Source organism: Sorex araneus, chromosome 6 (assembly GCF_027595985.1).
Source record: "Sorex araneus isolate mSorAra2 chromosome 6, mSorAra2.pri, whole genome shotgun sequence".
NCBI lineage: Eukaryota > Metazoa > Chordata > Mammalia > Eulipotyphla > Soricidae > Sorex > Sorex araneus.
In genome coordinates this window covers 58,921,888-59,203,995 of record NC_073307.1, presented here as the reverse complement: position 1 = coordinate 59,203,995, position 282,108 = coordinate 58,921,888, and the positions used below count along the sequence as shown (strand labels likewise).

The 282,108-nt window shown below is 61.5% G+C and overlaps 4 protein-coding genes across 9 annotated transcripts; 1 reads left to right on the top strand and 3 right to left on the bottom strand.

Annotated features, from left to right (window-relative positions):
* Positions 1-103,394: 103,394 nt before the first annotated feature.
* On the bottom strand, positions 103,395-215,273 carry NTRK3 (neurotrophic receptor tyrosine kinase 3). 4 transcript variants are annotated; one of them, XM_055142492.1, is made up of 19 exons: positions 215,143-215,273; positions 214,422-214,687; positions 196,914-196,988; positions 196,667-196,738; positions 181,827-181,895; positions 175,471-175,628; positions 174,516-174,658; positions 174,267-174,408; positions 172,022-172,318; positions 170,654-170,677; positions 169,778-169,839; positions 169,095-169,197; positions 147,834-148,022; positions 122,941-123,071; positions 122,104-122,276; positions 121,189-121,432; positions 110,051-110,092; positions 104,716-104,874; positions 103,395-104,412 (listed from the first exon to the last, which is right to left on the bottom strand). In XM_055142492.1, exons 2-19 carry the CDS (start codon positions 214,670-214,672, stop codon positions 104,227-104,229), a joined length of 2,520 nt encoding a protein of 839 aa, XP_054998467.1. In that variant the 5' UTR covers positions 214,673-214,687; positions 215,143-215,273; the 3' UTR covers positions 103,395-104,226. The 4 variants fall into 4 exon arrangements, with proteins under 4 accessions (XP_054998467.1, XP_004617650.1, XP_004617651.1 ...); XM_004617593.2 differs by having other exon boundaries at positions 214,422-215,159; XM_004617594.3 differs by lacking the exon at positions 110,051-110,092 and having other exon boundaries at positions 214,422-215,159.
* Positions 215,274-257,677: 42,404 nt separating this feature from the next.
* Positions 257,678-262,556, bottom strand: MRPL46 (mitochondrial ribosomal protein L46). The gene is made up of 4 exons (XM_004617528.2): positions 262,341-262,556; positions 261,842-262,031; positions 261,430-261,603; positions 257,678-258,020 (listed from the first exon to the last, which is right to left on the bottom strand). Exons 1-4 carry the CDS (start codon positions 262,521-262,523, stop codon positions 257,770-257,772), a joined length of 798 nt encoding a protein of 265 aa, XP_004617585.2. The 5' UTR covers positions 262,524-262,556; the 3' UTR covers positions 257,678-257,769.
* Positions 262,557-262,584: 28 nt separating this feature from the next.
* MRPS11 (mitochondrial ribosomal protein S11) lies at positions 262,585-266,606 on the top strand. The gene is made up of 6 exons (XM_055141839.1): positions 262,585-262,840; positions 263,549-263,647; positions 264,848-264,946; positions 265,222-265,351; positions 265,948-266,013; positions 266,424-266,606. The coding sequence occupies exons 1-6, from the start codon at positions 262,800-262,802 to the stop codon at positions 266,529-266,531; spliced, it is 543 nt and encodes a 180-aa protein (XP_054997814.1). The 5' UTR covers positions 262,585-262,799; the 3' UTR covers positions 266,532-266,606.
* Positions 266,607-272,726: 6,120 nt separating this feature from the next.
* Positions 272,727-281,554, bottom strand: DET1 (DET1 partner of COP1 E3 ubiquitin ligase). 3 transcript variants are annotated; one of them, XM_004617592.2, is made up of 5 exons: positions 281,472-281,554; positions 278,912-280,010; positions 276,740-276,927; positions 275,629-275,820; positions 272,727-273,157 (listed from the first exon to the last, which is right to left on the bottom strand). In XM_004617592.2, the coding sequence occupies exons 2-5, from the start codon at positions 279,998-280,000 to the stop codon at positions 272,968-272,970; spliced, it is 1,659 nt and encodes a 552-aa protein (XP_004617649.1). In that variant the 5' UTR covers positions 280,001-280,010; positions 281,472-281,554; the 3' UTR covers positions 272,727-272,967. The 3 variants fall into 3 exon arrangements, with proteins under 3 accessions (XP_004617649.1, XP_054997788.1, XP_054997789.1); XM_055141813.1 differs by lacking the exon at positions 281,472-281,554 and adding an exon at positions 280,971-281,460; XM_055141814.1 differs by lacking the exon at positions 281,472-281,554 and adding an exon at positions 280,105-280,913.
* Between the last annotated feature and the right edge of the window lie 554 nt (positions 281,555-282,108).

Below are 282,108 nucleotides of genomic sequence, written 5' to 3'. Positions count from 1 at the left end.
CTGCGTCACGTGATGAGGTGGGGTGATTACTCACCATGAAGGTCGAGGGGGTTTCCCCAACTCCCCCCAGGTAAGAAAACCCACCCAGGGCCCTCAGAAGCACAGCACCATCTGGTGCCCCAGCTGGACACGGGCTGCCTGGGGCCCCGGGACTCGGGGCAGCGGGACCTGCGGGCAGAGCACGGCCAGGCTGTTCACTTGGCCCCGTCACAGAGGCATGGGGGGGCTGCAGGGGAGAATCCAGGGGCCCCCACGAAGCAGGGCAGGGGTGAGGCTGCAGGCACGGCCGCTGGGGGCTCCAGGAAGCACAACCAAGCATGTGACCCTGTGACAGAAACAAGGGCAGAAGGGATGGGAACAGGATGACTTCAGGGGGGGCTTCCAGGAGAGTGGCAGGGCGGCGGGAAGAGCCGGCCCAGCCCGCGGCCAACCCAGGTTCACTCCCCAGCATCCCACAGAGGCCCCCTGAGCAGAGCCAGGAGTGACCCTGAGCACAGAGTCAGGAGTGACCCTGAGCACAGAATCAGGAGTGACCCTGAGCACAGAGTCAGGAGTGATCCCAAAGTACAGAGCCAGGAGTAACTCTGAGCACAGGGCCAGGAGTAACCTTGAGCACAGGGTCAGGAGGATTCCCGAGCACAGAGCTAGGAGTAACCCTGAGCACTGCCGGCGTGGCCCCAAAGCAACAATGACGACTACTAGAGTCTGGGTAGGAGTTGGCCAGCCCCGCGTCCCAGGGCCTGTTAGGGAGCTGGAGGCCATGGGCGGATGGGGCAGCCGGGTGAACTGAGCACCAGTTGTGCGGCAGAAGCACCACCCGGGCCGACGTCTCCAGACGCCACAGAAGCCCGAGTGGGACCCAGCGGACACACCCCAGGAAGATGGACACTGCCACCCGCCCCTCCGCGGGACACAACGACCCGCCGCCACACCAACATCGGCTGCAGGGGGAGGGTGTCAGCCGGGAGCACCCAAGGGGAAGGGGCAGAGCATGGGGAAACACGCCACCGCTCCTCTGCACACGCTGACATACGCATGTGCAAGGCCTGGGTGTCTGTGTGTGTGTGTGTCTGTGTGTGTGTATCTTTCTCTGCATGTCTGTGCCTACCTGTGTGTGTCTGTGTGTATCTTTCTCTGCATGTCTGTGCCTACCTGTGTGTGTCTGTGTGTATCTTTCTCTGTGTGTCTGTGTCTATCTGTGTGTATCTGTGTCTTTGTGTCTGTGTGTATGTCTGTGTGTTCGTGTCTATGTGTATCTCTTTGTACCTGTGTATGTGTTTGTGTGTCTGTGTGTCCGTGTGTGTGTGTCTTGTGTCTGTGTGTATCTGTATGTATCTCTGTGTGTGTCTGTGTGTCTGTTTTTATCTGTGTGTATATATGTATATGTATGTATATATGTGTCTGTGTCTGTCTGTGTGTGTCCGTGTGTGTGTCTTGTGTCTGTGTGTATCTGTATGTATCTCTGTGTGTGTCTGTGTGTCTGTTTGTGTCTGTGTATGTCTGTGTGTCTATTTGTGTCTGTGTGTATATATGTGTGTGTGTCTGTGTATGTCTGTGTGTGTGTAAGACCAACAGGGAGGTGACCATGACCGCTGGTGGTGAGCGAGTAGGAAAAGGAGAGAGCCCTGAGGCCCGGGCGAGTCCTTAGGCACCCAGAGGTGACATTCGGGCTTCACACGTGTCCCTAGTTGCAGGGACTGGATGGTCACAGTTCTTGTCTGGCCACAGAGAGGACACGCGTGTCCATGATCACCTCGTCTCCGTGCTGCCTCGTGCTGGCTGGTGGGACCCTAAGCCGAGGGCAGACTCCACACACGGGTGCCATGACTTTGCGTTTCTTTAGGGCAGGAGCTTCCTGAGCCGAAGCCGCCCCTATAGGACCCCCCAATTCCCACCACGCCTGGAACGCGCCCCCCGAGGCAGGAGACACGTGTTTCTCTGACCCAACAGTGGGCCACAGAGGCATCCTGAGACGTGCGAGAAATGGGCCGTCATGCCACGAGGGCAGCGCCTGGGCCTGAAGACCAGCAGTGCAGCAGTCAGAAACCCACCCCGCAGTGGGCGCCAAGGGACCCCACTGTCCTCACCGAGGCCCGGAGGACAGGTGCAGGGCGGGCAGCAAATGCTCAAGACAGGCTTCCAGGGTCACTGTGTCAGCCCAGCCACGGGGACAGACATGCGGAGCCTGTACTGACAGTTCTCCCCACTCCAGGGGAAGGGCCGCGGCCAAGGCGGAGCCAGGACGCGGGAGGGAACGGCGTCCCCCTGGGTACTGCAGTTGGGGGCTGGGGCTGGTCAGCGGGGCCAGGAGCCTCGAGCCCACCTGTAGTATCTGCTTTCTCACCCTCCATCTCCCGGTCCACCAGGCGGAGCTGGGCAGTGAGGGCCAGTCCACTTTATCTCCATTTCTGCAGGTGACGAATGTGCCTCCAAGACCTAAATATGCAAGAATACCAGGGGCCTGGGCACCAGAGCTGCCACAAGTGTTTCACGAGGACAGCGCACGCCGAATCCCAGTGCCCTTCTTTGATATAACATTAACTTTGTCCCTGGAACGCGCACGCTTTCGTAATCATACAGTGGAGGAATCATCGCGTGCCAAGGAGTGCCAGGAGATTTGGCTGTAAGACAGGCAAGACCCTCATCCATCACCTGGCAAAGACGCTGGGAAGTGAGACAGGAAGACAAAGCAGCGGACGGAACGCTTCCAGAGGCGGCTGGGTTCTGGCCCCGCCCAGGAGCCCCTCCCCGGAGGCGGGCAAGCTCCAACCGCCCTGGGAAGGGCAGGCGGCAGGTTGGCAGGTGGTCCCTTGAACTGCCGTCGTGCCCCCCGCTCGACTGTCAGACCGGGCTTCCTTCTGCTCCTTTGAGACTGGAGTTTCCTCTCGGTCAGAACCTGATCTAGGGCAGGTTGGTGCCCGCGTGACTCAAGGGTGACGTTTCCCAGGATGGTCTGTGTGACCCAGAGGACGGGGGCACTGCTGGAATCCCGAGTATGGGCTGGGGGGCCTGCACGCTGGCGGCCGGGCCACCCACAGGCTCCCCCAAGTCCAGCCTGGAGTGACCCCTGAGCACAGAACCAGGGAACACCACCCAAAGGGGCAGAACAAAGCCTTTAGAGAGAGCAGAGGGTCTCCCCGATGCCGCTATTCCCTAGAGAGCCACGGGGCACACACCCCACAGCCCGCAGGGGAACCCCAAGTCGGCCCCGTGCTCCCCGTCTCCGAGGCGAGCGAAGGCTGCAGGTACCAGGGCCACTGCACTCAGAACTCTCACACCCGCGTCCGTGGAAAGGAAGCAAAACTTAACACTCCAAAGGGGCCAGAGTGGGCGAGCAGCGGGGAGGGCGCCTGCCCGGCACACCAGCAACCCGGGTTCCAGCCCCGGCACCACCAAGAGTGACCCCTGAGCACAGAGCCAGGAGGAAGCCCTGAGCATGGCCGGGTATGGGCCCTCCCCTCCCCAAACAAGAGAACAAACAACAACAACAAAACCCAGACGGAAAGCAAAGGAAACATCAGCCCTTCACCCCCACGGCGACCCTGCCCGTCCTGAAGGTTAAATGCAGCCTTTCAAGGGCTCCTTAGGACCCGGGCTCGGGCACGGCCCCTGGGCCTCTCTGCCGAGGTTTCCAATTTCGGTTCTGTTGATGCTTTACAGACCCATAATGGCCTTCTCAGCTGAGATTAATCTTATCTCCCAACTACATCGTAAGCTGCAGGTTCTATTTGCTTTCCTGATTGCTCTGACAATTGGCTCCTTCAGAAACTTTCAGGGAGCAAAGAAAATAGAACCACTTTTCATCTGCTGAGGGGAGGACGCGCCAGCCCCACTTGGGCGGGAGAAACCGTGGTGGTGGCCGGAGCCCAGTGCCCGCAGCCCGAGGGACACCCACTCCCAGCCCCTCCTGAGGAGCGGCAGACGAGGAGAGTCCTTGTCCCGAGGGAGACTGTGCCCAGGACGCCCTTCACACCAGCCTCCCCCCTGTCAGCGAATCTCGGCCTTGCTGCCGAGTGCTTAGAATACCAGCCCAGGGTACCGGCTCCACCGCGTGCTGCAGAGAAAAGCCGGCGGGGGGCTGGGGGGGAGTTGGGGCTGCCACTTTCGGGAGGATCTACCAGCACCGGCACCGCCACCGCTGAGTCTTCCTAAGCGGTGCCATGCGGCAGCACTGGACAGCCACGGGCGCGGCAGGGCAGGTGCCATCTCTGAGCGCCGAGTGCTGTCACCGGGACGGACAAAACCGGTTCTCTCCAGGGAAACACAAACGGCCGAGGCTGGACTTCTTCAAAGCCAGCGGCACGCGGGCCAGTGCGGTGCACGGGAACCGGGCCACGTCCCCGGGGAGGCCGAGGCTGACAGGATGGAGCAGGGGCCGGGCTCTGAGGCCCAGGGAAGGTGCCAGAAAGCCCGAGGGTCCGGCAGAGAGGAACCAGACAGCTGGGCTGCCCGCACCCCCTCTCCCCCTCTCTCCGCCCCAGGAGAGGCACAGGAAGAGCAGCGTGGCGAGCCCCGAGCACCGGAGGCCGTGACAGCTGGCCCAGCGGACTGTCCCGAGAGGGGGCGTGTGGACCACAGACCTCTGGGTCGCCATGGCTCAGGCATGGGCAAGGTGGACGAGGCGGAGAGAGAAGCCCCACCCATCAGGGTCTCAAGGCGTGCAGACCGAGGGAGGTGGGCGCCCAAGGGGTGAGGGGGGGACAGAACAAAGGGAAAATGGTCCGGTTCCGTGCACGGGGCAAAAGAACCCTGAGTTTGAGGGGCTGGAGCCATAGGACAGCGGGGAGGGCGCTTGCCTGGCGTGGCCCTCCTGTGTTCTATCCCTGGCACCCGGCAGGGTCCCCCGAGCCCCTCCAGGAGTGAGCCCTGAGCACCGGGCCTGCCCCCCTGCCCCCCACGCCGCTGTTGGAGCCTGGTCCCACCCTCCTTCCCCAGGGTTCCCTGCGGCCTCGGATTCACTCCTGCTCACGGAGCTTTTGTCTGCAGGGCCAGCCCGTGTTCCTGGCCCTGGCGGAGCCGTCGGGGGCCGCTGCCAGCAGCGTGGCCCTGTGCCGTCTCTCGGCGCCTGCCGCCCACCCCCCTTTATGTGCACCCACAGATTTCTGCATGCGGAAAATGTTGCAATTAGCTGACATGTAATTTTCTACTTTGATAATTTGTTTCATGATTTAGAGCTTTTCATATCTCGAAACTGCCACCCAGGAGCGCTTTAATATGTCTAAGGGGCCATCGTTTGTGGGACTGTTGGCTTAGCTGGGTCCCACCGTGGGAAGTTTGGACCGGCTCCAAGCTCCTCCCCGTCTCGAGAAGCTGCCTCTGCCGGCATCCCGGGGCGAGAGAGAGAGAGATCCCGCTCACACGCTCACACAGCCCCTGCTCCGGGGACAGACACGCCTCAGCACTGTCCCCGGGGACATCGTTTCCCAAATGAAGGGCTTCGTTCTGCCGGTTGGTATTTTGACTGGAATCTCTTGCACATACAATATACTGAGACTACCCGGACTTTTAATTAGAAAAGGAGACGCAGGGGGTGAGGCAAAACACAGCCTCCCCTGCCGTGGGCATCTCGCTGAGCGCTGGGGGCCAGCGGCTTCCGTGTGGCCCCTGAGGGGGAAATTCCGGGGGCGCCTTCCAGCTTCCCTAACGCCCTTCCCAATTTAGCTGCAGATGAGCTACCGGGAGGAATTCGTGGCAGAGCACGGCCCACGTGCTGCCCGGGCGCCACTTTCTGCCTCCCGTCCCTCCTCCTGAGTCCCCCAGTGGAGCCGGCAGGGGATGCGAGTCCTGGCCTGCCCACGCGCTCCCTGGCCCCTCTCCCAGGAGCACGGGTCCAGGGCATCGGCAGAGATGCCCACTCAGGAGGCTGCACGTCTTCTGAACAGACCAGGGGCGACCACAGTCACTGCAAAAGCACAGCATAAAAAATAGCACTGTAGCACTGTTGTCCCATTGTTCATCGATTTGCTCGAGCGGGCACCAGTAACGTCTCCATTGTGGGACTTGTTACTGGTTTTGGCATATTGAATACGCCACAGGTAGCTCGCCAGGCTCTGCTCTGCGGGCGGGATACTCTCGGTAGCTTGCATCATCATCATCATCATCATCATAAACGAATACGCCCTTTTCTGTTGGCTGGAGGGGAATTTGGAGGATCCAATCACCTGTTTCTCTCGCAATGTAGGAATCAGCAGGGCTCCCTGGACTTATTTTTATTGAGAGACAATTCAGAGGCTGGGACACTCAAACTCCATCCCCAGCTGCTTCCCTGTCTATTATTGATGGTCATTTGGATGATTTCCATCTTTGGGTTCCTGCCGATGAAACTGCTGCCATGAATGGTTATTTAGGAGGCTTTTGGGGGGGTTATTTCGTTTGGGGGCACACCTGGCCACATTCAGGAATTACTCCTGGTAGTGCCTGGGGGATTGTATGTCGGTTGGCCAGGTACAAGGCAAGTGCCCTCCCTACTGTCCTGTCTCCCCAGCCCCTCACTCAGGTGCTCTCACAAACCTCAGTCCTCACAGTCCTAGGACATATATTCAAGGCCTGCAAGCTCTGGGCTGTGTGATCAGACTAGGTTGTTTTCATCCTTGGGCTGGTCGCTTACCTTCTTGCAAATATGGTTATTAAATACACGGTCCACACGTAATTAGGTCATTTGCCTTTCCGTGACTGGCAAGGGACTGACAAATCCCAGACCCCTGACCTTTATTTGATAAGACCTGAAAACTATTTCCCCATTCTGCAGCCTTTCTCACTCTCTCAAGAAGGCCCTGCAGAGTTCAGAAGGCTTTCGTTGTGATTAAGCCCCTTTAATCTAATTTTTCATTGCTCAGTTGCGCACTTGGAAACATTTTTAAATGCCACTGTGTAGGGCCTGGGAGACAGTGTAGCAGGGAGGGCCTCTGCTCTGCCCGCAGCTGAGCTGCTGACCTGGGTACAATCCCCAGGGACCCCCGGAGGGGCCCCCCAGCCTGCAGTCGGCCCTGCAGGATTCTCCGTGGGGCGAGGACGACACTCACAGCCATGCCGAAGTCTGACCACTGACCTGGCCACGTGGGTGCCCACCTCAAGGCATGTTCAGAGCGGCTCCCTGCCCTGACCTCGCTGGCCCCTGGGCGCGGCTGGCTGCAGGGCCGGACAGCTCTGCTCTGCTCTGCAGCCCGCACACCGGGAGGGAGCCACCGGGCATTTTCTGATCTGCCCAGTCACTGCCTGCCCGGACCTGGTGTGATTAGCATTAGCATTGGACACGAATGTGTCCCCGCGTTGTGTGGCAGCTAAGAACCAGCACTGTGCCACAAAGCTGCCGAAGGGGGCCACGCTTGGTGATACTCGGGGGTTACTCCTGGCTCTGTGCTCAGAGCTCACCCTTGGCTGGGCTCAGAACCTGTGGGGCACGAGGCAAGCCTGGTCTCTTCCCGACGCCCGTATCCCGTCAAGAGTGGAGGGCCAACAGACCCCACTCCCCTGAGAAAGAGGCAAGCTGTCTTAGACCCGGCGCCCAGAGTGCGAGCCCCTGTGACAGATAAGAGGGAGGCTGCCACTGGTGGCAGAGGAGCAGGGCGTGTGCAAGTGAGCTTGGCAGAGGAGCAGGGCGTGTGCGCGTCTGGCAGTGGGCAGGCCGTGTGCTCGCTTGGCAGGAAAACAGGATGCACAACACACAGGGATCAATACAGCGGGCAGCTCACCGCTTATTTTCAGCCCCTACGTCAATCAATCAGCTGTTTAACTATTATCTGAGTATTCTGTTCTGGTGGCTGTTCTGCTATTATGTAACTATCTTATCTTTGGGCTTCTCATTTTGGGGGGGTCTCCATGTTAATCAATGAATTTGCTCACCCATTGTCCTACTAACAGTCCTGTTTTGTAATCAATAGATTGCTTTGCTAAGCGCGTCTCTGGCTTCTGTGTCTGGCTGGCTCCCTCGCTCACTCGCTCAGCGTGGGGCTGGGCGGGGAGCCGGGCCCGTGGAAAGCTCGGGAAGACACTTTGGGCAGAAAGAACAGTCGCTGATCAGCTAGTGAAGAATTCCCGAGCTGCCTTGCGGAGTGCACCCCACTCCCTTCGCCCGTAACATAGAGAGGCACCCCCACGCGGAGCGGCCCGACACCACCACCTGTGGCACTGCCAGACTCTGCCCTCAGCCTCACGCCCAGCCCCCCACAGGAAGACAAAGAGCCCCGGGCGGTGAAGGACACGCAAACACAGACAACGACAGACCCTGAGGGGGTGCGGGAGAGGGGGTGTAGCCACAGAACCACGCGCCCAGCTCCTGACCCGCCAACTGTCCCCCTGGCCCGTCGTCACCCGCCTCTGCAGCCTCTCTGTCCTCACCTCAGCCTGGGCCTGGCCAGGTTCTCCTCGTGTCCCGTCATCACCAGAGATGCCATGATGACAGCCAGAGGGAGGAGGCAAGAGGCGGGAAATATGACGGGGGCACAGAGGTGGTGCTGGCAGGCCCCAAGCACGTCTCCAGGCTCTGAGTCCCCAGGACCCCAGGCCAGGCCCCGCTTCTCAGGGGCGGTGCTGCAGGCCTGGGGTCTCCGCAGTGGGCAGGCCACACACACTGCCTTGGGTGGGTGCAGGCCGCGATCCCGGGCCCGGCAACTGTTTCTTCTTTCCTAGCACAGCCCCAGGGCGACGCCCACTGCCTGGACCCAGGCTCGGGGTCCCCCCCACCCTTCTCCCTCTCACTGCTGTCTCTCTTCCTCTCTTCCTCCTGGGTACCGCCATCAGAAGCAAATGAGGCCCCAGGGCCTGGTGTGTGGAGCCAGGCCGGCTCATGGAGGGGAGTTGAAGGCGCAAATGCCCCCAGGATGAGGCATGACCCTGACACACGAGAGCCACGTGGCCGTGAGCTGGGGGCAGACACAACAGTCCCCGCGTCACCGCCAGCCAGGGAGACCGACTAAAGCTGTGGTGGCCAGGCCCACTGGACAGTCCCGCATTCCTCCCTGTCCCCCTAGAGGCACGGCCTTCCACACTCATGGGTGTCTGCTAACGACCAAGCACGGGCTAGGCTTGTTGCTGCCATTTCCCCTTCAGAGACCTGAGGGCAGACACGGTGGCCCGGGGGACAGGCCCCGCTCCAGCTCTGCCCCATCTCCCCAGCAAGCAAGGGGGCAGGTGCACACATTGGGGGGGGCATGATACATGTGGGCACACACGTAGACATATGCACACACATACGCACACATGCACACATGTTCACACAGGCATATACACACGCACACAATTGCACACACATGCATACACAAGCACACACATGCGCGCACATACACGTACACACGCTCAACACATGTGTATACACACATGCATATGCTCACATGAACACACACACATGCACATACAGATGTGGACACAGGCACACGCACGCACATACATGCACACACGAGCATACACACACACACACACACACACACACACACACACACACATACACACCATCACTCCTGCCACGCCAGGAGTCATCAGCCCTCAGCCTCCTGCACTACGCAGAAGCCGAGTCGAACCTGACTTCAAGCGGGGCATCTGCACCCGGCCAGGCCCCAGATGCACCTCAGACGGCCGGTTCATTCGCAGGGGCCCCGTGCCTCGGGGAGCCCAGCCCAGGCTGAGGTCACGTGGCCAGCAGGGCTGGAGACAAGTGCAAAGAGAGGTGCAAGTTCGTTTTGCTGACGATTAAGCTCAGAAACCCACAGGCATCAATTATTCACTCCTAGAGTCGTTAACTCGGGCAGACAGCAGCTCCGCAAACACTCAAGGGCCCGCCTCCCCCTCGCCCCACGGTCCCTAGGACAGTGAAGGAGCGGAGGGGGATTTAGGGACCTGGGCCTCACACGGACCCCCTAACACCCCCACCCCCCTGCAAAGGACAAAGGGCAGGGCTGGGGGAGGGGCAGGAATCCAGCCACCGGCGGAGCCTGGTTGGGAACAGCCGTGAGCAGAAGACACTGACTCTGCTCAGTTTGTTGATTCATATACACAGCTGTACACACGTACACGTGCATACACAAAACATCTGCACACACAACACCTGTACACGCATGACATAGCCCTACACGCATAACACACCTGTACATGCACATACACAGATGCACACACATACATCCATACACACATGCACAGATTTGAACACACGTACCACGTCTGTGCATGCACACATGCAGCTATACATGCACATGCCCATCTATACAGGCACATACACACATCTGCACACACGCGCACATCCCATACAGGTCCACACACACACGCACAGAGGCCACGAAGCACGGCAGCCCTGGGGCAGGCGCAGGGCGAATCAACCATGTGTGACACCTCCAAGGGGGGGCCCGGGTCTTCACAGCAGCGGACGCCCCGAGCAAGCCCAAGTCTGTTTGCATGGGGGCAGGCTGGGGCCCCGGCAGGGGGCACCTCCCGCCCAGCTCTCCCCAGGGCGCCCCCCCCCCCCCCCCGCACGGCCGCCCCTCCATCGGAGCCTCGGGACTCCAGAAGCGACAAAGTGATAAATCAATTATGGAATGGAAGCCCCGATTACAGCCTGTCTGCTTAATTGTTTGACAAGTTAATTAATCTCCCGAGCAACTGGGCTCCGCTTCTCCCTGTACATTGTGGGGAAATCGCTCCACGTCCCCGAGGTCCCGGCAGGAGAGGGCCAGTGAGGCTCCTGGCAAACGATGACTAATAAGTACTTAGTGGGGTCGGTGCCTCGCCGCAGGCTCGAGGCGACCCCCGGCGCCTGCCCGGAGGCGGTGCTGCCACTAATTATTCTGCTACTGACTAATTACACCCTGTACGTGTCTATTTGTTTATTTGTTTGCTCTTATTTCTCCTCCAAGAGATGTTTCTTTGCTTTCAAATAAGACCTTGGGTTTCCAACCATCCATGCGTGCAGACAGAAAAGTGCAGGGTGTGACGGGCAAGGCGGCCCCCGGGAGGGTGCCAGGCCGGCAGATGGGCCCTGTCGGGTGCGACTGGACAGGGCCAGGGCCAGGTGGAGTGGCCACAGGTGTCCCGGCCTCGTGTCAGGCAGAAGGCAAACAAGCGGAAACTGCTCGGAGCATCCTGGGGGAGAAACACGGGTGAGGAGTGGTGGGGTCCGAGTTTGCGACTGGCAGCACCGTCACCGGGAGGGCACGCCTTCCCGGGGCCCGGGGTTGGTGACAGAGGCCAACAGGACGTCCAGAGACAGGACAGCAGGGGGCACCTGCCTCGAACACGGCTCACCCGAGTTCAATCCCCAACAGCCCCTCTGGTCTCCAGAGACCACCAGGAGTGACCCTTGAGCACGGAGAGAGGAGTGTGCCCTGAGCACTGCCAGGAGTAGCCCAACACATGACAAACTAGTTGGAACCAAGAGACAGTACCGTGGGGAGGCCCTTGCGGCAGCCGCAGCCGCCCCAGGTTCAGTCCCAAGCATCACCCCAGGCTCCACCAAGAACAATTCCTGAGTGCAGAGCCAGGAGTAACCCCTGAGCACCGCCAGGTGAGGCACCCCTGCGTCCCCCTAAGAAAGACAAGTTTAGTCCATTGTGAGCTTCATCAAAGTGCAAATGTATCTCAACCAAGTACAGTCTTATTTTAAGATGATGTGGTAAGAAACATCTGCAAACAAATAGTATTTTTCTAAAACCTTAAATTCATTCCGGCTTGAAAGTATCATAGATCTCAGTGTAAAATGCAAAAGCACACAAGTTTTACAAGAAAACAGAGAAGGCTTTATGGTCTGAAGTTAGACCAAAACCAAAACACAAAGAATTCTCAGACATGACACCACAGACATTACCCCATACAAGAAAAATGGACAGACGGGTCATCGTCAGAATGGAAAAAAAAAAAATCTTGTGGAAGTAAAGAGGAAGGAAAGAAGGAGAAGGGGAAGAGAGGAAGGAGGAAGGAAGGAAGGAAGGAAGGAAGGAAGGAAGGAAGGAAGGAAGGAAGGAAGGAAGGAAGGAAGGAAGGAAGGAAGGAAGGGAGGGAGGGAGGGAGGGAGGGAGGGAGGAGGGGAGAAAGGGAGGGAGAGAGGAAGGGAGGGAAGGAGGGAGGGAGGGAAAGATAATCGACAGGCCATGAGGAAATACTGCAGGTCATACACAACAGACTTAGAAAAAAGAAGTCCCACTCCAGTATTAACCGAGCAAGAACAGAAACTTCACCAAAGACTATTTCATGGGATGGAGAGACGCTAAGAGGGAGAGGGGGCATGGGGGTGAGGGGGTGAAGGGGTGAGGGGGCGAGGGGGTCAGGGGGCGAGGGAGCAAGGGGGTGAGGGGGTGAGGGGGTGAAGAGGAGAGGGGGTGAGGGGGCGAAGGGGTGAAGGTGTGAGGGGCCAAGGGAGCGAGGGGGTGAGGGGGTGAGAGGTTGAAGGGATGAAGTGGTGAGGGGGCAAGGGAGCGAGAGTGTGAGGGGGTGAGGGGGTGAGGGGGTGAGGGGGTGAGGCGGTGAGGGGGCGAGGGAGCGAGAGGGTGAGGGGGTGAGGGGTTGAAGGGATGAAGCGGTGAGGGGGCGAGGGAGCGAGAGGGTGAGGGGGTGAGGCGGTGAGGGGGCGAAAGGGTGAAGGGGTGAGGGGGCGAGGGGGCGAGGGAGCGAGAGGGTGAGGGGTGAGGCGGTGAGGGGTTGAAGGGGTGAAGGGGTGAGGGGGCGAGGGGGCGAGGGAGCGAGAGGGTGAGGGGTGAGGCGGTGAGGGGTTGAAGGGGTGAAGGGGTGAGGGGGCGAGGGGGCGAGGGGGCGAGGGAGCAAGAGGGTGAGGGGTGAGGCGGTGAGGGGTTGAAGGGGTGAAGGGGTGAGGGGGCGAGGGGGCGAGGGGGCGAGGGAGCAAGAGGGTGAGGGGTGAGGCGGTGAGGGGTTGAAGGGGTGAAGGGGTGAGGGGGCGAGGGAGCAAGAGGGTGAGGGGGTGAGGGGGTGAGGCGGTGAGGGGGCGAGGGAGCAAGGGGATGAGGGGGTGAGGGGGTGAAAGGGTGAAGGGGTGAGGGGGTGAGGGAGCGAGGGGATGAGAGGGTGAGGGGGTGAGGGGATAAGAGGGTGAGGGGGCAAGGGAGCAAAGGGGCGAGGGGCCAGGGCACTCGTCCCTGGACACCGTGTGGCCAGCCTCAGCTCAATGCCCGGAGTGTGGCCTAAAGCAAGGCCGAAGCAGCTCCCTCCCTCCCTCCCTCCCTTCCTCCCCCCCTTCCCTCTCTCTTTTTCCTTCTTTTCCTGCTCCAACAACAAAATATTCAAATATGACATCAGCCACTGGACGCCTTCCCACCGCACTCAGCCTTTAGGAAACCGCCATCAGACCTGGACGTGCACCCCTGCGACGCGGCGACACACAGTTCCTCCCCACAGGCCTCGGGCATCACGGCAGAGCCGCGGGGGACACGGTTTCTCCAGAAGCCACACGTGACCTTCAGAAGCGGACACCGGCCTACACACAGAGCCCTCCCGCTGCGGGGCTCCAGCAGCCAGGGCCCGGGAAGGAACGCTGAGCTGAGCCCTCGAACCCAGCCAGGGGCGACACCGTGGGGGACGGGCCTACACGAGTCACTCCGAGGGGCCGCAGTGCAGCCACAGTGGACAGCCTGGGGCGGGGCTCGGCCATGCGGGCCTCAGCATCCCAGTCTCCAGACCAACTGTGGCCACGGACGCCCTCAGGGACGGACTCCAGGGGCCGAGATGGAAGAGGAGCCTGCCTCCGGGTCAACCCTGCCACCCCAGGGGGGGCGGACCCCCGTGTACGCTCAGGCGCTGTCTTGCTGTCTCCCTCCCTCTCCCTCCCCCTCCCTACACCTCCCTACACCACCCCCTCCCTGTCTCTCTCCCCCTCCCTCTCCCTCCCCCTCCCTGTCTCCCTCCCTCTCTCCCTGCCTCTCCCCCTCCCCATCTCTCCCACTCCCTGTGTCCCTCCCTCTCTCCCTGCCTCTCCCCCTCCCCATCTCTCCCCCTCCCTGTCTCTCTCCCTCCCTCCCTCCCTCCCTCCCTCCCTCCCTCCCTCCCTTCCTCTCTCTCCCTGTCTCTCCCCCTCCCTATCTCTCTCCCCCCTCCCCTTCCCTGGCCATGAACCCCGCTGCCAGCCCGCCTTTCCCAGTCTGTACCCGCACCCGCACACACATCCTGGTCAGCACATTTTGGGGGGTCCCCCGCACCCTTCCCTGCCCACCCCGGGGCAGCCCTGGTGCCCAGTGAAGGCGGGTTGGGAGGAGCCTTCCGCGATGCTGTCCTGTCGGCTGCTGGGGACGGGACTGACCTATCTGCACAGCTGTAACACGTCCAATTGCAGGCGAGGGGTGTCCGGGGGCACTGTCCGAGAAGCCGCTGTCCAGCACCTGGCGGTATTTCAGTGTCCACTGGGCAACGGCCTGGGCACCGTACCCGTGCTGTGGTGTGGACGGGCGCCTGTGGCAGGTCCTGCTCCACGTGAGCAGATGCAGTGGCGGGAACGGATCCCACGTATGAACAGGCATGTGCAGGCCCAGACGCAGTCAGAGAGCTCGCCTTGCATGCGCCCGGCCCGGGTGCGAGTCCCGGCACCCACAGCTCCCCTGGAGCCTGAGCACTGAGGCAGGAGCAAGCCCTGAGCACCCCTGGGTGTGGCTCAAAATAAATAAGTCATAAAGGCCCTCCCGGAACTCAGGCCCATATTTTCTCTCTTCCTTCCATATCCCAGCGCCCCTGGCCCCTCACCTCCACCTACGGGACAGACCTTGATGCCCCGCCTGCAAACAGCACTCTCGCACAGTGCTCGCATGCCCGGCCCCCAGGGCTCACTATTGGCTGGGGTTTCCGAGCACGACCGCGAGATGCCCACCAGCTGCTCTCCCCGGGCTGCCTGGAGCTGCTTCGTGGCTGCTCCCATGACTGGGTAGGTGGGGGTCCCTCCCGGAGGTCTCCTCTCATCAGCCTCACCCAGCACTGCCCCTTCCTGGCTCTGGGCCGCCCCTGGGCCCTCACCCTGCTTGGCCCCAGGGTCTCAGCCCCCAGCTGCTCCGACGGAGCCTGACAGCCAGGGTGGACATGGCCCGCAGGACAGGACACATCGTCTGCCCCCACACACAGGAGGCGAAGGCCTGCACGGAACAGAACTGCCCAGCATCCTGGCGGGGACGGGCCCGTTCCCCGGCTCGGCACGGGTAAGGCTGAAAGAACCTTCTCCTTCACGGCCGGCCGGGGCAGGACCAGGAGCATCCGGAGTCCTCTGGAATGTGTTAATATTTATCAAGAACTACAAAGAAAGAACACGCAGAGATTTTAACCAATCTATTTGCTGCTGAGATTTTTGTCCTGGGGGTCATGAAATATGAATATGTATTCATAATAACAAAACAAAGCAAACAGTAAATCAACAAGTATGTCCTGAAAACAATTTAAATAGGCAGCAAGCCGGATCGGGCCTAATAAGCCATCTAGAAAATTAAAGGCCCTGCAATCATCAATTATGCCGTGAAAGATTATTTAATGTCATGGAAAGTGGATCTTTTGCGTTGTAAAAAGGTATTTACAATGTGATTGTGTTTCCATTGAAAACCCTCCATGGGTATTTGAATACACGGAATTATGCATAATGAAAAGGTGGGGAGGCGGGGCTGCGGGCTGTGGGCGGAGGCGCCCGCGTTGCTCCTGCCTCTGCCGCTCCCAAGTCTCCCTCGCCATCCCCGGAATAACAATTAGAGCCGGGCCGGGCTTGTCGTGTTTAATGCATAAGGGTTTAGAGCAGAAACGTGACCGCGTCGGCAGACAGTCCGGGCGAGTCTGGGCAGGGAAATGGCCCCCTCGGACACGCAGAACCAGAGCGGGGAGCGGCCCGCCCCCACCCCGTGCCCACTGGCCGCGTCGCTCCCTCTTCTGTGCTCTCAGCGTGTGCCGGGGTCAGGATGCTCACGGGGCCCTGGGAGCTCAGTCAAAGGGGCAGGGGAGGGGGGGATGGGGAAGGGGTGCCCCTCCTCCCGGCCTGCTGCCAGACACTCTCCACTGGCTCGGGGGTCTGGGGGGGCCTCACCTCGCCCCCTTCCACTGGGAGACTGGAGCACACGGAGCCTGCGTTTCCCCGTGATGGGCTATCTACAGACGCCGTGTCCAGCGCTGACGCTCTGAGGACCTACAAATAACGATCAAACACAGCGACTTACAGGTTCTGGCCTGGAGGATGCCGTCAGGATGGAGACGGAGCTGGGAGGAAGAGCACTGGAACTCGAGCCCGGAGTCTGGAGGAGCACTGGAACGCGAGCCTGGAGTCTGCACTCTACTTCTTCCCAGCAGAGTGGCCCCCTGTCTGTGCAGCCACATCCCCTGGGGGTGGCCTCGGAGTAGCAGCCCACGTGGCCCAGTGCTGTGCACCCAAGATGGACACCAGGCGGGCAGGCTAGTGTGTGGCCCACGGCACCCACCTGGGGGCTGGGAAGGGGGGTGCAGACATGCAGACACCCAGACCTCGGGAGCAGGCCCGAGACCCCGGGGCACACGTTGTGCACAGGGGAGACTCCTGGCACACAGAGAGTCGCGAGTGGCCTGGCCCCCCGCAGAGCCCAGCATGGGCCAGGGCAACTCTGCCCCAGGGAGAGGCCCAGAGGAGAGGCTGGGTCTTCTCTGGCCTGGGGCGGGGCACGCTGGGGGGCACCACGAAGACGCTCTGTGGGTGGGCGTGGGCGTGGCCAGTCACCCAGAGACGGGCTGGGCAGCGCAGGCCCGTCGTGACCCCGTCCCCCGCCTCAGGTCACCTGCTCGTCGTGAGAACATCCCCTCGTCTGGGACAGGCCTATCCCCCCACGCTGTGTCCACCACTGCAGGGGCAGAGGGGCCATCCCACCCTCAGCACAGCTGCGTCATGACACGGCAGCCTCTGGCCACGGCAGGCCACGGGAGGGGACAGCCGGGCGGGCGTTCTCCCGCTGTGTGTGGGAGCCGGGGCGGCAGGACACCCCGACCCCCTGTCCTAGGGCGGGGCCTGGATGGCGCAGGGACTGTGGGCAGCAGTGGCCAGCGCCACGTGCCGGGCACACTGGAGCCAGCGTCTGCGGGTCCTTTCTCCCCCCTGCTTCCAGCCACACCCAGCGGTGCTCGGGGTTGCTCCTGGCGGGCTCAGGACACCCTGTGTGGTGCCGGGGACCACCCGGGTCGGCGGCGTGCAAGGCCAGCGCCCTTCCTGCTGCACGTCGCCTCGGGGTCTCCACCCCAACAGCGAAACAATCAACACTGACAAAACCAGGGGCCGGTGGCAGGGACAGCACCTACTGGTCCACTGGGACCCTGGGGGCACGAGAGGGCCAAGCGCTGTGAGGCCGGATGCGGGGAGCACTGGAGCGGCCCCGGGAGAGAAGCCGCCAGGGGTCTGGGGGCCGGGGAGCCACAGAGGGCGGGTGGGGGGGGGTGGCGGGAGGGAAGGCAGTGGGCCGGGTGCTCGCCCTTGGAACTGCCTCAGCCCCCGAGCCTGTGATCTTGGGGACCAGCCACTAAACAGAGCCAAGGGCACTGCAGAAGGCAGCCGAGCGGTGGCCGCGCGGGGCGGATGGCCACCCTCCCGTCCACTGCCCGCCCACCGGGACGTCCCTGCTCATCCCGGGGACAAGGCCGTCCTTTTGAGAGAGGCTCCCGGGGAGGGAGAGGGGCGCCTGGGCGACACCCGGCTGTACGCTGGGGAAGGGTGGCGCAGGGTGGCCCACGCAGCGCCCATCCCGTGAGCGGAGGTGGCCTGGGCGGGGTTTGTGGGGCTGGAAGCCGGGACCTGCATGGGAATGGTGGCGGGGGAGGGCGGGGTCTGGCAAGGTCCACCAGGGCACCAGGGCAGCAGGGCACAGAGAGGCCAGTGCCCCTGTGTGGACGGACCCCACGTCTCACTCTGCAGCAACAATCAACACCCAGCTCCGAGGGCGCCCTGGCTCCGCCCCTGGCCACGGGTCCCGGGAGCGACCGCCCCGCCCCCCCACTCATCCCCACACAGTGCAGTCCCTGCTGGCAGGATTCGCCTGCACCAGGGGCCGCTTCGGTCCCGACTGAGCCCCTGGGGTGGACGGGCCCTCCGGGTGTCCTGCCAGAGCCCAGCTGTGTGGCCTTGCCAGCGGGGGGCGAGGGCTCCATGTGGAGGCACAGCCGGTCAGCCCCACAGCGGGTCGGGCCTCCCGGGCCCTCCACGAGCCCGTGCAGAGCCAGAGGGCCTGGGCCCTGCCGCACCACCTCCTTCCCTCTCCGTCCACTGCCTCCCGGACCTGGCCACCAGCCCTCACCGGCCTCTCCCCACTGTGTCCCTGTTTATGAGATCCCCGCCCCCCGCTGTGCGGCTCCATGCTTTGTCCTGGCCACGCCCGCCTGGCCACAGACCCGGGCACTCACAGCGGCTGCAGCCCTGCAGGGGCCCGACTGACCAAGGCTGCCACTGACCAAGGCTGCCCAGTCAACAGCGACTGCCAACAACAGCAGCGGCCACACACGGTGTGTAGAGGCTGAGCTGGCCGGTCACTGCCTCTCACCTGAGCCTGTCACCCGCTCCGTTCTGAACGCCGGCTTGGGATAGGGCAGAAGCGAGATGGGAAACAGCCCCCGCCGGCCACACTGTGTGCACAGCTGAGGGGCCAGGGGCCGCAAGGTGGCAGGAGGGGGAGGACCGCCCTGCCATCACCGGCTGCAGAGGGAGGACGGGGACTTCCTCTGGCGTCCCCCTGGCCTGAGCCGGAATCGACGCAGACTGAAGAGAGGGCACTGCCAGCGCCAGATCAGAAGATGCCCTGAGCCCGTCCACTGACGCCATGTGGGTGACTGCCACGGAGCTGCAGGTCCCCAGGCAGGGCAGGCGGCCGCCCCCGAGGCCGGGCCGCAGGGCTCTCCTCTCCCGCATGCTCGCAGCCGAGCACTTCTCACCGGGCACAGCAGCTGTGCCTGCTACCGGGGGGACGCAGCCAACGAGCGCTGAGCGGCTGCCCCGGGCCGGGCCGGGCCGGGCCGGGCCGGGCACCGGCCAGGCAGCCGAGTCCGGACGCCAAGGAGGTCTCCGCGCCACGATGACCTTCAGAGACGCACCAACACGCTCCAGGGCGGCTGCTTCCTCCCCAGCAGGTGTGTTTGAACAGCAGCCCATTACGGCCGCGCCGTGCTATAAATATTTATAAGCACGCTCCGAGGAAGTGATTGGGTCATAAACTGGCCAGTGGCCTGGCCAGCTGCTATTTCTGCGCAGAGGTGGGAGACGGGTGGGGGAGCCCGGCGCTACCCGCAGCAGCAGCAGGGCTGTGAGGCGTGAAGGTCTCAGAGCGCCAGGGCACCGGGGCTGATGGGGAGAGACAGAGGGGCAGGGCGGGTCCCGGGCTGACGGAGGGGACAGACAGAGGGACGCGGGGCAGGGCGGGTCCCCCGGAGCCGAGAGCGGCAGAGGAGGGGGCAGGCCCCGTGAAGGTGCCCCGGGAGGCTGTGAGCGGCAGGCGCCCCGCCCCCGCCCCATTATTAGGAATATCATGAGACTATTATTATCTTAAGGCACCATTAAGACACTTGAACCGTCTTCAGCAGAAACCTTCCCGGAGCCGCTGATGTATCTCCTGACATTTAGAAACAAAAGAGGAGGCAAACAATACCGGTTTTCGGGGGTGTGGGGGTCGCCTTCTTGTCACTGATCCCCGGTAACCAGCCTCCTCCATCTGCCCGCGGCCTCAGCCCTCGGTCCCGTCACTCAGGACTCATGGTCCCTCTGCTGCCCATCTCTCATCAGTCCGGTGGCCACAAACAGTTGAACAGATACCAGGACCCAGGGCCTGGCAGAGGACACGTGTCCACGGAATCTTCTAGAAGCAGCCTCTGCTCGCCCGACACCAGCACTTCAGGGCCTGGGAGCCTCTGAGACCCACATCCCCAGGACACTGGGGTATACGGTGGCCACCACAGCCAGTGTCTCGAGAGGGACGTTCATCGGGCACCCACCAGGCCCAGGAGGGTCTGCCCTGTGAGCCCACACATCGCGAGAACACACAAGCCCCGCTGACATAGCTCGGCCAGGAGCACAAGCCCCAGAGTGGCCTCGGGGCCCACGGGGCCCAGGCCAGCGACCCGCGCCACACAGACACACACAGACACACACAGGTGCACAGACACACATAGACACACACACAGACATAGACACACAGAGACATACATAGACACACATGGACAAAGAGACACAGACACACACAGACACACAGATACAGACACACACGGACACTGAAACACATAGACACACACAGAAACATATAGAGACACACAGACACAGAAACACATGGACACAGATGGACACAGACACATAGAGACACACACAGACACACTCACAGACACATAGACACACACAGACATACAGACACATAGAGACACACACAGAGACATACAGACACATACTCACAGACACAGGTACACACAGACACTCACAGATACACATGGACACAGACACACACAGACACACAAATACATACTCAGAGACACACAGACGCAGACACACATAGACACAGAGACCCACACAGACACACACAGGCACACAAACACACACGGACACACACAGACATAGACACACACAGACACAAATAGACATACACAGAGACACACGGACAAAGAGACACACAGACACACATAGACACACACAGACACACAGACACACTTTCAGACACACACAGACACACAGACACACTCTCAGACACACACAGACACATGGGTGCACCCTCGCTGCCTGCCCACACACATCCCCGCCTGTGTCTGAGTTCAGGGCCAGGCTTTCCCTTGGACCGGGGTGTCCGGCTCTGGGCTGGCCCTCAGGCCCCTTTGACACACAGGCAGGAACGTGTGGAGGGCAGGACGGTCAGCACTACGGCCGACCCCTAACGCCCTGTAGGTCACAGCAGACGCAGAGTGGCGGGGAGGATGCTGGCCTTGCCCATAGCCAACCCAGGTTCCAACCCTAGACGACCCCCCGAGCACAGAGTCAGGAGTCAGCCCTGGCAGCTCCGGCAGGGGCCAGCTGGGGAGAAGGCCACAAGGCTCTGGGCAGCACGGGTCCGTCCAAGAGGCAGGACTTAGACACGGCCCAGACACAGGCCCAGAAAGAGGAGCTTCGCGTGATGGGCAGAGGGAGGCAGCAGGGCGGGGAGACGGCCACAGTGGGGAATGGCCACAGCGGGGAGACGGTCACGGCAGGGAGATGGACACGGTGGGGAGACGGTCATGGCGGGGAGACGGCCACGGTGGGGAGAGATGGTCATGGCGGGGAGAGATGGTCACAGCGGGCAGACACAGCCACAGCGGGGAGACACGGCCACAGCGGGCAGACATGGCCAAGGCAGGCGGACATGGCCACAGTAGGCAGACACAGCCACAGTGGGCAGACACAGTCACGGTGGGCAGACACAGCCACGGTGGGCAGACACGGCCATGGCGGGCAGACACGGCCACGGCGGGCAGACACGGCCACGGTGGGCAGACATGACACGGCCATGGCGGGCAGACACAGCCACGGTGGGCAGACATGGCCACAGTGGGCAGACACGGCCATGGCGAGGAGAGCTCAGGGTGCCAAGGGTGGTGGCCCTGGGCCTGGGCCTGGCGCTCTTGGCCTCCTGGCCAGTTTCTTTTCTCCGCTTCCCACAGACAGTTAAGACTGAGAAAGAGACACAGAGGCAGCAGGGCCAGATGTGGTCCCCAGATGGGCAGGAAGTGCGCCCCGCAGGAGCCAGCTGAGGTGCCGGGCCCCACTGCACAGCCCTCCCGGGCCAGGCAGCCCGCCTGCTCCTGCTCATGCCAGCTGCCCTCTGCCCAGGCACCAGGGCACACACCCTGCAGTCTCAGGGCTGAACCGCAGGGCCAAGGTGCCTGCTCGGGCCCGCCTGGGCCCAGCTCTCTCCCTCCACCCCGCAGGACCTGTGCCATGGTCAGCACGGCCTGCAGCACGCCCTGGCCACGCCCTAGAGGACGCTGCTGGCGGTCAAGGTCCCCGGGCCCTGTCTCATCTGTCTTCACCATCAGCCGCTATCACCGGGTCCCCAGCATCATGGCACCAACCCAATGCCCCCCCACACACACATGCACACAGACACACACACACGCACACAGGCACACACACATGCACGCACACGTGCATGCACATGCGTGAGCACACACGCACGTACGCACATGCATGCACACACAGGACCAACTCTACACTCCTTCACCCCTGCAGCAGTCAAGCTCACAACCTCCCTGCAGCCGGCCGGGGGCTCCCGCCCGGCCCCCGCCAGCAAGGCACACAAGGAGATGGGAAGGGAACCCGAGCAGAACCGACTTGTCAGAAGGAAAGTCAAATATTTTTTTTTTACACCAGTTAAGTTTTAATTTTACACCAGTAAAGCTGAGACTGTAACATGTTGTACAGGCCCCGCACGGCAGGGGTGCTGGTCTGTGCCTCTGTGGGCGCCAGGATCCTGAATCAGGCCCCGCACAGCCCAGGCCCTGACAATCTCCCCGTCTGTCCCTGGCACTCACCCCGCGCCCCCAGGAGCCGCCGGTGGCTGGCAGGGCGAGGTGACACGGCGCCCCATGACCAGGACACCTGCAAGCTCCAGGAACCACGAGGAGCCCGGCTGAGCCCATTACGTGAAGCTTAAAAAAAAAAAAACCCTTTGTGGTGGCTGGGGTGGCACCATGGAGCAGGGGGCGCTGGCTGCACATGGCTGAGCCGGGTTTGATCCCCGGCATCCCGTACTGCCCCCCAGACACCGCCGTGAATCAGCGACCTCAACATGCGCCAAGGGGACAAGCGGAGGGAATAAGGGAGAGGACGTCCATGGCAAGGGACACCGTCCACGACAGGGGCATTGTCCACGGCAGGGCACGAGTAGGCGGGACCGTCCACAGCAGCGGTGCAGGGCAGGGGGGACCGTCCATGGTAGGGGTGCAGGGTGGGAGGGACCGTCCATGGTAGGGGTGCAGGACGGGGGGGACCGTCCATGGTAGGGGTGCAGGGTGGGAGGGACCGTCCATGGTAGGGGTGCGGGGTGGGGGGGACCGTCCATGGTAGGTGTGCGGGGTGGGGGAGACAGGGCAGCAGAGAGATCCCCGTGAGCCAAGTGTGGCCCTGGAGCCAGAGACAGTGAGTCTCAGAAGGGACCCTCTGCCCCATCCAACGCTGAGCCGTGAGCTTGGTCCGATGCCAGGCTCCTCCCGGGGCGTCCCCGTCCCTTTGATGGCTGTTTCCCACGCTGAGTCTGAGATTTGCTGGTCCATATTTCCCTCCTTGCAAGTGTCGAAGAACCAGGAGCCCTGGGCCAGCGCGAGACGCGCAGACCCCCTCCAGGGCCCAGTAAACAAAACGCCGACAGGAATGGCATGACGGCAGCATGGTCACAGGTCTGACCTCGGCAGGAAAGGCCAGAGCCAGCAGCCGGCGGCCTGGGGTGGGCGTGTGGGCAGCCGGAGGGAAGGAGGGAGGGAGAGAGGGACGATGCTGCTGGGAGCCGCGGGTGTGTGCCGGGGAGGGGGGCAGGAGGGGAAACAAACAGGTCGGAGAAATCACGGCAAACAAGAGCGCAGACCTCAGCTCCCGCGGGACACGTCACACCCTCCAACTCTCCTTTCAGACTTGGGGCCACAGCCGGCAGCGCTCAGGGCTGACTCCTGGCTCTGTTCAGGGGTCACTCCTGGCACAGGCGGGGGCCCTATGGGGGGCAAAGGCCAAGCCAGGTCCGCAGCATGCAAGGCCAGCGCCCTCCCAGCTGTGCCATGGCTCGGGCCCCACCTGCAGCTTCTTCCTCCTGACACTCTGGCATCTTTCCTTGCCCTGCCCTTGCTGTCCGGGATCTGGATGGGGGGGGGGGTGTTGTGTGTGTGTGTTTTTTTAATTTTATTAGTGAATCACCGTGAGGTACAGTAACAGACTTACAACCTTCCGTGCTTGTGTTTCAGTCATACAATGATCAAGTATCCATCCCTCCACCAGCGCCCACTTTCCACCACCAATTGTCCCAGCATCCCTCCCACCACCCCCCCCCGCCCCCCCACCCCACCCCGCCCCATTCCCCGCAGCAGGGCATTCCCTTTTGTTCTCTCTCTCCTTTGGGGTGTTGTGGTTTGTGACAGAGGCACTGAGTGGCCATTGTGTTCGATCTATAGTCTACATTCAGCACACCTCTCCAAACCCGAGCGGGTCCTCCAAACACCCTTTACTTGGTGCTCCCTTCTCTATCTGAGGACCAGAAGGTTTGCCCCACGGCTCGGAAGCCGGCTGCACACGCTGGGGGGAAAAGACAGCTCTGGATCCTTTCTTGATGTCTAGATTACAGCAAGTCAACCCCCAGGGCCCTCTGTGTAGTGATTCTCCGTCTGTGTCTAACCCAAACCACACATGCTTCTAGAATGTTCCTTGCTCTGGTGTGCCCGCCTGCCTGGTGTCGGGGACCGGCTCACTGATGTTCATCGTCCTCCGGGATCTGCCTCGGGGCTGTTCCGGTTGGTTTGGGTTTTTGTTTTTTGCTTCGTCTTGTTCCTCCTGGCTCTGCCTCCGCCTGCGCTGTGATTCATTTTTTATGCCTGTTGGCTTCCTCCAGCCCGGGGGGCTCTTTGAAGCCTGCGCGAGCCGCCCGGCCCACGACTGGCCCTCCGTGTGGGTGATTAAGCCTGGCGCTTGCAGTGCCGCCCAGAGCAGCCGACCTCAGAGCAGCCTTCTCCTCTCCTCTCCCCTCCGTCCACTCGGCCCCACTGTCTCCTGGTGCGCTCAGCCCGCTGGGCTCACACAGGCCCGGGGCCCGGGGCGGGCCCACCGCCCAGGGGTGTCCGTCCTCCCCAGCCCAGCTGGGCCATGACGATCCCGAGCAGAGTTGTCCCTGGAATCACGCCGGGCCCGAGGGCGGTCAGCGGGGCACGGTTGGATCCGCGGCACTGGTCTCGGCTGCGGGGGGCTGGCGGGGGACAGGCCACAGGACGGGCCAGCGTTCCGAGCCCGCCCAGGCCGTCAGCTGAGGGAGCAGCCGGAGGCAGGCGTGGGTCTCTGAGGACGTGGGAGGCCGTGTGGGGCCTGGGGCCCGGGGCCTGGCTCGGACACCACTGGTTACGCTCCCGGTGACCGCCAAGTCATGCTCTGGGGTCGGTCTCGGGGTGAGCACCCCGCCTGGTCCCGCCCCGGCTGCTGGGCCACACAGATCAGCCTCTGCAGGGGATGGGGTGGGGGGGCCCGGGCTGGAGTCAGGACCCCGCCTGCCTGGCCTCTTCCCCGGTCAGTCAGCCCAAACGAGGGGTGAGGGGGCAGGGGACATGGTTCCCCTCTGACCCCTCTGCTCTGAACACTCGGCCCAGGGGGCGGCCAAGCAGCGCTCTGGGGTCTGGGGGCCCGGAGAGGGGTCTGGGGGCCGGAGCCCGTCCCGCAAAGCTGCACGGGGAGAGGCGGCGGAGTGGAGCTCCATGGGGGGTGGCAGGGCCCGGGTGGGCACAGCCCCAGACTGCCCGGCCTGGCGCTGCGGACCTGAGGCTCCACTGCGGCTGACACCGAGGGCAGGCAGCTGCCCGGGGCTCGAGGCGGCCGTGCAGACCCGGGGCCGGCGGGAGATCAGGACAGACGCGGCCGGGGCGCCCGTTAGGGGCCGATTCATCACAGGCCGGCCGGTCCCTGTCCCCCCACCTGTCCCTGGCGCTGGGGTCCTCCCCGACTGCCGGACGGTCACCTCACCTCCTGCTCACAGGCCTAGACATGGGGAAGTGCACAGTACACACACACACACAAAAAAAAAATACACACACTCGTGCACATATACACACCACCACATGCACACTCATGCACATACACACAAAACACACACACATATACATACTCACACCCCATCCCCACAAATACACACACATACACATACTCACACCCCACCCCCACAAATATACACTCACACATACACACACTCACACACATACACACACTATCACATACACACTCATGCACATACACACAAAACACACTCACACACATATACATACTTACATACCTCCCCCACAAATACACACTCACACATACACTCACACACATATGCAAACACACACTACTACAAACTCACACCCCCACCCCCACAAATATAAACACGCACCACAAACACACACCACCACACACAAACCCATACCCCCACAAATTACACACACACTCACACATACACACACCACCACACACTCACACACATATACACCCATACTCACACCCCTAACCCCACAAATACACACACATACACACTCACACTCACACACTACACACATATCACTACCACAAATACCTCCAAACACACATTCACACACTCACACCTCAAACACACACACACACACACACACACACACACACACACCACTCATACTATCACACTCACACACACCTTCAGGTCTGGCAGCCCAGGGCAGAAATGGCCACAGACACTGGCTAGGAGCAGTCACCAACGACACTTCACCAGACTCTGCCTCGGTCTCCCTGTCTGCTCCACTGCCACACAGATCTGGGGAGTTGAGGGGAAGGAGCCCCAGCCCAGGCCCTGTCGTTCTCTCGCTCTGTCCCCCTGGAACCCCCTGGAACCCCACAGGGGCAGACGCAGCGAGGGGCGGCGTCACAGCCCCGTCAGCGCTGGGGCCTGTGAAACGAAAGCAGGAGCCACCAGCCCGCCAGAGGCCGGCACCAGCCGAACCACTGCTGTCCTCTCGGTGCTGATGACAGAGAACGAGCGGCTGTCCGAGCGCCGCCGGGCAAGGGCTCGCTGGCAAAGGGGCCCTGGGCAGTGTGTAGCCCGCGCCCGGCTCCTCGGCCCGCTGCCTCCGCCTCCTGAGAGGCCGCCCAGAGCCTGGGCCCAGCCGGGACGGGGCTGAGAGGCGTCCCCTGGCGGGGGGGGCACTGCCCCCAACCGGCCACACGCAGAGACACACCCCCTTAGAGACGCACTCGGCCAGAGTCCAAGGGGGGCCTGAGGGACCCCCGAGTGCGGCTCCGTGCCCACCAGGCAACAAGGCGTTTGCGACTCACCCAGGACAGCACCCACACAGTCCCGCCCCTACTGGGCCACCGGCCTCGTGGTGGCTGGGGTCTCCCTCACTGCCCCCCAGGGCACCCCACCAACGCCAGGCTGCATCCGAAACCTCTGTCTGAGCACAGGCGAAGGGGTCCCCGCCTGCCTGCCTGCCCTGCGGTGTGGGCAGGGCCGCGCCCAGCCCCCACCTCTCCACCGGGCACCTCGCCTCTGCCCGGGCCCCCAGGGTCCCCACGGCCGCATGGTCCTCACCCACACCCAAGGGAGTCCATTTCTCCAAGATGTCTGGGGCGGGCACTGCCAGGCCAGGCCTGACACACATGCCGGCCCGTCACCCACACGTGGCTGAGGCAGAGCCAAGTGTCCCCCGGGTGCTGACCCCCACTGGCTACAGCCGCCTCAGCTGGACCTGCCGGGCCGGGCTCAGCCCACAGGGATGTGGGGGGCAGGGGGGGCACACGAGTGGGGTCACTGCGGCTCAGGCAGGAGCGAGCGGCCGGGGCCCAGTGGGGCGGCCAACATTCTGCTGACACCAAGACCAAGAAGCCCGACGGGTTCGCTCTGCCCATCACCCCACAGGGTCTCGGGACCGCCCGCCGCCCCTGCCACGCCTCTCTTCAGACGACTCTGGGGGGTCTCCACGAAGACCCCACTGGCCCTGGCACCCGAGAGTGGGATCTGCACCCAGGCGCCAAACTGGCTTTCCTTGGGGGCATAGGGGGTCCCCAAGACGTCGGAAGGGGCTGACACCAGGAGAGTTTCGGGGAAACCAAAGCAGGCTGGCCACCTCCCCCCAGCCTGGACCCTCTGGGCAGAAACCTGTAGAACTGACCGGCGGCAGGAGGCCCGGGCCAGCTGCCCCTGGGGTGCTCCCCTCTGCCCTGACGGCTCTGCGTGGGGGGGGGGGCAGGCACAGAGCAGCCCCCGCCACTCCGCTATGCTCCAGTTACCCAGCACCCCACTTGCCAAAAGAGCCCGGGCATCAGCACACGGGCCACACTGGCCTCCCCGGCAAACCCAACGGCCACGGCCACCTCCCTTTCCTTCCCATCAGACCCTCGGATGGTCACGTAGAGGGTCCCCCACGCTGAGGGCGGTCCTGTCTTCTCTCTCTCAGCTGCTCTCCCGCGGGGAGCTCCGGGACCACCCCAACGAGCTTCCCCCACTGGGAAGAAAGCGTCACACTCTGTGGAGGAACAGTGCAAGGAGGGCAGCCCCCCGCGCAGCTCTCAGAAAGCCAGGCGGCAGCAAGCAGGCCTGCCCCCTGCGGATCACTCCACCACCACCCCCTTCGCTGCTCCGATTTTGCAGGGAAGAGAATTAAAGTTCAAAGAGAGCGCAGAGGAACTTCCCACGGTCAGGGTGACGTGTAATGATCTGCGGCACTTCAGTTATGCAAGAGGAATAAGCGCGAGCGCGGCGTGCTGGAACCGTCTCTGCTCCCGCTCTGCGGGGACCCCGGCCGGCCGGAGTCAGCAGGCCCCACGCTGCCGCGCTGGCGAGGGCACTGGGGATCCCGCACGCCCCACAGGCTCCCCCCGAGCCCGACGAGAGGAAGTCCTGAGCACCACCAGGTGTGGCCCCCCAAAACAAAGCCAGACGGAACAGGGTCTCGGGCCTGCACTGGGGATTTCCCGGCCCCGGCCCCCCGGCTCACATCCCAGCAATGCGCAGAGCTCCGCCGGGGGGGTCCGAGCCTTCATCCTGCAGACCCTGAGCCAGAAGCTGCTGCCTGCCCCACACCCTCTGGTAAGGGGCAAGGAGGCCAACAGGAAGTCCCGGCCTGCACGGGCTCCGGTGGCTTCCAGCAGGCACGTAAGGCCGGTGGGCTGACATGACAGCCCTCCGCGTCAGCCAGGCCGGACCGCTGGTCCCCGGCCCTGCTCAGCCCCCTGCTCTGCCCGCCCAGCCTGCCCAGCCCCGAGAGGCCCCGTCCTCCGCCCGGAACGCAGAGGGCCAGGACAGGAAGTACCGCAGCACTGAAGGCCGGAGCCCCCCCGCCCTTCAGCCTTCCCCCGCTTCGGGTCACGACTGATCTGGGACGCCCTGGGCTGCTGCTGGTGGGCAGTTTCCCGGGGACCCCTGGTGGTGCCGTCCTGTTTGGCTGCCGCGGGCCCTCTGGGCCCCCCAACAGCCCTCTCCCTGGGGGCTCTCAGACTGTGCCTGCCCCACATTCTCTCATCACAACAGGCAGATGGTGGAGAGCAAGGCCCGAGGCGCTCTGCCTCCAGTGCTCTTGGAACAGACGGGCTTCCTGTGCATGCAGGAACCCCTGGGAACCCCTCGCTCTGGAGGCCCTGGGACGGGGACATGCCCTCCGGGGCTCTGCAGGGCTGCTGGGCGGGCTTGGGGAGAAGCTGGCAGTCCCCCCACCCCGTTCTGAGGGTGCACTGACCCCCAAGGGGAATGCTCCTTTCCCACGAGGAAGAGGCCACGGCTGCTGCACGCGTGTGCGGGGAGCGACAGCCTGTCTGGGCCGCTGCGAGGGAGAGCGGGAAGCCGGGCGGCAGGGCGGGGCAGGTGAGCGGGGGTCCTGCGCTTCGCAGCCACTCAGCATTTCCTCCCTTCCACCGTGGAGGCGTTTCCGCAGCCCATGATGGGAGACAGTCCCGGGCCCGGCCCCAGTTCAGTCCGTGAAAATCATGATCGCAATCGGCATCATGAAGGGCAGGCCAGCCTCCAGGTGCTGGCCAGGCCACCACACCCTGGTTCACGGGCTCACACACGTCCACACGCAAAAACATACATGGACACACACACGCGGACACACACGGACACATGCTCACACGCACACTCACACACAGACACATGGATACACCTGGACACAGACACACAAACGGACATAAATACTCACACAAACACGCTCACATACAAATAACCAGATACATGCTCTCTCTCTCACACACACACATGACACACACAACACACACACTCAGACACACACTGGAGGTCACTCAGCGAACCCCAGTGACGGGGCTGCACAGCCGTAACCCGTGGCCTGTGAATTTCAGACATTGAAAAAGAGACGGCAGCCCCAGCGCCCCGGTGCCGGGACGGCCGACCCCACCTTCCTCCATGCCGCGCTGTCCTGTGGCCCTCAGAGCTCTCGAGAGGCCAGCCGTGCCTGCGCCGCCGTGTCCTATGACCTGTGATCCTGCCAGGAGAGTGGGAGGCCACGGGACCCCCACAGCGGGCTCTGCCCACGTCTCGAGGGCGCAGGGGGCGAGCGTGTCTGCCCGTCTCGGGGGTTATGAGGAACAGCGGGGAGATGAGCGGCCGTGTGGCTCTGGACGCCGGGCTGGGCAGCCTCTTGAGCAGCGCCGTGGGGGCAGGTCTGTGCAGGGGACAGAGGACAGGCGTGCGGCAAGGGTGAGCCTGCCAGAGCGGAGGATCATGCTTCATATTTAGCGCCACCATGTCTGCAGTTTGGAATCACAACACGCATGACGCTGATGGAATCGCGGTATCAGTGTGATGGCGATGGAACCACGACACACGTGTGATGGTGATGGGACAACACACATGTGCGATGGCAATGGAACAAACCATAACACGCATGTGATATGATGGTGGACAACACACATGTGATGGCGATGGAACCACAACACGCGTGTGATGGTGATAGACAGCATGTGTGTGCAATGGCGATGGAACCACAACATGCGTGTGAGCTGCTGACGAAGGAGCTCTGACACCCAGCATGGTGTCGGTGACTAGGACGTTGTTTCCATCTCCCGCTCGGGGTCTCCGAACTTTCTCCCAAGCATGAACCAACTACACCTTTTTCCCCCCAGTACGAGGCACTTTGCAGTACAGACGACTAACAGACATGACCCGTGGCCTTCGAACTTCAGACATTCTTAAAATGCGATGCCGCTCCTATGAATGGCAGCCCCAACGCCCCGCTGGGTGCCAGGGTGCGGCCTAGAAGTCAGGGGGCAGGGCAGAGTGTCACCTTCTCCCCTGTCCAGGCCCGGCCCACAGAAGCCAGTGCCTGAGTGTGCTGGGGGGGGGGCGGAGAGAGGGGGCGGGCTGGCCGGCCTCGCCTCCCCCTGCAGTGCCTCTGCTCATGGGACAAGCTCCCGGACCCCCAGGCCACTCCCTGGAGCCCGTGGCCTGCGGGGACGGCTGTGCGGTGTCCCTGTTCCTGTGATTCACAGGGTCCCACAGAAACAAGCTCTGGGGGCTGCTGCCACACCCTGTGCCCCACCCAGGCCGTGGGCCGAGGCTGGAGGGCAGAGAACAGGCTCCCCTGGCCCCACCCGGGGGCCTGCTGGCCATCAGCCTCTTGGGCTGGGACGCGTCCACCACCTTCACAGAGAAACCCCAGGCACCCCTTCGGCCGCAGCCCAGAACTGTCCTCTGAGCCTTCTGCCTCCGAAACCGGCAGATCCCCGAAGCAGAATCCAGGGCCGGAGCGACAGGACGGCCCCCCTCACCCACCGGGCCCCAGGAGTGATCCCTGAGCAGGAAGCAAAGCTCTGCCTGATCCGCACTGCAGCTGGGCTGGCTGTCAAGGTCATCGTGGTGTGACCGGCGCTTTGATGCCCCTCGGCCCGACCCCCTCCGGCCTGGGAGCATGAAGCTTCAGTCATGTGGGCTCCGCTGTGGCCCAAACCCACGAAGACGTGGCTGAGCCCTTCCCATAGTCCATCGGGGGGTGGCCAAGCCCTATAGTCCATCAGGGGTGGCCGAGCCCTTCCCATAGTCCATCGGGGATGGCCGAGCCCTTCCCATAGTCCATCGGGGGTGGCCGAGCCCTATAGTCCATCAGGGGTGGCCGAGCCCTTCCCATAGTCCATCAGGGGTGGCCGAGCCCTATAGTCCATCGGGGGTGGCCGAGCCCTTCCCATAGTCCATGGGGTGGGGGGGTGGCCGAGCCCTTCCCATACTCTGTCGGGGGTGTCCAGGCCCTTCCCATAGTCCATCAGAGGGGGCTGAGCCCTTCCCATAGTCCATGGGGTGGGGGGGTGGCTGAGCCCTTCCCATAGTTCATCAGGGGTGGCCGAGCCCTTCCCATAGTTCATCAGGGGTGGCCAAGCCCTTCCCATACTCCGTCGGGGGTGGCCGGGGGGAGGCGAGGAGAACCAGCCACAGCTTGCCATGGGCAGGTGTGCGCGATGCTGGAACTCGCCCCTGGCAGGCCCAGGAAAAGGAAGATTTTCTACCGTCTCTGATGGAGGAAGGACCAAGGCGTGTCCCTCTGCTCCCCGAGCCCAGCGCCTCGGCACGGCCCTTCTTAGCTTGTTCTGCCGCACTCGCCCTGCCTGGACGTCTTGGGCCATCCATCACCCAGTGCGTCCCCCTGAGAGGGCTCGTCCGGGCCAGCCTGGGCCATCACTCACATCATCTCAGAATGATTTTCCTTCCCGTGCGCACCGAGGCCTCATCACCGCCGCCCCCTCCCCCACCATCCCATCCCCAACTGCCAGCACCACCACTGCCGGTCCCGCTTCGCATCTCCAGCGACTCCTGACACGCTCCCCGAGGTCGGAGTGTCGGTTTCATTTAATTTTCTGGATATAAATTGAAAAATACCTAGAACGGATGAATCAGTAGAGGCTCCTTCTCTATTACACGTCTATTTATCTCACTCTCCAGCCAGTCCGAAAGAAGAAACCTCGGGGGACCGCTCGGGACGGGAAACGTCCCCCGCGTGATCCACCGGAGCGGGCCAGTGCAAGGACAGCACTCTGCCATCTCCGCACCCCGTGCTGGCCGGCACGGCTGGAGGCGACGGCTCAGGGTCCATCCTGGTCACTGTTGCTGCTGACGTCTGACTGACACAGCAAGGCGGTGACCTGCGGGTGAGTGCCTCCCGCTCTTCCGCTCCTGCCTCGTGGCTCCTGCTGCTAATTCGAAACCGAACCAGCTCCCAGCTATTCTTACATAGCGGTGGGCGGCAAGAAGGAGTTTCAAAAAAAAAAAAAGCAAAAAAAAGGGGGAAAATGAGTTTTGCCCTCCTGCTGGGGTGAGGCTCTCCGCCCGAGTCAGATGGAGGGCAGGAGGGACAGAAGGACAGAAGGACGGAAGGAGGCGCCTTTCATCCGTGAGGTGACAGACGCAGAGCGACGAGGGAGTGGGCTTTCAGAGGCCGGCACGCAGGAAGAGATGGAAGGGGTGGGGGATTGGCTTGGTCTGATTTTTTGAGACATACCCTGTGGTACTCGGGACTTAACTCCTGGCTCTGTGCTCAGGAATCTGTCCTGGTGGTTCTCAGGGGACCACATGAGGCGCCGGGAATCAAACCTGGGTCGGCCACAAGGAAGGCAAGTGCCCTCTTGGCTGTCCGATCGCCCCAGCCGCGAGATGAAAGCTTCAAGCAGGTAATGAAAACAGTCGGATCAGCATCGACACGACGGTGCGGTGTGAGGCCCATCCTCCGGCCCAGGCCCCCGCCGCCCTTCTCTGAGGGGTCCAGCACCTGCTGTGTCGACATGTCCAGCGCCCACGGGGGCTGGCTGACCAGGTGCTGCTGGGAGCAGCCATCAGGGAACCCGGAGCCCTGGTCCGTCTCGTTCCAGACAGACCTTGTGGGCAGGCAACCTCCCCGGCCCTGGCGAGGGGAGGGCTGTGACGACACCCACCTATGCCCAGCGCCCCCCGAGCCGCCTCTGCCAGCCCTGCTCCCGCCTGGGAGACGCTGAGTCAGCCCCCACGACTGCCACCGCAGCCCCCTTCCTTGCGTTTGTCAAAATAACGCAGTTTTATACTTTTTAATTAAAAATAAATTAATGCAATTAAAACTAAACGTGGTTTCCTAAGTGGCCGGCTAACTGTACAGACAAATCAGAAGCACTCAGAGCCCTGTAACGGGGCATACAGGGGGCTCCCACTCACTGAGCTTCGTCGACAAGTGGGGACAAGGCGGCCTGCTGGTGTCCATCACGCCTACTCCCTGTGGGGACAAGCACTGGCCAGGAAGGCGAGGCCTAGCCCAAGGCCCTTCTGGCCCTCAGCCGTGCCCGCTGGACAGGTCCAACTGCCGCCTGGGCTCTAACTACCAGTTTGGTCACCTGCCGTGTTCTTCCACAAAACTGGCCATCATTGTCCACTGCTGACCTCATATACACTGCTGATCTCACTGTCCACATCTCATTGCCCACGGCTGGCTTCACATCCACTACTGACCTCCCATCCACTGCTGACCTCACCGCCCACTGCTGACCTCACTGTCCAGTGCTGACCTCACCATCCAGTGCTGACCTCACCATCCAGTGCTGACCTTGCCTCCCACTGCTGACCTCACCACCCACTGCTGACCTCACCATCTGTTTCTGACTTCACGTCACTGCTGACCTCACATCCACTGTTGACCTCACATCCGCTGCTGATCTCACCTCATGTCCACTGCTGGCCTCACGTCCACTGCTGACTTCGCCATCCACTTCTGACCTCATGTTCACTGCTGACCTCATCATCCACTGGTGACCTCACGTCACTGCTGACCCCACAGCTCACTGCTGAGCTCACGTCCACTGCTGAGCTCACGTCACTGCTGACTTTGCATCGGTGTCCATCATCGATCAGTACAGCACGGCACTAGGCAAACCCGGTTGGACCCCGGGCACCACACAGGCCCCCGAGCCCCTGCAGCCCGGAGCCCTGAGCAGCACCGGGTGTGGCCCCAGAGCCAGGGAGAAGTGGTCCTGGCCCTCTGTTCACCTGTGGCCGCCCCGCAGCCCCCGCCCAGAGCAACCGGGCCCCTCTGGGCTCGGGAAGGAGGGAGGGGCAGGCCTGCCTGAGCGGGGGCTCCTGCGAGAATGAGTGTGGAAACTGGCCCACAGTGGCAGCCTCCCCCTGCCCAGCCCTGTGGCGCCTCCCCCTGGCCCAGGCTGCCGGGTCCTGGGCGGGAAATGGCCCCCGGAGGATGGTCCACGGCAGGCACTCCCTGGCCACCGACTCCCGCGCTGCCCTTCAGCCTGCGAGCCCAGCCGCCCTCCACGTGGGAGCCGCGTGGCCCCCCTGGGGACGCCCCGCCACCGAGAGCGAGCGACACACCGATGGCCCTGCCCGGCTGCTGCTGCCCCCACCCCTCCCACACCGATGGCCCTGCCCGGCTGCTGCTGCCCTCACCCCTCCCACACCGATGGCCCTGCCCGGCCTGCTGCTGCCCTCACCCCTCCCACACCGATGGCCCTGCCCGGCCTGCTGCTGCCCTCACCCCTCCCACACCGATGGCCCTGCCCGGCTGCTGCTGCCCTCACCCCTCCCACACCGATGGCCCTGCCCGGCTGCTGCTGCCCTCACCCCTCCCCTGGAGCCAGCCCCTGCCCAGAAGCCACCTGCCGGGCACTGGGGCCAGAGGGACAGACCCAACCCGGGGGGGGCATTTCCCGCCCAGGAGCCGGCAGCCTGGGCCAGGGGGAGGCCGTGCGGGGGCTGAGTGGGCTGGGCCGGGGCTGGCCGGCGGGCGAGACGGAATGCCCTGCCCTGCCAGGGCGCTCTTGGGCAGCAGGTGCCAGGAGGGCGTCAGGCTGCTCCGCTGCCCCCACTGTCGGGGGCGGCACCAAACACCCCCTAAGGTGTCCTGTAGAAGCCCCCGGTAGAGGGAACTGACCTTCCTCAGACCCACGGCTCCAGGCCCCACGCTCTGCCTGGCCCCCGTCCCGCCCGCCTCCCGGGGGGCCTGTGGGTTTGACCAACGACCTGCGGAGCGGCTCCTCCACAGACGAGGGCCCAGGGCGGCACTGAGACGACTGACATGACGACCCAACAGCTCCCCCCGCCCCCTCCCCGCAGGAACACGCAGGCTGGGCGGGCGATGATGCGGCGATCAATGCCGGGTGCTTGACCCCGTCCAGCCCCCTCCCCCGCTGTCCCCAGGGACAGGACACGTGGCCTGGGACGGGGGACGTGCTTGCGAGAAAAGGGATGACAAAGAGTCTATTTTTAGTCGGCCCTTAATATCTCTCATATGTTCCCTGATGACTCACGCCTTATCCCGACGGTGCCCTGCAAACAATCCCCGTGTTCCAATACACAGCCCGCTCTGTCGGGCCCTCTTCCCTCGCTTGTTTTCAAGTAGATCTATTTGATTAAAGCTGAGAGTCTCGCTGGAAACAAAAAAAAAAATTAAAAATGAGCTCATCTGTTTCTCTGTGCTGCTCCCCTTCACATGCAGACACACACACATACACACATACACACACAAATGCACACGTGTGTGCATATATGCACGTGTGTATATACACATATGCACATGTATATACACACATGTGCACATATGTACATACGCAGACACATGCATGTACACAAACTCCTGCACACATGCATATGTATATGCACACACATGTAGGCACAATACCCATGCACGCACACACGCATAAATACATGCACGCACACACACACATGCACTCACAGATGCACCTGTACACGTGCATGGACACACATACACCCATGCACACATGCACATACACACATGTATACACGCACACACACGCACTCACACAGATGCTGCTCTCCTTAAATATTTGTGAGCACTAAGACTGATTCACTTAACGTGTTTCGAACAGTCTATGTGGTGGTGTAAATCTAAAGATGCTGGTTTCTGCCGCTCTGATGCCACCAACACCCTGAAGGACAACCCATGGGTGCCCGTCCCCACTCCTGTGAGAGCTGGTGGCCAGGGTCACACAAAGGCAACACTGACCAAAGTGTCCGCAATGGCCTCTACTCTCTGGAACATTCTCGGGTTGTGTGAGGGTAGGGATGGAGGCTCGTGAAGGACAGTGAGGGTCCCGCCGTCACTTCCGTGGGACCTGCTGGGACCTGCAGGACCAACACAGGAAACCCCCTGGGGTGCCACCCACCAGCCCTGCCCTGCCCTGCGTCTCCACTTCTCCCGGCCACTCCTGGGGTCCCTGCAGGAGTGAGCCGAGCCGGGCGCCAGCTGAGGCCCGTCCTGGAGTCCCTGAGCCTCACTGCAGGCGGGGCAGCGTGGCCGCAGGCAGGCCCCACACCCACCACCACATCTGCAGGACCAGCACAGGAAACCCAGGGCAAGGAGGCGCCGGGTGGCCCAGCACATTGGGACAGGGGCGCCAGCAGCTGTGCCACCCAGAGCCCCAGCATCTGGGCCCCCGGGGACGCAGCACAGAACCCCTCCGGGCCCAGCGAGCGGAGACGGGGGCCCTGAGAGGGGAGCCGGAGCTGACCAGCCGAGGCCCGGTCTCCAAGCCAGCACCTGGACACCCCAACCCGGATGCCCTCTGCAGGCTCCCGAGAGCGTCTACCCGCCTCAGCCCCCGCCTGCATCTGCCCTGCAGGGGCCACCCTGAGTGTCCTCTCAGCCTGGGAGACACTGTCCTCCCCCTGGTGGACAACTGGAGACGGAGGGAAGCTCCAGGAGAAATTCAGCCCCCGGGCCAGCTCAGGCCTGGAGTCCCGGGCTGCAAACTCGCAGGAGACCGGCGCTCCCACGGCAGGTGCTGGTGGGGTGACGGCCAGGCTGACACGGGCCACGGCCCCCCAGCCGTGCCCCCTGCCCAGGAAGGTGAATCACGTGCATTTAGCTCCTGGTCCCCGCAGGAGAAACCAAACGTGTGTCAGGTTGTGTGGTGATGTTCAACTGCAAGAACGCACAGGCTCGCATGTAAAACGTGATGGGCACGTGTCTCGTGGGGGGAGGGGGGTCTCGGCCTCCCACCTGCCAAGCCTCCAGCTCGAGGCAAGGGGCCTGTGCTGGACACCTGTATCCAGCCACGCCCTCCTCATGGCTGCAGGGACACGAAAGGTCTCGGACACTGACCATGCCACTTCAAAGGCGATCTGAAAGATTTTCCAAACAAATGTATCACAGAACAACAGCAGAAAATTGAGGGGTCGGAGAGACAGTACAGTGGGGAGGGCACTTGCCTTGCACACAGCCAACCCTGGTTCAATCCCTGGCACCTTACAGGGTCCTCTGAGCCCACCAGGAGTGAAGAGCCAGGACCAGATGCCTTGCTGTAGGCAATTACTCAATCAAATACACCACACACACACACACACACACACACACACAGAAATAGACAGACACACACAGATACACACACACAAAAAGTACACACAGACACACAGAGATACGCAGAGACACATAAACATACACAGACATACACACAAAAGATACACACAGACACACAGAGACACATAGACATACACAGACACAGACACAAAGATACACACAGAGATACACATATAGATACACATAGACACACAGACATACAGTGACAGACACAGACACACAGAGATACATGCAGACACAGACACACACAGACAGAAAGATACACACACAGATACACACAGAGACACAGATATATACAGGCACACAGACTCACACACAAAGATACACACAGAGAGACACACAGACACACAGACACACACACAAACACACAGAGATGCAAAGATACACACAGACACACAGACAGTGACACAGACACACATAGAGACACACACAGAGACATGCACGGACATAGACACAGACACAAACACAGACATACACATACACACACACACACACACACACACACACACCAACCCCCATGTGCCCTCTTGAGATAATAAGGAAAAGACTTGCATCCTTGGCCTCGCCCCAGGGGATGTGGTTTGAAAACCAGAAGAAAAATGCGGCCTTGGGGGGCCTTGCAGCCCCTGGACAGCGGCCGTCCGAGGAGTGCGTCACTGGCCGGGGAGGAATGCGGCCCCGTGCCCCCTGCTTCCCGCCGTCTCAGGCACCGTGGGGAGGGGTCACGTCCTGCACCATCAATAGGCGCCACTGTCCCGGGGGGCTGCAGCCGGCCCCACGCCCGCCCAGCACACCGCGACGCCTGCCTGTGGCCAGCACGGGTAGGGGACCGGTGCCTGGACACGGTGCGCCCGACGCCCAACTGTGACCAACTCTGTGACTCGGTCATCCACGGTGACTCAGTAAATCAAAAACAAACAAGAATAAAAGAACTTTCCTGCCCCTGCCACAGCAACAGGGCCAGAGCCCGGCACCGCGCGGAGAGCACTTGCCTGGTGGGCAGCCAGCCAGGGTTGGACCCCCCGGCATCCCACAGGGTCCCCCTAAACACGTGCCAGGAGTGACCCCTGAGCACTGCCAGGCACGGCCCAAGTACCAGACCACCAAAGGAACGCATGCGGGCCCGCTTTGCTGTCCAGGGCCTGCTTCGGCCTCGCCGGACTCTGCCCCGCCCAGCCCTGCCTGCGAGCCTTCGTCCCAGACCCCTGAGCAGAGAGACGCCGAGGGGTCCCTTCGGTGGCACGCAGATGTGTGGGTACAGGGGCGACACGCGGCCTCTGAGGGCAGACAGGCCCAACGGGGCCACCCGGACCACACACGGACGGGCAAGGCCACAGCACCAAGGCCCCGAAGAACTCAGCCCGGTAGGGATCAGGGACCCTCGGCTGCACTGGGGCAGCCCCCGCTAATGCCACTAAGTCCCTACGGGATCCCGCTCTGTGCTAGAGAAGTACCTCCCACCCCCCGGAATTCGAGAAACCACACACACACACACACACACACACACACGCACACACATGCACACACATACACTTGGGTGGTAACACAAACAGTGCCCAGAGACCGCAGGCTGGCACCAGGTGTGGGGACCCGTTAAGAGTCACTGTTATTTTGGGTCACCCCCGGCGGTGCTCAGGCTTACTCCCAGCTCTGCACTCAGGGATCACTCCTGGCAGTGCTTAGGGGACCCTGTGGGTTTGCCGGGGATCAAACCCAGCGTGGAAGGCAAACGCCCTCTCCTCTGTCCTGTTGCTCCAGCTCCAGAATCTTTGTAAGCATGTTTTTGGTTTGGGTTTGGGTTTTTGCAGCCACACTTCGATGCTCAGGGCTTACCCCTGGCTCTGTGCTCAGGGATCACTCCTGGTGGGGCTCGGGGGACCATACGGGATGCCAAGGATCAAACACAGGTCAGCTGCATGCAAGGCGCGTGCCCTCCGTTCCCCACAACTGCCTCTTCATTTCGCCAAGGGCACCAGCTCTCACTGGCCCGTGTCCCGGGAGAGAAGCAGAGTGTCGGGGCTGGGCCTGCCTCTGTGAGAGATACACAGGATGAGCCTCTCCCTGCAGGGAACAAAACCATCAGTCACGCCGACGGCCATGTGAGTGGGTCCCGGGAGGGGCTGAAGGTCACGGTGGGCCCCACACAGAGTTGGCCTGATGACCACCAGAAGATTCACAGACAGTCACCTTGGCGACGAGTGCTTCCACATCAGTCCAAGGCCTTCTCCTGCTGTCCATCCATCCGTCCGTCCGTCCGTCCGTCTGTCCGCCTGTCAGAACACAGGTACCCGGGCTGGTCCTCAGATGGCTCCGCCCGAAGGCAGGGTGAATCCACAGGTGTGTGCAGACAGGACCCCCGCACTGTAGCCAGGCCAGCTCCGGAACGGAAGATGCTGGCGGCCGGACAGCCCCCCGGGGGCAGAAGGAAAACATTGTGAAATTCCCCCCAAATCTCCGACCAAATCGTCTCCGACCGGAGCTTTGTCCTTGGCGGCTTTCACAAGCGGGAAACCGGGCCAAGAGGAAGCACGTGTCCACAGACGCCCACGCTCCGGGCAGTGGCCAGTCGCCCCAGGCCCTCTGAGCCCCACGCGGTACCTGGGGGGGGACCTCGACAGTGGCGGGTGGGAGGGGCCCTCACCCCGGGGGGCCTGATCCCCGTCTCCCCGACCCCAGCCTCTCCCACCCGCCACCCCTCCAGCCGCAGAAACCCCTTCCTGCGTGTCTGTAAGCCCCGCTATGGCCATGCCCCAGCGCCTGCACTGGGCTCTATTTTGGTTTTTTGGGTTTTGGTGCTCGGGGGTTACTCCTGCACTCAGAGCTCACCCGTGGCTTTGGGCAACCAGATGGGAAGCCAAGGATGGAACCCGGGTGTTTTTGCTCAGGACACACCCTCCAGATTTGGGGGAACAGGGTGTGGTGGGGACAGAACCCCCAGATGCGCCAGCAGGGCCCGGGAGGGGCCAGCTCCCGTGCACCGTTTCCGGGCCGAGACCACGTCTTTCGGAGACGTTCCTTACACGATCCCTCCGGTGGTGGAGTCCAGTGTATGAAGACGTGTCCGCGGGGACAGAGCGAGTGGACAGAGGTTAAGAAGCAGCTGTCGGAGAATGTTTTGACACGATGTTCACACCTGTCGCACCGTCCCCGGCTGAACCACAGAAACCAGGCTGCCGACTCCAACCCGAGTGAAGGGAGACGGTGTGGCTGCGTGAACAAGGCAATGACCAGGGGAGGGGCCGAGAGCAGAGCCAGATTTCGCGTGCCGCCCTTCCGTGTTTTCATACCAAAGGACGCGGACCGGGCGGTGGGTTGGAGCCTGCAGATCTGGGCGGTGCCGGGTGGGGGGGGAGGGGGGAGCGACTCAGGATCCGGAGAGAAACAAAAGGTCTTTGTCTGCCAGTCAACTGTGACCTACTGTTGAGAACCTAAGTGGAAACTTAAATCCATCTCGAGAGGTTCCAGAGCCCTGGGATGTTTGTCATTATGTGGGCAAGATATTTAGACACTTGATAAATTGCTCAATTTTCGTCTAGAGTTTTGGTACCTTGCCCGAGATCTGAGTTAGCGCTTCCAGTGACCTGTCAACATTTTCTGCTCGGATGCCCGCCCGTCGCCCCAAAACGAGACCAAGCTGGTCCCAGTTGCCCCCCACCCAGCCTGACTTCTGCCCGGACCCACGGCGCTTTCTCACGCTCTGACATGGGAGTCTGCTGGCCATCTCTGACCTCTGCGTGCCACCCACCCCCGTCCAGGCCAAACATTCTCTGGAAAGAGCCTTGAAAAACAAACACTGGTCCTGGGGCGACAGCACAGCAGCGAGGTGTCTGCCTTGCACGAGGCCCATCCGTGTGCCATCGCCAGCACCGCTCAAGGACCCCTGCCGCAACCCCACCAGGAGCGGTCCCTGAGCACAGAGACAGGAGTCACCCCCGAGCACTGCTGGGGTGGTGCAAGAACCAAGAAATCAAAATGAAAACACAAACAGCATGATGGCCATCATCAGAGATGACCTCTGGGGCCAGCTCTGAAGGACGGGAAGGCGGGTCCCACTGGACAAGCAGGAAGAACGAAGGGCTGGAGGGTTGCCACCCCATCGCCCTGGCCGACACTCCGCCCCCAAAGCACATGGAAGGTTCTGGGTCGGCCTCAGCCACGTGTCGGAAAACAGCTGCCCAGCCTGTAACAGGGGCCGCCTGCACCGTGTCCGGCAGCCTCGGGGGGCAGCTGCGTGGATACACGCCTGCACTGTGAGAGACTGTGCCGTCCTCTCCGCCCCTTCCCTGGGCGCCCTGCCCAGATACCCCAGACGACCCCCCCCCAGGCGTGCTTGCCTCACACGAACGCCCTTGACTTCTGCACAGAGACCCACTCCCCATGACAACTCCTCCAGGACGGCTTCCAGGGTGCCCCCGGCCCACTGAGTCAGCTCTCCCCTCTCCTGACCATCTTGGGCACACCTTACAGCTGCCCCCAACACGTGGCACCTGTCAGCCCCTGCCCTGGACGGTGAGCAACCTCCAGAGGCGTCCAGAGAGAAGCTTCCGGAACCCTGGGGCCCAAGGAGGCGGGCTGGCGCTCAGATCCCAAATCCGCCCCCTATGCCTGGTCGGATCTGCCCAGGGGCACGTAGGCTTACCGGGTGACTGACGGATCTTGGATTTGGGGCCCCGCCCAGCCATGCTCAGGGCTTACCCCTGACTAGTGGGACGTGGGGATTGAACCCGGGCCAGCCATGGCCAAGACAAGTGCCCTCCCGCTGCCCCGCCACTCCAGCCCCTGGGCCCCTCTTCTTAGTCAGAACTCCCCTGTCCTGAGCACTGCCTGGGGTCCCAGAGCCCTCACTGCACCTCCACCCTAAAGGAGATGGTGCCTCCTGGACTCGGGGAGAAGGAAATGGGTGGAGGCAGGTACGTCATGTGGTGAGTTACTGAAGTGAAAACCACCACCAAAACATGGGGCTGACCAGAGGGGGGCGGGTGAGAGCCCTCCCCGTCCCAAGGGACCCACCCCCCCGCAGCTGAAAAACCTCCAGACCTCAACCACCGCCATGCTCAAGCTCAAGGCCGCGCCCCAGACGCTCAGGCCGAGCCTCACGAGTGACTGGACCTATTTCTGGGCCGTGCGGCTGCATTCTCAGCCATGCAACACATCATAAGACACACCCTACCCATACTCCAAGAGCACTGCACCACATTTGATGGGGTTTGAATAGTAGGCAACCAATCATAGAGGGAAATATATACATATATACATATATATATTTCCAGATATATATATATATATACAAAAGTTCACAAGGCTCAACCTTTAACAACATGTTAGTGGTATCTGATAGAAGATCTTAGTGGCCCCTGTCAAAATAGAACCACCTTCACTCTCTTTCCTCTATGGATACATTTTTGTAGCGTTTTCAGCAGTTTTTCATAAAAAAAAAAAGATACAAAATATATTATTTCGGTTCTGCTTTGGGACAGGATTGGGGTTTGGGACGGAAACATCCCAAATATGGTGGTGGGATTGGTGTTTGAACATTAAATGTAATCAAATATTGTGAACTACCTTATAAAATAAAAAAAAAATTTAATATGGGGCTGAGCTGGAGTGTCTCTGGGATTCCCCAGTGAGCCCGTGATTTGTTCCCTGAAATACAGCCCATCCCGTTCGTGTTCTAGTCTTCTAAACAGATGCTCCGAAGACCCTCCCATCCCCCCACAGGCCCTCGCCCCAGGAACCAGTGCTGCATAACTGGTCCTTGGCCAGCAGGGGGCGTGGCGGGGTACAGGGAGCAGCTGGGGCCTCCTGAGCTGGCTCCAGGCTGACGGGGGGGGGGGGGGGGGGGGGGGGGGGGGGGGGGGGGGGGGGGCATCTCGCAGGCAGAGAGCAGCTGCCGGTGCCCGACAGGCCCCTGGACCCTCCGTGGGAACCCCAGGCCGTCCTTCCATCCATTCATTTACTGTCACGAGGCAGCTCAGCGGAACAGGTCCTCGGGCTCAGGGAGCCCTCTGTCACCTTCACCTCCCCTGCCTCCACGCTCCCCCCCCCCCCCCGACCCCCTGGCCGGCGTCTTGCCCTTTCGCTCATGCCCGAGTGGGGGTGAGCAGCCGGCCTTGGCGCACGCTCCCAGAGGCGGCGCCCCCTGATTTATGGGGCTGGTGTGATAATGTTCCTGCATCTCATTCTCCGACCCCTCCCACGATCTCGGCTCTGACCGGCCACTGGGCAGGCAGCCGATGTCTTCATCTGGCCGCCCAGACTGACACGGGCTGTAGATCTCTCCTTGCTCGCTGCTGCTTCCTCCCCTCCCCTCCTCTTTTTCTCCTTTTAACACAGACGTTGCAGTTAATGCAGAGGCCCTCGGTATGTGCGCGGAGTCTGAGTCACCCTCGTCCGCTCGGCTCTGGACGGCGAGCCAGATAATGGCCTGTCAGGGCCATCCCTCAGCGCGGCTGCTGGCCCCTGGCCCCGAGGGTCAGCGCGGGCACAGAGGCCAGTCTCCACATGCTCCTGGATCTCTTGGGCAGTGAGGCAGCCTCGGCGCGGGCCAGGGGAGATAGGGTGGGGGGCTCTTCTCTCTCCCCAGCGTCCTTGATGCCTCCACGGTCAGGCCAAGCTGTGCTCCCTGCTTCAGGCCTTGGCAGAGAGCTCAGGGCCGGACCTGCCAGCCGGGTCCTGGGGCGGAGTAGGCAGGGGCTGGAGGGACGGGGCACGAGCTTCAGACCCACCGGGGACGGGGCCGAGAGCAGTGAGGAAGAAGAGGCAGCTTGTGGCAGGCCACCAACAAGCTCGTCCCACGTCTCCAAGGTCTTGTGAAGGAAGACGCAGAAGCAAGTCCAGAGGCCTGTGCCCCGCAGGGCGTGGCCAGCCCCCACTGCCCAGTCTCGCCCCCGACCCCGGCAGAGCCGTCACACCCGTTCGTCGGAGTCATCACGACACCAAGCAGAAAGGTGACTTACTTTTTTATTTTTTAACATTTCGGTTGCTGCTGTTTTGGGCCACTGACTGACAGCACCTGGCAGCTACTCCCAGCCCGGTGCTCGGGATCACTCCCTGCAGTGCTGTGGGGGACAACGGGGACCAGGAATCGAGCCCAGAGCACAGCGGAGAGCGCCAGCCCTCCGGGCACCACCCTGTCCACAAACCAAATTTCTGACCCAGTTAACTGGCAAATTCCATCACAACAAACCCCCAGACACGAAACCTCGGTTTCTGCCCGAGCTGGGGACGAAATCCGATCTTCGCCTTGTTTCCAAGCAAAATCAGCTTACCAAATTATTTTCTGTTTCCCATACATCTTCCGAAATGACTCCAGACCGAATAACCGATTGATTTGGGGCCATTTTTCACTCTCATCCAAAATGAGAGAGAGATTTTTCATCCCAACCCGGGAGGGAAACGGCCGGATCACAAGTGAGCCGCAGGGGTGGGTGCCGGGAGGCTGTTCGCCCCTTGTGTTTGTGAATGATTTTTCATTGCACGAAGGAGTCAAATCGCTCAGCAGGTGAAAAGCAACAGCAGCCCCCGGGGCGGCCAGAGAAGCCTCCGGGTCCACCTGTGGCTGAGCTGGACGTCTCGGGGGCACACAGGAGAGGGTCGTGCCTTTGGGGACACGGAGAGGCCCGGGGCGCTGACCCGCCGTGTCACAGTCCACTCTCTCAGAGAGTACTCAGGAAGCACCTGGTGACGCTGTCCGCGACCTCGAACGTTTAGGATATTCAGAAGAGCAGGACGTGCCTCACAGGCAACGAAACCCAGACGCCAGCCCGGGAAGGGGCTCACCCGGCCTAAGCACACGGGAAGGGCGCCATTGACTCTGAGTACATGGGAAGGGCCCCACTGACCCCGAGCACACGGGAAGGGCCCCACTGACCCTGACCCTGAGCACACGGGAAGGGTCCCATTGACCCCAAGTACACGGGAAGGACCCCATTGACCCCGAGTACACGGGAAGGGCCCCACTGACCCCGAGCACACGGGAAGGGCGCCATTGACCCCGAGTACACGGGGAGGACCCCATTGACCCCGAGTACACGGGAAGGACCCCATTGACCCCGAGCACACGGGAAGGGCCCCACTGACCCCGAGCACACGGGAAGGGCGCCATTGACCCCGAGTACATGGGAAGGACCCCATTGACCCCGAGTACACGGGAAGGGTCCCATTGACCCCGAGTACACGGGAAGGGCCCCATTGACCCCGAGTACACGGGGAGGACCCCATTGACCCCGAGTACACGGGAAGGGCCCCATTGACCCCGAGTACACGGGAAGGGTCCCATTGACCCCGAGTACATGGGAAGGACCCCATTGACCCCGAGTACACAGGAAGGGCCCCATTGACCCCGAGTACACGGGAAGGGCTCACTGATCCCAAGCACTGTCCTACGTGTTTGCTGTTTTGTTTTGGGCCACATTCAGGGATGCTCTGGGGTTCCTCCTGGCTCTGCACTCAGGAATTATTCCTGGTAGTACTGGGGGGACCCTATGGGGTGCTGGGGATTGAACCCGAGTCAGCCAAATGCAAGGTAAGCGCTCTCTTTCTCTGGCTCTGGAGACTGGTTGTTTTTTCATTTGGAGACACACCCAGTGGTGCTCAGGGCTTCCTCTTGGCTCTGCACTCAGGGATCACGCCTGGCAGTGCTCAGGGGACCGTGCTGGGTGCCAGATATAAGAGCCAAGTCAGCGGCATGCGGGCAAGCGCCCTCCCCGCTGAACTGTCTCTCTGGCCCCTGTCCCAAACTCTCTGCAGAGGCCAACGTGATTCCTGGTGCCTCCCGGACGCGCCCATTGAGCTCAGAGAGCCCCACAGCTGAGAGTCCCGGGGCAGGAGACGCTCAGACACAGGCCACGGGAGCAAGCGCGTTGCCTCACCCCTGGATCAGAGCCTGGCTCGAAGACTCAAACTCAAGGTCTCGTTTACATCCTGTTCTCTCCCTGGGCCTAGGGGGCTCTTGTCACGTAAATAATGAATCAAGTCTTGGCACGACAATAACCGAGGAAGCCTCCGGAAGGGCCAGACAGGCAGCTTCGACAGCCTGGCCTCAAGGAAATCATGGAAGGCTCCCAAGAGGGGGTGACTTTTGGAGCTGGGCGATTCTGGAGAGATGCATTCATTCAGGAGGAGACAATCACGCAGCAGAGCTAAGTCCCACTGGGGGCCAGGCTCTGTCCTCAGCCACGTCTTCCTGGTCCTCAGCTGGGTGGCACACAGGGCAGGTGAGATGCAGAGACACCCTCTGTGAGGGGCCAGAGAGCCAGAGAGCACAGCGGGGCGGGCACTCGCCTCGTACACAGCAAGCCTGGGTTCAACCCTGGAACCTCACAGGGCCCCGGAACCCCCGGGAGTGATTCCTAAGTGGAGAGCCAGGAGTCGGCCCTGAGCACCGCCGGGTGTGACCCCCAAGCCCACCCAAAAAAATAAAATGGAAAAAGGAGAAGATGACAAAAGGCAGGTGTGGGGCCTCGCGCCTGCCCCGCCCTCCCGCGCCCCACCCCTGCGTGCCCTGGGCTTGTGGTACCCGGGCACGGCCCGGCTGCCCTCCGCGCGCCGCCGTGCTGACCCGAGAGATGAGCAGCCACCACAGCCGCCGCACCCGAGTAAACAAGGCGTGAGCTTCTGCACACACGGGGACACAGGGCCTGGCCGTCTCGGCAATGGGGAACGGCTGGGCACGCCAGCCCCCGGGCTCTGGGACCCCTGCACAGCCAGGAGCAGACAGGGGCCGGAGCCTTAGGACAGCGGGGAGGGCCCTGCAAGACTTGGGTTCAATCCCTGGCACCCCATAGGTCCCCCGAGCACCGCCAGGAGAGACCCCGAGCACAGAGCCAGGAGTCAGCCCTGTATATATACAGACGTACTAAGGGGCTGCAGAGAGGGCACTGTCCAAGGCGCGTGCGCTGACCTCTGCTCGTCTCCCGCAGCAAGGAAGGGAGGGAGGCGCCAGGATTGAACCCTGAGCATGGCTGGGAGTGGCCCAAGCCCCCAGCCCAGGAGAGAGCCCAGCTCACCCCTTCCTAGCTCGGACGGCTGCATCAGACGCCTCCTGCCTACATAGCTGTCCAAGACGGGGCTCGGGCACACAGGAAGGCCGCGGCAGACCCTGGGGCTTGGGGGCAGCTGGGGGGCAGCTCGGTTCTGTGCAGGGGCCGCTCCGACCCAGAGGCTGGCACAGCAGAGTCAGTGCCCATGGTCTGCAGGCGGCGCGTCCACCTGCCCATGCCCTCGGCTGTGGGGTCAGCTGGCCCTGAGGCTGACCACCACGGCCTTGGGACCCATAGGCCCTGAGGGCTCTCAGCACAGTGCTCCTCGGCTGGATCAGGCTGAGAGCCAAGAACCTTGGTCCTGTGCTTGAGGCAGTTCTATGCCTCAGTTTACCCAACTCACTGCCCAGGTCCCTCTGGCTCTACCTCACTTGGCCCTTTAGCATCTGCCATCTGCCCTCCCGTCCTGAGCCCACGGGCCTGCTCCACAGTCTGGACGGGCTGCTCCTCCCACCTCACCCCTGCGGCCTCCAGGGGGAGGGGGGGAGGGCAGCAGCCAGGCTGCTCCGGAACCTGCCCGCATGGACTCCGGCTGCCGCAGACACGTCTTGGGTAAGGCACGAGAGCAACGGTGTTTCCTTCACCAGAGCGGGGACTGGTGTGTGTGTGTGTGTGTGTGTGTGTGTGTGTGTGTGTGCATGTCTGAGTGTGTGTGTGTGAGGTGTGTGTGCGCGTGTATGTGTTTGTGTGAGTGGGTGACCATGTGATGTATCTGTGTGTGTGTGCTTGCATGAGTGTGTGTCTGTGTGTCGGTGTGACTGTGTGTGTGTGACTGTGTGTGACTGTGTGTGTCTGTGTGACTGTGTGTGTCTGTGTGACTGTGTGTGACTGTGTCTGTGTGAGACTGTGTGAGTGTGACTATCAGTGTGCATTTTGAGTGTGTGCATGAGTGTCTGTGTGTGTGTGTGTGTGTGTGTGTGTGTGTGTGGTCCTAGCCCAGCTGGGTGTGAGTCTGGGGACACTGAGGGGGTGCACAGGCCTGGAGGCGCCTGAGGTGCCGGTGCAGGCGGAGGGTGTGAGACGGGCAGGCCGGAGTCACGGGAGAGTCAGCGCGTGCGGGGTGGGACTCTGCAGCCCTGGATTGGCTCAGCGCTCACTGGGCCTGTCGGGAGGCCCACTCAGCACTTCCCCCAACCTCCCCGTGCGAGGTGGTGCCAGGGTGCATGCAGAGATGTCAGAGCCCCCCACCCCCCGTGGCCCCGGAGCTCTCGGGCATCCCTGCCACACCACTCGTCCCGGATGGCGGGTGGACATGGGAGGAAAGGGGGGCTGGGCCCCTGGAAATCCACTAGGAAACGGGAACCTGAAGGGGGCGAGGAGAACATTCCAGAATCCGGGCAGAGAGCGTCTGGGGCACAGGGAAGCCAAAAGCAACAGCAAGGCAGACGCTCTGGAAGAAAAGCCTGTTCCAGGTGCTTGCCCCCCACCCCCACCCCCCGCCCCTCGCCCCCCGCCCCTCACCCTCTGTCCCCTGCCCCATCCCCGCTCACTGCAGAAAGAGGTCAAGGAGTCAAGCAGACCCAAGTCAGAGAGGAGCCGCCAAGCGTTCGGGGGCCCACAGAGGCTACAGAGCTTGGCCGCAGGGTTCTGTCCTTCCGCCTCCACACGGGATCCCTGAAAGTCCTCGGCCGCCAAGGGCTCAGCATCTGACGCGGCCCAGAACCCTCCCCACACCCACCCCGGCCAGTGAAGACCTCCTCCCTCAGACAGACCTCCTCCCCGAGACGCTACAGGAAAATAATTACAAGCAGGTGATTAACTCTGACGCTGCTGAGGCCGCGGGAGCAGCTGGGGGCAAACAGCTCTGGAAGCCAGAGTCCAACGAAGGCGGGAAGGAGCTGCACACGGCAAGGAGACGTACATGGAAGGAGCTGCACACGGGAAAGGAGATGCACACGGGAAAGGAGATGCACACAGGAAGGAGCTGCACACGGGAAGGAGCTGCACACGGGAAGGAGATGCACACGGCAAGGAGATGCACACGGGAAGGAGACGCACATGGGAAGGAGCTGCACACGGGAAGAAGATACACACGGAAGGAGATGCACATGGAAAAGAGCTGCACACGGGAAGGAGACGCACACAGGAAGGAGCTGCACACGGGAAGGAGATGCACATGGAAAGGACATGCACATGGGAAGGAGACACACACAGGAAGAACCTGCACACAGGAAGGAGCTGCACACGGAAGGAAATGCATACAGGAAGGAGCTGCACACAGGAAGGAGCGGCACATGGGAAGGAGATGCACACGGGAAGGAGACACACACAGGAAAAAGACACACACGGGAAGAACCTGAACACAGGAAGAAGATGCACACGGAAGGAGATGCATATGGGAAGGAGCTGCACATGGGAAAGAGTACACAGGAAGGAGATGCACACGGGAATGCATATGGGAAGAAGTTGCACACAGAAAGAAGTTGCACATGGGAACGAGCTGCACACGGGAAGGAGCTGCACACGGGAAGGAGCTGCACACGGGAAGCAGCTGCACACGGGAAGGAGATGCACGTGCAGGACCAGGCAGAGGCCACGCGCTCATGGGCTGGACTCAGGCTGGGCCTCGTGGGGACAGGGAGGCAAGTGAGCAGGCACCGCAATTAAATGCAGATTTCTGTGGGTTGTTATGCAATGATATTGTACTTATATCCAAATGGGATGGCCACGTGACTCGCCAGGCTAGGCCTAAGCAATTATGTCTTTATGCCGTAATTATACAGTACCACCAAATTACAGAAATTAGGGGTGGAGAACAAAAATGCTGCTAATGAAACTTGTTTTCGTTTGAGGTTTTCTTCCGAAGCCGGTCAGAGTGCCTGCGACTGTTTCCCAACAGCCCTCGGCACGCAGGGAGAGGCCGGGGCCACGCGGGAAGGCTCGAGACGCACTGCCCCAACGGGCCGCGGGCCTCTGGGGAGACCAGCTAAGCTCGGGCTCAGCCGAGTCGAGAAGAAAACTCGGGCGGGACAGCAGGAGGATGCTGGCCTGGCACATGCCACCCCTGGTCCCTCCCGGGCACCCCACATGGGCCCCGGGCAGGGAGTGACCCCTGAGCACTGCCAGGCGCAGCCCCTGAGCTAACTAGGGATGCAACTCTGGGCCCTCGTCCCCTGGCCAGCCTGCTCGAACCCAGAGCCTCCGTGTCCTCCCCCAAAGAGGCGTGGGCCTAGAGTCGTGAGCAGTGGGCCCCGTGGCCCCCGCATCTCACTGGGGACGGGGCAGGCACTCCCGAGAGCCGCTGTCCATGAGGCTGCCCCCGGGGAGTCGGGCCTGGAGCGGCCGCCCGCGACGCTGCCCAGCAGGGTGCCCCGAGACTGGGGAAACCGCTGGCTGCCCTCAGTGCCCCCAGGAGCCCCCAGGAGCAGGTGTGGGCGCCGCAGCCCCGCACACTCCCTGCCCCCTGCCTCTGGCCGCCTCGCAGCGCTGAGCGCACGGGGAGCAGAGATGGGAAGGAGACGGGGCCCGGGGCGATGGCAGCCCCCACCCCAGCCCCCTCCCGCGGGGCTCTGGTCTACACAGGTGCCCTGAGCTCAAGTCAGCCCGGGACAGGCAATGAGCCACGGCTGCCTACAGGCTCCCTAGAGCGAGGGACACCCGGAGGGCCCGGGCTCCCCACCCACACCCCTGTCCGGTCCCCTCAGAACCAGGCACCAGAGGACCCTCCAGGTTCTGACAGTCCACCTGTAGCCCCTCACACCTGTCCTGCGGCCACAGAGGCCTGAACATTCCCTAGGACTCAGCTCAGGAATGCCTCAGGGAGAGAGGGAGAGGGGGAGGGGGAGAGAGAGAGAGAGAGAGAGAGAGGGAGGGAGGGAGAGAGGGGGGGGGGAGAGAGGGGAAGGGAAGGCACTGGCCTGGCACACAGAACAGGCTTGATCCCCAGCACCCCATGTGGTCCCCAGCACCACCAGGCATGGCCCAAAGACCGCAGAGAAGGAGGGGAGGGAGCAATGACACCCCAGCAGCAGAGAACCCTGATTCCTCCCAGACTTCCTCCAGCCACAGTCCCTTGGCCAGCGCCCCGGCCCGGGCATCGCGCTCCGTCCCCCAGCTCTGTCGGGTGCTCACAGCAGCCTGCCCCGCAGCGCGCTGCCCTGCTCACCTCGCCACTTCCTCCGCGGCAAGGCTCTGCTGACAGGAGCCAGAGCAGAGCCAGAACTGCCAAGCGTCTCCCCCAGATGAAAACCAGAGGGAAAAGAAGAGGCCTCGGGGTCCAGGAGCCCCGGTCACACACCAACCCTCCAGATGTCTGGAGCGTCCTAATTCGGCGGGCGGGAATTAGGGCTGATTGCACAGCCAGGTGGGTGTCAGGTGGGGCGTGCTCAAGGTCCAAGTGAGACCATATGTGCAAACATGCACGCGGAGCCTCGAGCAGGCATGAACACACACGTGCAAATGGATGAGCACATGCCAATATCAGAACACAGAGCTGTGCATGTGCACACGCGAGCATGCACACGTATGCACATATGAACACGCACATACATGCACGCAGTGCTCCCTCCTCACAGGCACGCTCAGAGGGAAGGCAGTCAAGTCGGGGATCAGCCTGCACTCCAGCAGGGGAAGGTCCTGGGGAGTCGAGGCCAAGGGCGGGTCTGCAGAGTGGGGGGGCAGCTCCGGGGCTGGCAGGGAGCTCTCGGCCTCTGGCCTGATGCAGGGCAGGAAGGGAAGCTGGGGCGGGAGGCTCAGGACACTCACAGCTGACCCCGAGAGGAAAGTGGCCCCAAAGAGTGGCCCGGAGAAACAGGATGACTCCCGGGCAAGGGGCCGGAAGCCGGGCAATGCCACCCACGTCCTCCACTGGCCGGCCCAGGCACGCTGCCGGGGCAGAGACCAGACTCCCGCCACTCGCTCTGAGTCTGTGCTCACTGACGGGAAGCCACGCCAAGGCGCTAAGCAGGCTCACATGGCGAGCCGGCAACACCACCCAGGGCACGAGCTGGCAGCCGTGGAGAGCTGGGGAGCGGGCGGGGGTGGTGAGGCACGGGGGCGTCAGGACCCCCAGAAACACTGAGAGGCCGTGGCCGGACAGCCAGACCCCCAGCAGCCGCATGTCCTCAAGATCCCAATTTTGCCTGGAGCGGGCGGGGAAGTGGGACACAAACACGGACACGGATCACCAGGGCGACCGACTGGGAGCAATCCGACGCCCACCTTTCATTTTTTTTGCCGATTACCTGCCTTTAGGGCTTTTCATTCCTGTCTGGGGGTCACACCCAGTGGTACTCAGGGCTGTGACTCCTGGCTCTGTGCTCAAGGATCACTCCTGGCGGGGCTCTGGGCTGTATGGGGTGCCGTGATCCAGCAAGGGCAAACAATTTCGGCCCTCCAGCCCCCCACCCCCGAAGAGGCCCGTGGAACTGGAACGCACCTGGAATCAGGATCTCCGCTCCGGCCACCTTGGCACGGCGGGTGTAGCCTGTCGCGGTCACACGCAAAACCAGAGGCCCGGAAGGAGACAGACACCATCGGCCACGGTGCGGAGAGGATGGGACTGGGCAGCTGCCCTCTCGGCCCTTCTAACACCGAGGCGAGGGGGTAGGGACTTAGCGGTCCCCAGGGCTCCCCCAGCACTGTGGGCTCCGAGGAGCGGGTCAGACTCCCGCTCTGTTCCCAACGCGGAGCTGGGAAGCCCAGCCCAAGGCCGTTTCCCTCCATCACCCAAACGAGACCAGAGCAGAGGCAGGTCAAGCGCAGACCCGGCCCACGACCCGGCTCTCGGGAGTGGGGTTCAGTCTCCCTAACGCACCCTGTGCCACTCACCCCCTCAGACCGTCCTGGGGCCCCCCCGCCATGACCTGCACAGACTCTCCCTCCTCGGCCGCCCGCCGGCCCGCCTTCCTTTGGCCACCAGGGAGACGTGCAACTCTAGGCCAACCGTAGCACTGAGCCGAGGACGTGCTGCCCGCACTGGGGCCGGCCGGGGCTCCGTCGAGGTCTGCGACCCACCACCTGGGACCCGTGCAAAGCAGAGCTTCCAGAGGGCCCGGCAGAGCACCCCGGAGTCACCACCTGCAGACACAGAGCAGTCTGGAGGGCTCCTGACGAGAGGCACCGCCCGCTGCGCACAGGGGATGTGCCACGGGGCCCTGGGCCCCCACCCGCTGCCCAGACAGGCCCCTCCCAGGGCCCAGGCGAGTGAGCAGGCCCCCTCGGAGGGCGCTGTTTGAGCGAATATTAATTAACGCAGCAGCGAGTTCTGGGCAATTGATTCCAAGCTCCAGATGTTCCTGCTCTCAGAGTCTGTGGAAGGGGAGAGACGCTAATTGCTGAGTGAGCTGCTCGCGGCTCGTGTCACGCAGCGAGGCAGCTCGGGATCCGGCCTGGCGCGGGGCCTCTCGCTAATCCGCTCCATCACGGGCCCGCTCCTTCCCTGTCTGCAGGGGGAGGTCCCCCGAGGGGGAGTCGGATATGGCCACGGGACAGAGGGGGCGCGTGGGCCAGCCACGGGGTGGGCGTCTGTGAGAGTCCAGGGCCCAGCTGAGGCCTGAACGGCCCCTTTCCCCCTGTGTGGCGCCCTTATCCTTTCTAGAATCTTCCCGGGCTGGGAGGGATCTGCGCCATACTCAACACTCAGCCCCCGCCCACGGGATGGAGGAAGGAGCACGCACGGTGCGTGCGGGAGACACACGAGTGGCCGCGGTCCCACAGCGCCGCCCTCCGCACGGCTCAAGGTCACGGCGGCTGTCAGAGGTCGCGGCTCCCGGGAAGCCCAGGAGACTCCCGCTCCAGCTCCCTCCTGCGTCTGCGCCCATGAGCTGAGCTGCTCCGTACACCCCTCCGGGGTTCGAGAAAAGCATTTCCTTCTCTCTTCCTAGGCGTGGGGGTTCAGGTGAGGGTTGATCCAAGGTCAGGGCACTGCGGGGAGCGGAGGTCAGGTGGGGGGCTGGTCCCAGGCCCTAACTCCTGACTCTGCTCCCCGCCTTCCAGTACCAGCGCCAGCTCGGGGCCCCGCCTAGACCCCCGAGAGGGAGTGGAGCAAATGTGGGTGACGCGGGGTTGGGGCAGGCTGGGCCGGTAACCGCTGTGAGACCTCGGGATGGGACGGCACTGGGCCGGGGCTTGTAAAACGTAACCAGATCTGCTATTTACGTTTGTTTTTTATATGCAAAGCCCCAGACACTGGATACTATTTATTGCACTCAACTGTGTTCTGTGCCAACGGATGGGAAGAAAACAGATGATTCAAGAACAAGACTGGAAAGCAAAAAAAAAAAAAAAATCACCAAAAATACCCCCACATGCCTCATTTCGGCACGGGCCAGGCAAGGCCAGATGCAAACCTGTGCTTTCCCTCGCCGTGACATGGCCACGAGAGTGAGTGCTGCCGCAGCCCCGCCCGGGCACCCTCTGCAGCGACCCTGCAGCTCCCTGCCCCCGGGCACAGCGGGCAGTGCCTCCTCAGGCTCCAGCCCAGTCCTAGGGAACTTTCCCTGCACGAACTGCGAGAGGAAGTATTTCAGTGCCAGCTGGCCGGAAGGTCCCGTGACCGGTGCACGGGTGGGCCCTCATCCCACCAGAGCAGCCGTAGATGATTCAGGGGACGCAGCTCAGCGCCAGCCACACCCCTTCCTCACAGACGCAGGGGGACGGGGCTGCAGGATGGGGTGTTTGCCAAGGCTTGCTCGGTCCCAGAGAGCTTGCAAGTGCCCCAGGCTGCCGGGCACTGTCTGGTCGTGGGGAGATGTGGCAGCAGGCCTCTGGGAAAAATACCCTAAACTTGGTTGTCAGGGAAACGGGGTCCCCGGCCTGGGAATGACTAGGAGCTTCGGCCAACACTGAGAGCAGCCCGTCCGCGCCTCTCCCTGCTCTGCGGACCTGGGGTGACGGCTGGGGCTGGCAGCAGGGGCGAGGAAGAGTGGCTGGTGGGACAGGGAAAGTCCCTCACCCTGTGTCCCTCCCGTGGTGGCATCAGGTCACGAGGGTGCTGCTGCTGCCGCCTCTAGGCGTGCCTTCCGCCCCCCATCTCCAATCTGTCCTGTAGCCAAGTCACTTGCCATCCGAACCCTGCCAGCAGGCAGGGGTTAAGACACGAGCCGGGCGTGTGGCTGACCATGCCAGACCCACCTGTGGTCACCTGAGCATCACGGGATAGGATGCCAGCGGCTCCTAAGCACCGTTGGGGTGGCACAAGGCCCCACATCCTCTGACCACACCAGGTGGGGACCAGGGTCTCCCAAGCACCCCCAAACTGAATGACACTCTGGGCCTCCGGCCAGGGACCACGTGGGAGGTCACCTGCTCACCTGGCTCAGAAGAAAAAGCAGACCAGCCCCAGGCAGGGAAGGTCATGTTCTCAGCTGGCCCCAATGGGCCATGCAGAGATGGCCACAGCGTTCTCGGGGTCACCTGGCGCGACCCATGTCACATCCACAACTTACAGACTGCACAGTGACGAAAGGTAATTCGCTGAGACCAAGCCACACAGAGCTGGAGAGTGGCCAGGAACCCTGCAAAGCCTCAGAAAGGAAGAATATGTGTATCTTATTAACGTCGCTTATTAGGACCCATGATTTAAATAATGAGCCTGTAATGTATTAAAGCATGCAAATTTTATTAATGTATGACTAGGAATGTATATTTGATTAATTATAATCAAAGTTACATTTGCATTGAGAAATAAGCAACTGATAAGTCAACTCAGAAGCGTCACTCTGCAGGCCAGAGGCTGGGCAGGGACGCTCGGGACGCGCCGTGTTCAAGGGGTCGCTCGCTGCAGCTTCTCTTCAGCTTCCCCGTGGCCCGTCTGGCGGCTTCCCGTCCTCCTGCTTCATGCACAGAAAGGTCCCTCGAGCCTGAAGGACAGCCCAGCCACCACTGCAGCCCGCACCCACGCCTCTCGGCACTAGCTCACAGGCCCCGCACACGGGTGGGAAGATTCCCACCACCTGGGGGGCTGAACAGGGATGTGCCTGGGGACGCCGCGTCCTGGGTGCCTGAGCTTCACTCCAATAATCAATCACCCAAATTGAATTGCTTATTTGTACATCTGATTGTCTTTGCATTATTTAGAAGCTATTTAACGGCGGCCCGCCTGACAGCAAGCATCCAGCACACGCCAGAGAGATTTAGGGGAGGCAGAAACATCGCTCTCTAATTGTTTAGACAGGCCTATTGATCACTGCTGGCCTGGGGCCTCGGAGGCACAGCCTGTCCTGCCCTGTCCCTGAGCCATGTGCAACCAGGTGGAGAATAAGCAATGCCCAGCGCACAGCTGGGGCAGAAACGGAGCAAGCCAGGGGCAGCTGGGGGTCCTCCAGGCTGGACAGCCTGGCACAGCACTCCCACAGGTCGACAGCCCGGCTGGGCTGGGACTGCCCCACCCTGCCCCTGAGTGTGACATGACAGGCCCAGAGGTGGGGCGGGCAGACGCTGCTTGGTCTCTGCAGAGAACGCAGGTACATCCATGGCGGGAGGCGCCAGGGCGCCAAGCTGGCACAGACCCACCTGGCCGCCTGTCCCCGCTGGGCGTTTACCGGAAATTAGAAAGACAACACTGACCTCCTGGCTGACGGCGGCTTACGTGGTTCTGCCCGAAGGAGGGCGCGGGGAGGCTTTCGTGCATCTCTTGCCCGCAGGAAGCCTCACTTGTTTCTCTTCTTCCAGGTCAGGACTGGTGCTTCTGCCTCCTCCGCAGCCCCTGCCTGGCCTTCACACGCCGAGGAGGAGCCTCCAAGGAGGAGCCTCGGTAACACGTCGGCAACAGCCACGCTTGGGCCATGCCCCTCTCCCGCCCTGAACCCCCTTCCTGTCCGGGAGCCCTGTTCCTAACCAGGGACCACAGAGCCTGGGGGCGCCCGCGAGCACGTGCAGAGCGTCCCTGTGGGCCGTCCACCCCCAAAGTCCAGGAGGGAAAGGGCAGGATGGGGGGAGACGCAGCCCCTGTTCCAGCTGGGCAGGACTTTGTCCAGGACCCCCGGGGCCCACTCGCCCGTGGACTCAGCACCCCCAGACCTGGGCTGCACAGAACCTGCCTGCAGGGGCTGCCCGTCAGGCCCTGGCTTTTCATCAACGCCCGCACTGAGGTCCTCCTGGAGCTCAAAGCCGGGCAGGGAGATAAGAAAGGCAGGTACCCCACTTGAAGTGCTCACGCTCCATGAGAATCAGGGGGAACTCCTGGGAGTGGGGCTCAGTGCAGGAAGAGAAGGTCAGGGAAGGTCAGGGACAAGGGAACCTCAGGTCCCATCAGTCACCCATCATTCTGGAGTCAAGTTCAAACATGTGAGCCTGATGGAGCTTCTTAAGCTCGCCTCCCCCCACCCCACCCACACACAGACCCTCGGCACAACTGAGTAGTGAGCTGTTTCCAGCGCCTCGAGATGGGGGAACAGGGGCGCGGGTGTGCAGTGGGGGCCGGGGGCAGCCTTCTCTCTGCCCGGAGTTTGTGTTTATCTTCTGAGCTTGGAGCAGGGAGAACAGAGGCCAAGGCTGTGTGCGTGCGGGCCAGCAGGCCACGGAGCAATGACCGGCTCCTTGGACGCGGCTGCACAAACACAGCCCCCCCCCCCACCCGGCCCTCCCCCAGCAAGTGGGATGTTTGTTATCACAGAAAGCCCCTAGGTCCCCGACATCAGCTGTTCCCAAGATCGTTCACAACATAAAAGGCCTAATTACCAGCCCTGCGTCCAAGGATGCACGGCCCAGGGTCCCTCAGCACCCCCACCTCCAGCCCTGTCCGATCGGGCCCTGTTTATTTTTAGAGACGATACACCCAGCCCCTAATCTAGAGAGCTGATCTTTTAGAGTAAATTTAATTAAGGACATTTTAAACTCCATTCTGCTGGGCCTTGGCAGGAGGGAGCCATTCGCCTCGCAGATGACGGACGTGATGGAGAAGAGGAAGGAGGAGGAAGGGCAGGGTCAGCGCCAGGGCCAGCAGTCACGGCGCCTGCTCTGTCCAGCGACCTCAGCTCCTGATTCGACTCCAGGCCTTGGAGGTCACTGGCAACGTTGGATGACTGACCTCCTGGGGGCGAGGGTGCCAGGGAGAAAGGCCGGGCCGGCCTGACCCTGGCCAAGAGACGGAGGACGCAGCAAACAGGTGGGGGCGTGTGCATATGTGCACGTGCATGCGCGCACAGGGCCGCGGCCTCGCGCCTGTCCTCTCGGCCCCTCCAGCTGCCCTGGCTCTCCCGCCGGTGACGGGTGAGGCCGGGGCAGAGCCGCCCACATTCCGCTCTTTGTTTTTATTAAACGCTGATTATTAATATTAGAAATGGAACACTGCCACGCGAATGAAGCCATTCGCAGTTCTAAAGGCTGTAGCTGCTGGTCAGCAGAGGTACAGGCGCACTGCCCAGGCCTCCCCCAGCCCCGCGGGGCCCGGGTCCGGCCTGGGCGTGCACAGCTGCTGGCCACGGGCAGGTCTGCAGAGGGGGCTGGGCCCTGCAGAGCTCGCCTGGGACGTGGCGCCCCGACCAAGCAAAGCGAGAGCCGGCGGGGTCGGCGCTGGGCAACCTGGGGCCACTCGACGGCGGGAGGACGCTAGGGGTCAGCTCCTGTCCCGCCGCCCTCCGGGGCCATCAGTGGGCGGCTCCGCGCGTGTCCGCTGCTTCCCTGGACAGAGACCAAGCACCGCCTCGTGCACCAGGACCCTCACGCAAGCAGGACGCTAGTCCCCAGCATGACCCTCACTCCCCAGTGGAGGGGGAGACAGCAACCTCTCACTAACCTCACTAACCTTTGCACGACCCAGAGGAAGCCTGGGAAGGGACGCAGGGCGCCAAGGCCTCACAGCAAACCTGTCCCTGCCGCGTGCGCGTGACTGCGCATGCTCAGGGGGCGGGGCCTGCCGTGTGCCTGTGTCTGCGCATGCTCAGGAGGCGGGGCCTGCCACGTGCGCGTGTCCACTCTTGCTCATTCTGCAGTGCTGGCGTCTGTCCGAGTCCCAGCTGGCGTCTGTGCCCACGGTCAGGCAGGGCTCCAGGCTGGAGGCTCAGCCCCGGCAGGTGAGGACAGTGTGCGCGGGGCCACTGACGCCTCCTGGCCCCTTCCCCTCGCCAGTCCACCGCCTGCTGGGGGAGACCTCTGCTGGGATTGCAGAGCTGAGGAGAGGGGAAGGCGGAGCGGACAGTGGACCCCGAGGGACGTGCCCGGGGCACAGCCCCGACCAGCTGACCCTGCTCCGAGAGCCACCAGGAACCTGCTCATTGGTATTCCTGTCGCCGTGCAAAAAGCAGGTGCTTCTCAGACCACCTGGGGAGCCCCTGCCGGCTCCCGCGAGGTGAGCCCACCGCAGCACGGAGGGGTGTGCGCTGTTACATCTCGGCCACCACGTCCCTGCCAGGTCTCGGCCTGGGGACCTGGGGACGCGACCCTCGGGACAACCTGCCCACAGAGTACAGAGCATCTGAGAGGCGCCCTACAGCAGCGACGGTAAGGAACAGAGACCTCCTGGGAAAACCAAACCGAGAAGGGAAAAGTCACGTTTCCTGGGTCTCGGATGGACTGTTCCCTGTGACCTCGGGACTTTGGGAAGACGATTCCTCGGTGCTTAGAACCTTAGAACCAAGAGGCCCAAGGGCTGAAACCAGGAGCCCAGGCCTTTACACCACTTGACTGAGGATCCAGCTACACCAGCATTTTTCTGCCCTATATTTCTGACTTTGTTTCCTTCCTGTACCCACTGCCTCTGGTTGGCCCAGTCTCATCCGCAACTCCCATGGAATCTCCCACAAGGGGTGGAGCACCATTCTTTATGCCCCTCCCTGGGTGCTGGAGGACAGGGTCACACCCAGAACTTTGCATGAGGTTCAGAGAGACCTTGTCCCAGCTAGTGCAAACGCTAGTCACCAGGAAGATGAGGACAGTCAAGTGGTTTATCACTCCTGTCTCTGGACCCAGCAAGCCCCATCCTGGGCTGGCCACTGGCTCATTCTAGCCAGAAACAGCCAGGAAGAGCTCTTGGCCCCCTGGGTTCAGAGCTCTTTGGAACACAGGCCTTGTGAAGCCAGTGGCACATGGAAAAGCTCCCAGCATTCCCCATGGCTCACCTGGGGCAGGGCGGGGGGGCGCTTTTGGGCACATCTTAAAGCACAGATATGAGACACTGATAATAACCAAATAGTACTTTTGTGGCTAATTCAATAATAACCTCCTCATACTAGATGCTCATTTAAATGAATGAGACACCAGAACAGTAAGATGAAATGCACATACTTAAATTTTCAGATAATCCTTTTTGCACCAGTGCCCTGCCCCCCCCTCTCTCTCCCCCTCCCTTCCCCTCTCTCTCTCTCTCTCCCCCTCCCTTCCCCCCCCCTCTCTTTCTCTGTCTCTGTCTCTGTCTGTCTGTCTGTCTGTCTGTCTGTCTCTCTCTCTCTCTCTCTCTCTCTCTCTCCCCCCTCCCCCAACTTGGAAACCATCGGGATTATATCATTTCTGGGAGGGCAAGCACCTCCTTTTGGCTCTCAGCATCCCAACACATGCGGTCATGGTTGGAGACTCCAGATTCTAGAAAATCAGACATAAACAGGAAGAATATTGCCGGGGGTGGGATCCCCAGGGTAAAGGGGCTGGGGGGAGAGTCAGGAACCCAGAGCCTCTCCAAGAAAGCCCTGGCTCGAGAATTCAGAATCCTCTCCTCACACCCTGGAGGAATCAGATCTAGGTTTTACCCCAGGAGCTAACAAGCTCTGGCTACGGGAAGTGGGGTTTGAGCTTCCTGAATAAGAAAGCGGTGGACAGCACCGAGCTGACCCAGCCAAGGTGGGAAATGGATTTTGACTCATGCCAAAGCTTGGGATGCGGATTCACGTCCTGTGCAGCTGTTTTGCGCCCAACAGATAAACAGGCCTGCATCTGGGGTGTCAGCCCTGTAAATCCTTCACCGATCACCGGGGAGAGACCAGTTTAGAAAGAGGGCAGCGTCTAAACTTGGACTTCTGAATAAGCAATTTGCACATTAGAATTGAGTCCAATCAGTATGTCATGGTACTGGGGTGTGCATCCTCGGGCGAAGAGACGCTGCCCAGTCAGGCCCCACAGACGCAGGCTAAGCTGTGTCTCTAGTGGCCGTGAGCTCGCCTACACCTTCCATTTCTGGTCATCGTGCAGAATCTGGGCATCCAGTGCACGTATATTGTCCAAAAGAAACTCCAACTGCCTTGCCCATATATGTCGATCTTGGTCGAGCTGACAGGCTGCTTGCTTAAGCCATGCCTATGGTTCCTTTTACTGCACCCCAGGGTCCCCAGTTACATGCCACAGACACATCATGTGGCTTTCTCAGCAGCTGAGCTGGATACTCACAGAAGATGGACACGACACGTGGTCCCTGTTCTTGTCCTGGTGAGAGACGTCTTTGTCTTCCTCAAGGCAGCAGCGAGACAGGTGCCCTCTGTGGGAACGCACTCCACCATAGCCCAGTCAATTCTTGCTCCCAGCCCCCCGCTACACCCACAAAGATGTGCCCACGCTTTCCCTCCCCCCGGGAATAGCATCTCCCTTTGGAAAGCAGCTGATGACTGACAAGCCTGAATATGGAAATTCTTAAGAATAGAAACAAATTTTAAGTGCATGGAAGAGGAAGGCCAACAAGTGGCTTTGGAGACTTGAGCCTGAGAAAACACAGAAAGAATGCGAATAGGGAGTGGCAGGGCTCAGAAGGAAGCTCGTCCTGATACAGGGAGCCTCTTTGAGTTCTGGAAAGTTCCATGAGGCCACGTGGAAGAAGGGGTCTTCTTAAAGTACCTTTCCAAAGGGACTCTGAGACATAGGCTTGGAATGTCACCTCTGAATCTTGTGACGCCGGGTGGGCACCCAGGCATTCCTTAGCCCACATCGTGACCATCTCTAACTTGTGCCTTTGCCTTCAAGTGCCAACACTGATGCTCTCCTAAGTGGGCGACTGTCTGCAGTACATTCAGGCAGGTGTGTTGATGCACAGCCAGGCTGGGTTCCTACAGCCGGAGAGGATTCCCTGAAAGCACCTGGAGGGAACAGACATCCTTAGGACATTCTGTTCCTTTCTTGGTTTTCCGCTGGACTCTCCTTCAACATCAGACCATTGCTATTTCACCTTTGAATTGCCTTCTTTGCTCCCATCCCCCTAATTTCTTTTCTCAAAGATTTGTGAGAACAAAAGGTGCCTTCTCAAGAGGCAGCTGCCAACAGTCACCAGCATCCCCGTGCGCTCCTCCCACCCCCACCATGTGCAGAGAAGCCGGCAGAGAAGTTCCTGCAGGAAGAATTCCGACATTCCCTCTGACTCTCTTATTAACGTGCACCCTCCCGACTGTGACACTCATCAGGCCCAAGTCTAACAGATGTGATTTCAATTTTATGTACTTTGCATACAGTAGACAGAATTGTCGTTGGAGCACACAGAAGCCCTAGAACCTTATGAGATAATAAATGTGCACTGAACCCATTATCATAAACTCATTCCTAAGAGCACGGCCACAGAGTATTACAGAATTGGGTTCAGTGAAAGATTATCAAAAACACATGAAACAATCATAGTCTGGAAGATGGGGTGCCACTGGACACGGAAAAAGGGGGTTCGATGCAGAGACTAATGCTCCAACTGAATGGCGGCAGCTGGATCCGTTTTCACTTTCCCTGTGTTTGGGGGCTGAATGGATCCCTGTGGGGGCCAACTGCATCATGACAAGAATAAAATATTTTTAAAAACTTAGTCCGTACTTATAAAATAGTTTCTCTTCCCCTCTCGAATACCTAAACATGATTCCTAAAACATTACAAGCACCTCATTAAATTTGCCAAGAATCCAGGTCTCGAGAAGTTCCAAGGCTACAACCGAGAGTAAAAGACAATGGAAGCTCCATTCCCAGTTAATCATGCACAGGGCCCTAGGCTGTCTCTACCTGGGAGCAGGACTTTATTGCTTTATTTTCATGTGAAGCAAAACTATTGTGTCATGTTAATTGCTTGCTTCTGATCAGAGGCCTCTGAACCGGTTCCTGGAGAAAGCCCTACAGTCTTTAAAAATTACCCTTCTTACAAGATTCTCCTTGTACCAGATTGGGTTGGGAGTTGGCATTTATTTCATACCAAGAATGCTGAGCTACAAACATTCTATTTCTCTGCATGCCTCTGTATAGAGTTCCAACAAATTGTGTGGGCTAATTTTTTTTTAAGTAAAATAAGACTCGATCTTCATCTCATCAAAGATTAATGTAAATAATGAACTTAAGAGTGAACAGTAATAAAAGTAAATGGGGTGGGGGAAGGGAACCCTAGAAGGTGATTTCTATAATCTTGAAAGCACATTGTCAGATTCTAAAGTTTACAACCCGAGGGTGTAAGTTTTAGTAAGCCCAGATCAAAACCACGTGCGTAGCCGTGATCAATTCTGTCAGAACACTGACCAGCCAATTGGCAAAAGTGAACAACGAAGAACAGACGGGGAGGAATATTTGTAACCAACATGATGACTAAATCAACGGAAAAAGTGTTCTTCTGAATCAATGTAGAGGGGGATGAAAGGGAGGCAGAAGAAAGAGCTTATCGGGAGCAGAGAGAAAGCACGAGGGTGAAGACAATCGCCTTGCATGCAAGCCAGCCCTGCCTCAGTCTGTGCCAATGCACTTGGTCCCCAGCTCCCCACCAGGAGTGATCCTTGAGCACAGGGTCAGGATTAAGAGCCCTGCCGGATGTGCACACACGTCCCCCCCAAAAAAAAAAAACATAAGAGCATTTGCATGGAGCGCTCTGACCCCAGCCAGCACCCCCACCCATCCCCCCACCTCTGGTCCCACAGACATGCACGGAAGGGACCTAAGCATCTCCTCTTCCAGCTCGGGACCAGAAGGGAGCCGCCATCAGGCTTGGTCGGAGAAGGGAAGGATATGGCATTTCTCACACCTGCCTGTCTTCCAACTGTGCATCCGGTTCTTTGCCAGCACCTCAGAAAAAAAAACAAAAATTGGCACCTCCAATGGAAAGAAGTGTCCTTTCCTGCTCTTTCTTTGCTAATGCATAGCCCACACCTTGGAACCGAAACAAAGACAAAAGGCAAGGCAGGGAGGAGAGATCGCCAGAGATGACATTAGGCGCGGACTGGGGGCCTGGGACACATTTCTTCCAGACGCCTCTGACTCCTCATTCCACTCCAGCTTTGCAGAAGTCACCTCCACAGAATGCCCTTCCCCTGACACCAGCGACCCTGTCTCTCACTAGTTCACACCTCCACCAGCACGTCCCCCCCTGCCCAGGAGATAGTAAACATGCAATGGCACAGTGATTTCTCTCCCACTGACAAGGCCAGGGACTTGGCCTTGTCATCCCCTCACGGCCTGGGCCCCAGAGGGGTGCCTGATTGTAAATGCTCAATCAAACCTTCGCTGATTGATTCCTTGTAAATAGCACTAAGATTAGCCACCATAATGCCCCCTGCTCGTGACTCAGAGCAGCACTCAGTGACTTGGAGAGATGGGGTGGAGGAGAAGTGAAGGCACGGATTTCGGGGGGAGATCACATGTCCCCCAGCTGCTACACCATGGAAAACACAAAGGCACTGGAAAGGGGGGCGGGACCTGAGGACTCAAATATCTATGACCTAAATTCACCATTTAAATCCTGGTGCTACACACACACACACACACACACACACACACACGCGCGCACACACACACACGCACACACACCCTGGAGCATCAGGCTGCTGAAGGGTATCAAGGTCCCGAGTCCCACCCCCAGAGAAGCCTTACCTGGACCCTGTGTTTCTGTAACACTCTCACCCTCGCCCGACCCGTGCTCGGCAGACTGCAAATGCTAGGTTCTGTGTTCACTGGTTTGGGGATTGTCACTCCACCGTCAGCGAGCACCCACACCACCGTGCCTCCCCTAAAGGTGGAACCACCCATCCCAGATGAACTCAGTTTGAGCGGGTACCAGCCCAAACCCTTCCCAGTGCCTGCCTGAGATGCCCACATTGGTCCCATTCATCTACCCTGACCCACTCGGCCTCAGCTCATTCAGATGCACCAAGTGTGGTTCCCAAACAAAACAAACATTCCCCTAGCCCGGATGTCAGCCCTCTGGACTGCATTTCCCCACTCCCCACTCCACAAATGTACAGATAACACCAGATTTAAAGTGTAGGGGAGCAAGGAGTAAGCAGTGGGGGGTTTCTTCCAGCAATCTAACATCCAAGCAGAGCAAAGCCCCCTTCTTTGGTTCACACGGCTTTGACTTTGCTTACTCAAACCGAGCCAATCCTTCCTCAAAGCCAGACTTGAAAAAAGGTAGCCCATTCTCTGGGTGCTCCCAGGGGGTCTGCCGACTGCCCCCCAGAGCACAGACACTGCGTTCCGCTCGCCTCTCTGGCCTTCTCAGCGCGCCCACCTCACTCATGTTTAGAAACGCAATACAGATCTTTTCTTTCTAGTTCATGCCTGCATTTCAGAGCCAGTGTCTGAAAGGCAATGGGGAATCCTGTAAACAATGGACTGGAGAATAACAAACGCCAGATGAAATGTCAGGTTAGCAGCAGGACAATGAAAGAAGAGGGAGGCCCCGAGCGTGACGCCAGCAACGGCAAATTGTGTCTAACTCAAAAAGCGTCGATTTGATTGAATTTCACGAGCCAGACGCTAGCCAGCGGCAAGGAGAGAGTAGGTGAGGGACCCGGGCCTCTGTGCATGCAGGGTAGCAGGGGACAGGGACACACAAGGCTTCATCAGAGCCTGTTGCCTTTGAACAAATCCCTACTACTCTGAGTGAGGGTCCCGGGTGAGAGGGCAGCCAACGTCAAGTGCGTGAGGTTAAGGTGAGTAGAGAAGTGCGGTGTATGCGGCTCACGGATCACAGATTGGGCAGACAGCGCCGAGACCAACCCCCAGGCTGAGCTGAGGATGGCAGTGATGCCCCAGGGTACGACCCACTCCCCCAGGCTGCCCGCCGCTCCACTCACCTCTGCACGCATTCGTGAGACGCATGTGCTGTTTCCTTCTCTTGGAAGCGGCCCAGCCTGCTCACGTTGGTAGCATTTTAATCTTCCTGCAAAACACACTGCTACCCGCCCTTTCCTACCCAGACTCCACTGGAAATGCCGCCCAGCCCCCCGCCACCACTCTCACATGGCACAGGGAAAGAGACTCCGTTCTATGGTGCAGGGGCAATTAATAAAACTATTACAAGCTAAAAGATAGCCAGGTTTGAAATCTAATTATATCCGAGCAAACACTAGAGAATCCATTTAAAAGCTCTTAGAATTTATTAGAGTTCTGTAAGTGGCCATATGCAATGTAAAAATGTGAAAAATGTGGAAAAAAATCAGATTTCCTCTATGCCAGCAACAATCAGTTAAAAGATATAATGGAAGTCAAATTGCATTTACAGAAGTAAGCAAAAAATATCAACTAGCCATAAAACGAGAGAGAGAGAGAGAGAGAGAGAAAAAAGACAAGCTAAGATATGCAAAGACTCTACAAAGGGAACTAAATTGTAGTGAGAGGAAAGAGTTCAGTGAAGAAGTTTCTTAGACGGGAAGACAGATTTTTTCCCAATATGTTAACATTTCATAAAAGAAAGGAAAATTATTAATCAAAAATCAAAATTCAACTTTGATATTTGGAATTTGGGCCAACATATTTTTAAGCTCTTCAAAAAGAGACATAGCTAGACTTGGGGTGGGGGTGGGGGACCCAGTAGGAGATGAACCCTCTTGTACAGCTGTGGGCATTGCATAACACTGGCATCAGCCCATAAGGAAGAAACACCAGTCAAGTGGGTGAGGGGGTAGTTAAGCAGAGGCTGGAGGACGGGGCCATGGAGAGTGCTGACCTGTACTCACATGACGCCTTGGGTTTGACCCCTGACTCTGCAAAACTGATACAAGAAAAGGAGCATACTGATGGGTCCAAGCTCTGGTACAGTGCTGAAGACATTTGCCTTTCATGCCGACAACCCAGGGGGATTTGTGTGTTTTGTTTGGGTCACACCTGGCGATGCTGGCTCTGTACTCAGGGATTGCTCCTGGCGGTGCTTGGGGACCATATGGGGTGTCAGGGATCAACCCCAGGGCAGCCACATGCAGGTCAAGTGCCCAACCTGCTGTACAACCACTCCAGGCCCACCAACCCGGTTTTGACCCCCAGCACCACATTATAGTCCCCCGAACCCCACCAGGAGGGATCCCGGAGTACAGAGCCAGAAATAAGCCCTGATCACAACTCGGTGTGACTCCCAAAATAAACCAAACCGGAAAACCAGACTAAAATTAAAAGGGTCTCTGAAAGATAATGTGGACTGTGTTATCAGCTCGTAACAGAGTAGAAATGTTCGAGTATTTGGAAAAAAATAAATACTAATATTAATTATTATAACAAAGCCAACACTGATTGTAAATATTCGTTTCAATAATTTTTGACAATAACTACACAAAACAAAATTAATTTTGGCACTGCTAGCCTGCATGGGGCTAAGCTCCATGGATTTGGCCCCTTAAAAAAATATAAATTCCAAGTACTTTAAAGGACAAAATGTGAATACTATTAGAAGAGAGCAAAGACGCACACCTGAAAGCCTCTTGATAGAAAAAGTCTCTTCTAAGCACAAAGACAACGGAAGAAAAGACAGTGGCTATGTAACAGGCACATTCGTGATGGCAGAAATCATGCTAAACCAAGACATTTTAAGTGAAAGATGGAGAGACATATTTGTAAAAATCTGGACAATAAATAGGTTGATGGTGCTAATGAATACATAGTTCCTGAAAACCAAGAATGAAACATTTTTTTTAAAAAAAAAAAGAGTACAAAAGTGGGAAAGGGACCAGAGACATAATACAGCAAGGAGGACATTTGCCTTGCACAGATCTGACCATGATTTGATCCCTGGCATCCTTGATGGTGTCCCAAGCCCCACCAGGAGAGATCCCTGAGCACAAGCCAGGAGCAAGCCCTGAGCACCACCCAGTGTGGCCAAAAAACAAAAACAAAAAAATGAGAGAAAAGTTAAATTCATAATTAAGGAAGCAAAGCAACATCAGGTTAAAAGGATTTTTAAATCTCACGAATAGTAAAAGAAAAAAATAAATGCTGTCTTTAGCCTTTTAGGCAAATTAAAATAACAATGAGTTATCACTTGCATTCACTGGTTTATAAAATATTAAAATAGTAATAATAGCAAGCGTTGGTTCAGGTGTGCAGAAACTCAAATACTGTTGATGGGAGTGTAAATTGGTACAGCATCTTAGAGATAAGCCTGGCAGCTCCTATTAAAATTTAAAATATGCATATCCTTCAACCCAGAAATTTCATTTCTAGGTACCTACTCTAAAAAAGAAAAAAAAAACATGTCATCGATGCAAAATGGCACAGACAAGAATTTCCATTGCAGACAGAGAGTAGGAGAAAAGTTTAAAACATCCTAAAGTGCCCATCAACAAGAGGACCTGATAAGCCGTAAGCTATTTATAGCACGGCCTCTGAGGCCGCTTTCATTCAAGACTTGAGTCCTACATGCCGCTCCCCGAGGAACACCTACACGTATCACTCAGCAAAAGAAGCGGGTTACAAAACAGGCCGCGTGGAAACCCTGGGCCGAGCTCGTGCCTCTGTCAGCATGAACGCCAGCGAGGACAGTGCTCAGACTGCAGGAGGCGTCTCCTGGCACTGGGGTCAGATGATGGCCTTAGCCCTGACCTCACGGCCCCGAGGCAGCCGCTGACATGTCCTCGTATTCACGCGTGCACGCGGCAGACTTGCGCCGGGTCAGGGGGACCCTCCCAGCAGGAGAGGCTCCGCGTCCTGGGGGCCCCACAGCCTTGCACTCCTGCCTGTTTCTGGGGACCCTCCCCCAGCTGGAGCAAGACCGTCCCCCAGTGAAAGTCCCAGTGTGATCCGCTGAACGATCAGCAGTGGCCACGGACAGGGCCTATTTTTCACTCAATCTGCTTTGGAGATGTTTGTTGGAATGAGGTGATCAGGTCTTGTTTTTTCCGTTGGTTTGGTTTGGTTTCTATTGGGGGCCACGCCCAGCTATGCTCAGAACTCAGTCCTGGCCCCGTGCTCAGGGATCTCTCCTAGCAGGGTTCGGGGGACCATACAGGGTGCAAGGCAAGCACCCTCCCTACTGCACTATCATGCTGGCCCTGTGGCCAGTCTTACTCGGGATGTGATGGCCACAGACATAATTTATCCTTTGAAAGTGCTCCTTGAAACATCACACACACACACACACACACACACACGCAAAATAATTCCGACCCAACTGTGCCATTATTCTGAGGAGGAGCTGCATTTACTCAAAGGCAGGCGAACCTCTGACTTCCTTGCTCTCGTTTCCTAGTCCAGCTGGAACTTGGCTTTAGAAACTGGTTATTTTGGGGCTGGAATGATAGCACAGTGGGTAGGGTGTTTGCCTTGCACGTGGCCGACCCGGGTTCGATTCCCAGCATCCCATATGGTCCCCTGAGCACCGCCAGGGTAATTTTAAATCCTGAGTGCAGAGCCAGGAGTGACCCCTGTGCATCGCTGGGTGTGACCCAAAAAGAAAAAAAAACAGCAAACTGGTTATTTCTGGGCAATTGTTTGTTGTTTGGTTTTCTGGGCCACACTCAGCTGTGCTCAGGGCTCACTCCTGGCTCTGTACTCAGGGATCATTCCTGGCGGGGCTCAGGGGACCCTAAGGGTTGCCAGGGATTGAACCTGGGTCAGCCTTGTGCAAGGCAAACGCCCTCCCCACTGTCCTATCGCTCCAGCCGCCAACTTATGCACAAGTCCCGCATTTGGCTGGTCCCCTCATCTAGGTTCTCCACCCGAGAAGCGGGCAGTATTGCCAGCAGTGGCGGAAGTCAGAGCGCGCCTGACGTCAGGGGCAGAGGGGCTGAGGGCCCTCGAGCACAGAGGTCAGCAGAGAACTCCCGGGGGAGGTGGGTGGCCTGAGGTCGCCTTCTCTAACTATCTGGACAGGGAGGTCAAGACTGGTACCGCCTGTGCCCAGGCCAGGGGCAGGAGGCATTTCGGGGTTGGCAGTGGGCAGTGGAGGGGTTAGAAGATAATGGCGCGGTCAGGAATGTGCTCCCGCCAGGCCCCCGGCCATCAAGCACCCCACTGATAAGGCGGCACAGCAAATATTTGAACTATCTTGGATGGGAGCCAAGGGCCAGTGGGGGGCCCTGTGTCTCGCTCCAGAGCGCACAAGGGGACTTTGTGTCTCGGGCTCCCGCAGCCAGTGCTCCGGCTCCTCTCTGCTGCCGTTCGTGGAGCTTGTGGGTAAGAGAAAAGTAACGGCTCCTTTTTTCAATCAAATACTCCTCCTTCGGAAATCGCCCCCGAAACATGGCCTGAGGGAGGGAATAATGACCCCCGCATGCTGCTGCCCTTGGCGTCAGGGCCTCGAAATCAAATTCGCAAATAACTGCACCGGGTAAAGGGTGTCTCCATAAGCAGAGAGGCAGGACCTTGACAGACTCAGAAACCCCCTGGGTGAGCAGTAAAGCAGGCGGGAGGGGCTGAAAGGAAGGAGGCTCCGCTTCAGCACTGGGTCAGTGTTTATTCCAGGAAGAGTTTTTCCTGGCCTCATTCTGCTGTCTCCCAGGGAAGTTAAGTTTTGCATCTTCCTCCCCCTCTCTCCCTCCCTCTCTCTCCCTCCCTCCTTCTCTCTCTCTCCTTCTCTCTCCCTCCATCTCTCTCCTTCTCCCTCCATGTTTGTCAGTCTGTCTGTCTCTCTTTCTCTCCCACCCCCCCCCACTCCCTCAGTTGTTTTTTACGCCTCTAATGACTATACAGACTGAAGCGATAGCACAGTGGGTAGGGAGTTTGCCTTGCACGTGGCCGATCCAGGTTCGATTCCTCCACCCCTCTCAAAGAGCGGTCAAGCTACCGAGAGTATCTCACCCGCATGGCAGAGCCTCGCAAGCTACGGGATGACAGTGCTACAGTGCTACACTGTACCTGGCCAACAGGGGAAACTGAGGCTGCAGGAGAGGCTGCCCAGAATTAGAAGGGGCCTGATCGGAACCCATGTTGCCTGGGTGAAGAGGTCTCCTCTGCCCGAGTGTGGGGTCTCAGTGGCAGGACCGGGCTGCCATGTTCCCACCCGAATGCTAATGACAGTGGGACGGACCAAACCAACGGCACCCGCCAGCCCCTGTACCCCCGGGTAGGCGGGGGGAACCTTTCTTCCACACTCGCTGCAGGATTCTTTTCCAGAGACAGGCCCAGGTCCTATCTCTGCCCCCTGGGTCCCGCCAGCCCTCAGCCCTTCAGCATTTGTGCCTGGGGCTGAGTGCCTGGCAGTGCTGGGCAGGCCCCCCAACTTCAAAGCTTTAGGGATCTTCTTCCAGTTCACTTTTCAGCCACCCCCAGCAGTGTTCGGGGCCAACTCCTGACTCTGTACTCAGGAATCACTGTGCAGGGGGCCACAGGGGATGCTGAGGATCAAACCCAGGCCAGTTACAGCAAGCAAACACCCGTCCACTGCGCCGTCTCCAGCCCCGCTATAAAACCCCTCCCAGGGTCAAGCCCTTCCCACTCTGCCAGCAGCCTGCCTCGGGCTGGCCCGCCCTGGGTCTGGCTCCTCGGTGCTCAGGCTCTCTGACTCTCTGACTGAGTCCTGTGCCACTGGCAGAAGGGCCTCGGGAACCCACGTTTCCCCGCGACTCGGTGATCCCGGAGAGGACACTGGGGCGCCGTGAGCGCTGAAAACTAGGTTACGTGCCACATATCATCGAGCCCTCCCGACAACCTCATTACAGAAATAGAAACGCCGCATTGATTTCGCCGAGAACGGCCCCTGGGCCTTCAGCGGGAGCCCTGGGCGACCCGAGCCGTGTGCGAGGGATGCCCGTCCCGACCTCTCCGCTTCCCACCCACCCGGAGCCCCGCTCCTTTCAGGGCCCTGCTCGCATCCCGCTCTCCACCCTCCTCCAACCTCTCCTTGGGCATGCTCCCACCGCCTGTGCACATGTCCATGGCCGGTGTGTGTCCAGCCCCTCCCACAGCCAAGGCGGAGGAGAGAAGCCAGACCAGGGCCCCGAGCCGGAACTTTGTGCCGTTTTGAGCAATTAATGCAATCCTGCAGCCGCTGCTTCTTGTTTTAGGACAAGAGCATAATTAACAATTAAAAAGAGAAGTAGGGAGGCAAGTGAAGGGACCCGCATGCAGTTTCCTGAGTGCCTCCAGAACATTCTGGGTGCATCTTCAGGCCCAGCCTCCTCCCTACCACTAGGTCTCTGCATGCAGGGCCGGGGGCCTTGGGACGGGCTGCTGGGTGCAGACCCTGTCGACCCCTACTCCCCCACCTCCTTTTCCCACTGGACAGCAGGCAGCAGCCCACTGCACCTGGACCCTCTCCCCAAGCCCTGCACCCGGCACCCGACGCTCCTGCCCCAGTCTTCTTTCTCGGGGAGGTCTGGGTGCGGGCAGACCTTGCTGGGTGTCTGACCCCAAGAGCCGCCATCTCTGTAGAAGGAAATCTGCTCCCAGGGGCAGGTTCCGGGGTGCTCAGGGAAGGAGGGGGTCCCCAAGGCTTCCCCACCCCCCAGGTGCCCGACCACTGAGAGTTGGCGCACCTAGCAAGCAAGAGGCTGGCCAGCCCAAAAGTGGGCGTCCTGCAAGAGAGGGGTGGCAGAGCACAACCTCGCTTCTGTCCGGGGGAGCAAGGCCTCCATTGCCTCTCTGCCTCCATCAGCCAGGGTGCCATGCAGGAGGAGGGGCAGGAGGAGGAGGAGGAGGAGCAGCAGCAGGAGGAGTCAGAAGAGGAGAGGAAGAAGAGGAAGAGGAAAAGGAAGGAGGAGGAGCAGCAGATGCAGGAGGAGAGCTCGGGACAGCTGTGTCCTGTGTGACACTGGGACCGGCCAGCCTGGTGTCGCAGCCCACGCACCCGGGTTACTCTGGTCTCTGAGGAGCACTCCCAGAGTGGGACCGGGCCCCTTTCCTGGGGGACCCAGCTGGGTGGTGCTGGGCGGCTACTTGCCTGGTCTTCCTGGCTCCTTTCCTGCCTGAGCCGCTGCAAACTATGTGTCCCCTCTGGTTCCCTTAGTTCCCCGGCTCTGGCATCCGACAAGAGCCAGAGCAGCCCACAGTTACCGAGGCCCCTCTGCCCGCGTCCAGCCAGCCTGGGCTCAGCGGCTGTGTCCACGTCGGCACAACTCAGAGCAGACGGTGCCTCCCGCACGCCACAGCCTCCCCTCGAAGCCCCGGGTTGGGGGCTCCGACAGAGCCCGGCCCTGTGCCAACCGCCCCATGGAGCAGTGGCCCAACTCTTGCACACACTCTGCCCCTGTGCCCAGCCCCCAGCGGGCGCCTCCCTCTGCCCCACCGGGTGCCGGCGCAGCAGCCTCAGGCCCGGCCTCTCCCTGCCCTGAGACGCTCCGAGCAGCCTCTGTAAGACAGGCCCAGTGGAAACAGTCATTGGGCCTCGCTGGTCCGTCTCAAAAGACACTGCCCTGAGGCCACGGCTGCGCCGCAGCTTCCCTTCCACAGTGCCAGGCTAAGGAAGCTCAAGGTCACGCATACCCCCGGGCGGTGACACTCAGAACCTTCCTCCACCTCAGTGACACTCGGCCTGCTGGGAGCAGGGGCCGGCTCCAGGGGATGCTCAGGGGACCAGGCAAACCCCCGCCCCTGTCTCTCCCCCCCACTGTATTCCCCTGTCTCTCCCACACACACACTGTAATCCCCCCTGTCTCTCCCCCACCACGCTAATCCCCCCTGTGTCTCCCCCCCACTGTATTCCCCCTGTCTCTCCCACACACACACTGTAATCCCCCCTGTCTCTCCCCCACCACGCTAATCCCCCCTGTCTCTCCCCCACACTGTATTCCCCTGTCTCTCCCACACACACACTGTAATCCCCCCTGTCTCTCCCCCACCACGCTAATCCCCCCTGTCTCTCCCCCACACTGTATTCCCCTGTCTCTCCCACACACACACTGTAATCCCCCCTGTCTTTTCCCCCCCTGTATTCCCCGTCTCTCCACCCCCACTGTAATCCCCCTGTCTCTCCCCCACACTGTATTCCCCCCTGCCTCTCCCCCCCACTCTAATCCCCCCTGTCTCTCCCCCCACTGTATTCCCCCCTGTCTTTCCCCCCCACTGTAATCCCCCTGTCTCTCCCCCCCACTGTATTCCCCCCTGTCTCTCCCCCCACTGTATTCCCCCTGTCTCTCCCCCCCACTGTAATCCCCCCTGTCTTTCCCCCCCACTGTAATCCCCCCTGTCTTTTCCCCCCTGTATTCCCCGTCTCTCCACCCCCCTGTATGCCCCCCTGTCTTTTCCCCCCACTGTAATCCCCCTGTCTCTCCCCCCCACTGTATTCCCCCCTGTCTCTCCCCCCCACTGTAATCCCCCCTGTCTTTCCCCCCCACTGTAATTCCCCCATCTCTCCCCCCCACTGTAATCCCCCCGTCTTTCCCCCCCACTGTAATCCCCCCTGTCTTTTCCCGCTCTCTCCACCCCCCCTGTATTCCCCCTGTCTCTCCCCCCCACTGTATTCCCCCCTGTCTTTTCCCCCCACTGTAATCCCCCTGTCTCTCCCCCCCACTGTATTCCCCCCTGTCTCTCCCCCCCACTGTAATCCCCCCTGTTTTTCCCCCCCACTGTAATTCCCCCTATCTCTCCCCCCACTGTAATCCCCCTGTCTTTCCCCCCCCACTGTAATCCCCCCTGTCTTTTCCCCCCCTGTATTCCCCGTCTCTCCACCCCCACTGTAATCCCCGTCTCTCCCCCCCACTGTATTCCCCCCTGTCTCTCCCCCCCCACTGTAATCCCCCCTGTCTTTCCCCCCCACTGTAATTCCCCCTATCTCTCCCCCCACTGCAATCCCCCCTGTCTCTCCCCCCAACTGTAATCCCCCCTATCTCTCCTCCCCCACCTTATTCCCCCCTGTGTCTCCTCCCCTCACTGTATTCCCCACTGTCTCTCTGTCCTCACTGTATTCTCCCCTGTCTCTCCTCCCCCCACTCTATTCCCCCTTCTCTCCTCCCCCCACTGTATTCCCCCTGTCTCTCCGCCCCCCACTGTATTCCCCCCTGTCTCCTCCCCCCACTCTATTTCCCCCGTCTCTCCTCCCCCACCTTATTCCCCCCTGTGTCTCCTCCCCTCACTGTATTCCCCACTGTCTCTCCTCCCCCCACTGTATCCCCCCCTGTCTCTCCTCCCCCCACTGTATTCCCCCTGTCTCTCCTTCCCCCATCCTATTCCCCCCTGTCTCTCCGCCCCCCACTGTATTCCCCTCACCCGTCTCTCTGCCCGCACTGTAGCCCCCTGCCCTGTGTCTCCACCCCACTGTGTTTGTGGCTGCTGGTGGGTGGGGGGTGCCTCTGGCTGGTACCTTGGGCGGGCGGTTGTGACCAGCTCTGTATCTCTGCATGGCCGGCCCAAGCCAGAGTCTAGTCCAGAGATCAACAGCAGAGTGGCCGCACCGGCTGGCCTCCATCCCGGACAGGAGAGGAGCGGACTGAGCGGAGCTGGCTTTCTCCTGGGGCGTCGCCTTTTCAAAGGCAGGAGAGCAGCCCTTTCCCACCCCCCACCCCCACCCATGCATAAATCATCACAGAGGAGCCTGGCAGCAGGCCGCAGCTCCTCTCACTGAATGAAAATGTGCCGGACCCCCTCCTGGCCACCTCAGCAGAGGCAGCGCAGGGACAGGCCCAGCGAGGGCCCGGGAAGGGGGCTGCACTGCAGGGGGCTGGGCCTGGACACTGTCTGGCTTCAGCAGAACCGGGGGCAGGGTTCCCGATGGCGTGGGAGGAGACACAGGAGAAAACATTTGCGCCTGATGCTTCTGGTAAGGGTGGCATCCAAGATCTAGACGGCACTCACGAAACTCACCAGCAAAAAATCCAATGGCCCCCGCCAGAAATGGGGCCAGAGACAAATTGACACTCCCCCAAAGGAGTCTCACAGAAGGCCAAGAGGCACATGAAAAAGTGCTCACCGTTGATCACGATTAGGGAAATGCAAATCAAAACACCAATGAGATGCCCTCTCATGCTGGTGAGAAGTGCTCAGCTCAAACACTCCGGAAACAGCCACTGGGGGCGGGGGCGGGGTGGTGTATGGAGGGGAGGGGGCAGGGGGAGGAGGGTCGAGAACTCCACAGTTGGTGGGAATGTTGTCTGGCTTGGCCTCTCTGGGAGGCAACAGGGATCCTTCTCCAAGAAATAGAAAACTCCCATATGACCAGATACCGCTTCTGGCACCTGTCCCCAGAGCACGGAAGCATCGATTTGAAAGGGCCCGTGCACACCGTGTCTGTCACTGAGCACAGTCGCCAAATGCCAACGACAGGTGGACGGATCAAGAAGGGTCTAGAGGCAGGATGGATAATCTGCGGCTCTAGGAAAGAACAGAAGGCCGGGGCGACAGGACAGCACCCAGAGTGCTGGCTTGCACGCGACTCACCGGGTTCAACCCCCAGCAGCCCCAGGTGATCCCCTGAGCACTTCCGGGTCCCTGAGCGCAGAGCCAGGAGTAAGCCCCAAGCATCGCAGGGTGGGCCCCCTCCAAAGGAAAGAACAAAATCTTGCAGTATGCAGCAACATGGGTAGAACTAGAGGGCATCGTGCTGAGCGCTTCAGTCAGAGAGCAGGGGATAGACCCAGGACAGTCACTCAAGGCAGGACTTAAAGGCGCACAGCGGCCAGAGCACCGACAAAGACCCAAGGGCAGCAAGAGGGGAACTGCCCCACGTGACTGTGTTGGAGCCGGTGAAAGCGAGGGAGGGATGGGTGTGGGGTCAGAACAGTGTCCGTGAGAAACCACTGATAATACTGTGAGCCAGTAAATAAAGGGGGGGACGGGAAAACCTTCACATTAGACTCGTGCCCCACTTTAAAACAAGCAAGAATTGAAAAGCCCCCAGGAGGGGCTGGAGCGATAGCACAGCGCGGAGGGCGTTTGACTTGCACTCGGCTGACCGGGTTCGATTCCCAGCATCCCATATGGTCCCCCGAGCACAGCCAGGGGTGATTCCTGAGTGCATGAGCCAGGAGTAACCCCTGTGCATCGTCAGGTATGACCCAAAAAGGAAGAAAAAAAAAGCCCCGAGATTGGCATCTGTCATGCTGCTGCGGAAGAATGCCCACCATCCATCTCTAGGGGTGTGGGGGGACGGGGTGGAGCTATACTGGGATTCTTGGTGGTGGAATATGTGCACTGGTGAAGGGATGGGTGTTCGAGCATTGTATAACTGAGACTTAAACCTGAAAACTGTAACTTTTCACATGGTGACTCAATAAAAAAATTTTTTTAAAAAAAGTAAAAAAAAAAAAAACACCCAGCTGGGGTCCGCACTCCCCGCGTGCCCTGCCGAGGGGGTGAGTCTCAGGTGAGGACCCCCGAGTGATGGAGAAATAGCCTCCCAGGTTAGCCAGGGTGGGAGGAGAGAAACCACCTCCAGCCAGCACACTGTCCCACAGAGCACTTGGTTGAGAACAAAACCATTAAAAACACACACGGTGAGTCAGATCTTCCCGACCGGTGTGCAGCGGAGCCTCCTCTCCGTGCTTCTCCCTAGGCAGATGTTGGCATTTGCAGGGAGAGACTTTCCAGAGTGGCTTTGAGTGGAAAGCTGACTCAGGCCCTTTTGCTCCCGGGCCGTGGCCCCTTCTGCCGAATAGTTTCTGAATTAACATTCACTGCACCTTGGTCCCCCTGCCGTTCGTGTGGGTAGGATGGAGCCTTGTTTCCTCGGACAGGTCCTGCCACTCAGACCCGCCACTGGGCATCCTCGGGGGTAGGGAGGGGCCCCTTCCACACTCAGATCAGGGCTCGGGTCCGCCAGCGTCAGGCCCCCAGAGGAAGGGGGTCCCCAGCGGGCAGCCCCTTCCCCACAACCACTCGAAAGGACAGAGCTAGGCTACAGCTAGACGGTCCCCAATGTCCCCTCCCCACCCCTCGGGTCTCAGAGGATCAGGTGACCCCACTGTCCTTGGGGGCTTGTGGAGGTCCAGGCTCCGGCCCAGAGGACTGAGAGAGGAGAGCGAGAGCAGAGCCCTCTGGGGTGTGGGGCAGGGGAGCCCGGGACGCGGGGGGCCTCTGGGCCATTCCAGCAGCCGGAGTGGGCCCCCCCATAAGAACCATCTCACAGTGCAAAACATCACAATGCAAAAGCCAGGAGCTCTCCTTAGCACGGCCAATAATCCTATTACAGGGGATTATTCCTCTGTCCTGGGCTGTCAGATCTTGGTTGGAACTCATTTAGGTCAAGCTTTTAGGAGATTTACATACACACACACATACACACACAGTTGCAAAAACACTCTCATACATACCACACATACACACACACTTACACACATATAACACTAAAAATGCACACATACACACACACTCATACACACTTACATAAACTCACAGACTCAGTCACACACACATTCACACCACACTCGCACAGACACACTCACACAAACACAAAGACAGAATCACACACAGACACACACACAAACATTCACACACAGACATTCATACACATACACTCACACACACACACACACTCACCCACAAAGACACACACACACACTCATGCACCCACACTGATTCACACGCACACATTCACACCACACTCACACACAGACACACAAACACATACACACAGTCACAAACACACTCACACACAGACACACACACAGTCACAGACACCCACACTCCCCCAGCTGAATGGGTCCCCTGTGGGCTTCCTCCGAGGCCGAGTCTCGCTGGACAGACACGGGAGCTTTGCTCTTTCCTCCTCCTCTGCAGAGCAAGTTCACTCCTTCATCCCTCGGTTCCAGCGGGGGAGGGGCGTGGGAGGGGGTGGGGGTGGGGGTGGGGGTGTGGGCACAGCCCCGTGTCCTGTCTCCTCACTCCCTGGCAGGACTGCCGGGCGCCACCTCCACCTCCTCTGCGGGCCGTGGAGGCCTCCCCAGCCCCTGGGGGAGGACGGGCCTGCAGTCCAGCAAGGCCTGGCCCAGGCCCAGGCCCCCTCCCAAGGCCCCTGCAGGAGTGTCCCCAGGCCCAGGCCACGTCGCTCCCCTTCCCGGATTAGGTCACGCCTCGCTCTGCCAGAGCCTCCTGCTTCCCTTCCAACGCCTTGGGTGGGTTCCAGTGCCCCCAAGCCCCGCGCTGGGTGGCCCGGCCTCGGTGCCGACACCAGGCGGTTCTCACTTAGCTCACTGACACCAAACACGCGGGAGAGGACCACGGGCCCCTCCCCTGCCGCCATCGGGGCCTGCCCCCCCTTCCCGGCCCCCTCCCCGGCCCCCGTGCTCTCTGGCTCCGACCGGAGTGTTTGGAGCCAACTTCCCCACAGGCACTGCTGGAGAGCCCGCCCCCTCACACAGGGCCGCCGGCCATCCAGGCCAGGGGGCTCTGGGTGTGGACCGGCCTTTCTCCAAGACCGCCGATCCTTTCGGCTTGACAGAAGTCCACCAGCCCCCCACAACACACACAAGGCGACCCCAGAGTCCAAAGCACGGGCTTGGTCCAGGGCAGCCGGGCCCAGAGAGAGGCGGAGGCCGTGGGTGATGCTGACGGGGGAAGCTTCCGGGCCCAGCGGCAGAACAGCCCCCAGGGCCCCCCCGGGGCCCCCCAGCGCCCCGTGCACACCCAGCCGAGATGCTGGGAAGCTTCCCGCGCTAGCAGCAGGGAGGTGCGGGGCCGTTTAAAGGCCAAAGTAATTGACTTTCTATTAGTGTGCTTGAGGGACCAGCGCGTTCCATCAACCCCCGGTCCCGGCAGGCGCCTGACTCGCTCGGCCGCGCAGGAGCAATTAGCCAGGGCTGCGGTGTGCGCCGGTGTTTGAAGGCGGGACGGCGGCGGCTCCCGAAGACTGAACCTGAGCCCACACACGCAAGGGGACCCTAAGCGACCCCCAAAGGCTCCCTGGGGTCCGGCAGCTCTGATGGAGGCGCTGGCTCCTCCGCAGGCCCTTGGCTACGACGCTCTGGAGACGCTAATGAAGGGAATCGCTCACGGCCTGCGGGTCCCTGTTCTCGGGAACCAGGAAGCTGAGGGGAGGAGCTGGGAGCCCCCCACCCCAGGCTGCGGGGTGGAACTCAAATGTACAACTTCTTCTCTTGTTGACTTTCGGGGCACACCCAGTGATGCTCAGGGCTTCCTCCTGGCTCTGCGCTCAGGGACCACTCCTGGAGGTGCTCAGGGGCGTCACGGCTCTGCCAACGCAAGGCCAGCCCCCTCCCCACCGTACAGCTCAAGCCCATGCTGAGACTCCACAGCAGGCAGAGCTTTCGGAAAGGGTCACGTCCAGCGATTCACCCAGAGCCATCGTGTCACGAGCCTGAGGAGCTCCCAGAAATGCTCTCCCAGCTTCTGTGGAAGGGATCTCGAGGGGAAAGCGTGGAAGAGCCTGTGAGGGCCGGGCGTGTGGCCCCAGGACCCTGCACCCCCTCGGCCGAGGGTGTGGCCTGGGATCTGCCTCCAGCTTCCTTCCCAGCCCCACGTGCGGAGCCATGCTCAGGACCGTCTCTGTCCCAGTGTGGCCGCCAGGCTGGTTCTGCCCAAGAGCCTTGGCAGAGATGCACATTGGAGCCAGTCCAGAGCCCGGGTTCTTTGTGCCCAAAGATGGTTTGAGTTTGTCCTTGGCCTCCATGGGCCGTCTTGCTTTCAACCACACCAGGCTGCTTCCTCCATCTCCGTCTCCTCGCCACACACATGCTGTTGTCTGGACCCACCCCTCTCGCCCCGGGAGGAGCCAGTCATGGTCACTGAGCCACGGGCACAATGCATGCATGCACATGTGTGTGTGTGTCTGTACGTGCACTATGTATATGTTTCTATGTGTATGGTGTATGTTTGTATCTGTGCATATGCATACATGTTTACATGAGTGAGTGTGTATATCGTGTATATGAGCATTGTGTGAAGGGGTATTTCTATATGTTTCTATGTGTATATGTTTGTGAATACATGTGAGTATATGTATATACAAGCATATTGTATATTTACATGTATTATGAGTTGTCTGTGTGTACACATCTGCATATTTATTGTATATGTGTGTTTATGATTCGAGTTGTGCATAAACATGTACATTGTATACATGTGTATGTGATTTGAGTTATATGTATATAGTGCATATGTTTGTGTATGTGAGTACTGTACATGTATATGTACAAAAACTTCATGTGCATGTATGTGTGTTTGTGTGAGTACATGCATTTATTTTGCACATGTAATTTCATGTGTGTATGTGTGGTTACTGAGTTACATGTATATGTGTTTGTGTGTTTACTTGAGCTATGTATGTGCACATACATATGACTTTGTGTGTGTGCATGTTTGTGTACTTATGTAAATGTGTATGTGTGTCCATATGACTTCGTGTGTGTGTGTGTGTGTGTGTGTGTGTGTGTGCTGTGGGGTCCAAGTTGTTCTTGTCCTCCCGAGAGCCGACGGGCACCAAGTCTCTTATTTGGGTGGAGACTCAGCCTGTTCCTTCCAGGGTCTGTTCTGAAAGAAGCATCAGACCCAAGTCCCACAGGAAAGGTGTCCAGGCCTGAAAACCTGTCACCAGCCAAGACGTGAGCGGAGAAGCCCATCTGGGTGGTCCCTGGGTGCGTCTGGGGGCTCAGCCCGCGTGCTCTGGGGAGCACGGTGAGGAACGCAGAAAGGGCCTCGAGAGATTGTGACCTTGTCATTCAGTGGGAGGCTCGAGGCCGGTGGAGCAGCAGTGCGGGCCGTGTCTTATCGCTCTAATCACATCAGGGCCGGGACTGTCTGGCCAAGATAAGATTAGGGGGCACGAGCCTCCTGAAGCTCCCGGGAGGCGGCACCTGGATTTATGGGCTGACGCTGTGCTGGGCATTAAGTTCCGTGACTTTCCTTGAGCCCTGCAGTGATCTAGCTCTGGAGAAACAGCATCTGCAGGCTGCGAGACCAGCCCAGCCCTCTGCCACCCTGCCCCCTAACTCCGTGACCCCACCCTCGCCCCTTCCCCTCCTCCCTCCCCTCCTTCCCCTCCCCCCCCCCACCAGTCAGCCTCCGCCCCCTGCTACTTCCCAGGAGGCCTGACCAGACACTGGCCCTGCCCTCGGTGGGACCCCCAAGTGCTGGGCTAGTGATAAGCACAGTGGGAGGACCCGGGTTCGATCCCCACACCCCATACGGTCCCCTGAGTCCGCCAGGAGTGATTCCTGACTGCAGAGCCAGGAGTCGGCCCTGAGCACTGCCAGGTGTGTCAAATAAAAACAGACAAAAACCCAGAGCAGGAAGCAGGAGGGGTGGGGTCTGGACTCCCCTACCACTGTGGGAGCAGGCTCGGGTCCTGTGGGCTGCGCCTGACCACAGGTCCGGCCTCCCAGAACAAGGCTGGGCACCCCGCCTCTCCCGCCCCCCCTGCCTCTCCCACCCCCTCTGCCTCTCCCGCCCCCTCCGCCTCTCCCACCCCCCCCCGCCTCTCCCGCCCCCTCTGCCTCTCCCACCCCCTCTGCCTCTCCCGCCCCCTCCGCCTCTCCCGCCCCCTCTGCCTCTCCCGCCCCCCTGCCTCTCCCGCCCCCCTGCCTCTCCCACCCCCTCTGCTTCTCCCACCCCCTCTGCCTCTCCCATCCCACCCGCCCCTCCCATCCCCCCAACCCCCCACGCCTCTCCCATTCCCCCTGCCTCTCCCATCCCCCATCTGCCTCTCCCATCCCCCCTCTGCCTCTCCTGTCCCCCTCTGCCTCTCTGCCCCCCACCTCTCACATCCCCTGCCTCCCCTGTGCCCCCGCTGGCCCAGCTCATCCCCTCCTGTTGGGAACCCCCACCTCAGCTTCAGAGAATGAGAAATCCGGGATCGGGGCTTCCCCAATGGTGCAGGGGACCCCGGTGGCCACCGAAGCCGCATTGGAACATCCTCAAACTCCACCTGGGCCTGAGCAGCGAATCTGAGCTCTGTTCGACATCAGCCTTCCCAGATGCCACGGCGAGATCTCGGGAAGCACCGACAGGGCGTCTACGTAGGCACAGGCTCCGTGTCACAAACTGACCACAGCCCAGCTTCTGCAGAGACCCCAGACCAGGGTTTCTCCCCCCCCCCCGCCCCCTCGGGCCCTTCCCAGCCCTCTGAGTCCCCTGTGTGGACTCTGGGGACTCGGCAATGCTGGGTACCGGAGTCCTCCCCTCCCTCCTCCCGTGCAGGACCTTGTTTGCAGAAAGCGCGGCTCAGACCCCGTGAGGCTGCAGGAAGGCGGAGAGGGTGCGGGGCCCGGGTAGAGCACAGGCAGTGACCTCTCTGACCTTGGGAGGTTCTGGAGGGGGCTGGGGGGCAGATGGCAGTGCCCTCACCGTCCCCCTCTGGGGAGCCAACACCGCCCGCCAAGCATCTGTCTCGGGCTTGGCAATGCTCTTGCACCTCTTGGCATCAGCGGCCCTGCGCGCCCTCCTCCCGCCCACCTCTATCTGTCTTCCCCAAGCCTCTCGGGAGGCGCGGGCATCTGTCCTTGCTGGACAGCAGCTGTCACCGGGCGCCCGGGTCGGGTGGGTCTGCATTCTCACCAGCCCTGGACTTTTGGCGGCTCCTGTCTACTTAGAAAAAGACAGTGGCAGCACCATGGGTGGGCAGTGCTGGGCGTGGCTGGGAGGATGGGGAGGGAGGGTCCAGGTCACCCATCTCAGCGCCTGTCCCCACCCCGCACCCTGTGAGTGACCCTCGGGGCCTCTGTCCAACCCCCAGTCTCACCTTCAGGTGGGGCTCTGGCACCACACTGCCTCTGACAAATTACTGGGGGGATGTGGGGTCTCCCGAGTGGCGCCGAGAGCCTCCCTGTGGTGGCGGCTCAGGTACTTAGGCCTGAGGACGGGAGCTGTCGGGTCCAGCATGGCTCGGGGGACCCTGTGGGGTGCCAGGGATGAGCTACGTGGGAGGCAAAAGCCCTACCTCTGTACTCTCTCCTGCTCCCTTCTCTTTCTTGCGGGGCATTTGCCTGGCATGAGGCTGACCCAGGTTCGATCCCCAGCGCCCTTTATGGTCACCTGAGCACCACCAGGAATGATTCCTGATTCTACTCAGAGCCAGGAGTAAGCCCTGAGCACTGCTAGGTGTGACCCAAACAAAACAGAAAAAAACCTTTCTCTAAAGAAATGTTTTGGCCCCCACAGAAAGCTTCCAGACCTGCTAAACCAAGGCGGGCGTGTCCCTGAGCTGTCCTGTCCCTGCCGCCAAGGGGCCTGCCATGGTGCATCTGTCCACGCCCCAGACCTCTCCCGGAACACAGGCCGGCCCTCGGCATGCACGCGGCCCCTTCACCACTGAGCACTTTCGCATGTGTTCCAGAAAAGCAAGGGCATTCTCTGACACAGCCACAGAACGAGCAAAGGAATATTTGCATAATTAATTCTCATGGAGTGTTCTCCTCTCACTTACTGACCTTGTTCACATTTGATGGGAGTCGTCCTCCCAGCATCCTGGTGGTAAAGGGGAGAAAATCTCGCGGCTGAAGCCCAGATCCCAAGTCCCCTCCGTGGGATCTTTTCCCTCCTGTCTCTGCCTCCTGCCTCGGTGCCTCACCCCTGCTCGGGCCTGGGAGAGGGAGCCTTACCTGCCACTAAGAGCTCTACTGAACGCATGCAGACCACCCTCCCCCCCCCCCCCGTCTACACAGCCTCTGTGTGGGGAGCCCCTGCCCTGTCTATCTGGACCCCATGTTCATCCCCAAGGCCTCTTCATGGCATCTCTCTCCCATCTGCATGCTCATCACCGTGTCTGCCTCAGCTCTACACCCGCCTCACCCACACGGATCTAGCCCCATGTCTGCCCTAGGGACCAAAGTCTGCCCCGGGCCTGGCATCCTTCTCCCTCTGCATCTCTCTCCATCCGAAGCCAGGACATCTGGGGACAGAGCGAAAGGACAGCAGGGAGAGCATTTGCCTTGCCCACGGCTGACCTGGGTTCAATCCCCGACATCCCATAGGGTCCCGTGAGCACCGTCAGGAGTGATCCTGGAGCGCAGAGCCAGGAGTAACCCCTGAGCATGGCCAGATGTGGCCCAAATTTTTAAATATGTATATATTTTAAAAGTCAGGCCTCACACGTTTGTGCGGCCACTCTGCTGCTGATCGACCATGATCTGGAGGCCAGCTAGACTACTTTTGGCACCAGCAGCTGCTTGCAGCCATGTCTCTAGACTGTGAACTAAGCCATAGCCCCATGCTGCCCCAGGAAGGGAAATGATACTATATCTAACATAAATATCCCTCGACTTAGTTACTAAAATACTAAAATCCAGAACTCCCAAACTGCACAGCCGCTATTGCGGCCACGCGACTTCATATCTCTTCATTCTCAGCAATGGAAAACTAATTATCAAATGCTTCCTTGTCAGCAGGGCTGTTTTTGGGAGGGAAACGCCAACAATAGTAAGTTTTGTGTTGAAATATGGAATGTAATCAAGGTAAAGAGAAAGTGAAGTGAAATTTATCAGCTACGCAGGTGGGGGTGGGAGGTGGGAGGGTGGGAGGTATACTGGGGGTTTTGGTGGTGGACTATGTGCACTGGTGAAGGGACGGGTGTTCGAGCATTGTATAACTGAGACATAAGCCTGAAAGCTTTGTAACTTTCCACAGGGTGATTCAATAAAATAAATAAAGAATTTATAAATAAATAAGTACATAAATGCATAAATAAATAAAAAGCCAGGCCTCTGGCATGTCCCAGGTCACATTGCAATGTACCCCGCCCTGTCCGCGTGCCACCTTCTCGGGCTCCGAGCACACGCTCACCGACCAGCCTCCCTGCCTTTGGGGAATCACCCGCCTGCTGCCTCTCTGCACTGGGGCTCTCTGGCTTCCGCCTGTGGGGGCCGGGGGTCCTCCAGCCCTCTGCCCTGGGCTTGAAGGATCACTTCCACTTCTCAGGCAGTGCGGGTCGAAACCTGCTGGCGCCGGGGCCCCCAGCCCCTTGCGTGGCCAGTCGCTGCTTCCTCTGGAATGGTTCCCCTGTCTCCAGAATGGATGGACTGGCCTCAGGCTTCCTAATCTTCCAGACAGCGCCAGATAAGGCGCATGAATCTCAGCGGGATCCATGAAAAGTGCCCTCTGGCTGGAGCCGGAGGCTGCGCAGATGACAGGAGGGAGGGGGACAGAGGCAGAGACAGCGACAGACCAGCCTCCATCCAGCCCCGGCAGCACCACACCCAGGGCGTGCCAACTCCCCAGGGGCCAGGCTGGGTGCCCCGCCCTGCCTGCCAAGGACCGAGGTTCTAGGAGAGGACGTAGCAGCCCTCAGCCCTCAGCCAGTGCAACTGTCTGGCAAAGCCACCACAGCTGCCCCGGGCCGAGAGGACGGCGACTGGAACCATCCAGTGAAGCACACCCGCCCAGCCCGTCGTTGGCACCAGGGCCTAGAGGCCCCGGCAGGGCCCTGCTGCCATCCCCGAGACCCGGCCTCTCCCTGACGCTCATGTCTGGGCACCCGGATACTCTCGTCTAAGCTTCCTTGGGTCACACCCGGTGATGCTCAGGGATCACTCCTGGTAGTGCTTGGGGGATCGAACCCAGGTTGGCTGTGTGCAAAGCAAGGCCCTCCTCATGGTGCTATTGCTCCAGGCTCTCTTCTTCAGAGCTTCTCGAGCAAGAGAGAAACCTGCCTAGTGATTGCCCCAAAAGCTATGGGTACCCCTCCAGCAGCTGCTCCCCTTCCCCCCAATACAGAGCTTCTGCCTCTCATACACAAACACACACACACACACACACACACACACACACACACACACACACACACACACACCTTCTCCACCTCGCCCTGCTGTGGTTCATTTCTGGCCTCCGCAGAGCAAAAACTCCTCTTCAAATGGGGGGGGCAGAGACTACGTAGGCCCCTCACAGGTAGATTCTGCAGCCCCAGGACTAACATGTCAGAAAGTTTGAAGTTAAAAAGCCCCAAGAAAAAATATCCCCTCCCATGGAAGAAAAATGCATGAATAATATGTGCATGGACACACTTTGGAAGAGCAGGACCTAAAACCAGAATAGAGAATCTGGAAATAGGCCCACATTTTAGAGCCATTTCATTTTATTTTTTAAGTTTTAGGAGCACACCTGGCGATGTTCAGGGGTTACTCCTGGCTCTCTGCTCAGGAATTACTCCTGGCGGGCTCAGGGGACCCTATGGGATGCCGAGGTGGGCCCCATGCAAGGCAAGTGCCCTTGTCTCTCCAGCCCAGTCATTCCATGTTAGATAGAGGCATGAAGGCAGTTCAATAGGAAAGTCCTTTTAGCAAATAATCCCAAAAGACCAGATATTATATGGGGGAGGGGGGAACCCCCACCATGCCTTTCACCAAACACAAAAATTAATTCTGAGCGGGTCATCAAGACACACATAAGCAAAAAGCCATAATGTTTTTTATAGGAGAAACAAGTGATTTTAGAGTCAGTAAAGTTTCTTAGTTAACAGAAAACAATTGCCATAAGGGATAATAAATTACCCTTTATCAAAATGTAAAACTTCCGTGAGCTGTCAGATATTGTCAAGGAAAGACTTGGGAAAGCTACAAGTCGGAGCGAGACATTCCTAAATCACAAATCTGACAAAGGGCTGCTGGTTTCCTGACTATGAATCATCCCTACAACCAGTCATTTAAAAGTGAACAACTTGTTAAAAGCTTGACAAAAGATTTGAACAGATACTTTTAAAAGAACAGGCAGGTAAAATAAAATAAAATAAAATCATAAAACCAGCTTCCCGCAGAGCTAGGCATCAGAGGGATGCACCAGGGCAGTCCCACCCCGAATGACAGACCTCTCCCGGGCCAGGAGCCAGCTGAGAGAGAACTCACGGAAAGTCAGCGGGCATGAGGAAGAAGGTGATGGCGGTGGCAAAAGCCTTCTTGGACCCTCTCCACAGACCCCTTTGCGTCAGCAAGCCAGCAGCACCCACAGTGTCACTCACTGTCCCCCCGAGCTGGCAGAGGTGAGGAGGCCACATGTAGGACCAGACGCCAGGGGCTGCTGAGTGACGGGGTGACCAGCTGCGTGGCTCGGTGACAGAGAGGCAAGAACGCACCACCCGTGCCGTGGCTCGGAAAGGGACCCGCAACTTCAGAAGGACAGATGGCGCCGCAGAGAAGCCAGCCTGTCCTGCTGGACTTCTGTGAGGCCGAGCAGAGGCCGCCGACCGCCAAGGCCTCTGGCCGGAACTCAAGGCCCACAGGCTTTCGGGACGTGGCGGCCTCTGTCCACCTCCTGATCAGAGTCCATGAGCATTAGTGCGTCTCCCCACAGGGAAATTTCATTTCAAAGGAAAGGCACTTGGTGGACACAAACTCCACTTCTAACTGGCAGCAGGTCTGCAGGGTGCGGGTGTGGGGCGGGCGCTGAGCTCGCCATCAGCCCCCATGGGGAAACGGTGGCTGGGCAGGGTGCTGGCCAAGCCCACGGAGTCCGACCAGGGGAGGGAGCTGGGGTGTCTCTAGAGCCCCCCGTTGTGAAATCCACAGACCCAGCTGTGCCTTCGGCATTTTTCACACACAGACTCACCTTCTAAAGGAGGAGGAGGAGGAGGAGGAGGGGGAGGAGGGGGAGGAGGAGGAGGGAGAGGAGGAAGAGGAGGAGGAGGAGGGGGAGGAGGGGGAGGAGGAGGAGGAGGGCTCCAGTCTTCAGGAGGAGCCCCCCGAGCCCCAGACTTCACTCTCCAAGATGAGGGTCCCTGACTCAGAGCCCCCTTCATCAGAACAAAGGGCAGGTTACAGTGGATTCAGGACCAAGTTCCGCAGGCTTCCCGCCCTGGAAGGGAGGGGCGGCAGCTGACGAATGCCTTTCTGCCAGGAGGACGGGCGGCGCAGCAGGCCCTGTGCTCGGACAGAACCAGTAAATCATGGCTTTCAAAAGCAATGACCTGCAGCCGGTGAAAAATATCCAGGGGACATGGAGGGCCAGTTTCCCTACAGGCCCTCCGAGTGGCGGGCAGAGCCAGGCCCTGAGGCGGGATTCCCTGTGCACAGACTGGGGTGCGGGGAGGGGGGCCTGGGTCTGCTCCCTTGCTCCCTCGATGCCTGACATGGAACGGTGAGTGAGACAGTGCTCGCTGAGGCCCTGTGGGTGCACGGAGGTGGCGCCCCCATGGACAGAGAGGGGCGCAGGACAGAGACCCAGGACAGAGACCCAGGACACAGAGACCAGGACACAGAGACCCAGGACAGAGGGACCAGGACAGAGAGAGACCCGGGAGAGAGAGAGAGACCCAGGAGAGAGAGAGAACCCAGGACAGAGACCCAGGACAGAGAGACCAGGACAGACAGGCCCAGGACAGACAGGCCCAGGACAGACAGACCCGGGACAGACAGGCCCAGGACAGAGAGGCCCAGGACAGATAGACCTGGGACAGACAGACCCGGGACAGACAGGCCCAGGACAGAGAGACCCAGGACAGACAGGCCCAGGACAGACAGGCCCAGGACAGACAGACCTGGGACAGACAGGCCCAGGACAGAGAGACCCAGGACAGACAGGCCCAGGACAGACAGGCCCAGGACAGAGAGACCCAGGACAGACAGGCCCAGGACAGACAGACCTGGGACAGACAGGCCCAGGACAGAGAGACCCAGGACAGACAGGCCCAGGACAGACAGGCCCAGGACAGACAGGCCCAGGACAGACAGACCCGGGACAGACAGGCCCAGGACAGAGAGACCCGGGACAGATAGGCCCAGGACAGACATGCCCGGGACAGACAGGCCCAGGACAGACATGCCCGGGACAGACAGGCCCAGGACAGACATGCCCAGGACAGACAGGCCCAGGACAGACAGACCCGGGACAGACAGGCCCAGGACAGAGAGACCCAGGACAGACAGGCCCAGGACAGACAGGCCCAGGACAGAGAGGCAGGGGAGCACCCTGGAGAGGAGGGTGATACTAGGGGCCATATGAGCCAGTTTGTGGGGGACCAGGAGAGAAGCAGTGACTGGAAGGGCGGGGGAACGAATGGCCAAGGAGAGGAGGGGGAGAACAGGAGGGAGGGAGGGAAGAGGGAGAGAAGAAAGGAGAGAGAGACAGAGACGGAGAGAGGAGGGAGGGAGCGAGAGAAGTAGAGATAGGGGAATAGGAGGAAGGGGAAGAAGAGAGGGAAGAAGAGAAAGGAAGAGAGAAGCAGAGAGAAAGGAGGAGAGGGGAGAGGGACGGAGAGGGAGAGAGGAGCGGGAGGGAAGGAGAGAGAGGAGAGAGAGAGGAAAGGGGGAGAGGAGAGGGAAGAGAGAGGAGAGGGAGGAGAGAGAGGAGAGGGAGGGCTGGGAGGGAGGCCGGAGAGCGGGAAGAAGCAGGCGTCTCCCTCTCCCAGGCCTCTGCCTCTGTGAGCGGAAGGCGCGTGGCTGCAGGCCGCGCTCAGCAGGCACCGGTTCCTTCAGGCTGGGCCGTGCGGCCCGTGGGCACGCCCGTGGGGTGGGCTGGTGGGTTCAAACCAGGTCAGCCCGGAGCCTCCCACTTGCCCAGGGCGCTGGGAGTGGCCCAGAAGGCATGGGGAGGGGCGAGTGGGAAGGGGGGGACCCTGCCCGAGACCTGCCTGAACTCGGGGGCCACGAGGGGCTCCCAGAGAATCCGGGGAGGGGGAGGGCCCAGCTGGACGGCAGGTTTTTTTTTTTCTTTTTGGGTCACACCCAGCGATGCTCAGGGGTTACTCCTGGCTTTACACTCAGGAATTACTCCTGGCAGTGCTTGGGGGACTATATGGGATGCCGGGGATCGAACCCAGGTCGGCCGCGTGCAAGGCAAACGCCCTACCCGCTGTGCTATGGCTCCGGCCCCTGGACGGCAGTTTTGAGAGCCCCTGGGCCACCCCGCAGAGCAGAGCCTCTGCGAGTCTTGCCTGGTGCCACGGGACTGCGTGTCCGTGACTCACTGCAAGCCCCAGGGCTGTCCCCCGCCGCCCTCCCGCACCTGCGGTGGGGCCACGCCCCCTGCACGCTCACTGCCCTGCGGGGGTGGGAGCCGCCGAGCCCCGCGCAGCCGCCAAACGGGAGATCTGAGAAGTGGCTCAGAGCCGAGCACTGCAGCTGGCCCTGGCCTGGACGCCCGGGAGCTCAGAGAAACGTGGCCCCAGAGCAAGAGATCACCTGGGACGGCTCAGCCCACCCGTCCACCTGCAGGGCACGGCCGACCCACCGTGGGAAGCATCTCTTCCACTGAATCCCCTTGTGGCCCCGGCGGGAGGAATTCTGATGAGTAGGGAAAGAAGTGATGGGACCAGCGATGGGCTGGTGAGAATGATAAAGACAGCGCCACTGCCTCCAGGCTGGCCTTCTGGGCTGACTCCGGAGATCAGCATGGGAGCCAGGAGGAAGGTCTCTGCCCTTTCTGCCTCCACCCCATCCCCATCAGTCTCCCAGGGGTTGTGGCTTGATGGAAGCTTCTGGAAACTTCTAGAAGCAGGATGGAGGGATTGGTGGAGAGGGGGCACCTACCCCAAGGACCTGCTTTCTAAAGCAGGGTGCCAGTCAGCCCTCAGGATGAGAAAAAGCATGAAAGATTCAAATGCATGTTTTCAAGAACGAAAACAAAATAATCATGCTTTATTAGCTGTGAATATAAATGGGTGGAGAGGCGTGCTGTAGTCGCTGGATGCGCAAGCAGATCGTGTACACGCGCGCGCGCGCGCACACACACACACACACACACATACACGGCTTGGCGGTGCAATGGAGCGTGCAAGAGAACATTCAGAACCCCGTTCTGGGTCATTCCCAAGGGCCAACATATAGACAATGTGGGAAAGAGATGAAAAATAACAACTGCTTCAAGACAGCGCCTGTTTTCCTTACGTTCACCTCCACCCACTTTCTCAGGGAAATCAACTTCCTCGGGCTGCGGGAAGGAGGCACGATGAACCTCCAAAGCAGCCTGTGCTAACACGTGTCCAGAGTCAGGGTACCCAGGGGTGGGGTCCCCCAGAGGGACATGTCTGCCTGGCTTGGAAGGTGCTTTGTGTGTGCGTGGGGGTGGGGGGGTTGAGCACTCTGGAACCCTAGGGAGGAATCCCCTTCCATAGGCGCCAGCGTTTGGGGTGTGGCTGCAGACAACACAGAGGCCCCATGCCCTCCTCCCGCCCGGCCAGCCCTCACCTCACTGCCTCCTCCTCTGTCCCCGTGTCACCAAGTGCACACTTGCGCCCGCGGGCTCTCAGGGGGCAGACGAGGATATGATTTTCTTATTGTACAATCCATTTCATTCCCAGCTGCGGGATTACATTTATTCCTTTCTGAAGGGTTGTCTGTGCGTATAAATCATTTAAGTTTATATGTTTTCGTTGCTGTGGCAACTATGTGGCTAATTGAATTCCAAAGTGTCTTTCTCGATTTCAAAGCCGTGGTAAAGAGCCAGAGCGGGAACAGAGAGACAGAGGCGGTGGTGGGAACAAAATGAAAATGACATTCTCCCACTGGATCCGGGAGCTCGGGAGGATGCGGCTCGAGCAGCCACGCACAGACGGCCCGCACCCCCGGCGTCTGCTCCTTGGCGCAGCCCCTGCTTCTTGTGGGTCGCAGCTGGGAGCTTCCCTCTTCTGCTCCTGCTCTGCCAAGGGCAGGGAGCGAATCTCTTCCCGCAGAGCATGCCCCAAGCCGTCTATAAGCACCAGCACTGCTCCAAGCTTCTCCGGGGGTTGAAGGAATCGGGAGCTGGAAACATTAGTGGGTGGATAGATGGTGAATAGATGGTGGGTGAATGAGTGAATGGATGGTGGGTGGGTGAACGGATGGGTGATAGATGGGTAATAGGTGGGTGAATAGATGGATTGAGTGGGTGCTAAAAAATTAATGGAGGAGGAATAAATGGATGGAGGGGGAGGAAGGAAGGAAGGAAGGAAGGAAGGAAGGAAGGAAGGAAGGAAGGAAGGAAGGAAGGAAGGAAGGAAGGAAGGAAGGGAGGGAGGGAGGGAGGAAGGAAGGAAGGGAGGGAGGGAAGATGAGTGGATGGATGGGTATGTAGGTGGCTGGGTGGATGAATGAATGGGTGTGGGTTGGGTGGATGGATGGATGGGTGGATATATGGGTGAGTAGTTGGAGAATGCAGGGATGCATAGCTAGATGAATGGGTGACTAGATGGATGGATGGGTGGATGGATGGGTGGATGGTCTGGGTGGGTGGATGGGTGGGGGATAGATGAGTGGGTGGGTGGATGAATGAAGGAGCTGGGGGACAAATGGAGAAGGAAGAGTGGAAACATGGAAATGGAGTGATGGAAAGATGAATGGTGGTAAATGGATGAATGGGAGGCAGATAGCTGGAGAGATGGGTGGGTGGATAGATGGATTGTGGACAGATGATGGAGAGTAGATGATGGATGGTGGTGGATGATGGGTGGATGGTGGATGGTGGATGGTGGATGGATGGTGGATGATGGTGGATGATGGGTGGATGGTGGATGATGATGGGTGATGGACAGTGGATAGATGGATGGACAGTGGTGTGTGCCATCACAGGTGAAGCCACCTAGCAGTCCCAGAGCTCAGTGCACAGCCCAGAGTCACCCCTGCTGAGGGTAATTCTCAGCCCTGGAGCGATGCTTTCCTCCCCTGCACTAAGGGCGCCTGGCCACGTTGGAGGACACTGACCCCCAGTGCTGATTCCCAATGGGAGTGTTTCTACTGGCACTAAGCGGACAGGGGCCAAGGATGAAGCTAAACTTCCACAACTCAGTCTGGTGTCAACCCTCATCAGGGGCTATCTGACTCTGTGCCAGACAGTGCTGGGGGCCAGAGACCCCTTCCCGGAGCTGAGAATACCTGGAGGCCATTTCTGCCAACCCCAGCCTTAGAGCCTCTTGGCTCTCAGCGGGCACAGTCCAGGCTGCCCTACACTTGTGTCCGGGACAGCCATGACTGTAGTCTCTGCCCACCACTGCCTCCGGGCCCAAGCCCGCTGACCTGGAGTTGGTCCTGGCCAGCCCCTCCCCTGGTTTCAGACTGTGAAGACCTGTGACTGCCCCCACCAGAGAGTCTGTCGCTGGGCTCAGGAGGGGACAGGAGGAGAAGGGCGTCCCCAAAGGCCACCGCGCCAATAAAGAGGCATGCTGATGGGAAGAACATGTATGGTGGCGCCAGAAACTGCAGCACAGGAAACGCGTGTGCTATCTGTCACATGGCTCTGGGTGTCAGCAGCAGGAGCGAACCAGCTCCATCAACCTGAAGATCAGCCCCTCTGGGGAACAACGGGTTCCCACCGCAGACTGGGTTAAGTGGGGACTCTCAGGGGCGGCTCTGGGGCTGTGTCAGCCCCCAGGGTGTGGGAGCAGGGCCTGGCCTTCCTGCCCACAGCGGCTCCCGTTTCACAGAGCATGGGCCTTCCTGAGGCAGGTGGGGGTGGGAGGGCCTGGGATGGTCCAGACTCTGGTCTCAGAGGCCCCAGGAGTCAGCTCCGTGCCGAGCTGTTCTCCTTGCTCCCCATCTGCAGCTGGAGACAGCTGCCCCCACTCGGCAGGCGGACGGACCCCAGCTCTAACCCAGCCCCGTGTTTGGAGGAAGCCTCCTTGGAAGAGGTGACTGCCTGCCCCCTCGCCCCCCTCCCCCCCGCAGTGGGGATAGGACCTTCTGGTGCAGAGGGGAGTAGAGAGGGTGATAGGACTGGGGACGACTCTGAGGGCTGGGGTACTGATCCTGCAGGGACCAAAGGGCACCCACATGCCCTGTCCCCAGGCACTACCCATGTGTGGTCCTGGTTGTCCAATAACCACCAGCTCGAAGCATCGAACTGTCCAGGCCTGGTGCCCGAGTATGGCCGGAGAGGCCCCTGGGGTCCCCAGATCGGAGTGCCCCCTGGCCTCCATATGAGTATGAGACCAGCTGCAATGGCCAGGCACCAAGGCCCGGGGGCCGAGGAGCACAAACACAGGGCCAGCTGGGCAGGGCGCGTGGCACGGGACTCGCTGGAACAGTCACATGTGACTTCAGTGGCAAGCCACGGCCATGCCTGGGCCAACTCTGCCCTGGCCCCTCTCAGGAGTAGCTCAGGCTGTCAGAGAGGGAGCCCCACTTCCTCCAGAGCCCCCTTCTCTCAGAGGACGCCTCCTCCCAGGCTCCCCGCCACTGCCCTGCCCTGCAGGCCCCCCACAGACACGCTCTTCTCCACCTCAGTGCTCCCAGCTCATCCCCAGCCCAGCTGCTACACTAGAGGCTGAGCCAGGATCTGCCCTGCTGGGTGTGGTGACGCTTGGGCCCCCTGCAGGGAGCTGGACAAGGCCCAGCCCCTTGAGGAACCCCACTGTGCCCTGCAACGCCCAGATGCACCCAATACTGCAGCCCGAGTCCCCTCCCCCGCACCCGCACTCCAACGTCCCCAGTCCAAGCCCTTCTGAGCTGTCTCTGGGGGCTGCCGGGCACTTCTGGCCTTTGACATAAGCAGCAGGAGTGCAATACACTGCCCCCTGGCGCAGGCCACATCTGCTAAACAGGTTCTCTGGACCAGGGGCCGCCCTGCCAGGGAGCCAGACCTTACCCAACTTCTGAAATAAATGCCACATAGTATGTGAGTGTGGGGGCCAGGGGTTGCTCCAAAGAGCAGTTGGGGGGCACGAGGCGACAGCTCAGAGTTTGGCCTGGGGCATGTGGGACTCGTTTGATCTCAGTCCCTGGCACCCCCAGGCCTTGCATGCTGCCAATCCGGGTTTGATTCCCAGCATCCCATAGAGTCCTTCAGCGCACCAGGAGTGATCCCTGGGCACAGAGCCACCCTGAGCATTGAGTGACCCCCCCAAAACAACAACAACAAAACATCCTTGAACAGAACCATCGTGGAGAAGCAGAAGGTGGCTGATCACCAGGGAGCCTGTGCTTGGGGACTCGGCCCCCTGTGAGTGCCCTGCACCGCATCATCCCTGAAGATATGTGGGACCCCCACCGCAGACCACAGTCAGCGGGCCTTCCCCACCTGAATAATGAGCACAGAGAAGGCGTTGGTGTCTTAGACTTTATTTGTGAACAGACCCTACGGGAGCTATGTCGGGAAGGTACAGGTTACACACAATTGCATCGATCGATAAATGGAGTCGGCGGTCAATCCATGGAGCTGACATAACACCGAGGCGGTGACGGCGGGAGGCACATGGACACGTGACCCGGGAGTATTTACAGCCGTCACACGTGATAGATTCATATGGGCAATGGGCATCTACATATATACATGTACATGTGTATATACATACCGAGGCCCATACATACACACACATATATATGCACGAAATGTCTTTCAGCCAAAAGCAGCGGAAGAGGTGGGTCTCCTCATGATGAGCCACGGGCGGCTGTCAGTGTCGTGGTCCCGCCCCCACGTGGACTGCCCGCCCCGTGGCAGCCGATGGGGTGATGGAACATGAGGTGAGGATGGGGCGGGGCCGAGCGAGCATGCGCAGTGACAGAAATGGCCTTTGGTGACACCGTGACGTCAGCCTTCTCGTATTAAACATAAATTATTAATACAATCTAAAAAAATAATCTTCTGTTTGCGTCTGAGGCTGGGAGAAGTGGGGAGGAGGCGGGAGAGAGAACACTCATTTTGCCAACAGGCTCTTCAGTGGCCACAGATGACACAGCCTCGTTCTCACCCACGAATTCCACTCAGAGGCCCGTGGCAGCGACGTTTTAACATCGCCCACTCTCCTTGGCCTGCGAGGTGGTCCATACACGTGGCCTGGCCTGTGGCCCTCCCTGTCCTCAAGGGAAAGGGGAAGGAAACAGCACCGCGAAGAAACGGTCAAACCTGGGTCACCTATTTACGTCAGCAGCTTTGGGGCACACGAGCTGGCGAGTGAACAGAGACTTCTAAGTGCCCCCAGGAGGCCTCTAAGTGCCCCCCAGGACGGCGCAGTGGCCGGAGCACGCCTCCATTCTGCAGGTGCCCAGCGCCCGCCCCACCACAAATGACGCCCCCAATACAAAACCCATGGCTCCACCTCCCCGTGGACCCCCAGATGGGCGTGGTACATACATGTGTGTACTCCCACGTGGTGGTGTGCCACCCCGCGTGGTATGCCAGCCCACTGGCTGATTCCGACAGAGCTTGGGAAGCACAGAGACAGGTGACTCACTAGACACACGATTAATGCAGAAAGCAAGAGGGGCGGCATGGGAACCAGCCATGGTGGCGGCCACAGTCCACCCTGCGAAGGCGGGCTGCTGAGAGCATCCTTCCGCCCGAGCAGCACGTCGGAGCAGGCTGCTTCCCGGGCACCAGGAGTCTCTGCAGGACATGTCCCAAGACGAGGGGACGAGGAATGTCCAGGGGGGAAGGAGGTCGGCCACCGAGCCTCGGCTCCCCTGGAGATCAGATCGTGTCAAGTCGCACTCGGCTTAATACAAATTTTGTCCTGCTTTAGACCAGGCTGTACAAAGCCGTTCGTGCAAAGAAAAGGGGAAAAAAACTATGAATCGTTAAGTACGTCCAGTTAGACTGGATGTTTAAAGGACACTTTGCCTGAAAGCGCGCCCCTTCCCCGCACGGGGGGGCCGGGCCGCTCCGGCCAGCTGGCGACGGCCGCGAGCAGGAAACGCGAGACTTTGGTGTTGGTGGGGCCCAGACATGGCACGGGGCTTGCCTCTCGGAAGGCAGACGGCCAGGTGCGCCCCTGAAGAGTTTGAGGAAACCTCTGGAAAGGTACTAAGACCCTTGTTAGGAGTCTCTTCACTAGTGTCCGCCCTCTGCCTCATCCCAGGGTCTGTGAAGAGCTGCTCCGCCTCCCAAGCACCGCCCCGGCTCCCGGACGCCAGCAGCAACGTCCTCTGCCTGCCCGGGGTTCGCTCTCTCTCCCACAGCCCAGCACCTTCGGTCTTTCTAAACTAAGTCGCGTCAGCACAAAACCCCTCTGTTCCGGGGGGACCTGCGGAACCCCAGCGATTTAGGGCACCTTTTCTGCAGAGAGCACCCAAAAATGAGCAGCGAGGAGGGTGGGGACGGAGGTCTCTGGTCCCCTGGGTTTGTGTCTCTGAACCTGCCCGGCCACCTCGTCTGTCCACCTGGAAAAGCGGCGATGACCGCATGAGTCGGGATGACCAGTGGGTGGTTCAGAGGCTGCTGGATGAACCCCAGGGCAGGAGACAGGGCTCAGCATAACAAAGGGGAAGGCAGGGGGAGTGGGCGGGGCTTCCGAGGGTGGAGAATAAGGGGGGACGCCAGGAGGGGGGCCGCTGTGCTATTGTGCTATTCTGACGACTGGCCTTCGCCCCGCAAAGTGACCGTGTGCTTCGCGTCTCTGTCGGCGCACCCTTGTGTCTGGGCCAAGGAGGCCGTGGGGGTTAAGGCACAGTGAGTAGCCTCACGGCGCTCACAGTGGGCAGTGGCCGTGGGCCCTCCACCCGCAGCCCACAAAGGTCTCTGGATGGTTCCTCTCTGCCATGCCCCGAGCCCCGCGCGCACTCCGCACCAGCCAACACGCAGAGGCGGACACAGGGGCTGTGGAGGATGCGTCCCCTCTGCCCACCTCACGTCTGTCTTTCTTGGAACCGAGGCTGTGTGTCCAACCGCCACTGTGCCTCGGCAGGCTCAGAAGGCGGCAAAAACAGCCACTAGGCTTGGGAACAAAGACGTCAGCACGCCCATGCGCGGGGAGCAAGGACAGTGGCATCTGGGCCCTGCTGGCGAGCAGGACGGGGAGCGGCCGCTGTCCCTGGTGCTGAAAAGGTGCCGCGCGGACGCACGGGCGGGAGGAGCACGGCCGCGGGCCAAGCGGGGAGGGCAAAGGGACTGGGCCTCTGAGCACGCCCCGTGTGGGCCCGAAGGGACCCCACCTTTTCGCGGGTGAGTCCACGAGCCACCGTCCTACGGACTGACTCACGCAGCCCCCGCCCCGACTCTGCCCCTTGGCACAGCCCGACCGGCGACCAGTCCTGGAGAGGAGCCGGGACCAGGCATCCCGCCCGTCTGCAGAGCCACATTCTGAGTTTCCAACGCCTGCTGCACGCACAGATGCAGCCCCACGTGCTCCGACCGAAGGCTTGGGAGAGAAACAGGCGCCTGTCACTCCATACGGACACCCGGGCCCCTCCACTCCCCAGACGGACACCCGGGCCCCTCAGCTCCTCTCACTCCCAACTACACTCAAGAAAAAAAAGCAAAACATTTTACATTTCAGCACACCGACCATGAGTTCCTGATAGCTCACGCACACGTGCACGTACACGCAAACGCACGTACACCACACCCACGCACGCACACGCCCACACACGAACGCACGTACACGTCCACACACGCCCACACACGCCCACTCATGCACGCACGCACACGCCCACACACCCACACCCACACACACCTACATGCTCGCCCCTGTGCATGCGCACGGCCAGTCCATGAATCCATTCAGAGCGAGCAGGGGGCGCTGCGCTCCAGAGCAAGCACTTTCCCCACCTCGTGGGTTTTCTTGTCATTCCAGGCTGGCAGCGCCCCGGAGTCACTGCTGGCGGCCCCCTCACAGGCTCGGCACAGCAAGTCACGGCGCATTCCCACAGGCCACTCTCGACGGCCGCCAGCGCCTCTGCTCTGAGACAGAACCGTCATCAATCTTGCCTAGCCTTGGAAAGGATCCGTCCCAGCGGGCCTCAAGAAAAACTAAACTCTCAAAGAGACAGAACCGGAGAGGAACGCAAAGCGTTGAAACGCATCCCCGCTGTTCTGCTAACATCCCGGATGGCCGTTTCCATAGTCACCAAGTCGCTGCTTGAGTGGCAGCTCTGAATACGGTGAACGCCCCCCTGACTGCAAGGGTGTGCCGGGATGAGGCCGCTGGAGCCCTGCTGACCTCCCCCTGCACACCACAGCCGGGCAGTGCTCTCCTTCCTCATCGTCCAGCCGCCCTCCTCCTCTCTCCTGGCAAAGGTTCTGCAAACGCCTGAGTCCGGAAGCCAGGTTGCCACGGGGCTTGGGGGAGACCCAGAGCCCCAAGAGCCTGTGCCCCGAAGGGGCTGGGGCTCACGAGGATCCTGGCGAGTCCCAGCCGACCGTAGCCCACAGCACTGGGACTGAGCATCCTCTAGCGCAGGCTGGGGTCAGGGGTCATTAGCACCCCTCTTGCAGATGGAGAAACTGAGTCACAGGACTGCAAGTACTTTCCCTAAGGTTCCTCTGAGGGAAAGTGAAGCTCCAAGCCCAGTGCCCTCACCCCGCGAGGCCCTGCACCCCACTTCCCACCCCTCTGCTCTCATGCACACGAGTTTGTCCATGTTTCACGGACACTGGGCAGGCCTGGGGCAGGCGGGCCCCCCACCTGCAAGTCCGGTGCCTGGTCAAGATTTGATGACTGGAGCCGAGGAACTGGGCAACACCACCCAACTGTTGGCTGGTGGGGTCAGGCTCAACGCTATGGCCAAGTACCCCCACGCTGGCATCACTGGGATAGACTCTCCCAGCCTGGCCACATAGTGGTGCTACCAGTGTGCATCGGCCTGTTGGCATGCCAGCACACGCATGCCCACGTGTTAGCACATGCCTGCGTGGACTAGGACTTGCACGCCCATCAGCATGTGCCGGCACAGGTGTGGACCCTGCCCTAAGTTCCCCTGAACACTTGGCCGACATGTAGTTTCGACTCGGAGAGGGAGCATAGACAGACAGGAGGGAGGGGCAGGGCTCTGGGCCAGAGCCCCAGGAACAGAAGCAGGGAGGGAAGCTAAGGCTGCGAATCGCTGGGTCCAGGAGCTGGAGAAGGGGGGGCAGCAGAGACCTCCCCTCCCCCTCACCCCGTTCTCTTTCTCCCTCTCTCCTCTATTCCTGTCTCTCCCTCTCTCCCCTGTTCCTCTCAGGCCACAGCCTTGCAGTGCTGGGCCCCTCCCTGGCATTTCGCAGATAGAACGGGGGATAGTGACCAGGCCATCTGTGAAAGCCTCTGGAGAGAGCAGCTGCGCCCAGTGAAAGGGGCGCCCCGGGTGTGGCTCTCTGTGGGCTGCTGGGCGTCCTGAGGCAGAGAGAATTGCCCATGGGGGCTGGCAGGCCGGCTGTGCCCACCCAGAGCCCAAAGGAGCAGGGGTGGGACCCGTCGCCCTATCCTGAGCCGAGTCTGTGGGCACAGGCGTAGGTTGGTGGTGGTCGCAGCTCTGGGCCGTTTCCTGCGCTTTGGGGCTGTCCTGTCAGCTCCCCCTCACCCCCGCCCCCACTCACTGATCTGCAGCCCCTGGGGAGCCCAGTGTGAGTCCAGCAGAGCCTGGACACGGGGTCTGATCCCAGCCCTAGCTTCTGGGCCCCGGGAGGTGGAGTGTCTGTGATGGGGGGGAGGGGGCGGGGGTAAGGGCAGAAACACCACCGGCTGTACTTCGGGGACTGCCCCATGCTCATAGCAGTGCCGCCCTGGGACGCACCTCAGGCCCTCTCCCAGCTGAGCAAGGCCCAGGGAGGCAGCAAGAAGGAGGAGTCAGAGTCGGGGAGGGGAGGGGAGGGGAGGGGTGAGAGGAGAGAGGAGAGCAGAGGGAAGTGAGAAAGGGGATGGGGATGGGGGAAGCGGGAGGGGAGGGGAGAGAGGAGAGAAGGGGGGATGGGAGGGGAGCTCTTCTCTGGGCCTCTCTTTCCCAAGCGGGCCATTCAGGTGCGCCTGCCCAGAGGTTTATGTGGCACCAAGGGAGCGGGCTAGCCAGGCTGTTCGAGGCCCTGAATCACAGGCCCCTTCACGACTGTGATGGGGACACACAAGGCGCTTCACAATGACCGAAAGGCCCATGAGCGAGGCCGCGGGCACCCAAAGGGTCCCGGGACACACGGGAGCTGCTGCCCCGGACCTCTCCTGGGATCAGCGGTCTTGGAGGTGGCCCCCGACATGCGTGACCCCCGTCCCCCAGGACACCTCGTACCTTCAAGGCACCGTGGCCACTTCCACCTGCTCACGTGACACCGGGGCGCGCACCCAGCCCCTTCAGGCTCTCAGGTCAGCTGACCTCGCCCACGCCTGCCCCGTGCAGCTGTTTACCTGCGCGAGGGCAGAACCAGGAGAGTGGGGGGGGAGCCCCCAGCTCTGTCCGCAGACGCCAACGCCCCAGGAGTGCGGAATGGGGTCGGCGTGGCATCCCTCGCGTTTCCCGGCATGCTTGGGAGCAGCCCTCAGGAGGGCTGCACTGCAGCGCGGAGTGAGGGGTCAGCACTTCCTGATCCTGTCCTGCCCTTACCTGGTGTCAGGAGGGGCCCGAGAGCGCCCCAGGGCCTGAGGAAGGGGCTGAGGGTCCCGCAGGCTCCACACCCCGCTGGAGGTGGGCCTTGCATCCTGGCACCGGGAAGGCCTGCTCTAGCAGCATTCCGGGGTCCGGCTGGCCAAGAGGGGGGGACAGCGTGCCCTGGCGGCCCCTGGTGCGGGGCTGCGGAGCAGAAAGAGGGCAGGGCCAAGTGGGCATAGCATAGGCCCCCCAAGGAAAATCCAGGAAGCTCCGTGGAGGTGGGGGTTGTCTGCTGGGGGCGGGTGCCCTGTACCCCGCGGCTGGGAACACCTTCGCCCGTCCCCGCCCAGGAGGTGCCCCCGTCCCGTTCCCACGCTCTGTGCCCGGCTCCGCCCTGGTCACCTGCCCAGGGCCGCCCAGGCCCGGCTGCAGCTCACACTGGGCAACTCGAAGGTTCTACAAACAGACAGCAAGACTGTGGTGCCACACCGCGTCTATTTGGGGGTCTGGCAGGGCACAGGGACGAGGCCTCCTGCTCTCCCCCTTCCGGGTGGGCGGCGGGAACTGGGGGTCCCGGGAACCCCCGCCCCGCATGGCTCTGCTCTAGGCAAGCAAAAAGATTCCATCTGTGAAGAAAGAGCCGAGGGGCAATGCCCCCCGCGCCCCGACCTGCGGGGTCCAGTCTGTGAGCTTGGTCTGTGCTTGGGGTGGACACTGCTGCTTCCCCCGGAGGGTACCCCGGCCCCACTAAGGCTGACTGCGGCCATGGGGGCGCGGGGTCCTCTGCGCAACTTCCAGCCCGGAATGTCCAGTCCTGGGTGAGGGAGCGTGGGGTCCCCGCGTGGCTTCCGCTCGCCCCCACCACCCTGGGGGGGGGTGCTGGCCAGGACGGACTCCCTGAAAAGGTCCCGACTCCTTCCAGAGTGAAGGTGAGAGAACGTTCTGGGGCGCAGGGCCCCGTGGGAGGCGCGGGGTGGACCCGGCAGGGCGGGGCCGGCCTTCAGATCCGGCACGTGGGAGCCCTCCGGGATGCCGGCGTGTAGACGCTTCCGGGTGCCCACTTCTCCGGGCGGCGCTTCCGGGGGCCCCTCTGGCCCCCACAGAGCCCTGGGCGCGGGTCCCGCAGCAGCGCGGGTGCAGCTAGATACTTAGATATATAAATATATATATGGGGACGGATATGCCCGATGCCGGCGCCGGGGCGCTTCCTTTTTTTTTGTCTTTTTTCTTTTTCAGTGTGGTCAGTGTAGCAGGCACTTAGTTCATGTGGAGATGTTCGTCGTGGACGCCGAGGCCGGGCGGCCGCCGCTAGCCCAGGATGTCCAGGTAGACGGGCGCGGCCTTGCCCAGCGCCTGCAGGATCTTGTAGATCTCCTTGATGTTGAGGCGCTGCTGTGGCTCCCGCTGCCAGCACCCCAGCATCACGTCGTACACCTCCTTGGGGCACACGCGCGGCCGCTCCAGCACGCGGCCCTGCGTGATGCACTCGATGACCTGCGGGAAGGGCGGGTCACCGAGGGGCGAGGGGCGAGTTGGCCTGCTCCCTGAGCGCTCCGCCCACGCTCAGCCCAGCCCGGCCCCGCCCCTGCCGCCTGCCCCGCCCCTCCGCCCGAGCCTGGCCCCGCCCCTACCACCGCCCCGCCCCTCCGCCCATGCCCCGCCCCACGGCCCCGCCCCACCCTATGGTCCCGCCCCTCCGCCCGCGCCCCGCCCCTCCCGCACCCTAGGGCCCCGCCCCTCCGCCCGCGCCCCGCCCCCGGCCCCCTTCCTCTCCCCCTCCCCCGGCCTTGCCCGGACCTCAGTGTTGGACAGCTGGAACCACGGCTGCTTGCCGTAGGTGAAGATCTCCCAGAGGATCACCCCGAAGCTCCACACGTCGCTCTCCGTGGTGAACTTGCGGTACATGATGCTCTCTGGGGGCATCCAGCGAATCGGGAGCATGGTGTGGCCTCCCACCTGGAGAGCAAGACAAGCACGGTGACCCCCGCTGTGCTTTCACCTATGTCAGCCACAGGGGATGGGGCGGGTCCCAGGCGGCCCCCCGGGTAAAGCGGGGTGCAGGAAAAACCCAGAAACAGTCGGGGCAGAAGTCAGTCTCCTGAGTCTGGGGGTGGCCCGGGGGTCACCGAGCCTCCTCAGTGCCTGCTGGGACCCCGGCTTGTGGGCACCTCATCTGCACCAGGATGATTCCAGCAGCGCCCGGGATCCTGCAGCCCAAGGAGGTCCTGAGGGCAGGGCACAGGGGTGCGACAGGTAGGACACAGGGGTCCTATGGTTAGGGCACAGCTGCACTGGGGACAGGGTATAGAGGCACCGGGGGCAGGAAGGAGACGTGCTGGGGCCAGGGCACAGGGGTCCTAATGGGCAGGGTACAGGGGTGCCGGGGCAGGGCACAGGGGTCCTATGTGCAGGGCACAAAGTACCAGGGCAGGGCACAGGGGTGCCACAGGAAGGGACCCTGCATCCCTCAGGGTTCCGTGGGCAGGGCACAGAGGTGTCAGGGACAGGACAAAGAGGTGCCAGGGGCAGGGCACAGGGGTCCTATGGGCAGGGCACAAGGGTACCATGGGCAGGGCACAGGGGTACTATGGGCAGGGCACAGGGGTGTCAGGGGCAGGGCACAGGGGTGCCAGGGGCAGGGACCCTGCATCCCTCAGGGTTCCGTGGACAGGACTAAGGGGTGCCGCGGGCAGGGTGGAGCAGTGTGGAGAAGGTGGGAGCCAGGTGATCCCGGTCTTGCAGGAGCGTCTTCAAGGATCCTCAGGACACGGGCTCAGGTCTGCCAGCTGGGGCTAGCGGGGCACCCGTCTGGGTGGGAACCCACAGCTCGTCTCGGCTGGATTACCGTCCAGGTAGGCACTGTGAGCTTGGCCGTGGGGTCTGTGGGTCAGGCACCCCTCACCGCGGTCAAGGGCTCTCGGGAATGTCCTCATGGACTCGTCTCGGTGGCTGCCCGTGGCAGAAATGAACACCCACAATGCTTGGGCAAGATGCTCATGGAGACAGGTCGCTTCTGAAAGCAGGTGGTGCAGGTCTCCTCCGTCTGGGGCCTTTTACCAGGCCAAGGATCGCACAGACATGAGGAAACTGCCTTCCAGCGGGGGCGGGGAGGGAGGGGGGCATTAGAATCAAGACAGTCGGAGACGAATGAAGTTTCTTTGGCACCTGAATAGACGCAGAAAGTTCCCCTCTCAGCCCTGCCAAAGACAAAGATGGAGAAGAGAGAAGCCACGGGGGCGGGGGGGGGCGCTATTAAAGAGAACGAAGAGAGTCCCTACTCCCCAAACATGCGTGCAGGGCTAAGACACGCAAGGGCTGAGAAAACGGACTGCAGAGACAGCCGGCCTGGCAGGGCATGACTGACACGTTGACAGAAGCGAGGCGGCAGGTGAGAATGGTCGTCGTGAAATCAAGACCGGATGAATACTGGCCCTGGGACCGCTGAGGGCAGGCACCTGACTCCTCTCAGTACCCTCTGCCTGGAAACTTCCAGACTGTTCCAGCAGAAAGCAGAGAGAGCAGATAAAGAAGCAGTCAGAGGTCCGAGAAGGGGGGTTGTCCTGAGAAGGCGAACTGCTGGCGGAGGGTCAGCGACAGTAGAGAGAGGAGCAGAGAGGTAACATTTAAAAGTGGTTCCTAGAAGAACAGGGGGCACATGTGATTTCCAAATCAACTTTAGGAAAGCAGAGCCCCCAAATCTCTCACCCATACCCTGATCGCCCCCCCCCCCAAAAAAAAGAAACAGCCAAAGTACTACAGGGACACAGATCAAGATGAAAAGAAGCTGGAGAAAAAGGCTGAACTAATCTCGCCAGGCCGGATCGACAAGGACGAATCTCATTCCCTTGGAGAGAGCATGAGATCTGCCTCAGAAATCAAAATGTGTGCTGGTTAGATGGAGCAGCAGAAAGCACTGGGGATAAGAGGAATGCACAGAGCAGAAACCAGAGATGAACTCAAACTGGAAAGAGTGAAATAGGCATAGAGGGGCTTGCATTTGAACAAAATTGCACTGTAGCACTGTAGCACTGTCGTCCTGTTGTTCATCGATTTGCTCGAGCGGGCACCAGTAACGTCTCCATTGTGAGACTTGTTACTGTTTTGGGCATATCGAATACGCTGCCACAGGGAGCTTGCCAGGCTCTGCCTGTGGACGAGATACTCTCGGTAGCTTGCCGGGCTCTCCAAGAGGGATGGAGGAATAGAAACTGGGTCGGCTGCATGCAAAGCAAACGCCCTACCCGCTGTGCTGTCACTCCAGTCGAACAAAATTGACTTCAAATTAATTGAACTCTCCAACAGAGCACTGGGACAGAGATATGTAAAGAGGAAAAAGAGCTGAGGAAAGAGATCACAGGCAAAGCTCGATCATGGCACAGACTCTCCCTCCACAATCCGATCGAGAAGACCTTCCTAGAGGGACGACATTATTTCAATTTGTTTGTTTGTTTGGGTACAGTGGCAATGCTCGGGAGTGACTCCTGACCCTGCATTCAGGAATCATTCCTGGCAGGTTCAAGCAAGGGACCCTCAGGGGTGCGGGGATCAAACCCGGGTTGCCATGGGTAAGGCAGGCCCTTCCCCACTGTCCAATCTCTCTGACTGCTGTTCATGTGTTTTTAAAATGCAAATGGGGAATCTTAATTGATTGATGAGGGTTGTGGTTCCATGTGCCTTTCAGCCTTTAGAGATTTTCACATTATTTTCAGTTATATCCTTAAAAAATACTTAAATGCAGTCACATATCTGATTTCAAAGGAACTCTGGAATCACATAGAAATTAAAGTAGGGGCCAGAGCAATAGTACAGCAAGGAGGGTGCTTGCCTTGCACGAGGCCTACCCGGGTTCAGTCCCTGGCATCCCCACAGGGTCCTTGCCAGGTATAACCCCTGAGCATCGCCAGGTGTGGAAAAAAAAGAGGATAAAGAAAAAAAGCAGAAGGAACAAGAAATGATATGGAAAATTACACCAAGAATAATTTTTAGAAGGTTCTATTTGGGTAATTCACAAGGCTATTTGATAAAGACTGTTATTGAAGATAAAATGTAAAATACTTTGTCCTAATAATGATGAAAGCCCTGTGCATCCAAATCTATAAAACAGAGCTAAAGTATTTTTGCGGGGCACACCCACCAGTGCTCAGCACTTACTCCTGGCTCTGTACTCAGGGATCACTCCTGGTGGGCTGGGGGGGGGCGCTTATGGGATGCTGGGGATCGAACCCAGGTTGGCCAGGTGCAAGGTAAACGCTCTCCCCAGTGTACTATCGCTCTGGCCCTGAACTAAAGAACTTTTTAGGGGAAAAGAAAATCTCTGGCTTTTAGGCATTTTTCAAAAAAGATATAAAGGAAAAAAGTTTAAAGTTGCTCTCTTGTGAAAAGATTACTTTTCCTCTTCCAGCCTTTAGTAAGTTAAATGGTGGTGTAAAGGCTGAGATGCTATTGAGGTTCTGATATAAGTGGCTGCACGAGATAAGGCTCAACAGAGACAGCAAAACCCGCAAGACAAACGAATACCAAGGGAGAGGAAATAAATAATGAAGATTAAGGAGGAATTCGGAGAAACCAATGCAAAGCAAGAAGCCAAAGCAGACAAACATGTTTCTCTTCGGGGCAAAGATCCCTGATAAGGCTAGGATGGTGAGGCCCTGTCCATAGCGGGAGCCAGGCAGACTCTGTTCTTTTCGTTTTGGCTGTGAACCAAAGAACCCTCTTTAAAAAAAAAAAAAAGTCTACTTTAAAAATAAAAATAATATGATGAATTTACGGCTAGAGATGTGACCATTAATTTGCTAAAGGATCGACAGGCAGAAAACTTGAGCACAAAAGCAAAGAACTACAGGGGCTGGGGGAGCACACCTGTGATGCTCAGGGCTGACTCCTGGCTCTGCTCTCAGGGGTCATGCCTGGTGGGGCTTTGGAGACCCTATGGGTGCCAGGGATGGAACCCCGGTCCGCTGCATGCAAGGCAAATGCCCTCCCCGCTGTGCTCTCTCTCAAGCTTTTCATAATACCTGTAATTTTACAAAAAGTAAAAACAAAAAAATTTTTCCTAAGCCATACTCTATGGTTTCAATGGACTCGATGTGAAAATCCTTAATATATAAATACCAAGAGCATTATTTTGCCTATATGTGTACAAAACTAGCCATTATGGGGCTGCAGTGATTCCTGATTGCAGAGCCTGGAGTGACCACGAGCACTGCCAGGTATGGCTCCCAAGCAAAACAAATAAAAAGATGCCCCACATTTCTGATATCTCTTTCTAAGTTCCCTCATTGATGAAGAAAAAAAGACGTGCTAAATTTATTTATTACATTAGAAGGATGGAAGTTATCTTTTATCACCCATTTTATTGCAACGCTATTCAGGCCATTCATAGTCACTGCAATAGAACCAGAATAAAAATAAACACTGAAAATGAAGAACCAAAAGGATGATTTTCTATGTAGGACATTCCTCTTCAAGATAATTAGAAGCCATTAGAACCAATACATGATTTAGTGAAATTGCTTAGATAGGAAATGAACGCGCAAAAATCAAACCACTCTCAAACAACAAGAGCAACAACTTTAAATTTTTTTTTAAAAAAAAGAGATAGATCATTTGTACAAGAGCACCAAAAAAAAAAAAATCCCACAAAAGATTCCCTAGGAATAAATCCGACCATAAAATACACATGGTCTATTTAAAGAATAATGTAAAGATTCAAGTGCATGCAAAGATCAGACTTTTTCTCCGGTAGGAAAATATATGCTATAATAAAATCTCCTTCAAATTAATCTCAAAATTCAACACCTGAATGAAAATCCCCATGGAACAGGGTATGGAAACTGAAGTGGTGGTGCCAAATTCATTGAAGAAGAGAAAATACTTGATGAGGATAAAATATATTTGAACAGAACAAGAGATTTGTTCCATCAATCACGAAACAGGTAATCAAACTACAAGAAAAAAACACATTGTGTTACTGGCAGAGAAAGAAACAAATTCCACTGATCGATGGAACAAACTACAGCCCCACAGCAGACCCATGGAGAAATACTAGAATTTAATACATGAAATGATTGGTTAGTAATCAAATATTGGGACAATGAACTATTCATTTTAAAAAGTACACTTAGATACCTACCTCACACCATATACAAAAATCATTTCCAGATGGATTAAAGAGCTAAACATAAAAAAAACAAAACAATAATAATATTAGAAAAAAAATTAGAAAAGTATCTGTAAAACCTCAGGAGAGAAAAAAAAAAACCAAAAGCTTCCTAAATAAGACATATTCGAAAAGTAATCAAGGATAGAACTTAGGGGGTACAACTTATTAAATAAACAAAACCAAAAAAGCAAACAGTTTTGAGGGGCAAATACAAAAATAAACATAGTTAAAGAGACAGATGAGAGTCTCTGCAAGGTCAGTGAAAGACAGAGCATTAGGACCCAGAAGCCACATAGCACTGTCCATTTTGCAAAAGCAACCCCATAAAAAACAATAGCACACACAGGGCACGGGCAAACGACAGACAGAAAGTCACAAAAGACCACAGATACAAGAAGAGACACAGCAGGGACGGGGAGGGTGAGGTGGGGACAGAGGCCTGGGCTGGGGCGGGAAGGGCTCTGGTCGCTTCCTGGCTGGCTGGCCACGCTGCCTGCGTTGTGTTCGCGGGGGCGCTGATAGGAGCGTGGCTGGCTGTGTCCAGGGCGGACTACATGAGGCACGGGACGGACAGCACGGGTGCTGGCCAGCACCCTGGGCCAGGGCATTCCTGCCCATGCACCTCGGGGAGAAGACCCAGAGAGGCAGCTGGAGCACTGGGAATGTCCCTCCAAGGGGGATGGGGAGGGGCGGGGCTGTGAAGACACAATCAGGAAAACAGAAGTGCGATTGCCGGCAGGGGGTCTGTCTCCCCTCAGCTCTCTCCCAGCAGGTGCTCTCCACCCCTTCCTTTGGGGGCCCACACCCGGCAGGGCTTAGGGCTGACTCCTGGCTCTGTGCTCCACGATCACTGCTGGCTGGCTCGGGGGACTCTATGGGATGCTGGGGATTGGGCTCGGGTGGGCCGAGTGCGAGGCCAGCGCCCTCCCCGCTCTCTGTTGCTCCAGCCCCAGCCCCCTTCTTTCTTGAAAGGAAACCCATTTGCACCTTGGGGAATGGCTGAAGCCATCACCACTGGAGGGGGCAGCCCCCCAATAAAAGTACCGAGGCGCATTTGACCCGGACCTCACACACGTGTCCCTCCCGCCCGCGCTCAAGTCCCATCTCTGAGACGGAGATGAAGCATCCTTCCGAGAGGAGCACTGAACCAGGAGTACCTGCTCCTGACCCGCCCTTCCCCATGCGACATCGAAGGGACCCAGAAACAGCGCTGGACAGAGAGCTGGCCGTGTCCACCTCCCACCCTTGCTGGCGCCCCTCGGCTGCACTGTCCTGGGGAGGGTCCCTGGAGTCAGGGGTGCTGGCCAGGGTACTCAGGTTTCTCTGAAGGGAGCAGACGCTCACAGGCCCCGGGGCCACGCCAGCTGCAGGTCCATGATCCAGGTCGGTAGAGACTCTCAGTGCCCGCGTCAGCAGCGGGCTCATTCCTGTCTGGGGATCACCAAGCGGGGGCTGAGCTGGCCAGGGGGTCCTGAGAGCCGCAGAATTTCCTTTAGGCCCAGGGCTCAGCTGGGTCCCAGAAGAACCCCCCGAATCCACGCCAGGATGTGGAGGTGTCCGGAGAGCGGGCCCTGGGGTCAGAGGTAGACCAAGGGACCTGGCCTCCGGCACACGCAATGCAGCCGGCCTCCCGAAGGCTTCTCGCTCCTCGCTTGGCTCGCTGGGGGGCTGCCGGAGGAGAGAGTGCCCAGCTCCCCCTGCCCTCGGGAGCCTCAGCAGGGCCACCCCCTGCACTGCAGGCCCCAGGCTTAGTACAGAAGCAAATCCTGGCCCATTGGGCGGGACTCTACGCTCCACAGACCCGGGGTTGTATTTCCTGGGGTGGAGCCGAGAACCCTGCTGGTCAGCAGTTCTGCAGCTGTGCAACTACGCAAGACCGTGTGTGCACACAGACACGGCCCCGTTCGGGTGGGCAGAGGCTCCCCAGCCAGAGGCAAAGGGGGACACCCCACTTGGCAAGTCTGGCCGCTTCTATTCCTCCCAGCCACTGCAGGGGGAGATGACGGAGAGAGCAAGGAACGTGCGGACACACCGACACATCACCAGAGCTGGGCAGAGAGGAACATCAGGGGCCGCCATGGGCCCCGGCCGCACCTTTCCCGAGCTGAGGGCAACCGCCCTGGCCAGGAAACTCCTTCCGGTCCTCAGCCTCAGAGCGGGGCATGGGGTCCCGTGCACCAGCAGGGGAAGCTCCCTGTCCGGTGCCCTAGGGATCACTGGAGGGCAGCTCGACGCTTTGTGCCGAGAGACTTGTCACTGGGCATTGAAAATGAAATCAAAGTCTCCAGGCACATCTTTTCATTGCTCTGGTTTATGACAGAGCGGCCAATGAAAGGCTCCCGTGCATGCCAGAACGTAATGCGCGGGGATCAAATGCGGCGGGGAAACGGGACGGAAACATAAATCCAGGCCGCGGGGAAACCCAGCGAGGCTGGCTGAGAGCTTGTTTGCATGTTTAACGGACGATGCGTCAAACTGCTGGTATTTAAAGTTCATTAGACGCATTCAAGGGGGAGCAGACGTCTCTTTTGACTGTCAATATTTGCAATGTTCCGGCAATGCGACATTTGTGACTACTGAAGATGGTGCTGACGGCGCCCACTGGCACTTCAAGCGCTCAGAGTTGCTCTGGGCACATAAAGGTTTGTACGGGCAGGGGCGCCGGGTCTTCCCCTAAGACCATCAGGAGTGAGGGGGGAGAGGGTTCCAAATGGTAGGAGCTGCCTATGACGCCCCCCTCAGCCCCACCAGATGCTTCGAGCTGTTTCCTCATGTCCAGCTGAGTGGACGATGAGTGGGGGGGACGGGGGACCCGACTTGCCTGAGTGGGCAACCGTCTCGCTCACTTCCACAGAGTGACGCCAACCGGCATGCGACCTCTGAGGGCCTCCCCTCCCCACCAGAGTCTAACACGCGCTCACCCGACTGCTAGAAGGTTCTGCCTCTGCATCTATGCGCGGAAAAGGGTGGCTGGCCGAAGGGAACACACCAGAGCCGGGGCCTCCCCTGGCCCTGCTCAGACGCCCCCAGGTCCCCCCCAAAGGGGCAGCCCCTGGCTTCCTATGCAATTCCCGATACACAGTGGCTCCCTGATTTGCTTAAGGTTGACACTTTTCTGTTTGTTCTGGGGCCACAGCAGGGGGTGCTCGAAGCTACTCCTGGCTCAGTGCTCGGGGGTCGCTACTCGTGGGTGTGGAGACCCAGTGAAACACTGCATGGGGGTTCGCAAGCAGGGCACACAGCTGCCTGGCGCCCACCTGGGATGAGCGTCTGGGGTGCTCCCTCCCCGAATCCCACTGGCCAGAGTGCCCCCCACCGGAAGACCGGAGCAAGAAGCAGAATGCGGAGGTTCCACCTCCATGAGGGACCCCCACCAGCATACAAGGGGGTGTCTGGAAACAGCCTCCAGCTGGAAATATACATCCAGTTCACACACGCGATGACTTCCCCCACCCCAGGATAAGGGGGCGGCCCCGGATACCCACCACGCTGAGTCAGCCCTCCTGACCACTGACATGAGCACAGACCCCCTCGGCCCTGGGGGGCAGGACAGGAGCAGCCACCCGCAGGCCATGCAGAGCCGGGGCTCGGCCACTCGGGCTGGGGTGGAGCCAAGCGGCCCGGCCCCGCCTCCCCCATGCTCAGCCCCACCACGAGACACCCCCAGAAGCACACGGTGTCTGCACTGGAAACTTCCATGTGGCCGAAAGGACACCCCTTTGTTGGGGGCAGAGCACTGCCCACCCCCGCCACCCCTGGGCTCGGACCCATGGAAGTTCCAGCCCCCACCTGGCCCCCACAAGCCTGCAAGCTGCTGGTCTGTGCCCGAGGGCGGCCGGGCCCAGCCCCGACCTCCGAAGTGGAATCTGGACTCACTGTGGGAGCTGCGTCTGCCGCCAGCCTCCGCAGCTGCCAGGACGCGGTGCCCAGGCCCTTCTGCCAGGGCCCTTCCTGCCATGGGGGTGGGCAGGGGAGAGAGAAGAGAAGGGGTGAAGGGAGAGGACGAAGGAGGGAGGGGGGCGGCAGAGCTGCGCCCACAGCACTTCCCACTCCGGATTCCCTCCTGCCCACCTCTCCCCTGCCTGTGCCCACCCACCCGGTCACAGTGCCTCCCACAGCGGCCACCTCATCACCGAGCGCCAAGCTGAGGTTCCATCTCCGGTACCCAGGTCCCTTCATTTGTCACTCGAATCATGGGACCCCTCCCAGGTTGGGGGCAGGGGAGGTGGGCCAGCCAGACACCGGCCGCCTGCACTGGCCGCTCCCCCGTGGACAGCAGTGAGAAGCCCTCTTCCCAGCAAAGACCTTCCCCAGGAAGCTCGAGCCAGGCCAGCCCTTTGAGGTGCTTCCCCAGGGCGGAGCGCCACACCCAGCAGTGCCCAGGGACTGTCGAGGTGGCCCCTAATGTCCAAGGAGAGATTTTGTTTTGTTTTGTTTTGTTTGTTTTTGGGTCACACCCGGCGATGCACAGGGGTCACTCCTGGCTCTTCACTCAGGAATCATCCCTGGCGGTGCTCAGGGGACCATATGGGATGCTGGGATTTGAACCCAGGTCGGCCGCGTGCAAAGCAAACGCCCTCCCCGCTGTGCTATCGCTCCAGCCCCCCAAGGAGAGATTTTAGCACCGGTCCTTGGCGGGCCCCCACAAATGCAGAACCAATGAAGGGGTAACATATTTGTCTGGCTCTGAACTCAAGGGCCACTCTTGGTGGGGGGTCCCTAGGGGGTGTCGGGGCCCAGTAAACGCCCTATCCTCACTTTTGAGATGGTAAAAAAGGTGGAGTGCAGCTATTACATGACGCTTGGGGAGGCACAGGGCACAACAGTTACACAGCAGCAACGACTGTGCTGTGAGCGGAAATCCCTTCTCCACAGGAGGGGGGGTGCTGCGGGGTGGGGGGACGGAGAGAGCCTTCCTGACGGGGAGGTGGGTGCTCGGGCCATGCCGGGGACACCTGAGAGCTCAGACAACCTCCCCAACCCCCCCATGCCATACACGAGCATCTGCCCACATCTGGAACACAGTGCTTGCTTGGGAGGAAGCGCCAATCCCAGCGGGTCCCACCAACAGCTCTTCTGCTTCCCCGAGAGGGGCTGGCCCAGGGGCCAAGCGTGAGGGTCACCCTCTGGCCTGTGATGCAGACGGGAACGGCCTGGACCCTCCTCTCCAGCCCGCAGTGTCCAGGCCCAGCCCGAGGGGTGGGTGATGCCCCCTCTCACACCCTGGGCCTCCAGAAGGACGGGTGTCGGGGGTAGGAAGGCAGTGTGCTACCTCCTGAGCTCTGACTTCCTCTTCCGGGTCACCGGTCTTCACTGGGACCCACACTTGCCTCCAATCGCCTTGCCACTGTCCTCTTTACAGTCACCCAAGCCCCTGCATGGAGAAGGTCTCTCTCACAGCTGTGGAAACCAGTCGTGTGTCACTCTGACTGGGACTTCCCTTCCCTCCACCACACTTTCCACAAAACCCGGCTGGAAGAAACCAACCTCGCCCCTCCCCTCCACTCTCCTTCTCCCCTCCCTTTCCCCCTCCCCTTTTCCCTCCCCCTGCCCCCCTTCCATTCTGTTTTTTTGTTTTGTTTTGGTTTGGTTTTGGTTTCTGGGTCACACCCAGGGATGCACAGGGGTTACTCCTGGCTCTGCACTCAGGAACTACCCCTGGTGGTGCTCAGGGTACCATATGGGATGCTGGGAATTGAACCCGGGTTGGCTACGTGCAAGGCAAACGCCCTACCCGCTGTGCTATCGCTCCAGCTCCCCCCAACCCCCACACCCACCACCCTTCCATTCTGTTTAGGATCTGCACCCTGGCCAGCATTTGGAAACAGGCTGGGCCTGTAACTTGAAATGATTTAGAGCTCCTCCTACAATTTCTACCTTATTCACTTACATAGAATAATAATTACCATCTATTGAGAACCTAATGGGTGCCAGGCAATTTGCATACATTATCTTACTTAATCCACACAAAGGAAGAAAATGGTTTTCTTTCTCTTCTTTCCAGAGGTGAGAAATCGCCTTCCATGTCCGAGGGTCCCGGCGGGGGGGGGGGGGGGGGGGGGCCCTGACGACAGCAGATATTTGGGGGAACTGGCACCAGTGAGGGTCCCCCTGGGCCCTCCAGCTTCCCAGCTCTGCCCTGTGGGGGCAGCTCAGCCCGAAAAACACCCGCCATTAAGATTCCGCCTGGCCAGCCTTCTACTGACCCGGCGCGCCCTCCGCCCGTTCGCACACGCACAGATCACAGAGTCCCAGGCTCTGGGGCTTAGGAGGAGCCTGGAGGAAGCCCCAGGAAGACACGAGGCTGCTGCATGCAAATGTCTTAATCACGGCTCTAAAGAAGAGATTTGTATGGAAATTTATGTATCTTTACATGTTCTATATTTAGTTTGCCCAAGGAAAGAAATAAAGAGGTCCTTTACGCGTGAGGGACCCGAAGGGGTGAATCAGGTGTGACTGAGTCCCTCTTCCCCCAGGGGAGCGGGGCTGGGGGCCCGTCCCTGGCCTCTGCCCTGGGCAGGGCACAGTTCCCAAGTCTGCGCTTTGCAAAGAGGCTACAGGCGCACCAGCCAGCCGACGCAGTGCCTCCAGGATGGCCCAGACAGTGGTGCTCCCGACTGACTGTGGGCCCTTCCCCAGCATAACCGAGTCTCTCCCCAGCCAGGGCCCAGGGTCAGGCCCTAGTCGCCTCGCAGCCAGGAATGTCGGTCTGCGCTGGGGCGTGAGTGATAGACAGAGAAGAGCCTCGGCCCTTTCGCAGCTGGGAGGGACAGGGACGTCAGAGACGGAGCGAGACCCTCTGCCAGGGGTCACAGGGGTGAAGCCGGTGACATTCACAGCCGCCTCCAGCTCCGCCAGCCTTTGGAAGGGAATCGGGTGGCATTTGCGCGTCTGACTCCAGGTCCCTCCTGGGGACCCACGGGCCTGGACCGTCTCACAGACACACTGGGAAGGAAATAAAGAAGACGGCCAGGCAGACACGGTCCCCCTGCTGCTCCTCCCCGAGGCTGCGTCCACACCGCTGGCCTCTGTGGGAGGATCCCAGCGTGTCCCAGCTGTGGGGCCAGGGGCAGGCTGGAGGCAGCCAGTCCTTTCCCAGCCCACCAAAGTGGGAGGGGCAGGCCCCCTGATCTGGGCCTTGAAGGGAGGGACCTGACCCGGAGGCTGGGAGGGGGCAGAGTTCCCCCCCACCAGGTTTCCCACTGTGTGACCCCCCCAACCCTGACGGGGGAGGTCGGGCTGCAGCCACAGCCCTTCTACGCTGCGGCTAAGTGAATCTCTCCATAGTCAAAGCCCCAGATCCTGTTCACAGCTATGGGGGGGCATGGGATCCCCCACTAACTCTACTGTCCATCTGATTTATCCATCCATCATCCATCCACCCACCCACCCACCCAGCCAGCCACTTAATCACTGTCCATTCATCCATCCATCTACCCACTCATCTACCCATTCATCCATCTACCCATCTATCCATTCATCCATCTACCCACCCACCCATCCATCCATCTACCCACCATCCATCTACCCATTTATCCATTCATCCACCTGCCTACCCACCCATTCATCCATCTACCCACTATCCACCCACCTATCTACCCATCCAGCCATCAACCATCCATCCATCCACTCATGCATCCAACATTCATTCATCCACTTACCCATCTATCAATCATCCATCCATCCATCCACCTATCCATCCATCCACCCATCCATCCACCTATCCATCCACTCAACCACCGTTCATTCATCCATCCATCTACCCACTCATCTACCCATCCATCCATCTACCCATCTGTCCATTCATCCATCTGTCCACCCACCCATTTATCCATCTACCCATCTATCCACCCACCTATCTACCCATACACCCATCAACCATCCATCCATTCATCCATCCAACATTCATTCATCCATTTACCCATCCGTCAATCATCCGTCCTCCCATCTACCCACCCATCCATGCTCCCACCTACCCATCTATCAATCCACCCATCTACCCATCCATCCATCTATTCATTTGCGCACAGTTTTAACAGGTGTCTGCTGAGCCCTTGATACTTCCCGGGCACAGAGGATAGTGGGTGATGGGGTGGGGGGGAGGGCATTCGGGGTCTAGCTAGACCCTGTAGAGCAGGACCCTGCCCCGAGCTCCCTCCAAACCCCCTGGTCTGTGTGCAGCTCTCTCCCGAAGCCCGGTTCCTCGTCTGGGGAAACTTGCACTTCTGACTTCCAGCACTGATCTCCCAATTGCCCACACGGCTCAGGGGAGGCCCCAGGCACCTCACCAGAGCTGGGGGGCCGGGGAGCCTGGGTGGGGTTGGGGAGACAGTGCCCGCCGCTAGCAGAGAAGGCTGTGGAGTGGGGTGGGGGCTGCTTCCTCTCTCACGAGGCGGAACAGGAAACCAGGCGGCACAGCTCGCCGGCAGGAGCCAGATGGTGCCTCTTGTTTTAAGAAACTGAAAATGGAAAAGGGAGAACCCGACAAGGTGCATGTCCCTTTGTCTCCCCGGCCCCGTCTCCGGCTGGCACGCTGGCAGGCAAGTGCGCACACGTGCACACACACCTGTACACAGATGCTCCTGCTCAGCGCGCACATGCTCACCCATGCTTGCGTGTGCACGGTTGCGAGAGCTCCCGCAGAGCATCACGTGGCTGCACCTCGCTACCTGGCACGAGAACCCGCCCCCGCAATCTCCCAGGAAGCCGCCAGGCCACAGAGGGTGGGCGAGGCTGCCCTCGGCATCCGCTCGGAGAAAGAGACCTCAGTGGTGGCCCCTTGACTCACGGTCTCCCGACACCCCCTCGGAACCCAGAGAACCGACACGTGGTCTCAGGATGGGGGTCCAGGAGCAGCCCCAGCTGGACTCTGACCACAGGAAGCGGCTGGACACTGACCCACAGTTCTCAGCCTTGGACGGTGCCCCTGCAGAGACCCAGGGCCGCTCTCATGGACATCCACTGCCCTTCGGTCAGGAGGCCCCTGTGGGCCCGAGACGCACACGTGGAGACGAGCTGAGGTTAGGGATCTCCCGAGGGGGGCGGGGGGCAGGCGCTTGAGAAGCAAATGGGAAGAAGGTGCTGGCCTCGTGAAGGACCCAACTTCAGATGGACTGTGGCGAGTGGCCCCATGGACGCTGCCTGGCGGACAGGGGGCGGGGGGAGGAGGGAGGGGCAGGGGCGACCCAGCAGCTGCCCTGTCCCCCAGATGTCCTCCCACACAGACAACGAGACTGTAGGGTTCCTTCCCTTCCATTTTTCGGAGAAGTTGGGGACTGGGAGGCTGGGTATAGGGAGGCCACCGGAGGCTCTTTGGAAACAGGCAAGACGCCTTCTGCCACCCCCCGTGGGCAGCCGTGGCAGGAAGCGTTTTCCAGCGCCCGGGGTCCATGTCCCATAGGAGTGGCCCTTTAGGGAACAGGGAGAATCCGGGGATAAGGTGCTTGCCTCGCACACGGCTGACCTGGGTTGGATCCCCGGCACCCCCTAGAGTCCTCCGAGCCCCGCCGGGAGAGATCCCTGAGCACAGAGCCAGGAGTCAGCCCTGAACACCGCCAGGTATGGACCCAAAGTTAAAAAAAAAAAAGACAAACAAACAACAAAAGTGATTTGTTCATTTTCCCTGCCATCCATGGGATCAAAGACAGATATTTCCGCTCCAGTGGTTTCGGCGCAAATGGGCTTGGAACACGCGTGAAAGGAGGTGCCTGGTTACGGGGAACACTCCTCTCCTTCACCCCCAGGCCACTCTGGCCGCAGACACAGCACGCATTCACCCCAGGGAACCCTCTCAGAGGAACCGGTTCACCATGTTATGGCTCGGGCAGCCCCCGTGACACAGCCAGGATGTGTGGCGGGCACCGTGGGAAGACTCAGGAGAGCCGCTTTTAACACCTTCTGGCAGAACCCGATTCCCCAGGTGTAGCCAAGCCCGTGGGGGCAGGATGAGCATCACCAAGCGTCTGCCTCACGCAAAAAATAGTGACCCAGGCCGTGTCCTGATCAGAACAAAGCTGAGCCGGACACCCCCACAGCCTGCGGGGGAGGAAGCCGAGGGCAAACGGTACAAGGCAGCCGGCCCGGGGTCGCCACCGGGCAACTCGGCCGAGAAGTTGACCCCAGACTCTGCTTAGCTACTGGGTGGCTCCTGGCGCTTCCTGCCCCTTCTCCAAAACTGGGGGTGCTGAGCTGCAGCCCCACTGGGCATCCCACTGCCACCCCCGCCAGGCCCCAGGGTGGGTGGGCTTCTCCGCAGACACGCCGTGTGTGTCTCCAGCAGTCATTTCTCTGCTCAGACAGACCCAAGCAGCCAGAAGCCAAGGCTGATCTGCCGCGCTCCAGCCACCCTGAGACTCGTTCCTGGGCTGTCTGCTCACGGAGTGACGGGGACAGTTGTGGCCCACGCCCCCACGTCCCGGCACCGCCCTCTTTCCCCCAACCAACCGATGAGACAGGGACACTCAGAATCAAAGGCCACCCTGCCCCTGCACGGGCTTAGCCCCTGGGCTGCCTCCAGGCCTCCTCACACCGACCCCCGCAGGTAACAGAAGGCCAGGCCAAGTGCCCGGCCCCACCGGCCTCTGGTCCCTTTTCCTGCCCGAGACAGCTTAAAAGCCTGCTCGGAACAGCCCAGGGCACGGTTCTACTGCAGCCTCGTCAGAGGCTCATGGGGTTCACCCAGGCACCCCCCCCCCAGATACACTTCTTCCATTTCTTCTCCTGACTCGTCCCCGTCCCTCTGTCTGCGTTGGGCAGTCTCCAATCTCCCAGCCGCTGCCCCCCATGAGCCTGCACGAGCTGATGCGCCTCTGACTCGGGGCGCCCCCCACCCGCTCCCCTTCCTGGGATCATGATCCTCAGCACCACCCACCAAGCAAACCCAGAGACGCCAACGCAGAGACGTGCCGGCGCCCAAAGTCTCCCCTGTCCCTCCCCGCGCCGCAGCCCTCAATGACCTCGCTCCCTGCCCCCGCCCCCCGGAAGGCAGGACAGGAGGTCAGAGTTGAGAGAAGAAGGCGTGGACATGTCGGGGGGAGAGCGGGGGAGCGGGGGGACAGCCACACAGACAGCGAGCAGCGAGCGGAGCGCGGCCGCGGCGGCGGCCTTACCCGGTAGTAGTCGGTGCTGTAGACGTCCCGGGACATGCCGAAGTCCCCAATCTTCACCAGCAGGTTGGCCCCCACCAGGCAGTTCCTCGTGGCCAGGTCCCGGTGCACGAAGTGCTGCGAGGCCAGGTACGCCATGCCCGAGGCGATCTGGCTGGCGATGTGCAGCATCTGCGAGAGGCCCAGCTCGCCCTTGGCCTGGCGCGGCTGCCCGTCCACCAGGATCATCGCGTCCGGCCCGTGGGCCCTTCGAGGGGTGCGGGGGAGGGGGGGAGGGAGCAGAAATGTTCAGGGGGCGGAAGTGAAACGCCGCCCTTGGTGCCCGGCCAAGGGGACCCCAGGAGGTGCATGGACGCAGGCGCTGACCCGGGGCCTGCCGAACCCCCGAGGCCCAGAGGTGGCGACAGCGGTGACGTTATGGACAGGGGCAGGAAGAGCACAGCTGACCCAGCTGAGCCAACCCCCGGCACCCCACAGGGTCCCCAGCGCCGCCAGGAGAGATCCCTCAGTGACAAGCAGGGTGACTCCTGAGCACTGCTCAGAGTGGCCCAAACACAAAAGAAAAGAAAGAAAAAAGCTGGCTAGGCTCAGCCTCACCCACCCTGGAAAGTGCTCTTCACATTTTAAACATGCCTCACTCAGCCTGCCGCCCCCCCCAACAGCCCTTTCACAGAAAGGGAAACTGAGGCACAAAATGATGGGGTCACACGACCCAGGCCCAGCGCCCCCATTGTATCCATGGGCAGGAGGGGGGGATGAGGGTGCATGTCAAATTGCACTTGTTAAAGGAGGGGCCATGAACCGCCCCCCTCCCCCGGGGGGTCCTCGTGACTGGCTGTGGGAAGGAGCGGGCCTGGGCTGCAGTGCCCAGGGACCTTCCGGAGCGTTACGGGCGCCGACGCGGGAGGCTGTGCCCACCTGAGGAACTTGTTGAGGTCCCCGTGCTTCATGTACTCGAAAACCATGATGAGGGGGTCGCCGTCGCCACAGACCCCGTAGAACTTGACGATGTGGTCGTGCTGCAGGTTGGTGAGCAGCTCGGCCTCGCGCTGGAAGTCCTTCCGGGCCGCCAGGGTGGGGTCCTTCAGGGCCTGCAGGGGGAGGGGCAACAGGACTCTCCCAACTCGGGTCCCCGAGACGTGGGGCCCCAGCTCCTGGGAGGCCCCGGCGGCCCCCGCAAGGGGTGTTGGACACGGGCCAGGGGGTGCCTAGTAGGGAGGGGCCCGGCCAGGCCCCAGGAGCCGGGGGCATCTCTGAGCACTTGGATGGACCATGACCTAAGGCCCTCGGGGCGGGGGGCATGCTCCGGGGTGCAGACAGGCTGGCCACCAGGGCGATGGGCACGCCTCGGGCAGAGGGAGCCCCCTCCCGCCATCCCCAGCTTACCAGCTCCTGACCCCAGGGAGCAGGAGACCACCAGGACCCCCTGATGCCTCCGACCCGCTCCCACACAGCCCCCAGAAGAGAGGACGAGGGCCCCCTACCCTGTGCCCAGGCTCTGCTGGGGCAACGCCCGAGCAGCCGGGTGGGACGCGTCCCGGGGGCCAGGTTAAGCTGCATCGGGGAGAGGAATCGACCCTCCTGGGCCCCTCATGGCCCGCTCTGGGCCCCTGGAGCCTCGCCCTCACCAGCTCTCAGGGGAAAGTGGGTGCAGAGGGCAGGACCCCGGCTTCTCACAGACCACACCTGTGGCTCTAAGACCTGACCGTCCCCCTCCAAAGGCCAAGCGGACTCTGCCCAGCGCCCTGCACTCACCTTCACGGCCACCAGCATCTTGTCCTTGGCGGGGCTGAGGTTGTAGCACTCGGCCAGGAAGACCTTCCCGAAGGCGCCCTCGCCCAGCTCGCGCTTCAGCACGATGTCCCTCCGCTTGATGTGGTGCACGTCTGCGGGGACACGGGGGCTGGGGTCCTGGCACGCACTCAGGGCCCCTCAGCTCCCGCGGACCGAGGCCAGCAGCGGGCAGTAGCAGGCACTGACAGTGACAGGGACCGGCCAGGCGGCACCCGGCAAGTGGCGGGCACACTGGGGCAATGGCTGGGCTAGGCTCACCCCACACGGGGTCAACTGGGGGCACGTCACGCCCACTCCCAAGGGTGCAAGGGGATCCTGCATCCAACCGAGGGCACACACACACACTCACACACAGACACACACTCACACAGTCCCACACACTCACGTCCTCAAAGTCACCCTCACACACACACACACACCTTCACACACACACACCCTCACAGACATTCACATCCTCACACACACACACCCTCACAGACATTCACACCCTCATACACAGACACATACCCTCAGAGTCACACATACTCATGTCCTCATAGTTACACAAACTCACACTGTCACCCTCACACACAGACACACACACCCTCACAAACATTCACACCCTCATACACAGACACATACCCTCATACAGAGTCACACACTCATGTCCTCATAGTTACACACCCTCACACTGTCACACCCTCACACACAGACACACACCCTCACAAACATTCACACCCTCACACACAGTCACACACACTCATGTCCTTACAGTCACACCATACCTTCACACACGGACACACACAGACACACTGACTCACACAGTCACACCCTCACACACAGATACAAACACACCCTCACACAATCATGTACAGACACATAGTCACAAAGACACACACACCTTCACATAACACACACAGATACACCCTTACACAGTCACACAGACACACACAGTCACACTCACATAGTCACAGACACATGCATGCACGCTCTCCCATAAACACAGGCAAGAACACAGACACACACATGCGCATTCATAGACATGCAAACATACACTCGCACGCGCACACACACACACACACACACACACTTACACGCGCGCGCTCCCCTGAAGGGGCGGGGTCATCACTCATGGGGCTGTGAGGATGAATCGGCCCAACCCACAGTGGGGGCCAGCACCCTCCCCCTCTTCCCCTGGGGTGAACCAGTCACAGCTGAGTTGGGGACTGCCGGGCCGGCTGCTTCTGTGGAAGAGGGTCCCAGTCCCGGGGGACTCTGGGGCGAGGGGGTGTGAGAGCTCCCAGGCATGTGCGGAGCGTGGGGTGGCCTCTGGGGCAGGGGCTGCCAGTGCTGCTCAGAGACAGGACTCAGCACCCCACGTCGAACTGCACCTGAACGGGAAACACTCCCCGCCTGGCGGGGGTGGGGCAGGGATGTCCACCTGCTGTCCACAGAGCCCCCTGCTCCAGCCCCCCAGCTGTGAGACACAGCTCGGAGGAAGCACAGTGCCCCCGGCTGCATCGGGACAGCACAGAGCGGGGGGCTTGGTGACCTCTCCCACGGCACTGAAGCCAAATGGGGGTGGGGTCTGAGACAGACCAGGTCCAGAGGCCCACGGACGCCACTGCAGAGTGCCGCCCCCTGACGTACAGCCTCCCGCCCCCTTCTTATGGAAGAAAACAAATCTACCTTCCTTTTTTGTGTATGGTTTATGGGGGTCACATCTAGGGGCTCTCAAGGGTCGTCCCTGGCTCTGTGCTGGGAAGTGACCGGGGGGCTTGGGGGTCCCACTGAGACTGGACGGGGTCTGTGGGATGCCAGCAGTGCCTGGCTCTCTCTGACCCCAAAATGAGCTTTTTTAACAGAAGAAACAGCAAGTGCCCGGAACGCTCCTGAGCTGCGGCACCTCCCAAAGGCCCCTCGTCCTGGGGGGCAGCTTCGGCACGGGGGAGGAAGCAGATCGGGGGTCCCTGGCTCTGAGCGGGTGGAAGGAGCTCCCCAAGCTCCCAGTCACAAGCCAGCCCCCAGGGTCACGAGCCCCCCACCTTGCCGGCTCACGGCTCTGCACTGAGCTCGCAACCGCCCCGAGCACGGCCAAGCCTCTGAGTGTCCGGCCGCCGGCCAGGGCCCCCGACGTCGCCGGGCCCTGCTGAAGAGTTGATGGATGAGGATATAAATTCAAACTCTGTCCGGGGCCGCGGAGGGGGAGAGCCGGGGCAGCCAGCGCGGGAAGGGGCGGGGGGACGAGTGAGGGCAGGCGAGCTTCCAGGAGGCCCGCTGACCTTCCGCCGGCCGCAACAGGAGCTGGCCCTGGGGGACCCGGAGCTCCGGGCCTCAGGCACCCTCGCTGAGCTCCTGCTCCAGGAGCCCCTGAGGTGACAGGAAGCCCCCGGACGCCCCATTGCTCGACCCCCCGCCCACCCCGAGCCCCGGACGCCCCTCTTTCTGGAAGCAGGGGAGGGGGAGCAGAGCACAGTCTGTTCTGGGGCGCGTTCCAGCTCACGCTTCCTACACGGCAAGTTCTCATGGGGAGGCCGAAGTTCACGGGGGTCCCTGCCCCCCACCCCCTTGTGACCTCCCACCACAGCCTGGCTGTGCCAATGTGCCCCATCCCCCCGCACAATGCCCAGGCCCCGCTGGGGCGAGGGGACCCCGCTCTGGTGCTCACAGCCCTGACCAGGCGCGTCCAGAGCGGAGCCCGGCCCCCGCGGAAGCATCTGGAAAGGAGGAGCGAGGTGCTGAGAGAGGGGCTTGGACAGGGGCCCCCACATATCAGCCCTGCTCCCCACTTCCTGCTCCCCGCCCGGGCCCCATTTCTCCAGTCCCGTCTGCCCCCGGAGTCCGCCCTGCGCTCACTGGGGCACCCACTGCCGAGGGCAGCCCTGGAAGGGGGGTTCCTACCGCACGCCTGGCCCGAGCTCCATCCCTGGCACCATGGAGCATGGCCGTGGGAGGGCGGTCCCGCGTGTCTGAGAGCCCCCCCCCGCCCACAGAGCAGCGCCAGCAAACAGAAGGGAAGCAGGGCCTCCTCACCGCCAAGGGGGCCCCTCATTGCTCTGCCGCAGGTGGGCGGCCCAGGCCCCCGGCAAGACGGAGCTCATCCAAGACCCCAGCTGTGTCCCTCCCTGACCCTGCCCGGCAGTTTCCTCCTGACGCAGGTGGGCGCTGTCGGGTAAACTGAGGTACCAGTCCACCTGTGCCTGCAGCCCTGTACCCGTGGTGGAGACGTCGAGGCCAAGACGCATGAAGACCACTTGGAAGTGGAGGGGCGGGGGGGTTCCCTTCTGCAGGCCAGCTGGGCACAGTCTGGCCTGAGCTGCTGCTGACCGGGGCGTGGTGCTCAGAGCGGGGACCAGCACCCGCTCGTCACAGCATGGGCCGGACGCCAGGACTGACCATGACCCTCGAGCTCTCCCGGGGCCCCGCCCCACAGGGCACCTGAGTTAGGTTTCCCGTCTCCCCCAGCTGCTCACCCCATCCCCTCCTTCCACTGCCCCTCCCCACTGGCCACTGAGCACTAAGCTGTGGTCTCAGGGCCCGGGGGTGCCCTTGGGCCACGACTCTCAGCCTCTGCCTGCGCCCGCACTGCACCACACCCTCCCGTCCCCCAGATGTCAGCCCAACCGGCGTCTTCCAGGACTGTCTGCTGCCCCCCAAACTCCCCAAAGACAGAGAAGGGGGACGTGGGGCTCGGGGGCCCCATCTCTCAGGGCTCCTCTGCGGCTCTGTCAAGTCCACTGAGTTCTGAGGACGTGCCCCCGGGGCCCTGCCGAAGTCCCCCCAAACATCCGCTCCAGAAAGGGCTGGGGGCTTTGGTCTGGGCACGAGTCCTGAGCCCAGCAGACACCAGGCCGTGGGGGCGGGGAACGGCCTCAGGTTCTGACCCCAAGACCGAATGGCTGGGGCCAGCTCAGGAAGGGGCTTGAGCGCCCCCATAGCCCGCAGGGGCCCAGCACCTGGACACTCCCCTGAGCGCCGGGCCGCTTCCAGGCCTGAGCAGCCCCGGCCCAGAGTCAGGGAGCAGGGCTGACCGGCAGCCCACCCGCCCACTGGGACAAGTGTCAGTGTCCTGGACCCTGTTCTGACAGGGTCCAGGTCCACCGTGGCCTGGCAAGGGGAGGCCAGAACGGGGGACCTGGCATGACCGCAGCCTCTTGGCAACTGCTTCCAGTCGGCGACGGATGGACGAGCAGCTGGTGGGGCCGCGGGAAGTGACACGGACCTCATGGTGCCTGGCCCACCCTCACGCTCGCTGCCCGGGCCTGGCAGTGCCCACTGTCGGGTCCTTTTGGTGCCATCTGCTCTGGTATCGGCAGGACTTCACGGCCAGACCTGAAGCTGGAGACATGCTCCTCCCCCGAGCAGAGAGGGGGCAGGGCTGGCCCAGGGCCCTTCTAGAAACAGCCAGAAGGAGTGTTGGCATTCCACACAGCTACACAGCCATCAGGAGTGACAGGGTGGGGAGGGGGTGAGAGGGGGAGAGAGAGAGAGAGAGAGGGAGAGGGAGAGAGGGAGGGGAGAGGAAAAGAGAGAAAGGGGAGAGAGAGGGAGGAGAGAGCAGGGAGAGAGGGAGGGAGGGAGGGAGAGAAGAAGGGGAAGAGAGAGAGGGGAGAGGGGGAGAGGGAGGGGGAGAGGAAGAGAGAAAAAAGAGAAAGGGAGAGAGGGAGGAGAGAGCAGGAAGAGAAGGAGGGAGAAAGGGAGGGAGAGGGGGAGAGAAGGGGGAGAGGGAAAGGGGGAGAGGGAGGGAGAGAAGAAGGGGAAGAGAGAGAGGGGAGAGGGGGAGAGGGAGGGGGAGAGGAAGAGAGAAAAGAGAGAAAGGGAGAGAGGGAGGAGAGAGCAGGAAGAGGAGGGAGAAAGGGAGGGAGGGAGGGAGAGAGGGGGACAGAAGGGGGAGAGGGAGAGGGGGAGAGGGAGGGAGTAAGGAGGAGGGGGAGGCAGAGGGAGCAAAGGAGCCTGGAGGGCTCTGAGTGCTCCCGTCCCCAGCTCCCGCCCTTCCCGGCCAGCCCCCACCTCCCCTTCCTGGATACCCTCAGATTTAGAGGGGTGCACGGGGCTTGGGGAGGGCCTTGTGTGAGTGACCCATGAGGTTGGCGGCATTTCTGCCGAGCAGTGTCCCCATGCTTGGACCACATGATGGGGAGCTGGTGGCTGGGGCGGCCTGGCCGGGCAGGTGAGCCCCACGCCCAGAGCCGGCCAGGCAGCGCCCAAGAGCAGGTCCCGGGGAGGGAAGGTCAGCAGGTGCACAACGTCTCAGAAAAACAGTAAAGAAGCAAAGGTCACGGCGCGGCCCCATGCGTGAGGCTCCGGGAGCCTGGGCCCCCGACTAAGCAGAGACGAGGGTGGGCACGTGAGCCAGGGAGGATTGTCTATGCGCACGTAGACGGCCTTGGGAATGGGGAACAGCACAGTATCCGGGGAGCAAGTCTCCGGTTCCCTTTTCTGGGGTTCCCGCCCCATAGCCCACACGTGGGGCTCCCACGCCGGCCGGAGCATGCCGTGCTCCCCAGTAAGGGCGCCATCAGCGTCTCCATGGCACGGGGCGGGACAGGCACTGAGCAGTCCCCTGGGCACAGTGGGCCGGGCTGGAGACCGGAAACAGCGGGTGGTCTCAAACACAGCCGGGGCTCAAGGGGGCAGGGACGCACACAGGGTCCTTCCTGGACGCTCCGACTGGAGCCCTCCCACTGCCTGACTGTCCACTCCGCTACCCCGCCCGGACCTGGCACGGCACAGCCCCTGGAACCCCGATGCCCAGACGCCTGCCCAGCAGCTCTGACTCCGAGATGGAGGTCAGCAGCCCGCCCCAACCTCAGAGCACCTGAGTGCCACGGCCTGCAGGACGGGAATTCGCAGTGAGCCACTGAAACAGACCCGTTGCCCCTCTCCTGCCCAGTTCCTCACTCCCCTCCAGGGCCCCACCCCCGAGTCGAGGAGCGGCAGCCCCCGGCCAGCCCCCGGGTACTCCAACACAGGGTCCCCACGCCGACACTCACAAGATGCCACACAGACGGCCATTCGGGGCCTTCGTCAAGGCACGGGCACCCCCACTCGGGCCGGACACCGGCTGGGGAGGTCAGGGGACACAGAGGGCCCAGCCCCCGGGCAGGTCTGCCCCGCGACTAAAAGAGGGTCCAGCCCCAGCCAGGCCTGCCCTGAGAGGCTGCCCCGAGACGCAGAGCCCAGCCCCGAGCAGCCCGCGCGAGGCCGGACACGGCCATGACAGAAGCGGCCGTCGAGGCCGTGCTGGGTTCCAGGCAGCTCCCCGACACTGCCCAGACCCAGGAGGACCCCTCTCCAACACCAGCCCTGGCTCCCTGGACCCCGACCCCTGAGGCCCCCAGTGACGGGGCCGTGAGCCGCGCGTGCCCGCTGTCTCCGCACCCCCCGCCCCACCTGCTCCCCGCCCGCCTCTGGGCTCTGTGGAGCACAGTCCTGGCCTCCTTCAGCTCAGGGCCCCCAGGGGACCAGGGCAAGGGGACACGGCGCGGGGATCCCCCTCGTGGGGCTCACACCCCCAGCTGGACCAAGCAGGGGCATGGAGGGGCAGTGGCCATGCCGGGCTCTTGGTTTGGGGGCCGCCGTCTCCCCTGGCCAGGGGCCCATGCTTCTCGCCCTTACGTGGAACGAGGCTCAGGCGTTCCTCGGCTATGTTGTATTTGAGGGGGGAGTGGTTTGGGGGCATCAGGATCAGAGGCTACTCCCGACACAGTGCTCTGAGGTCTCTGCAGTCCTGAGGCTCAAGCTCAGCACGTCCCACCCCGTCCCCAGGCATGGCTTCATGGTATCTCCTCAGTCACACTGAAGTCAGCGAGTCCTGGACACCATCCCTCCCTCTGGGAGCAGGCAGGGCGCAGGGCTGCGCAGGGCTGGGGAGGGCTGGGTAGGGCAGGGCTGGGCAGGGCTGGGAAGGGCAGGGCTGGGCAGGGCTGGGAAGGGCAGGGCTGGGCAGGGCTAGGAAGGTCTGGGCAGAGCTGGGCAGGGCTGGGGAGGGCTGGACAGGGCTGGGCAGGGCTGGGGAGGGCTGGGGAAGGCTGGGCAGGGCTGGGGAGGGCTGGGCAGGGCTGGGCAGGGCTGGGGAGGGCTGGGGAAGGCTGGGCAGGGCTGGGGAGGGCTGGGGAGGGCTGGACAGGGCTGGGCAGGGCTGGGGAGGGCTGGGGAAGGCTGGGCAGGGCTGGGGAGGGCTGGGCAGGGCTGGGCAGGGCTGGGCAGGGCTAGGCAGGGCAGGGCTGGGCAGGGCTGGGCAGGGCTGGGGAGGGCTGGGCAGAGCAGGGCTGGGCAGGGCTGGGCAGGGCTGGGGAGGGCTGGGCAGGGCTGGGCAGGGCCGGGCAGAGCCGGGCTGGGCAGGGCTGGGGAGGGCTGGGCAGGGCCGGGCAGAGCCGGGCTGGGCAGGGCTGGGGAGGGCTGGGCAGGGCCGGGCAGAGCCGGGCTGGGCAGGGCTGGGGAGGGCTGGGCAGGGCTGGGCAGGGCTGGGGAGGGCTGAGAGCAGGGCGCAGGGCTGGCTCCATCTGAGGTCAGGATTTGTGGGCATGACTCCCCATGTCGGGGGGGGCCCACCTGCAGGTGGAGACATGGCTAATCACTACCACCCTCACCCCCACCAGCCTCCCAGAGACCCCCCCAAGCCCCGGCGAGGCCGAATGCGGAGGGAGGTCCAGCCGCGCGGCCTCGTACAGCAAAGCACCCGCGAGCAGCAGGAACGACGCACTCCCGGAAGGGCCCCGAGCCTCTCGCCCTGACCCCTGGAAATGCACCAAGGCCTGGATACAGACCCCCCAGACACAGCCCTGCCCACCCTGGGCCACTCCCACCACCTCCTGGCCCTGGGCTCCGGGCGTGCGTACACACACACACACACACACACACACACACACGCGCGCGCGCGCGCGCGCGCGCGCATGCGCACTCCCCCTCCGAGCCCCCGCCCCCGCCCGGTGCCCTCCCATGCAGACCCAGGCTCCGTGTCCAGGACGGCGAAGCACCCACAACCGGACAGGGAGGAGGCGGCACAGCTGGCACCCCACCCCCACCCAGCTGCCCTGGGGACGAGCGTCTGCTAGCGGGGCCCAGCAGCGTGGACTTGGGGAGAGGACAGTGCCCCCGGCTCAGCTCCAGCCCCCGGGCCCACGTCCACGCTGCCTCCTGCCTCCTGCCTGCAGGATCCCTCCCCCTCCATCGCGCATTGGCCACAGGAAGCGAGTTCGCCCCCTGCCACGCCAGGGGATGGCCGCGTGGCCCCTTCCAGCCCTCTCTGTCGCACGGCCCCTGAGGCTGGCTGGAGGTCTTAGGGCTGCTCCCCGACGGTCCGTGTGACGGGGCGACCCTCACTGTGTGCCTCAAACCACACGGCGGCAGGCTGGGGCGCGGAGAGAAAGACCTGCCCTGCCCCCTGCTCCGCCGTCAGCGCTGAGTCCCCGCTGAGTGGCACTGCCCAGCGTGGCCCCAGCGTGGCCCCAGCGTGGCCTGGGAGGGGGGTGCCAGCGCCGGGCTGAACGGGGGGCGGGGGGCTCCGGGGAGAGTGCCGGTGCAGAGCTGCCAAAGAAGAGGTCTCGCGCAGCCGTTTCATTAGAAAATAAAGTGTTTATTAAGAAACTATACACGGGCTCGCCTGTGTCTGAGAGACGCAGGGCCTCCCCTGGCAGGCTCCGGGGGGTGGGGGCAGCAGGGCGGAGGTGGCAGAGTGGTCGGGGCATGAGGTAACGAGTCACAATCATCAGAAAGAGCATCTCAGGCCCGCCGTCACGCCACACGCGGGCGGGGGGCAGGGAACGGGTGCCCTCGGCGGCCCGGGAGGAAGCACTGGGCCGGCCGGGAGCTCCACGGGGTGGGGCGGATCCCCCCCAACATCGAGAAACCCCCATTCGCGGGGAGATAAAAATAACCTGGGAAACCAGCGGACGGCAGAGAAGCTCTGGTCTACACTCGGCCCCTGACCCTCGGCAGTTGAAACCTCCGCCCCTTTGGTGCGTGATTCTCCCAACACTCGGGCAGCCCCTCCCCCCCCCGTGGCCCCCAGTTCACATTTTCTCCCCTCAGGGGTGTGGCAGCCTTGCGGGAGGGACTGATTTCTGGCCAGGAGCCTGGCCAGGTGGGCTTGAGTCTTCCTCGGCACCTCCCCTTCCCCAGGGGGCTCAGGGTTCGGGGCACAGGGCAGGGGTCAGAGCAAGCAAAGGGCCTCAGGCAGGAGGACAGACCCTGGGCCAAAGGCTGCTCCTCTTCCCGGCGTGGCACTGTGGCCTGGACACGACCGGTCCAAGGACCCCACAGTCCTCTGAGTCGGAAGTCACACTGGGCGCGGGGTAAAAGCAGTCTGGGGGTCCCCGGGACAGAGGGAGGGACTACAGCTTGATTCCCTCCGGGTCCAGGAGGGCCTGAGCCCTGACACAGGGGCAGGTGTGGGGTGGAGGGTTTTGGGGTGAGGGGTGCTCCTCTCCCCAGGAATGTTCTAGAGGGAGGAGGGGAAACGGGAAAATGTGCCCAACAATGAAAAAGAAACAAAATCCGCAAAGCAAACCAAGGAACAAACAAACATGGGTGTGTGCGTGTGTGCATGTGTGTGTGTGTGTGTGTGTGTGTGTGCTGGGGGCTTGGGGGGTCTCCACCAACACAAGGACTGAGGTCAGGAGATGAGAGCATCTCCCTTCGCCCTTGGGGAACTAACCCTGTGCCGTCTCCACCTCCGCTCGCTCGGTACTCGACGACGGACGGATGAGGCAACTCAGGGCCTGGCCGGGGGTCCCGGGGAGCCTCCCGTGGGCACACATCCGGCTTTTCTCCGGCTGCCCCCGTGGCCGCGGGGGCGTCCGGCCTGCTAAGCCTCTTCCCCGGGGTCACAGTGACATGTGGCCAGCAGCACCGGCCTGCGTGGGGGGCAGGGGCTCGGCGGGGGCTGGGGGCTCACGCAGCCTCTGCCGGCACCCACTGCAAGGAGAGCCGGGCTAGAGGGGCCCAGACGGGGGACACCACAGCGGGCGGGGCGGGGTGGGGGGTGAGCGTGTGCGTGTGCGCGCGCGTGTAAGGAGCCTTTAAAAGCCGTGCAGTCCTTTGCTGAAATAAACATTGACATCCTCAACATAGAGGCCACGGGGAAGAGGCTTGGAATGTCCCGGAAGGCTTATTGGGTTCAACATAATCTCTCTGAAACCTATAAAAAACAGAAACAACAAAAAAACAGGAGAACAGAAAAAAGCAAAATAAAGTAAAAACCAAAACCCTCAAGGGAACCAGAGCTAGAGGAGGGGCGGGAAGGGGGCCTGCGGGGTGAGGATTTCAGGGCATCGGATGGACCTGCGGGTGGGGGTAACTTAAAAGGGAGCGCGAGCTTGCGCCAGGAGCTGTGGGTCTCTGCGGGTGCCACCAGACCCGGGAAGGAAAGGTGGGGAACCCGGGATGGGAGCAGGGCTACACCCCAGGGTCCCCCCATCCAAGGGGCTGCAGCTGCCCGTTCTCAGTCCTGGGGCTGTGCAGCCTACCCGCCCTGGGTGACCACCGCAGGCCCTTTCTCGACAGAGGACAGAGCCCAGGACCCCGTGACTTGTCCAAACCAGAGGGGTCGCCACACGGAGGCTGATGGTGCTGAGGGGGACCTGTCCGGCGTGTTTCTGTGTACATGTGCATGTGCATGTGTGTATGCACATGTATGTGTGTATGCATGTGTATGTGCGTGTATGTACAAGTGTGCACGTGTGTGCATGTGTGTGCACATGTGCCTGTGTATGCATGTGTATGTGTGCATATGTGTGCATGTATGTGTGCATGTGTGTGCATGTGCATGTGTGTGTCAGGGGACAGGGCAGGAGGGGGAGCGGGCCTGGGGGTACGCCAAGGGCAGCTTGACCACATCAAGACTTTTGATACTCAAAGCAGAGTTGGCGAGGGTCAGTGGGAGACTCCCCAACCCACAGCGTCCTGGGGAAACTGAGGCTGGGTCTCAGCACCCCTGGGAAAGGTCGGAGACACTCTGTTCTGGTCCCCACCCCCTACCCGGCAAAGTCGTGGCCTGTCCAGGGCAGTGGCGGGAGAAGCACACGGACCCCTGAGGCCCCCGCCCCCCAGGCGCCCTGGCAGAGCGGGGGACACTCACCGTGCACCCGCGGGTAAGACACTTCCCCGCTCTGCACCTCGGGCTGCTCCCACAGATAATGGCCCGGCGGCACGAGGGGCTCTCTAGCATCCTTCACGCTCGACAGCCCTTGAGGGTCTAGATTTGGGAAGGCCCCTGGCGGGAGAGGCAGATACGGCGTTAGTGGTACAGGAGCCGGGCTCCCCGCCCTGTAGGCACCACGACCTGAGCAGGGGGCAGCGGTGTATGGGGACCCAGGAGGGGACTCGGGGGGTGGGGGGGCCGAGAGAGGGGAGCAGTGGGGGAGGGGAGGAGTGGGGAGAGGAGAGTCAGGAGGGGAGTTGGGGGAGGGGAGTCAGGGGGAGGGGAGTGGGGGAGGGGAGTCAGGAGGGGAGTGGGGAGGGGAGTGGGGGGAGGGGAGTGGGGGGAGGGGAGTCAGGGGGAAGGGAGTGGGGAGGAGGGGAGTCAGGGGAGGGGAGTGGGGGGAGGGGAGTCAGCGGAGGGGACACGGGAGAGGACTGGGGAGGGGACTCAAGGGGGAGGGGACTCAGAGGGAGAGGACTCGGGAGGAGGGGACGCGGGGGAGGGGACTCCGAGTGGGGAGTCAGGGGGAGGGACACAGGGGGAGGGGACTCGGGTCAGTGTGGACTCTGGCAAGTGGGGTCACGTCAGCGCCTGCCTCAGTGCCCACGTCCACGGCCCTCCCAGCGGTGGCTGTCTGAGCCCCTCTTGAGGCACGGGTCAGGGTGGGGCGCTGCAGAAGTGGGTGCCTCAGCCTTCTCTGGGCTTTGCCCGCCCGTGAGGCTGCGACAAGGCCCCCGACCACCAAGGGGAAGGCTGGGGTGTGGGCTGGGGGCCCTTCCTGTCTTCTTCCCTCCCGGCAGGCGGAACCAGAAACCAGGGGCCCCGGAGCCCAGAGCCCACCAGTGTTCCTGCCAGCGCTGCGGGGGCTGAGGCTGCCTGTTCTGGGGGCCCGGAAGGATCCGAGTCGGAGCCGTGGAAGGGGCTGGGGGGGCGTCTGCCTCCAGCTCCGCCGGGGTCCCCCAAAGCTGCCTCGGCGAACTTGAGCCTTTTCCCATCCGAGCCTGGATCTTGTTTTCTCTGGAACTCTCTCCCTGGTGGAGGCGTCCAAGTTTCTCCAGGCTGAGCTCCGACAGAGGGGGCCCCGCGCCAGCCCCCACATGCCCCCACGTGAGCCCCAAACCACCCAGAGCAGGAAGGCCCCTAGGGCTCCTGCTGGGGGGGACCCAGCCACGGCGGGCCCCGGGAAGGGACGGACAGCAGGGCATAGGCAAGGGCCAGCCAGTGTCCTGGAAGCAGGCCTGGCCCCAGGGCCCGGGGACCCCCCTTCCTCCCTCCATCTGCAGCAGCTACCTCCCCTACCCCCAGGTCCTGGTCGGCCCCCGGTAATTCAGAACAGAGCCGCCTCCGCGGGGACCGGGCCTGAGTTCCTGAAGAGCGAGCCAGGGGCTCCGGATCATTTGGGGGGCGGCCGGGAAGTGAGGGGAGAGGCCTGGTGAGGAAAGGGATGTCAGACGCCGGAAGATTCAGGGGGCTCGATCAAGGACTCACAGTGCATGGCCCACCCAGCAGGTGCCTGGGGCCCCCACCCCCGTGCACCCACACCTCCTCTTCTTGGGGTGCCTGGATGCTGACCAGGAGAGAAGTGCCGTCCACTCAGAGGTTACGGGCCCAGGAACCCTCTCACGGAGGTCACGAGGCTTGACGTGGGGGTCTCGGGCTCGGGGGACCCGGAACTCAGGCCTGGGGGCCACCCAGTAAGCATCCCCTACCCATTCCCCCCGGGAAATGCTCTGCATGGTGCCTGGGCAGGCAGGGCCAGGGTCGGGGCCACCCCAGGCGTGTCCACATCAAGGCCATGGCCAGGGAGATCTGAGGGAACCACCGTCCCCTCGTGCATGACGACGGGGACCTGGCTGGGTGGGCGGCGAGAGAAGCAGCTGGCGGGTGGGGACGCCGCATCCCTGCTGGGAGTGGAGACAGGAGCTGGTGAGCAGCGGGGGCCTCTCCTGTCCCCCCACGGCACCCCCACCCCCCACATTCACACCCCATGTCGCCCCTCCTGCTGTGGGGGTAGGCGGGGTCACTCGGGAAGCAGGGCTGGGGGCACGGAGGGAGCCGCAGACACTGACAGAGCCCCACTGGGCATGGGAGGGACGGGGAGCACCCAGCCTGGCGTGCTCCCCGCATGCTCCTCCCAGACAGGGCGGGGTGCTCCAAGGCCCCTCAACCTGCTCTTTCTTATCCTGACTTTGGGGTGCAGGAGGCGGGGCCCGCTGGCCTTCCTGGCTCACTTGGCATGTCTGTCACCACCTCCCCTGTCTCCCCTCGGGTCTAACCTGCCGAAAGGATCCGGGATGAGACTCACGCCAGAAGCCCCAGGGCTACGACATCCTCACCCCGGCCAGCGGGGAGGGCACAGAGATAGTCCAGAGAGGCACCGGGGCCACGGGACAGCGGGCTGGGTGTGGCCTTGCACACAGCCGACCCAGGTTCCATCCCCGGCATCCCAGAGGGTCCCCCGAGCCCTCCAGGAGGGATCCCTGAGCACAGAGGCAGGAGTCAGCCCTGAGCACCTCTGGGTGTGGCTCAAAGGCAAACAAAAAGCCACTCAGGTTCCCCGTGACTTCCTCTGGGGGGTCCCCGAAGGTCTCAGGGGCCACTCACGGTGACCCTCGGCCAAGCAAGGCTGAGGTTGCGTGCCGGGGTCTGAGAATGAAAGCCGGGATGCCCCGGGCCTGGGGGCCTGCACCTGGCGATGCTCAGGACCGGCTGTGGGATGGGGACGACAGAGGCGCCAGCACCCAGCACAGGGAGAGCAAGCACTGTCCACGAGTCTCGCACAAACCTACCTAGGGCTCCTCAGCAGGCCCGAGGCTGTCCTGCCAGACCCCCGGCGGATTCTGGCCCGAGGAGGGCGCGCTCTGCCAGCTGCTGCTCAGGCCCCCGGCCCTGCGCGAGATCCAGGCTGTGCGATTTCTCAGTCAGGTCATTTAAGAAATCCAGACAAACGGCCAAGCCCAGAGACCACCATCTCTATGCTGCATGGGTACATATGTGAGTGAATGTGCGTGTGCGTGAAAGTGTGCATGTGTGCATGTATGTGTGTGCATGTAGTTGTGCATGTACGTGTGTGCATGTAGTTGTGCATGTACATGTGTGCATGTAGTTGTGCATGTGTGTCCGTGTATGTGTATGCATGTGTCCATGTGTGTGCGTGTATATGAGTGCATGAGTGTGCATGTGTGCGTAACTGTGCGTGTGTGCATGTGTATTGTATGCATGTGTGTGCATGTGTGTATGTATGTGCATGTGTGCATGTGTATGTGTGTGCATGTAAGTATGTGTGTGTGCGCGTGTAAGTGTGCATGTGTGTGCATGTATGTGTGTGCGTGCATGTGTGCATGCATATGGGCTGCTGCGTGGCTGCTACACCAGGGAGGGGTTCCTGCTGCATGCAGCTGTGCTGCAGTGTGGGGCTGTGTGTGTGTGTGTGTGTGTGTGTGTATGTGTACGTGCACGCAGGGGGCCAAGACTTAATGCTCCCCCAGACCCCAGCATTCTTTCTCCCACTGCAGCACGCCTGGCATCCACCTGTGGCCCGTGGCCAGCTCGGAAGAGTGAGAAGGTCGTGGTTGACTGCTGTGGCCACGGGCCAGAGCAGCAGGCCAGGTGGCCAAGGGCACCTTGGCGGAAAGGCCGGGCTGTGGGCGGCAGCAGTGCCAGCCTCCACGCCCCGCGCCAGCCTCCAGGCCTACTGCATGCAGCCACCCTCACGCCCCACCACATCTGCCTCTGGGCCACGGAGGCGGGAGCGCGTGGCCAGCCACCCTTCCCGGCCCCCTACTACTCTCCACAGAAGGGCAGACGAGAGGCTTGGGCTGTCTCCCCCAGACCCCGGCCCTGACAAGAGCAGGGGATCCTTCCCCGCAGAGACCCCCAACACCATGCAGCCCCGCCTGGCCCCACCTCTTCTGCACCAAGGAGTGCGGGGACGGGGCCCCCGGGCGGGGATGCTGTGAGGAGCCCACGTGTGAGGGAGGCCTGGGGCGTGGGGGACACGCTCCAAGGCGTGAGCATGAGCAGGGCTGTTTCCGTGGCAACTGCGTCCCACACTCTGCACTTCTGCAGGTGGGAGAAGCCCCTGCCAGGACCAGGGAGGGGGCGGCTGCTCCTCCTGTGCACAGGGGCCCCGCCCCCCCACACACCCCCATTTCTGTGGGTCTGCACTTGTGGTGGGGTGGGGAGGGCCCCCGGAACTGCGCCTGGGCTTTGAAGAGCGGCCACGCCCCCTGGTCCCGGGTCCCCCACCCTGACCTGGGATCGGGCGTCTGCCATGAAGCTGCCCCCACTCGGCGGTGGCCTTCTCCCTTCCTTGGAGATCCGCGCCCTCATTCCTGTTTCGGGGGCACGCCCAGCACTGCTCGGGAACCACCTAGAAACAATCCCCCGCCCATCCGCCGCCCCTCAGACCGGACCTCCCGGCCTCGGTGAGGTTAAAAGGTTCTCTTCCGGGGGCTGCCTCTGGGGGCTCAGGGCAGGACAGCCTGACCTGGTCCTCACGGGAGATCTGCTGGCCGTCCTGTGAGGGTCAGCGGTGCAAAGGGGCCGCGGCGATCACTGCCCCTGCACCTAGGCTCAGCTCTCTGGGCTGTTGGGGCCACTGAACCCCAAACCAGCCCAACCCAAGTGGGGGAGATTTCTGGGTCTCACAGCGCATCCCCGCCCACCCTCCCTGCGAGAAGAATCGCCCCTCTTGACTCTGCAGCTCTGAAATCGGGACTCGGAGGCGTGTCCACATTCCCCACGATCCCACACCCCGACCAGCACCAATGAGGGGTTTGGGGGTGTCAACTGGCAGCCCTGCCCCCCATCCCGGGGTGCCCATAGTTCAATGAAAATAATACCAGGCAAAAGAAAGCTCGAGGGACCCTAGCTCGTGCCCCAAGGCAGCAGGGCGAGCGGGGAGGCCAGCTCTGGGGAAGGAGACGCGCCCAGAGGCTGGGGCCACACTCCGGGCTTGTCCGGGTGTGACCATCCTGGGCCAGTGCTGGGCGTGGCACCTGTCCACTGCGGAGCTAGGCTGGCCTTTATTCCCTCTGTTCCTAGACCACGTGGAGGGAGGGACGGATGTGCAGCCACAAAGCCAGCAACGATGGGTAAAACAGACGATGCAGCCTTGTTCTAGAAATCTCCACTAGCCGTCCAACTCTGCCTCAGGTAGACTGCGGCACAACACTCAACCCTGGCAGATCAAGGCTGCCAGGAACTTTGAGCAAGACAGACCGGTGCCCTGCCCCAATCCATGTCCCCATCACCCATGGGCCACGAGGAACCTCCAGTATCTATTTTAACACTTTAAGTATTTTATCCCAGAGTGGCAGAGCAAAGCAAAGCACTTGTCTCTGGTATTTTGCTTTTTTGTTGGGGGGAGACAGGGCTGGGGAAAAGGGGTGCACGCGGGCCGTGCGCAGGGCTGACTCCTGGCTCCGCACTCAGGAATCATTCCTGGCAGGGCTCAGGGGACCCTATGGGATGCTGAGGATCGAACCCGGGTTGGCCGTGCTCAAGGCAAACACCCTCCCAGCCGTGAGTACTGAGGCTCTGGCCAAAGCATTTCCACCCTTAACACTGAAACGCAAAGCAAAGGAACAGTTTTTATTAAAACAAAGAGACTGTGGCTAGAAAACCCTCTGGGCAATGTTCAGAACAGAAAGCAAACAACTCGCTGCTGATCGGGTGGCCCTGGTGGGCTCCCCGGAGACGCACGAGGAAAAGCAAGTAAACAGGGGGAGGCCGGGGCGACAGCACGGCAGCGAGGGCATCCACCTCGCACGTGGCCGACCCGGGCTCGATCCCCAGCATCCCAAAGGTCCCCCGAGCACCGCCAGTGGCCGCTCCTCGCACCCTGGCGGGACAAAAGCGACGCCGTGAACGGACATGGAGGTGGGAGCCGCCCAGTTCACTGGCCAGCGTCCACGGGCATGGCCCACACCCGTCCACGTCTGGGGAAGCATGAAGCCTGAGCGCGGGGGCCACTGTGACCGGCACACGGTGGAGCAGCCCCCAGAGCCTCGGGGACGCCAGGCAGCGTGTTCCCAGCCAGGGAGCGGCTGTTGAGGGGCGGGGGGGGGGAGCCAAGGGAGCAGACAGAGGAGGAACGGGAGGAAAGAGGGGAGCGGGGGAGAGAGCCCCGAGGGTGGGGAACCGAGCGGCGGGATATATTTGGATTTCTCCTTCCCTCCAACGAAGGTTCCACCCGAGGGCTATTTCTGCCATGGGGTCTCCATGGCAATCGAGGGCCCCGCCGTGACACAGCGGGGACCGGGCACGGCGCATCTCGGCATCTCCTGGGGCCGGCGGCAGAAGCAGTTGTTCCAGAACAAGGACAGGACATAAGAGCCTGTGTCCCCGCCCCTCGGGGCCACCCCACAGCAGAGGCCCCGGACGGCGCCCGCCCTCTCCACTGACCCTCCATCTTCCACTGACCCACGGCCCCGGGGGCCCCAGGGTCACGCCCCACAGCCTCTGGTTTTCTCATGAGCCAGCGACAAGGACAAGGGCTCCACGCCCTGGGCGCCAGGAAATGGGCAAAGAAGGATGAAGCTGTGACAGCCCGGCCCCGTCTTCCCGAAGGGGTAGCCAGGGCGACCCACACGGGGCCAGGTGGACACGGGCATGCAGGGGGCGGGACAGAGGTGCAGGGGGTTCCGCCAGGTCTCAGCAGCCCCCCCCCCGGCTCTGTCTGGGCCTCAGAGAGTGTGGCTGCCCCGTGGACAGTGTCCAGGCCTGCCCTGCGCAGAGCCTCATGCCCACCCTGCGCCCAGCCTGCACGAGGGCCCCGGAGTGGGCTGACGCCAGGGAGAGCCGGATGTGTGCGACACCCGAAGGCTCCTGCCGCGGCTGCTCCCTCAGCCCTCCCAGCTCCCAGCCCACAGAGGTGGGGCTCGGGGTGGGGGCGCTGGTGCGGGGCCCCAAGGGCTTCCCTGTATCCGCATGGCCTGGGGCAGGGGCCCAGGCAACTGGCACTGACCCCAGTCGGCCGGAGCTCTTGCCCCTCTGCTCAAGGTGGCTCTAGCCCCCCAGTGTGGGCACGTGGGCACCTTCCCAGCCACCCCATTTTCCTGACCAGGAAGACCCCCAGACCCCTCGAGAACATGCTGCCCCTGCTGACCCATACCTGTCCCCCGAAGGCCTGCTCCTGCCCCCCGCTGTCTCCCCTCCATCGAGGACCCCCACACACACCCACACACACACAGTCAGTGCCCCGAGAGAGGCGTGTTCTGTCCCGGGAGAGGGAGGGTGGGCGCGGCGGGCGTCCAGGCTGGAACTCCTGGCCCCGAGGGTACCGTGAGGTGTGCCCCGACCTATTTCCAGGGGTGCCCTCTCCCCTCCCCAAGCCCCAGGTACTGCGGCTTTGCCAGAAGAGGCCCGGGAGCCCCCGCAGTGGGCAGGGTGGGGCCGGTGGGAGGGACGTTACACAAGGAGCGTGAGTCACCGGGAGAGGTTCCCCACAGCCTACAAGCGCTCCTCTCCTCGCCCACTGCCTCCGCGCGGGGCGTGGGGGAGCAGGGAAGGGCTTTAAATTGCTCAGAGACGAAATCCCTGCAGCTATTAATACCCTCGGGGCCACCCGGCAACTATGGTGCAGCCCGAGGGACACCGGGAAGGCGAGGGGGCGGCTCTCAGGGCCACCACGCTCGGGGTCACGGCAGAGACAAGGCAGGGGCTAGAAGGGCCCAATTCTCTGCATGGGGCAGGGACGCAGGGCTGAGGCAGGGGAAGCAGAGCCCCCGGACCCACGCACACGCACACATATGCAAACACACACATGCAAACACACATGCACACTCACATATATGCAAACACACATGCACAAATACACATCTGCAAGCAAGCATATGCACGCACACGCACACACATGTGCACACAGAGCCCGTCCCTCTGCCCCTCTCAGTGAAGCCAGACCCCTCGGCCTCTGGGAGCTTCCTTCTTCCCGGGCAGATGTGCAGAGCACAGGGGGCGGGAGACAGCAGAGGTGAGGGAGGGACCCAGCGGACACCCACTTCATTATGAGCCCTCCCTTCAGCCCCTCGTGCAAAATGTGCCTCCCTGCATGCTGGCGCCCTGTCACTCCAGGCAGAAGCCCCTAGGACACCCAGCCCTGCGTCCTGGGGATATGCCATGGAGATCAGAGAAGCAACCGGGCGTCTGAGCCCCTCCCCACACACCAGGAAGAAGAACGCCCTCAAGGGGCTCGGCTGAGGGTAAACAGCATCTCACCCTCAGGGCAGGACCCAACTTCAAGAAACGTCCCACCCGGGGCTGCATCTCCCGGGGAGCCCAGTGGGCAAGGAGCGGGACCCCTGGACAGTTCAGGGACGGCAGGACTCAGATGTGGCCACTCCGGAGGGCTTAGGACAAAGCTACTAAGACACACCTACCGGCTTGGTGGTAGAATTCCCCCAAGACGCAAACACCAATTTCTGGAGCCACAACGGGGCCCGACACCCCATGATTCACCTTCACGTGTGCTAGTCTGAGCAACATGGCCGGGACGCAATCAAGTCTGTGGGCACTGACAATGGGACCATTGGGGGAGGGGGAAAGGGATGGGGTTTGTCTTGCTCCCGCCTCTGGGTCACGCCAAGACTCCAGGGATGCACAGGACCTTGCAACTGGCAGCAAGGGATGAAGAGACTGGTCCCCTGTGTCTTTTTGGTCTTATTTGGAAAAGAAATTTTCCCCCCTAAATCTACATTTTGTACATTTGTAAGGAAGCAAAATGGGAATGAGAGTGAGAAATTTTTTTCCTTTAAACTTTGCTTTCAGCCAATTCCTACTGCTGGGATCACTTCAGGTCCAAGATTGGAAGGTGAGAACGTGACGGAGGCTGCGAGCATCTCTGTTCCCCGGGCAGGCCTGGTGCCGGCCTAGAGGCTGCTGGGACTTGGACTGGGTGTGCTGGCGGGCTCTGGGATGTGTGTGGGGTCGGGGGCGGTACACAAGCTGGAACTGTCCGAGCTCAACTACCCGGGCACACAGGCCCCCTCCGAGAGGCCGAGCGCTGTTTACTTATCGGTTTTGCTGCTAAAGGCATGGAGGTCTTTCCATGGTTGGAAGTGCCTGCATGCAGCAGGCCAAAAAATGGGCTCCAGTGGGGAAGGCCGAGAGGGCCCCTGAGCTGGACAGCAGGAGAGCAGATGAATGAACCAGCGGGCAGCAGCCTTCAGGGCAGCCCCTCACTGCAAGGTCAACCCGACTGACCAGCTCGCTTCCCGCCCCCGCGTCCGACTGTCACATCCCTGGCAGCCGTGGGCCTCGGGTCATTGCCCACTTCCTGCGAGACAGGCCGTGGAAGGAACCACAAAGGGAGAAGCTTAGCTCCGATCCCAGGGGTCAGGGCCGCATGGGTATGCAGTGCCCCTGCCAGCACCCCCCAGGTCTGCTCCCCCACCCCGTGTCCACACTGTCCCTGGCCTTCGGCTCTGCCAGACCTTCCTCGGCTTAGCAGCCGGCCCAGACGCTCCCCGCTCTACGCTCAGACCAGCGCCCGAGTGGCACGTGTCCCAACACATGCACTGCACCAGGCTCCCCGGGAGCGTTTCCAGGCCTTCCTCACGGGCTGGAGCTGCGGCTTCACTCCCTCATGCTCACGAGGCTTGGCGGGAGGCTCCGTCCATGGCCCCCCTACTGTGGCAGTGGAGCACAGGCGGGAAGGACTGGGCCCAGGAAACTGCCACTCCTGTCTGACCCATACAAAGCCAAGGAGCCACCGCACCACGGAGCCAGGGCCCCGGAGCCACGGAACCTCCATGCCACAGAGCCATGGAACCACGGAGCCACGGAGCCACAGAGCCTCCATGCCACAGAGCCGCAGAGCCACGGAGCCACGGAGCCACGGAGCCAGGATGCCACAGAGCCTCACAGCAGAACAGTGACGCCCAGACGACTGAGCGGGCTCTGCTCCTGAGATGCACGTGGCACCTGGCACAGGAGCTGGTGTGGGCCTCCCGGAGGCCGGTGTGGCAGCCGCCCAGGCTGTCGACATTGCTTGTGGTTCCCAAAGGCTCAGCGCTCTAGGCGCCAGTCTCAACCCTGGAGAGGGGCTTCGTCCTCTGTGCTCATTCCCGCCCTGCACTATCCACCGGAGGGGCCCGCCTTACTGGCCCACGTGGAGACAAATGAGGGTGGCAGAGGCCAGCAGCAGGGTGCTCTGCTCAAGAACCAGCCCGGCCGGTCTCCCCTGACGCGTCCTGCCGACACCCCAGCCGGGCTCTCGGGGCCACTTGGCGGGGACAGGATGTTCCTCCAGGCCCCAAGAGGCCAAGCGCCCTCTTGGGTGGGGGGGGTCTGAGCTCTGGGGTGGGGGTGCGGGGCATCATCCGCGCCTCTGCCATCAGCATTCCGACAGTGTGAGATGACGGATACGTTTAATACTGAGGACCTGTCATTTATTTATTAGCTGGAGACGGGGCTGCCGCCAAGAAGGGTGCATTATAAATCAGCCCTTTCCCGGCCATTAAAAATTAATACAGTTCGTAATGCAGGACGTCAGTAATTTCTTTATTAGAGCCGAGTGCTGGCGTGGTGCGCTCGCTCGCTCGCTCTCTCTCTCTCTCTCTCTCTCTCCCTCTCTCTCTCTCCCTCTCTCTCTCCCTCTCTCTCTCCCTCTCTCTCTCCCTCCCCTCTCTCTCCCCTCTCTCCCCTTCTCTCTCCCCCCTCCCCACCTCTCCCCCTCTCTCTTCCCCTGTCTCTCCCCCTGTCTCTCCCACTCTCTCCCTCTCTCCCTCCTCCCTCCCTCTCCCCCACTCTTTTTTCTTACAGGCCTCATTTCTGTCCACTTCCTTTCCCAAGGACACTGCTTTTTTCTGATGACCACCAAGCACCATGGGAGGGTCCCCTGGTACCCCACAAGGCTCAGTCACAAGGGTCCCTCAGTACCCCACCCTGACTCTGGAACTCTGAGGCCTTCCGGGTCCTAGAGAGGCCAGAGGGAAAGAAACGCAGGATGAGGGTGTGCGGGAGATGGGGAGGGGGATGGGAGGGGTGGGGTGGTGGGGGTGGAGGGAAGGGGTGCGGGAATGGGAGGATGGGGTGAGGGGGGGTTGGTTGTGGGGCCGGGGGGAGGGAGGGGGAGGGGCGGGGGAGGGGGGAGGGGGCAGGTGGCTGGATACAAGGCGGCGCTGTGGCCCCAGCGCAGAGGAGCAGGGCCTGCCACTGCCCTGGCAGAGCTCATCAGCTGCGGGCGCGGTGCAGCGTGCAGGCGTCTGCCCAGGAATGTGGGTCTGGGGGTACAGGAGGGGCCCGAGGCTCACCCGCCCCCACTTGGCACAGCCAAGCACGTTCAGGGCTAATGGGACCAGCCTAACAGGGTCCCCACCATTGGGGGCCAGACGCACCCTGCATGGTGTGTATGTGTGTGTGTGTGTGTGTGTGTGTGTGTGTCAATATGTGTGTGAATGTGTGTATGAGTGTATGTATGCGAGTGTGAGAGAATGTGTGAGTGTGTGTGGGTGAATGTGTGTGTGTAATCATGGGTCTGAGGGGGTGTGACTGTGCATATATGTGTGTAAGTATGTGTGAATGTGTGTGTGACTGTGAGTCTGAGTGTGAGTGTGACTGTGTGTTTGTGTGAGAGTATGTTTGTATGTATGTGATTCTGTGAGTCTATGTGACTGTGTGTGAATGTATGTGTGAATGTGTGTGCGTGCATGAATGTGAGTGTGTGTGAATGTTTGAGTGTGTGAGTGTATAAATGTGTGAGTGTGTGAACGTGTGTGAGTTGTGAGTCTGTGTGTGAATGTGTGTGTTTGCGTGAATGTGTGAGTGTGTGTGAATGTGTGTGTGAGCATGTGTGTGTGTGTGAATGTGTGTGTGTGTCTGCACAATCCCTCTGCTTCCACCTACCCATCGGACCACATGCCCCTAGGAAGCCCCGGGGTTCAGCCCCACAAAATCATCAGGTTCAATTCAGACCCCCAGGATGCAAGGGATTCTCCACTGGGGCACGCAGGGCCCAACGGGGCAGCAGCTACTTGCCGAACCCAGGAACATGTGTGCGCATCCGCAGCGGGGAGGGCCTTGGGCGTGGGGGCAGCTGCGGCCTCTGCTGGGGGAAGGCGCCCCCCAAGAAGAGCTGAGGGCTGGTTCCTGGCCGGCCGAGCTGGGGAGCGCCACAGGGAGCGGCCATGCGGGCTGCCAGAGACTACCTGGCCACACCCAGCAGTGCCCCGGGAACCGAAGCCTGGCCTGCACCCTACTTGCCGTGGGACCTCCAGGCCCCCGAGCACTTTTTAAAGCCAATTACAGAGTATTTACATTGAGCAGCGTTATCCCTAATCGCTTCATTAGCTGCCTGTTTGCAGCCACGGAGTCAGAGTGTGATGAGGGGGTGCAGGCGGGTGGGGCGGGCGCGTGACAGCCCCCGAGATCGTGGCTGAGCCCAGCTCTGGCCCCTGGGCTTGGGGACAAATCGGAACAATCCGCCTCCTCCCGTGTCCCTGCCCCGGCAGTCTGGTCTCCAGGGCAGAAGCCAAGGACACGCTCGCCGGGGGCCCGGAACCAAACCCCTCCCTCGGGGACCTCCGGCCTTCCAGAAGGGAGGGAGGTGACTGGCCAAGCCGGCCGCCCGGGGACGGCAGGGCAGTCCTCAAGGGATCCAAGAGCCGAGAGGACTGCAGCCCCCTTTATGTCCCCTTGATGTGAAAGGCTCGTGAAAGGCACAGGAGTTGGGGGTAGGGCCCCCCGCACCCCCCCAGGCAGCGAGGCTCGGGAAGGAAGTAAAGGAAGCCGGAGCTCAAGGAAACAATCACAAACCCCAGACACCACCTTGGACCCACACAGGCTGCAGGTCAGCAGCATCCACCAAGGACCAGCGCTGGGCCCCAGGGCCCCCGGGAGGACGGTCGCCCCCCACTCCCGGGCCTGAGCCAGTCTGTGGAGCTCCCCCAGCAGTGGGCGCCCCGGCTCAGAGACCCCCACCCCCCACTGAAAGCACCCGGATGTCCGTCGGCCACAGGCACCGTTGGAAGCTGCCCGCCCGGCCAGCCAGTGCCCCGGTCACCACCTCCGGGACAGTCACACCAGAGCACAGAGGAGGCGGGCAGGGCAATGAGAGAGAAGGGGGCACAACAAGAGCGCAGGAAGTGGACCCCAGGACAGACAGCCCAGCGGCCAGCTAAGAGAACCTCTGCCAGCCGGGGCTGGTGAGAGCAGAACAAAACGGGCAAAAGCAGGGGTGGGGCAGGGGGAGCTGCCAACGGGGCGCAGGGAGCCCGGCCTGAGCAGCGTGGCCTCCCTCTAGCCATTCCCCAACCCCAGGGACCCGGGCATGTCTCCCGAAGGAACAGCTTGCTTGGGGGGGCTATGCAGAGGTAGAGGGCACCCTGGGGTGGCCAGGCCTAGCCTGGACCTGGGCTCTCAGCAAGGGGTGGCCCTGTGGGGTGGGTCCGGCGGGGGGGTCTCAGGAAGTGCACATCGGGGAGTCGGGGGAACAGCCCTTCCCTCCCCTCGACCCCACAGGGAGCTTTGGTAGACAGAGTCAGGGTCTGGGTCTCGAGCTCCAGCGTCGAAGCGGCTCCTGTTCTGGGCCTCCCCACCCCCAGAGTGCCCTGGCTCCAGCTAGTCTCACACTTGGACGTGAACAGGCGTGAGGGAGTGGGAAGGGATCAGCAGGTGGTAAATCCCAGCCCCCACCCCCAACGTTCCCGAAGATTTGGGAAGGTTCCGGAAGGTTCCAGAAACCCAATCCTGTGGCTTTCCACCCTCCTGCTCACTCCCTCCTGGTACTCACACGTGTCGGGCTTGTGGCAGTTGTGGCCCTGGCGGAAATACTGGGGGTTCTCGATGACTGGGATCCGCGTCATGCCGATGACCACCGTGTCGGGCCCGGCGTCCAGTGAGGATGGCGTGGTGATGCCGTGGTTGATGTGGTGCAGGGGGCTGGCCGAGTCCTCCTCGCCGCTGATGACAGCCACGGGCCCTGGGCATGGGACAGAAGGGTCAGGGGGGCTGCAACACACCCCCGACACCAACCCCGCCCCCCCCACCAGCATGGCCCCAACACGTCCCCCGGCTACTCCTCAGGACCAGAGCCACAGCACAGCGGGGAGGTGGCTTGCCTCGAGTCCCCCAGGGTTTGACCCCCGGCATCAAACACGGCGCCCTGAGCTTGCTGGGAGCGACCCCTGAGCACGCAGCTGGGAGCAAGCCCCGAGCAGCGCCGGCTCCAGATAAACCAATAGGTTCTTGCCGGAGGCCGTAACAACGGGCACTGCGGGACACCCCAACACATGCCAGGGCAAGCCCAGCGGGGCGGCCTCCTGACCACACCCAGCCCGGGCTCACCCCTAGGAAGGTTCGCAGAGAACCACCCTTGGCCCCCAACTGGTCCCGAGAGCAACGGAGGCAGGTGGTGCAGGGCCAGCCCCAGCCCCAGCCCCAGGGACACGAGCCCGAGTCGCTGAGGGCACAGGGACGGGGGCCGGTGCTGCCCACATGCCTCCCCTCAGAAGCATCGTGCCTTCAAGGCCACCCCAGCCTCAGCCCCTCGGCACCCTGGGGGCTCCTCTGGAAAGACCTCCACGCCGCAAACCGGGCTTCCTCTGGACCTGGCCTGGGCTCTCCCACTCCAGCCCCCGGGTCTGACTGGACAGCCACAGAGAGCAAGCCTGGCCCCTGCTTGCACAGGAGGTGGGTGAGCTGGACTGTCGCTACTCTAGAAACTCCGGCACAGACGCGGGGACTGGGAGGAAAGGCTGGCGTCGGGCTGTGTGTGCAGAGGAGGCGAGGAACAGACCCAGAGTGGCCTCTCCCACGTGTGGAGCAGAAGGAACCTCGGAGGGGAACAGCAAGGCCTGCCGGCCATGGGGAGAGTGAACAGCAGGGCTGGTCCTCGGCAGGAAACTGGGCACTGGGGCGGGGGCCTCGGGGAGTCAGAGAAAGGCGAAGGAGGAGAACGGGACTGGGGGACGGGGGGACAGGCAACGGGGACCCTGGTGGAGGGTGGCGGGCACTGGTGAAGGGGTGGGTGTTGGAACATTGTATGCTGGAACTCAACCACATGCATCTTTACAATGTTCTAGTTCCCAGTGAGTCAACAGACAATCATCATCATCATCATCCCATTGATCGTTGAATTTCTCGAGTGGTCTCAGTAATGTCTCCATTCGTCCTAGCCCTGAGATTTTGAAGCCTCTCTTTACTCGTCCTTCCCAACAATGCCGCACTGGAGGCTCTTTCAGGGTCAGGGGAATGAGACCACCATTGTTACTGGTTTGGGCACAAGAACACACCATGGAGAGTTTGCGAGGCTCTCCCATGTGGGCAGGAAACTCTCGGTAGCTTGCCAGGTTCTTCCAGAGGGAGAACTAGGCAATAAGATATCTCCTGGGAGCTTGGTTTTATAGTCTCTGGATGTTGGCCATCGGTGGGATTACACGGTGCCGGGGGCAGTCCCTGGGTGTGACCGCCCAGCTACTGGGAAATGGGGAATCTGGGCGGAAGAGGCCCAGTCCCGATCCGAGCAGGCTTGGAAATAGACGATAGATAAATGTTTTGAAAAAGAAATGAAAGAAAGGATGAGGCGGAACAGTCAGTCTTTTGAGTGAAGAAAGTGATTGGGGGTGGGGAGGTGGTCAGGGAATTTCAACAAGGCCAGCAGGGTGCTGCTGAGACTGTGCTGGGCACTCGGACCCTGACTGTGGTACTCACTCCTGGCCCCGGAAGAAAACAATTCTTTAAAAAAAAAAAAAAGCCTTTTGCCCCAGCTCAGGATCATGAATGCCCCCAGGGAGGGGCTCGGCAGAAAGCCTGGTCCCTGGGGGGGCGGGGGGGAGGCGGACAGACCCACATCAACGTTCATCTGTACTGGCAGGTGAGGGCTGTGGCCAGCTCGGGTGGCTCCCAGTGCCTCTAAGACAGCGCCTGCACCCACCCCCCGCCTGGAGCCAGCCCCGGGGCTCTATGCCCGCAGAGAGGTGCCCGGCTGCCCTGCACTTGGCCGAGCTCCTGCACTCGAATCCTCCCCAGCGACAAGCCTCTTTGCCCCGCTGGAGTGCGCCCTCCGGCCTCCATAGCGAACCGAAGCAACCCCGGCAAGCGTGGCGGCTGGATCCACACTGTGACCCTCCGCCCGCCAGGTGGGCACCCTCGGGGGCCCAGGGAAGCTGACCTCCTCCTGCCCAGTGACCCGCTGGACACCCGCTGTCAGCCGAGGCTCCCGGTCTCTCCTCTGTCCGGGTCCCACGGGGAGTAGGAGGGGGTGGGCCGCCGCTCTGATTCACATGCCACCGACACGGTTCGTCCCACCGACTGCCCCAGCCCCCAGCCCCTCACAAGATCTTTCCCTCCCGGGGTCCAAGTTAGGAACAGGGCAGGCAAGCGGCACCCAGAGAGCCACCCAGCCAGCCCTGCTCCCACCCCAAGGTCCTGACATGTGTGACGAGGCATCCTCAGGTGAGGCACAAAAGTGACCTTAACTTAGACCTGTGGGGTGCAGACGGGAGAGTTCAGGGGTCAAATCTAGGGCTGGTTTAGACCCCAGGCCCATGGGGGTGCAGAGCCATGGAGAGGCTGCTCTCCACCTCCCCCTCCAAGGCTCCCAGATGTCCCCAAAGCTGCCTCGGCTGTGTCGACTTCAGAGAGCCCAGTGAGAGAGCTGGCCTGCTTGGGCCGGCCAGTGCCCACCAGTGTCCCTCTGACGGTGACACTGATCTTCCATCTTGCTCTGCCACTCCCAGGGGTCCATCACCCCCTGGCTCATTCCTTGGGGGCATCTCAATGTGCTTAGATGGCAGAAACTGCCACAGAGACCAGCCACTGCCTGCTGCCCCCAGCCGCTGCCCCCTGCCGCCTCAGGGAGCAGCCAGCCAGCGCCAGTGCGGGGTCAGTATCTATCTCGGACCCTTATTGGATCTGGGGAGGCCAGGCCATGTCCCAGATTCCTGATGAACCATCAGCGAGGGGCGGGGCCGGGCAGCTGGGTCAGAGCGGGCAGGGGTCCCCACGCCTTATCTGTCACTGAGTGCTGACACCAGAAGCCTCCGGCTGGGGACTGGCCGAGGGACTGCCTGGGGTGGGGGCACTCGGGTGTCTGGAAGCCAAGGGAGCTATAGGCTCCGAGCCAGGGGTCTGGGCTCTCACGATGGGAAGGCCCAGCCCCCACCCAGCCCCTTGATCCCACCCACGTCCCCCCTTCCCTGCCATCTCAGGGAAATGTCAGGATAAAATGTAGGCTATGTATTTAAATTTAATTCCTCCGTGAGCCCAGGGAAGGCTCAGGCTGATTAAAATGGAAATTGGGGCCCTACAAAGTCAATCTCGGCCGGCAGGAGCGAATCTGTAAGGCAGGGTGAGTGTGGGGGGCGGGGGCGCTGCCAGGGGCCAGTCCCTCCGGTGCCAACGGCCACCACCTACCCGGCTTCCACTGGGGCAGGGCGGGCCAAGGTGCCAAGGCCCACCCAGGTTCCTCGGCTGGGCACAGAGACGCCCCTTCTGTGTCTGGATGACAGGACCCAGAAACGAGCCGGACATGGGCACTGGAGGTGGCCCTGAGGGGGCCCAGCTGGCCTGGGGCATACCCCTGGACACGCCAAGTCCTGCATGTCCTCTCCTGCACCCACACACCTCCCGACGCTGGGCGGAGCTGGGCTGCTTATCCCTCAGCTGCTGGCCCCTCGGCCCTCGGGCTCACGCTGAGTCCATGTGCACGCAGGGGACGCTGCAGCTGCCCAGTGTGGGCACAAGCCCGCATGCACAGGTACTGGACAGTGGCCGGGCCTAGGCCATGCGGCAGAGTGTAGCTTACGGGGCTCCAACGCCCCCCAAGCACCAACAGTGGCCCCGAGCGCAGATGGGGGAAGGGACCCTTTAAAGGGCTGAGGGCGCTCCCCGGGATGGGAGGGTCGGCAGTGCCCCACCCTCACAGCCTGAGCCCACAACAGACTCACAGGCTCAGTTCCTGGGCTCAGACCCCGGGGCCATGAGTTTGTCCCCCATGAACAACCTTCCCCAGCAACACGCAAAACCAAACACCAAGGGTGGGGGTGTAGGGGTGCAGGCACAGGGGCCCCCGGCACGCTGCAGCAGCCTCCCACGGCCCAGACTGGCCCTTCCCCAAGTCCCAGGGAGAGTTTAGGGGTCAAATCTAGGGCTGGTTTAGACCCCAGGCCCATGGGGGACAGAGCCACGAAGAGGCTGCTCCCCCACCCAGTGGCTCCCAGATGTCCCCAAAGCTGCCTCGGCTGTGGCGACTTCAGAGAGCCCAGTGAGAGCGCTGGCCTGCTCGGGCCAGCCAGCATCCACCAATGTACCTCTGATGGTGACACTGATCTTCCATCTTGCCCTGCCACTCTCCCAGGTGTCCATCACCCCCTGGCTCCTTCCCTGAGGACGTCCCAATGTACTTAGACGGCAGACAAGACCTGGGACCCGGCTGGGAGCTGGGAGCTCAGCCACACTCAGAGCATCAGCCCCAAGCTCATGTGACGGGTGTGTCCCTACAAAGTCTTGGCAGGAAGAGCAAGGGCTGTGAGGGGGCGGCATGGGTTGCAAGCGGGCGCGCACACACACACGTGCATGCACACATGCAGGCACAGACGTGTGCATGCACACACATGTATACATACATGTGGACACACATGCGGACACACTCAGGTACATGTACACACGTGGGCACACATACATGCACACACAGGGGCAAACATGTGCATGCACACACGTGGGCATAAGTGTTCTCCATGGAAGAGCCTCGAAGCTTCCCTGCACTTCCTCCCTTGGCCAAGCCAACTGCCCCAGTGGCTCACCAAGACAAACACCTCCCCATGCTAGACAACCCCCGCAGCCAGGCACGGGGCCTCCACCTCACAAAAGCACAGGACCCTCAGTGGGCACCGGTGCAGCTGCCCCCAAGTCAGGCTTCCCAGGAAACCCGGGAAGACGGGAGGGTCTGCTGGGAATCTGGGCACCTGTACTCTCGCAAGAACCAACGTTCATTCCTACCAGTTTCCCGTGAATGGTTGAGGGAGAGATCCCCACCACCACGCTCACCGCTCCGGCCTTAGTAACTGGTGGCGCCCCATGTGCAAGTCTCACCGTCCAGCACAGACCCCCCCTACACCCCGATCCTGGAGCTGGACGCTGAGCGACCGCTAAAGCAGGTGAGTCCTCAGAACCGCCCCCAGGACTGCTGGGCTGCTCCGCGAGCAAAGGGGAGGGAGGGGCAGCAGTTAGGGAACTCGGGGTCCAGTGCCCCACCCGACGGCCAGGTGGTACGGGAATCCGGCCCTGGGTTGGCACTTGTGCCAGCTGTCCGAGGGGGCCAGGAAACCCCAGAAACTGCTTCCAGGGGGTCTCTGACACGTGGACACAAGTGTTCGAATATGGGTTAATGAATACAAATTGGCGTGGGGGGTGGGGAGTGTGGCTCAGCAAGTGTCTGAGGGCAGTGCCTCGGGACACGGTGGGGGACGCGATGCCCCAGGGCCCTGGATGGCGCAGCTCCTGAAGCACATTCCTTGAACCACTCGGCCTGACACGCTCCCTGCGGGAAGGGGATCAAAGCAGCTCAGGCCAGCTTAGAGAATTAAAGCGGGAGGAGAAGGCAGATGGGCACAGCCGGCCGGCGGCCACCGCATCCAGCCGACACTGCAGGGACACGCGGTGCCGGGGATAAGATTCTGCAGGAGCCAGAGGGTACTGCTTCCTGGAAGTAGCACCTGCGACCTTTGACCTGGGAAGTCCCACCACCTCCACCGCCTTCAGTGCCACCTTGGGGGCGCAGCAGGAGAGAAGGAAGGGAGGAACCAAGACCAGCCCTGTCACAGCAGTGGCTGCCCCATGTCCCCCATGTCCTTGTGGAGCTAGAGTGGGACCAGCTCCATGAGTGACCCCAGCCTAGCCCCGTGGCCATTTGGGGGTGCAAAGGGCTGGGCAGGCCCCTAGCAACCGAGCAGCCCAGGGATGAGCCCAGGCCTTGCCTGGCACGACCACGAGGGCAGCAGATGGCAGAGGGCATCGCTGGGGCCCTGGTGCAGATGGCCAGCGGGTTCGCAGGGACACGGGGGCTCTGGCTAAGGGGGGAAGGCCAGCGCCCCACAGAGTGACCGAGCCCCAGCACTGACCTAAGCAAGAAGCTGAGTCCTTGCCCTCCTGTCTCCATGACTCCGGGAAGCAGCCCCAGGGTGTGTGTGTGTGTGTGTGTGTATGTGTGTGCACGCACATATGTGAGCATGTACGTGCATATCCCAGTACATGAGAATATGTGCACATTTGTGAGCATATATGTGAGAGTGCATGTATGTGTGCATTTGTGAACATATGAGTACATGTGTGTATAAACACATATGTGCATGTCTATGAGTGTATGTGTGTTTGTGAGCATGTGTACATGTGTGTATGCATGTTTATGAGCATGTCTGAGTGCATGTGTGTGAGCAAATGTGAGAGTACATGTAAGTGTACATGTGCGTGTGTATATGTGCATTTGTGAGCACATGTATTTGTGTGAGTGCATGTGTGTATGCGTGAGCACGTTGCATGTATTTATGTGAGTGCATGTATGTATGTGCGTGTTTGTGAGCATGTTCATGTGTGTATGTGCGCATTTGTGAGTACATGTGGCAAATGTGACGTGACTTTCCCCTAGAATCCCAAGGGCCACGCAGTGCAACCACGACAGGGAGATTCTAGAAGGAACCCTCCATGGCCCCGGGGCAGCTATGGGACACCGACAGCCACAGAATCTTCCAGTCGAAGATCAGGATGGTGGCGGGGGGCGGGGGGGTGGTCAGAAGAAGCCTCCTGTCTGACACACCCATGGAAACACACAAGTGCCAACACGGATGACACGGAAACCCCTTTGCCATCCAAGACAGTCGTGTCTGTCCTTGCCCACTTGGTCCGCCGGCCGCCCAGGAACCCTGCATGGGCTCATGGCCATCCCAACTGCCCCAAACTGGGATCCCCAAACATGGGGCAGCGGCTCCCACAGGCTGCCGTGGCACTGCCCCCTCACGCCTCCACGTGCAGCGTCCCCACTGCGTCCCCGAGATGGAATCCACAGCGCTCGTCTGCCTGTGGCATTTCTGTCTGAATGTTTCTCTCGCTCTCCCCCTCGCCCTCGCCCTCCCCCTCGCTCTCTCTCCCTCTCTCGCTCACTCTCTTTGTCCCTCTCTCTACCCCTCCCTCTCCCTCTGTCTCCCTCTCTCGCTCACTCTCTCTCCCTCTCCCTCGCTCTCTCGCTCTCTCACTCTCACTCTCTTCCAAGTCCACAAACTGGGACAGTTCCCGGGGGGACAGGCTCTGTCTGCAGCCTCAGCCACGACGTGACCGCACGCTGGATTGCAGGGGTGCGGGGTGGCAGTGCCCACTCAGCAAAGCGCAGGCCAGGGCGGGTCAGTGTGGGGGAGCTCAGTCCTGCACCCGCCCACGAGGAAGGAGGCGAGCAAGCCAGGTGGGGCGTGAGGCCCTGGGTTGTCTGACCCAGCTGCCTCCCTCACAGTGTGTCCAGAGAGCTGGGGGCAGCCGGTGGCCTCGTCCCTTGCAGAGTCACACGGACACATGGGTCATGGGGTGGTGGACATCCCCCAGCCAGCTCAGACGCACTGAGGACACCCAGAGAGCCGGTGGCCATTGGGCAGGAGCAGAGAACAGAGGGGAACCCCCCGCCCCCCAATCTGCCCCCCACATCACCCAGCAGGCTTCCTTTGCCATGGCACCTGTGACTGGCCGTGGAGTGACCCCCACAGCCCCACAGCGGTGGGGACGCGGCGGATGGACAGGCTCTGCCCCAGAAAGTCCCGTGAAGGGAGCTGGAGTCTGATGTGGGCACACAGTTGGCACTGCCCTCCCCCCTCCCCCTCCTGGTCCCACGGCCACAGGCCATGGAGTGGGAGTGACCGTCAGGTCTTAGGCCTACGGGGGTCTCCTGGGCTCCTCAGGCAGACTCGGGGTGCTGGAGAGCCAGTCAGCCTCACACCCACCCCCAGGCCCGGCTGAGTCCCGATGGGGGTCTGTGAAACAAGGAAGGAACGGGGGCGGCGGGCAGCACGCCATGTGACCACTGGGCCTCCAGAATGCGCTCGGTCCCAGCCCCACCCCCACCCCCACCCGCAACGTTTCCTCCGACCCCCAGGTCTCACCGGCACCCCCTGACACCCCCCGGAAAGACCCCGGGGGCGCCGCTTCCCCCTCCTGGTGTAGCACCGAGTTCACCCACGACAGCAGGAGCAGGGGACCCTGTGATGACCCGGCCAGTTTTCTGTCTTCATTTTGATTGTTTCTGAGCATGCCCCATGGTGCTCAGGGATCACTCCCAGCGGGCCTGGGAGACCCCGCAGGGTGTCCGGCCCTGCCCTGTGCTCCTTCCGTCCCTGCCCCGTCCAGGCAGCCTTCCTGCCTCCCCCCCACCAGCCCGACGCTTTCCCAGACTCCCTTGGAAATGGCCGTTCCTGCTGTCACGTGATCTCCCTCAGGCTGATTCTGCCCAGGTCAGTGCAGGGCAGACCCAGCTGCTCCGTGAGCTACTTAGCGCCAGGGACCCAGCCCCTGAGGCCCAGCATGATCAGCTGGACCCTGGGAAGAAGGGGCCATGGTCAGGCACGGCAGAGGCAGAACCAAAGCCAGAGAATGGGGGCTTGGCTCCCCCAGAGGAAGGTGGGGACCCCGGGGGCCTGTATGGGCGGATCCAACACGACAGACTTCGGGCTTGTCCCCCAGGAAGGGGAGATAGTGGGCGCGCATGGACATACCTCCATGGGCACCCCAGCTGGGTCATCAAGAACAAAACATAAGCATTGGGTGTGTGTCTGTTTGTATATGTGTCAGCACATATGTGTCTGTATGTATATGTGTGTATATATCTGCATATATGTGTCTTTGTATATGTATGTATGTATATATGTGTGTTTGTGTGTCCCATGTCTGTGTGTCTATGTGTATGTGTCTGCATGTGTGTCTCTGTGTGTCTATTTGTGTGTTTGTGTGTGTCTGTGTATATGTATGTGTCTATATATGTGTCTGTTTCTGCACATATGTGCATGTACGTGTCTGTGTGTCTGCATATGTGTCTGTCTGTGGGGGGAGGCAGGCTGTGGGCAGGCCCCCCAGCGCCCACACCTGCCCAGCCTTTCCTCAGCCCCAAGCAGGAGGTGGGTCAGCAGGTGGGCAGGGGCTGTGTAGCGCCTGCTTCGGACATGGACGGACGAACTGACAGATGGACAAGTAGCGGCTCTGCTGGGAGGCGGCTGCTCTGCAGAAGGGAGCGTATCCGCCCGGCCTGAGTGGCCGGGGCCGCAGGGAGTGGCCAGCACGTGGACCCCGAGGAGGGGGGGTGCCGAGCTGCACCCCCCAGGCCCGCCTCCCCGCCCCCGCCCACACGGGGCCTGGACTCCACAGCCACGCCGGGTCCAAACCACGCTCCTCCGTGCCACTGACCACCAGGCCCCTTCCAAGTCCCTTGGACACGAGGCTCCCCCAGAGCCTGGCGCTGGCCGCCCTCCCTGTGCCAAGTCCTGGGGGCCTGGAAGGACGGAGGCCGCGTTCCCTCCCACATTGCTGAGCCCCATCCGGTCACCCAACAGGGGTCTTCCTGGTGGACCCACCTGGTCCCTCGTGTCCCTTGCCGACGGGGAGCCCCAGTGCTTTCCCAGGCTGACCACTCCCCAGCCCAGTCCCTGCACTGACCCCGCCTGTGGCCACTGTCCTCGCCAGGCGGAGGGGCCCGGAGGGTTGGCCTGCATCTAGATCAGCACAAGCACGATGAAGGCCACTGGCCATGCTGAGGATAGACCCCGGCCCCTCCACGCCCCGGTGAGCCCAGCGACAGTTCAGCACAGCTTGGGGGGCTGCTCAGGCGAGTGAAGGGTGCGGTGCCCGCAGAGCGGAAGGCACCTGGGGCGGGGGCCACCCCCCATTTCCGGGGAAGCTCTGTGCAGTCTGCTAGCGCAGGAACGGCCACAGGGACACAGCTGGGAGGCCCTGGGTCCCGGGCACGGGGCTGCACCGCAGCCTGGCCAGGGTCGTCGGCCCTGAGTGGGGGCCCCCTGAGCATCGCTGGGGTCACTCCCAAGCACAGAGCCAGGATCAGGCCCCCAAACAAGACAAGACAGACAAAGAAGGACGGGCGAGAGGCCCTGGGCTCGCACTCTGGTGAGCCTCAGGGCTGCCCCGCTGCCACCCGAGGGCTGCCCCGCTGCCACCCGAGACCAGGAACACTGCCCGTTCCTGCCCGCTCGGTCCCGGGAAAGGGACCAGCGGGGCCCCAGCTCTGGGCCCTTGGGGCAGCTGAGAAGTGAGGGCTAGGAATGACCCCAATGTCAGCCCCCTCCGTCACTCACAGGCTTCTATGGGGTCAGACCCGGGGTGGGGTGGGGGGCAGGAAGAGGTAAGGGGGGGGAGCTCCATGGAAGGTGGGCCCAGGACCCACCTGGGGGTGGGGGGTGTGGATGTGGGAGGTGTGCGACTTCCCCCACCCCCATCCCGGCTGGGCCTGGCCGGGATAGACGCGCATGTTGACACACGCTATTCCCCCTAATTGGGAAGCCCCCGCGGACTGCAGGGGAAATTTAATCCATATGTCCCTGATTCGTTTCTACTTAACTCATCAGGATGCTGTTTTGTAAGAGCCGGTTCGCGTCCAATTGCCTCTTCCCCCCCCCCCCTCCTTTCTTCCTTGCCTTCCTTCTAAAGCTCTAAAATCCCACGGCTTTTTTTTTCCCCTTCAAAACAGGAAGTCAGACAGTGCCAAGAGGAACCCTGAGCAGTCTGACCCGGGTTCAAGGCTCTGCTGACCCAGAGACGCCCCAGCCCCCTCGGAGGGTGGCCCAGGCCCCACACTCCGGCTGCACCATGCGCCAGACTGAGGGGGCAGATGTGGCCGGAGCTGCCAGCCCAGGCCTGGACAGGGCCAGAGAGGGCAGCAGGCCCGGACACGCTCGCTCGGGGCCAGGAGCTCCACTCCGCCCAGCCAACAACACCTTCCTCCCCACCAGCCGGATCCCGAGTTCAGGTGCCTCTGCACTGGGCCCGGAGCAGGCTCGGGCCAGCTCAGAAATGGTCATGAACTGGAGGGGCCAGAGCAAATGGACAGAGGGGGCAGGCCGCCCTGAGTCCCTAGCTCCCCAGTGCTCCCTGCCCTGGAGGATTCCTCCCCAGTCTCCCCCAGGCTCCCTCCCTGGAGGGCTCCTCCCCTGGCTGGGCCTCCTGTGTTCTCTGCCCTGGAGGTCTCCTCCCCCCACTCCTTCGTGCTCCCACCCTGGAGGACTCCTCCCAGGCTCCCCCGTGCTCCCACCCTGGTGCTCCCACCCTAGAGGACTCCTCCCAGGATCCCCATGCTTCCACCCTGGTGCTCCCACCCTAGAGGACTCCTCCCAGGCTCCCCCGTGCTCCCACCCTGGTGCTCCCACCCTAGAGAACTCTTCCCAGGATCCCCTGTGCTCCCTACCCTGGAGGACTCCTCCCCAGGCTCCCTTATGCTCCCGCCCCGGAGGAGTCTTCCATGCCCAAATGAGGTGCCTCAGGCCCTCCAGTGAGGGAGGCTGGCCCACAGAAGGGTCATGGAGACCCACTGGGAAGGCAAGTCCCAGGGGGCAGTACGCGGGAGCCGCTGAACCTTCGGGCTGGCCACCGCAGCAACCACGCGCCACAGAGAGCCCCTTGTTCTGGGGTGGACGGTCCCCAACTTCCCCAGAGAGCGCTGGAGTCCCTCCTTAACTGATTCACGAGATCACAGGGGCAGAGACAGGTGCTGGTGGCCAGTGTCAGAGGCCTGGGCAGCGGGCAGCAGCGGTGGACAAGAAAGCCTGCCTCCCGCCCCTGGGCCTCTGGGCTAAAAACTGGCACCAGATTCGGGGAAGTGAAACCACAGGGGCTCCTTGTCTAACTCTGTGCCCGGCACTACCGACTCTGGACTCTGCCTGGCCCCCGTGCCACCCAGGCTGGACACGGCCAACCCTGGGGCTACCCCAAGAGAGCGGTGCTTGCTGGAAGCGCCTGCACTCAGGGGGCGGGTGGGGGTGTGACCCAGCTCTCCCAGCCAACACGGACCCACCCGTCCTCTCACCCCAGAGGCCTCCAGGGGCCCCTGAACCCTCTCTGTTGTCTTATTTCACTCCCCACCATCTGCCTAACAGCGACTCCCGACCTCCCGGCCCCCGGGAATCCGGGGCTGGAGAGACAGTCTGGCAGTTGCAAGGCCGATGGCGGCAGGGAAGACCAAGAAGGTGCGGGCAGCCCGCTGGCCAGGTCCCAGGGGGCTAAGCACCAGGGCTCGAGCACCCGAGACCCCGCGCTGCCCAGCCAGGGAGCGATGCAGCCATCCTGTGAAAACTCTCACATTTCAGACGTCTGGCGCCCAACTTAAGCCTGGAAAGAACAACCCAGACTCTTGGGGTCACTTGTTCTGCTTTGACATTGGGGCCACCCCCGCAGTGCTCGGGGCTGACTCCGACTCTGCGCTCAGGGTCCCTCTGGCCTACGCGGTGCTGGGGATTGAACCCGGGTCGCGTGCCAGGCAAGTGTCTGAATTCCCATGACCGGTCCCAAGGACACTTTGAAACTGGGGCTCCCACAGAGGCGGCCGTGTTCTGATCTGTAACGGCCCCGTGGAAGACAGCAGGAAACGGATTTTTATTCCAAAGGAGCCTTTGGAGCTTCCCCAGCAGTGCCCACAGCCACCCGGGGCCCGGCCAAAGTCGGAGCCTCGCTCAGGCCCCGCATCCCCTCTGCGCCCTCCCCGACTCTTCGCCCACTTCTGCGAGAAGACAGCGGCGGCTGGGAAGCGGTCCTTGGGCCTGCGTGCCTCCGGGCGTTTCCGCGCGCCGAGAGCCGGGCCTGTGTCCAGGCCTCGATCTGGCCGCCCGAGAGAGTGTGCCCTGGACAAGGTTCAAGAATTCCCAAGTCTGGGCCGCCCCCCAGACCAGCTGAACCGGAATTCCTGGGGCGACCTGGGATTCGGCATGGCTGATCCCCGGGGGACAGAGGGGGCCGGGGCGGGCCCGGGCCAGCCTGACACGGCCACTGGGTACAGCGGGCAGACGGCGGTGGGGGGGGGGCGGGAAACACCGGCTTCTCCCCCTGGCCGGGCCCCACTCTCTGCTGGAGGGAGGAGGCAGCCGGCGGGGTCTGAAGCAGCTGAGCTCGGCTTCCCGATCAGGCCACAGAGGGGTCTCCATGCGGGGGATGGTGACACAGCCGCACACACTGGGGAAGCCCCAGGTGATGTGGAGTTGGGACATGGTGCAGCGCTCAGGGTCTGGCACAGCCCGACCGGGCTCAGATCCCAGCACCCTGCAGTCCCCCAAGCACCGCCAGACGCAGCCCAGGGTGGCCTGTGCCCCCGGCCCCACTGCACCCCATCCTGGGCCTCACACAGAACCACTGGTCCGCTTGGCTGAGGCGGGGGCGGGGGGGATCCCTGAGCACACGTAGCCTCCGAACAGTGACTGAGCGAACTGAGATGCGATGGATGATGCACAAGACACCCCAAGTGCCCCAGAGGCGAGTGGGGGGCCCCAGGGCACTGTGAGACCATGTCGGTGTATATATGTGGTGGGCGGGGGTGGGAGACAAGCTGCCTCTGGCCTGAGGGAGGCAGGGAAACTTCACCTTGGGGACTGGAGGGATCGGATAGCGGGGAGGGCATTTGCCTTGCACACGACTGACCGGGTTCGATCCCCGGCATCCCACATGGTCCCCCGAGCACTGCCAGGAGTAATTCCTGAGTGCAGAGCCAGGAGCAACCTAGGGGTGTGGCCCCAAAACAAAAACAAAACAAAAAAAGAAACTTCACTTTTGCACACTGTGTGTGGGGGGGTCTCTGGGGAGAGAGGGACTTCTCTCACCCTCCCCATGTGGCCCCTCACATGGAGGCACCAGGGAAGGTGGCTAACGTATCACAGCTGAGCTCCACGCCTCTGAGAATGTTCTAGAACTTTCCAGACCCCAGAGAAAGCGCCGCACCCAGGTGGGGTAGAGCTGCAGCACAGGCCCCTGGTCGGCCGGGAACTGTCAGCAAGGTGGACAAGAATCCAGCAGGCCTCAGGAAGCACAGAGCACGCCAGCAGCACTGACAGAGGCCCACGAGGAGTGGACAATGCAGGGACAGTGACCACCTGGGAATAGGCCACACGGCACTGGACACGCAGCAGCACAGGGACAGCTCTGGCCTCGCCAGCAAGGACGGCAGAGGACAGGGTGGGGAGGGACTTCCAAGCAGTGGCACCCAGCTCTGGGGGTGGGCACGACCCCCACAGTGGTACTTTTCCCAAACCACAGCCAGGCCGTGGAACGGGCAGTGCCCAGTGGGCAGCCCAGGCTGTGGCTGGGCCTGGCAGGGCTGGGCCTGGGGCGGGGCACAGCCCGCAGCTGCCCACCAGCTCCTTGGGGCAGTGGATGGATTCCGGCCTCGTGCACTGGGTACCCAGCTACTGCCGGCCGGCCTGGCACAGGCGTGGGGACAGTGAGCCTGCCAGCCTCCCGTCCTCGGCCACCCACGCCGAGGCCACCTGGCCCTGGCAGTGAGCCCGGGCGACACGGGGGCTGTCCCGAGTATGGGAATGGCGGGACCCCACGGGCCCTCTCAGCCCACAGCACCCCGTGGAGAAGCGTCTGCGGCCGACACACAGCCCGTCCCAAGTCCATCCCGCCATGGACAGGATGACTCAGCAGCCGAGAGTCTGGAAGGTGCATCTCAGCTACGCCGACAGGCCTGGGCCAGAAACGCAGCCCAGGGAGATTGTCGGAGACGCAGGAGGTGAGCTGGATGCCTGAGAGGGGAGTGAGGACGGGACAGCTCAGTGGAGCGATGCCACTACAGCCCTGCGCCAAAGACCTAAACACGGGCACTCGGACAGACCAGCAAGAGCACAGCTGACCCCACGGGCCCTGGAGTGCCGCAGAGGAGTTCGAGGAAGGGATCCCCTCCTGCCCCGATGGACATTGTTGCCTGGTCCCTCTCCCTGCCCTGAGCAGGGCCACAGACCCCACCGCTCTGCCCGCAGCCCCTCATGCCCTGCTTTCATGCACCTCAGCGGGCACAAGTGAGCAGCCACCCGACCCCCGCCACCACTAGCTCCCTCACACTCCCTGCCCAGAACCAAGGCAGAATTTACAGGGAGGGAGAAAGGAAGGGAGGGAGAGGAAAGTGGAAGAGAGGGGAGGGGAGTGGGGAGGGGGAGGGAGAAGGGAAAAGAGAGAGGTGAGAGGAGGGGGAGAGAGGAGGGGAAGAGAGGGGGAAAGGGGAGGGTAGTGGGGAGAGTTAAGGGGAGAGGGGAGGGAAGGGGAAGATAAGGGGAGAGAAAGGAGGGAAGGGAGAGGGAGTGAAAGGGAGAGGGGAGGGGGAGGGGAAAGGAAAAGAGAAGAGGAGGACGGGGCTGGAGTGATAGCACAGCGGGTAGGGCGTTTGCCTTGCACGCGGCCAACCCGGGTTCGAATCCCAGCATCCCATATGGTCCCCTGAGCACCGCCAGGGGAAATTCCTGAGTGCAGAGCCAGGAGTAACCCCTGTGCATCGCCAGGTGTGACCCAAAAAGCAAAAAAAAAAAAAAAAAAAAAAAGAGAAGAGGAGGAGAGGGAAATGGAAGGGAAGAGGAGAGAAGGGAGGGAAGGGAGAGGGGAGGGAAGAGGAGAGGGGAGGGGAAGAGGAAAGAGAAGAAGAGGGGAGGGAAAGGGAGGGGGAGAGAGGTGAAGGGGAGAGGGAGGGGAGAGAGGGGAAGGCAGTGGGGAGAGTAGAGGGGAGGGAAGGGGGAGGGTGTGGGAGAGAGGGGAGGAAGGGAGAGGAGGAAGGGGGAGGGGAGGGAAAAGAGGAAAGAGAAGGGGAGGGGAAGGAAGGGGGAGAGAGGGGAGGAGAGGGGAAGGGAAGGAGAGGAGAGAGGGAGAGGGAGGGGAGGAGAAGGGAGGGGGAGGGGAGGAGAAGGGAGGGGGAGGGGAGGAGAAGGGAGGGGGAGGGAAGGAGAAGGGAGGGGGAAGGGAGAGGGGAGGGAAGGAGAAGGGAGGGAAGAGAGGGAGGGGAGGGAAGGGGAAGGTAGGGAAGAGAGGGAGGGGAGGGAAGGGGAAGGTAGGGAAGAGAGGGAGGGGAGGGGAAGAAGAGGGAGGGGAGGGGAAAGGAGGGAGGGGAGGGGAGGTGCTGGCCCACATGTACGTGCAGCCCAGGATGCGTGGGAACCTGCTCCCCACCTCTTGCCAGCCCCAGGTTAGACACGGGAGCTGTGAACCCCACATCTGCCCAGTGTACACCAGCCCTGCAGGCTTGGCCAGCCTGACAGGGCCCTCCCTGCTCTGTGGCCACACCAGGGACTCGCCTGCCAGCTCGGCTCGCTGTGCTCTGCCCGCCACATGCTTCCAACTTTCAAGCGGCCGGCCAGGATGCAGCCCATGGTGAGGCCCCGGTGGCGGGTACGGAGATGGGGACATGGCGGCGGGGCCGGAGTTTTCCCGAGGGCTCCTGGCACTGGGCGTTGGACTGCCCTGAGCAGCCCTTTCCTCCTTAAAACGGGGTGATGGGCTGGAGTGATAGAACGGGGAGGCGCTTGCCTGGTACCCAGACGACCTGGGTTCGATCCCTGGCACCCCAAGAATGATCCCTCGGTGCGGAGGAGTGAGTCACAAGCACTGTCAGGTACATGGCCCAAAATGAAAATAAAAATCAAAACAAAAGCCCACCAAACAACAGGGTAACAGCCGTCGAAAAAAGTATCAGAAGCTCCGTCCATCACCTGGCACCACCTGGGGCCCGGGACTCCCAGCATCACCCACTCTCCCCGCTCTGATTAGAAGTGAGCTGCCAGCGGCCAGCTTGTCACTGTCCTGGGTCTCGGTGGGCGTCTCTGAAAGGGGAACCCAGGGAGCCCCCACCCCATTCCGGACAGAATAAAGGCGCTGCTGGGGTCGCCATCTCCCCGGGCAGGGGCATCCATCGGAGCAGGGACATGGTGCCAGCGGTCTCAGGATTCTGACCTTCCCACAGCCCCCTTCCCCCCTGGAAGGAAGTGGGTTTGGCCCGGGCACGAGGACGGCGGCCCACTTGACTGGGAGGTGAAAGCAGGTGTGGACGGGAGCCATGAGCACATCTTCCTCTTAGTCCCTGCCCTGGGGACCAAGAGGGGGGAAGGATGGAGGGCCCTAGATGGACGGAGAAGGGTGGGGTGCTGCCAGCCCTGGGCATGGAGGGGGCCGGAAGCTCCTTCTGGAGCAGGGACCAGGCCCTGGAGAGAGGCTGGCCTGCCCCTCTCCTACCCCCCAGCCCGTGGACACCCCTCTCCAAAGGGCAGTGGGCCAGGAGAAGCTGGCCAGGAGTTGGCCATGGCAGGGGTGGGGGTGTGCGTCAGCATCTCGGGGGAAGGGGGGACCCTTCCCTCCTGCAGAGACCTGGGTCCTGGGGATGGAGCGACCGGACAGAGGGTAAGGGGTCTGCCTTGTACACGGCCGACACAAGTTTGATCCATCTCATAGGGTGGCCGGAGCCCCACCAGGAGTCATCCCTGAGCAGAGCCCGGAGTCAGCCCTGAGCATAGAGTCAGGAGTCATCCCTGAGCACAGAGCTGGGAGTCATCCCTGAGCACAGAGCTGGGAGTCAGCTCTGAGCATAGAGTCGGGAGTCAGCTCTGAGCACAGAGCCGGGAGTCAGCCCTGAGCATAGAGTGAGGAGTTAATCCTGAGCACAGAGCCAGGAGTCAGCCCTGAGCACAGAGCCGGGAGTCAGCCCTGAGCACCACCAGCGGTGGCCCAAAATCCAAAAAAAAAAAAAAAAAAGAGGAAAGAGAAGAGCCGAGTGGGCGTGACTCCCACCTGTGACAACTCCCAAGGACACGAAGTGGAGGGGGCCCAGGAACACACCAGGCCAAGCACGTGGCCACCAGGCCCTGCAGGGCCGCTGAGAGCCTGGGCACGGGTGGTGCGCGGAACCCCCCGCCAGGGGTGTCGGCTCTAGGGCCAGGCTCTGAGCCAGAGCACAGCCAGGAGTGGGTGGCGCCCAGCCCCCCCCCCCCCCGCAGACAGGCCAGCGCCACCCGCCAGCCCTGCCAAGCACCCGGGGCGCCGTGTTCTGGAACAGTCACCCAGCAGACAGGCAGCCCCCGCAGAAGTCCCCACGCCCTAGCCGAGACTCGGTGCACAGAGCCCATCTGTCTGGGGTTGGGGGTGGCCTGCAAGGACCCCCCCAGGCGGAATCAAGCAGGCAGCCGCCTCCACTGACTGCCCTCGACCCCCAGAAGCCAGGCAGCAGCTTGGGTGCAATGACAAAGCCCCAGTCCCAGGGCCACCGTCCTGCTGGTAGCCCTCTTCCACCCACTGCTGACCCTCCCACTGGCCAGGCTAGAGAGAGGCGGCTCTGGGGGCCGCTCCCGACAGCTCGCACTGTCCAGTGGGGCCCCAGCAGGACTCGGGATGGCTGTGCCCCTCTGGTCTACACCAGCGACAAACCCAGGTCCTGGAGGTGCTAAATGAAGGTTAGATTTGTATCTTCTCTGCATAGAAAAAAGAAGGAAACTGTATCTGATCACCACATCAAGAGATACTTGAGACCAGAGGCCCAACAACGTAACCTCTGATTACAGGCGAAAGCCAGCCATTGGCCAGTGTCTCTGTCCTCTGAAAAGGACACCATGCATGGGGTTAACGCGCCTTCCACCCTCGGCAGCTCCGTCCAGGCTCACCCCCGGTTTTCCTGCATTTCTTCCTCTCAAAATGCAAGTGCTGAGTTGGGTCACAGCAGTGGCCCCTGGCGTCTGGTATCTGGTCAGGGCAGTCCAGTGTCATTCACCGATGGCATGCACCATGTCTGGGTGGTCCTGCAGGGCACAGCCCCCAGGGATGCCCGGTATAGATGCACCATCCAAAAGGGTCCTAAGGAATTCACAGCGACTAGACAGGGAACCCAGAAGCCATACACACACGCATACACACACACGTGTGCCCACATGCACCATACACACATGCACACGTGTGTGCATACATACTCGTATCCACACAAGCTCACACACATGGCCCACATATATACACATGCTCCCATTCATGCATGCACACACATGCACACACGCTCAAATGCGTATGGGTGCATGTGTGTTTATGTATGTAGGTGTGTGGGTGTGTGTATGTGAGCATGTGAGTGCATGCACATGTGTGTGCGTGCCCGTGCACTGTCCCCCGAGCACCGCCAGGTGGAAAGGAAGAAAGGAGGCTCATGGGAACATGGCCCCAGCTCGGGCATGGGGTGGGCCTGATGGAAGGGCCTCCCCTCCCCCACCCTGACTCCCACTGACCAGACACCCTGCACAGCTCACACCTGGCCGTCAGAGAAAGTCCTTCGCTTGCAAGGCAGGGACCTCGCAGAAAGGCAGGGGAGAGGCAGGGGAGAGGGTCTGTCCTCTGCTCGACACCTGGGTCTTCACGTAAAGCCTAGCTGGGGCATGCGGACCATCACAGAGACCCGAGGGACGCAGGGCTGACCCCAACCTGGGTCCAAACCAGGCCCTCCACCCTCCCTCAGCTCCAGCCGGACCCCTCCCTCCAAGCGCCCGACCAGGGGCCAGGTGCCAGGCAGGTGGGTGAGCAGCTGGGACGGCCCAAGGGGAGCTCGGGTGAGCGGACACTTGGCACTGCCCGGACACCCACACAGGCACACACCATCCCGGGCCAGATGAGCGGAGGAATCTGCTCTCCTTGGCCACCTGGTGGACCCCAGCATCAGGTGGCCAGGTCGACCTGGACAGGGCGGGGACACCAGAGATAAAGCCCCTCCTCACAGGGGCCCCACAGAGCAGGAACTCACACCTGCAGACACCAGTGCCCCCACTTGGGCTGGCTACGTGGACTGAGCCCCATCACTCAGGTGGGCACGGGCCCCGGCCAGGCCACACTCAGCCCTCGGAACAGCCCGGGCGGGCCTCTGGCGGTCCATGGGGACACAAGGCCATGCAATCCGGCCAGCCAGGCCGGGGCTGGTGGAGCTTTCCTGGGAGCAGAAAGAGATGCAGGGGGCACGAGTGATGGTGCTACGGGAGGGCACACGTCCTGCACGGCCAACCGGGTTCCACCCCCAGCACTGCAGAGGACAGAGGGCTCTCTGAGCACTGCCAGGAGTGAGCCCTGAGCACTGTCAGGTGTGGCCCAAAAACCAAAAGAGGGGAAGAGAAGGGAGAGGAGGAAAATGGGAGGGGAGGGTAAAGGAGTAGAGGGAAAGGAAGGGGAGGGGAGGACAGAGGAGAGGAAGGGGAAGGCGGGGGGTGGGGGGGAGAGGAGATGGATAGGGAGGGAAGGGAAGGAAGGAAAGGGGGGAAGAGAGAGGGAAGGGAAGGGGGATGGGGAGGGGAAATGGAAAGGGGGTGGAGGGGAGGGGGAGGGACGGGGCGAGCTCTGGGAAGCGGATCCCGCATCCTCCACTCTCGCTGTTCCACTCCAGCAGATACAGACCCTGGGGCGATGGTGCCAAGAGCACGGGAACTTCGGGATCTGTTCTGACACCACCCCGCCCCCCTGCCACGTGGGGACACCCACATATCTGCACAAACGCCCTGTCCTTCACGGTCCCCTCACACCAAAGACGCCTCTGCAGACCCAAATCAGAGTCGAGCTGGGCCCGGACAGCTGCCTGGGTCGTGGGGCACCCCTGAGCCCCCCACCCTTGGCCGCTCCTGTGGGGCGGTGAGCAGTCGCCCTGAGGAGTCCCCAGCAGGGGAGCCCTGATCCCAGCAGCCCCTCCTGGGGTGTCGGAGACAGCGGGCACAGGCAGAGGTTGGTCAGACTTGCCCGATGCTCTTGGTGCCCGAGTGCTGGGGACCGAGGCTGGCGGCAGCTGGTGCCAGGAGAAGCAAAGCCTCCAACGGGGCCCTGCACCCACCCCTGCACGGACCCCATCCGCTCTCCGTCCCCAGCCTCCTGGTGTAGGGGCCATCCACGTGGATGCTGCCCTGATCCGGAATCCATGAGAGCAACAATGCAGGCATGTGAGACCCCCTGAACCACCTCCGTGCCCCCCAGGGGAACCTGGGGTGCTAAAAAGGAGCCCCAGCTCCGGCGCCATCCCCCGAGCAGCCCCTCGCCTCGGCGGGCCCCGCCTTACCCTTCATTCCAAACTTGGACCTCCGGCCATACTTGTTGATCATGATGAAGAGGACCACGAGCAGGACACAGGCGAAGGCGGCCAGACCGACGGCGATGGACACCTGGGGACATGAGAACCCTGCTGAGCCCTGCGCCCACCCCCACGGGCCTGGCGGCAGAAGGGGGGGCCAGTCCTGGGGCCTCGTACCGCAGAGGGGCTCTGCCAGGCGCCCGGAGAGGCCCCTGAGATCATTCTAAAGGAAGTTACCCGCATGGACAGGACAAAACCATGTCCAGGGGTTCGAGAGGGAACTTGGGGGGCCTTGCATGTGCCCCCCCAAATGCTTTGTGTTCACTCTACCGTTTGGGAGATCCCCAGTAAAGAGTTTGTTCTGTTCCAGCATCCCGGTCCAGTCTCTCCTGCCTGAGCACCCCCGCTCTTCCGCCCAGAGAATCCTGCATCTTCACCCTGAAGCCACTTCCCTGGACCTCCCCCAGGTGGGACTGCCCCTCCTCTCCCCAGAGAAACCTGAGAGAGCCGGGGGCGAGGCAGAGGCTGGGGCGCCCAGGATGGTGTGCAGGTGTGCGGACCCCAGGTCTGGTCAGGCCCTCTAGGGCGGGTCACCCCCAGAGGATGCTCGTCCGGGCAGTAGCTGAGAGGGGCAGCCCCGCCCCTGCCTGGCACCGAAGGAAGAGACTCACCCCAAACGTGTCCTCCTCGGGCTTCAGGGTCACCGTGACGGGCGTCGGGCTCACCTCGTAGACTGGAACACAGACAGGGGAGTGCTGAGCGCGGCCCGGCAGGCTGGCTTTACCCCGCCCTGGGCTCGGACCACCCCCACCCGCCCCCCTTCCGCGCTGTTGGGGTGTGTGTCCCTGAAGCCTGCCTGCCTGATGGCCCCGGGGCCCGTGGCAGTCCCTCCCACCCACTGTCCCACCCTGGGGTCCTGGGTCTGCGTCAGCCCTGAGCTTTAGAATGCAAAGGGGAGAGAGGGACATCTGCTCTGTGACCCCACAAACAGGCCATGTCCCCTAAACTGCTCTCGGACACCTTGGCCCGTCTGCCTCCTGGCATCCCAGCAGGACCCAGGAGGACATCAGGTGCTCCCCACACACTGGAGTCACCCCCTTGGCCAGGACAGGCTGTGACCCGGGGCAAAGGGAGCCATCCCAGCCACTGTTTGCAGCCGAGTCAAAATGCAAAGGGGCATCTCTACCTGGCACGGGGCCCAGCGGGCAGCAAGCAGGGCACCAGACCCTGGGAAGGGGGCGGGGCGCAGGCAGAGGCAGGTCCTGCCAACATGCCTGGCTCCGAGGCCTCCCCCAGGGAGCTGCAGTGAGTGGGCATCAGAGACCCACGTGCCCCCGGGGGACCCGGGATGGTCAGGCCTTGGGAAAGTTCCTGGGAGAGGCTGAACCTGGAACCTCCCACGGCCGCACCCAGACTATTTCTCCCCTCCAGGCCTCTTTCCCGGTCACTCAGTGGCTGGAGGGGCAGCGGAGGGGAGGGGGGTGCATGCGGGGTGCTGGGGGTGTCGAGAATAAATCCCTTTTGAACCAAAGGTAAGACAGACTTACAAGAGACGAAGTTTTCTGTGCTCTCTGCAAGAAAAACAAAAGGCGAAGAGGTGATTGCAGACAGTAACAGAAACCAGAACAGACACGAATGTATCAGCCCTGACCTCGGCTGGCCTCGCCTTCCGCCAGGACATGAAGCGCCAGGAGAGAGAGGCTGGTTCTGAGGGGAACTGGACAGCCAACTCGGAGTGCAGCCACGCCCGTGTTTTGTTTTTTTTGTTTCTTCCCCCTATGGGTGCCCACATCCCAGAAAATCCCTTAGAATTAATATCCCCCCCCAGAACATAAAAAATAAATGGCAACAATGAACAAATGGCAACTCTGTTCATGCCTCAATCAAACCATCCCACTCAGTAAGAAACAGAAACAGGGGGCTGGAAAGAGCAACATGGGTAAGGGCTATATGCACCCTTCCCAGGTTGCATCTCTGGCGACACTCCATATGGTCCCCCGAGCCGAACCAGGAGTGAGCCCCAAGTGCAGAACCAGGAGTAACACCTGAGTATTGCTGGGTGAGGCCCAAAGACCAAGCAAAAAATAAATAAAATAAAATAATTAATAATTGATAAAATAATAAATACTAAATAAAATAAAAACAAAACAATAAAATAAAATAATAAATCACTGTTACTGTCACTGTCATCCCATTGCTCATCGATTTGCTCGAGCGGGCACCAGTAACGTCTCCATTGTGAGACTTGTTGTTACTGCATTTGGCATATCAAAATACACCACGGGTAGCTTGCCAGGCTCTGCCGTGCAGGCGAGATACTATCAGTAGCCTGCCGGGTTCTCCGAGAGAGGTGGAGGAATCGAACGCGGTCGGCCACGTGCAGGGCAAATGCCCTACCACTGTGCTATCTCTCCAGCCAAAAAAATAAAATAATAAACATAAACCAGGGGCAGAGTGATAGCACAGTGGGTTGAGCATTTTGCCTTGCATGGGCCGAGATGGGTTCGATCCCTGGTGTTCCATAGAGGCCCCCAGGAGTGATCCCTGAGTGCAGAGCCAGGAGTGACCCCTGAGCACTGCAGGGTGTGACCCAAAACACAAAAACAAATAAATAAATGAAATAAAGCCAGCATGGGTGGGTGCCAATGCTAACACTGCCCTGTGGACAGAGCATGGCTGGCGGAGTCCCTCAGTCTCCTCCACCTCCACTACCCGCAGGTAGTGGGGCCCATCCCCCAGCGTCCACTGACAGCGCACAGTGAGTGCCACGCTGGTGTGGCCTTGCTCTGAGGCCCCAGAGCGGAGGGGCTGAAGGTGGGGGGAACCCTGAGCCCTGGGCTGGAGGCCCTGGTGGCTACACCTGATGGCCACTCCCGAGCCTGTGCACGTGTCCATCCTCCTGCCTTCGGGCTCACCTGGGAAAGGCTCCCTGAGGAAGTGGCCGCTGATGGTCTGGCGGGCCGTGCCCAGCGCGTTCCTGGCGATGAGTGTGTAGTTGCCGTTGTTGTAGTGCGTGGGCTTGTCGAAGAGCAGGCAGCCCTCGGACAGCTCGCCCTCCTGGTAGAAGTCCACGTGGATGATCTTGGACTCGCGCAGCGGCTGCCCGTTGTGCAGCCAGTGCAGCGTGGGCGGCGGGTTCCCGCGCACCACGAACTCGATGCAGTGCTCCAGGCGCAGCTCGGGCTCCTCCAGGCTCAGCACGCGCGGCGGATCTGCGGGCACGGGGGTGAGGGGGGCCTCAGAGGGGCCGCCCTGGGGCCTCACCCACCCCGGCGGTGCCCGCATCCACCCTATACCCAGGGTTCCAGAAAAGTAGCCCTGCACCGACCACCTAGAGCACCCTGGAGGGCAAGAGGGGGCAGGGCCCGGATCTAGGGCAAGGGGTAAGGTGGGGCTTCAGGGTGGGGCGGGGCTTCAGACTTGGGTCTAGGGACTGGCAGGGGAGGGGCTGGGCAGGGCTTCTGGTGAGGGGCCCAGTGAAGGGCAGAGCTTCCAGGGAGGAGTGGAGCAAGGGATGAGGGAGGGAATGGCTTAGGGCAGGGGAGGAGCAAGGAACAAGAGGAGCAGCAGGAGCGATAGGGCTTTGGGCGAGGGGCGGAGCAAGGGATTAGGAGAGGCGGGGCTTATGGAAAGGGGGAGCAAAGGATAAAAGAGGGGCGTGGCTTCGGGTAGGCGGGGCTGCAGGTCAGGGCAAGCAAAGGAAGAGGGAAGGGAGGCTTAGGGCGAGGGGTGGGGCATGGCTGGGGCAAGGAGAGAGGGGCGGGGGTGAGACAGGATGAGTGGGGTAGGCAGGACAGGAGAGGGGGACAGGGTGTGCGGCAAAAGGCACCACACTCCACGGGCCAACCAAGTGGAAACAGAGATAAACAGATGGAACTACCTCAAACTGAGAAGCTTCTGCACCTCAAAAGACACAGTGAACAGAATTCAAAGACAACAGAATGGGAAAGGATATTCATCCAATACCCATCTGATAAGGGATTGATATCAAGGATATACAAGGCACTGGTTGAACTCTACAAGAAGAAAACATCCAACCCCATCAGAAAATGGAGCAAGGAAATGAACAGAAACTTTCTCAAAGAAGAAATAGGAATGGCCAAAAGGCACATGAGAAAATGCTCTTCATCACTAATCATCAGGGAGATGCAGATCAAAACAATGAGATATCACTTCACACCACAGAGACTGGCACACATCCAAAAGAACAAAAACAACCTGTGTTGATGTGGATGTGGAGAGAAAGGGACTCTCCTTCACTGCTGGTGGGAATGCCGACTGATTCAGCTGTTTTGAAAAACAATATGGACAATTCTCAAAAGATAAGAAATTGAGCTCCCATTTGACCCAGCAATACCACTTCTGGGAATATATCCCGGAGATGGAAAAAAAGTATAGTAGAAATGACATCTACACTTGTATATTCATTGCAGCACTGTTTACAATAGCCAGAATCTGGAAAAAACCTGAGTGCACGAGAACAGATGACTGGTTAAAGAAACTCTGGTATATCTACACAATGGAATACTATGTAGCTGTTAGAAAAGATGAAGTCATGAAATTTGCATATAGATGGATCAACATGGAAAGTATCATGTGAAGAGAGTCAGAAAGAGAGGAACCAACATAGAAAAATTGCACTCATTTGTGGAATATAAAGTATCAGAATGGGAGACTAACACCCAAGATTATTAAAGATAAGTACTGGGAGGGTTACTCCACAGCTTAGAAGCTGGCCTCACATACTGAGGGAAAAGGCAGTTCAGTTAGAGAAGGGATCACCAAGTAAATGGTGCTAGGAGGATCCGCTCGGGGTGGGAGACGCACCCTGAAAGCAGACTATAGACCAAATATGATGGCCACTTAATATCTCTGTTGCAAACCACACACCCCAAAGGAGAGAGAGAGCAAAAGGGAATGCCCTGATACAGAGGCAAGGTGGGGGAAGAGGGAACGGGGTGGGGATGGTGGGAGGGATGCTGGGACCATTGGTGGTGGAAAATGGGCACTGGTGGAGGGATGGATACTTGACCATTATATGACTGAAATGCAAGCATGGAAGTTTATAAGTCTGTAACTGTACCTCACAGTGATTCACTAATAAAAAATAAAAAGAATTTAAAAATTTTTTTAAAAGGTCGTTCAACAGCGTCCACTCACAGTGCACAGTGAGAGCCACGCTGGCGTTGCTCATGCCCACCACGTTTTCCGCAATGCAGGTCAGCGTGAAGCCGTTGTCCTCACTGGTCACATTCACCAGCGTCAGGTTGATGGCATGGACGTTGGTCCAATTCAGATTGGTCTAGGAAGACCCACACAGGCATCGATGCCATGGGGTCCCCCCCGCCAAAGACAGGACCCGGGAAGGCGTCCCCCCTCCCCCCTCGCACCTTTCCCGGGCCGCCCCACCTGGTGTGTGTTGATGGACTGCAGTCCGCCGACCATCCAGTCCACATCGGGCAGGGGCGAGCCTGAGCCGTTGCACGTGATGACCGCGCTGTCCCCCTCCCGCACGGTGAGGTTCACATGACTCACGCTGATCTCGGGGAGATCTGGGGGTGCAGAGAGGGGCTGAGGACACAGCAAGCACCCGACTAGGCACAGGGGTGGGCTGGGCCCAGGGGCTCACCCCCAACTCAGCCGGTGCCCCAGGCTCTGGGCGGCTGCACGGCAGCCCAGGAAACAGCTCCCGGACAATGAAGCTGCAACGGGGGCCCGCAGCGCAGGGGGCTGGTTCCCAGGGACCCGCTGGGCGCACATCTGGGGAACCCATCTCCCCAGCTGTTTGTGTTGTTTTTGAGGACACACCAGCGGGGTTCCAGGGACAGACCCAGGAACTTGTTTTTCTACAAGCACCTGGGACGCTACCGCCAGCACCCCCAGTCCTCACCCCTCCGGCTGACAAGGGCACCAGGAGAAAGGAGAGCCCCAACAAGGCACTGCTACCCGCAACTACCTCAGCACTGACCCGGGAGGGCAACGGGAGAGGCGGAGGAGCTGGTGAGTCTGCAGGCACACACACACGCACACACACGCATGCACACACAGGCACATATATGCACACACGTGAGCACAGAGAGGCACATATACACAGGCACACATGCACACAGATATACATAAGAACACACAAGCACATACACTCACATGCACACAGGCACACACATGCACATATGCACACACCGAGGAAGGCACACACATGCACACACAGCACACGCAGGCATACACACAGACACTCACGTGCAGGCACACAGGCACACACCTAGCATACACAGGCATACACACAGGCACATCCACGGCACACGTATGCACATGCAGGCACACGTATGCACAGACACGCATGCAGGCCCCCCCTGCCCGCACTCACCACACTGGCTGACATTCATGCGGAACAGCGGCAGCTGTACGCCGTCCCCGCCGATGCAGTAGAGCTTCTGGCCGCCCAGCCGGGCCTCGCCCTGCTCCTGCCACAGCTGCAGCCAGCGGATGCCGCAGCTGCAGTTGAAGAAGTTCTGCTCCAGCCGCCTGCGGGTGAGAGGCAAGCAGGGGCGCCTAAGCCCAGGGCCCGCCGCTCTGCGGGAATCGGGGAGACGCTGGGTCCCCAGGGCCTCAGAATGGAGCACAGGGGTCTCCAAGAATCCACTCAACACAATTAAAGACAGGATTCGAATATCTCCTCGAAGACTCGGAAACAAGGAAGGAAAAGGAGCTCGAACCACTGACCTCCTTCTGGATAGTCCCAACTCCCCGAGATCCAAGTCCAGCCCGCGCAGTTCAGAAGCATCTCTCACCTCCTCCTCCCCCCCACCCCCCAATGTCCTTCTTGCCTCCTCCACATGCCACTCTGCTAGCTGTCCAGCTCTCTCAGCCCCGGGGCCTTTGCACAGTCCATCTGCTCGGCTGGCCCCTCCCTGCATCATATCCCTCTCCAAAGCCACAGCCCTGCCTGACCCCTGCCCGCCGCTCTTCCTAGTATTGTGGCCATACAGTCCTGTGACCACCATCTGAGTGAACCGTCTCCGCAGACAACACTTGGGTACTCTGCCTGTCTGCTGCATGACTGTGTCTTAAAGAACACGCAACAGCAGAGCCCGACATGGGATAAGAGAGAGAAGAGAGGAAGGAAGCAAGGATGGACGGGAGTGTGGGTGAGTGAGGATAAGGGAGAATGATGGCTGGGTGCATGGAGGGAAGGAGGAAAGGAGGGGGGAAGAGAGGGGAGGAAAGGAGAGGAGGGAAGGAAGGAAGGAAGGAAGGAAGGAAGGAAGGAAGGAAGGAAGGAAGGAAGGAAGGAAGGAAGGAAGGAAGGAAAGAAGGAAGGAGAGAAGGACAGAGGAAAGGAGGGAAGGAGGGAGGGAAGGAAGGAAGGAAGGAAGGTAGGAAGGAAGGAAGGAAGGAAGGAAGGAAGGAAGGAAGGAAGGAAGGAAGGAAGGAAGGAAGGAAGGAAGGGGAAGAAAGGAGGGAAGGAAAGAAGGAGGGAAGGAGGGAGAGAGAAGGGAGGGAAGGAAGGGAGGAAGGAAGGAAGGAAGGAAGGAAGGAAGGAAGGAAGGAAGGAAGGAAGGAAGGAAGGAAGGAAGGAAAAAAGGAAGGGAGGGAGGGAGGGAGGGAGGGAGGGAGGGAGGAAGGGAGGAAGGAAGGAAGGAAGGAAGGAAGGAAGGAAGGAAGGAAGGAAGGAAGGAAGGAAGGAAGGAAGGAAGGAAGGGGAAGAAAGGAAGGAAGGGGAAGAAAGGAGGGAAGGAAGGAAGGAGGGAAGGAGGGAGAGAGAAGGGAGGGAAGGGAGGAAGGAAGGAAGGAAGGAAGGAAGGAAGGAAGGAAGGAAGGAAGGAAGGAAGGAAGGAAGGAAGGAAGGGGAAGAAAGGAGGGAAGGAAGGAAGGAGGGAAGGAGGGAGAGAGAAGGGAGGGAAGGGAGGAAGGAAGGAAGGAAGGAAGGAAGGAAGGAAGGAAGGAAGGAAGGAAGGAAGGAAGGAAGGAAGGAAGGAAGGAAGGGGAAGAAAGGAGGGAAGGAAGGAAGGAGGGAAGGAGGGAGAGAGAAGGGAGGGAAGGAAGGAAGGAAGGAAGGAAGGAAGGAAGGAAGGAAGGAAGGAAGGAAGGAAGGAAGGAAGGAAGGAAGGAGAGGGAGGGAAGAAAGAAAGGAAGGAAGGAAGGAAGGAGAGGGAGGGAAGAAAGAAAGGAAGGAAGGAGGAAGAAAGAAGGGAAGGAAGAAGGGAAAGAGGGAGAGAGAAGGGAGGGAAGGAAGGAGGGAAGGAAGGAAGGAAGGAGGGAGAGAGGAGGGAGGCAGGGAAGCAGGTGGCTCACTCTCAGTGAGGAGTCCCTGGCGTCAGCTGGCAGCTGACTGAGTCCCCGGGTCCCTGTGAGCGCGGCTGGCATGGGGACCATCAAAGCGCGTCCTGTCTTCCGGGGGCTGTCGGTCAGAGTCCAGCTGTGACCCCAGGACAGGACAGAACAGGGTGCACCAGGCTGGGCAAGGCTGTGGCGTCAGCAGAGCTGAGCTGTTCCCTGCTCTGCCCCTTCCTGACCCAATGGGTCGTGGACAGAACTGAGAGGCCTGAGGCCAGGCAGCCGCGAGCTGAGCCCCGCCAGAATGGGCAGGAAGGCCAGGGAGCCGGGGAGCCCCTGGAGGGCCCTGGACCCCCGAATGTGCTCTGCAGCCCCTAGGGTGACCCTCTGGGGATGGGTTTGAGCCTGCAAAGGTTGTTTCAGCCTTGGAGGCCAGGAGCCAAGGGTGCCCCAGTTTCCTGTGAGGGTCCACAGGGCTCCAGGAGTGAGGAGGGGGTGATGGAGAAGCCAGGAATCAGCACCCCAGCACGATGTGAGAGCAGCTTCCCGGGGTGCGGGATGTCAACCACAGCCCGCCAGCCCCCGGCACCTCGGGGCTCACACCAGCCCATCTGCCCCCTGCAGGTCTGCGCACATGGAGTCCTCCAGGTGTTTCTGGAAGGTTCCATGTGCAGGGCTTGTCGCCTGCCCCCCTCCCAGATCGTAGACTTCAGAATCTCTCTTCCTTCTCACCCGCTCCTCGCCTCTCAGGCAGCCCTCTGACTCCTGCCTGGATTTCAGGGTGCACCATTCTGCCCTCCTTGATAAAAGGGAAGACGTGCAAGCACACCCCCCAGACGCCCGAGTCTCCGAGTCGCACTCCTGGCACCGCACCAGCTCCCCAGCGGCAAGGCTGGGCCATGGAGCCCGAAAGTCAGGGACACCAACTCCCAGCCGCGACCACCCCCTTGAGCTCACAGAAGTAGGTGAAACGGGCCATGCCCCCACCACGAGCTCAGCTGCAGGGGAGGGAGGGGAGGCTCAAACCAACAGAAAAGAAAATAAAGCACAAAAGTCAGTGGAGAGTTAAATCCAGAGCGAGGCGGGCACCCCGCGATGGTCCCAGCATGCTGATTTGTTAGAGGTTTTGTCTTTCCCAGGACTCCACTCAGAGCGTCCCCATCTAGAAAGAAGCTTCTGGAAGGAGGCACCAGCATGGGGGTTGGGGCCTTCACCCATCTCTGGCAAGAGCAGCTGGGGAAAGTGGGGAGGGTGCTCAGAACCCTAAGAGAGCCCCCAGGACCCCAGGACCCACGTCATGTCGGGGTGCTGATTCCTGCCCTCCCCGTCCATCAGTTGGGCTGGCTCCCTCCTCCTCCCTGCTAAAGGGGTTTGGGTTTGCTTTGGGGCCACACCCAGAGATGCTCAGGGCTTACTCCTGGCTCCACACTCAGGAATCACTCCTGCCAGCTCAGGGGACCATATGGGATGCTGGAGATCGAACCCAGGCCAGCTGTGTGCCAGGCAAACACCCTCCCTGCTGTCCTATCACTCTGGCCCCAGCTCTTCTAGTGGAAAAGCAGAGCATGCACAACCTCTAATGGAGTCCCTGCCCCCAACGGCACAAGGGCCTGCTGGGACAGACACACCCTCATGCCCTCCCGGCCCCCACTGTCCCCACGGACAGTGGCCCAAGTGGACGTCACCATGTCTGTGCCCTGGTGAGCCCCTGGCCTCCGAAGCACTTGGCCGTGTCCCTCTCGCCACGCTCGCCTCCGGGGCCAAGATTCCTTCTCTTCGGACATGGCGGCCCCTGCCCATGGCTGGCCCCCGGGGCCCCACAGGGCGGACTCTGGCAGCCTCGCTGTCGCATGGCAGATGGTGGCCGGCTCAGGCATCAGGAAGCTGGGCAGGAACGCGCCCCTTCTGCCATGTGCCAGGAACTGGCTTGTTTGGATTTTAATCAGAGCCTCAGCACAGAGCCAGCTCGCGGCTCCTCTGGCCAAAAGATAAATTTTCCACTGGCAACAGTCGACGCATCCTCAAAAGTCCCCAAAAACAGAGAGAGAGAAAAAAGAAAACCCAGACCCCTCCCAGGGAAACGGCAGCTTCGTTCCCCAGCACCACGGTTTCCGCCCGAAGGTCGGGAAGGCACGACCACCCCTCGCTCCCACCCAGACATGCTCCCCACAGCCTCGGGACACCACCCCACCCGCCAAGGAGACATCGGGGGCCACAGGGTGTCCCAGAGAGAGCTGGCGTTCTCCTGGACCAGGCCACGCATCGCTGACACCACATCCCCCAGCACCTAAGGAGTAAGGATGCTCGGTCCAGGCACAGCCACTGCACACCCTGTGTCCCCGAGCAAGCCTGGGGCCAGTCTCCGGAGGAGGGAGCAGGAGGGCTGCGGCTCCAGGAAACGCCCCCAATCCTGCTACAACTCCCGGAGGGAAAGGCCCCTCAACATGAGTTCCAGGGTCCCTGAAGGAGGAAGCGCTCACCAGCCCTTTCCCGAACGTCTCATGGAACAGATCCTGGCACGGGAGAGACACACGCACACACGCTCACACGCACATGCACACACACACACACAGGCACACACAGGACAGCAGGGACAGACTGGGTGCAGTGGCAAGCCCTTCTGCGCACGACCACCCCTCGCTCCCACCCAGACATGCGACTTCCCCAAGTGCCTACGTCCCGAGGAGCAGCCAAGCCTGCCCATGGGCCCCACGGGGGTGCAAATGACAAACCACAGTGGCTATGCCTTCCCAGACTGCCTGTCACCAAGTAGGGGCTCCAAAAGGGGTGCAGACAAGTGTGGGAGCGGGGGGCGACCTGTCAGGGCCCCCACTGAGGACAGGACAGCACCCACAGTGGCTCTGTCCAGACCAGCTGGGTCACGAAGGATCAGAGGCAGCTCCTCCAGGCACTGACAGGAGCCCACAGCCTTTGCCTCTGGATGGAGAGGAGGAAGAAGCCAGTGCTCAGGGAATGAGAAGAAACTGGTTACTGAGTAAAGGGGTTTGCTGGACTGTGCCCCAGGTCCCTCCCTTCCTCCAGGCAGCAACTGCTTTCCAATTTACTCCTCCACTGGCTCAATTTAATAAGCCTGTCCTTTGGACACACATCCCCACGGGTTATTTCCTCTCTTGGGGGGGGAGGGCGCGGCAAATTCTCCTGCATCCAATCAGCGATCCTGCAAAGTGACGCTGCCTGGACGGGCGTGGCTGCCTGGGAGGGCGTGGCCGCCTGGGTGGGAGTGGTCTGCAGTGTAGCTGCCTGGTGGTGTGATTTGTGAGGGCGTGGTTTTAATATATAGGCGTGGCTATATGATTGGCTTGGTCTACAGTGTAGCTGTCTGGTGGGCGTGGTTTGTAGGCGTGGCTTGTGGCGTGAGCGTGGCTATGGAGGGTGTGGCTTACAGTCTAGCAGCCTTGTGGGCGTAGTTGATAGTGTAGGCGTGGTTTGACTGCGTGGGCATGGTTTAGAGTATGGGCGTGGCATCTGGTGGGTGTGGCTTGCATTGTACACATACCTGGTGGTCTGTGGTGTAGCTGTCTGGTGGGCATGGTTTGTAGCACAGGTGAGGGATGGGTTTGGGGGCATTTTGGGGGGTGGGGTCACACTGGCGATGCTCAGGGATTACTCCTGGCGCTGCACTCAGAAATTACTCCTGGCAGTGCTCAGGTGACCATATTGGATGCGGAGGATCAAACCCGGGTTGGCGGTGTGCAAGGCAAACACCCTCCCTGCTGTACTATGGCTCCAGCCCAGGAGAGATTATTTTAATGGCCATGGCTTACAGTGTAGGCATGGCTCTCTGGTGGCTGGTCTATAGTGTGGCTGTCTTGGTGGGCGTTTTATAGTGTAGGCGTGGCTTGTGAGTGGGCTGGAGTGGGCAAGTCTGATTAGTCTAGGACTGTGGGGAAATTGGGCAGTCCATACGCAGCACAAAAATATGGCTTCTCCTGCCCCTGTCCTGCCAGCTGCCAAGCCCCATGGCAGAGAGGCTGCCCAGGGCTACAAGCAGTGACAGGAGTAAGCCAGCAGTCTGGGCCCCAAGACTGAGCGCTGCTCCTGTCAGTCCCCATCAAGTTGGTCTCAGCTGCACCTTGCCAGCCTCTGGGCTGTGCGCACACACACACACACACACACACACACACACACACAGCGAAGCCTTTGTACGGGAGCTACAGTCTCACCCTTCTCCAGGGCCACTTGCCGTAGAGGTCAACAAAACCCACCGTTTATTGACAAAGCCATGGGTGACGCTCAACTGTTGATACAAACATTGACTCTCTTACCAGCAGATGACAGAAGCTGGTGCTGCTGAGGGACAAATGTCCCATCCCTGAAGTGAGCCACGCCCAGAAACACCCACATGGATCAGTCTCCCTGGGGCTTCCCTGCCTCTCCCAGCCTCCCCGCGCCCACCCCGAGGACGGTCCTCGGGCCCCCACTTACAGCTCCCGGAGACTCAGCGTCTGGAAGAGCTGCCACGACAGGGTGGTGAGGCGGTTACTGGAGAGGTTGCTGCAAGACGGACAAGAAAAGGTTAAAGGGTAGGCCCAGCCCAGGGGGCTCCCAGGGGCTCAGGCCAGACACCTGGATGTGGACAGCAAACTGTGCTGGGGTCTGGGGGGCGACATGGGACGTTGGGAGGGGCCAGGAGTCACAGGGAAAAGCAAAAACACTTTCCTCCTCGGCCATCCTCACATTTCCTGTCTTGACACGGTTTGGGAAGCATTTTCAGAGCTGACGGAGGGCTTTGCAGAGCTATCAGGGTCGTGAGTCAACAGGAATCCCTCCTTACAAAGATTATGCACACGTAAACAACCGGCCCAGAAAACCATATTTGGGGGCCAGGGTGATAGTGCAGCAGGGAAGGTGATTGCCTTGCACACCGCTGACCCGGGATCCATCCCCGAGCACAGAGCCAGGAGTCAGCCCTGAGCACTGCGGGGATGGCCCCCAAAGCAGTGGCCTTTATCAGAGCCCCAAGCCTTGCTGAGTCTGCAGCACACCAGCCCAGACCCTTAGCGCCCCCCACGCCTCTCCCACTCGCGTTTTCCTTCTGCTCCTGTATTTTCTCTCTTTCTTTTTCTTTCCTGCAGAGCAGATAGTAAACACAGAGCAGGAGAGGCCTCAAGGGCTGAAGCACTGGCTTCCGCTGCAGGAACCTCAGGTTCAATGCCCGCCACCACAGGACACCCCAAACACTGCCTGAAGTGACCCCAGAGTAGTGCTCCCCAGTGTGACCCCACGCGCACACACGCACACACACACACACACACACCCCAGTGTGAAATACACCCTCCTCACGACCTTTCAGCAGACCCCGTTCTTTCTCTCTCTCTCTCTCTCTCTCTCACACACAAACACACACACCACACACACACACACACACACACACACCCCAGTGTGAAATACACCCTCCTCACGACCTTTCAGCAGACCCCGTTCTTTCTCTCTCTCTCTCTCTCTCTCTCTCTCTCTCTCTCTCTCACACACACACACACACACACACACACACACACACACACACACACACACACACACCCCACTGTGAAATACACCCTCCTCACGACCTTTCAGCCGACCCCCCTACTCGGCTGAAGGTAGATCTCCAAGTCTCCGTGCCTCAAAGCCCCGTGGCCACCTCCCCGCTTCCCTAACACTCCTCGGTGCCCCCCGGCCCCAGCAGGCACTCCCACCCAGGCCGCCACTGGGGTTCACAACTCCATTGGCCCTAATGACAATTTAATTGTCCTCATTAGGAGGAATGAACGGGGAAGGAGCAGCCATCCCTCTGCGGATCCAAGAAGCACCGCGCCCACGGCTCCTGCTTAGCGGCCTCGGCCTCGCTGTGATGTGTGCGGGCAGCGAGGAGAAGCCGGGGAGCAGCTACTCGCCCACAGACACGAGTGGGCCGCTAACCCGCATCCGGGACGCCCTGGCGTCTGCAGGCACACCAGACTGGGGCAGCGCTGGCCGCCCTGACCAGCTGTCCTGGGAGGTGGGGGACAGCCGGCCTCACTCTACTAAGGCTTGGAGAAGCCCCTGCTGGTGGGGACGGGCAGGTGGGAAGAAGCCAGGGAGCAGGGGGGAGCGGGGCGGGAGGCAGACAGGAGCGCTGCGCAACGGCGAAGGGAAGAGGGGCTGGGCCAGCGGCCTCTGGCTCTGGGTTTCCTTCCGAGGAAGGCCAGGATGGCACTGGACGGCTGCAGGAGAACGGGGCCGCGTGCGAGCACAGTTCTCACTGCAGGACGCCCGGGCTGCAGGCCTGAGCTGACGGGAGGCCATGGGGCCGCGGCATCCTCAGGCAGGTGGCCAGGGTGGACTCGGGGAGAGAAGGGAGGGAGCGCGCAGGGGCCGGGGGAGAAGATGGCAGACAGAGACAGCTGGGCGGTGGGCGGGGGACCGCAGGATGCTTGTAGAGGAGCTGCAAGGGGCTGGGGCTCATGAAGGAGCTGGGGGGGGGGGCAGGGGGGTCTCCTCAGAGAAGCAGATGCAGATACAGAACAGGCTTGGGGTGGGGACCCCCAACCCTGCTGCAGCCATCGGGCCTCGGGGAGGGGACCCCAATTCACTGCCCCACTCACCAGCTCAAACCCTAGCCCCCACAGGCCTGCCCAGGACAGCACCAGCCCCAACGCCCCCCACTCCAACCCCCTCGCCCACCGGCACCCTTTCTCCTGCGCCCCTCCAGCTCCAGCCTCTCAGAGCAGAGACCCCTGGGGGCCCCATGGGACCGTCTCCACCCCCGACTCCCAGCTCCTCTGTTGGGGCTCACTTTTCCTAGAGAAGCTGCAGAGTGCTCATCCGCCCCCCCCACACACACACCCACTGCCCTGCAAGCCAGCACCCCAGGCCCTGGGAAAATGCCCCCCCCAGAACCGGGCAGCTCCGCCATCTCCCGGTGCGCCCCGGGGATTCCCACAGGGAGGCCCGCTTTGCCCTTCTTCAGAGACGAAGCTTTGCTACATTAGGTAGAAATGTCAGGAGAAAATTGGATTCTAAAAGAAAGAAAATAACAGGCACCCCGGGCAAATAAAGGAGGAGAAAAGGCATTATCCCTTATTAGACCCGGGAGAGGGGGCTGGAGGTTCCTGGGGTGGGGGTGGGGGATCCTGCCCCCCCCAGGGTATGTGGTCTCAGCCCCTCCCCCACTGAGACCCAGCCATAGTTCGCCCAACTGATTTGCTGCCAAACTCAGGGCTTCTGTCCACACAGCCTACAGCTCTCGACACCGGGGAACTGGAGCCACTTCCTGCCGCTCGGGTCAGCCCCCTTCTGCTGATGGTGCCCCACCTCGGGCAGTGTCTGCATGTCCCAGTCCCAATCTCATTCCCAGGGGGACCCCCAGGGAAGCGGTGGGGCACAGCTACAGCTCCCGGGCTCCCTGGCACAGACTCAGGCCAGGGGCAGGAAGGAGCAGCCCGGGGGTGGAGGGGACCGGGTGCTGAGAGGGGTCCCGCCCCACGAGGGCGCAGGGCAGGGGCAGGGAGGGAGGCCAGACAGCACCCCCCTGTAGCCACTGGGGACTGGGGACCCTGCATGTCATCCAGAGCGACCGGGACCTCTCATCCAGAGTGCCAGGCTTAACCTGGCCGTCAAGCGCATCTGAGGTTCTCGCCAGGTGGAGGCCGAAGCGCCAGCAGACTCGGGCATGCCGAGCCCAGGCCAAGACGGGCCCGGCTCTCCCCCTGGACCCTCGGCTTCAGCTCGAGGGCGGAGCCAAGAGGCTATTTCAGTATCAGTGGCTCAAGTGAGGGATGCACATCCCGGGCCCTCGTCCTCCCGAGGCCCCTGATGGCCAACTAGGCTACGGGACTGTCCCCCAAAACCTCTGGGTCCTGACTGCCTGGCCCTGTCTGCACCCTGGAACCAACTTCCTAGAAACACGAGGGGCGGATGGGGGTTGGGGCGCTTCCCGTCTCCAGGCCAGGACTCAGGTTGGATGGACTTGGAAAGGCAGATGTGGCAACAGTCAAGGCCGGGGACACCCAGCTGCTCCCCTGGAGAGCAGCGCATCACCCTGAGGGAACCGGGCTCTGAACTTGACCACCCAGGCCAGGGCACTGCTCCCCACTGAGGACCCAGCATGGGAGAGAGCAGGGGAGAGTGGGAGAGAGCGGGAGAGAGCAGGAGAGAGGGAGAGAGCAGGAGAGAGTGGGAGAGTGGGAGAGAGTGGGAGAGTGGGAGAGAGTGGGAGAGAGAGAGGGGGAGAGAGGGAGAGAGAGAGAGAGAGAGGGAGCGAGTGGGAGAGAGTGGGAGAAAGTGGGAGAGAGGGAGAGAGTGGGAAAGAGTGGGAGAGAGGGAGAGAGTGGGAGAAAGAGAGAGAGGGGGAGCAAGTGGGAGAGAGTGGGAGAGAGAGGGAGCAAGTGGGAGAGAGTGAGAGAGAGAGAGAGAGTGGGAGAGAGAGAGGGAGAGAGAGCGGGTAAGATCCAGAGCGGGGATTCCCAGCCCTACGGGTTTGTGGGACGTGAGGAAGCTGGTTTAGCCCACCACCCTGGGGTCGCCTCTGCAACAATATCAGGAACTGATCCCACAGCCCACCCGGACCAGGTGACCCCGGGCTCAGAGGACCCCAGGCCCGCAGGAGGAAAGACTGGAACCGGCATGCTCCACCGCCCCCCGCCCCCCCCCCCCGGCCGAGCCATCTCTGTCTACATCACTGATGTATTTGCTCTTCCCCTCGATTAAGTGGCTGTCCAGGGGGTGGGGCACCAGCCAGCGGGCCATTCTTATTCAGCTCAATTACCCTGGATGGCTCATTAAATGAACTTTAATGAAGCCAAAACGCTCTCTGTAATCAAATCTCAAGTGCTGGTGCCCGGCCCTGGGCTGGGAGCCTGGGGGTGGCTTCTCCAGCAGGGCCAGGGGGGCTGGCCCGGGGCTTCCCAGGGCACACCTCCGAGGACCCCAGCCACATGCTCCTGGGGGCCTGAGCCCAGACATATCACCCATGGGAGCTCGCGGGGTCCCCAGGTTCTGGCTGGGCAGGGGCACCGTGACCTGGGCCCCCAAGTGTGGGCACCTGGCCACCTGCCATGGGAAAGGCCCCGGCTGCAGGCCCACGTCTCACGGCTCGGGGGCTCCTCTGACCCCTCAGGGCCTGCACAGGCTGCACAGGCCTTCTCACCACCCTGAGGCCCACCCACAGCACACAGGCTCCCACCCGCTGCCACACCCCTCCCCCGTCACCTCCTTTGTCTGCTCTCATTCTGCAGCCACATCCCTGACGGCACCTGGACTCTCGTACCCCCTCTGCACCCCCTCCTGCTCGGGGCTGTTCCTATACATGCCTCCTCTCCCCGCTCAGCCGGGCACAGCCCCACAATGGACACGGCATTCCGGAAGGTTCTTCCCGGCCTGGCTCCCCAGGACCGGCCTCCCTCGAGGCTGGGAATGGCCCTGTTGAGTGGGACTGGAGGGGAGCGCTGCCGTGGTCCCCTGATGCTCACCAGAGACCCGGCACTGTCCCTCTTCACTCCCTCCCTCAGGGTCAAGGGTTTGTGTGGTGGGACCCAGCCATGGGATGAGACTCTAGATCAAAGCCAGGCCCACCCTGGACCAGACACTCCACTGCAGGACCACCACATACACACACATGCACACATGTTCACGCACACAGCTCACATGGCAGTGCATACGTGACTGCATGTTCACACCCACACCTGCGTGTACAGATATTCCCATATAACATAGTGCACACATATGCACCTGTATACGTGCATGTTCGTGAACCTATAAACGTGTGGGATGGGGTGGAGGAAAGCATCCAACAGCCGGACACCCCCAGGGCCTGCATTGGGGGCTCCGGAGGGGACAGTGCTTGTAGGAGAGACCCACCAAGAGCAGCGGCTGCACCCCCAAACTAAAAACACAGGGGGCTCTCCCAGGAGGGAAGATGAGGGATGGCGGGATGCAGGAGTACAGAGGGCAGGGTGGATGGAGGATAACATGCAGGGGGCAGGTACAGGGGGAGCAGAGGGCGGGTGCAAGGGGACAAAGGGCAGGTGCAGGGGCGCGGAGGGCAGATATGGGAGTGCAACAAGGCAGGTGTAGGAGGATGGAGGGCGGGTGCAGGGGGGCAGAGGGTGGGTACAGGGGGTGGAGGGTAGGTGCAGGGGGGTGGAAGGCGGGTGCAGGGGTGGCAGAGGGCAGGTACAGGGGAAGGTGGAGGGAGGGTACATGGGGACTGGGGGTGGGTGCAGGGGGTGGAGGGTAAGTGCAGGGGGTGGAAGGCGGGTGCAGGGGTGGCAGAGGGCAGGTACAGGGGAAGGTGGAGGGAGGGTGCATGGGGACTGAGGGTGGGTGCAGGGGACAGAGGGTGGGTGCAGGCAGGTGGATGGCAGGTGCTGTGTGGATGGAGGGCAGGTGCAGGGGGGGCAGAGGGCGGGTGCAGGGGGGGGCAGAGTGCGGGTGCACAGGGACTGAGGGCTGGTGCAGGGGGACAGAGGGCCGGTGCAGGGGGAAGAAAGTGGGCCACCCTGAGTTCCTGCCCTGGGGAGCACCCAAGTCTGGGAGGAGCCTCCAGGATCAGCCCCCCGAGTCACGGCGCTGCTAAACTGAATGGTTTCCGATTAATTAGCTGATTACATGATAGAACAGAAGGGGATTCGAAAAAGCGCTGTTGACCTTTAAGAATAATTAATATCATCAGGATAGCGAGCCCGTCCAAGGAAAATAACGAGGCGCGCTTTCATGTCCTGTCCAAAAGCTCGGATGGGGAGGCAGATGGGACCGATGGAAGAGGGGTCCAGCCCCCATCCGACTTCCTGTCCCCTCCCCCATTGCTCCCCCTTCCCCAGCCACCTCGCCCACCTGCAGCCGCTCACCCAGTGAGCACCCCAGAGCTCCTCCACGTGCACACGGCTCTCCTTCCGGTGCCCAGGGCGGCCCGGGGAAAACGGCACTTCTCCCAGGGCAAGGAGGAGCCCACCCACGGGGCCCAGAGGCGACTGGAGCGGGCCCAGGTGACAGCTGTCAGAGCGGATGGAAGCCCACCCCTGTCCCCGTGGTTCCAGCCCTAGCGCCCAGCCAAGGGGTACAGGGGTGGGTCTGGGCTGAGCCCTGGGCCCTGGACAGTCTTTCCTGGGGCTCTGGCTGTGTCTGGGATTCCTGGCAAACACCCCAGACAGCGGGTCCGTGGCACACGCACCCCGGAGTCCCGCCTGCCTGCCCCGGGGTCTCTGCTGAGTCGCCGGCAGCCACATCCCCATCTCTCCGCAGTGACAAGAGCAAGGCCTGGTGGCGTGGGAGCCCGGGGTGTCTGATGGATGACGGAGCCTGGGGAACAGGACGTCATTCCTGTAAAAAACGCCGCCTTCCCGCTCGAGGCGGGCGACAGGGGGTGGCAGTAAACAAGTGCTCAGCTCCACGTCCCAGCCCTGCTGTCTCCTCCGGCAGCTGGCGGGCCACACCCGGTAGCACGCAGGGCTCATTCCCGGCTCAGCACTCAGGATCGCTCCCGGTGATGCTCCGTGCCAGGTGTCGTGGATTGAACACAGGTCGGCTGCGTGCAAGTCAAGCGCCCTCCCCACCGTCCTGTCCCTTGGGCCCCTGTTCGCTTTTGAAAGGGGGTCTGGGGGACTGTTTTTTGAGACGGGCAGTAGGGCCTAGTAAGTTTGGACTCTCACCCCAGAGGGTCCCTGGATGGCATGGGGGGCGGGGCTGAAGGAGCAGAGGCAAGGGGTTTGCCTACATGCCCTCCCTGTGAGCACCAAGCCCAGGGCAGGGGGCCGCGAGACCACCAGGCCAAACATGCCTTTCCAAGAGGCTTCCTCAGAGCCGCCTGTCGGTGGGCACGTCCGGAAGATCCCCTGGGGGCGGCCTGCTGCAGCCGAGATGCCACCTGCAGAAGGGGGTGGCTTGCCTGGGGCCCCTCAGGGGAGCTGTTCAGAGCTCAGGGCCCCAGGAGGGGGCCGGGGTGCTGTCTCGGCGCTGGCCATGGTGCTGAACCCCTCTGGAGCGCAGTGCAAGGGGTCAGGGAGGAGGGGCGGTCTCCACATCCGCGTGGGAGAGTCGGAAGGTGGGCCCCTGCCAGCGGCCTGGGACAGTGCTCCGGGCCCTGCACTGGCGTCTGGGCCTGCAGAGCACTCTTCCGGGAGGCAAACCAAATGGCTTGTTCCCGAGGGTTTTCCATCCGAGAGGCCAGGAGGGAGTCAGAGGCCAAACGGGGGCCGCATGTGCCTGAGCGAGTGCAAGAGTCCCCTCCACCCTCCCCGCTGCCAGGCCCAGGGCCTGTCTCGATCAGTCCCTGGCCTGACTGGAGTGCGGTGAGCTCAGCCGGCTGGGCCGGCACCGGCAGCTGGGCACGGACAGCCAACTGACATCTCCGGTCCCAGAAAGCTTGTTTTTCTCTTCCCAGCGAGACTGGACATTCCACCCCGTCTGGACCATGTCCTGCCTCGCACTCTGCCTACCTCTTCAGGCCCACGTCACCACCGGCCACGGGGACACCTGCCAGGAACAGCCCCCGAGTAGCGCAGGGCATGGCCCCACCGGCCCCCGCTGCGGGCCGGCTGCAGACACCTAGTCAGGGCTTCCAGGTGCAAACAGAGGCCCGAGCCAAAGAGAGAGTCCCAGAGGGCCTGGGGGAAGGCGGGAGGGGGCAGGGAGAGGCTGGGCGGGGAGCTATGGGTATTCTCCATGGAGTTCCGACCACCCAAGCCCTATTTAAGGACACGGTCGACTGCCTAATTACAAGCCTTCATTTGTTTTCTTTCCCACACAATAAATACAGAGCACACACCGGGCCCCAAAGGGCCATCTGAGCCCACCTCCGCCGGGTGCCGCCAAGCTCAAGGGAGGTGCACAGGGCAGAGCACGGTCCCCTTTGGTGTGGCCCTTGGTGCCCGAAGAGAGACATCAGTGACGAGGTTTCCTGCGACCCTGGGACAGCACCAGCCTCATGCACGCAGGAAGCAGTGGGAAGGCAGCCGGTCACGCTGACCTACAGGCAGGGACCTCCACTGGCTCCAGTCGGACCCTCACCCCAAGAGCCGGGTGTCCCCACAGACCCAGTTCCAGCTGCTCAGAGCTGCCCCAAGGGCACCCGGGCCTGCAAGAGGCAGCAAACAGTGCACGTGGAGCAGCCCTGTCTGACGGTGCCCACCATCCCACACTAGGAAAGACACCCAGGTGAAGAGCCATGAGCAACTGCTGCCTCCACTCTGCCTCCTGCACTCAGTCATTCACTCCCTCATTCACTCACTCCCTCGTTCATTCTTCAGACACGCATCGCACCGGGGCTGGAGCAATAGCACAGCGGGTAGGGCATTTGCCTTGCACACAGCCAACCGGGGTTCAATTCCCAGTATCCCATATGGTCCCCCGAGCACCGCCAGGAGTAATTCCTGAGTGCATGAGCCAGGAGTAACCCCTGTGCATCGCCGGGTTTGACCCAAAAAAGAAAAAATAAAAAAGAACACACATTGCACAGACACAGGATTCAGGGATGCCACATGCCAGAACCCGAGGGCTCGCTCACAGAGGGAGAGACAAGCCTTGCCAAAGAGGTTTCAGGTGTGGCCCTGACATGCTCAGGTGGGGCTCAAGGCGCATGGGTCGGCCCGGTATCCCCCGGGCCCCCGTGCTCCAGCCCACCTGGGGGAGCCCCAGGCGGCAGGCAGAGGCCCTGGGGAGTGAGGCGGGCCTGGTAGGGTTAACCGGGGAGCCCTGAGAGGGCCGCATCCATCAGAGGGGATCGGAGACAGCGGCTGGGCCGGAATTAATGAGGGTCTGGAAGCGGCCCCCGGTCGCCGCTCTCCACCCCCATCCTCAGCAAGAAAAATGGGGGCAGGACACGTGGACAAATGGCGAGCCAGGCAGCCTTCGGGGAAGGCGCACAGGAGGAAGGACAATTGAAAGGACAGGCGGGGCCGAGGGCCGGTGGCCAAGGCAGGGTCCTGTGTCTGGGTTCAGCCCCCAGGAGAGTGACAGGCAGCAGCGGCCTGAGAAGAGGAGCCCCAGCCGGGAGGCAGGGCCTGGGCACAAGCCACTGCGGGGCACAGAGAGGCACACGCCTGCCCGAGGGCCGGTGCAGGGACAGCCCTGCCCGGAGGAACTGCCCAGCCCCACGATGTGCGTGTCTCACAGGGCAGAGGACACAACCCAGCATGTCTGTGGTCATGGGGAGAGAGACCAGGGACAGGAAGTTGAGGGGGCACTATGGTCATGTGAGGCTGACAGTCAACAGACTGGGGACACCTGGGTTCAACATTATCACACACACATATACACGTGCACACATACATGCACACACATACACATACACATATATGCACATACATACATGTATACACACGTCATATACACGCACACATGTGCACACATACACACAAATGCACATACATACACGCGCACATACAGGTACACACAGGCACACATATGTACACACAGGCACGTGCACACATAGGCATGTGCACACACATACAAACACACATGCACGCATACACAAAACACATGTCCATATACACACACATGCAGTCATGCACACGTGTGCGTGCATTTATGCGCACACACACACACACCCCACCCCCTGTGCACGCTCCTGGATATGGTCCTGATGCCAGCTCCCCACCCCGAGACCCCAGGGCCAGGCCCCTCGGGACACTCAGGCACACCCCCGACAGAAGGGGCTGCACATCCCCCAGCCCCCAGCCCCCACCCACAGCCGCCTCCCCCAGGGAGCTCCCTGCAGCCCATCAGCCCACAGGGCCCCAGACTCATCAGAGCCGTGACCTCGGGCTGGGAGGCAGTGTGTGGCTGCCCCTGTGACAGGCCGGGTTACCAGGCCAGCCCGCAGTCAGCAGCCCTGGCCACCCTTGCTCCGGGAGCCGGCAGGACCTTCCCCGTCCCCTCCCGCCACCTCCGCCAGGCCCGCCGCTCGGGTGGGAGAAACAAATGCGCTGGGCTTGCTGGAATCCTACATTACATATTCTTGGAACTCAACAGGCCAGAGGCTAATGCCAAGAAATCTCTCATAATAAAGAGATGCAGGTTCTAATGCAAGTGGCGTTACAGGATTTGACCTGGCTGGGAGAGACGGGCTGAGCGGCTTCTCAACGGGCCCTCGGGGAGGAGGGAGCTGCCGCCACCTCACCCCAGGAGGCACCGCAGAGAACCCCCGAGGGAAGACCATCAGAGAGAGACACACACAGAGAGACAGAGAGGAAAGAGAGAAAAGAGACACACAGAGCAGACGGACAGAGACAGGAGAAAGAGAAAGAGGAAGAGAGGGGGAGAGAGAGCGAGAAAGAGGCAAAGAGAGGGAGAGAGAAAGGGAGAGAGGGGGAGAAAGGGAGAGAGAGATTAAGGGAAAGAGATAGAGGGAGAGGGAGGGAGGGGGAGAGAGGGAGGGGGAGAGGGAGAAAGGGAGAGTGAGGGAGAGAGAGATGGAGGGAAAGAGATAGAGGGAGAGGGAGGGAGGGGAGAGAGGGAGGGGGAGAGGGAGAAAGGGAGAGCTAGGGAAAGAGAGATGGAGGGAAAGAGATAGAGGGAGAGAGAGGGAGAGAAGGAGGGAGAGAGAGGTCTTGGCTGAGACCTGGCTGTGCTCGAAACGGGGTGCAGAGCCATGTGTGGGGTGGCTGTGGGGAGGGTCCCACCTCCCACCCTCTCCTGCAGCATCCCAAGCCTCTGTGTAGGTTCTTTTATTGCTTCCGGGCGGTGGTTGGGGGCCCACCAGCCTGGGAGGTGGAGAAAAGAGACCCCCACAGGTGGTTACCTGTGTTCATGCAGCCCCCTCGAGTCCAGGCCTTCTGATACACCAGCGCGCGGGATGGGTCAGGCCAGTGTGGGCTAAGGGGGTGCCCAAGGACAGCCTGCACCCCTGTGCCCAGGCCACCTCACCACGTTCCACTTTGGGGGCCCCCAGACTGTGGGCCACCTGAGAAGCCAGCCCCAAAGGGAAGAGAGGGGATCACACAGGACGGGTGCCTAGAGGGCGTGAGCAGGACCAAGGGGCAGAGAGAACCTCTGCCCCACCTGTCGGGACTCAGTCGGCCGTCCCAAGGACCCACATCTGAGCTTCCCAGAATAAAAACCCGCGGGACAGAGACACAGCTCCATGGGCTGACGGTGGGTGTCACACGCGCAAGCCCCGTGCTCCATCCCCAGTACCACGTGACCCCAGCACTGCTGGCTGCACTGCACAGACCAAGCAAACAATCACCTCCAGTTCCTGCCCCCTAGAAATCCCTGCGACCACCATCTTCCAGAACCCCGTGAGAAGCTCAGGTACGCAGGAGCAGTAATGGCAAACGCCAGGCCTCACGGGATAGGGGATGAGCCGGTCCCTCTTGGCCCCTGACCCCATGGGATCCTGAGATGATGCCCATGAACTGCCCCCGCCCGGCTACTATTTAAGCTTCTTAACAGTCATGACCCAGAAACACACAAAAGAATCTCAGAGCCAAGCAGCTTGCTGCAGAGATCTCTCCAGACCCTGATTATCTAAAATTTTAGAATTCTAGGAGTACGTGGCCACAAGAGTGGCCACACAACATCTTGTGCTATTCATAACTGTAGCACTGTAGCACTGTCGTCCCGTTGTTCATTGATTTGCTCGAGTGGGCACCAGTAACAAGCAATACAAAATAATTTGTCTAGCGTTGCCTTTCCAGCAGGTTTGAGTGGTGGTGGGAAAATTCCAAATAATAATGGTGAGACTGGTGTCAAAATTGCACTGTCCCACTGTCGTCCCATTATTCATCGATTTGCTCAAGCGGGCACCAGTAACGTCTCCATTGTGAGACTGGTTGTTACTGTTTTTGGCATATCGAATACACCACGGGTAACCTGTGATGCTCTGCCTCGGGGGCAGGATACTCTCCATAACTTGCCGGGCTCTCTGAGAGGGACGGAGGAATCGAACCAGAGTCGACAGCATGCAAGGCAAACCCCCTACCCGCTGTGCTATCGCTCCAGTCCAGGTGTCGAAATATTGAATGTAATCAAAGTAGGGAGAGAGTATTGTGGAAATTGTCTGCCACACAGGCAGGGGAAGGGTTGGGACGGGGAGGGGGAGGGGAAATTGGGGACTCTGATGGTAGAAAATGTGCACTGGTGAAGGGATGAGTGTTGGATCAGTGTATGACCGAAAGGCAAACATGAAAGCTTCGTAACTGTATCTCACGATGATGCAATAAAAAAAAAAAAAAGAATCACCTCCGGGACTCTGGGGCTAGCCCTCTGCATGCCCACATGCCCAGGCGTGCCAGCATCCACGTGTTACAGGTGTGCCAGCACTCTGGTGCCCAGGTGTGCCAGCACCCACTGGTGTGCGGGGAACCCCGACTGCATTACGTCAGCAGCAGTAGCAGCAGGAAAGGCGGGTGCAGGGGGGCCTCCTCTGGGCACTCCTGCACGGGAAGGTCAGCATGGGCTTCACAGAGGCCACTCAGGGCCTCTCTGTCCTCCCGGATGCTTGATCCAGAGCCTCAAGGTTGGGGAAGGTCACGACTCGCCCAGCCCCAAGAGACAAAAGCCCTGGCAGGAGCGTCAGGACCAAAATTCCGTCTCCCGCAGCTGGACAGGGAAAGCCAAAGCCCCCGCCTCGGCGCGGTGGTCTGCATCCCCAGCCGGGGGCTGCGGGCCTCGGCCGTGGCCTCCGTCCAGCCCGCGGGGGCCTTGCGCAGAGGGCCGGAGAGCGGCTCTCGCTGCTGCTTCCCACCGGGAAAGCAGGGCTGCGGGGAGGGAAAAGGCGCCAAGCCAGGCCCGGCAATTAGTGCCGGAGTAAGCGCCGGGCGTGATGGCTCGGCCGCCGCAGACTTGTAAATGCATTTAGAGGCCAGAAATAGACGCCGCAGCACGAGCAGCGGAACCCGCCGGCTGCCAGGGCGGCACGTCCCAGGGCAGCTGCCGGGAAGTGGCAGCGCGCTGCGGGGGTGGCGGGGGCCAGTCTCCACCAACGGGACCCTCCGTGACGCACTGCGTGCCGGACCCCGGCCGTGACATCAGCGGGCACACCCCGCTGTGGTGTCACAGAGCATGCCCGACCCCTGTCGTGATGGCACCGCGTGCACTGGACCCCCGTCATGACATCACCGGGCACCCGCCGTGCCTCCTCCGAGACCCCCTTCCATCCACACCTCTTCTGAGCTGAGACCCTCACGTGGCACCCGACACCTGCCCCTCAGGCCGGGAGGCCCTGTCGGCCCCAGAGTTCAGAGGGGGCTGGGAACCCCAGGTTGGACGGGGGTCCAATGGGGACTTCGCAGAGCTTCTAGGCATCCAGGCGCAAAGGCAGCCCAAGGCCAGGGCCAGCTGGGGGGACCCAGACCCTCCCCAGTGGAGGGGCGCACAGGTCCCATGTGGACACCATCTCCCCAGGCACGACCCCTGCCCCTCTGGGTCTCAGCGGACACTGGGAAGGGAGCAGTCACGTGGCCTCTCGCTGACCCTGCACACTGGCCCTCCCCACGGCCTCAAGGACATACATCCAGCTGACCCCAGAGAGGGCAAGGAGGGGATGCGCCCCTGTGCACAGCCTCCGCCAGCCCTGACCTCCGTGGCCCTCAGGGGGAGTCTGAAAGACGGGGTCAGGTGTACCCCCTCTGTGCCGTTTCACAGGGAAATACAGTCACCGACAAAGCAGACCCCTGGAACATCTGGCCCCTGGAACATCTGGCCCCTGGAACATCTGGCCCCTGGAACATCTGACCCCTGGAACATCTGACCCCTGGAACATCTGGCCCCTGGAACATCTGGCCCCTGGAACATCTGGCCCCTGGAACATCTGACCCCTGGAACATCTGACCCCTGGAACATCTGGCCCCTGGAACATCTGGCCCCTGGAACATCTGGCCCCTGGAACATCTGGCCCCGGCTGGGCTGCAGGGCCAGGGCAGTGCAGGTGGTCAGCCCTGCAGATGGAGGAGGCTCCGCCCCAAGCAGGGGGCCGCCTGATGCCGAGTGTTCGGGGGCTCACTATGCTCTGTGGGGACCAGCCGGGGCTCAGAGAGCCCCTGAAAATCGACAGACCCGCCAGCTCACCCCATCTCTCCTCCCGCCCTGCCCCGCTCACCCCACCCCGCCCTGCTCACCTCACCCACTCCCAGAGCCCAAGTCTCAGCCTGGCCTGCTCACGGTTGCCACCAAGGCCGAGTGCCCCCACTGCCCCCCCAAAGGGAGCCACGAACACACATACACATACACACACCACTTCATACACACAGACCATGCATGTATAACACATACATATACACACACCACACACAGCATACACCTCACACACACACACACGCACGCACCCTCCCAAGGCTTGAGAGTGGGGTTGAGGCCCCTGGACCACTCACATGTAGCGCAGGTGCGGGTTCTTGGCGAAGGCTCTGGGCTGAATGCTGCGGAGCCCCGAGTTCTTGATGGTCCTGCGGAGAGGAGGGGAGGGGAGGGGAGGGGAGGGGAGGGGAGGGGAGGGGAGGGGAGGGGAGGAGAGGAGAGGAGAGGAGGGTCAGCACGCACCCGGCCAGAGCCCCCCCGCCCACCCTGGGAGAGGCCGGGATCAGGCTGGTGGGACCCCCCGCCCCACCGCCCCACACTCACAGCTTCTGCAGGCCCGTGTAGAGCTCCATGTCCACGGCGTTGAGCGTCTGCAGACCGCGCCAGTTCTCTATGTGTCTGTGGGGGGAGGGCCGGCTCAGCAGGCGCCCCGCTCCCCCCACCCCGTCCTTCCAACCCCGTCCCCTCCTCTCTTCGGTGCCAACCCAGCGATGCTCAACACGGGGCTCGAGGGACCCTGTGGACCCAGCCCGGGTGGGCGCGGCAAAGGCCTCACCCCACATGGTCTCTGCGGCCCAGACTTTCCCGTCTCCCCTTACAGTGCCTGGAGCCTGGGGGGTCTCGGCTCCTGCCATCAGAGGAGGGGTCTGACAGGGTGCAGAGGCTCTGGAGACCCCCCCAGGGGGCCCCGAACCCATTTGGGAGACCTCCAGTGCCTGACCCGGGATCGGCCACATTTGGCAGAACCAGAGCCTCGAGGCAGTGAGAGAGGGTGCGGGGGGTCATGGGGAGGTTGGAGCACCCCCCTCACCTCGTCCCTCCGCCCCCCTCCCCGCCCCCACACGCAGCCTTCATTTGTTGGTGAACGGGTGGGTCTTCTCCCATTTATCAATCAAAGCTACGTATCCTGTTAGCCGGAGTATTTCAGCAGAGACTGGCCCTAACACGGGCAGCAATTCTGCACCTGCCAACCTGCAGGTGCCCGTAGTCATGCAGAGACTGGACAGCCCCTCGTCCGTGGGGAGGACGCACAGGTGTGGCCAGGGGGCGTGGCCCTCACACCATGCACTGGACAGCGTCCAGCCCTCCCCCAGCCACCTGCTCTGATCCAACCAGCACCGTGCAAGAGGGACATGGCCACCGAGGCCTCAAGGTCCCTGGGTCCAGCGAGAAGCAGCAAGCGGAAAGGCCCAGCCCCTGCTGCTCCCATCAGACACAGGGCCTCGGCCAGTGCCACCTCTGCCTGCCTGAGCTGGTGGCCGCATGGACATCAGAGCAGCTTTGTCCAGAGGCAGCGCTCACCCCCATCCCTGCCCTTCCCGGCACCCCGGCCGCAGGGCCCTTGGACGATGCTTATTAGGGGGAGGGGCATGGCCCCCTGATCCCTGACAATCCCAGGCCTCCAGTGAGAGCCGGGCCCAGAGAACATCCCCCAGCATCCACGGGGGGACAGGCACCGGCCTGGTGGGCGAGCTGGGCAGGCAGTGCGCCTTCTGAAGCAGGACGGGGGAGGGGAGGTGCCCCAAGGCCCAGCCAACTAGCAGCTGGCAGCCCCCCAGATGAGCCTGGAAGAGTGTAGGGTGCCAGGACCCTCAGCCACAGCCAACACAAGCACCCAGAGCTCAGTGGGCCCCGTGCTCCGGCCTCCCCATGTGCGGGGCTCCGACGGCCGTCTCCGAGCTCCTCCCGTAGACAGGGCGGCCTACGGGTCCAGGTTCACATTCACAGTGCCATGTGGGCCCCATGAGGACTTGCTCTGTCTCCCACACAGAAGGCCACAACGAAGGACATAACTGCCTGTGTCCACCCACCGCAAAGCCAACAAAGGTGCCACAGCGCTGCACCCCCGAGGGTGCGCCTCCTGGGGGCGTCTGGGCCCCAGCGACCCCCAGTGCTCTGCAGCGCTGGCTGTGAGTAAGCCCGGCCGCCCCTTCCCCAGGCGGGGACACTGTGGTGATGCCCCAGCAGCTCCCATCTGCCCCGACGTCTCCCCCCTGGGTGCCCGCACACCCTCAGCCACAGCCCACCCGTGTGGCCACCACATGCCCGCAGTTCCAGGTCACCACACCCACTCCCAGCGTGCAACCCCGGGACTCTCCTGCCCGCCGTGGCCCACCCCTGAGGTTCCCCACTGCACACACCGGTTCATCCGGCTGCTGGGTCCACAGGGTGCCCTGGGGCCCAGCCCCCAGACCCTTCTCCTGTGCAGCTTCCAGCTGGGCTGCAGGCCCCGAGCCCCCAGGGCAATGCCACCGGGCCAGACCCGCCCCCACCACACAGGTCAGCAGAAGCAGGGACAGAGAGGGCTGAACGGGCAGCGGCTCTGAGCAGAGCGGGCGGCAGCAGGAGTCGACCCCACGCCGGCCCCACCGTTCTCTGAAACAGCGCATGGAGCCAAAGCAAGAGTGTGGGTGTGAGGGAGGAAGAGAGCCGCCAACTCCACGCACGGCCTGCACACATGAACCACACCAGGAACACACATGGGCATATACATACACACACAACCATGCACACACGCACAGGCACACATAGGGCGCGCACACACACACAGGCACGCATACTCACACACATGGGTACACACACAGGTGCACACACACACATGAGTGCACAAACTCACATGTGCACACATGTACACACACTAACATGCATATATACAGACACATGCACACACATGCACGTGCACACACATATGTACATGCGCACACTCACATGCACACACATACATGCACACACACTCATATGCACTCATACAGGCACACACACATGTGCACACACACTCACATAAACTCATACACACACTCTCATGCACACTCACGGGCTCAGACAATGTGCACACACCCTCACACACACATGCATGCACACATGGGACACTCACACACAAACTTGTACACACACACTCTCATGCACACACGCACACCACGCACAGTCATGCACACATGTGGGCACACACCCACATACACATGCACACACTCATTGCACACACGGGCGTCCTCAGAGCAATACTGGCCCTGGCCTCCAGCCCTGTGCCCGGCTCCTTTCTGGACACGTTGGTCAGCAGATGAGGGCCATGCCCGAGATCTGAGGGCCTCCAGCTGCCATGGCCGCTCCAGGGCTGTGTTGGCAGGAGGCAGCACACAGGGTTTCTCGGGTTCGTGATTGTCAGACGCCCCACCCCCCACCCTGAGGCACACGAGCACACGGCCCTCCGCTGGACACCCCCCAGTTCAAGACCCCTGGCATGCTCCCTGCAGTCGGCCCTGATGCAGCCCCCACCTCAGACACAGAGCCAGCACACAGGAAGCACATGTACACACAGACAGGGAGCACGGCACACGCACACACATGCCCACAGGAGAAGGGGCGGCAGAGCCGGCCTGCGAGCTTGCGGGGGCCACGGGGGAACTGATCTGCTCCCGGCGTACTGTGCGTAGGCAGACGGGAGCACCCGCCCCATTATCTGAGACTCAGCAGCATCAACAGACCGTCTGGAGGGAGGGCTTGGGTGCACGGACCCTCGGGGGCAGCCCCGGGGGTCTGCAGGGCTGGTCGCCGTGCACAGGGGAGGCAGAAAGGGGCATCCTGCTGGAGCCGCCGCCGGCAGGGGGGAGGCGGTGTCTGCCACGCGTGCCCGACTGGGAGCATCGGCACACCTGTGCAGAGCAGGGGCACAGGCCCCACCCACAGGGTGACACTTCCCAGGACTCGCCTTCCCCAGCTGGCCCACCCCAGCCCCAGGGAAGCACCCCCCCACCCTGCACTTGCCACCGCCCCCGGCCTGCCCTTCCTGCTTTCTCCTAGCCCGCCTGATCTCCCGCAACCTCCAGATGCAGCCTGCGGCCCTTGAACCATCCAAACACACTCACGGTCCAGGGCCCCCTCTCTGAGCACCTTCCCTGGTCGGCTGGGCCCAGGGCCCCTGAACGCACCCCAGGCTCCCCCGTGAGACTCAGAGACCTGTCAGTCACCGCCCCCCTTCGCTCTCTCTTCACTTGGGGATCACACCCAGAGCCTCACATGCGCCACGTGGCTGAGCCATGTCCCCAGCCTCCAGGATTCCCTCGGGTCTCCGCGGAAAGGCGGCCTTCTCTCCTGGGGCCCAGGGAGGCCACGCTGAGCCCGCCTGCCCGTGTCCTTCACAGCCCGGGCCCCTGATAACCATCCCTAATCGTCTGGTCGGATGATTCAATTACGCCTCCAGGCGGGAGCATGGCCCCATCTGGTTGGGCACGTCCTCACCTCAGGACCCCCAGCGGGGGCCGGGTGGGTGTGAGGGAGCCCTGCAGGCTGCCAGGCACAGCCCTGAGCTCTGTGCTCCCAGGTGACCCCGTGGAAGCGAGGTTGGCAGCTGCCCGGGAACCCCAGCAGAGCCAAGCAACAGACGACACAACAACCCTCCTGCACAAGGGTTGGCCTGTGCTCGGCTCAGGCTGGGGATGGGGGTGCCCCAGGGCTGGTGCTTCACCCTCCCCCGCCAGCCCTGGACACCCCCGGCTCCAGGCCTCAGCAAGCACGAGCCCGTGGTGAGCCCCCGTGGCAGCCTCTCCGCCCTCCCTGGCACGCGCCAGCCCTGCTGGGGGTCCTGGACTGGGCTATCAGTGGGGCGATCCCTGGGGCGATCCCTGCCTGGCACCAGGGCACTGAGGCCCCACCCTGGGAAGCCACTAGCGACTGCGTCCAAATGCCTCTTATCTGGTCCTCGGGCAAAACCGGGCTGAAAAACAAAACCGTCTCGAGTAAGGGGACACGCAGGGGGCGCCCAGGAGTCCAGGGTGCGACCCCCACGGTCCAGACAGGATTCCGACAGCCACAGGGAAGGGGGGCGCGGGGCGAGCGGGCAAGGAGCTGCCTCTCCCTCCCCAACGCCGAAGCATCCATCTCCAAGGGAAAGGCCGGGGGCGGTGCGGGGCGAGAGCATCCTTCTCTGGGAGACAGAAATGGGCTTCGAGTGAGTAGTTCTGGGTTTCCTCCTTCGTCGACGCGGCATTTAAACCGGCATTGAAATCCGATAAAGTCCACCTCGTAGGGCCCCGACTCTGGACCAGGACGAGGCTGCCAAGAGAGCCCCACTGGCCACGAGGGACATGCTGAGGGGCTCGGGGAAGGTTGGTGCTGTCTCGGCGGCCCAAGGTCACGCTCCCCTGGGGACACGGTGTCCTCCCCCTCCTGCCGCCCGCCCCGCCTGGCCCCTGCAGCTGTCAGCCGGGCGCTGGACGCCTCTCGCCGCACCACATCCGACCACAGGCTCAAGGGCCCCAAACACAGACACGAGGAGATCGATGGGAGGAACGAGCAAGGGCGCCCGCGGCAGCCGGGCACGGGGACCAGGTCAGGCCCAGCAGATGCTCACGGGGCTCGGGGGGCAGAGGGGCCGGTGGGGGTGAGGACAGGGCCCAGAAGCCTCAGGCCGAAGGAAAGCCCCGCCTCTCCCCCAAAGGGACAGGGAGCCTTGCAGGCCCCAAAGTGGCTGTGTCGGCACGAGCTGCCCAGCACAGCTGAGGACCAGGTGTTGGCTCAGTCAGCCCGAGAAGCCCCCCATTCTCATAGTACTGGGACCACTCAGACCTACTCAAGGTATGCACCTCCCACCTAGGGCAGGAACCTTCTAGAAGCAACGGTCTCAAGTCACACTTCCTGCCCAGTGTGCACAGGCTGGGGACAGGAGAGAGAGGGCCAGGGGGAGACCCCTCTTGGGGCGTCCTGCAGGACCCCGTGATCCCGACCCACCCAGCCCCAGAAGGAGGGCATGGTGCAGTCTGGGCAGAGCAGAGAAGTGGCCGAAGGCCGGGTCCAGCCCCAGGCGGGGTCACCCTGCGGACACCGTCCTGGACTCCGCCCTGCCCTGGTGTCCACCGGGCCTCACTGGGCACCACCATCACAGGTCCATAAGGGAAGAAGATCGATGGAGGAAAAGAAGGCCAGGCAGGTAGAGAAACACAACTCAACAGTGGCGGCCTCTCCCCTGGGCTGGCCCCCGGACCTCCCCCTGCGAGAGCCACGGCTCACGGGCCAGTCACACGGGAAACAGAGACCCTCTGAGATGAGCCCCCCACTTGCTACAGGATACGGGGAGGTATCACCCCCAGGAGGGGAGCGAGCGGAATCTTGGGACACCCACCCCGGGCACCACACCACAGGGCAGAGCCCAGGACAGGTGGGGAGATGAGGGTGGGGCCGTGATGTACACACACACACACACACACACACACACACACACACACGTACAAGTGCCAACGCCACCCAGAATCGGAGACCCCGCCCAGGGCCTGGGTGCTGGACAACCCCCACCCCAGCCAGCATTCACAAAAAACAAGGAGCTCCCAGTCTCAGGAGCGCGCCCGAGCAGAGGGACAGAGGGACAGAGGACGGGCGCGATGAGCAGATGGCAGCCCCTGGCCCGGGCCCCCCAAGCACACAGTGACCTTCCCCAGAAGCAGCCGGCCTGTCCGTGACCAGCTGGCCAGGGCCCCACGTCACAGCAAGGCCCCTAGGGGGGCGCAGGGGCTGTGTGGCCGGGCCCAAGGCAGGGGCCGGGGGCCAAACACAGCTGTGACTGCTGCTTCTGTGCCCCTCACCTCTCCCCAGGGTCCTCTCCATCCCTGGGCCCACGGGCTCCGGAGCAGCTGGCAGGCGAGAACCTCGCAGGCACGGGAGGCCGGGGCACGGCCAGGGGTGGGGAGGGGCACTGCCCCGATGCCACAGGCAGAGGAGGGGGCCGTGAGCGTCAGGGGGGTCTGCCCGAGGCCCTGCTGGGCTAACGAGCAGTGCAGACACCACCCACCGCCCAGCCTGGGCCCGTCCAAGGAAAGGTGCCCAGCGGCCACGGGGGTGTGCCCAGCAGCCAAGGCAGAGTGACCACCCGGAGGAGCACCCAGGTGTATCCCCAAGGCTCTGCCCACACCCTGCATGCAGGCAGGCACTGCCTCTCCCCTGCATCCCCCCAACCACATGCAAAGCAGCGATCAATGGTACAAATATTTTATCTCGTTCCCCGCGTGGTTGTTTCACTTCGAGCGGACGGATCAATGCAACCAGGCACCGAGACTCGGGCTGCTCAGAGAACCGACGTGGGGAGGCTTGCTGCAGCCGGAAACCTTAACCACGCGGGTGGCAGCGGGAGGCGGCCCCTCCTCCGGGTGTCGGGGCCAGACGTCAGCGCTGACGGTGGCGACGGGGCCGGCTGTGTGGGCTCCGGCCCACTTGACGACAGGCTGGCGAGGGTGGGCAGAGGCACCTGCTGCTGCGCTTCCCTGGCTGAGAGCAGGGAGGGGCCGGCCTCCACCAGCCGCAGGGGCTGGACGTCGTCAGACCCATGGCACAAACTGCAGAGACGCGGTTTTGTACCAGAACAGGACCTCACCCTCGACACCATCGTTATTGTAATGGTCACCATGGTCACAAACATCACGTCACTTTACCATTGTCGTAGGTCACTGTCACCATCATCACCATCGTCACTGTCACCATCACCGTCACCACATCATGTCACCAGCATCACCATCGTCACTGCCACCACCATCACCACCACCAGCGTCGCTGTTATCATCACTGTTGTCATGTCACCACCATCATCACTGTCACCATCACCATGACAAGCATCGTGTCACCATCACCGACACCAGCATCATGTCACCATCACCATCACCATTGTCATGTCACCACCAACAGCATCACTGTCACACCACCATCTGTCACCAACACCATCATCATGTCACCACCATCATCATCACTGTCATCATCACCGCCACCATCGTTATGTCACCATCACCAGCATCACTGTCACCATCACCATCATCATGTCACCATCACCATCATCACTGTTACACCATCTGTCACCATCACCATCATCATGTCATCATCATGATCATCACTGTCACATCACCGTCACCATCATCATGTCATTATCACCATCATCACAGTCACCATCACCATAGTCATGTCACCACCATCATCACTGTCGCCATCACCAGCGTCACTGTCACCATCACCATCATCGTGTCATCATCACATCATCACTGTCACACCATTATCTGTCACCATCATCATCGTCATGTCACCATCATCATCACTGTCACCATCACCAGCATCACTGTCACCACCACCAGTGTCATTATCACCATCACCATCGTCATGTCACCAACATCATCATCACTGTCACCATCACCACTGTCATGTCACCATCACCAGCATCACTGTCACCATCACCATCATCATGTCACCAACATCATCATCACTGTCACCATCACCACTGTCATGTCACCATCACCAGCATCACTGTCACCATCACCATCATCATGTCACCATCACCAGCATCACTGTCACCATCACCATCATGTCACCAACATCATCATCACTGTCACCATCACCGTCACCATTGTCGTATCACCATCACCAGCATCACTGTCACTATCACCATAGTCATGTCACCATCATCATGTCACCAACATCATCATCACTGTCACCATCACCACTGTCATGTCACCATCACCAGCATCACTGTCACTATCACCATAGTCATGTCACCACCATCATCATCACTATCACCATCACCACTGTCATGTCACCATCACCAGCATCACTGTCACTATCACCATAGTCATGTCACCACCATCACTGTCACCATTGTCGTGTCACCATCTCCATCACCAGCACCACTGTCACCATCACCATTGTCATGTCACCACCACCATCATATCACCACCAGCCTCACTGTCACCACCACCAGCATCACTGTCACCACCGCCATCGTCATGTCACCACCATCAGCGTCACCGTCACCATCACTATCTCTCGCATCCCCACCATCATTACCCCCATCATGGCCACCATCATCACCATGAACACTGTCACCACCACGTTCTTCGCACCACGGCGACCATCACCATCCCCGCTCCGTCATGGTCACTCTCGGCATCACCATCACCAAGACGACGGCTTCCAGCACCGACATGGCCCCCTTGCCGTCGACACCCCCCCACTGTCACCCAGGCTTCTGAAGGTGACCATGGTCATACTGAACTGGACAGAGGAGGGGGGCCTTTGTCCCCGCCTGGAGTTGCTGAGGCACTTGAAACTGAATCATCGCTAAGGCAGTCACAGCCCGGAGTGATACTAAGTCACTCAGAAGCCACCAGGGGCATCTCCGAAGGACCATCCCCACCTCCCCCGTCACTCTGAGCTGTGACTAGCAGGACCCCTTCCCCGCTGGTGCTGCCCACTGACCCCCCAGTGCCCTCTCCTGAACACTTTGGGGGCTGGGCAGGGTCCTACCCGCAGGAGCTGGAGGCCACCTAGGGGTCCGGGAAGTCAAAGGGCCGTGACAGGTCCTGTTCCAGGGCCCCTCCGGGCTGGGCCCCACGAACAGCTGCCCTGAGCTGGTCAGTTTGGTCAAGGACCCAGTGGGCCTCCTGCCGGCATGCTGACCTCCCTCCGGGAATGGGCACCCGCAGTGGAAGCCTCGGTGAAGTGGCCCAGAGTGGACAGTGCCAGCAACCTTGAGGGGCACAGGGGAGGGAGAGCGCCCCAAGAGCTCGCTGAGCACCCCAGAATTTCAGAGGCGCTCCGGGCCTGCGAGGGCTAGGAAACTGGCCTCGGACACCCCTCAAGAGCTTTGGGAGTCGTCGGGCCAGCCTGGGGCTAGGTCCCAGGGTTCCGGGTCCCTCTGGGGCTACACTCGCAGGGGTGGGACCTCGGGCCACCCTGCCCAGCCAGGACCCGGCCGGGGACCCAGTCCAACGCCCAAGTTTGACTAAAGCTCAGTCTCTCTTTTATAAATCTCTGGCCTTTAATGACAGCTCCAAGGCTGCGAGGAAGGGCCATTAAACCCGCTGAATAAGTTAATGGGGCAGAGAGAATCTATTTCGGAGACACCCCAGGCTCTCCTCCTGGAGCGAAAGCCTGAATAAGCAGAAAGGAAAAATGAAAGGCTGGTGGCACTGTCGATAAACAGCCTCAGGGGACCGCAGCAGCCCGGCCAGCGGAGCCTCGGGCAGGGACACTGCAGAGGGCGGCACCTCGCGGCCCAGCCCCTGCCCAGAGGGACCTCCAAGGAGAAGCCGTGCCCCCATCCTCAATGCAGAGAACTGGCGCCCCCAGAAGGCAGCTACAGCCCCCCCCCAACCAAGACCTGCCTGTAGTCGGCGGCCCCCACACCCCAGGGCAAGATCACCTCTGAAAACTGAAGTGCTCCCCGTCCTCCTCCCTCCCCCCTCTTTGCTCCCTTCCTTCCCTTCCTCCTCCCCTTCCTCCTTCCCCACCCGCTTCAGAAATGCCCGGCTCTGCTGGCCCCAAAGCCCCTGCTGGTGAGTGTGAGTCCGGCTGGACGTCCTGTCCACTCTTTGTGCTCAGGGCACAGAGACGCTAGGGCGGGAGCACCCCACTCCCGCCTCCTCTCTTCCCGAGCCCCGGGAGAAAGAAGAGGACAATGCTCAGCCTTCACTCCCCAAAGCCCCCCGGAGCTCAGAGGTCTGCGGGTGCCCAGGGGTCGCCTTGGGTTCTGGGGTGCTGGGGGGACACTAGGGCTGTCAGAGACCCCCAAGATCGTGGCTCCTCCAAACCCAGACCAGAAGGTCCAGGTGACAAGCACCACCCCTCTGCCCCCACACCCCCCAGCCTCCTCTGATGCACAAGAAAGCAGTTGGGGGGGCTCTAGCCGGGGCAGCCCCCCCCCCACAGCTGCCCTCGGGCACAGGACGCCTGTGACCCCACCCCAGGGCTGCCCCAGGGCGGGCCCAATCGCTCATGTACTGAGGGGGAGGGTCGCATGGGTCTGTGATGAGGCCCTAGGGCGGTGACTGGGCCCCTGGGAGGGGGCGGCTCCCCGGGAGAGACGGGCGCTCTGCAGGCACGAGCCAGTGTGAGCCACGGTGTGAAGGTCCTATGCTCTCTCGCACACCCCCGCCCCACAGAGCCCGCACCACGGCCCGTCTCTGCGCTGTGTGTGCGCGTCCATGGGCCCGTAGGCCGTGTCCATGCGTACTGGGCACTCGACGGCCCACCAGGCCCAAGGGGCAGCCACCCCTCCCCTGTGTGCTGTGCCCACACGGCCGTCTGTGGGAAGGCAGCGGGGGTCAGAGCCGGCCCTGCGGGCTCAGACAGTGGGCAGCGGGGACGGGCACAGCCTCGTGGCGCTCTAACACGTGGTGACGGTCTTGCAGGGCTGAGCAGGCAGATACGGGCAAATGAGGGGACACTCGTGGTCTAGTGCCCTCTGATGGATGAGCAGGGAACTGCGTGGGGTGGGCCTGGGGTCTCTGCAGGCCAAGCCACCGGCAGAGAGCCCAGGAGCGGGGGCAGCTGCCTGGCTGTGGCCTCCAGGTCATGTTTGAGGGCATCCTGGCACACAGACGGGCAGAGGGTGTGCCCACACCAGCCTCTGCCCACCGCCTCCGGAGACACTCGCAGCCCAGAGACGGACGAGACGTGTGGAGGGCAGCGCTGCCCGGACAGACGGCAGCGCGAGGTGGGCCGGGGTGTCCCCTGCGGCCCGAGACGCTCTCCCGGGGGGCTGGACCCGGGCTGCCATCTGTGGCCGCCATCTGAGTCCACTGGACCCCCAAACGAGGCGGGAAAAGAGGGGAAAGCAGGGCCCGTAGGGAGGGTACAGGGGAAGGTGGTGCGGGCCCCAGCGCCGGCAGGAACCAGGCCCGCCCCGCACTTCCGGGTGCGGGTCTCTGCACGCTGCCACCCGCTCCCGCACCGTGGTGCTGGCATCCTCGGCTCCCTCACACAGCCTCCGGCACGGCCCCGCCACCCTAACCAGAGGACGCGCAGAGGCCACAGCCAGCCCAGGCGCAGAGACAAATGCCCATGCCCACGTACACACGCGTGCGCGCACACACACACACACACACACACGGGATCTGCATATCTGTGCACACACCATACAGACGCACACGTGTCCACGAGGCACCAGGTCCCCACGGGAATCTCCCGGCACTGCCGGATCAGCATGACCCCGAGGGACCACACCGCTGGGGAGCCGTGACCCGGGCCCCAGGCAGGCCCAGTCTGCACCACAAGCCCCCACGCGCCCCCAGCGCTGACAGCCCTGGCCCCGTGTCCCAGTACGCTTCTGAGATCCAAGGGTAACTGAGACGGCACGAGCGGCGCGGCGGAGAGGGGGCACTCGGAACCCCTCATCAGGCCGCTGCCCAGGGCAGAGCAGGAGTCTGCCAGGCCTGGGTCCCCTGGGCAGCCACCGTGTCCGTCATGCCGAGCTCGGGAGGGCTGGGGCAGGGCAGGGGAGATGGGGGCGCAACCATGCACTGACCCCTCTCCCGTGTCCTTGGTAAGACCAACCCACTCTCTCCCCCGAAGGTACACCGCCTCAGAAAGACAGACAACAAGCAAACAGGCAGGCCAACTAGCAAGCAGACAGACAGACAGACAGACGGCCGACAAGCAGACAGGCAGACAAGCGCACAGACAGACAGACATCCAGACAGACGGGCAGGCAGACAGGCAGACGACAGACAGACAGACATGCAGACAGACGGGCAGAGGGTGCTTCCCACACCTGCCCACGACCTCGGGAGACGTTCACAGCCCAGAGACGGACGAGACAGGTCAGGGGGCAGCTGTGCCCAGACGGCAGGGCACGCCCCACCCCCAGTCCCTGCTCCGGGAAGGCCCTGATGGCCGCTGGCCGTGGACGCACGTGTCAACGGCCCTGGCCACGTCCCAGCAGCCGCCGGCGTGGTGCGCAGCAGCGCCCTCTGGTGGACCCCGGGCGCTGGGCCGCAGGCAGGACCGCAGGGAGCAGGAGGGGCCGGGCTGGTCTCTGGCACCCGGGTGGGGCCTTGGTAGTGCCCAGAGGCACTCAGACCTCCCTCAAACATGACCCGGAGGCCGTGGCCGGCAGCCAGGCAGCTGGGCCAGCCAGGTGGGCTTCGCCTGCAGAGACCCCAGGCCGCGTCCCCTGCTGACCACACACGCCTGTATCTCCTTCCTCGCTCCCCGGAACACCCAGGGCCAGAGTGACCATGGCCAGTGGGATGGGGGGCCCCACGGCGCCCTAATGGTTTGGCCACTCTGAGTCAGCCCCATCTGCCTCCGGGAGTCGGGGGGACAGAGCTGGACAGTGTCTAGGGAAATAGGGGATGACCCCAGGCCCACTGCCCAATCCCAGCACTCTGGGAGGCCAGGAGGAAGGCGCTGGTCAGGGGGCAGCATCGGCCCAGGCAGTGCCCCTGCCCGCGTCACGGGGCCTCTCCAACCCCGGGCAGCGAGGGCCGCAGCCCAGATCTGCTCCCCGCTGGTCCCTGGCCCCGGGCACCGCTGACCTGGCTCAGAGGCCACTCGTGGTGTCCACAGCCCGAGCATGGTGGCCTCAGCCTTGAAGATGGGCTGCTCTGAGAATAAGGACCCCCGGGCTCCTGGCGCCGCAGAATCTGGGGGTGACCTGGTCCCCGCAGGACAGGGACACCAGGCAAAGAGCCTCTCCTGGACCCAGGGTCCATATGCTCTCTCAGGGCCTCGCCAGGAGAAGCCAGCGTGGGTCACTGAGAGCGTGGGTCTGTCTGTCTGTCTCTCTCTCTCTCTCTCTCACCCTCTCATCCAAGCTCAAGCGAGAGAAGGGAGCTGGGGAGGGAGGAGGTGCGAGTGTGAGAGGAGGTCCAGGGTTGCTGCCCCTCGGTGCTCCAACCCTGGTGCTCCCTCCCCGGCTGCACAATTTGGATCTGTCTGTCTGGGCAAACTGTCCCACTTCCACTCAAGACAGACTGTAGGGGTGGGAGGGGGCTGCCCGCCAAGCCTGCACACCCTCTGCTGCTCCTTCCCTGCCCCCACCCCGTGGACCCCTGACTGACTGGCTGCCTCTGGGGAACCCCATGGGTGTGGACATGCCTCCAACTGAGTGCTCACCCTGGGCTCCGGGGGCAGCCTGATGGGGGTCAAGCCCCGACCCCATGGGGAGGCAGACATTGTGGGCCCCTGGGGGGGGTAGGGGCCCGAGCTTCCATCCTTGCCCGTCCAGGCCCCCCAGGGATGGCCGAGACCAAGTCAGTAAGGGGGAGACCCACTCCCCAACCCCTGCCCCCATGCCCTCTGCCCCCCTGGACAGCCCACCCGGCCTGGGGACCACGCCAGCAGACTCCAGACTTGGTGACATCAGCACCTCGGGGCTCCTCTGAGTAAAGGAACTTTCTGGAAGAGGGTCTGCTCCAGGGAGACAGCGAGCATTGGGGCTCCAGCGGTGGGGTCCCCAGAGGGACAGGGCAAAGGGGCCCGGAGGGGCAGCTGCACCCTCACCCCGAGACAACCCTGGCCCTGGCTGGCACCAGCTCTGAAGCCACAATGCCCCCAGCCCCCGGCCCCACCCCAGAGATGCTGCAGGGCTCACCCGAGGGGCCACCCAAGGGGATGGGGGGCTCTGGAGGCCAAGAGTGCCATGACCCCTGCGGGCCAGTGCTTGCTCCAGAGCTGACCGGCCTGGTCACTCAGGGCTCCTGCGTGGCAGCCGGGCACCCCCAGTCCAGCCCATCACCCCTCACCCCACCGCCCCCTCTGTGCGCCTGGGAGCCCCCGAGCCCTCGCCTCGCTCCCATCTGGACAGCAGAGAAGCTCCCGTTCATTCTGGCCCAGCAGCATGGGCAGGGAGTGACCAGGCTGCCCCCCCGCCCGTGGGAACGCAGCCCCCAACACCCAGTCCTGCCCAGCACCCGGGGCACGGAGAGGGCGCTATGGCAGGGCCCGGGCTCTCTGGAGGCGAGAAGGGAAGTGAATGGAGGTATCCCCCGGCCCTGCCCAGGCCCCTGGGGGTGTCAGCAGGTGGCCCTAAGGGCCTGCGCCTGAGCCTTCGACCAGAGTGACCTCCACTGACCCCCCCAGGTGCCCTGCAGTCGGCAGCCCTGGGCCAGGAGAGCCTGGGGTTACTAGGGTCTGTGTAGCTGCCTCAGCGCCCGCAGGGGGCGTCTCCAGGTGCCCCCAGACCTACAGCCCACCTCACACCTGCAGCCCCGAGCCGGGATCCAGGAGCACAGAGCCGGCCGGGGCTGGGGGCTGCTGAGGACCTTGGCCCAGGGCAGCCTGCACCCCTCAAAGCAGCCTCCAGAGAGAACCACAGACCTAAGGCGCATGCGGTCTCCCGTGTGCACCACCAAAATTGCTCCTCTCCCTCCCGAGTGTCCTGGACCCTAAGTGCCCCCCGGGGGTCACCCCTCTGTGCCGGGAAAGCTGAGCAGCTGTCACCTCCAGGGGCCCCATCCAGCCAAGCACCCCCAATGCCAGGGAACAGTGAGGGGTCCTGGCCACGGGCTCAGTCTCCACCCGCCCGGCCACAGGACCCCGATGCCCTCTGCACCCCCCCCCCAGACAGTCCCGGCAGCCTCTGCTCTATGCTTGGTGACGGCGGCGCCTCGACCCCAACCGCCCGCCATGGCGGTGACCCGTGTAGGCGGGCCAGAGGGAGCGGCCCCACATCCGCTCACACGGGGCGGCCCGGCCACGGTCAGCATCCGAGGGGCCTGGCCCACACCCCACCCCCAGAGAAACGGTCTCGCCCCCAGGCCCAGGACAGGGGGCCTGCAGGGATCTGCCCCCACCCAGCAGCCCCAGGCAGGCGTCAGAGCAGGGACGGCTGGGTAGACAGAAGGCGGGGGGCGGGGGTGCCAGGACCCCGTAATCCTGGCGGCCATCACAGCAGGCCAGTAGAGCAAGGACTCTGACGAGGACACGTGAACAGCTGGCAAGGACAGCGGAGCAAGACGCCCCGGGCCTACCGGCTCCCGCACCCACAGATCTCCCCCTGCCTCCCCTGCTGTGGGGGTCCCCACAGAGCGGCAGCCGTGGGCAGCCGTGGCCCTGGAAACCACCCACTCTGCCAGGGCCTGTCTGGGCCCCCCTCCCCGGAGGCAGACGACCCTCTGCTTCCGGGGGTCCCAGCCCCACAGTCTCTGCTTCTGGCCAGGACATAGCACACGCAGCCCCCCCACCCCCCCAGCTTGGTCAATACTCGCCACTGCCCTGAAAGGGTAGGGGGGAGACAAGCTGGCCGTGACTTCCCCCCCCCCCGCGACTCGGGGCTCTCCCTGGATCCGAGGGGCTGGGGTGCGTTTCAGGGGGCAGACTGTACTTCCTGGGGCTCACTGCCCCCCAGAGGCCCTCCGGGGCCCAGCCACGGCCCAGGGCCAGAGGCCATTGCACCTCCCTCCCCGCAGACTCTGCCACAGCACCGTCCTGCCCCTGCAGCTGGCGGGGCCGCCCACTGCCCCTCACGCCGCTCCCCGAGCCTCCCGGAGGGAGGGAGGACCCCCTGTGCCCTCAGGGCCCACCCCACCTCTCGTCGTGGCTCCCCCCACCGCGGGGACCAGGACCCCGGAGTCCCCACCTCCCACACACACACACACACACACACACACACACACACGCCCCAGACGCTGGTCTCCCAGCCCAGCGGCACAGACCCTCCCAGCCTGCCCCGCTGTGCGGCCTACAGGCCTGTCCAGCGCCCCCACCCCCGCTGTTTATCTTGTCATCACTCCAGCCGGCCCCCGAGCGAGCAGGCGCACGAGCCTGAGCCAAGGGGAACGAACGGCTCCGAGCTGATGCAGGCCCGGCCGGCCGGGCGCCCCGGCAGGCACCGTGAGCTACAAGTCCCCTCGTGGGCAGCAGGCAGAAGGGACAGACCAGAGCCCGGGGGGCCGGGGCCCCTCTCGAGTGACCCTCCCCTCCAGTGCCTTCCTTGGAGCACAGCGGGGGCTGGTCTCGGTGTCTCACCCACATTGGGGACCCCGAGGGACAGGGACCCTGCGGGAGTTGGCCCCCACAACGCCGTGCCCTCCATGGCCTGCTCTGTGTGCCAGGGGTCACCAGGCAGAGGCTGGGGGTGGGGGGAGCGGGGTCCAGGGAGCCCCACTTTTTCCCCCCACAGCCTTCTGTGCCCCACCTCACCCCCGCCCGGGAAAAATAAGGAGCCAGAGTGGTGGGGGGGGGCGGCAGGGGGGGCTTGCTGTGAGAAACTGGCAGAGCTGGGCATCCGGGTTTGATTCCCCCGAATAAACGCATCTGCGGGGGCCTTCGGGGAGCCAGGCCCCCCCAAACACGCACGCCCCCGGCTCCCTCCTTCCCCGCTCTCACTCCGGGTAATGGCCGTGGGAAGGAAGGGGTGGTGGGCGCCCGAGGAGGGGGACCAGCGTGGGAGAGGGGGTGTCGAGAACATGGGCAACGGCCTGTGGGGCCGGGAGGGGAGAGCTGGGTGCCCATGGCAGCCTGGGCAGGGCCAGTGCCCCCTTCACACGCACACACACACACACACACACACACACACACACACACACGGGCAGGCTCCCGACTCGTCCTCAGCCGTCAGCCCGCGTGCCCTTTCCCTGAGCAAATGGAGCGGCCCCGGGTGCCCGGCCCCTTCCCAGCCAGCTGGGCGTCCGGCCCGCTGTCTGTCTCAGCCCGCCGGCGGCTCCAAGCCCATCTACTTTCTGCCACTTGAGCGAGTGAGCGAGTGAGCAGGGCCAAACTGTTGCTATTGAGACAGGGGCCAGCACCCTGCCTGGCGCCCGGGCGTGAGCCAGCCGCAGCAGGTCAGTGGGGGACAGCGCCAGGGACCAGACCCCCCCAAACACACACACACACACACACACACCTCCAGCCCCCGCCGGCCGGGTCCTCTGGGGGACAAGCACCCACACACGGCCCCATCTGATCGGGACTGCGCGTCTCCGGCACCTGGAAGGCACGGCCCGGCGGGGAGAGCATCTCCAGAGCCAGCGCGAGCCTGGCGCGCGCCCGGCCGGCGGCCCCAGCGGTGGCGGTGAGTGGCGGTGGCGAGCCGGGGCGCGGGGAGGACGGGCGCGGGTCCCCTCCAGGGCAGGGACCCGGACTTACATGGAAGTGATATTCCGGGAGATGTCGGTGATGTTGACGCTGGCGTTGCCCCCGCTGCCCGCGCCCGAATCCTGCCCTTCCAGCAGCGGGAAGAGGTTCCCATCGTCGGGCCGCCGGCAGCTGATCTCGGTCTTGCTGCAGGCGCAATTGGCCGGGCAGGCCAGCACCGAGCCCGCATAGTCCAGCCACAGGCTCCCCAGCAGGAAAATCCGCCAGAAAGTGCACTTGGCTGGGCAGAGAGAGACATCCATCTCGGATCGCGGCTTCTAAAAGAGAGGAGGAGGAGGAGAGGAGAGGGGGTGGGGTGGGGGGAGTGGGGAGTGGGGAGAGCTGGGGAGGGGGAAGGAAACAAAGACGGCGAGGGAGGGGGGAAGGGGGAGGGGGCCTCTGCCTTTGAAAACGCCGGTGTGATCAGAGGCGAGACCCTCCAGCCTCGGGAAGCATCGCGGCCACCGGGAGCGCCTAGGAGCGAGGGCTGCCGGGCATGGTGGCCGGCGCGGCACTGGCCAGCTGGCCGCTCGGGGAGCCGGGGTCGGGCGGCGATCTCCGGCTCGGAGACTTTGCAGGGTGGCGACCCTGCCGCCTCCCCCACCCGCACCCCCGCCGCCAGAAAAAGAGAAAAAAAAAAAGGAAAATGGTGGTGGTGGGAGGCGGGGGGCGGTGTGGGATGGTGCCAAAGTCGCCCAGTCCCACCTACCGGGCCGAATTAAAACACACACACCTGCAAAACGCACACAGCACTCGCGCACGCACGCACTCGCGCCCGGGCAGGGGGAGCGCGGGGAGGAGGAGGAGGAGGAGGAGGAGGAGGAGGAGGAGGAGGAGGAGGAGGAGGAGGAGGAGGAGGAGGAGGAGGAGGAGGAGGAGGAGGAGGAAGAGGAGCAGGAGGCGCGGGAGGAGGCGGCGCAGGGGCCGCAGCCGGCGTGCACGGCTCGCCGCGCGCCTGCAGAATGCGAGCGCTCGGCGGAGGGCTGGAGCCTTACGAAACGCACGGCTCCCGGCGCGCCCTCCCCGCCCGCCCTCCGCGCCTCCCCCTGCGCGGGCTGCGCGCCCGCCCTCGCCCCGCTCCCCCTGCGCTCCGCACCCGCCACCCACAGCCCGGGGACGCCCACACGGAGGGGGCCGGGGGCGGCGGGGGGGAAAAGTTGCAGTTGGGATGCGGGGGTGCGCACTGGGGAGGGGGCCCGGTGCGCCACGCGGCCAGGCGCGCTCCCCCCCGCTCCACTTTTTGGCGTTGGCGCGGCCCGGGTTTGCGGCAGCCGGACCGAGCCGCGGCCGGGGTGACCGGGCGGCGCCCGGGAGGGCCTGGGAACGTGTCCCGCGCCCCGCGCCCCCGCGCCCGGCCGGAGGAGGGAGGGAGGACGCGCCGTGCGTGCGTGCGTGCGCGCGCGGGGCCGGCCAGGGCGCAGCTGGGCGAGCGCCGGGCAGGCCCGCACCGGGAGCCGGAGGCCTCTGCTCGCGCCCGAGGGGACGGCCCTCCCCGGGCTCGGGGGGCGCAGCGCCTCCCACCTCCCCTCCCACAGCAGCACCCCTTCCTAGTAGGGGCGCAGAAGCAGGTGCAGGCTCCCTAGCCGGCGGGGGCCGCGGGGTGGCCCCCCCACACCCACTTTGGGTCGGATTTTTTTTTTTCTCTCTCTCTCTCTCTTTTCTTTCCTCTTCAATAAAACGTCAAAATGCCAAGTGAGAGCTACTGGCTGCGAGAACGTCCCTGGAGCGGCGGCTCGGGGCAGGGAAGAAAGGGTTAGAGGAGCCGGCGGGAGGACAGTGCCGCATTCAGGCGCAGAAGAATGCTCGGGGGCTTGGACGGCCGCGAGGAAGCCAAGCGCTGAATGCAGCCGCAGCCAGAGTGAAAGGGGCCCCCGCACCCCCGTGGATTCCCACGCCGGTCAGGCAAGGTGGGGAAACGGCCCGCGCTTGGGCCGCCCGCCTGCCCGGCCGCGCACTCCGGTGCGGGCAGAGAAAGAGATGAGGGCTGGTCTGGGGAAGGCCGGCTCTGGATTCTCACTCCAGCTCCCGGGTGCGGGGAGGGGGGCGGGGGGCCTAGTTCCTGAGACTGGCATTCGGCCCCCCCTTCTGCCAGCAGGAGGGGGACAGAGCGAGCTGGCCCAGACTCTCAATGCCTCAATCCGGTCGCCACTGGCCCCGGGCCAAGCCCTGCTGTCCTGTGTCCGCTGGGAATGTCTCGGCCACGCTGCCAGGCCCGGCCGGGCTCTGGGCCACAGTGTCACTTGGCGATTTGGGGAAGGCGGCGCAGGCAAGGGCTGGCCTCTCTCAGGGCAGCCTGGGCTCAGGTTATTCGGGGAGGGCAGCGTGCTGGACACAGCTGGAACAGGCCCAAGGGGCCCACACCAAGTGACCTGCTTGCTTTCCCGAATAGTGGGCCAAGCTCCTCCCATCAGCACCGCCACCGAGAACCGGAAAGCACCGTGGGGGCGGGTGAGGGCAGGGGCAGGCGATGCCCGGACAGACGGACGGGTACATCTGGCCCCAGGGTAGGGGAGAGGAAGTGGGGAGGCTGTCCCGCAGACTGGGGCACAGAGGGTCTGGCAGCGGTGAGGCCAGCGTCCACTGCAAAGGCCAAGGGCCTCCACTTGCCCCGCGAGCCCGGAGTGTCTGACCAGCACACGGCCATGTCCCCTGAGGGCCCCCCGGACCCCTCCAGCCCTTCTGGAACCGGCCCTCCGTCTCCACAGGCTCCGGGACCCCTTCCTGGAACTCCCATTCTCCGCGCCCAGGCCGGGTCAGGTGGGAGGGAGGACAGGCCTTGAGGTGTAGGGGTGCGGGGAGAGCGGGGCCCAGCCAGGGTGCCCACCTGCCCAGGGAAAGGGGTGGGGCGGGCAGGTTTCGGAAGTTCATGTGGACGCCCCTTCTCTTGGCCAGGTAGGGGTGAGAATAGCTGGCTGGCCAGGAGGCAGCTTGGGGTCGCCCCACCCCCCAGTCTCTGCTGCCGTGTCCCCATGGCGCTGCTGGGAATGAGGGCGCGTGGGCGCTGCAGCCAGGGCCTCGGGCGTGTCGGACACAGCCCCGGCACGAGCTGAGCGGCTGTGGACCAGGGCTGCGGGCGAGACGGGGTCTCCTGCAGGACAGCTGGGCAGAGAGCAGCCCCCACCCCGCACAGCACCACCACCACCCCGCACAGCACCCATCACCCTGCACAGCACCCATCACCCCACACAGCACCCATCACCCTGCACAGCACCCATCACCCTGCACAGCACCCATCACCCTGCACAGCACACACCACCCCACCACCCTCACAACAGCACCACCACCCCGCACAGCACCCATCACCCTGCACAGCACCCATCACCCCACACAGCACACACCACCCCACCACCCTCACAACAGCACCACCACCCCGCACAGCACCCATCACCCTGCACAGCACCCATCACCCCACACAGCACACACCACCCCACCACCCTCACAACAGCACCACCACCCCGCACAGCACCCATCACCCTGCACAGCACCCATCACCCCACACAGTACCCACCACCCTGCACAGCACCCATCACCCCACACAGCACACACCACACCACCACCCCGCACAGCACCCATCACCCCACACAGCACACACCACACCACCACCCCGCACAGCACCCATCACCCCGCACAGTACCCACCACCCTGCACAGCACCCATCACCCCACACAGCACACACCACACCACCACCCCGCACAGCACCCATCACCCCGCACAGCACACACCACACCACCACCCCGCACAGCACCCATCACCCCGCACAGTACCCATCACCCTGCACAGCACCCACCACCCTCACAGCAGCACCACCACCCCACACAGTACCCACCACCACCATGCACAGCATCCACCACCGTGCACAGCACCCATCACCCCACACAGTCTCAGCCACTGCAGTGCAGATGTGGCAGGGGCAGCTGAGAATGGGGGACAAAAGGTGACGGGCACAGCAGAAGCCCCCATGCCTCCAACGGGCTCTTCCCTTCGCTCCTTCCCTTCCTTCCCTCCCCCCCTTTCTCAGGGCCCCCCGGGGCCCCTCTCCAGAGGCCCCTCCTCCCAGGGCTCCCCACTCCCCACCCTGCTGCACCCCCGGCCTCGCCCCTCCCGCGGGCACTGGGAACCCATTTCTAATGAGGGCAAACGAAGCACCCACTTGCTGTAACACCCCAGTGGGGTGGGGGCGCCCTGGCTCAGGGAGAAGGAGCCGCCCCTACAGGTCCCTGCCAGCCCCGCCCTGCCACAGGCAGCTGCAGAGGCCGGGTCAGACCCCCACTAGGGGCACGAGGGGTCCCCAAGACCTGGCCTGGAGCACCTGCCAGAGGCAGCCAGAGGGGCTCCCAGAATGTGCTACTCCCACGGTCACTTCTAGAAGCGTCCCAGGCTCCAGAAGGCCTGCCCGGGACGGGGCTGTGCTCACTGAGCACTGTGGGCAAAGGTGACCAGAGGGGGGAAGGGGCCCAGAAGGGAGTCCAGCCCACAGTGAGCCTGTCCCCCTGAGCTGTCGGGGACGAGAAGGCGGGGACAAACAGCAGGAGTCACACACATAATCACACACCCATTCACTCACAGACACACAGACACACTCATTCATGCATATTCACACACAGGCACACACACTCATTCACATACATTCACACACAGGCACACACTCATTCACACACAGGCACACATTCATTCACATACAGACACATTCACACTCATTCACACAAACATGTTCACACACTCATTCACACACACACATTTATTCACACACAGACACACTCATTCACACACAGACACACTCATTCACATTGATTCACACAAACATGTTCACACACTTTCACATACTCATTCACACGGACACACTCATTCACATATTCACACTCATTCACACACATATTCACACACATGTTCACACACAGACATACTCATTCACACACATTCACACACTTATTCACACACAGACACCCTCATTCACACAAACATGTTCATACGCACTCATTCACATACTCACAGACACACATTCACAGACACATTCATTCACATACATTCACACACAGATACACTCACTCACACACATTGACATTCACATTCATTCACACAAACATGTTCAAACACTCATTCACATACTCATTTACACAGCACACTCATTCATTCACACTCATTCACACACAGGTTCACACACAGACACACTCTTTCACACAGATACACTTATTCACACACAGACATTCACACAAACATGTTCATTGACACTCATTCACACACTCATACACACATATTCGCACAGACACACATTCACATGCATTCAGACACATTCATTCACACTCATACTCACTCACACAGACACACTCATTCACACACACATATTCACACACTCATTCTCACAGTCATTCACACGCATATTCACACAGATACACTCATTCACACACATTCACAGACACACTCATTCACACTCTTCATACACATATTTACACACAGATACACTTGCTCACACATAAACTCATTCACACAAACATGTTCACAAAGATACTCATTCACACACTCATTACACTCATTCACACGTTCACAGACACACTCATTCACACACTCATTCATGCAGACACATTCTCATATATACATACACATTCATACACACATACACATTCACACATATACATATTCACACAGACTCATATATATACACATTCACACATACATACAGATGCACATATTCACACATTATACTTAGACATATACACTCATTCACACACTCATACATACTCATTCACATTCACACAGATTCTCATGCACTCACACACGCTCACTCACATACACACATATACATTCATCTGCACATTCATGCACTCATTTACAAGTCACTAAACAGTCATACTCACACAAACACACCCATTTACAGACACAGATTAATTCTCAAGGTTCATTCACAACTCACACACAGTCTTTCAGACACACATACTCATTCACAAGTCACACACTCATTCACACAGCACATTCACACACACATACACACTCATTTACACATACACATACACACCCATTCACAGAGACACATTCATTCACACACTCACACATTCATACTCATTCACTCATACACACTCATACAGCACACTCGTTCACACACACAGACACATTCACACACTCATTCACACGCACTCACACATGCACACAGGTGGCTGTGCCCGGTATCTGCAGCCGGGCACTGAGGAGTTGGGCACATAGGGGGAGGGTGGGCGCCGTCCGAGGGCCCTGAGGCTGCTGGGTGCAGGGTCCGGTTTGGGGAAGGGAGCAGTTGGCAGGAGACTTCCAGGACCTTCCAACCCCACCCGACCCCCAGGCTCACCTCCTGAGCCATGGAAGGTTCCAGGCATGGGACGAGATGGGGAGGAGGCCAGTCCCTGGAGACCAGGCACCCACAGGACCCGCACCAGACGTCGGGGTGCCCTCAGAGGGCAGGGTGGGCTGTCCAGGCCCCACACTCAGGAGCTGCCTCCAGGTCAGCTTCCAGGGCACACGTGTGCCAGGTGTGGGCTCTGGGGTATTGTGAGGTGGCCCCATGCCACCCGGACCCTGAGGCTTGGACACAGCCTCACGGTGACCTGACCCCTCCCTGCCCCCCGCCATCAGGCACAGGGAACGTGGGATGTCTCCCTGTTCCCATCAGTCCCGTCTGGCTTCTGATATGAACTTGGGGTCGCATGGGGCAAGCTCAGCATGAGGTATGTGGGGGGAGGGACAACGAGGGGTCATGACCTTGCCAAGGTCACAGTATGGATTCGGGGGTAGGGGCAGATACCAGCCTCAGATAGACCCTCTCAACAGAGCATCCCCCACCCAGACCTGCCCCGGGGTCCGTATTCCCTGCTGAGAAGCAGGAGAGAGGGGGGCTGGCTGAGGGGGGCTGGGCGGGCTAAGGGAGGGTTGGTGGGCAGCGGAGGGGCTGGGCACAAGCTACAGGCTCAAGGAGCTTCTAAAAATACCAGCCCACGCCACGCCGGCGGATTCAGCTGGCTTTTCCCAAGACCCGTGTGCTGACTCCGTGGAGGGTCCTGCCTCGTGGGGGGACATCACCCCCCAGGGAAGGGCCCAGCAAGAAGGGGACATGCAGAGCCACCAGTGAGCTGGGGGACGTCATGGCTCAGGGTCTGCAGCCCGGCCCAGTCCGAGACACACACGGGGACAGACAGGTAGAGTGACAGTGGAGGGTCTAGCAGAGACACAGAGGCAGGAGCCGGGTCTGCCTCTCCGCAGGGACATGGAGAACCAGGAGGGGGTGACCCGGCAGAGCCCTGGGGTTCTGGGGTGCCCACTCCTGGCCCCCCAGTCGCTACTTGTCCAAGTTTTGCCAGTCCCTTGATCCCTGGAGGAGAGCGGCAGGTGGGCCGCGGTCAGTAGGAGCTGGCCTCGAGGAATCGCTGGCAGTCCAAGCAGGACCATCCTGAACCATGCCCAGGGAGCTTGACGCAGTGGCCAGTGGCCAAAGTGACCCTCACAGAGACTTCGGGTCCTCCCGGCCCTCCTTCCCTCCCTCCTCCCCGTCTGGCCACAGGCTCCAGCACGGCCCGCCTGGCGTCTAGCGCCACCTGCCGGCTGCAAGGGGCAACACGGTGGCGCTGTGAAGACCCCAAGTGGAGGTTCCCCCCAGCTGGACCCTTGGTTGTGGTGCCAGAGTGGCAGGCTGCACGCAGGAGGGCAGATAGGCGGCGGGGACAGGAGGCCCTGGACAGGACAGAGCTGGATCTGCCGTGGGAACACTGAGCGTCCAGGGCCAGGCTCGGCGCCCGAGGACCCCCAGCGAGGCCAGGACTTCCACCTTCCTCTGCGCACACGACTGCCCTCGAGCCACAGGCCCACCACGCTGCCCACTGCCCCCCGCAGAAGCCCCCACCTGACCCTTTGCTCCTCTTGTCGCAGCCCCTCCTGAGCAGGGCCTGGCTCTGGCCGCGTGGACGGGTCTGCCCGGGTGCCCGCCCCCCCACTCTTCTCTGCTGGGAGGAGGCAGCGGTCAGGGCTGGCCAGGGCAACAGGCGTGCCTCGGAGCAAATGCTTTCTGTGTCCACAGAAGGGCGAGGAGGCCGGGGGGAGGGGGTCTGGGTGCCCAGTCAGTCACCCCAGTGCCCCCTCTTCCCGAGCCTGGCTCTGGTTCACACTCCGGCTCTCGGCCTGAAGCGGCCACCCTGACCCACTTGGGGCCTCTGCGGGCCCACCCCTAGTTCAGCACCGGGGGCAGGGGAGACCAGGCTGCGTGCCCACGGTGGGTGCTGGGTGCCCGTGGGCTCGGGAGGAAGTGTGACGGCAGTGAGGCCTGCTGGGCGGCACTCAGGGGGACACCACACACCACAGGGGTGGCGGGCAGGGGGAGGCCGCAGTGTCCCCAGACAGAGTGGCCTCACCCGGGCTGGAGCAGAGACGCCCAGGATGGAGGCTCCCTGGGGGTCCCGGGCAGGAAGTGGGTGCAGCAAGCCAGCACGTCTGCCACATGGACCCACAGCACTGACCTGGGGCTCCAGGACACGAGGCGGCTGCACCCCCGGCTGTGCCCCCCTCGCCCTGAGCTGCATCCCCTGCCCCAGCCCTCCCGGCACTGGCGACACAGCAACTCCCCCTGCTCCTCCAAGGCTCCATCCTGGATGGTCCGGGGGATGGGCTGCAAGAGGGGGCAGCGGCCCCCACACCTGGCACGGGCCTCGCCACCCTCCTCCTGAGCCTTGTAGGCAGGCGTGGGCCTGGGCTGGTTCTGGGGACCCCCATCCACACTCCGGCCGCTCCCCCTGCCCCTGGGGGTCCTGCAGAACTACTCAGGCCTCGGGCCCCTCCCGGTTGGGACAGAAGTGGGGAACCCTGAGCCCAGGGGCCACGGTGGGGGGCGGCCCCGGTGGGGGTCCGGGGGGTGGCTGCAGGCCTGAACCGGCAGCGCTAGGACCCAGTGCCAGGCCCAGCCGGGGTTGCCAGCCTGGTGCAGGGTTTGTGGCGGCCCAGAAATGGATGAGCAATCGGCTGGAGGGGAGCGCGGCCGGCCACCACCGAACCACAAAGCCTTTTAGCGTCCATTTGCCGGGGCGCTGAGCAAACAGACCCGACCACACGGTCGCCCTCGCTCACCAGGGCCGGGCCGGGGTCCCGGGGGGCAGCCCCCAACTCCAGCCGGCCCCTCCCCGGCCTCAGCAGCTTCCGCCCAGGGCCCTGACTCCTTTAGCCCAGGCTGAGGGCTTTTGGGGGGTCCAGGGCAGCTGCAGGCACCGCAGAGCTGGTGACCACTGTCCAGCGAGTGTCAGCACTGTCGGGTCACAGAGTCAGGGTCAGGGCTACCGCCCCATCAGTTAGGGATCACGCGACGGGCCCCACCCCTGCCCAAGGGTCAGGCATGCAGGGTCTGGACAAGGGGGGTGGGGGCCTTACCGTGGCCCCTCAGCCCTGCCTCCACATTGCTGCTCCGGGGGGGCGTTGGAGCACCCCTAGACCCAAGGACCCCAGGAAGAGGGTAGGACACGGGGCAAAAGAAGGGACAGCAGCCTCAGCCCAGACCAGGGGCCTGCCGGTCCACCCAGCACCACTCCCGGACAGAACCTTTGTCGGGAGGCAAAGAGAAGAGCCAGGGTGGGGGGGAGCCCCCTGTCCACCTGGGCCACACCCACGGGGCAGCCCCCTGCTGGGAGGGGGCGCTCAGGCTGAGGAGAGGCTGGAAGGGGTTGGGGGCCCTTGAGAAGGGGCTGAGCGCCCCAAATGAACAACAGCCCAGCCCAGGCGAGGGTGCCCAGGGCCGCCCCGCGCCCCTCCCCCGCACCGTCTGCCTGTTTATTTGTGGGCCCGGGTTTAACAATGCGCCCCGGGTTTATGAGTCGCTCTGTGATTCTTGGTAAAGCACTTTCCTCCTCTCTAATGCCCCCGCTCGCCCGCGCGCCAGGCCTGGCGGTTACGCTAATGCATCCCCCTCACCTCGGGGTTACTAATGAGGTCAGAGGGACGCAGCGCCCCACTGAATAATTCACTCGTCAGATGCTGCCGACTCCAGTGGTAAAATTTATTTCTGACACCTCCCCGGCAAATGGGCCTGTGGACACGCTCCCCCGCGCGCCCGAGCTATTTCTGCTAAGTGGAGGGCCTCTGTGTTTGCTTAACAAAGGGGCTGGGGCACGCAGAGACAGTCGACAGCCCCCCCCGCCCCACCCCCGCTGTGGGAAAGGCTGCTCTGAGCCCCTTGCCTCCCGGTGTGGGTGGACACCCAGTCCTTGCTCTCCTTAGGATGCCAGGGGGCAGGCGCGCACCAGCAGGGCGTCAGAGAGGGGGTTCTGACCGGTTCTGACTGCAGGCGCCCCATGGACAAGCAGAAAGCTCCCCCAAGTTTGCTCCGGGCAAGGTTCCAAGTCTGCCCTGTTTCCTGGGGACCCCTGGAGGGTGCGGCCCAGCCCAAATTCCCATTTCCTCCACAGTGCCCCCCAACCCCGAGCCACAGAGCCTCCTGCCCAACCCTGAGGGTCACGACCCACTCACGGGCCCGCTCTGGGGCTGCAGGGATGCATCAGCCTCAGCCTCCAGCCACCTGCTGTCCCTGGGTTCCGACAGATACCCACAGGCGCCCCATGTGTGTCCCTGCGCGCGCGCGCGCACACACACACACACACACACACACACACACACACACACACACACAGCCCGAGGTCAGTCCAGCTCTGCTGGCTCAGGCCATTTTGCCGATCAGCCAGTGACCCTATCGGCCAGGGTGAAATGGACAGAGCAAGGCCTGCCCCACCCCACACAGAGGCTGGCTCCCAGCCCATGGACTTGCCCTGCTGGACCGTAAGGCTGGCCAAGCCCTGGACAGGACGTCGGGGATCTGTCCCCACCTCGGGTAGATGGTGTGACCTCGGCACCACAACACCCAGGCCTCTGGCCCCGGGGGCTCTCCCTGCCCCGGCCCACTGGAGGGCAGAGGATGCGACACAAGTTTGTCAGCCGTGTCTCCCGCCCGTGTGGGCACAGCCGTGGTGCCAACGGCAAGCCGGACGGGCCTAGTGGCCCTCTGCCTCCTCGGGCAGCTGGTGCCCCTGATCCCACAGTGTTCCCGGGCCAGCTGGCCCACGCAGACGGCTGCAGAGAGGGGCACACCGGACGTGCCTCAAAAACACAGGTGGGGCCGAAGCGATAGGACAGCAGAGAAGGCACCTGCCTTGCAGGCGACAGACTCACATTCTATCCCCGGCACCCCATAGGGTCCCCCAGGCACCGCCAGGAGTGACCCCTGAGTGCAGAGCTGGGAGCCAGCCCTGAACATCACCGTGTATGTGGCCAAACACAGAGAAGAAAAGAAAAACACGGGAGGAGGGTGGGTGCCAGAGTGATAACACTGCGGGGAGGGCGTTTGCCTTGCACACAGCAGACCTGGGTTCGATCCCCAGCACCCCATAGGGTCCCCCAAGCCCCACCAGGAGTGATTCCTGAGTGCGGAGCCAGGAGGAACACCTGAGCATCGCCGGGCGTGGCCCACCCCCCAAAAAAATAAATGAATAAAATCACAGGTGTGGGGGGACACCAAGGCACAGGCTCTGCAGGGTGGAGACCCAGGTTTGGGTCCTGGCACCACATGGTCCCCTAAGCACGGAGCCCCCCAGACGTGGCCAGGTGAGGCCCCATCACCCCAGACTATGCAGCAAAGGCATCCTCGTACCCAGCAAGCCTGCCTCTCCGGCCCTCTCTCTCCCCTCTGCCCCGGCTCCCACAGCCTGCTCCTGCCCTGAGCACAGAGGCACTGGGGGGGTGGGCAGAGGCGGGGAGAGGAGCGTCTGCTGCCCTGTCCGCCCGCCCCTGCCCTGATGAGACGCCCCCCACGGCCTATAACAGGGCAGCAACAGGCCTTCCCAGCCCGCCCCCCGTCCAGCCCTCTCAGCTCTGCGAGGTCCCAGGGTCCGGGCAGGAGGGACGCAGGCCCTGGACTGAGCTCCCCCACCCCCGACTGCCCTGGAGGCCGGCAGGGGGGCGGGGTGCAGCCACCCGGCTGAGCGGCCCCCTCTTGACCCCTGCTCCAAGGTGTGACCCCAGCTTTCTCACACAGATTCTAATTTAGGAAGCCTCCCGCTCATCGCTCATCGGTTCCGGGGAGCCTGGAGTGGGGCCGCAGTTCACACCCACGCTCCGGCTCAGGGCAGCCAGGCCCGCCCCAGCAGGCACACCTCTGCCCACCGCTGGCTTTCCCAGAATCCCTGGCTCCTCCCTCCCCCCTCCCTCCCTTCCCCGGGGCTTGAGCCCCGAGGAACCCCAAGTCCCCTTGGAATGCAGAATAAGTTTCCCCTGCTGAAAGAAGACCCAACAATCCCAACTGCACGGCCTGTCCCAGGCAGAACAATCACTCAGTACACACACAGCCGACCTGGGCTCGACCCCAGGCAGCCCATATGCTCCTGACGGCTCCCACCAGGAGTGATCCCCAAATCAAAACAATATTTTTTTTTTTTGCTTTTTGGGTCACACCCAGCGATGCTCAGGGGTTACTCCTGACTCATGCACTCAGGAATTACTCCTGGTGGTACTCGGGGGACCATATGGGATGCTGGGAATCAAACCCGGGTCTGCCGCATGCAAGGCAAACGCCCTAACCATTGTGCTATAGCTCCAGCCCCACAAAACAAAATTTTTAAATAAAAAAAAAAATAGGGGTCAGAGCAATAGGACAGCGGGGAGGGTGCCTGCCTTGCATGTGGCCATCTGGTTTCCATCCTTGGCACCCCATAGGGTCCCCAGAGCACCACTGGGAGTGACCCCTGAGCACAGAGCCAGGAGTAACCCTGAGCATCACCAGGTGTGTCCCCAAAACAACCAAGGAAATAGATAAATATTTTAAATAATAAACAGCAGGCCCTGACCCAACCTTGGTGGGAGGGGAGGTACCTAAGGACCAGGAGACCCAGAGGGAAGGTCCCCATGGACTGTTTGCTGTATAAATGAGGGGGGCCAGACTGGCTCCATCTCTCTCTCCCAAATGTCCAAAGGAGATGGGTGCCCCTCTTCTCACTGGCTACCCCCACACACACCTTCTGCTCACCCTCATTCCACTGATCCATCCACCCTCCTCACACCCTAGCTAGCCAGCACGGACACTCACCCACCCAGCCGCCCAGTCTCCGCCCGCCCCTCCCGTCAGACTGCACACGCACACTCTCCATGCTTCTGTCCCTGACACTGTCACGAGTTCATCCATCCCTCCACACCTGCACATCCACTGGCCCACACACCTCTCCACCCAGGACCACCCACCCGTCCACCCACCCATTCACCCACCCATCCACCCACTCATCCATCTGCCGAGCTGCTGCCCGTTTATCCATCCACCCGGACGTCGCTTCATTCACCCGTTCATCTCTCTACCCGCCCATACATTTATCAAACCACACAACTGTTCATTAGTTTATCTATAAATCCATCCATCCTTCTCCTGCCAACTTGCCTTTCCATACAACTCCTCTCCAGCCACCTGCCCAGCAAGCTACCTGCAAGCTCACCCAACCACTCATCCACTCAACATCCAACCACCATCCATCCATCAATCCTTCATCCACCCACCATTTATAATGCACTTATTCTCCATTCCAGATTTATTTATCATCGATTCATCTACCAATCCATCCATCCACCATCTATCCATCCACACACCCATCTATCCATCCATTATTCATCCATCCATCCATCCACTCACCTACCCATCTATCTACTCACCTACCCATCCATCCATCCATCCATCCATCCATCCACCCACCTACCCATCCATCTATCCATCTACCCATCCATCCATCCATCCATCCATCCACCTATCCATCCATCCATCCATCCATCCATCCATCCATCCATCCACCCACCCACCCACCCACCTAGACATTTCTCAATACTTCCATTCACTCATTCTACACATTTCAACCACCTCACATACATAGGTATGTGAGAGTCTTTGTACTAAAGATAAAAAGGATTAGGCCATGCATACACACATACATGTACACACAGACATACACTGGTATATCATGCACATACATGCCTGCATACATGTATGTGCCCACAAACACAGGTATACCCATACATGTTGGCATATCCATGTACACACACACACGCACATACAAGCAGCGTGCCCACACACGTGCACACCAGATCTGCAGGGGAACAGACCCAGGTCCCCTGAGGATGGTGAGGGTTTGCTAGCGAAGACGCACCCTGGTGCCCACTGCTCTCGGCTGCCTCAGAATGAGAATCTATTTCATCCAAGAAATCTGCAAGGAGGCAGGGAGGGGAGGGGAGGGGAGGGGAGGGACAAGAAGAGGGGAGGGGAGGAGAGGTGGCCTCAACAGCAGCAAGAGAGACCACAGGGGCTCTTGGCCCAGGTCAGAGAAAATCTTTGCAAATTGAATTTCTGGCTGAAGCAGGGAGACAGTCGTGGGAGGGGCCGGGTCAGAGGGCCCGGAGCCTCTGGGGGTGGGGGGCCAGGACGACACTCCAGGGGCTGGAGGGCCCCCCCCACTGGGCCCTGGGGGCAGGAAGCCCAGAGACTCACGGCCCCTTGGGGAGCCTCAGAGGCTGGGTGGCCCTGCAGGAGGGGCCTGGGAAGGTGGCCGCCCCCAGGCCCTCCGTCCTCTCCCAACTGCAGACAGCCCCACCCGCTTACCCTCCCCACCCCGACACCCCTGCACTCCGAAGCTGGGAGCTGGTGGTCAGGAGAGAGACCGGGGCCTGCAGGCCAGGGTGGGAAATGGCCGAGTGGGCATCCCGCAGGCACAGCTGCCCGCCGCAGTCTCAGCCCCAGCCCCTGGGCCACCCGGCTCCTATCGGGCGGCTGATGGGGGCGGCCCTCGGGCACAGGGGCAGGGAAGGTGTCCTGGGGGCCAGGCTGTCCGTGTGCAGGGTCTGGGCGAGCCAGCAAGTACCGGGCCCCAGGGGCACTCGCTGGAAGCCCCCCAGACGCGGGGCTGCTCTGTCATCTCCCCGCAGAGCCTCTCATGTGTGGGGTCTTAGGACACCCCAGTGCACGGATGGGGGTCCTGGGAACCCAGGGCCTCTCCACGGCCTGCGTCCGCCCGCCAGGTCTCTGCGGAAGCTGGGGTCTGGGGTCTCGAGCCCCCACGGGAGAGAGGACCCGGCTGCTCCGTTATGCAGTGGCCTTGCGGTCCCGTGCGGCTCCCTCCCGCCCCTGCCCCCAGGGGTCAGGCTCATTATTTTAGAATGTACCGGCACCTCTGAAGTGTGGGGCAGAGTGAAAATACACCCGACACCCTGACACAGCCTCCAGGGCATGGAGGGGAGGTGGGGGGAATCACTGGGGGAGGGAGGGACCACACGCCCGGGCAGGGGGCACGGAGCCCCCAAATAGCAAACAGGGCCGTGTCCTGGGTCAGTGGGCAGCCGAAGAACAGATCCTCACTGGCCAGAGCAGAGATGGACACAGCGCCCGCCCCCACGCTAACGGGGAGCAGGGCCAGAGAGAGAGAGTGACAGGCAGCAGCAGGGGCGTGGGCCCCAGCAGTGACCGCCCCCCCACCCTCCGTGCTGGGGAATATGCTCAGTGCGGACCCGCCCTCAGACCCGCCCTCTCCTAGGGGAACCCCATGCCATGGCCCATCAAGAAACCCCCAAACCAGGGCCCCAGGGAGCTGGGGGTCCCAGGGAGCCCCACGGAGGCCAGGGGCTGACCCAGGCATGTGCAAGGGGGCTTGTTTACAGCAGAGGGGAGCCCAGCACCCTCAGCTCCATCCAGGGTTCCTCCCCGTGCCCTGAGAAGCCCAGGGGCAGCAGAGAAGCAGCCCCCAGCCCCTCAGCTCCCAAGGGACGTGGCCAGGCCAAGGGGGGAGGCGGGACGGGACCCCCAACACCCCAGGGCCTGGGCAGTTTCTACACACACAGCCCATGGGGGACAGCGGGGCACCCTTTTCTCAACCCTTCCAAGGAGAAAAGGGCGACGCCCTGCCTCCAGCCCCAGTGCCCCTCATCTGTTTCAGGTGGGGCAGAGTCAGGAACAGGAACAGGCAGGGCCACATGGCCTGAGTTTATGAACGTGCCCGACACCAGCCACACCTACGAAGCAGACAGCAGGCGGGGGCAGGGAGGGACCTGACGGAAAAGCAACTATTTCAACCCCAGAGTCAGGGGGGAAGATACCGGTGCCAGAGGGGTGAGCAGTGCAGACACACATGCACGCACACGCACGCACACGCAGGCACACTTACAGGCACACACAGACACACGCATGCACACTTGTATCCATGTTACACAGATGAGCGTTCATATGCACATGGAGACTTACACATGTGAACTCACATGCACGCACACACAGACGTGCCCTCCCATGCACATGCACACATACACATTACACATGTGCACATACACAGACATGCACTCACATGCACACACGCAGGCACACACCCACCACTCTGCTCAAACAGAGAGAAGAGGACAGAACCCCCAGCCCTCTCCCCGAGTCTGACGTGGGAGGGGCCCTGGGCTTGTAAGGGGCCTGTGGGGGCCACAGAGTGAGACGGGCGTGGACACAGAGCCGCAGCCTGGGCACAGTCCCGGGAAGCCTGGATCCAGGTAGGCACGAGGGCTGGGGCCTCTCAGGGTGGGGCTGCCCCAACCCCACCTCCCCTCTGCTCAGGGCAGTGCGGGGGTCCACACAGCTTCTCGGCTGTGTCCGAGAGCTGCACCCACGCCCTCTCGGGCCCCAGGGACACTCCGCAGGCCCTAGCTTGGACTGGGTGGGCGATGCCACGTGTCTCTGCAATGACCTTGCAGGTCACTCCGGCCCCATCACTAAGTCCAACCTGGGATCTCAGTGGCTGTCGGAAAGGAGAGCCCTCCCACCCCCTAAACTTCACGGGCCCTGCAGTCAGAACCCAGCTCTAAGGCTCCGCCAGGACAGCGCCGGGCTCGGCACTAAAGCCCCCAACACCACTGCTGGGGGGAGCCCCGGGAATCCCCCACACCTTGTTATCCTTGGCCTGGGGCACTAGAGCATCGGTCAGGAGGGGCCCAAGTCTCTGGATACCTATTGGGAGCCCCCAAAATACCAACAATAGCGTAGAGGAGTGAAGGGTTGGGGGTGTCAGCCAGGCTGGGCACCCCTCAGAAGGGTGCTCCCAGCTCCGGGCTCAGAGAGCGTGGGGGCGGGCAGAGGGAGCCCGGGGTGCCCGGCGTGTGGGTGGTGGCAGAGGAGAAGGCGCCCCACTCCCCGGCCCCTTCTCTCCCGGAACCCGGGAGCACGTGTGAGGCAAGACGCGTCTGGGCCCAGAGTAAAAATAAACTGGCTGTCAAACCCCGGCATATTAACAGCAATTAATGATCTGCTCCGTCCGCCCCGGCTCTCTGTGGGCTTCTGTGACACACTCGGGGGCTGGACACCCCCATTCCTGCCGCCACCTGCGTCTGCCACCCATACCCCGAACCTCAGAGACAGGTGCTCTCGGCCCCCGCCTGCAGCGTGCGCGTGCGGGGGGCGCTGCTCTCCCCAGCCCCCACCAGCCTCCCTGAGGAGGGACTCAGACCTTAGTGCTCCCCCGCCCACGCTGCCATCCTCTTCCTCCCAGAAAGGAGGGGGTCCATGCCCTGGTCCCTTAACCCAGGTGCGGCTCTCGGAGGGCAAGACACAGGGACATCCGCGCGGACGGGACCACCAGAAGAGGCCGTCGGGACATGGCGGTGAAGGTTGCAGGCCCGCCAGGCTGGAGACTGCCCACCACCAGCCCCTGCTCCCAGACTCAGGGGTGGGTCTGGGCCGGGAGCTCCGGGGGTGTGACTGAGCCCATGGGCACACGAGCTTCACCGTTTCCTATGCACAGAGACAGGCCCAGGTGTCCGCTGCGTCAGTAGCGAACTCCAGGGAAACAGACAACAGGGGTGCATTTGTGTGTGTGTGGCTATGCATGTGTGTGAGCATGTGTGCAGCTGTGTATACGCATGTGTTAACGTGTGTATGTGTTAACATGTATATGTCTGTGGCTGTGTATATGTATAACTGTATATATGTGCGTGAATGTGGATATGATTGTATGTGTATGACTTGTATGTGTACGTTTGACTGTGTATATGTGTGACTGGCTGTGTATATGTGTGGGCTGTGTATATGTGTGTGCATGTGTGTGAATGTGTATAACTATATACACGTGTGACCGTATATGTGTGTGGCTGTGTATAAGTGTGTATATGTGTGAATGTGATGTGTGGATGTGTATGTATAAGTAGGTATATGTTTAACTGTGTATATGTGTGTGTGGCTGTGTATATGTGTGTGCATGTATGTGAATGTGTGTGACTTGTATAAATATATACACGTGTGACTGTATATGTGTGTGGCTGTGTACAAGTGTGTATATATGACTGTGTTTGTGTCTGTATATTTGTGTGAGAATATGTTTGTGTGTAAGTCATAGACAAGTGTATGATTATACACCCATGTTTATGTGAGTGTATTTGTATGAGTGTGTTCACATGTGCATGTGAATGTTTATGCATGTGGCTGTGTGCATGCACATGTGTAAGTATATGTTTATTCTACACGTGTCTAATGAGTATGCATACAGTATGTGAATGGATGTATGTTGTGCATGTATGTGAGTGTACATTATGTATGAGTATATGGACGTGCCTCTATGTACCTGTGTGAGTGTGAATGTGCACACTGGAGTGTCTGATGTGTAATCTATGTGGATATATTATACATATGTGTATGTGTACATGTGTGAGTGTGTGTAGACATGAACGTATGCTCGTGTGTTAAGGCAGAGACAGACTGTCTGAGACCAGCTCCAGGGGTGCCCCCGACCCCCAGGCCTGCAGGCCTGAGCTGAGGCAGAAACCCAGAGGTGCCAAGTTTCGGGGTTTGAGGTTGGAAAGAGCAGCAATGTTCTGGGGGCCACGCCTCCCTGGAGGCGCACTGTCCCTTCCCCAGACACTCCTGGAGCCAGAGTGGCCCGGTTGGCACCTGGGATCAGCCCCTCCTTGGCCCAAGGCCACGGGCAGCGGTGAGGCTGTGCGGGCTGTCTGAGGCTCGGCCGGGGGCTGGCTATTTTTTCCCTATTTAAGAGGGAGATTAGCAAGTATTGGGGAGGTGTGGGGAAAAAAAGCAAGGCTGAGACTCGCACCTTAAAATAATCCAGGGCCTGTCAAAGGCTCCAAAAGGCCAGCGCCTTCCCGCAGCGTGACTCAGCGCCTCCAGAAACACGCACGGCCCCGGCCCCCCAGGGCCCCCCAGCCCAAGGCACCCTAACCCTGAGCCTCTGACGCCCAGCCCAGGCCTCGTGCCCGGGAGCCACCAAGAGTCCAGGTGAGAAGGGAAGTCTGGAACCTTCTCTGACCTAGTTGTGCCTGAAAAAGAGCATCGGGACTCAAGGAGCTGAAGCCCTGGGCCCCGCCCCCACACAGCCCCAGGGAGCTCTGGGCTCTGCCCAGTGGGCGGGGGAAGGCAAAGGCGGGGTCAGGGGTACCACGAGGGTGCGAGGATGTGCGGGGGGGGGGGGGGGGGGGGCGCCACAGCAGCGCAGGATCCAAGAGGCAGGCTCCTCACGGTGACCCAGGCCCGAGTCCCTTGGAACACTTCACTTGTTCTGGTTTCAGCGTTTTTATTTGGGGGCCACACCTGGCAATGCTCAGGGCTGACTCCTGGCTCTGCACTCAGGAATCACTCCTGGCAGTGCTCAGGGGACCTTATAGGATGCCAGGATCGAAGCGGGTCAGCCGCATGTAAAACAAACTCCCGCCCTGCTGGACTATCACTACCGCCCCTCCGCAAGACCCTTTAAAGCAGGCACGAGTTCAAGGTCTCCGGGCCAATCCCATGCTGGCCACACACAGTCCAGGGTGGGCCGCCAGCTGGAGAGAGGTGGCAGCAGGCGGACGGGTGTAGATCAAGCCCCTCCCTCCCACCCCTGCGCCCCCCGACCGAGGGCGCTGACCCCCCAGGGACTGCTCGCCAGGCATTTCAATCAACGCCAAGCGGCCTTTTACTGGCCAGTCCAGTCAATTAGAACTTCATCAGGAATCAATTTGTGAGGCCCAGCTGAGATGTAACTATAGATCAGGGCGATGGCAACTGATTATGCTGCTAATGGAATATTCCATTGATTAATTGGGTATTTAAATCTTTCCGAGGGTGGCCCGGGGAGCGACCATTGTCCCCGGGTGGGAAAGGGTGGGCCGGCGGGCAGAGGTCTCAGTAAGAGAGCCCCGAAACTTTGCTTCTCCTTTGCCTGCTCCAGTCATGCACAGTTCCGTCTGGGCTGGGGCCGCGGCTCTCCCAGCTGACAGAGCCTCAAACCCCCTCTTCCTGCGGGCATATGCTGGGGTAGGGGGTCCTCAAACAGCCCCCGGGCCTCCTCCCGACCTGTAACAGCCTGGAGATGTGTCGGGCGCAGATTCTAGGCTAATCCCTCACATACAAACACACACACACACACACACACATGCACACCCCCCCACATATATGCACACATGCACACACTAAAACACACATGCACACACACGCACCCCACACACATGCACACACATGTGCACACACTTTCACACATACACACATGCACACACACATGCACACATGCACACACATGTGCACACACACTTTCACACATACACACATGCACACACTTCCACACATGTGCACACGTAGGCACATGCATGTGCACACACACACTTTCACACATACACACACGCACACACACATACACACACACCATTCATCCAGGCCCAGCAGGTCAAAGGCAGCACATGGGGAGCTCGTTCACAGATGGCCCTGCAATAAATTAAATAAATAAATAAATAAATAAGCCCAAGGTCACACAGCTGGGGGACAGCGACAGCACAGCACAGCGGGGAGGGTGCTGGCCTTGCACACGCTCGACCTGGGTTCTGTCCCCGCACCTCATAGGGTCCCCTGAGCAACGCCAGGAGTGATCCCTGAGCACAGAGCCAGGAGTCAGCCTGAGCACCGCCCCTTTTGGTGTGGCCCAATGCCCTTCCAAAAAAAAAAGAAGACCACAAAGAATCTTTCCTTGAGGTCCCATGGCATCACACGGTGAGTCTCCGGTTCCCAGGCACCACGGGTGCTGAGGGAGAGTCACCGCCAGGAAGGGCTGGAGCCTCCGAACCAGCCAAAGGGCCCTGGGTCCTGGCAGTGCCATAGCCCAAGGAGGCACCTTCTCCATCCTTCGGGCACAGGGCCTGAGCCAAGAACTGAGGCTGGACCCCTCCCCCTCCTCCTCCCCACCTCCTGCCCCACTTCTACCCCTTCCCTCTCCCCCTCCCCCTTGGCCAAGGTCTGTCGGTTCCCCAAGAGTCCCAGGGAGGAGGGCAGAGGGCAGGCAAGGAGCTCCCACGTGGTGCCCACCAGCCTCAGTGCCCGAGCTCCGGCGGCCACTGGCCCTTTAAGTGGGGCCCGCTCCCAGCGGGCACTCTTAAAGCGCACTTCATTCATGAATTAAGTCCCTGACATCCCATATCTGGATGATCAATATGTTTGTTTATAAGCAGCAGCTGCTGTGTCTCAGCAGAGGCAGTGGGACCCGGCGAGAGGGCCGGGCGGGCGGCCACAGGGCGGTGTCAAGATGGGGTGCTGGGTAGGGTGGCAGGGGGACGGGTTCACCCTTCATTGAACCCCCGGTGGGCATCCTGGGGAGCGGGGAGCTGCTGCCGCGTGGCCCACCTTCCAGAGAGGTCCATTAGCTGGCACCCAGCTCCTGGAGGGGGGGAGGGGGGACAATGGGGGGTGCCAGGGAGGGGGCTCAGCTTCGTCCAGCTCCCAGGAGCCAAGGGGTGTGGGACGGGCTTAGCCGTGCTGGGGTTCCAGGACCTGCAGGTCCCAGCCTCAGGGCGACCACCCCCAAGAAAATCTTCTCTCCTTTGTTTGTGTGTTTGGGTCACACCCACTGGTGCTCAGGGCTCACTCCGGGCCGGCTCAGGGGACACGATGGGATGCCGGGGATGGAACCCGGGTCAGCTCCGTGAAAGGCCAGCGCCCTCTCCACTGTCCTGTCCTCCGGCCGGGCCTTTTCTCTCCTGGAGCTGCCACCAGGTGCTCAGAGGAAGTGACACAAGGTCAGAGGTCAGCGTTCCTGAAAGGTGAGGCCAGCCGCCCACCCAGGGCTCCGTGGACCCCTCAAGTCCCTCTTTAAACACAGGCCTGACTGTCTTCACTGGGGCACCTTGGAGGGGGGGGGGGCGGGTTGAGTTTCCTTCCCCACCCCAGGCAGAACCCCGGCAGCCGAAAACCCCCAAAGCCCAACCATGCTCAAGGCCACTCTCCACATGCTCGAAGGAGCCTCACCCAAGAGGGGATGAGCCTCACCCAAGATGGGATGAACCTCACTGGAGAGCAGACAGCCGGAAACCCAAGGTACGCGGGAACCTGTGGCTGAGATCTCCAAGTCTGCTCAGATCAGGACTGGGCCTCCTCCCCCCAGCTCCCCAGTTTTCCAGTAGCTTGGCAGTCACACCCACAAACTGCCCCTGGTGCCATGTAATCTCCTCAACAGCCAAGACCCAAAGACTATAAAGTAAAGCTCCCAGAAGAGAGCACCGCAGAATTTCCGGAGCACTCGACCTCTTATGCTCCACCTCACTTACTTATCAAAAGTATCACACATTTGTTTGGCTTCTAACATACTTGCTTGTATTCTCTTATATTTGGGCTTAAATGGCTCCAGAATGAAACAGCAACCCTCACACATTTCCCTCTTACTGTGGTGGGAAGGTGCTCGGTGGTGGGGTTGGTGTTTGACTATTATCTGAAATGAGCTTTTGTGAACTACTTTTATGAAAATAAAATATATATTAAAAAAAACAAAGATCAAACACAGGCCTGAGCCTGCCTGGACGGTCCGGAACAGGCGGGCAGGACCCGGCCCACAAGCGCCCCTTGAGCTCTTCCCTGACCCCCCAGTCACTGGGCACAGCAAGGAGGTTCGAGGGGGTCGGGCGCCAGGGTATGAGGCTTCCGTCAGCCTTTGGGGGTTCAGGCTGAGTGAGGACAGCAGGACAGAGGTTGACAGACACCTACTGCCAGTGACCGACTCCCGCCGACAGGCAGGACAGGACAGGGGATGGGGCTGGCAAGTTCAGACACAGCATCCGAAAGGTCCACACGGCACACAGGGGACACCCCTGGGGCAGTGGGGGTAGGGGTCACTCACAGTCCACCAGTCCTTACCACCTCCACACTGACCACCGGGCTTCTGCTCTGGGCCGGCTGCTGCCAAAGCACCCAAGGTATCCTGGGAGAACCAACAAGCTCATTCTCGCATTTAGCGGAGCTGAGTGAGCAACGTGGAAACTGCAGAGAGTAACAACCCCCCCAGCACACACACAGTGTTGGGGTGCACAGACCCCGGGCCAGCTTGGGGAAGAAACCGAGGCACAGGACGTTGCTTCTCGGAGCTCCAGAGAAGGCCCCCCCCTGGGACCAGCTGGTCTATGCCTCCCCAGCCACCTCACCCTGGCCGCTGCCATCTGCCTGGGAAGTGGGGGTCCCCAGACCGCAGTGGAGAGAGGCACCCCCGGACCCTGCCCCAGACGCCCTGATTCTTCCGGGCAGACAAGGGGCACAGCTGGTGACCGAGCACACCCACCGCTCCCAGCACCCGGGGTCCCGCCAGTACAGCCCGCAGAGAAGCTTCCCTCGGTCTCGGGCCAGGAGAAAGGAGGCTTTTTAATTAGAAGTTGTTATTAATGGGAAATGCTGCAAATTAAAACTCGGCCTCCTCCCTCTCCTCCTTCCTGGCCCACTATATTTATCTCTGATCTCAATTAAAGGGATCAGGGCCGGTGAGGGAGAGGGGGCGATGCAGCAGAGATAAAAGCTGTCAGTGGAACCAGGAACAGGGTGCTGGGAGGCTGCCAGGGCCCCCCAGACACAGCCTGGGCCCTGCATTCTCTGTTGTCCGTGGACGGACAGCCCCACCCCCCCCCGCCACCCAAGGCCCAAGGCCTCCCGAGCATCTCTGGCTCTGCAGGATCTCTCCTCCTCTCTCAGCAGGCCTCAGAGAGGGCCAGGCCCCGGAAGGACAGAGCCACAGCACCTGGATTTGGAAAACCAGGCGGGCAGGACAGCACGTGACCTCCTGCAGGACTTACTTGTTGAGGTTGGGGGGCTTTATGTTTTGGGGTTTTTTTGTTTTTTGGTTTTTGGTTTTTGTTTTTGTTTTTGTTTTTGTTTTGCTTTTTGGGTCACACCTGGCGATGCACAGGGGTTACTCCTGGCTCTTTACTCAGGAATTACCCTGGCGATGCTCAGGGGACCACATGGGATGCTGGGAATCGAACCGGGGTCAGCCGCGTGCAAGGCAAACGCCCTACCCGCTGTGCTATTGCTCCAGCCCCTTTTGTTTTATTTTTTGTTTTTTGTTTTGCTTTATGGACCACACCTGGCAATGCTCAGGAATTACTCCTGATGGTGCTCAGGCGACCCTATGGTACGCCAAGGACCAAACCCGGGTCACCCACGTGTAAGGCAAATGCCCTCTCCCCCCCCCCAACCCCGTCCTGTCGCTCCAGTCCTGCAGGATTGGTTTGTCCGTGTCCAGCCACGCCCAGGTGGGGGCCAGGGCAGTTGTCAAGCACTGGAGGCACACAGGCTTTGCACACAGAGGCTGGCTCCAACCCCGGCACCCGGTCCTGCGAGCACTGCCCGCTGCCACCCCACAACACACACAGAGTCCAAAATAAAACTCCAGGTGGGGAAAACGGTTTATTTTCCCCATCGTGGCGGTGACACCTATGTGTGTTTTCCAAATCCAGGTGCTGTGGCAAAGGCCAGAGCGGGGGTGAGAGAAACTGGGCCTAAAGCCAGCCAGCCCCTCGCTCCCTGCCTCAGTCTCCCTCCTCGGGGCGGGGCAGTGCAGAGAGCAGACAAGTCCCCCGCCAGCTCTGCTCTCAACACCGCATGCTGTGCAAGCTCCCCTCAATGCGTCAGACCCACGTGCCCACCACCAGGCACTATGGCACATTACCTGGCTTCCAGAACTTTCTAGGGAACTTTATCACAAAGCGGGGGCGGGGGGGGGGGGGCGGGGAACCTCCCGGTGGTCCAGCAGTGCCCCCTATGGGCGAGGAGACCCGGAGCAACAGATACTGCACAGCTGCACCTGACCCCAAACTTCTGCGAGGTGGCCTGGAGCAGGAGCACGAGTTCAGAATGGCCAGCGAAACCCACCCCCCGAGGGTTAAAGCCTTAGAGGGACCCTGAGCGGGATGAGGAGGCTCCACAGGGCAAACAAATCAGCCCGGTCTGACTGCCCCACGTGGCCTGCCTACACCAAGGCAGCATTTTGCTCTTCAAATCCTCCCAAGAGAGAAAGGCTGTGTGTGTGTGTGTGTGTGTGTGTGCGCGCGCGCGCGCGTGCAAGAGTGCTGGTTGGGAGAGAGGTCACTTCAGAGCTGGCCAGCTCCGGGGATGCCAAGCCTCCCCACCCCCCACCTGCAGGATGAAAGCAGCAAGTGCCAGGACCAATTTGGAAGGGGCAGTGCCACCCACCCCCGCCGGGGGGCATATGGGAAGGACCTCTGCGGCCTCTCCTGGTCCCGAAGTCTGGGAGGTGCAGGTGACTCCCCTTTGGGGACCGCGTGCCATTTCCCCTGGGCTGCAGGAAGCCTTGCCCTTAGGCCCCCGCCCCCTGCTGCCCTGCCCACCAACTTCCCCGGCCTTGCCTGCCCCCTGCTGGAGCCAGGCTGAAACTCCCCCATGTCCCTCTGGCCCCAGCTCTCCCGCCGCCTTCGGCCACTCAGAGCCCTGCCAGCAATGAGCACGGATCCGCACCCCGGGGGAGCGAGAGGGGGGGCCCAACTGCTCCCAGACCCCACTCGAATGATCTCCAGCGCGATCACTCTGGCTCGTGCGGGAGATTCCAGGGCCGCGGGCTCCCTTTCCCAGAAGAGGCGCGGAGAGACAGGAGGCGGCTCCTGGCTGGCAGGCAGCGGGAGCCCCCGGCAACGCTGCCTCCTTCCTCCTTCCCTCGGAAATGACCTCACCTGACGGCCTGTGTCTAGAGTCTGTGCCAACTACTGACGCCCAGTGAGAAAACGGGGATTTCATTTCTGTCTTTGTTCCCCGCCCAGCCTGGCTGCCCTCAGCCGGCTCCCGCCGCCCCGCACAGCTGCTGTGGCCAAGGCCAGCTGGGGAGGGGCAAGGCTCTGGTCCTGGGGGTCATCCCAGCCATGGGTCTGCAGCTGCCGCCACCCTCCTTCCTGCCTTCATTCCTTATTGATGGCGAAGATTTGCTGAGCGGCCAGGTAGGCACTGCCGATGTATTAATTTGCCAAATCCTGAAGCAGCCCCGTAAGACAGATGCTATTATTAAGGCACTTTTACAGGAAGGGAAATGAACGTTCCGGAGACGCTCCATAAATCACCCCCAAATCACAGAACTGCTCAGGATTCGGCTGGGGGCCCAAAGCCAGCACCAAGACAGGGAGGCAGGAAGGAGGGGCACTGGGCCTGGGGAGGCCCTCCCACTGACCATGACCCTCCCACTGACCACGACCCTCCCACTGACCACAACCCTCCCACCGACCATGACCCTCCCACTGACCATGACCTTCCCATGACCACGACCTCCCCACTAACCACAATATTCCGTTGACCACGACAATGATCTACCCTCCCACTGACCAACACCCTCCCATCAACCACGACCCTTCCCACTGACCACAACACTGACCACAGTCTTCCCTTTCACCACAATGTTCCCACTGACCATGATGCTGACCGTGACTCTCCAACTGGCCATGACCTACACACTGGTCACGACCCCCCACTGACGAAGATCCTTCCCATTGACCGTGACTCGGATCACAACCCTCCCACTGACCATGGCCCAGCGGCACTGGGGACTCTGGTGATAAGCACAGTAGGGGATGCTGGGTCCACCTGTGGTCTGCACGATGGAGCCCAGGGTACCAGAGGGCCCTCGGCAGGGGTCGTGGGGTCTCCGGTGTGAGGTGGTGGCAGCAGTGGCAGCTCTGCAGGTCAGGGGCACCCCGGGGCCAGGCCCTCTCTGCGCACCCCCACCAGGCCGCCAGCCTCGTTCTCACCACACGACTCCCAGGAGATCCGAAAACAAGCTCTCACGGACTGATTTACATTTTAAATGTAATTTGATATTATAATGTGTTAAAACATGCATGCCTTACTTTTTTAATTAAAAATATCAGGATTTTTTTTTTCAAAAACTGGAAACCGAGATTTATGCACAAATACACTCATTTCAGAACAGAGGGAATCACACAGCATTGCTCTGGGTGTTTTCACGTGAAAACAAACAACTATTGTTTTTCCGTTTGTTTGTTTTTTAGAAAATACACTGTTTGGGGCCCCACGACAGCACAGCAGGAAGGCGTTTGCCTCACATGCAGCCAACCCAGGCTCCATCTCCAATATCCCATTTGGTCCCCCGAGCACCGCCACGAGCGGGCCCTGAGCCAGGAGTAACCCCTGAACATCACTGGACATGGCCCAGAATCAAAAACAGAAAATAGGTTGCAGGATGTCTGCAGAGTTACTGGGCAGAGGGGCCTCAGTGAGAAAGAACCCCAGGTGGGGTCTGCACGCCCACAGTCCAGGCCTGGCCTCAGGAACAGCAGATCCAGCCATGAGGAGTGGGGCTGAGGCCGCCTCAGTCCCTCCTGGCCCAGATCATGACTCGGAAGGGCAGGATCTTCCTGGGCCCAGGAAGGGAGGCCTCTGTGCAGCCTGGAGGGCTGCCTGGAAGAGGCTGTGGGCTGGAGATTGCCCAATACACAGCAGGAGCAGTCACTGGAGGTAGCAGAGGACTCGGTGCCAGCAGGCCAACACAGTGGGCCCGACCCGGCCCCAGACCTCGCGTTTCAAGCAGGAGGCAACCGCTGACCCTGAATGGACGCTCCGGTGGGTGGCACAGAACCGGCAGCCAGAGCCTGGTGATCAGGCGGGCCTGCCCACACCAGCCCCCTCCCGCCATGCTGTGCCCACCTCATACCTCACCCGCAGACTCCACACAGGCCGCCACTCAGTGCTCAGGAGCTCCGCCTCCTCCTGTGTGCTCTCTGTGAAACGGGACGGTGACCTTGAGACCCAGGGCCGTGACCTCACGGCAGCAGGGGAGGGGGCAATGGTCACAGTGGGGCAGGGGTGCCGACGCATCCTCTCATCTCCCCATTCCCACGGGGTGAAACCCCCACGAACGCCCAGACGTGCTTCAGTGTTTGATGGCTCCCCCTCCTGCTCCGGCTCTCTCACACAGACCACACACACACACACACACACACACACTTTCAAACGCACACACAGACACACATGCAAGGGCGCACTCATACCCACGCACATTCCAGCCCACAAATCCTATGTGATGCCAAGTCCTCGGGCCACCCCCAGCCCAGGGCCTTAGACAGATGAGGAGAGGCCAGAGCCACAGTGCAGCCGGGAGGGCACCCCTGGGGTCCCCCAGCCCCGCCAGGAGTGACCCCCGAGTGCAGAGCCAGGAGTCAGCCCTGAGCATCGCTGCAGGTGGCCCTGATACAAACAGATAAAGCCCCTGGAATCGTTGACTCCATCTGGAGTGTACGTGGGGGTAAACCGAGGCAGCTGTGAGAGGGGCTGCCACCCCACTCGGGAACAGGGCGCCTGACTCAGAGAGCGAGAAGGGGGCCCCAGGAGCCTCCTCACAAACAGCGTACCCCTCCCGCCTTCCTGTCGCTGCTGGCATTTCCCTGCTTCTTCCCACGAAAGGAAGGCGGCGTCGCCATAGCGCTGGGAGAGGGACAGGCAGACGCCGCGGGGGAAAGCCTCAGAGGCTGCGGGTCCCGGCCGGCCGGCCACTGGGCGACTTGCTCCCAGCTCACTGCCCACACGTGAGGAGACTGCGCGGGCCATGAATGGCCGCGGCGAAGGGCTCAGGCCACGAGCTGCTGAGTCCCTGCGGCCACAAACACAAACGTGCTCACAGAGGCGGTCACACCGCTGTCGGGAGGACACGCAAGGGAGCAGGTGGGACACACAGAGGCAGGAGAGGAGAGAGGGTGAGCCAGGAACAGCAGGACACACACACACACACACACATACACACACACACACACTCACACACTCATACTTGCTCACATATACTCACACACACTCAAACACACTCACTCACATACACACACTCACACTCACATACTCACGCAGTCACACACACTCACACTCACACGCATACACTCACATATAGTCTCACATGCAAACACACACTCACACACTCACACACACTCACACTCACTCACACACACACTCACACGCACACAAACACACACACATATACTCTCATGCACACATACACTCATACACACAGACTCACACAGAGCTAAGGGCACGGCTCTCACCGGGTGTGTCTCTAAGCTGGGTCTCTGTGCCGGGTTTCGAACCCAAGCCTTGAAACTGACCAGCTCCTTTCTGTCCACAGTGCAGGTCTGAGTCGTGGACAATGATGTCTCCGCTCTCCCTTTCCTAGAGAGAACCGTGCAGGGCCTGGGGTGGGATGGGGTCTTGAGTGTGTGTTTGTGACAGGCCACAAGTCCCCAGGGGCTACTGAGGCTGCTGGCCGGAGGAGGGTTGGGGGTCTGTGCCCACTGGGGGTGCTCGCCAGAGGCTGCAGGTGCCACCCCTGTTGGGAGCCCCCACACCGTGTGGGGTTTGCCCAGTATCCAGACCCCGTGAGTGAGTGAAGGGATTCAGCCTGCAGTGTGGGCAGGGGGGCGGGCTGGCGTGGGGCCCCAAACAGCAGCTGTCAGGTGGGGTCTGGGATGTCACTCACTGCCCCCGGCGGTCCTGAGCAGAGGGAAGCTCCCTCCTGGGGGAGCTGGGGCCAGCAGCCTCCCTGCCTCTTTGGTCCTCCCCCTCCGCCTCAGATGCGGCCCAGGAGAGGGGAGAGGAGGGGAAAGGGCCTGGCGGGGAGGAGGGAGAGGAAGATGACGCAGCTGGGGAGGACCAGCCACCCCCAGCCCCTCCGCACCCCTCGCCACCCCCACCAGTGACTCAGGCTCACCTCCCCCAGTCTGCGTCAGCAGCATGGAGCTGCTGCACGGTGACATTTGTAAATTCTCTCCCGCAAGCCTGGCACCCGCGACTGGCCCAGACACTCCCGGGCTGCTGGGGCGGGCAGGGCCAGGCTGCACAGGGGCCTGGGAGCCCCCCCCACACACCGCCTGCCTTCTTTCTTGGGAGGAGGCTGGGAGGGAACGTAAGGCCGACATGGCGTTGGGGACCTGGCATGCCCGCACACAAAGCCTATGCCCTGCCAAGGGGCCGGCCCTGGGCTCCCCTGCTTCCCTCCCTTCCTTTCCCCTTCCAGGAAACAGACCAGGAGGGGCTGTCAGGGAAGGGGGTGTCGGAGCGCCCTTGGGAGCATTTGCAGCTAGTCATACTCTCAACTTCCTGGCAAGAGCTGGACTTTGGCAACAGGTGGGGGGGGAGGCTGGAGTCACTTGTTTGCCCCCTTAGGAGAAATGGAAGCGCACCACCCCCCAGGTCTGTCGCCACCCAGTGCCCACCCTGCCCGTGTCCCTCTGGACACGTGCAGGGGGCTGGGCCCAATGTGCCTGTCCCGAGAACCTTGACTCCTGCTCCCAGAGGCATTACTGCTGGCACCACCAACAACCCACGAGAGTCAGGGGGAGGCAGAGGCTCCACCCACACCCCACGAGGGGTGGGGGAGGCAGAAGCTCCACCCACACCCCACAAAGGGTGGGGCGAGGTCAAGGCCCCATCCACACAAGGGGCGGGGTGATGCGTAGACTCCGCCCCTGGGGATGTCAGGCCTTCCCTTCCCCCCAACCAAGCGGCCAGTTTCCTAATTCCAGTCCCCTACCCTGATGGCCAGATCCTGCCTCAAGCCCAGAAATGAACTCCAAGCCTGACCCTTCCCTGATGCCTCAGTCTCCCCTGTCCACCAGCCCTCTGGTCGGAAACCAAGTGGGCTTCTGTGCTAGGAAGCTGAGGGGGTCCCCGCTGGGAACCCCCGGAGCTGGAAGCCTCAAAAGGGTAAACCTCATTTTCTCCCAAAGGCATTTCCCCCCAGCGAACTTGGAGAGCTGTTGAGGGGGGAGGTGAGCGCCAGTTGTGGGGGTCCACCTGTCAGCGCGCCAGGACGGGGAGGCTGGTTTTAATTACGCTGAAGATTTCGCCTTCTTATGCAGAGGCATAATCAATGATCTTATTTAAAGGCATTACGATAATGCGTGTGTAAAACTCGCACCGACTAATTATAGGAGAATGTTTGGAGTGGAAATGCCAGCTTGTCAGCCCGGATGGCTCGAGCTCGGATTAGCATTCACAGGAGGGAAGGGAGTGCTGACTGAAGCAGCCTCCACTCCACCTCCCGGAGACGGGTCTGCAGGGCCCAGGAAGAGGACGGGGTGCTGACCGCCAGCGGGGACGTCCAGCATCTCACCTCCCTGACACGGCACCTCCCGTCCAGCAGAAACCAGAGACCCATCACAGGACACGGGCCCAAGGTGGCGACCAGAGGGGCTGGGCAGATGCAGGCCCTGGGGTGTTGGGAACCCCCCAGGAGCTCTGGCTGTGAGGCAGCGCGCTGGCCCCCTCTGCTTGGCCCGTGCTCCAACAGGACTCGGAACTCCCCCAAGACCCGGGCTCCATTAAGGAGCTGATTAAAATTTGATGGTCCCATTTAACACCTATTAGCAAACACGGGCCCTCCTGCCAGTGCGGGAGTGGGGGCGAGCCTTAGGCGGCCCCCAGCGCCCCCGGCAGCGCCTCGCCTGCCAAGGCAGCAACCATTAGGTGGGGGAGAGAGAAGGTGCAGAGCTGGGGCGGAAGGGCTGGGTGCAGAGCAAGGCCGTGGGCCAAAGATGGAACTGGCCTAGGCTGGGCCATGGGCTTAACTCTGCTGCCCACTGTCCCCCCACCAGGCCAGCACCTCCGGAACCCATGCAATAGTTGGGAAGGGTGCTCTGGGGAAACCCCTCGGGTCTCTCTGGGGCAGGAACAGGCAGGAGAGAAGCCCTCAGCAGGGTGGAGCGAGGGCAAGGTGGCACCCCAACTCAGCAGAAACCGCACCCGTCATGTGCTTGGCGGAGACCCCCACCTCTGCCTGCACACCAGCCCAGGGGAGGGCGTGAGCGAGGATGGGGGTCCCGGATTCCTTCACAACAGTCCCCGGAGAGTCAGCTGCGTGGGGGGGTTCTGGCGGCGTTTGTCTAAGAAATTCCTGAGCCTCTCACGTTGCCTAATTACTTATCACAATATCGGGAAGCACCTCCCATGCTTGTTGTCGCACTGATGGCGCAGGAGAAGCTGCACCTCACCTGCATGGGTGCGGGGACACATCACCCGGGCGGGGGCCCAGTCAGGGCATGCCTGAGTCCCCAGGTCCCCAAGCCCTCGCACTGCACCTCCCCCCTCCCCCCAACCCAGTTCCCAGGGCCTGAAGCTCATGGGGGCCCATGAAACAGCATATGCAATGGCCTGGCTGGCCTGGGGCGAGTGGATCTCATTACAGCCCCGTCACCTGGGGGCAGGCAGAGCCAGAGGCGCTGACAGGCCGAGCCAGCAGGGAGGGCAACATCAGAGCAGGGGGAAGTGTGGCCCCCACCCCTTCTACCCCCACCCCCTCCAGCCAAGTGCCCAGGGGGAAGTGTGGCCCCCACCCCTTCTACCCCCGCCCCCCCAGCCAAGTGCCCAGGGGGAAGTGTGGCCCCCACCCCTTCTACCCCCGCCCCCCCAGCCAAGTGCCCAGGGGGAAGTGTGGCCCCCACCCCTTCTACCCCCGCCCCCCCCCCAGCCAAGTGCCCAGGGGGAAGTGTGGCCCCCACCCCTTCTACCCCCGCCCCCCCCCAGCCAAGTGCCCAGGGGGAAGTGTGCCCCCCCTCCAGCACCTGGAGCTGGCCCCAGTGGGGGCGGGGTGACCACAGAATGGGGCCCAGGGGCGAGGGAGACTGGTGGTCAGTGGGAGCAAAAGCACAGGCAGCTGGGCAGTCCAAGGGCTCTCGCTGGACCGGTCAGGATTCTGTCCACCAGATCACAGATCCTCTGTCCACCCAGTCGCAGCCCCGAGGCCGCCTCCGTCCATCTGGTCCCCCCTGCTGCATCTCAAGAAGGGTGCACCTCTCTTCCCGGGAGCCCCCCGAGGCCTCGCGTGAGCTGGGACACGGGATTTCCTGGGAGCTGCCGGTCTCCAGCCCCGAGGTGGCCCAGGAGAGCACCCAGCCCCCAGGCGCGGCAGATGTGCAGACGTGCCCGAGGCCAAGCCCCTCCCTCGAGGCCAGAGAGAGGTGGGGGCCACATGGGCACCAGTCCAGGCCCTCTGGGCCATACGGGCCCCCACACCACCAGGCACTCTGCGCGGCCATTGTGTGAGAAGGCAGAGGCGGGCACACCGGGGCCACCTCTGAGGACGCAGAGATGAGACGGGACAGTCAAACCTTCCCAGGCCGCCAAAAGGGATTTGCCTCCCTGGCAGCAGCTGCAAACGTCTCACAGTCGGGCAGAAACCACCCCACAGGTTCTAGAAGCTTCTCAGCCAGGATGGCGGGTTGGCTGTGGGCCTCCTGCACTCCTGTTTCCCCGGTCCCGCACTCTCCCCACCCGCCTCCCCAAGGCTCCTTAGAACACCAGAGATGCGGCCACCACAGCCACCACAGCCCACAAACGTCCCCATGAGGCCAACCCTGGCTGCTCCTGCACCCGGCTACTATGCCCTCCTGGGCCTCTACTTACACACACACACACACACACACACACACACACACACACACACACACCAGACTTTCCTTGAGGTCTCGGGGACCCCTGGCCCCACCCAGAGTCACTGCCCCCCTAACTGTCTGTGCCAAGTGTACACTGCTGGGGGGGGGGGTGTTCCAGAGTTCCAGAACCTGCATGCCCTCCAGTCTGGACAAGGCCAGAAAGGTGCTGCCAGAAGGTTCCGGGGTCCTTGGGAAGCTCCTCCCTTCTCCCTGCAGTTCAGCTCAGGGCCCGCTGGCACCGGCTGGAACCATTTCCGGGGCCATGTAAACCTGCTTTAACTCAGGCAGCCCCACAGGGCTGGAAGCCCACAGTGCAATTACGGGGCTCTCTCAGGGCTTTGCCCCCCCCCCCCCCGCAGCCAGGGTGGTGCTGGGCCAGGAGGGGGCGGGGAGGAGAGGCCTCCCAGTAAGGCTGCGGCGCCAACCTGGTCGGCCAGAGAGCCAAGCCTGGGTTCCGAGGCTCAGAGACGGGCAGGTCCTGGGGTGCAGCCCTGTGGGAACGGGGGCCCCTAGGCAGCAGCTCTGCGGCTGGGAGGGAGTCAGGCTCGGCCCACCTGGCACTTCCAGGGGTCCTGAGCCAGACAGACAGGGGCGGGTGGGGGCGGGATGGGAAGCAGGGCGCCCCAGGGTGGTCCCTGGCCTGAAGCCACAGGGGTCCCTGCTGGGGGCCTCAGGCACTTCCCCGCACTTCCCAGGGGGAAACACAGAGGTGTGAGCTGGGTGGGGGACAGTGGGAGGCCAGCGTTCTTCTCCCGCTGCCCAGTGCGCAGGAAGCTCTGGCGGGGACCCAGGGAACGCACAGTGCTCACAGAAAGCCCATCAGTAACCTCTGACAGGGCCGAGCCAGAGGGAGCCAGGGCGGCGGCGTGGACAGGAGCTGGGAGCAGGGGTGAGGCAGAAACCTCTGCTGGAGGGTTTCTGCCCCCACCCGCCACAGGAACTGCTGTCCCAGAGACGGAGGGGGGCAGGGGGGATTGGGCGGGGCTCGCCGTGTTGACTGCTCCTCTCCTCTGGGGGCCGCAGAAGTCTGCCTGGAGACTCGGTTTCCCTCTAGGGAGAGTGGGCACCCCACGTGCTCTCCTCTGCGGGTCCCCTCAGTAACCAGACACAGCAAGTCCAGGCTGATGCCCACCGCGGAAGGGCACAGATGACTCCACTGTCCATCTCTGGAACAGACAAACAAGGCAGGAGGGGGTGGGTGCGGGCGGGGTACCCCAAGGTCCTCCCAAACCATGGCCATCAGGAGGGAAGGAGGTGCAGTGCTTCCAGAGGGGAGAAGGCAGGTGCCCAGTGGGCCCGGTGCCCCAGTACAGAACCCTGACCCTGAGCCCAGAATACAGACACAGCCCCGATCCCCCAGAAAACCAGGTGGGTTCTTTACAATGTGGAAATAGCAGCCTCAGTGCACATGCGCGCGCACACACACACACACACACACATCCTCATACACACATACATACACACACATATACTCACACACACTCAAATAGACAACTCTCACACACTCATACACATATACACATTCACACATACTCATATCCTCACCCATACACACTCATACACACACATACACAGTCACACACTCACATACACTCATACACTCATATACATTCACACACTCACACTACAGTCATACACTCAAACACAGTTACATATACTCACATACGTTCCATACCCTCACACACATATACACTCACATGCACATACACACAATGACACATTCATATTCACACTCACATACACACTCATTCACATTCACACAGTCACACATTTAAACACGCCATTTCAGATACACATACATACACGTACGTACACTCACACACACCCATCTGGCTGTCACCTGCTCCAGCTCTCCACCATCTACCACCCGCTGTGGCTGGCATCGGGAGTGACCGTCATCTGATCCAGGGACAAGGGGACAGGACATGGTGCCCACAGCTAAAGGGGGCTGACTGACTCCTCACTCAGAGCCCTCAGCTCCCCGGGACAAAGGCCCAGCACACTGACCATAGGGATCTGCCTGAGTGGACGCCAAGCTGTGTGAGTGGATGGAGCTGTGTGTTGCGTGATTGAGCAGAACTCTGTGTGAGTGGACAGAGCACTGTGTGAGTGGACGAAGCGCTGTGAGTGGACGGAGTGCTGTGGGTGCACACCAAACTGTGTGAATGACTGGAACTGTGTGAGTGAATGGAGAGCTGTGAGTGTGAGTGGACAGAGAACTGTGAGTGGACACTGAGATTCCTGTGTGAGTGGACGGAGAGCTGTGTGAGTGGACAGAGGTCTGTGTGTGAGTGGGCGGAGCTCTGTGTGTGGACACTTTTCTATTTGTTTTTGTGTGGAGTCACACCTAGCGGTGCTCTGGGCTTGCTCCTGGCTCTGCTCTCAGGGATCACTTCCTGCAGTGCTTGGGGGACCCTATAGGATGCTGGGAATCAAACCTGGGTCAGCCAAGCGCCAGGCAAACGCTCTCCCCACGGTCCTGTCGCTCTGGCCCCGGCCCCAGGCCCTGACTCTCAAACCCAGGGACTTCCAGGTCAACTTCCGTGGCAGTTTCCGGCCAGGCCGGGCCTGACTTCCAGGAGCAGCTCCTGGAGCTCTCCCTGCCCCCCCCCCAAGCTCTCCCCTGTCTCACGCTCTCTCCTCTCTCTCCCTCCTCCCCTCCCTGCTACTGCCACTCAGGGGTGTGTAAAGACCGACCCACCTTCCCTGACGGTTCCGAGGGTGCTCAGCTGGTCCCAGTCCCACCCCCCTCCCCCCACGCCACCGCCAAGTGGAGCTAAAAAGAGCCTCCCACTGTGTAAGTCTGAGCAATCTCGCAAATGGCTCCAAATGCCTGGCAGTGCCAGCAGAAGCTACGGCGCTCTCCCCAGCCCGCGCCCACCCAGAACGGATCAGGTCCGTGTTTACAAGCCCAGATGCACGCGGCTCCCCACGCCCACTCACGGCCCAGCTGTCCTTCCCCAGAACTCCGAGCCGGGAGACTCCGGTGGGTCCCTACCAGCTGCTGCCTCTCCCCAGCTACTCACAGCCAGAGAAGGAGCACCCCAGGGCCCGCCCCTAACACTGGGACTGCAGGGACCAAGGCTGGGGGGCTCAGGCAGCTGCACACAGAGTAGGGCAGGGGCAGCAACCGTGCCTGGGAGAGGGAGCCGGATTGCGCACCAGCCCAGGCACTTTCTGCCTCTCTGCCGCGCTCGGCCTGTGTACAGGTACACGTGTGTGTGCGTGTGCGTGTGTGTGTATAGGGGGTACACACAGAGACACACAGAGACACAAAGACACACACGAAAACACACACAGAGACACACAAACACAGACAGAAATACAACACACACAAACACAAAAACACAGAGAGACACACTGAGACACACATAAACACAGGCACACACACACAGAGACACTCACAAAGGAACATGCACTGAGACATACAAACACACACGGCGACATACACACAAACACACACAGGGACACACAAACACACACAGCCAGCACCAGCGTCCAGGGCCAGCCAGGCCTCCCAGGCCGTGTCGGGGACCAGGTGGGCAGCACACAATGGGGGGAACTAAGCTGCCCACAACCCAGGAGCCTCTCAAACGGCTGGGCCTGGCCCCCTTCCACCCGCAGCACAGTGACCTGAGGCCCCGCGCTGGGCCCCTCCCCAGAGTGTCTGGGCAGCTCTGGGGGCCCAAGAACCTGCATTTCCCACTTGCTGCGTTTCCCCCCAGCTGGGCTGCACCCCAGCTCAGCTGAGCCAGGCCTGCTGGGAGTCCAGTGAGGGGACGAAATCGAGGTGGCCAGAGGGTCCCGCAGCTGCAGGGAGAGACAGCCGGAAACCCGGAGCAAAGACGGCAGCAGCCAAGTACAGAAAAGTGGCGGGGGGCGGTGAGACAGGACAGCGGGAGGGCCTGGCCATGCACGCGGCCAGCCCGGGGTTCACCGCCAGCACCCCACAGGGGCCGTGCCCTGCCTGTCCCGCTCGCTAGAGGCAGGCATGGGTGGGCTTCTGCCTGAAATACTGGACAGCTGGTGGGGGAGCCACGGGGTCCCGGCATACCCTCACGCGCCAGCTTGCACATCCCCAGACAAAGGCAGCTTTCCCTCCAGAACTTCTGGGTTTAGGTGTGAGCCGGCGTGGGTTCAGGGCACCGGATATAGGAGAATCCCCACCCCCACCATCAGCTGCGGCAGGGCCACGCCCTCTGGGTTCCGCTGGGGAGAGTGGTGGGACCACCCTCCTCTGCTCCAGGGACGGTGGAAGCCCCCTCCCAGCCCCCAGAGTGGCTTTGCTAGCAGCAACAAAGAAATCTTGGGGGGGGGGGGTCAGAGCAACAGGACAGCGGGGAGAGCCTTGCCCTGCACGTGGGCCGAGTTTGATTCCCTGACTCCCCGTAGGGCCCCCTGAGCCCTGCCAGGAGTGATCCCAAGTGCAGAGCCAGGACTAAGCCCTGAGCACCATCAGTGTGACCCCAAGGTCAAAACAAAGAAGGAAAGGCAAGAAGCCCGTTTGGGCGCAGCCAGGCGAGCAGAGCCCGGCGGCCCACCGAGGCGGCTGCAGCTAAGTCTCATGCGGGCCAGCCACCGCCTTCAGGGGGTCTCCTGCTTCTCCAGCCCCTTGGTTTTCGCGGGAAGATGGAGCCAGGGGCCTGCCGGAGAGGGGTTGCCCAGCCCCATTTTTGGCCTCCCCAGGACAGTAAGGTCCACTCATTCACGGGGCCACACTTGGAATTCCGGGGCAGAGGACACGCCGGTGAGGATGTGCATGCTCTCTCCCGCGTCCCTCCCGAGCCAAACCCACACCTCCCTCTCCTTTCCCGGCTGTCTGGAACTCCGCTGGGCCGGTACTGACCCTGCCCCCTGACCTACTGACCTCCTTTCCCGGGGCCGACACGGTGCTTACTGCCCGGGCACCCTCTAGAAAGTTCCATGCGGGGCCTCTGGCGGGACCTGCTACTCACCAGGAGTGGTGCTCTGCGCTGCTCTGCCCTCCCTTATCTGCGAGGATCTGCCTGCTGAGAGCATTAGGCTGGCGACACCACCCCCCCCACACACCCCTGTGCCAGGCGGCTCGGGGCCATGAACCCCCATCAGCCCTCGTTAGTCCTCATTACCCGCCCGACCCAGACAGCCGGCCTCCATGCAGGGGCCCTGGGCGTTCTATTTTGAGAGGGATCCTCAGCCAGCTCAGAAAATCAAGTTATCCCCTGATGTCCTGGGTGGCAGGGCCTGGGGGGGAGGGGGAGAAGAGGGGACAGGCCCCAAGGCGGCCCCCCGAGGCTCAGCCGCAGCCCTAGGCTCTCATACCCACACTCACTGGAAGAAGCACCCTGGTCCCCGAGGGGGCTCCCAGGGGCGAGAGGCCCCATCACGGCCCACCTGCAGCTTCCAGCACAGTGACCGGGCAAGGCTGCCAGCGAGGCCCTGGGGGCAGGGGGGAGGGGGAGCGCTGCCTCGCGCCACGCCTGCACTAGGCTGGAAATAAATAAATCTGGGCTCTGAAACACACATATATACATGTGTGATTAGGTGTAGGTGCCCCTGGCCCAGTTGTGCCCATGCACATACATGTAAGTGCCTGTACTCATGTACCCACACGTGCAAACACATATTCACAAAAACATATCTATTCACATGCATGCATACACGTGAACTCACAGACCCACACACAGAACACACATACATCTGTGCACATATGATTGCATGTACATGCCTTCACACTCCATATCCATGCAGGTGCGCACACACACCGGCCCCTACACCTGCAGCGGGAGGCCAGAGCCCGGCTCCCTGACCCCTCAGTGGCCCTGGACAGCTCTGGGAAATTCTCCGACTCCCATGAAATTCTCAGAGGCATGCAGCTCTCTGAGTGCAGAGCCAGTAGTAAGCCCTGAGCATCACCTGGTGTGCCCACCCCCCACACACAAAAAAAAGTGATCACACTAAATACACACACACACACACACACAAAACCCAGCCTTGGTCCTGAAACCACAAACAGAACCCTACAGAGAGAAAGCCCCATGGAAGTGACTGGAATGGAACCCCAGATATGAGCCTCTCTCCTTGATGTGGATCAGCCACGCCCAGCAGGAAAATGAGGGCCATGCCCAAGGCCAGCAAGGAGCGCCGGGAGCACAGGAGGAGAAGGTGGGGGTCAGTGCCAGCCCCTTCCTGCCAGAGCGAGCAAGCGGGCAGGGCTGACAGCAGACAGTCAGGCTGGTGAGAGGACAAGAGTACGACACTCACCCTGCTTCCACCCCAACACACGGGGCTCTAACAGACACAGAACTGCAAGGATCCCAAGGGTGGGTCAGCCCTGCGTGGAATGGGCTGTGTCCACGATGCTGGTGTCACGGGGCAGGGAGGTCAGATGGGCTGCCCGTACCACGCGCCCTTTAACACCTACCCCCGCGCCTGAAGCCCGAGTGAGCGTGTGGGAAAGCGGAGCGTGTTGAGAAATGAAAGAACAGGCCCGCATCTACTTAGATGCGCATTGATTAGCTTGGGAGGAACGCGGGGGCAGGAGGCCTTCCAGGAAGGGAATTGGGGGGCGGCAACACCCTCCTAACTTCTGAATTTTGTATGCACTCTGTACCAAAGTGAATTTTTGATGAAGAATGAATTAAAAAATTAAAAGCCACTTCGCTGTGGGGAACCACCACAGTGGGGGGCGGGGGAGCAGAAACAAAATATGAGCAGGGCTGGCGGGGGCACGAGCGCCTTCCCAGCCCCTGCTTTCTTCTATATTTGCCGCCGAGAACCGGGCACACTCGTCTCCTGGCAGACGCCCTGAGCACAGGTGGCCGTGGGGCTGGCGTGCGTTCCCGGCTGCAGCCCAGCGTGCGGGAGCCCCCGGGCTGCTCTCCCAGACCCCCTGGGCCTCTGGCTGTGTCCAGGGTCCCCCCGGGCATGTTAGGCAAGACCCCAGGGAACCCTGCAGGTCTGAACTGACTCCCCCAAACCAACCTGATCCTGGCTGGCGCCTGGAGTTTGCAAATGTGTTCTCCTAGCAACCCCCCCGCCCACCCACCCCTACCCCATCCTGATCCTAAGAGCTCCAGTCTGAGGGAGGCGGAGTCTGGGTGGTGACAAGGCACCCTAGCCTCCTCCCATGGGCGGGCCAGCAGAGGCCAGGAGGGTGAGAAAGAGGATGGGGTGCTGGCCCGGATGCTGAGCTGGTTTCTGGGACTGCCCGGTGCTCCAGCACGAGGGGCCGGAAGCTCCTGCGCCAGCCTGGGCAGATGCTGGGAGATAACGGCAATCTCATTCCCGCAGAACCCGTGAGCTGGGGAGAGCGTGTGCTCCTCTGGACAGGCACACTGGCCCCTGCCGTGGACAGGGCCGTTAGCTCTCCTGGGCCACGGTGGGGTCGGTACCGAGGCCAGTAGTCCTGCTGGGGCCCTTGCCTGTGGCTGTGCGAGGGCAAAGACTAACCACCTCTGGGCCTGGGGACCCCGAAGGTGAGAGGAGGGGGAGGCAGGGGTACCAGCTGCTCCCCACATCAGGTGGGTCGTCAGCATCACCGCTTCTGGGCCCCCCCCTGAGGAGGGGGCAGCTGCTGGTCACTTCCCTGCTGCCCACTAGGCTCGTCTTCACAGCACTGCCCTTTCTGGGCACCAAGTAGAGATCTAGGGTGGGGTCCCCGCGATGGCCGCCTGTGTCCACCCCCACTCTGACGTGCAGGTCCTGACTCCAGAGTGGCCGGCAGCAACTAAGGGGGGCATGTGTTTGTGTGTGGCGCCCCCCTGTGGACAGCGTGGGAACTGCCGGGTCAGGATGGTGGCCACACCCCCCATGGGGGTGGCCTGCAGTCCCGTCCAGCCTCAGACGCCACCAGCGCCCAGCGCGCGCGGGCGCGGCAGGTGCTGGGCCAGCAGCCCTGAGGGCAGGTTCCCCAAGATTCAGAGCCAGAGCACAGAGCTGCCGCCTGCTGGGCATCTAGTGACACAGGAGGCCAGGAAGGTGGGCGTGTCCATGCGACCTGCCTGGAGGGCCATCCCCGCCCCCAGAGGCAGGGCTGACAACACGTGTGACCCCCAAGAGGGGCCAGAGTCCTCTGGTTCCAGCACAAGCAGAGAAACTCCAGAGCAGGGTAGGGGTGACACACCCCTGACCCCACAAAGAGAATTTGCTGGGCCCGCAGGGACAGGAGCACTGAGGGAGGGGCTGACCGGGCGTCAGGAAGCAGAGTGGGGCCGGGAGGCGGATGCCGCACAGCAGCACAGGGTGGAGGCCACTGCGGGGGTGGGCAGGGCCTGAGCCAGGAAAGACAGGCCAGCTCCTACCTCCACATGGGCTGGGCTCCCAGCACACCCATGCACATACGTGCACAGTGCACACATACACAGGGAGCACAGAGGCATACATCAGCACACGCGTGCACACACGTGCTCTGCAGAGTGCAGCAGGGGGGAGGGCAGGATGCAGATGTGAGCGACAGACTGAGGCCCCACTCGGTGTGTGTGGTGTGTGCCTACAGGCGGCTAAGGTGGCCTGGGGTGTGGGGGCCGGCCCCGAGGGTCTGCATGCGGCTGGAGGGGAGGGGGGTGGGAAGTGTGAGGAGAATGCCAACAGGCCTAGGCGCGGGCCGTGCTGGGAATCTCAAGCCCGTGCGCATGCCCAGAGCCCAGAGAGGGTGGAAGCCTGCGTCCTGGGCACAGCTGCTCAGGCTGTGGGGTGCCCCTGGCGCCCAGCCTCCAAGGGCCCCAGGAGAGCATCTGCTCCATAGTAGCTGTCCCCATCAAGGTCTGGTGCCGTGGCCCTGGCCGGCGAGAAGCTGGGCCCGCCTGCAGGTGGGTATGAACACAGCCAGGAGGGCACCGGCCTGGCACACAGGCCAACATATGGTCCCCCAAGCCCCACTAGCAGTGACCCCTGACCCAGGAGGAAGGCCTGAGCACTGCCAGGTGTGGCCCCACCCTGCGGCTTTCCCCAGAGGGCCGTGCCCCTGCAGCCACACTCAGGGGGACCCAGGAAACAGGGGCCTCCACAAGGATGAGGGCTCTGGCGCTGACCCCGGGCCTGCCCGTCCCCCACCCTCCCCCCAGAGTGGAGAGGAACCCAGCCGGCCCCCTCGTGCTGGGCCCAGCCTCTCTTCTGTTTGCCAGGCGCTTTATTGGACCCCACAGGGAACGAGCCCGTCTACGGACAGTCATGCCGCCCTCCCCCTTTCCCACGTGGAAGGAGGTGGGGGGAGAAGGGGGGCCCCCAGCAGCAGCCCCGTCCCGCCTGAGGGCTTACAGCTCTGCCCCCACCCCTGAACTGGTCCCCAGCTACACAGGGCTCATGCACAAGTTCCGTGTGCAGAAGGCCTGGGTCTAATCCTGGAGCATGAAAGGATGAAAGAAACAAACAAACAAAATAGTGGGAGTGGCGGCCTGAGTGAGTGAGAGAATGATTCGTATCCCCAGGTGGGGGTGCCCCAGGACAGTCCCGGCACCAGGAGAAGGTGCCATTGCCAAGACCACATTTGACGTATCTCCCCTTGACAGAGAAAGGAGACGGGGCGGCGAGAAGCCACGGAGCAGCATGTTGCGGGGGCGCGGGGGACCCAGGGAGCAGTCCAGGCCCGCGGCTCGGGGAAGGGCACCGGGTGAAGCGTTTATTGCTCGAGCCTGCAGCTCCCAGCGTCCGGCACACTCAGGGCCACTCGGGTGTCCTGGGGCCCTCAGAGGTCCAGGAGGAATCGTCGCACCTGGGCCAGGTACTTGGGCTTCAAGTAGTCCCCCAGCTCCTCCTTGCTGACCCACACGTGGGGCCGCTGGGCCCCAGCCAGGGCCACGTGTCCCGAGAGCAGAAGCGCTTTAAAGAAGAAGACGTGGCCCCCGACGCTCCTCTCTGAGCGCACGGCCTGGGGGAGCTTGAACTTGTAGTGGCCGCAAGGCGCATTGCCCAGGAACTTGGCCTCCACCTTGTTCTCTGCAGGGGAGAGAAAACAGAACGGCAAGATGAGGAAATGGCCACCGGTGGGCCCCGACCCCCAGAATCCTCGACGGCGTCATGGAGAGCCGTCCCGGTGATGCTTTCAGATCAGGCCCCGGCCCGGCATGTCTGAGGAGCCAAGTTCTTGGCAAGGAGTGTCTGGGGCAGAGCAAGGACAAGGGTCCATGACGAGGTCTGCAGAGTGACAGCAAGAACAATGCTAACGGGTGCGCCCCGAGGCTGAGAGAATGTGGGGGGAAGCTGTGTACGAGCCAGCACTTCACACACTGGAGGAACCGGCTTTAGCACTCAGCACGCCGGGAGGGCTGGGACGGGGGGCAGGGGCATGAAACTGGGCCCTGAGACCAGGGTCCCAGTCTCACATCCAAAGTGGCATCAGAGAAACCGCAGATGTGGGCACAGAAACATTCCCCGTTCATGAAAGACAGGTGACCTCACGGGTCTTGGGCATTTTTTTTTGGTTTGGGTTTTTTTTTTTTTGGGGGGGGCAGGGTTTGGGTCACACCAGGGGCAATGCTCAGGGCTGACTTCTGGCTCTGCACTCAGGAATTACTCCCGGTGGCGTTTGGGGGACCCCGGGCTACGTGCAGGCAAGCACCCTCCCCGCTGTCTCTCTCCGGCCCCACACTCCCGTTTCTGCGTGTGAGGGAAGGCCCCCTTCCAACAATGCCCAGAAGCGGGTCCCTGAAATTCCCGGCAGGCCCTGGGCTCCCGTCTCTCCGTGCCACCAGCTGTCTCATATGATCCCATGCCCGCTGGCAGGGCAAGGGTGCAGCTCCCTCCTGAGGGGGACAGGCTCGTCCCCTGCCTGTCTGCCGGGGGGGCACCTGCACCCTCCTCTACCACCTGCTTTGTCACTGTCTCTGCTGGAGCGTTCTGAGCGTCGTGCTGACTCTGTGCAGGAGCCCCTCTCAGACCCGCTCCTCCCGCGAACCTGCTCTGAGGGCGCTCTCCCTGCGACGCACAGCAGCTACTGCCTGCGAGAGTGGGGGCCCCGCCTGGCCTCCGCTCCTGGCTTCAGGCAAGAGCAACGCTGGGCGCTGCTTCACTGGACTAGCGCCCTGTCCCTCTCAGCCAAGAGTCCATCTCAGTCCGTTGCTGCCTGGGGCTCGTGGGTCCCTATGCTTCCCTGGGGTGCTGCCCGGTCTCCCCAGCACCATTCGCAGAGACCGTCCTATGGCGGGACACGTTCCCGCTGCCTCTGCTGGGGCACACGTGGGCTCACCTCAGGACTCTCTTCGGCCCCCCTCACCTGTGGGCCTGTGCCCACAGCACCCCTGATGGAGCAAGTCAACGTGGAGAAGCTGAGCATTCCAGACATGGAATCCCCTGGGGAAGCACAGAGGGGCAGGGAGGGCACCGACACCACCACCCGGGAGACCACACACTGGTCAGAGCATTACAGTGTGACAGACCTTGTGAATAAATGCGCAGACACACGCACACACATACACACACATATGCACTCATGCACACATGCACACACATATACTCATGCACACATGCGCACACACATGCACTCATGCACACATGCACGCATGCAGACATGCACGCACGTACACACACTCACGCATATGTATGCACTTACAACACACATATGTGCACACGTGCATGCATACTCCCATGCACTCAAAGTTCTTGTGGTGTCTAGAGAAGCACGCCAGCCTTTGTGCTGACCTACAGATGGGAACGTCGCTGCTTCTACACACCACCTGGGTAGCGGTGGGCATCCCCCTACCCAGAAGCTCTGTCCTCGACAGTGAGACAAACACTCTTAACTGTTAACAAGGAGATGGACGCTGACAAGATGCATGTCCACCTGGCAGATGGTGTGGCGGCCGCAAGTAAGAGGTGCACTGGTGAGCAGCCTCTCACGACCTGCTGGAGCCTCTGCTGGCACTGCCTCTGGAGCCTCTGCCCTCAGTCTGGAACTGCCTCTGGAGCCTCTGCCCTCAGTCTAGGGGCCATCTCCTGGAGCCTGTGCCCTGAGTCCGAGCATGTCTGGGGGCCTGGACTGAGAACATGGCTGGGCTGAGGAAGACCCACAGAGAGAGCGTGTGGGGGAGGAGCATGTGCGCAGCGGAAGGGCATGTACGGGTGCAGAGGAGCACAAAGGACATGCACTGGGGGAGGAGCAGGGGGGTTCTACATGTCCACGACAGCCATGCATACTGTCACCAAGCAAGGCCTGACCCTGACAGCCAGCAAAGCACCCCCCAACCCTGCTGAGAAGACTGTCCCTAGTGCCCCTCTAGAGTGACCGACAAGAGCTGAGTTAGCACACCAGCGCCGAGACCAGGGGCAAGACAGCGCTCTGTCTGGGATGAGCCCGGCCTCCCAGAACACATGGCCGTGAGCAGCAGGGCTGGAGACAGGAAGCTCGGGACCCAGGGGAGGAGTACAGGACAAGCCTGAGAGTCAGTGGGTAACCCTGGAAGACTTCTCAGTGGGGGTGACGGGATCCGTTTCCAAAAGCAAGTCCTGGCAGGTCTAAGTGAGAGGACAGGGAAGTGACGGCAGCTCAGCTGGGAGCCACATCAGCAACCCCAGGCTCTCATTCCCCTGCACTGTCCTGTGGCCCACTGGCACCCAAGGTCAGTTTTTGGTTGTTACTGTGGGTGTGGGTGGGTCTGAGCTCAGAGACGCTAGCAAGGCACCTAACAACACACAGAACCATCCCTCCAAAGCACCTGACCCAGAGCCACATGGAGTCTCTGTGCTGGGCCAGGGCCGAGCCTGGCACCCTGCACAGCTGACACCAGAGAGCAGCACCAGACGCCAAGAAGCCAGAGAGAGAACAGACAGCTAGAGCAGCTCCCCCAGCACCGAACCCAGAACCCCTATAGGACGGACAGGTGGACGGACGCTCTCCTGACCCCCGCAGTCCGAGCTGACCACCGACCAAGTGCACGCAGATGTCAGCGCGCCCACTCCAGCCTGGGTCCGTAAGGCTGAACGGAAGCCTCAGGAGCTCGGCCAAGCCAGTTTCCTGAGATCAGAGGGGAAGCAGCACCCCTGAAAACGTCCCCCTCGCTGAATTTAGGCACCAGCCGTTGGTCTGGCAGGAAAGCCCGTCTCCCAGGCACTAGACATAGCCGTCCTTCCCAGGGCAGCCCCTCCCCTCAGGGCATCCCGCAGCCCATCCAAACCCCTTAGGGTGGTAAGGTGTAATGGTGCTGATTGATGTTGGAATATTGAATGTAATAAATTACTGTGAACAAACTTATAGAAATAAAAAATAATAATAAAGCCCCCAGAGCAGCCCCTAATCTAGGGCACCCCCACAGCCCTCTGAAGCTCTCTCGCTCACAGTGGAGCCGCATCTGGTTGCTCGCAGCCTAACAGGGACGCTGAGTGCGGGGCCTGCAGGGCGCAGGGGACTCACCTGCCAGCGAGCCCAGGACCCGCTCAGCCGTGCCCCGCAGGGTCTCTCCGGGCTGCCACTCCGCGTGGGGCAACACCCACACCTCCTGGTCCCCCAGCTTCTCTTTGACCAACAGGACAAGGTTCCGGTCCAGCTGCCGCTGCAGCGAGGTGCGGTCGTTCTTCTTATCGGCATCTGGGAAGAGAAGGGGATGAGGAGGCTGCTCTCAGGGGCTCCGAACCACACCCTCACGGTGCTCTCGGGCAAGGCTGGGAAGAGGGGAGGGGCAGGGAAGGGACTGATCGTTCTCCCACCAGGAAGGTTTTCACCCTTGTGACAGTTTGTTCAATAAAACACAAAGCGAGAGCTAGCAGCAGCAGCCCTGGGGGGACCTGGCGCCCCACATCCCTGCTGCTGGCCAGAGATCACACACCTGTCGTGCGGGCTCCGGGCCGGAACTGCAGGAATTTCTGCTCCCAGGCATCTTCCAGGTCCTGCACCAGCAGGATGTCCTGCTCGCCGTCCTCGTCGTCAGAAAGGTCCTCTCTCTTCTTCGCCAGTCGCCGGGCTTCCTCCAGCGCGCGCAGCTCGTGGTCTGAGTACAGGCTTCTCTCTACCTCGATCTGCAGACGTCACAGGGGCGAGAGGCTCGCTCACGACGAGGGAAAGTAAAGGCATAAGCGCACCCCCCCCGCCCCCCGGGAGAATCAACGAGCCGGCGCCTGGGACAGACCAGGACGTGCATAAGCCGCCCTAACCAGACACGCCTGCAAAACCTAGAGCGCGAACAAAGGCTGGGAGTCACCGTGGGGGGCTCGGACAGGAAGCCAGCGGTGAGTCAGGGGTGCGAGCATGCACCCGGCCCGCTGGGAATACGTCGCCCCACCCCCTCTGGGGCCGGCGCAAACGCCGCTCGCTCGGGCCGCACGCACCTGCTGCAGCAGCGCCGCCACCTCCTCCTGCAAGGGGGTCAGCGGCTTCGAGACCCGCGGCGGCCGCTGCAGGCACAGCGCGCCCCACAGGCGCCACGGAGCCCCGCTGCACGCCCCGCGCCCGTCCGGCCGCCGCCAGCCCGCGGCCGCCCGCAGCAGAGCCGCGCGCACGGGCGCCGCCATCTTCCCGGCCTCCCAGGAGGCCGCGCGGCTCCCAGAAGGCCCCGGTGCGGGGCCACGTGACCCCGGGTCGCGGTCACGCGGGCGGCCCCGCCCCGGAAGTGCCGGGCCCAACCATCCCGGCCGGGAGGGGCGGACACGGTGACCGTTAGGGCGCCGGTGCCCGGTCGAGGCTCGGAGCGAGGCCGTGACGAGGCGCTCGAGGCGGGGAGCGGCCGTCGCCGGCGAGAGCGGGGGGCCCCCAAGGACGGCAGCCGGTCGGGGTCACCCGAGCGGGTCATGCAGGCGCTGAGGAACGCGGGCGCCCGCGCGGCAAGCCGGTGAGTGGGCGCGGCGCCTCCGACCCCCGGGCCCCGCGGGTGCTCAGCACCCTCCCGCGCGCCCGGGACCCCCCTCACCGCGCCCGGGACCCCCTCACCGCGCCCGGGACCCCCTCACCGCGCCCGGGACCCCCCTTCCCGCGCCCGGGACCCCCTCACCGCGCCCGGGACCCCCCTTCCCGCGCCCGGGACCCCCCTTCCCGCGCCCGGGACCCCCTCACCGCGCCCGGGACCCCCCTTCCCGCGCCCGGGACCCCCTCACCGCGCCCGGGACCCCCCTTCCCGCGCCCGGGACCCCCTTCCCGCGCCCGGGACCCCCTCACCGCGCCCGGGACCCCCCTTCCCGCGCCCGGGACCCCCTCACCGCGCCCGGGACCCCCCTTCCCGCGCCCGGGACCCCCTCACCGCGCCCGGGACCCCCCTTCCCGCGCCCGGGACCCCCCTTCCCGCGCCCGGGACCCCCTCACCGCGCCCGGGACCCCCCTTCCCGCGCCCGGGACCCCCTCACCGCGCCCGGGACCCCCCTTCCCGCGCCCGGGACCCCCTTCCCGCGCCCGGGACCCCCTCACCGCGCCCGGGACCCCCCTTCCCGCGCCCGGGACCCCCTCACCGCGCCCGGGACCCCCCTTCCCGCGCCCGGGACCCCCTCACCGCGCCCGGGACCCCCTCACCGCGCCCGGGACCCCCTCACCGCGCTCTCGCCCGCAGGCTCGCTGCCGCCACCCGCTCCCTGCACGGCTCGCAGGACTCCGCGGCCCCGGAGCTCATCGCAGACACGCCTGCGGACTCCAGCCGCGGCAGCTTCAGGTGGGCGCGGGTGCGGTCGCCCCGGCCCGGTCCCGTGCACGCGGGGCTCTCCTTCCTGGGCCGCTAGGGCAGAACCCCTCGCGCCCCCCAAGTGATGAGAGCAGACTCTGCTGCCGTGGTGCTGGGTGGGACGAGGTGGGAAGGGCTCATTGGGCAGAGCTGGACCCAGGGGTGCAGGTGGCACTTGTGGCTGGCAAGGTGAGGAGACACGTGCGGAGGGGCGCACGCACCCCGGGTTTGGCCCTGTCCCAGAGCCCCCAGCTGCAGAAGTCCTTTGCCAGGTGCTGGGCACAGCAGCGCCCCAAGACCAAAAGCCCAGCACCCCTGCAAGCTCGGGTTCCAGGTGGAAATCCCTAACCAGGACATGTAGCAGGTGGTGGCCGGGTTTGGTCTTTATTTATTTATTTATTTATTTATTTATTTATTTATTTATTTTTGCTTTTTGGGTCACACCCAGCGATGCTCAGGGGTTACTCCTGGCTTTGCACTCAGGAATTGCTCCTGGCAGTGCTTGGGGGACCATATGGGATGCCAGGGATCGAACCCTGGTCAGCCGTGTGCAAGGCAAACGCCCTCCCCGCTGTGCTATTGCTCCAGCCCCCCAGGTTTGGTATTTAGAAGGAAGAGCAGGCACCAGTGTGCAGCGAGAAGGGGACAGAGGCACACCTGGTCACGGCCATCTGCCCCTTGGCACTGTAGGGGTCAGCATCCAGAGGACAGAGACTGGGTGCAGGAATCTTGTCCGAGAATGACAGTAGATCAGTGGGCACAGCTACAGGGCCACTGGGCAGCTGTGTCAGCGTGTGCCATGGGGGGCTGAGAGGTCTCCCTTTAACCCAGGTGTTGGGGCTTACCAGAGCGATCAGCAAGGTGAGAAGAGGGGGAGGTGGGGATTTGCGAGGGGGCCAGCGGCTAATGAAACAAGGCTTGAAAGGATCTTCCTGGTATCTGGAAGGCCGTGGACAGGAGGAGGGAGGCCTCTGCGGGTTCCTTATTCCTCTGCACACTGAGAACTATCCTGCATCCACTGGGAAGATCCCAGCTGTTCATGGGGGCGTTGGTGGGGTGCGAGCCAGGGTCTCCACTGACGAGCCCCACATCCGAGGCAGGACAGGCTGGACTCAGGTGATGCCACTTGTCCTGAGAGTCTGTCTCAGGCCACAGTGGGGAACGTGCCCCGCGCACCCCTTCTTGTTGCAGCATCTACCCGCCGGTGCCCGGGCAAGAGAGCCCGCTGCGGTGGGCGGGCAGGAAGTTCGAGGAGATCCCCATCGCACACATCAAGGCCTCCCACAACAAGTGAGTCGGGAGGGCGTCCGCCACAGGCTCATGGGGTGACTCTTAGAAGAGTTCTTGGGGACCCTCACCTGCTGCCCCTCCACTGGAAGGCTCTCAGTCTCCCAACATCCAGGGCCTGAGTCCACCTTCCCTGGCACTTGCAGCAGGAACTCAGGCACCATGTCTGCCCAGCTCAAAGGCTCACAGCCCAGGAGGACACTCTGGAGCCCTGCGGGTGGGTGAGGGCCCAGAGTGGAACGGCCGGATCTCGGCCCTCCTGCCTTCTCTGCACACAGCACACAGATCCAGGTGGTCTCCGCCGCCAACCAGCCCCTGGCCCGCACGTCCTGTGGCACCGAGGGCTTCCGGAATGCCAAGAAGGGCACCGGCATTGCAGCGCAGACAGCAGGCATTGCGGCCGCAGCGGTGAGCGGGGCAAGGGAAGGCGCTCCTAGAACTGGGTACCCCTGGCCTGGCCTGGGAGAGGGCCGCATAGTGCAAGCTTGAGAGCCTCCACCCCAAGACGGCAGGGAGGGGTGCCGGGCACAGGGAGGTGGGGCCCCACATACTTGGCCCCGTGGGTCTGGACAGCCTGCACCTCAGAAACCCTTAAGGATCCGTGGGGTCCAAGTAGTCTTGACCTGAATGTGGGTGGAGGGACCCAGGGGGCATTTGAAGGAAGTTTAGGTGATCTGTGATGACATCCAGTAGCTTCTGGTCCAGAGAGAAAGTGGCCATTACTTAAGCATGGTAACTGTTCCTCAAGCTTCACCAAGTAACTACTAAAGCACCACTTAGTAATTTAATGAAACACTGATCAGTAACTGTTGCTTAAGCATCATTTAGTAACTACTGAAGCACCGCTTAGTAACTATCACTGAAAAGTCACAAAGTATCAAGCACCCCCAGCCCCTGTCCTGAGTCCTTGCCGGGTGCCGTGTTGCGGACTGTCCAGCAGGTGGCAGTGCTGCTGGGCTCAGAGAGGGATTGTGCTGACCCTGACCCACCGCTCTCCTCTCCAGAAAGCTCTTGGCAAGGGCGTGACCCACATCCGAGTCGTGGTCAAGGGCCTGGGACCAGGGCGCTTGGTGAGTGAGGCCACTGCGTGTCCAGGGTGTCAAGCAGAGTCGGGGGCTGCTGTACAGGGACCCTGGGCTTCCTATGCACGTCCATCTGGATCATGGAGTCCCACGCTATCTTTTTTTTTTTTTTTTTTGCTTTTTGGGTCACACCCAGCGATGCACAGGGGTTACTCCTGGCTCTGCACTCAGGAATTAACCCCTGGCAGTGCTCAGGGGACCATATGGGATGCTGGGAATCGAACCCGGGCCAGGCCGCGTGCAAGGCAAATGCCCTACCCGCTGTGCTATTGCTCCAGCCCCCGGAGTCCCACGCTATCTGCTGGGGGACCTGCCCTGCGTGCCAAAAGGGGCTGCCTGTAGTGGAGCATGGGGGGCTCCGGGCTGGCGGGTCACCCACCATCCTTTCTCTCTTCCAGTCTGCCATCAAGGGCCTGACTATGGGGGGCCTGGAAGTGATCTCCATCACAGACAACACCCCCATCCCGCACAATGGCTGCCGCCCCCGGAAGGCACGGAGGCTATGAGGCTCCGACACCCTAAAGCTTCCCCCGTGTGAGAAATACAGAGCCCCCACCCGGGAAATAAAGACTGCCACCCGCTGTCTGCTTCCAGTCACTCGTGCCTGCCCTGTCCTGCTGTGGGGGACACAAGCAGCAGAAAGACCAGCCAAAGGCCACGGCCATCAGTATGGGATGAGGCACTTGCCCGGTTTGTGCCCCTAAACATTGCCAGGAGTGATCCCCGAGCCCAGTCAGGGCAGGGAAGGAGTCCCCGTGCCCTGCAGACAGGGATGTCTGAACCCCTGGACCAAGGCGGTGTCTCCAGCGGCGTCCCAACACAGTCCCCCTGGGATCACTTCTGCCTCTGGGACGCTCTGGAGGGAGCACCGATGTGGAGCCTCCCAGTCGGCAGCCCCAGTGAGGCCATCCTCAGCCAGGGTCCCCTAAGCAGCCACCCAGATCCCGGTGAAGTGACAATGCAGCAGAGCAGAGAAAAAGAATCCTCCCAAAAAACATCGTGGGGAGGGCCAGAGTGTAGCTCCATGGGGGTGGGGCAGGGCAGGGCAGGTCCCCATAGGCCCCAGCAGGTGGCGCACCCAGGTCTGCCACCACCCCCCCAGTCGGACATGAGCTTGTGCATCCCTGCACTGTCCCTGGCTTCTCCCTCTCATTTCTCCCCTCCCTCTCCGCCCCTCTCTCTGCCTCTCTCTCTTCCTTTATCCCTGTCCCCCCTCACTGTCTCCCTCCATCCGTCTCTCCCTCCCCCTCATCAGCTCCGTGTCTCCCTACCCTTCTGCCCCATGAAGAGCCTCTGGAAGTGCTGCCCAGGCCGGTACTCTTCCCCACCACCCCCAGACTCAAATGAATTCCCCCAGGCTTGCTGGGCCTGTGAAGCTTTGCTGCCTCCAGATGTGAAGGGGGAGACAGCCCACGCTGAGCACTGACAGCCCCCAGAGCTGAGGGTCCCGGGGAGGCTGCTCCATGCACGTGGGGGAGCACCTCCCAGACACAGGCTGAGTGAAGGGGCCATGGGAGGCGGGAGGCAGGGCTGGATGGGGGCTGGGCGGGCTGGACGCTACTTGAGGTGCTTCTCCCATCCCCAGCTTATCAGGAGCGTCCTGGAAGGGGGCAGGGTGCTCCGTTTCCATAGATCCCCTCGCAGCTTAGCCACCCTGGATTTGCCTGATCCCCCTGAACCCAGAGGAAATGTCACTGGGACCAGCAGCAGAACACCTGCCATCAGCCCCCACTCCCCCCCACCCCCTGCCATCCCTGTCTCCCTGCTGATGGACCCTGGGGCTGGCTGCCCAGAGCAGAGCGGGGTGACCTCAGTGCAGACGCGGGGACATGAATGTTCTGTCCCCGGCCCCACGGGCCCTGCGGCCTCGTTAACTCCATTTTACACACAGATGCTCTCGCTCTGCTGCTTGCGTGTGTCCCTGGCAGCGAGGACACTGTGCAGACAGCAAAGAACACGCTGTTCAGACGCCACGGCGAGCCAGAGGGCCCAGTGGGAAAACAGGGAGCCCCTCCCCCACTCGCCAGGCAGCGGCTAGTCCCGATGGACCATGGATGGGTGGGTAGATGGATGGACAAAAGGATAGACACTGGAGAGGTGGATGAATGGATAGATGGACAAAGGGATGGATGGGTGGGTGGGTGGGTGGACAGGTGGTTAGATGGATGGATGGGGGATGGATGAGTGAGGGTGGGTGCATGAGCAGAGGAGTGGGTGGGCAAATAGAAGGGTTGATGGATGGTGGGAGATGGGTGGAGGGTAGGTGTCGGTGTGGGTGGACAGTGGGTGGGCACATGAGTGAACCCACAGAAGCAAACCAGGTGCCCAGTGGTCCTGGGGTGGTACAGCCTTGCCCCTGCCTCACTGGGCTGCCTGGACCTCTGGGTCCCTCCCTCCCCATAGCAGTGGGGTCCCAGTAAGGAAGCACAGACTCCACAGACTCCTGGGGTCTTTGTGCTGAAAAACACTGACATGCATCTCCAACACCGCCGTGCCCCAAGCTTCTCAGTACACCCCAAGCACTTGTGATGGGCACCCACGTGCACACATGCACATGTGATACTGCATGCCATGACTGAGACACAACCAGGAACCTCACAGGCACACCTGGGGCGTGGGGTGGGGGCAGCCCTGGGCAAGCAAGTGCCCAGGGGAAAGGGGGAAGCCAGGGCTTCTCTCATCTCAGAGCAAACGCCAATGCAGGAGAGTTCTGGGTGGTACTGGGACCTGCTGGTACTGGGTGGTACTAGGCACTGGGTGATACGGGATCTGGGTGGTACTGGGGCCTGCTGCAGTGATTCCAGAGCTGTGTTCAACTGTGGCAGAACGAAGGAGCAGACATGGCAGGCAGCACCCCAGGAATTGGCAGGCCGGCAGAGGGGCTGTGGTGGGTGGGTGCAACGTCCTGCTCTGCTGACAGGCCCTGGGGATATCCTCCCGGCCACACGAGCAGCTATGGCCACTGGGGAAGGTCCTGGGCTGTGGGGTGGGGGCTCTGCGCTGGGCCCGCCGGCTGCCATGGGAACAGACAGCTCACTGAGAGGCAGCCCTGGGCCTGGGTACACCTAATCCTGCTGTCCCCGTGCACACAGCCTCCTCCACAAACAGCAGCTGTGAGCTGGGCTCTGCGGTGGCCCCCACCTGCCCACACCAGGGCTGCCCGCTCCCCTGGCCAGCTTCGGTGTCGTCTCCTTGCTAACCCCACAGTTCCAGGAGCAGTGACACACATAGCCCCCTCCAGCCCCCAGGAGTGAGCTCTGACCACCACCGGATATGACCCAAAACACACCCCCACAGAATGGCATGAGTCATCCCCAATAATCAGACACTGATTCAGAGGTGAGGATCTGGGACAGGGGGCCCCAGGCAGGCACCCCCACCCCTGCAACATCACCACTAGAACCCAAGGCTCTCACAGCACAGCCCGTGCCCTACTGCCCGGCCCAGTTCACCAGGGCCCCAAGCCCCAGCTGCCTTCTCGGGGTACAGGTTGGGGGGTGGGGCTCCAGACCAACTGCTTGCATCTGAGCCGGAACTGGCCATTTCCTCTGGGGGAGCGGGCAGGGAGGGTCCAGGGAGAGCGGGGCCCAGGACTGCAGTGGGAGGGCAGTGTCCCTTGCTGCTCCGAGGGGGCTCCAGCTGGCCGGGAAATCAGTCCTGTCCTGCAGAAGGCATGTTCTGTTCCAGCCGCTCATTAAATGCCACGGCGTCTCCTCCTTCCAGGAGCTGTGAAATGTGCCAAATGAATGCGTGCGCAGGCAGCCTGGGCACAGCGGGGCCTGCGGGAAGCTGAGCGGGAAGGGGCACAGTCACAGACACCCCCGCCCCAGCAGCAGAGGAAGAAATGCGGCTCTCAGGCCACCGCACACTCGGCCGGCCGCTGGATTCCCAAAGCCCAACCCTTGTGTCCTTGCGGGCACAGGCCAGAGGGGCAGGGCGCAGGCAGAGGCAGGAAAAGAGGCCGGGGGCTCTCTGTAGGCGGGGAGATTCATAGCCTCAAAAAGCGAGGTGAGGGGCTGGAGAGATAGCACAGCGGGTAGGGCGTTTGCCTTGCCCGCGGCCGACCCGGGTTCAAATCCCAGCACCCCATATGGTCCCCTGAGCACAGCCAGGGGTAATTCCTGAGTGCAGAGCCAGGAGTAACCCCTGTGCATCGCCAGGTGTGACCCAAAAAGCCAAAAAAAAAAAAAAAAAAGCGAGGTGAGAGGAACTGGACTCCGGTGCCCCCACAAGCCCCCCAAAAAGGCACCTGAGCGGGGAGCCAGCTCAGAAGTCACGTGGGAGCCCCCCTTGGTCCCTGAGCCACACAAAGCAGCAGCACCCACGCTGCCAAGTGTGGACCCAGAGTGACAGCACAGCTGGGCTTGCACGTGGCTGACCTGGGGTTCAATTCTGGACACCCCATACGGTCCCCAGAGCCCCCGCCAGAAGTGGCGATCCCTGAAGGGCAGAGGCAGAAGTCCTGCACACTGCCCGTGTGGCCCAAAAATAAAATATAAATAAAAACAAGCCAGCACTGCCAGGTGTGAGGGCGAGACTAACAGAAACGGTGGGGTGGGGGGGCTGGGATTCTGACCCGGTAACAACATGGAAGACGGTGTGGGGAGAGCAAGACCCAGAGGGGCCAAGCCTGAGAAGGGGGAGGGCCGGCGGGAGGGGAGGTCTACTTCTGGGGGACAGCCTGGGTTCCGGTTTTGTGAGAGGAAGGGCTTCTGGAGACCAGCGACAGGGTGTGCCCGGGCCCGTGCCGGCTGGCCGGGACAGGGAGATTCGCCCCATTGCCGCTCCAGGTCTAGGCCAGGCCCCTGCAGCTAGCCTGAGCCCTGCACTGGGGGGCTCTGAGAGGCGGCAGAACCGGTTTAGACCCGGCAGAACCGGTTTAGACCCGAGGGAGAGAGCTGCAAAGGGGTGTGCTGACCATGAGAAGCCCACTCCCCCCCTCCCCCCCAACCTGGAACCCACTTAATGGACTCCCTCCCTCCCCAGGCACGCCTGGCAGAGGAGGCATTACGCTGATTACCAATAATTATGAGTCTCTCGTTCAGGGCGGCCGAGGGGCTCTGACAAAGGCGCACTTTGCAGTGACTCAGTGTACTTGAAAATAATGAAGCTGCGTTCTTTTGGAAATTACCTCGTTCAGGCTTTTCTCAGAATTAGCCCGCTTCCCTGCGAGGGCGCGAATGAAAGGTCGCTCTGCTCACCGGGGACGCTCCACACAAAGGGCCAGAGCGTTCTGCCAAGGCACAGCCAGGCGGGGTGAGGCAGGAAGATGGTGGAGGGATAGGGGAGGGCAGCGACACAAACAGTGGGGGCCCCTCGAGCCCCTGACCCCGCAGGGGCCCTGCCGTGTCAGCACTGTCCCTCTGCATGTGGTTGGGGCATGGAAAAAGCCCCCTCCACGGGGCTCTACCTGCCATCACCCCCACCCGCTTCTCTCCTCATCACAGCCCCAGAACGCAGCCCCAAGCCCAATGCTGGGGGTGATTAAGGAGTGCTGGTGATGAGACAAAAACATTCCCTATTGTGGCCGGAATCCTGAGCTCGGAATCCTGAGCTCGGGATGGTCCTGAAGGAGTTGCAGCTGCTCCTGGGCGGGGGAGGGCCCGGCAGACTCAGGGTCTAGCTTACTATGGGGCTTGGTCTGGACACGTCAGGGGTCAGGGAGGGGAGTGGGGCAACACCCGAGTGAGGGCACTTCCCACGTCAGGCACAAACGGGCAGGCACAAGGCCAGCTGGGATCTCAACAGAAAACCAGGCTGGCAAGGAACGGGCATCAGGGTTCGTGGACACCCATTAGCTGCCCTGAGGGAGCAGCCGCAGAGACCACGACACTGGCCCGAAACCAAAGGAGATGGCCACTCTCGGCCAGAGACACACTGAGGCCTGGCGTGGCCCAAACAGGCACCTGTGGCTCTCCCACACCAGCATCAGTGGTCAGCTAGTGGCCCCCAGCACAGTCCCTAACAGACCTGGGGCAAGTTTGGGGCCACACTCAGCAGTGCTCAGAGGCTGTGCACACAGCCCCCACACAAAGCCCTTCCCAGGCACCCTGGAGGAGCTGGACCCTCTGAGGCAAGAGCCAGGAAGCAGATGCTTTTGCCCCATGGGCTCCGTTGACCCCCCGCCTTGTGAGCTGGGGGTAGGTGTCTCTGGAGACCGCCCAGGCCCCCACAGTGTTCTCCCGAGGAGCGTGTCCACCTCGCTCCCCATCTCCTTCTGGGCAGATGCTCAGTCCCGCGGGGACATGGGATAGGACAGACCCGGAACTCCCGCCTGATGAGGATGAGCCGGACCTACACCTGGCCGTCTGTCTGTCCCCAGGCTCCTGCAGCCACCTGCTGGCCCGACATTCCCCAGCTGCCTCTGAAGGCAGATAGGAGCCCCAAGTTGGACACGAGCAGCCCCAGGGACACAGGCTGGGGACAAGAGACAGCTGGAGGTTCTCTTCAGGGCCCCCCACTGTGCCCGGCGCCTGCTCTGACACCCGCACGACCGTGCGTGCTGCCCCGGGCTCATCTGTGCCTTCCCCACCTGGCCGGCACAGATGGCACAGCTGGGAGTGTGCTTCAGCGCAGGGCCGGGCAATTACCCTGAGCTGAAGCAGGAGCTGAAACAGCCCCCGAAGAGCGCAGTGTTCCCTTGGGCTATAGCCGCCAGCATCTGGGGCACCGAGGACAGAGGCAGGCACGGCCGGGCAGGCTAAGAAAATACAGACGCTTTATTCCCTTACAAAGATGGCCCTGCGGGCGCAGCACAGGGAGGAGGTGGCCGTGCTCAGCACGCAGGGGCCGGGGAACGCTTCACCCGGCGGTGCACCAGGGGGAAGGCCCGAGTCTGCCTGTCGTGGCGCAGAGCGGAGGAGAAGTCCAGGCGGGAGACCCAGCAGCAGACCCTGATTCTGCTTCCAGGTCTCAAAACAAGGAGGGGGCCAGGCAGGGGGCCTAGGTGCAGCAGTGACGCATGTGGAAGTTGACGACGTACTCGGCATTGGTCCGCTGCACGGAGATGGCGAAGGGCTCGAAGGGGTGGAAGGTGAAGGCCACCAGGCGCCGCACCGTGTGGCTGACAGGGCGGCCCAGCAGGCCTGCCTGGATCTCGAACTTGAGCAGCCCTGAGTCCCGCGCATAGAACCTAGGGGGTGAGAGATGGGACTTAGCAGCACCGGAGCCCGGAGCAGCATGCACACATGCACACGGGTACACACACAGGCACACGTACACACACACAAGTGCACATACATGCATGCACATACATACACATGCATACACACAAGCACACACATGTACACGAGCACACACACATGCATGCATACACACAAATGCATGCACACATGTACACATGCATGCACACATGAGCACACGAGTACACGAATATGCACACACGAGCACACACATAAACAGGCACACATGTACACACATGAGCACACACATGCACATGCACACACATCCATGCACAACTGCATATGCAAATACACAAGCACATACATATATGCACTTGCATACACACACAGAGCACGGCAGCAGTCTGTATATACACATATTCACACACAAGCACACACAGAGCACGGGGGCAGAGTTCGTACATACACATATACACACACAAGCACACACATATGCACATGCACACACATCCACGCACAACTGCATATGCAAATACACAAGCACATGCATATATGCACTTGCATACACACACAAATATACACAGAGCACAGTAGCAGAGTCCACCCCACAAGCAGGATGCCTCCCACTCCCCTGGTTGGTCACCCAGAGTAGAGCACAGTGGTCAGTCAGAATGGGGGGTCGCGAGTCACCGGCTCCTTCTCCTTTCCCAGGGGGACCCCTAAGCCCCAGCCTCCCCACTTTTCCAGAAGCATCCTGCCCCAAGCTGTCGCGGTCAGGGCTAGCAGTGGGGCCATTAGATGGAGTAAGGAGAGACTGGGGGCACGCAGGAGGCCCAAGTTCCATGCCCGGCGCTGGGAACAACCCTGAACACCGCTTGTGTGGCCCCCCAAACTCCCAGGTGAAACAGAGGAAGGACGCCAACAAGTCTGTGGTTGATGCGACGTGCCCTCCTGCTCCTTACCCGTGCCTGCTCTCCAGAGGCCGCCCTCTGCACTGCTGGGGACACCAGCGCCACAGACCCAGGGCCCCTGCCACACAAACACAAGGCTCCATCCTAACAGGCACCCGCCCGAAGGATAGCTCCAGGCCCATCCCTCATTGTTCACTTTTGAGAGGAAATTCCTCTGGGAGGTTCTTTTTCACACAGACACAAAACACTTTTCACTGAGCACCATGAGAGCAAAGCCAGGCCCACCCATCAAGACTGAGCCCCTTTCCCATCTTCAAAGGGGATTCTGGGGACAGGCACTAGGGGGGGCCACACCAGAGAAAGTTCTGGAAAATCCACAGCCTACATTGGAAAGTCTTTAGGCAGAAGGACCATCACAGTCCCCGACACCAGGAACACAGGCGGTACCTCATGGACACAGCCTGAGCTGTCCTGCGGTCCACAGCTGTGGGCATAGGCCACACACCGCCCCCTCCAAGGACGCAAGCGTCACAGAGCTGGGGACAGCAGGGACCACGAGGGTCAGGAGAGAGCACTGGCAGGGGCCAGCCAGGCACTATCAGCCCCTTCCTCGGCCCAAGCAGAAATATGGGGGCAGTGGCAAGAAGCTCCATTTGTTGAGGGCCGGGCGACAGCGAGGACCAACCCGCTCCAGGAAAGCCCGCCAACCTGCAGAGACAGGGGCAGAGGACAAGGGCCACCTTGTGTCAGAGTGCATGTCCTCTGAGACCCAAGTGTCCGACGCTCATACAGGGACCAGCCAAGGCGGAGGCATATCCCAGGGCCGCACTGACAGTGCCTGAACGACCTGGAGGTCCAGGTGGACGTGGCAGTGCTCCCAGAGCCACTGGCCAGGAGGGGCTCCAGGAGCAGCCACACGGCAGCAGCCACCTGGCCCAGAAACACACATCGTGAGCCACACAGGGCTGCATGTCTGCATGAGTGTATGTTCATGTGTGTGTGCGTGTGTATGCATGTATGTGTTCATGTGCATGCATGCGTGCAGGTGTGCACGTGTGTATGCAGGTGTTCATGTGTGTGCATGTGCGTGAGTGCATGTGTTTCTGTGTGTATATGCAGGTGTGTGTGCAGGTGTGTGCGTGTCATGTGTATACATGTTTGTGTGCATGTGTGTGTATGCATGTGTATGCATGTTTCTCTGCATGACTGCGTGTGTGTGCTCAGGTACATGGGTGTGTTTACAGGGGATCAACTGGTCTCCTGCATATTTAATGGCTGTTCTCCTGGCTGGGACCAGTCACTTTTAGAAGGAAGCACTTCCAAGCTTCCAACGAGGATAACAAACATGGAAAATTCCTCTGAGTGAAGCCAGAGACCCCAACACCTGCTTACTCCCAAACTGTCTGACCGCCATCACCATCCTCCCCCTGGGAAGCTGGCTGGAATCACGTGACCTTGATTCAGGTAAGACCCGACGTCCACACTCCTACACAAACCCTGCCCTGGAGGCCACAAAAGAAACCGTCCAGACACCCCGAGAGAACAGCGAACAGCCCCCTGTGCCCACGTACCTGATGGGGTGGTCCCCACAGGTCTTGGGCCGCTCCATGACCGAAACCCACTTGTCATCGTAGCTGAAGAGGGACAGGTCCAGATAGGGGCTGCCGCTGTAGGATTGGGCGCTGATGGGCAGCTGGCCCAGCAGGCGGCGCACGGCCTCTGTGTGGCCCCCGTACTTGGCGTTCACGATGGTGTCTTTGAACCTAGGCAGGCATGGGGCGGAGGCGCTGTCAGCAGGACACTGGACACCAGGCACAGGGGACACAGCAGCGACACCACCAACACACCAACACGGCGGCAGAAACACACCAGCAGGGCAACAACGGGGTCTGCTTGGGGGACTCCACAATCTTCATTTTCCCATTGCTTCTTTCTTAGACTCGCAACTCTCTATTAATCCATGTTTTTAAGTCTCTATAGGGTCCACAGCGATAGTACAGTGGGGAGGGCATTTGCCTTGCATGCAGCTGACCGGGGTTCAAACCCCAGCACCCCATAAGGTCCCTCGAGCACTGCTAGGAGTGATATCTGAATGCAGAGCCAGGAGTAAGCCCTGAACACTGCCCAGTGTGGCACAAAAACAAAAAATAAAATAAAAAGGCTCAATCAGGAATCTGGAGAGACAGTAGAGGAGAGGACACTTGGGGTTTGATCCCCAGCACCCTCATGGTCCCCTGAGCATGGTCAGGAGTGATCCCCAAGTGCAGAGCCGGGGTAATCCCTGAGCATTGCTGTGGGTGACCCAAAACCCAAAAACAGAGGAACCAGAGGACAGTACAGCGGTACAGCAGGGAGGGCATTTGCCTTGCACACGGTCGACTTGGGTTTAATCCCAGCATCCCATATGGTCCCCCAAGCACCACCAGGAGTAATTCCTGAGTGCAGAGCCAGGAGGAACCCCTGAGCATCGCTGGGTGTGACCCAAAAAGAAAGAAAAAAAAAGTGCCCAGTCACCCCAATGTAGTAGGATGGGGGTGGTGCCGAGGGACGGGGCAGCAGCTTGTGGGACCACACGACCTGGGGTCAACACCCCCACCCCCAAAACCCAGAGACCCGGCTCCGAGCTCCCGCAGTGGAGACCAGCACAGCACCCCGAGCAGCGGGGCCCCGGGAGCTGCTCACCTGCGCTGGATCTGGCGGGCGAAGTTGTTGCTGGAGGCAGAGCAGGGGAACTGCACGTCGCTGTGCAGTGTGGCATTGCGGAACAGGTCACAGAAGTTCTCGAAGAGCTGCAGGAGCTCGTCCGAGGTGTTCTCAAACACAGCCACCACCTCTGTCGTCACCATGTTGTACAGCACGAAGAAGGAGGCCTGTGGGGCAGAACGCGGTACCAGGGCTGAGTCTGGCACCTGGCATGGGGAGGGACACACAGGGGTGCTGGGGGCAACCCCTGGGCTTCACCACCACAGGCCTTAGCCCTGCCCCCAGCCCATGAGTCCTGAGTCATCAGAGGCTCTGAGCTGGCCAGCGGCACCTAGAGGAGTGTGGTTTCAGAGGCCAGAGCGGTAGAACAGCGGGGTCCCATCCCCGGCACCCCATAGGGTCCCCTGAGCACCGCCAGCAGTGATCCTGAGTGCAGAAGCAGGAATAACCCCTGAGCATCACCAGGTGTGGCCCCTCCACCCCTGAAAAAATAAGGGTTTCATTCTGGAACCAAATAATCAGAGTAACAAACTGGCTACCTGCCCTCCTGAAAATACGGGTTTCAACCCAGACCTGTTCTAGAGAGACATTCAGACATCCGCTGGCCAACATGCTGTATAAAAGAGAACTCAATTTCCCATTCCGATATGTTTTCCTTCCAGAGTATTTGCTCTCTACTAGCTTTTCTACCTGGACATTTTTTTTAAAAAAAATCAGTTTAAAAACGCCAGATATGGGGGCCGGAGAGATAGCACAGTGGCTAGGGTGTTTGCCTTGTACGTGGCCAGCCTGGGTTTGATCCCCAGCATCCCATACAGTTCCCCAAGCACCACCAGGAGTAATTCCTGAGTGCAGAGCCAGGAGGAACCCCTGAGCATCACTGGATGTGACCCAAAAAGGGGAAAAAAAAAAAAAAAAACGCCAGATTTAATTTTCCTGCCTTCTGAGAAAGTGCTTTGCCACCTGGCACTGCCCATCATATGTATGTGCGGCTCAAAGTCCAGTTTGGGGTAGTTGCTTCCCCTCTGTATGCTCTGCAGAGATGCCGGACACAGCTGGCCAACCCGACCCAGCACCACCCAACAAACACAAGGGAAACTCAGGCTTTCCCTGGCTGGGTTCGGGAAGACAGGGGAGGCAGGCAGTCACGGGGCTGGAGGGTCCTGGGAAAAGCATTTCACAGGCCTCAGGGCGCAGGAACCTCAGAGCTCAGCTGCCCCTCCCGGGGCCCTAGAGACAGTGGTGCCAGCATGCCCCTGACAGGGCTGCAGAGGCGTCCAGAATGCGAGTACCTGCGAACTCACTGCTGTAGCCTGAGTCCAGACCCCGGTACAGCTGGGGCCACTGGCAGAAGCCCCCTCCGAGCTTCTCCCCCAAGACTCCTGAGGTCCCCTGGGGAGTCAACCTGGCGATACTCAGAGGCTGAAGGACAACTGAGAATGACAGGCCGAGGAGCCAGAGCGAGCGGGGCAGGCCCACCCTGCACGTGGCCCGTCCAAGACCCACCCCCAGCATCCCACAGAGTCTCCCGAGCACCACCACACATGGGCCCTGAGTGCAGGGCCAGAGTGACTCCTAAGCACTGCCGGTGCGGCCCAAACACCAAATTAAAAACAGAATGACACCTGTCAAGTTCCCTCTCGACTGCCCCTGGGCAGACTCTGTGTCCAGAGGTCGGAGTCCCGGGGAGGAGGCCAGGACAGAGAGGCCACAGGCACGTTCAGGCCACAAGCTGGGCAACAGGAGCAGCATCCCGCTGTGTTTTTTCATTTTGCTGCTGTTGTTTTTCCTTTGCTTTGGGGCACCCAGCGATGCTCCCAAGTTACTCCTGGGCCTGTGCTCAGGGATCGTTCCTGGCGGTGCTCAGGGGACCATAGGTGGTGCTGGGGATCCAACCCTGGTGGGCCACACACAAGGCAAGCGCTCTCCCCGCTGCCCTATCGCAAGGGCCCAGCCGAGCCCTGAGCTCTGTGGTTCTTGTGATACTTGGGAGACACCGGACCGCTAGGCACACCGGCTCCCCTCAAGGGCCCTGGAGACAAAACATGCTACAGAATGAGGTGCTGGCGGCACGGACAAACTGTGCGCCAACGGCTTGCATGGGAGGGGGGACGTGAACGTGCCAGAGCAGCGGGCGCGGCGCCCACCTACCTGGGACGGGTCAGTGACGCGCAGGGTGACCACGTCCTCGCTCGTGTACTTGATGAACAGGTGGTTCTCGTCCAGAAGCTGCATCTTCCACATCCGCAGCTGCCGCAGCTGGTCAAAGTACTGGAAGAAGCGCCGCTTGGCCATGGCGCTGCCGTCCTGCTCGGCCCGGCGCCACAGGTACACGAGCAGCCGGTGCTTCAGGGAGTTGATGAAGGGGTCCCGGAAGGGGCCGGCCATGCCCGCGGGGCCATCGCGCCGCACCTCAGGGAAGACGGCCGAGACGGCCAGCAGGTCGTCCTCGTAGCAGAAGTGGCCGATGGTGCGCACATCCAGGAAGGTGCCCTCGGGCGTCACCTGGAAGACGTGGATGGTCTGCTGCTGCACCGACAGGATGGCCAGGATGTTCTTGTACAGGTAGAGGCCCTGGTTGTGGGACAGGACCACCTTGTCGCACTTGAAGGTGCGGGTGTCGCACAGGCGGCCCGAGTGCAGGTCCACGATGTGCAGCGAGTAGTCCTCGAGCGGGGAGCGCGGGTTGGGCGTGACGGACTCACTGTTGCGGTACACCTCGTGGAAGGGTGGGTGCGGCTCGTCGGGCAGGTAGGCAGCAGAGCCCACGATCACGCAGCGGCAGTCATCTGTGAAGAGGCTGCACTCCCGGTTCAGGTGCTCGCCGTGGGCCGCCACGCTGGTGATGTGCAGCAGCGCGAAGAAGCGCTCAAAGAGGCGGCCGCGCACGCCCGCGGAGCGCGGGTCGCCGGCGCCACCGTTGGCCAGGGTCTCGCCGGCATAGCCCTGCAGCAGGTCCTCGGCCGCCTGGCAGCCCTGGTACTCATAGATCTCCAGCGACGTCTGGTCCGAGGAGAAGGCGATGAAATAGCGGCCGTCGGGGGAGAACTTGCGCAGGAAGCAGGGCGGCTTCTCCACGTTCACCACCGTGAAGTTGGGGAAGACATTCTGGTGCAGGACCCGCACCTGGTGCCAGTGGGTGCCCGCGCGGCCCGAGCTGATGCGCCGGCGCTCCAGGCGGTGGATGACGTTCTGGTTCTGGATCCGGCGCGGCCTGATGGTGGACGCATGCTGGGCCATGGTCACATTGCTGGGCGGGAGGGAGGCAGCATCAGGGAAACGGCACCCAACGGGCCAGACCCCCAGGGGGCCCAGAGCGAGAGGACAGCAGGGAGGGCACATACCTTGCATTCATCGGAGCCGGGCTCTAGCTCAGCACCCGATATGGTCCCCCAAGCACCACCAGGAGTGATCCCAGAGCACAGAGCCAGGAGTCAGCCCTGAACACCGCCGGGTGCAACCCCCAAAAACAAACTAGCATACAAGAGCGCAGAGACACCCATTTCTCACTCTAGCCCCTGACAGGGGGTGCCTAGAATCAGCATTTCTCCTCCCCAGGAGAGCTGGAAGTGGCCCTGACTGTCCAGTCTGAGGAATAGCGCCTGCTGAGCAAACAGCTGAGCCCTTCGGGACCCGTCAGCAGAATGAAGCCAGGACTTCATCGGATCTGCCCATGCAGGGGTCGCAGTCAATATCTGTTTGCGTTTCCAAACACTTTGCTTGGATGCTAAGAAACCCAAACCTATGGCTCAGTGCAATCTCTTAACGAGACTGGAGAAGTGCTTGTCAGGGCTGGAGTAACAGAACAGCAGGGAGGGCACCTGTCTTGCATACGACCGACCAGGGTTCAATCCCTGCCATCACCCCATATGGTTCCCGAGCCCCGGGCAAGAATGGTTGACAAAATCAGTCAGGAGTGAGCCCTAAACACCTTCCCGCATGGTGCTCCCCAAAAACGCCAGGGCTCCCTGCTCACAGAGATTGCAACTGTCTTTCGTTTGTTTGGCTGGTTGGTTTTGATTTTTTGTCTTTTCGGATCACACCCAGCAATGGTCAGGGGTTAGTTACTCCTGGCGGTGCTCGATGCACCATATGGAGATCCAAACCGAGGTGGCCAAGTGCAAGGCAAACGCCCTACCCGCTGTTCTATCGCTTCTGCCCCAGGATTGCAACTTTCACCCCTGCGTTTCTAGGGGAGCAGAGGGAGCACCTGTGTGAGGCGGGGCTCCTGAGGACCATCTTAACTTCCTCTCTAGGACGATGTGCCCAGGGAGGTGACCCAGGGACTGCTCCCCTGCCCTGAAGGTAGCCCCGGCCGGGCTTCTGCGTCAGTGTTGCTCCAGCTGCCAGGTGCTGCGGGCCGCGTCCACCGCATCGCGGGGGCGCTGGGCAAGGCAAGTGTGTATACCAAACACGAGGTATGGGGGCTTCTCCTGGTCTGCATCAGGACGCTCCCCTGCACTCTCCCGGTCAGCGTGGGGCCCCCCACTCCCGGACTCCCGGGCCTCGCCCTGGCGCTGGACTTGCGGTCGCAAGGTGGACAGGACGGCTCGGACCTCCAGTCCAAAGCCGGGGCCGAAGCAGTCCGTGTCCAGCCCGCACCCCCGCGGGTGAGCCTCAGTGACCCCCACGGGGGCGTGGCCGCCGCTCGGACGCCCCCGCGGCAGGGTGAGGGGTCAGGGGGGCTGCACCCAGCAGGGGGAGGCCTCACCTGCGGCGTCGGACTCACAGGGTCGGCGCCCCGCCCCCGCCATGCCTCGGCCCGGCCCGCGGCAGCCCAGCCCAACTTCCGGCGCCCACCGGAAGCGTGGAGCAGCGAGCGGGACGCGTGGGGGGCGCGCGCCGCCGGCTGGTGAGAGCGCACCCTGGCGTCCGGAGGGCGCGCGCTCGCGGCTTTCCAGTCCTAACCTGGGGCTCGAACCCGTGCCACTCTGCTCCTGCAGAAGCGCCGCCAGAAACTGTCTTATGCCTCTTGTCGGGTGCGTCATTTCTTGAGAAACGACGTTTTTGCTTTTTTCTCCTCTTAGGCAGTGCGCGCTGGGGAGGACCGACTTTGAAGTCAGTGCCCAAGAGAGGGGGCACGGGGAGACATGCAGACAAGTGTCCCTGCATGGGGTCAGGGCCCCCAGGGCCCCACGTGTACAGAAAGGTCTGAAGACCTTGAGGCTCCAGTGCGTGAGCGCAGCCTGGGTCCCGTGCTGCTGGGGGCGGGGAGGTGAAGTCTTGTGCTCAGAATCAAAAAAGTACCTCTTGGGTGTATTTTTTCTTGGTGGGGGAGGGCACCCGGCAGTGCTCACGGCTGTGCTCAGGATTTCCTCCAAGCTCTGTACTCAGGAATCACTCCTAGA

What these genes read in the sequence shown, in the direction of transcription:
- DET1 (XM_055141813.1), bottom strand. Translation starts at nt 280,999, where the DNA reads ATGGTCCTCAGGAGCCCCGCCTCACACAG. An exon ending in GCGTCACTGACCCGTCCCAG is followed by an intron (nt 276,928 to 278,911) that starts GTAGGTGGGCGC and finishes TCTGCCCCACAG; the next exon opens with GCCTCCTTCTTCGTGCTGTA. An exon ending in GCCCGCCAGATCCAGCGCAG is followed by an intron (nt 275,821 to 276,739) that starts GTGAGCAGCTCC and finishes ATGCCTGCCTAG; the next exon opens with GTTCAAAGACACCATCGTGA.
- NTRK3 (XM_055142492.1), bottom strand. Translation starts at nt 214,672, where the DNA reads ATGGATGTCTCTCTCTGCCCAGCCAAGTGCACTTTCTGGCGGATTTTC. An exon ending in AGTCCATCAACACACACCAG is followed by an intron (nt 174,409 to 174,515) that starts GTGGGGCGGCCC and finishes GGGTCTTCCTAG; the next exon opens with ACCAATCTGAATTGGACCAA. An exon ending in CTGCCACAAGCCCGACACGT is followed by an intron (nt 123,072 to 147,833) that starts GTGAGTACCAGG and finishes GTGTCCCCGCAG; the next exon opens with ACGTGCACCACATCAAGCGG.
- MRPL46 (XM_004617528.2), bottom strand. Translation starts at nt 262,523, where the DNA reads ATGGCGGCGCCCGTGCGCGCGGCTCTGCTGCGGGCGGCCGCGGGCTGG. An exon ending in GCCCGGAGCCCGCACGACAG is followed by an intron (nt 261,604 to 261,841) that starts GTGTGTGATCTC and finishes TTCTCTTCCCAG; the next exon opens with ATGCCGATAAGAAGAACGAC. An exon ending in GGTCCTGGGCTCGCTGGCAG is followed by an intron (nt 258,021 to 261,429) that starts GTGAGTCCCCTG and finishes TCTCCCCTGCAG; the next exon opens with AGAACAAGGTGGAGGCCAAG.
- MRPS11 (XM_055141839.1), top strand. Translation starts at nt 262,800, where the DNA reads ATGCAGGCGCTGAGGAACGCGGGCGCCCGCGCGGCAAGCCG. An exon ending in GGCGCCCGCGCGGCAAGCCG is followed by an intron (nt 262,841 to 263,548) that starts GTGAGTGGGCGC and finishes TCTCGCCCGCAG; the next exon opens with GCTCGCTGCCGCCACCCGCT. An exon ending in CAGGCATTGCGGCCGCAGCG is followed by an intron (nt 265,352 to 265,947) that starts GTGAGCGGGGCA and finishes TCTCCTCTCCAG; the next exon opens with AAAGCTCTTGGCAAGGGCGT.